This window comes from Rattus norvegicus, chromosome 14 (genome assembly GCF_036323735.1).
Source record: "Rattus norvegicus strain BN/NHsdMcwi chromosome 14, GRCr8, whole genome shotgun sequence".
Classification (NCBI taxonomy): domain Eukaryota; kingdom Metazoa; phylum Chordata; class Mammalia; order Rodentia; family Muridae; genus Rattus; species Rattus norvegicus.
In genome coordinates, this window is record NC_086032.1 from 106,326,295 (window position 1) to 106,578,114 (window position 251,820).

The 251,820-nt window shown below is 38.4% G+C and overlaps 1 protein-coding gene and 1 pseudogene across 7 annotated transcripts; both read right to left on the reverse strand.

Annotated features, from left to right (window-relative positions):
• Positions 1-1,285: 1,285 nt before the first annotated feature.
• Positions 1,286-233,911, reverse strand: Ccdc85a (coiled-coil domain containing 85A). Of its 7 annotated transcripts, none has more exons than NM_001415114.1 (7): positions 232,871-233,871; positions 226,127-227,081; positions 53,902-53,978; positions 14,908-15,042; positions 11,514-11,633; positions 8,393-8,491; positions 1,286-4,533 (listed from the first exon to the last, which is right to left on the reverse strand). In NM_001415114.1, the coding sequence occupies exons 1-7, from the start codon at positions 233,129-233,131 to the stop codon at positions 4,444-4,446; spliced, it is 1,737 nt and encodes a 578-aa protein (NP_001402043.1). In that variant the 5' UTR covers positions 233,132-233,871; the 3' UTR covers positions 1,286-4,443. The 7 variants fall into 7 exon arrangements, with proteins under 7 accessions (NP_001402043.1, NP_001178482.1, XP_038947702.1 ...); XM_039091774.2 differs by lacking the exon at positions 232,871-233,871 and adding an exon at positions 232,360-232,739 and having other exon boundaries at positions 2,711-4,533; NM_001191553.2 differs by lacking the exon at positions 8,393-8,491.
• LOC120096863 (U4 spliceosomal RNA) lies at positions 183,410-183,527 on the reverse strand (annotated as a pseudogene).
• Positions 233,912-251,820: the final 17,909 nt, after the last annotated feature.

Below are 251,820 nucleotides of genomic sequence, written 5' to 3' on the forward strand. Positions count from 1 at the left end.
AATGCCTGCCAGGACCCAGACAGTTGTGTCCCCATTATGATGCTACAAACTGATTGAGAGAGAGAAAGGGGGAGTTTTATAAGGCCTTACCAGCAAGCCATTATGGGTAGAACAGCAAAAATTGCCAGTATATCCTCCATTCTTTGTCAGCAGTACCCAAGAGGGGTACCTGGGAAAGGTAACAGAAATCACATGTGCAGCTGCCTTCAGTCTTGGCACCATGTGAGTTGACATGCAGGAAGTCATGCACTTTTTCTCTGAGAGAAAGAGCCCCAATAGCTTGACTCTTGGGGTCAGTTTACAATATATACCTCAGGTGACAACACCAGTCTAATAAAGCCAACAGGCTTAGGTCATTCACCATACTGTGTCAACTTGTATGTGTAGCAGCTATACCCTGTTGCCAGCATAGTAAAATGTTAACAGAACACAAGAGATAGGAATATAAATGTGCTCTACACCTATAAAGCAGTCTAAATTAAGAGAATAGCACTTTTCTCAGGTATGAAATCCTTCTCAAAGCAAGGGCATTATGTGGGTTTCTGATTCCAATATGACTGGTTGTAAGCCTGTGGGGATTAGGAGTTTTTCTGGTCACTAGGACAGACCTCACCTATAACGTTGGCTTGGTTTCTTTTTTTTACCCTCACCCCTATGAAAGAATAATACACCCCACTGTCCACGCTGTGAAACCAATATAGCAGATGTCATGCTTCTATGCTGCTGTCTCAGGCTTCTGATTTTACCAGGTCCTATGTGCAGACTTTGTATTATTTCAGTCATTCCTCAACTTTTAGTTTGGTTCTTCCCTGGAGGAAAGGAAATGAGGGTTGGACATCTCTGTTCAGCCATATTGAATCTCAAAATTAATTTGTTTTGCTGATTTTTTTTTAGATAGAATCCCACTGTGTTACTGGCTGACCTTTAACCCACAGAGATCTGCTTGCTTCTGCCTCCTGATTGCTGAGGTTAAATGCATGAACCATCATCACAGTTGGTATTAAATTAATTTTCCTAAATAAAGTCCACAAGTTCTATTATTTAGTGGGTAGTCTTCCTTCTTTGGAACGTCTTTCTTTGTCAATAATAGTTTCCATCATGGATGCTGTGCTGTAGATTCATTCCTCATCTGGATCAACTTCTCTGTTATAGGGATTAGTACTAATCTCTGGGTTATAGCACATATAGTTTCATCTGCTTATAGTGAGATCATGAATTTATTAAAATGGCTTTTAAAACCATTTCAATAGGTCTGAACAAAAGAGAAGGCTATAATGATTCTGCCTTTGTGATGTAGAATATTTATTATAGGTATTTATAGAGACATCAACAATTTAGAATTAAATAGTAATAGAGATTTTAAGCTTCAAATAATAGTATTCATAGATTAGAATCAAAACATACTCCCTTGTTGCAATAATGCAGTTACCATAAAATGTAAGGCTTATAAGTTGAATGATATAGAAAAAGCAGAATGTGATAGTACATAATTGTGACTTGAACAATGTGATGATTCTTCTCTAACTGATACTATATTTATCAATCCTCCCAACCTATGCAAAAATCTCTCCATCTGAAGATGAACCATAAAAATGTGCTGTTTCATAGACAAAGGTAACCATGTGTATCGGTCTCATATCTTTCAGCTTCAGGTGTTGCCTTAGACATGGTGGAGGGTTTTGATTCTTTGGAAATCAGCATGTGATTTCCTCACAATTGTCTTGATCTTGTTGGTAATCTACTTTGCTGAGCTAACTTGATGGTACTTTTATAGGAATAAATGCCAAGATTTGCTAGTTTCTCCAGTAGATGGGGGAAAGATGTAGCAGCATGAAGTTTACTACATAATGCAAAGCCTGAGAATTAATATAAGGCATTAGGGGTAGGTGGCTTCAGATCAAGTGAAATAATTGTCTGAGACAATCTTATGTTAAGTTTCAAGGATAAAGGAAGCTCCTGCAGATACCCGAGATATTCATTCTTGCATGTCTTGAGAATCCCTAAGAACCATGGTTGGCAAGTCAAAATTGTATGGCAGTGGTAGGCACTAAGTGGTAGCTTAGTTCACTGAACTGAGCTGCAATCATACCAATTAAACTCTTGGAATGTCACATGAGATGATGAATTTCTACAGAGTTTTAAGCATATGTTAAAATGAGAAAGGCATTCATTGAAAGTTAAATTGTGACAGTCTACCAGCCTCATGGCAGCCATAAATACTGTTGAGATATGTAAATTAATCTTTGTTGCAGGAATGATTAGATGTTAAATGTATAAAAAATATCCCATAGGAATATGGTGCTACTCACGTGATCAATATACTCTGTTTTTTAAAACTGGGCCAATGCTCAGCATAGGAAGCCTCATTCTACCACCTTATTGGCAACTTCTGAGAAATCTTATGTACTACTGTATCTTATCCCACAAATACATAAAATAATGCTGATTATTTAAAAATCTATTTTAGTGTTTTCATTACCAATATTAGTTTAAGGAATGAGGACTTTACTACAAATTTCAACTGTCCCTAAGTCATACACCAGGTGAATGCAATAGACAGTGGTATAAATTAAGATGTCTCTGACTATCAAGTCCCTTGTAAGCATAATTTAAATACTCCTTTTTCATTTCTTTTACTTGTTCTATAATGATATTCAGTGACTATTAGAAATCTACTCTGTAAGAAAGAACATTTCAAAACAGACAAAAATACTGTGAGATTAAATAATTTATTACTGTCGCTAAGATGTTCACATATACTTAATACTCAATTTTATATGGAACTTTAAAAAAATAGTTTTCGTACAGTATCAAACTTTACACAAGTATTTTGTCAAAAGACCAATGTCCTTTGTATCGCTACTGCAGGCTCTGCTGCAAGCACAAAAACTTGTCTAAATGCCTTCAGACTATAGTAATACAACAATTGAAGGATGTTTCTATGCAAGAAGATATGATATATATATAAACAAATTTCTCTTAGACACTAAAACTATAGCAGTTTAAAGGAAGTTTTAAATTATAACTCAGTTATGACAATTACAAAGATCCTTCTGTATTAAACAAACTCATAAATATTTCCAGAAAATAGAGGGAAGTTTTGAAAAATCACAATTATTCTCTTTTAAACTATGACAAATTTCTTCTCATTCCCCCTGCCAATAACCATTAAATATTACATAATAAGACCATTTCATTTTTCGACAACAAAGAATATTGACTGTGAATCAAATCACAAATTTAGAAGCTATCCAGGAATTGTTGCATCCCTACTTTATAACCTTAAACTACAGTAAAAACAGCATTCTGTCACAGGATTCTTGCACATTCATACAAGAAACTATCATTGCATTTAGAAAAACATAAAATACCTATCATAGCATTTCCAGTACACACATTCTAATGTAATACATCTACACCAAAAGTCAGAAAACTAGCAAAGCTAGCACACATCTCAAGCAATCTGAACAAGAGCTTTTAGCCTCAATAATGGACATGCGTTAGCTTCCTAAGACATTAGATAGCTTCAGTGATAGGCAGAGAAAGCTTCTGTTTGCTAGTGCAGTGCAAGACTTTAAATGTTACATAAAGTTTATTAAATACAGCATGTCTAGAAACTAAATTGTAGAAATAGACAATCTCAAAGCTTGAAACACCTAGAAAAATTATGTTTGTTTCCTTGTTAGTTGACATTGGTACATTGGATATATATAAAGGGTTGTATGATCCAAAGACATGCCTTTATAAACAACTCATCAAAATTATTTATTTTGACCAATTTAAAATAAATGATACTCTCTGCTAAGCACTCTAAAAATTCCTCCTAATATTCTAGCTGGTAAAAGATTTTTTTGTTATTTTTTTAGCACCTCAGAATTCAAATGAGAAAACCAAATATTATCTTGTATCCAACTAATTATGCATCAGGAAGTGATCTTTCCTCAAGTGATATATATATATATATATATATATATATATATATATATATATCACATGAGGGAGCTTCCTAACCTAGGCTGTACGCTTGAAAATACTTCTTCATATCTTCCACACAGTAAAAAGCTCCTACCATTAGATACAATGAACCACCTCTATCACAGCCACAGAGGCTCTACTGGACTCCTTCAACCATGCAATTTACCCAATATCGCAATCATGGTTGTGAAGAGTCTAAAACATGTCAGCTGTCATGAAAGTGTTAATACTAAAACGATTTTCCAAAGCTACCTTGAGACTGCTATGAACACTAAAGTTGAGACGTATAGAGCATATTAGCTGTATGGGGGAAGATACACTGAAGAATTTAAAGGGGGATATATGAGCAATGTACAATCACTCCGTGTGATGCCATGAGTCCTATTTTGTAAAATATGGACTTTCATCTTTGTCTTCTCTTTCTTCTACGTCTGGTAGTGGCGGTGTCATGTTTGAAGGCACTGCTTCTCACATAGGCCCTTTGTACTGGTTTCCTGACAGATGTTGCCTAATTCCAGGACACGAGCCTGCAGCATCTCCAAGTTTCCTCCACACAACCTTAAAAAAAAAAAGATGAGGTAAGTAAATTATGTGTTATCTTGCAGAAATAGATGTGAATTTCAGGGAGGACTGTGAGAGGGTCAGAGATGAGTGTAAAGACGAGACAGATTCTCCACATGGATGGGTTGAAACACAAAGTAAAGCATGGCAGTGACAACTGTGTGATGGTGACAACTTCTGTAACACAGGAACTATCAGCTAGGGTGCTATATCTCACTCTAGCAACCAGGGCTTGTATTAGAAAAGGACATAACATTTCACCCTAGCTATCTGAGTGGTCCTCAGCCCTGACAACAATAATCCCCACCTGCAGAAATTCTGAGGATGCTAGCAGGAAGGAGGCACTGGTATCTGTATTTTTATTGAAAGTTCCCAAAGTGATTTCCATGTGCATTTAGAATTAGTTAAATTAATTAAAAGAGCAAACTGACTTCTTTCTATAACAAGAGATACAATGTCTAAAGAAAAGTGATTTTGTATTCTTGAGCCCTATAAATTCCAATCTTCTAATCTTAGTTTCCTAATCTTTGCAATGTGAGAGGTGTGGTCACCATACAACTCTGCTAATGAGCTACTAAAGAATTCTCTCATTTTCAGAAGAGAAAAATAAGAACATTCAGAAATTATTGAAATAAATGCAATTATACCTATTAAAAGCACTTCATTTTGGGTGGCTCTTAGAGCACAAAGGTAAGATCAAGAATAACATGAGTATAAAACCTTAAGTCACCAAAAATGCCAATATACAAGCACTAACTAGAATAAACACATGCATATCTATACACAGTAGAACCACCTAACTGCCCTAGACTATTCACTGTAGATAGTTAGACTGATGACTTTCACCAAACAGAGTTCTAACATGAACACAAAACCATTAGTAATTTTTTGCTCATTAGTAATTGAGAGACTATTTCTTTTTATTTTGCTTTTAGGAAATTCACCAGGAACATGCACTACCTCTAACAATGATGCACAGTCATGCTTTTCTTCGTTTCCAAGACAGTGAAACTAAAATGACACAGTTTATCACACTCACAGGGAATTTGAGCTGTGGCCCTTAAATGCTAAGAATAAAATTATTTAGCAATGTACAGCTTCATCTATATACAGAAAGTCAAGAAAGTTTCAAATGATATCATGCATTTCCCATGTCTAGCCCACAGATAAAATCAGTTCTACCAAGAATGTTTTGAATGGCTGATTTTGAAGCAAAGGATATATCTAAAGAATGCAGACTAACTGCAGATATTTCTAAAAATCTGGTTATCTCAACAAAGCAGTGGAACTCCTGTTCAGTTACTGAATTGTGGAACACAATGGGCCATACCCAGGTATTAAAGTGAGGGAAAAGGAAAATCCTGCTGAAGTCAGAACTCTGAACTAAAGCAATAATACTAGGCATACTATCTAGATGAAAAGCAGAATTCATAATAACATAAGGGTGTTAATGAGATCACCAAATATCTCACCTGTCACTTGGAGACTTCAGACAAACCTAAAATGACAAGGTCACTAAAATTGATGTTTATGATTTTCAGAGGGCAGTAAATTCATCCTTAGAAGAGAACCAACAAACTATTCATTAAACAATGTGACAGTATATGGATAACAGTCTTTTTGGTAAGTTAATGTTACCCGCTTACATTCCGGAGGAATATCAGAAACTGACAAGATTTTCACTACTTTGAGTTTTTTCAGAACTTTAGGAAGCTTATCATGTCACATATAACTCTCTAACATTATAAGTCTATAGATTTTCAAATAGGAGGTGTTGGTAATCTTCATTATCTTCTAGGAAATTTATTTATTAAGCTGCCTTATAATCTGCTTTCTTTACTATCCACCCTGCAGTATTCTCTTGAATTTATTCTCCAGTCTTTCCTGTGTAGTTTCAGTGGTTGCATAACTTATAATGGTGCCTTGGGTACTATTTTGTATCGTTTCCATATGAGTTTTAAAACTAAGTGTTAAGGTTTGGTTTGCATTTTCCATTTATATTGTAGGTATCAAAAACAAACATCGACAGTTAGAAAAAGATACCCTATAGGAAATTTAAAAAGAAATAAGAAGGGTGGGCTTAGGGTTGTCTGCTTTTATAGCTAAAAGACCTCAAGACCTACTATCCTTTTAAAGCAAACAAAAAGATCAACAAAAACTAAGTGTGATCCCAAGACATGTTCAAAAAGTTTTTCATAAGGAAGGAAGAGAAAGGCAGGAACATGAGGGCAAAAGCCAATCCGGTGTTAAGCTAAATAAAGAAGATATTATCTATAGGATGAAGTGCTTTCATTCATTATGATGAGAGGTAGGAAGAGCAGGTCCTCAAAGGAGACCTGGCTAATATGTTGACTTCACTAATGAGTTTGAGGACACAACTTCCTTTCTGGGTCTTAGTTCCTTCAAACATACACTGAGTGCTGGGGCTCTTGGTCAAGGTGTCACACTCAAATCACCTGTAACTGATGCTAAAGGCATAAATCCAATTAAGTACCTCCATATGTTCTTAAAAGGCCACCAGAAGATGACTCTGTGCTTTTCTCCCAGTACTATAATTCCCATCAATTGAATTTTATTTGTTTTAATAGCCAATAGATGAGAAACAACAGGAACCTTAGGTTTATAAATCAGTGCTATACATTTATCTAAGGCAAATACTCAAATAGAAAGATCTTAAGCACACATTGAAAAGCTACAATGAGAAAACATTAGTGTATGGAGAAAATGGTATGCAGAACCATGACCAATTAATACCAAAAAACAGATGTGCAGCAATGAAAGGTGCTTGGAAAGGATTGCAAATTAAAAGCAGCCACAACACAGGTAAGCAAGAGGTTTGGAAATTATCACCTCAGCACATGTAAAATGCCCATGGGACTTAAAGATCATTTGCTGGATTCCAGAAATATCTTGAAGTGTTTAATCATAGGTCTGATAATATACAGGATTGATAAATGTAAAGCTAAAGGATATTCCTATGCAAACTTGCTGTTCTGTGCTGTTATGTGCATAAACTGTGAGATAAAAACACAATATAACAATACAAATTCAACTAAAGCTAGGGTCTAGCCATGACTTCTTGGATTTAACAAATGCATTGCTCTATAATTATCTATTTAGCTCCTTAAAGGTGCATGGCTGTATTCTTGATTAAACAATATGTCAATCAATAATCACATTTACATGATTTACTGATCTATCTAGTTTCCAGGATAGATTTCTGTTCCAGGATAGATTCCATTGATACACCTATCTATCCAATGTCTAAATGTGAGTTGTCTCATGAAAGGTAAAGACAATACTTAGTATGATATGATGGGTGCACCCATTTTAAGTAGCGAAGTAATTGGTTTCTGGGGTTGTTCCTTGTAAGTTTTCATTCTTTTTATAATGTCTTAAATTCAACATTTAAAGATGTTTATAAGTCTTTCTGGAATACAGGACTGACTGATCATTTCTGATTACACCCAGGGCTTCTCATGTAGTAGGCAACCACTAGATATATCACCAATCCCACTGATCTTGGTGGTTTTTAGAATAACTATGAGAATATCTCTGTAATAAAACAAACTGAAAATAAAAACAAGGGCATTAGGGGCTGGGGATTTAGCTCAGTGGTAGAGCGCTTACCTAGGAAGCGCAAGGCCCTGGGTTCGGTCCCCAGCTCCGAAAAAAAAGAACAAAAAAAAAAAAAAAAAAAAAAAAAAAAAAAAAAAAACAAGGGCATTGTTTTATTTTCATGAAAAAAACGTAAAATTATTTGGTCATCAATTTCAAAGTAAATGTTCTTAAAGGAACAACTGAGCTGTAATGAGGCTTTCAACACAGAATATACAATAAAGCACATCAAACTTACATTGCACATTTCTCTGACTATAGCTTTTTCTGTCTCACTAAGGTCATGGTCATACTCTTTACCCTGTTGACGATCTACAGTTTCCTCAACATCCAAGACCTGGATTCATTGAAAAAGAAAAGCAAATTTCACATGGGAAAAATCTGTTAGTTTATGATAATATGATCAAGGACCTCCACTTTGTCAAATCTTAAGATTTCTCCATGTCTGCATATCAGAATGGACTAATATATGGCAAAATCTCTTTAAGTAGTTAGTTGTTCTGAAACCTGGAATGAATTTCATTTTTCTTTCATTCAAAGCAATCTATTGTACCACTAATTTTCAATCAAATTTACTAATGTCTAAAATAATTAGATATATCTAACTTGGTCATTAAGATATTTGCTAGTGTGAATTATTTTGTCAATAATTCTTGGCCCAATATAATAGTGAATATAATTCACTATATACCAAGTGGTATGAGTACTATGTATACAAGGCCTATAGAAAAGATGGCTATAAAAGAATAAGCCTGTGAAGTATGTACATGGGGAATTGCTGAGTTCACAGTTCTCACCTGGATAGCCTAAGAAAGAGTCGTGGGGATGGATCCTGAATACAATACAGACCCCTTACAATGAAAATATCCAAACAACACTTCAAATACTTTTCATTTGAGCACAGCATTTTTTAATTGTCTTTTGGACAAGTTTATTCACCTATATTTCTCCTTTCCTAAATTGTCCCAAAATAGGTTAAAATATATTACTTTAAAATGTGAACATTTTTGTAGTAACAGACGGGTGGAACAGAAGGATGCTGTTTGTCACTGTTGTAGTGGTTTGAAAGCAAAAGCATTGATGTACAATAAAAACTGATTCTTATTGTGAGCATCCACACTGAATTGTGACTTACCAATTAGCTTCTTTTATTGTCACAATAGTCAGGGATGCCACCTCTAAGGGTGTGCTCCAATAATTAGCAACAATGAATAGTCTCCATTTCGAGTTTATAAACACTGAGACAAAGTTTAATATTTTAATAGTCTTATTCAAAAACTTATCCTCATTATCACCATAACTAATTTTTCTTTAAAAGTCTTGATTCATGATAAGTCTTTACATACTGAGAATAAATGCTGACTGTTAGTTCATTGAAAATTTAAAGAACCTCTTGAACACCTGTCTATAAATTTGATTCGTAAGGCACCTCAGAACACTGTGTAGTCCAAATCAGTTAATCTCTACTAATTTAAGTATCAACTAATAGCAGTCATGAATTTTGGAGCCAGGAAATTACAGTACCATTATAACAGACCAGTTTCTCTTGCTAACTTACATTTTCCTCATAAAGCGAGCCCAGCATTCATTAATCCAAATGCATTAAAAGGGAGAAACTGCATCATTATTCTCTGGCCACACAATTTTGCACACTAATCTTATGAAATGTTTTCCAAGTTTACATACTTCTCCTGACACAGGAAATCCCAACAGAAATCACGTTTGATATTTAAGAACTTCTAAAGATCTCTGCAAGCAAAAGTCTCATTACCTGCTCATGAGGAAACTAATGTGTTCGCCTGATAATACAACTTCTCATTCTCTTGAGACATTTTACATGGATATTAGGGAAAATTTTCATAGAAAACCAAGGGTCTCTTTCTTGTCCTTACTGTGCTTTGAGGCTACATTCAGAGCTGCACTAAGAAATTAGAGGACTTCCATGTGGCCCATTATGTGCATTGGATTCAAATGTCACATTTGACATTCAACAAAGCAGCAGGTTGAAATGGCTTTTAAATAGTTTGAGTAGTAGGGCAAGGTGGTGCTTTTGGATTTTGTGCAAAAACTAAACTGCTACAAAATTAAAGCTGATCTATGGGCTCTTTTCCTCTTTTCCAATTCTAGAATGCTTTCAGAAGGTCAGTGCCTAATTTATGCTAAAGGTCAACCAAATACTACTTCAGAGAAGAAAAGTACTTATCACTCAATAAGCCAGCACCTGCCAGAGACAGGGCAGTGCCCAGAATGCTTGACATAGCTTTATATCAATTTCTCTCAGTCCCTGCTTACGTTTTGCCCCAATGCAGGAAGGATCAAGTGCACTGCTTGTGGCCACCAACATCTTGCCTGCTCTCACCTGCAATCAGTACATGTTTGAAGAATGCAAGTTCATTTTTCTATTAGATGAAGTGAAATAGCCTGAGAGCTAAATCTCATTTTCAAGTTAAATCACAAAAACCAAAGTGTTTCCTTGAGGTTCTCATATCTGTGTATCATGAATACTTTAGACAATATGGGACACTCCAAAAACGGCAACTTCAGGCTGATAGTGAGTCCAAAAGTGAAATACTTTAAGTAATAAGACTTAAATGCCAAAGTTGACCTGAGCCTTCTACCTGCATTATGACTCGAAAGAGTTGATTAAAAATTCTTCAAAGTCATAAACCTATCTAAAGAACAGTATTTCATACTGAGAAATTATATCAGTTTTTAAGGTTATTTTTTTGCCTATATACATTGTCAGTTTCTACTTTTAGGTAACCATTTAAATTATTTATTATTATTTGTTATAATACTTATTAATTTTATCTACTGGAAATATTGTTAGCTAAGGCAATAATTAATTTTTGCCCAAATTTTTATTTTCACCATAAAATCTGAAAAGTCAAAACTAGAGACAAATTTTCTACTATGAGTCTAGAGAAAGAATAACTGCAATTTAAAGTAGAAGAACAAGTAGATTGAAGTTTATTTCATTACTCATTGAATAATCATGTAATAACTTCAACTGCCTTCCTTACTTTCATAAACTTAGTAATGCGATACATTGGTGACATGTACACAATAACATTTCATATACAAAATCTGTAACATCTTTCACATGGGTATGCATGCACAGCAGACTTCAACTTCAATGCAGATAGAAATGAATCACGGTACTCAAACAAAATAACAAAAGTAGAGATTTGACCTTAAACACTCAAACCCAGTGTCAGTTCACAAATTAAAATCAGAGATTAAAAAGTTATACCAGAATAGGGGTTAAAATAAAGTATGTATGGTTACAGCAAGACTGAGGATTGCCAGACTACAGCAAACAAACCACAACACAACCGAGGTTCCGGGTAAATGGTTACCTTAAGAGAATGTACCACAGGTTCAGGCTGCTGAGAAGGTGTGGTATGTCCACTGAAGCTAGCTGGAGAGTTGGGTGAACTGTTATTCCCATCAGCCCCTGATGACAACCTAAAAGAACCCTTAGTAGAAAACCAACAACTTTGTTATTAAAACAAAAGTCGTTTATAACTATATAGGTGCCATTAAACATTCAATTCCACCATCAAAAGAGCAATATTCATTTTGTCTAATTTTTTTCTACTATTCCCTCCTCAATTTCCCTAGCCTGTCTTAAAGCAGTATCAATCTACTCATTGGAATAAACTTGCTACTTAAGCAATAAGAAAACAAGAGCTCTCCCCATAAATGCCTGGATGCCACCTCCAATTTACTAAAGACTACAATTCCCCCAAGAAGTGGTCATTGAGAATGATTCAAGAATGATTTTTAAAAACTAAAGACCTGAAGAGCAATGAATTCATGAGTCACTCTGCAAGCTGAGTTAAATATGTTTACTCAGGAGTTTACTATGTCATATTCCATATGTCTTAGAAAAACACTAATGTATCACAGTGTTGCATTGGAGAAACTGTTTCTCTTATTTAAAAAAAACCTTGTTGAGTTTAATATCTATAATAATAGAACATTTTAAAAGGAGATTTAACTAAATTCAACATTTCCTTGAGCAAGTATTTTTATTAACCTCCTTTAAAATGAAAACCAAATAGATACAATTTACATATTTGTTAATCAATGATTCTTCAACTCAGTGGCTGAGAAATGATTAATTAAACCTGTGTGAACCACAGTAATCTCAGGGGTCTGCAGTTTTTCTGCATATTGATTGAGGAAAGACTAATGGATACACAAGAGAAAACGGAGCTATAATTATTGTCTCTTAGGAAAGTAGCAAGGGGGATTTTTCCAAAGTTGGTTTTGTAGAGTATTTTATTCGTAAGGAACCAGAGGAATTTTAATTTCTTCCCATCAACAAAACTACAACTAACACAGATTTGGCCACAACTAATAGAGTCATCAAAGATCCAGTTAGGTGGTCCTGTTAACATAATCTCCTGAGTAGTAAGAACCATTGAAGATGCATTATGAATTCATAAAGGGGGAAATAATAGTAGTTTGGGACATTCAGTTACAAAAGCTACAGGAGATCTTCGACAGTGGATATTTTTGGGGAGGAGTAGTAGTAGCAGTTACTATAGACAATCTTTATGGCTGTATACACCCAATGTTATTCACATAGAATTTAACAATATCTATCATTTGGAATATTATGCCCTTTCTTTTGTTACTGTTGTTTCTTTCTATAGCCTTCAAGGCTCTGGTTTTCTCCTAGCAAGCCTACGGAGGAAAGAAGTATTTTTTTCTATGTTACAAGAGCTGTGCAGTATAACACCTCCTGCCTGCCAACCAAACTAACTACTAGCAAAAGGAAGCAGTCCAACAAGATACTCATATGCTCTTTTAGCTTCTTTCCTTGATTGCTACAAAGTCTTATATTGAAAGCAGGAGACGAAATAGTCTGAGAAATATAAACCCCCGAAACCCACTTGAAAATTAAATTATCAAGTTTTCTTTTTCCTAGCTTGTAACTTAAATCAGACCTAATAACACTGATATGAATAATAACCGTGGAATTGCCTGGGATGTAATGATAGTTAGAAAACAGACCTTAGCAACCCCAAAACTTATACAATTTTTTTCTTTAGATTAAGTGACTCCAAAGACATGAGTGACAGGGAAACTCTTCTTCCCTGAGTGACACTATTCCTCTGTAGTTTTCTTCCCCTGCTGGTACTAACCTAGACTCTCTATCAGCAAAGCTTGCTGGGGAAGGGGCTGTGTGCATTCAGTTCACCTACATTTAGAACAATGCATACTGTGCTATTTTCTTTCTGCTTGGTGATCTGATAGACAAGACCATAAACACTCCTATTGTAGGTAGTCATCCTGCCATTTCCTTCCTTAAGGCCCCTTTTATGAAAAATTTATCTCTAAATCTTCTGTTTACATGTTTAACCAAAAGTCAGCCAGACACATCAGTAATAAATAGCATGATTTTCTTGGATAGGGGAACTCTGCTTTTAAAAAATAATTTGGATTAACAAAGATTTTAAACCCAACATTAAACTATCTTTGAACCTAATGACATAATGACCTAATGACCTGAGTCAACTGGCATTGTTTAAACTTAGAAGACACCTGTGTTGATCATAGCTACTAAGAAACAAGTAAAAGCTTTTATTAGTTTTCTTTTTAAAATGATTATAATACATTCTTACTTGGAATATTGATTAGGGGAAATGTATCTTTCAAAACCTTAACTTTAAATTATCTTTGAGACCCATGGACTAGCAATCAACCAGAAAGATCAAGGTGAATTCTCATTCTCTCTCCCTCTCTCTCCCCCCCCTCTCTCTCTTATTCTTTCTCTCTCTCTCTCTCTTTCTATCTCTCCCTCTCTCACACACACACACACACACTTTTCCTCTGCCTCTTTCCCCCTGTCCCTCTTCTTTCCAATATTAGGTAGATGATAGATAGATTAGATAGATCTATAGATAGATAGATAGATAGATAGATAGATAGATAGATAGATAGATAGATCTTTCTATACATACAATGTTTGGGAGGAAAGTAAGAAAAGTAATGGTAAAATTTAATACCAAATGCACTAAATGCCTTTCTAGATTGTAACAATAAAATTCAGCATCCCATTCTGCCTCATGTAACATAATAGAAGTTCAGCTTTTTAAACGTTTATGAGGATATTTAGAGAATTACATGGGTTCATTAAGTATGTACTCTCAGTTGACTTATCCATTCTGACTAAACTAGTTTTTAATGTGCTACTGAGGAGACTTCAATACACTAAATAATATTAAATAGTGTCTCAGAGCTTGTTTCAATAAGATTAAGGCCTTTTATTTAAATTATACTGGGCTGGCTCAGAAGACGAAGAATTTAAACATAAAAGACCATAATAAAATTGGAACTACAATTCCCATCTTGAGTTGTTTGTGTTCAAGCCATATATGAAGACCTGCTGTAAATACATATCATACACAAAAATATCCAGATACTCTGTCAGTAGGCAAGGGATATGTAAGGCCACATGGTGCACCTGGACTTTACATGTTTTTTTTTTCCTGCTTTGGCCCTCTCCTGTAGTTAGGCTTGCTCAAACTTGAAATGTAGATCAGAAAAAACTAAAACTGGTAAAAGGTAAAGGATTCCAATCCCCACTTATCTTCCCACCCCATCGGCATACAACCACCTTCCTCCACGCACACAGACTTAGCATATATGTCCCCCTCCCAAACTATGTTATTCCTCTAGCAACAGACACTATCTGGTTATACACAAGCAAATGCAGACAGCTCACTCATCTTCACTCACCGGGAGAGAGGGCAGGCATCTTCCTATTCCTCGGCACCCTTGCCACCACTGCAAGACCCGCCGGGCTCTGGGCCCCCAGCCTTTCTCCATATTTGAGCTGTTTCTAGTTGGAGGTTGACTTCTATTCTGGGTGGCCTTATATTTGGAACAATATGGTACAATCACTCAGAAAAAATACAGTTTCCCAAGACTCAAGAAAGCAGACAAAATAAGAAACTTAATGAGATGAACCACAATGACCACAATGTCAAGCTATAACATGCACCTGTAGTTAGGGGAAAATCTAAAATATCAGTCAGAAGTCTTTGCGGGACCTCATAGTGATGTCACTTACACAATAATAACTGCACCCTCAAGCTATCAAAAGATTTTATAAAAGGGAAATAAAAGAAAAACTCTTCAGGATATTTAAATGATGTGATTTCATGGATTTTATGTGTTAGGAACAAAATCAGCACAAATCTTTCAGATATATAAACTGTTGAATGTTTAAACTTGACAGAAATAATTAGTAATGTAATTTGAAGCAATAAGGATTTTTGCTAAAGGATACATGTTGAAGATTTTATCAATAATATGTCAAATTCTCAACAAAATTATTGCATCATGAAAATTATCAAATCCTAAGAGATAATCATTGCATTAAAATAACTTTTATACTTTTTTAAAATAATTTACTCAATGTTCAAATTTGTATACTTATTGTTAGTAGAGGTAATATAAATGAAGAAAAAAGAAAATTCTAAAAGTAATTTCCCTGAACGTTCAGCTTTGTACTACCCATATAATTCTATTACAATAATCAGAAGCAAAATAAGCTTATTTGAATAAGACATTGTTTTTATTCCTAAGGCTACTCTGTCCCCAAGCAAAACAACTAAACAAAAGATCACACTCCCACACAATGGCCAATAATCGCAGTGTGGAAATGTGTAGGGTAATTCTGAGAGATCGAAACTGAGAATAAAATACTTTAGTTCTATTTTCAGGGATGAAGTTTCAGCCTTCCTCCATCCATTATTAGACACTGTCTATTAGGCGTCTCTATTAGAGTGTCAACTGTTCTTCAATACCAAAAGAGTAGACCTGAAAACATGTGAGAAACATCATTCAGACTGAGCATATTATACTTAGGAATGTAACTGTATATACATATATGTATAAAACAACAACTTATGAAAAAGGAGACAATGGATTTGAAATAAAACAAGGAGGGCTATAAGACAGGGCTGGAACAGAAAAAGTGAAAGGGAAATGATGTAATTATATAAAATATACTTTTAAAAAGCATTTTGTTGGGGTTGGGGATTTAGCTCAGTGGTAGAGCGCTTGCCTAGCAAGCACAAGGCCCTGGGTTCGGTCCTCAGCTCCAAAAAAAAAAAAAAAAAAAAAAAAAAAAAAAAAAAAAGCATTTTGTTCACATAAATACATTTCCTAGAAGTTGGTGTTTTGGTGTTGTTTTCTCAGTGATGTTAGGGGTGGAACAACAAAGAAAATAGAGCATGGTCTTGTCACAGGTAGCAATTGTTTATAGCAGTTGACTAGGCACACTCTGCAAAATCAGCTTACCGTTTCCTCCACAGTCTACTATCATATGTATCAGAAAATTATATATCTGTGCCAAAGTCTGTGATCATATCAGCATGCAATTCTGATGTGCAATTATCCTTTAGTTAATTTTTTCATATGTAATTATCTGACCTCTTTGATCATCAAAATGATTATATCCAACAATTTATAAAATGATTGATGGCTTTAAGTTTACTAGCCTCCCACACACTAATCAATTTTATTTCTGTGAGAATCATTAATTAGAAATGCAAATTGTATAGTTAATTTTATAAGTCATCTGGTTTTCATGATTTCCATGACTTCAGCATCTCTCAGACCTTAAATTTTTCAGATCTAGTTAAGTAAGTAAATCATACAAGATTAAAACCTATTTCCATTCTCCTGTCATATGTAGTGAGGCCAAATCTCAATACCTGACCTTTGTGGTAGTACCTCCCCGATGAAATACCCACCTGAGAAGATTACAAAAGCAAAGAGCCATTCAGAGAGTACAAATGCAATGTGGGGATGCTCATGCAACATAAAGTAGCTGCACACTTAAGTCTTATTAAAAGGTTCTTTATCGTACACTATCAGTAAGCCCCCAAATGGGAATAATATACAAGAACTTCTTGGTTGTAGAATAACCAATTTGATGAAACCATGCCTCTGGAGAACCAGGATTCTTGATTTGATAAGAGATTTCAAGACTTTGAGAATTTAGATAAATATAAAAATACATTCTGAGACTATTGTCTTTTGACCTTCATTCACACCAACAACAAATTTCAGATTTTCCAGCTCTCTGTCTACCATGAAATATTCTCCAGACAACTTCATAAAATAGAAGAAATCTTCAGTATTTCTACCTTTGGAATTATTTTCAGCAACATGTGAAACCCAATCATATTCATCCATTGTCCCATTAAGTAATGATCATATTCCAATAACCTACTGGCCATTACATTGAAATGATTTTTGGAAGTTAAAAATTATTGATTTTCTATATGTTCTTTAATAAAATTTCTATGTACAGTTTGATATTGTGAGTCAATAAAAAAAACACTTATAGTTTGAGGCAGGAAAGAAAATGGATGAAATAAAGTTTACAATAAGGACTTGTTTTTATTTTCACAAACTAAAAATTTCTGAAAGGGCCAGAGAAACATTAGAAATCTGTGAGAAGGGAGAAGTAAAAATTAAGACCTGAGAGAAAGGCAAAGGAGACTGTTAACAACATATGCCAATGTAAGACAAGGCATCCTAACAAACCACAGATAAAATAGTTTCCCCTTGAAAGGTTAATAGACAAATTCATTAATATGGACTCATTGAGAATCTTAGGAAAAAGGGTTTGGAAAACATAAAGTAGCTGATATTTAAGCTATGGGTATCTTCCCCGTTCTGAGTCAGTCTGATCTATAGATTTGTACTTCACTGACTTAGAAAGGAAGAAGAAACAAGAACCATTCTCAAATCCTCTACATACGTTGTACCGAGTCAGTGCCTACATCTCAGGATTTAAGAGGTCAGAATTTTAGTGGCTCCTGAAACTCCTCTGTTCTTAAATACAAATCCAGCTTTAAATCAGCATATCAGGACCCTTACTTTCCAACCAGGACCCTTTTAGTGAATAGTTATAATTATCTGAACATATACAGGGTCTTCTAAGACATATAGTATCTCTTAATATTTCTCAATGGGTTGTGTATGTATATTAAGAAATCAGAAGCCAATTCTGCAAAACAAACTATTTCAATTAATCATTCTTTTAAAATCTGAATCAATGCATATTGTTAATGAATCCTTGCAGAAGTCATGAAATCATGTAAAAACATCATTATTCTCTTGGATGAAACTTAAGTCACAAGAGATGATTATTCAAAATTTGATCTGTAGTCTCTACAATACAGAAAAATTGCCTACAAAATAAAGCATTCACAAAAATTCTTCCCAATGATTCACTGTAATTAGGGAAAATGCAATTCAAAATTGATAATGTTTCCTGTGTTATATATTCTACTAAGGAATTCTGCAAAATGGGTACACCAGACTTCTTATTGAATACACACACACACTAACATACACACACACATACAAATGAATGCAAAAAAATGAATCTTTCCTTAATCTTATTGAATCTTATTCAAATTCCTTAAAAAGGAATACTCAGCTTCTTTGTATAATCTCCACATTTAAGAATTGCAAAACTTGTGCTGCACATAGGAGACATGTAGATTAAATAAGAGATGTTGATTTTGGCAGACTATACAGAAGATTTCATTGCATAGATAGTCAAAGATATATACCCTCTGCTTTGTATTTAAGATAATTGATTTTATTCAAATTAAATCTAAAACTACATATAAAATATATTAAAAACTTATTGAGAAATTTTATATCCTCCCTTCAAGAAGTTGATCAGGGAGTCAGACCCCTTATAGCAATACAGACTATTGCTACTGTTCTTAGCTTCCCATCACAACTTGATAGTAAGACACTGTTGTTGACAGTTGATGATCACTTTAGAGAAAAAACATGGAGAAACCAAGGTGGTACTAACCAGGAAGACTTTTTTAAGACTGACTAGCTACCATGTACCAGAAGGGGCTACTTAGTCTGCTTGGAGAGAAAAGTAAAAAACAGTAGTGCTAAGATATGAACATTACAAGAATGACCAGCTTGGCAAATTAGCACACAGATTCAATGGTGGCTGAAATGTTAGGGGGAGTAATGAACCATATCCCAGTTGGATTTAGGACCCATTCCATAGGAGGAAAACACGTGCCTGGTACTCTAAATCTGGCCAAGGTAGCCACAGGCCCCAAGGGTGAGCCTACTACTATTATTTTTCTAAATAGACATAGCATCAATTTGCTTTATAAATGCACATCTCCCTCCATAACAATGGATCAGTACAGTCCTCTGTTCATTTCAGAGAAGTTTCTTTGTGCAGTGGAGGGTACTAACATAGAAACTCATAAGTCCTCAAAGTGCAGAGAATAATTATCTGAGAAATGTTTACCTATAAATTAAATATCTCTACTGCACCACTTTCCTCCCAGGCTATTTGGAAAAGAGGGTGAAAAGACTGTTAGATCCAGAAGTCAGGAGAAGAGCAGCAGCTTCTTCTGCTCAGCAAAACCAATGCACTCGTGAACTCATTGCAGCTATAGTTGCCCATAGAGGACTTGCATAAGATCAATCTAATCAACATTCCAGTAAGGAGGAGGAGATGGTCAGGAGCCTCTCTCCCGGGCTATTGACAGTTGATGGCTACTCAAGTAGGGACAACCAGTTCTCTTTAGGAGTGTGTACCTTACAGATTGACCACTCTCCAGTTGATTACCCCATACCAATGTATATATGTATGCAATGGGCTATTAACAAAAAAAAAACAACAAAATGGGACTTAGCATGGAGTATTATGAGGAAATTCTAGAGAAGTTAAAAGAAGGAGTAGAGAACAAATATAACCAAATTACCGTGTGTGTGTGTGTGCATGTGTGTGTGTGTGTGCGTGTGTGTAATTCTCAAAGAAATAATGAAGACACTATATTAAAGTATTCTATATTTATATAGATTATTTATTCATTTAAACATTTTAGGTAACTATCGTGTAATATATTAAACACCATGAAATTATATATCCCAATAAATTTTTATTGAAAACACAGGTCTGAATTATAAACTCTATATGACGTTTAGGGGTTTCATAATTTTAAGAAAGCTATGTTATCTCTCTGAGCCTCAGTCTCATCATCTACAAATTATAAGTATTAGTAATAAAATAGTATGGATTTCATTCTAGAGATCTGAGAGCTGACACGAAACAGTCTCTCAGAATACTGCTATTCCATACAACTGATCTGTATTTACTCTCATTATCAGGAATGTTTTCGGTTTTGTTGTCAACACATTTTATAATGTGTCAGTTTACTTTCACATGATTTTATATATAGAAATATCTCTCAGCTTGGGACAATTTTCTTCCTCAGGGAGATACCTTGCGAAAAAAAAAGTTTCTCTAGACATTTTACTGTCTAAACTAGGCAGTTTCTATGACCACTGCGTTCACAGATGCCTACAATACTGCTAGATGTCTTGTAACTCAGAGGTCCATCTCCATGAGAACAAAGAAAGATGGTGCCCAAATTCTTAAGCAACCCTTCTTTAGAGAAAGAGACCATGTAGGAAAATTACAAAGCAACATTTATTTGATTACTCTGGAGATGGCACAGAATCTTTAGGAGGTGTCTGTGGCCTTCCAATGCAAGCAAATTACAGGATTTGGACTTTGAGAGTACACAGTCTCACTCTAATTCCAGTTTGTTCTCAGTATGACAAGATATGATCTCAGCTTCCTGCTCCAACTACGTGCCTTCACTTCTCACCCACTATGATAGATCTCTCTCTCTCTCTCTCTCTCTCTCTCTCTCTCTCTCTCTTTCTCCCCCTCCCTCTCTCTCTCTCTCTCTCTCTCTCTCTCTCTCTCTCTCTCTCTGCAACCACAAGCTTAAATAGCCACTCCTGTCTCTAAACTGCTTTGATCATGGCACTTTAGCATTGCAACTAGAAGTAACAAATACAACCACCATAGCAAATGCTGCATGTAAGAAACATTTAGAGTTTGAAATTATTTAAAAAGAAACTATCTATACTTCAGTCCTCAAGCAATCTAAGCAAAATATATCCATAAATAGGAAATTACTCTACGAAATGTATTCTAATTAAAAGTGGCCTTAATATCCTACAATAAAAATTCTATACAAAAATATACACTGAGTGGGCAGACAAAAGGCAATAGTCCAAAGATCAGAGTTCCATGTCAGAGAGACATAGCAAGCTTCAGTTTCATAAAAATGGATGTATCAAATGAAATTGTTAGTGTTTTATGGGACTCATGAAGCAAAATAGATCTTCCTTAATATACAATGCAAACACCATAGACTATATTTTAAGCATATTCATTAGGAATGAAAAAAATGACAGCAAATAGAAGTAAAGAGTCTGACACATAAAAAAACATACTGTTCCTGCCAAAGCAGTCTACAACATGCAGAGAGAAATCAGAAAGAAATCTGGATACACATTGCAGTGATGAGCATTTGCTTTGCACACAGTTGGGACATTCAGTCTGTTTACACACATGTCTCCCCAGTAGACAAGGAGACATGTGGAAGGCTCCTCTTATTCATAACTGTTTTCAATCACTGTGTTCCTACTATGTTAGTACTACCAAAATGCTATCAGTCAAAATATTAATACTGACCAATACAAACTATTATTATATGTAAATACTTCCTTCATAATATATAAACAATGAATGTCTAAAATATGTAAGGGATTCAAGCAAGTCAATGGCATAAAACCAAATAATTCAGTTAGATAGAGGGCCAGGAACTCACATACACATAATTGTTTCAGATAGAATCACTCTTTCCTCTGCAGCCTGGACTAGCTTGAGACTTACTAAGTAACCTTCTATTTAGGCTCCCGAGTGCTGCTGGGATTACAGATGAGAGCCCCTGATTAGACATTTCTCAAAAGAAGACAAAGAATGCATGAAACAACAGATAAATGGAAAAAATGTTAATATCCATAATGACTTTGAAAAGGAATGACAAATATCCAAACCCAATTAGAAAAGGAACTGTTAAAAGTACAACCGATAACAAGTTCTGGAAAAGGGTTCACAGGAATTAAAACTGATATATCACTGGTGAGAAAGCAAACCAGCTCCACTACAATGAAAAACAAACAATATGACACCTGAAAATAGAATCACAGAGTGATTCACCAGTGCATACTTCTAAAAAAACGAAATGAGACTGAAAAAATGCCTGTCCTTCAATTTCCACTACAATAGTATTAGAAATAGCTAAGATCCCTAAATAACCTGGCAACAGAGACAGCCACACATACATATGAAACTGGGTGTCCATACAAAAATGAATAAATGCGTACCATTCAACCATACAGAGGATAAAATTCTCTCATTTTTGACAATACAGATAGCCTGAACTATATTATTCTAAGTGAAATGAACCAGGCAAAGAATAACAGAAAGATGGTGTTATCTTATTTATATGTGGAATCTTAAAAAATTGATCGTGTAGTAGTGAAGCAAATGGGTTGTCTACTGGAGTTGAATGCAAGGAGAAGTGTTAGGGCGATATTAGCCAAATAATACAGTGTATCAATTCGTATGAATAGGAGTTCAAGAGATCTAGTCTATAGTGTATTAGTAACAATGCATCAGTTATCTTGGAAAATGCTAATAATAAACATACAGTCACAAAACTAACTATATGAGAGAATATATATTTATTAGCTAGATTTATTATTTCACTTATGTATGTATTTCCAACCATCTTTGGAGACACAGTATTTGTGTGTAATGTAAAAACACATTTTATTTTTTAAATGTTTGGCCTATTACTATTATATACAGGTGCACGCCACAGCACACATTCTGAGGTCAGAGGACAATTCCATGAAGTCAGTTTCCACTTCCACCATGCGTGTCAGGGATAAAAGTGGTATTTAAGTTTGCACAGACATTTTACCTGATAAGCCATCTCACTGTCCACAAATTTTAAGACATATTAACTAGGTAGTTGGTGTTGTTCTCAATAATTTATACTTTATAATAATCTTTGTTAGTTGTACTCTTCTATGAAACACTCTCTATTTTTGTCCATTGATTTAGCTCTTAGACTCCAGAAAGATTCAGAGGATCCTAGGGGAGATCATTCTTCTTGAAATGTCTCTGGGCCTGTTATGGACTGGTAGGGATGAACCTAGGACACAAATCTCTGTGCTCATGTGGCTGACTCACTCCTACGTGCACTCCTACACCTTCAGTAGTTTCACAAAGCACTGCTTATGCTAACACAAGCTTTATAAAACTTGATGTTCGATGTAGTCACTGTACTCACTATGGAATATATACTAAGTTGGTTAGTCTATAAATGAAGCAGATGAGGAAGTCTAACAAATACAGTGATCGTTCTAGGGAAACAATGCACTTCCTGTGAAAATTCTCCACTTTTGTGTGTGTACTCTATTTACACTTTTACGGTCTCATGATTTTTCTTGTCACATTTCAGTCTGAGGATGTCACTCTTTTTAGTCTAATTCATTGTCTCTCCCTCTCTCTTTTTTTTTCTCATGGATCTGGAGTGAGTACACAAAAAACAATTCATATTTGGCAAATTTACTCAATATAAATGTAGTCTAAAGTGACATCTTTGTGAACAAACTATTTTAACAGTTATTCTTTTAAGCAAATAATTAAGGATGATTCAAAATGTAGTAAATTTATCAATTTTAATAAGTTTGAATAAATTAATTGGCTTGGCAGAAAAAAATAAAGACTTCATCTGTGGAGCACTCAATAAAAATGCTTATTTCACAGTGTATGTGTGAGTGTGTGTGTGTGTGTGTGTGTGTGGTGTAGTATGAGTATAAATCATAAGCAGAAGTGATGCTTTCACTTTACAAGATTCAGGAAGGAAAGTATGCTCTCAGACATCATCTCAAGTGCAGTTGACATCTTTGGAGTGTCTCACCAGGGAGGTGGTTAGTGTTCTAGTATATAGTACAGGACACCTGGGACTGGTGATGTCATTGGTCTCCTGACATCCCAGAGAAATGGAATCAATGCATAGACATGAGCACAGTATCATACGTGAGGCATAGAGCCACGGACAATGAGTCAGTGTGATACCTAGTCAGATTAATCTTCCAGGTCATGGGAAGAAGTGGAACCATGGTCTATAATGGGAACTGTTTTCCAGACACATCTAATAATAACATGAAAAATCATTGCAGTGGGGCCAATCTAGTTGGGATGAAGATCTAGGGAGGTGATTGATAAAAAGACTGGTGACAAATGATCATTATTCAATAGAACTAAAGAGGGATGTGATGATAGTGATTTAAAGGGTAAGACAGTATGAACCTTGATGTGGACCTGGATATAATGAAGTTGGAAAGAATATGCATTTGCTCTCAGCTTTCCGTCTGAGTACCAGCTAGATTGCCATGCCATTAACCAGGACAGGAAATACCAAAGGCAGCAACATATCTAATCCCTTCCTCAGATTTAAATCCAAGATGAAAGAAGTAATTAATGATATGAAGCCCAGAAACTGTCTTCCTCGCCAACAGCCTCCAAATCATTATCTCTTCATGAGCCAGATTTAAAAAGAAAAAGGAGTTTGTAAAAAATATTTAAATTATAAGTGCTACTAGCCTCATGCAATGACAAGTACGTTTTTGCTGATAATATAGGATTAAACTCTGCAATGTTTGGACGGAGGGAGTAGAAATAGCTGTTAATCCAGATGGAGTTTTCAAACATGTAAGTTTAAGTCCCAAAATAAATAAATAAATAAATAAATAAATAAATAAATAAATAAATGCAAGTAATTAAAATGGGATACTTTTCAAAATAAAAGTTACAGATGACAAACGCCAGAAAGAGACACATTAGTATGTTGAAGAGAATAAGACAGCAAACACTCTCTATCCCCTAGCCAGAGTGACAACAGATAAAGCATAACAATGAAGGTGTCCTTAAAAGGCAGCTGCTAAGCAACAGGTAGGAAATGGGAACCACTGCCTTCACATACACTCTGCTTCTGCATTCATCTACATTCTGCTTCTGCCTGATGTATGGGCTTAATTTAAGACTTTCATTATCCATAACACTTACAATGAGGAATTGAACTTATCGGAAGGGTGATACACATAAGTTACCTTCTGATTGGTTGATAGCAAAGAGAGAAAAAGTGTCTGGTATAGGGCCATAAAAGATTTTGGTTTTATCCAGTGGAATGTAGCTGCGATGGAGAAGATTACTACACATGAAAAGACAAAGAACAGAACTGAGAATGTGGGAACAAATGTCATTAACATTACATTTGGATGCAAAGGACAGCTCAGTAATAATTGTGTTAAACCCCTCAGTTCATCTCTTAGAGCCCAGCAGAATACAGAGCAGAGTCAGAGCTCCTGTGGCTAAATAATACTCCTTACCTGTGCCTTCTAGTCTTCCTCATCTCAACAAACAATACTGCCAATTCCATAGCCTTACATGAAACTTCAAGGGTCATATTAGAGTTTTCCAAGGCCGCCTGGTTGGAAGGGGATACTGTGACTCCCTCTTTCCACAGTCTCCATATATAGGCTTTGTTCATGATTCATTCTGGAGTCGATGGCCAGTTACAAAGTCATATGCATCCTCTTCTTCTATGCCACTTCCAGATTGTCCCTGAGTATATTTGCTGTGTTTCAGAATATACTGTGAGGGTACTAAAGAGATAGCACAGTAGTTCAGCCTACTCACTGCTCCTGCAAAGAGCTCAAATTTAGTCTCCAGTACCTACATCACATCATACTACCTCCTGGATCTCTAGTTTCAGAGTATCTGACATCCTCTTCTGACTTCTACAGGAATGAGGTATGTGGACATGTACACATGTATATCTGCAGGTACACACATACACATAAAGTAAATATTAAAAAAGAAATATTAAAATATACTATGACTTCAATTTTCCACTGAATGGAAGATATCATTAAACTCTTTCAGATTACAAAACAGTTCATTCTAGAGGTCCCTATGTTCCCTCTCTCCACTTCTAACTTTTACAATCGGGTCAGCAGCAAATGTCGAAAATTACCCTTGTAAAATGTAAATAATGATACTCTGCCTCACGTTCAATTCCTCTGGTGGCTTTTTATCAACTCAGACTCGAATCCTAAACTTTGACCTTAACCCACAAACTCCACAGATGAGCCTGTCTCTGGCTCATGTGCTACTGCTCTCTGTTCCATGCATTGCACATCAGCATCCTGGTCTTTGCATTCCTGTTCCTAAGTCATGATTTACTTCTTTCTTTAATGCTTTAGCTCTTTGGGCTCTTGCTTTCCCAGACTCTGTTTCCATGCCATGCTCATGCCTTTTGCTAGAGGCACTTTGATGTCACTTCGAACTTTACAAAGAGGCTTCTTCTGACTCATGTATCCCGGTCACTCTCCAACTCTAAATGCTTTTGTTTCCTTCATGAAGTATTGCACATTTAAGGTCTTAAAAATAACCCATCTGGGGTCTCGAGCCCCTTCAAGCTCTACTAGTCCTTTCTCTGATTCCTTCAATGGAGGTCCCGTTCTCAGTTCAGTGGTTTGCTGCTGGCATTAGAGACCCCATATGAACAACAATGCCAAGCAACCAGAGCTTCCAGGGACTAAGCCACTACCCAAAGACTATACATGGACTGACCCTGGACTCTGACCTCATAGGTAGCAATGAATAGCCTAGTAAGAGCACCAGTGGAAGGGGAAGCCCTTGGTCCTACCAAGACTGAATCCCCAGTGAACGTGATTGTTGGGGGTAGGGCGGTAATGGGGGGAGGATGGGGAGGGGAACACCCATCGAGAAGGGGAGGGGGTAGGGTTAGGGGGATGTTGGCCTGGAAACCAGGAAAGGGAATAACAATAGAAATGTAAATAAGAAATACTCAAGTTCATAAAGATGGAAAAAAAATAACCCATCTGTTAAACTGCAAACCCCATGAGAAACCTTGGATTTCTTATTCAATATTATGTCCCCATTGCCTAAATAAGTACCACTGAGAGATATGCAAAATACATTCAAGAGGTAAAAGATGGCCAGGCACAATGACACAGATCTTTAATCCCAGTACCCAGGAGGCACAGTCAGGCTGATCTCTGCGAGTTTGAATTCAGCCTGGCCTAAAAAGGAAGTCCATGACAGCCAGTGTTGTTACACAGAGAAACCCTGTTTTAATAAACAAAATCAAAAATATTGAATGGACTGTCTTTCATGACTTATCGATATTCTTGCATCTGATTATTAAGGGTTTTTGTTGTTGTTGTTGTTGTTACACTCACAAAAGTCAAGAGAACTCACTAATTTTCTACTATGTATTCACTTTTCCTGAGGTAATCAAGAGGTCACATTTATTCATTCCAAAAACTACATAAAATTTTATGGATAAAGTGCAGCACTTAACAACTGAAATAAAAATCTCTTCATCCCTTTCCTCCATAAGAGTCTTTACCACAGGCAAAGATACACACTCAGGCTCTCCGAGATTAAAAATATGTCGGTTTCCCTGAAATTTCAGAATGACTTGAAAGAAATCAAATGGCAAAAATCCCTGTGGCTATAACCTAAGTAAAGATAACCTTTAAAATTCAAACCAAGATATTGGAAAAGTTGATTTAGAAACTTCTGGAAAGGGCTAAAGTGAAGGTATAAAGAATTCAAGTTTAAGATTTGTTTTAATTTGAAGCTTTGTCATAGCATTATCCTAGAAGACAGCTTAGCTGTTAGAAAAAGATTTCCTAAGGTTGCTCAAAGGTATCTGCTTTACAAAAAGGAGAAAATACTATTCTGGCCCAAGGTAGAAATGATCAGAGACTAATGAGCTTCAGAAGGCACTGAATGCCTGACACTCAGCATGGCACTTGTTCCCAACAGGAGAATGGAGAGCCCTTGCAATTAGTTTCCTGTGGTAACTGTGAAGGGTGACTAACAAACGTGATTGAGAAGCACTCTGAAAATTCTGAGTGGCATAGAGAGGCCTCATAACTGTCAGGGTATCACTGGGTCACCAACCAAACATTGTAAATACAATTCTCTCATCTCTCTTTTTAAGCTTTCTTTTATTTTAAATGATAAGTGATAATTGTATGCATTTCAGGACTCAACATGAACATCACACTGTGTAATCATTTAAAGCCCTTTGTACCCCAGCTCTTCTAATGTCAACACATCTTAAGGTCAACAACTGAGAACTCTCCTCATATTACCATGGCAAATGTGCTGTAGACAACAAACTGCTTTTTTCTCCCCAAAGTGCCCTTCACATTCTTGATGAATAGATATTGTATAAATAGCCAACTTGTCTTTTATGAGAATACGTGATTAGAGATAGTGGGAAAAGAGGATATCAATATGAAGGAATTGAAAAGTACAGAATTTACTTAATTTCTACAGAGGTCTACAAGTTCCTCATTCTTCAGTAAAATGCCCTCTCACTTAAAGAAAAATGAGAGATTAACTTCCTTAGCTTCCTTAGCCAGAAGTAGTTTTCTTCATTCATTGTTAAACATAGAATTAGAGTTTCACTTGTCTTTGTAGGATAGTATAGAAAATCATTTTTTAAAGCTCCACCCACACCCTCATGTTATTTTCTTAGCAGTCTCTCCAAGGCATGCAAGAATAGCCAGGACACAGAATTAATATAATCACTTACTCAATAAAATGCTGCTACATTTCTATAAATACATGTCTAAAATATCCCACTCAATTGGACCACAACCCTTGAAAAGTGGTTTGTGTTTTCAAGTCAAATGCAAGCATCTGATCTTGGAAAACTTTTCCTCCTAAATATTACATTTCTTTGCAAAGGCTTTGCTGATGGTCAACTACTCCTATGCCCCAAGTACCTTACAGCACATTTAAAATCAACAAACACATAAAGTAGATCTGGAGACATCGAGACAAATAATTTGAACAACAAAACTTTTTGAAAAGAGTATGCATAAGGAAAAATTTATATTATCACTTAAGTTTTCATCTCTGCATAGATACCATCTTTTCTCATTAAAAGAAAAGATGCAGGGGTAAGACAACTTCTGGTCTCCTCCTGTACCCCAAGCTTACCCTGTGACACAGCTATCTGTACACAGATCCCGTAGGGAGAGAGCTGGACTCTCAGACATGTGGACAATCCTGAGAGTACGGAATGAGACCACCACTTCTTCTCACATTCCAGGCCCAAGAATAACCAACCCAGAGCCCTCTGAACACAGGAACCTAGAAGCAGTCTGGGACAGGATCCTTCCAGACTGCTCCCAGAGCTAACCCTGTGACACAGCTCTCTGTACTCAGATCCCAGTGGAAGAAAGTTAGTTTCCAGGGGTGCTGAAACACAGGCTTACAGGAGGGTCAAGACACTGTAAGAGACAACAAGAACAGCTAACACAAGAGATAAGCAGATGGCGAGAGGCAAGGGCAAGAACCTAAGCAACAGAAACCAAGGCCACTTGGCAAAACCAGAATCCAATTCCCCCATTATAGTAAGTCCTGGATGCCCCAACACACCAGAAAAGCAAGATATTCATCTAAAATCACAACTCAAGAAAATGATAGAGGTCTTTAAGATATACATAAATAACTTCCTTAAAAAAATACAAGATACCACAGGAAAACAGGTAGAAGCCCTTAAAAATGAAACACAAAAATCAATTAAAGAATTACAGAAAAACACAAACAGATAAAGGCATTGAACAAAATCACCCAGGATCTAAAAGTGGAAATAGAAACAGTAAAAAAAATCACAAAGGGAGAAAACCCTGCAGATGGAAATCCTAAGAAATAGATCAAGAGTCATAGATACAAGCATTACCAACAGAATACAAGAGAGTAGAAGAGAGAATCTCAGGGGCAGAAGATACCATAGAAAACATTGACACAACTATCAAAGAAAATGTAAAACACAAAAACCTCCTAACCCCAAATTTCCAGGAAATCCAGGACACAATGAGAAGATCAAACCTAAGAATAATAGGTCTAGAAGAAAGTGAAGATTTCCAAAATAAAGGGCCAGTAAATATCTTCAACAAAATTATAGAACAAAACTTTCCAAACCTAAAGAGATGTCCATAAACATACAAGAAGCTTACAGAACTCCAAATACACTGGACCAAAAAAGAAATTACTTCTGTCACATAATAGTCAAAGCACCAAATGCACAAAACAAAGAAAGAATATTAAAAGCAGTAACAGAAAAAGGTCAAGGAATGTATAAAGACAGACTTATCAGAATTACACCAGACTTCTCACCAGAGACTACCAAAGCCAGAAGATTCTGGGCAGATGTCATTGAGACCCTAAGAGAACACAAATGCTAGCCCAGGCTACTATATCCAGCAAAACTTGCAATTAACATAGGTGGAGAAACCAAGATATTCCATGACAAAAAGAAATTAACACAGTATCTTTCCACAAATCCAGCCTTACAAAGAATAATAGATGAAACACTCCAATGAGGGAAACTTTCTTAGGAGAAAAGCAAGAAAGTAATTTTTTTCAACTAACTCAAATGAAGATAGCCACAAAAACATAATTCTACCTCTAACAACAAAAATAACAGGAAACAACAATCATTGGTTCCTAATATCTCTCAACATCAATGGAGGACTCAATTCCCCAATAAAAAGACATATACTACTAGGCTGGATACAGAAAGAGGACCCAACACTTTGCTCCATGTAAGAAACATACCTCAGTGACAAAGACAAACATTACCTCAGAATAAAAGTCTGGAAAACAGGCAAATGGTCCCAAGAAACAAGCTGAAGTAGCCATTCTAATATCGAATAAAATAGGCTTTCAACCAAAAGTTATCAAAAAAAGATAAGAAAGGAAACTTCATATTCACCTAAGGAAAAATCCACCAAGATGAACTCTTAATCCTGAATGTCTATGCTGCAAATGCAAGGCACAAACGTTTATAAAAGAAACCTCACTAAAACTCTAAGCACACATTGCACCTCACACAATGATAGTGGGAGTCTTGAACACCACACTCTCAACACTGGACAGATCATGAAAACAGAAACTAAATAGAGACACAGAGAAACTAAAAGAAGTTATGAACCAAATGGATTTAATGGATATCTATAGAATATTTCATCTTAAAAAATCAATATACCTACTTAATTCTTAACACTTCATAATACCTTCTGAAAAATAAACCATATGATTAGTCAGAAAACAGGCCTCAACAGATATATGAAGATTGAAATAATCCCATGCATCCTATCAGATCTCCATGGACTAAGACTGGTCTTCAATAACAACAAAAATGACAGAAAGCCCACATACACGTGGAAGCTGAACAATGCTCTACTCAATTATAATTAGAACAGGGATGAATAAGGAAAGAAATTAAAGACTTTTTAGAATTTAGTGAAAATAAATGCACAACATACCCAAACTTATGGAACACAATGAAAGCAGTGCTAAGTGGAAAACTCACAACCCTGTGTGCATCCAAATAGTAACTGGAGAGAGCATACAATAGTGACTTGATGCACACCTAAAAGTTCTAGAACAAAAAGAAGAAAATACCCCCAAGAGGAGTAGATGGCAGGAAATAATGAAACTCAGGACTGGAATCAACAAAGAATCAAATAACCTTATTTAAAATGGGGTACAGAGATAAACAAAGAATTATCAACTGAGGAATACTGATTGGCTGGAAGCAACTAAATTTTATTCAACATACTTAGTGATCAGGGAAATGTAAATCAAAATAACCCTGAGATTCCACCTCATACCAGTCAAAATACCTAAGATAAAAACCACTGGTGACTACAGATTATGTGGAAGATGTGGAAAAAGAAGAATACTACTCCATTGTTGATGGGATTGCAAGCTGGTATAAACACTCTGGAAATCAGTCTGGAGGTTCCTCAGAAAACTGTACATAGTATTACCTGAGGACCCAGCTATACCACTCCTGGGCATATACCCAAAAGATGTTCCAAGATATAACAAGACCACATGCTCTACTGTGTTCACAGCAGCCTTATTTATAATAGCCAGAAGCTGAAAAGAACCCAGATGTCCTTCAACAGAAGAATAGATACAGAAAATGTAGTACATCTACATAATGGAGTACTACTCAACTATTATAAAACAATGACTTCATGAAATACTTAGGCAAATGGATGGAACTCGGACATATGATTCTGAATGAGGAAACCCAATCACAAGTATCAAACATGATATGAACTCACTGATAAGTAGATATTAGCCCATAACCTCGGATTACCCAATATACAAGCCACAGACCACTTGAAGCTCAAAAAGAAGGACCACCAAAGTGTGGATGGTTCAGTCCTTCTTAGAAGGGGGAACAAAAATATTCACAGGAGGAAATACTAAGACAAAGTTTGGAGAAAAGTCTGAAAGAAAGGCCATCCATAGACTGCCCCACCTGGCAATCCAGCCCATATACATACAGCCACCAAACCCAGACATTATTCCTGATGCCAATAAGTGCATGCTGACAGGAGCCTGATATAGCTGTCTCCTGAGAGGCTCTGCCAGAGCATGACAAATACTGAGGCAGATGCTCACAGCCAACCATTGAACTAAGAACTGAGTCCCCATTGGAGGAGTTAAAGAAAGGTTTGAAAGACCTGATGTTGTTTGCAACCCCATAAGAGCAACAATACCAATGAACCAGAGCTCCCAGAAACTAAACCACTATCCAAAGAGTACACATGGACAGACCCGTGGCTTCAGCTGCATATGTAGCAGAGGATGGCCTTGTTAGGCACTAATGGGAGGAGAAGCCCTTGGTCCTGCCAAGGCTCGAACCCCCAGTGTAAGGGAATGTCAGGGCAGGGAGGCAGGAAGGGATGGGTGGATGGTTGGGGAAACACCCTCATAGACGACATGGGAATTAGGATAGGATAAGGGGTTTATGGACAGGAAAGGGGATAACATTTGAAATCTAAATATAAAATATTCAGTAAAAGGAAGATGTAAGACATAGCCTAAGCAATTGATGAAATCTTAGTTTTGAGATAATCTGCCAGTCAGTAAACTACTGTCAAACTTAAATAAAGCCTATTGCCTATACCATAAGTAAAGGTTTATTTAAAAACACGTAAAATAAACACAAATTCAAGCACACTCATCATCTCTATATTCTTTGTGGCTATATCTGTTATTCTTGTGCTTTCAATGAACACATAAAGAATTGCACCACATATAATGACAACAAATTTAAAAGTATTTACTAACTGGATCTTCACTTTAAAGGCTTGTGAGTTCCTATAGATAAAGAAGCTGTCAGATTTGTAATAATGGGTAGTTCCTGAAAACAGGCAAGATTTTAAAGCAAAACTGAACCAGGAGATGAAGAATAAGATCTTCCCTAAGGAACAACTTATTTGGGAATAATACATGCCCTTAATTCTTCCAAAAAATGAAATCAATCATTCTAAGCTTAATTGTGACCACAATAGTAATTATCTCACAGAAAATATCAAAGTAGATAGACCAACTAGAAAGCCCAGATCTCTTGGCTAACTCCAAGCTTCATAATGGCAGCAGCATTTTTCAGATGAGACTATCATTGTTGTTTTCATACATAAAGTGCTTCAAGAGAAACAAAGCATGTGCCATATAAAACACAGTGTGAGCAAGTGGGAAGGGCACTTAACTGGTGCTAACAGATAGCTTGTTTATTCCTATTACTAGAAAATTTTTCATCCACAAAATGGAGATAATCATTGATGGCAAGGTGAGAACTGCAATCGTCAAGATGGACCCAAGAGTGGGGCTGCAATGGGGGCACAGTGGTTAGTGCTTGAGGTTGAGTCACCCAGAATAGTGTATCTTGTGCACCAATTGCAAGAAAAGGCAGATCTACCTTAAATGATTTCAGATTATTTTGTAATTGGGTACAATATCGAAAACCTTGGTCCCCACGACCATCCCATAATGAAATATAAAGGAATTAAGAACTGTCCTTTAGATGACTTAGAAAGTCTCTCTTGGCCCGAAAGGCTAAGATTTTGAACAGACTTAAAATCAACTAAAATTGATGCCTCAAAAAATGCAAAACAAAAATACATCTAAAAGAAAAACACTGCCAGACATTGCAAAAGGTACTAAATATAGAATTTTTCAAATAAGATACTTTGAGCTTATAAAGTCAAAATCGCTTATAGTCATAAATATTCAACCTGAACAACATACGTAAATGGAAAAATGTCTTGCAATATCCCCACGTCTGGGTCTGATGAACAATGTTAGTAACAAGATTCTGCTGTGTAGGACCCACATTTAAGAAGTAATATTTGTATCGATACCTTCCTTATCTATCTTTGCCACATTCAATGCTTCAAAAGCTGAGGAGACCGGGTTTCCCTAAGCAAGTGAATTCTCTGTAAGGAAAACCAACTCCTGTGAAGCCACAAGAGCCATACTCCTCACTGGCAACCATGGGAGGCCAAACCTGAACAGACTTCTCCAAAGACCTTTCCTACTGGCTTAGAACCTGGGCTGGTCCTCCCTGACAATAGTATGTTGAGTTTTGTGAACAGTAAGCTAGAATTGGATAGGGGAAAATGGCGTAAGAAGTGAATGTGACTTCTCCACAGAAAAATAACACACACTGATAAGCACAAAGTTTCCAAACACTTTATTTAAAACCCTTCTTCTAAAGCCATCATTTAAATCTCAACTGGAGCTTTCATTGTCTTTTGTCACTCAGTACTGGCAAAGCATCCCAATGAGAAGACCTGAGAGCTCACTCCCCACCCACCACCTCCACTTCCAACCTCTTCCTCCCACCCCCACCCCCACCGCCTCTGCCTCCCCACTTCCCTCAGCATACAGGCTGACTGTGAGGAAATGTACAACATAATTATTTTGTTTTGAACTTAGGATATTTCTGCAGTTATGGATATTAGATTTCCTTGTTTAATAAATAATTAAATGAGAATCATTTTTTCTTTTCAACATGAAAACACACCTAGCATGGGATCAGAAACAGCTGATATATTTTGGCTATTGGAAAGCTCTTTCCCCAGCACCAGCAAATATGTCAGTCCAAAACGGCTCCCATCTGGTTGCAAATTTTTTAGCTATTTGTGATCTTTCAAAAACTAGAACTCTTGCCTTGAACATTATGTGTGACAAATAAGAGGCATTAGAAGTCATGAAAATGTCATACCAAATTCCTTATTTGTTTCATTACATTTAAGCCAAATATATATGCCTTCTATAAACTATTTATTTTCAGTCAAAAAATTTACGTGAGAATAATAATTACATAAGAAGAACTAAAAAATAGTTAAAGAATGGGTTTTAGTAGATCATGTTAATGCTAGCTGTTTTCATTTGGTGTTTTCTTTTTCCCTTTTAAAATGTACTAAATGTAAAGTTATACCTATGTCACTAAATTCTGTGATAGAAGGACATTTTGGTTTGGCTAGTTCTTTGTTTTTCTTTTTTAACATATATGGCTTTGTTCACAGGGCTTCAATGAACATTTCTCACCACAAAACAGCAATGAAATTACAATTCTGCCTACTCTTTTGAGATCAACGCATAAGTTTTAAATAAACAGAAATTTTGAGAGATGGTTTCATTATTTGTAGGTCTTGATTCCATATTCTTAATATCGCAAATAACTGAGATGAGTTAATTTTGATGATATTCTGTGAAGTTACGAGGAATAAAGTTCTCACAGAAGAATCAGACTAGGTAGATATGTGTGTGAGTTTACGTTAACCTGCGGTTCTTGGCTGTTAATTATTCCTTCCCACCTATGGTGCCTGAAACTCAGGTGAAAAGTGAATTTATAAATCTGTGCGTCTTAGGGTTTTATTGCAGTGAACAGACACCATGATCAATGAAAGTTTTATAATGGACAACATTTAATTGGGGCTCTTTTATGGGTTCAGAGGTTCAGTCCATTATCATCAAGGTGGGAACATGGCAGCATCCAGGCAGGCATGGTGCAGGAAGAGCTGAGTTCTACATCTTCACCTGAAGGAAGCCAGAACCAGACTGAGCATCCTCAGGCAACTAGGAGGAGGGTCTGCAAGCCCACCACTACAGTGGCACACTTCCTCCAACAGGGCCACACCTTCTAATAGTGCCACTCCCTGGGTCAAGCATATGCAAACCATCACACTATGGCCTGTCATCAATCAGAACCCATACTAAGTAGATATCTTCAGCTCAAAATTGGCTGGAGCATGGAAGTGGATCCTTGTAGCAAAGAGAAACCACAGTTAGGTTCTGGGTAGGGACTTGGGGGAAAAGTCTTATAACCTACACAACAATACTTAAGACAATAGCTGGAAATCCATATACTGGGACAGGCTCATAGTCAACCAATAGAGAGGACTGTTTTCATCTTGAACACCTATTTGAGCTGTTACAGCCGGAAGAACATTTATGCAGATGTACAAGTGTGGTAGTTGTCTTCTAAAACAATCTACTGCTTCTTGTGGTAAAAATGCCACACAGAAGTTTTAACATAAACTCTACAAGAACCCTTAACTATTTTATAAAGCATTTGCTTAGCTAAGCAAAGACTCTCAAGTAGCAAAGCAGCACCATGCTGCTGCCATTTGTCTACAATGTTTGTCACATTCTCTGTGTGAACCAGGCCATGTATGGAAAGCTCCACAGTCTGCCACTGGCTGCTATTTTGTATTCCTCGGTCTACGCCATGAATCCAATAAATTCGATGTCTTTGAGAAAATGTCTTTTTCCTCTGCACTCTCGTCTTTATTAGTATCACAGTTCAGCTGATTTTGATTTATAGACAGTTCCTCTTCTGTTATTCTTCTCAATCTGATAACACCACAAAAAAATAAAATAAAGCTAATGTGTGATATCCTCTGTCATATCATGGTAATTTGTCTTTGTATAGTAATTTGTCTTATCTGACAACCGAATACTGAAAATTTGTAGTGCATTTTAAAGTAAATATTACCTATTGTCTGACTGTGAAGTAAGGATAGATAAATCTGGTCTCTTTATACTTCTTCTGTTGCATTTTCTTTCAACATAATTTGGAAAGTTTCCTCTATTGAATGTCGCATCTCTTTTAATGACATGCAATATTGCAAGTATTTTTGTACGTACAAGAGATAATTCTCTAAACTGAAGTGACATTGATCATTTTGGTTTGTTTTTATTTTTATTTTAGCAAGGTTTATTTTTATGTTTCTCTCTCTAGCTCTGCATGTGCATGTAAACTTTGCATATGTGTGCACATGTTTGCCTGTGTGTGCATGCATGCATGAATGCATGTGGATATTCTGTGTATATATGCAAGTGTAGGTGCTCACAGAAGTTATAAGAAGGCATGGAACCCACTGGAGATAGAATTATGTGCAGTTATAAACTGCCAATATAAGGTGGGTAGTGGGAATTTTAATGGAGTCCTCTAAAAGCTAGTAAGTATTCGTAACCCCTAAGGCATCTCTCTAGCTCTTGTGTGTAGATTAAATGGATTCTCTTATCAATCAATGATAGCTAATAACTAGCACTGCATTTAAAATTATGTCTGTTGGTATTTTTGGGCTCTGCTTGAAATGTCTTATTCCCAGACTAGTTTTAAAAACTACGTTGGTGTCTCTGGTGGGATATGCTGATCCCCAAGGCATCACAAAGCCTTCAGCATTAGCTAGCCAGGGCATGCCATATACACTTCCCTCACATCCCACCTGTCCTCTTTGCAGGGTGTTTCTTGTCAGTGCTCAGAACCAACTCATGTTAAATGCTATCTATAATCTCTACTTTGAAAGATGTTTTCTTTTTCCCTAATTCTAGGGCTTTATAAATTTTCAGTTCTGCTTATTATACCTGTTTCAATGGTACACACAGAGTTAGGCTTCTAATTTTTAAGGTTCAGGATATACAGAGCTGGATGAAACCCTACTTAGACATGAGAAAATGAGGCATTTGTGCTTAACCAGAAAGTCCACAACCATTTATCATAAGTGTATTATTTTCAAATGTATATTATTAAGGAAAATCTGAGTCTTCCTGTTGTCTACATAAAATTTTATGTAAAAATTAAAAGCTAAGAAGCTTATGTTTCATCACTGAAAATACATGTATATCAACACGGCTCAGTATATGAAGCCACTACAACAGGTATTTAATATAACATGTATCTTAAACCCACATAACTATGCTGATGCTATTTAAATATGTTTAATAAATACTTGGTGAAATTTTATTAATTTTAGAACCAATTAAATTGCATAAGCAACAGTGATAGAAATAGACATGTTTGGGGTTGGGGATTTAGCTCAGTGGTAGAGCGCTTGCCTAGGAAGCGCAAGGCCCTGGGTTCGGTCCCCAGCTCCGGAAAAAAAGAACCAAAAAAAAAAAAAAAAAAGAAAGAAATAGACATGTTTAAAGTTAAAAGCTAAAAACAATAGCTTTAAATTTTTAAGGAATTTTAGGATCAAAACATAAATAACACAAAATACTTTTTTGTGTATATTGTATTTAAAATACTTCTGATAGAGTTATAAACTTACAGATCTTGGTTCAAATTTTCATGTTTCCTATGACAACCTCTTGTATAGGTAGGAATATAAGGCTTGGGGAAAATAGGAGTGTTCCCAGGTCTATGAGTGATGGAAGGCAGATACAATCTTGAACAAAGTTCTCATAGATTTCTGTCCAGTGTTCTTTCTAGGATATCACAGTATCTGTTAACCATTTGATTACTCCGAGTCCAAAGTCATTGATTAAGGCTCCTTTCTAAAACTTGCTTTTTAAAAAAGATTTATTCATTTATTTCATGTATGTGAGTATACTGTCACTATCTTCAGACAGACCAAAAGGGCATCGAATGCCATATACACTTCCCTCACATCCCACCTGTCCTCTTTGCAGGGTGTTTCTTGTCAGTGCTCAGAACCAACTCATGTTAAATGCTATCTATAATCTCTACTTTGAAAGATGTTTTTTTTTACAGATGGTTGTGAGTCACCATGTGTTTCCTGGGAATCGAACTCAGGACCTCTGAAAGAGCAGTTAGTGCTTTTAACTACTGGGCCGTTTCTCCTGCCCAAGGTTCCTTAAATATGACTGAATTGGGTCTTTTTCCACTGGGCAAGAGCAATACTTAAGGAATTCTAAAGTCACTTAAAAATTTATACATATCAACAAACTTGTGTTGTTAAAGATCATTATTTACCTATATTACATTTTTTGTGCATGATATGGTTAAAATCAGATAACATAGGTATTGCCTATTTGCATTGATGCTTGTCTTATGTGAAAAGGACATACAGGTGATTACCAATTATTGAGTGCTACAACCTTAATATTCAGTATGTTTATTTTATGAGCAATATTTACCTTGTTTAGGCTACAGTGAGGAGTAATATGGGAACACAAGAGTTCATGAAAAGGGCTTGAATCTTATTATAAGAAACATCAAAACCAGAAAGAGGAAAACATTTTGGCTTACACACCTTTGCCCCAGTCTCAGAGGAAGTAACCTATATCTACATGAGCTTTCTACATCCACTTTCAAGAGCTAGCTATGTCTTCTCATGGATCCGAGCAAGACCCTTTAAGAATGAGCAGAGCTGGGGTTGGGGATTTAGCTCAGCGGTAGAGTGCTTGCCTAGCGAGTGCAAGGCCCTGAGTTCGGTCCCCAGCTCTGGAAAAAAAAGGAAAAAAAAAGGAATGAGCAGAGCTCATTAGAGTACAATGTATCTTAGCATTTTGAAAGCTCTTATGCTGTCTTGGACTTTTTTCCCCTATAGATTTTACTCAATGACATTATCTTTCATAGACATTAGTTTAAGTCTCCATTTATTTAGGTCTCTTAATATCCAACACCCCAACAACTTGCTTTCTGTATTTACATATGTCTCCATTCGAAAGTTCTCTCACTAGTAGAGTTCAATTTGTCCTCTGAGGTTCTACTGAACTAGGTGTAGACTTTCCCTTTTTGTTAATTATATGAATTATCCATTTCCACCCAAATATGACTCCAAAAGTGGTCAGATTTTAATACATTAACTAATTTTCCTATCCAGCCTCTCTATCCAAGTGTGTCTCCATATTGGGATTGATAGTCATAAGAAAGAAAGAATTCTATACCAATTGCTCTGAAAGACAACAGAATAGAAAATTCCACACAGCAGCTGAAGAACAGTATCACTTCCCTGAGCTGTAAGTAACACAGTAAACCTTACAATGTGACTCTGGTGTGTTGATATGTGTGTGTGTGTGTTTGTGTGTGTGTGTGTGTGTTTGTGTGTATGTGTGTTTATGTTTCTGTGCATATGTCCATATGTGTGTACCTGTGTGTATATGAAAAACAAGTTACTGAGCCCCCATAGTAATTTCTACCCATAAAGAAACCTGTACTTACAGCACTACAAGATGCAAAAATATTGACAAATCATATTGTCAGAAAATGTGACAAGGAAATAGAGACAAAAGCAACATATAATAATTTCCAGTGCAGAAAAGAGAAAGGTCATAGAGTCCACATTTGTCAGAGAATCCTGACATCTCTGCCTGTGTACTGGACTGCTGATGTGTGCACATAACCAGAGTTGAAGGAGTAGTTCTGAGATATGAAGCTGGACTAATATTGTGTTGCCATGGAAATGAGAGGCACAATTTCCTTAGCTCCTATGTACCCTTCTCAGCACTTCTGGCAATAGTGACAGCTTCTTTTCCTTTGTTCAGAAACCGATTTGGAAACAGCGCTTGTTCCTTCTCAAAGCTCTGAAAGGCGGCATTGTGAGTCCACATTGTGATCAAATTGCCTGAGAGGGTAAATTTTCATTTCCAGCCCTAAAATTAGATACTACTGTGCATACTACCCCCCCCCAATAAAAGAAAAGAAAATCCATGCTCACTGAAAAGGGCCCAGAGCCATGTCTGTCAAGAAGGTCTGCTAAAGCCCAGCACAGAGTGGGGGCGGGGTGAGACCATCAGGCAGTTCTGGGTGCTTTTATTGATCCTGGATTCTTTCAAGAGGTGGGCAGGTACACTGTGAGGCACAAAGTACACAGAGTTCTTGCCAAGCAGATGCTGGTGCCAGAGCATTTGATCAAAGGGAACAGATTTTCCATTAGGACTTGTAACAAATGCATTTAACTGGCTTTAGACCTACAGCAAACTGCTTTACTTTTAGCTCTCGTTGTGATGCAAAGATTAATCAATACAGACTATGTAAGGATAATTATTCAAAAATGATAGTTTACATCAAGTTATATATGAAAAGCAACTGTAATCATAAAAAGGAAGCACCATGCTTTACAATAAAGTACATCAGACATTTAAACACACAGTCGAATATAATTCTCCACAACAGACCAAAACATAAACAGTCATAGTGGCATTAATAAATCCCCATGGGCATCAAGCAAACAATGATGGCATGCAGAGGGATTGAAATGAGTCTTGGATTTTGGGTGAAACAATTGTATTTCAAATTTCAATTTAAAAAGTGTCACTGTGACCCTTTAATCAACAGGCCACTTCAGCCCCATGAGCAGAAAGCTTCTCTGACCGCATTTCTAGAAGTCAATTTTCTATGCAGAGTTATGATTGTATATTATAGCTATATGATTCTAAAGTATTTTGGAGATGTTTCAGGGAGAAAAATCCTATGAAATACATGGTTTCTCTTATTTGTAATGGAAGATGTTGCTTTTACAAAAAAAAGCATGTTTTCTTAAAAGAAGAAGGGATAAAACAATAAGAATGGCTGCAGGAAAAAAAATAATAGATTTAGGAGCATCATTACATTGAGTTATAGCAATAGCGTGAACCAATTAACAGGTCAACCCTCGTCTATCTTGGCCTGAGTCCATTTTTAACTAGCAGTCTGTCTAGGACAGCACTCCTAATCTCTGAGCCTGATATTCTTGATATTCTTTCACTTATAAAGTGAATTGTCATAAAGGATATGTAAGTTTCTAGTCAGTTCCAAAAACCTATAACTCTGTATCCAGAAAAATAACTTGTATTTATATGTGAGCATATCAAAACGGATGTAACAATTTTCATTTTGATATAAATTTTTTGTATATTTTTGGTTATTTTATTTACGTTTCAAATGCTATCCCCCTTCCCAGTTTCCCCTCTGCAAAACCCCTATCCATCCACCCTACACTCTGCTTCTATGAGGGTGCCTCCCCACCCAGCTACCCACACCTGCCTCACCACCCTATCATTCGGCTACACTGGGTCATCCAGACCTCACAGGACCAAGGGCCTCTTCTCCCATTGATGCCAGATAAGGCCATCCTCTGATACATATGGAGCTGGAGCCATGCATATTCTTTGGTTGGTGATTTAGTCCCTGAGAGTTCTGAGGATTCCTGTTGGATGACATCAATGTTCCTCCTATGGGGTTCCAAAATAATTCAGCTCCTTCAGTCCCTCCCCTAACTCCTCCATTGGAATCCCTGTGCTCACTCCCATGATTGGCTGCAAGCATCCTCATCTGGATTGGTCGGGAGTTGGCACATCCTCTCAGGAGACAGCTATATCAAGCTCCTGTCAGCAAGCACTTCTTGGCATCAGAAGTAGTGTCTGGGTTTGGTGGCTCCATGTGGGATGGATTCCCAGGTGGGGCAGTCTCTGTATGGCCTTACCTTCTGTCTTTGCTCCACTCTTTGTCCCTGCATTTCCTTTATACAAGAGCAATCCTGGGTTAATATTTTTGAGACAGGTGGGTGGCACCATGCCTCAACTGGGGCCGTACCTAACCTCTGGTTATGTTCTCTATAGGTTCTTTCTCCCCTTTGTTGGGTATTTCAACTAATGTCATCCCAATTGGGTCCTAGGAGCCTCTTGAATTCCTGGCATCTGGGACTTTCTCTTAACTACAGTTCCCCATCCCCCATTGCTACACACCTCTGTCCAATTTCCTGATCCTCTGTACGTCGCTCCTGTCTGCTCCCTCACCTGACTGTGCCCTTCTTTTTCAGCTCCACCTTCTCTCTTCCTCCCAAGTCCTAGCCTCCACCTCCTGTGATTATTTTGTTCTCTTGTTCTAAGTAGGACTAAGTAGGACACTTTGGTCTTCCTTCTTCTTGAGCTCATGTGGTCTGTGAGTTGTATCAGGTAGTATTCTGAGCTTTTTGCTCTAACATACCATGTGTGTTCTTTTGTGACTGGTTTACCTCACTCAGGATGATATTTTTCAAGTTCCATCCATTTGCCTGCAAATTTCATGAAGTCATTGTTTATAACAGCTGAGTCTTACTCTATTGTATAAACATTATAAGCTTTCTGTATCCATTACTGTGTTGAGAAACATCAGGATTGTTTCCACCTTCTACCTATTACAAATAAGCCAGCTATGAACATAGTGGAGCTTGTGTCCTTCTTATATGTTGGAGCGTCTTTTGGGTAAATACCCAAGAGTTGTATAGTGGGGTCCTCAGGTAGTACTATGTCCAGTTTTCTGAGGAACCACAAGACTGATTTTCACAGTGGTTGTACCGGCTGGCAATTGCAATGGAGGAGTCTCCCTCTTTCTCTGCATCCTCACCCAGCACCTGCTGTCACATGAGGTTTTGATCTTAGCCATTCTGACTGGTGTGAGGTGGGATCTTGGGGTTGTTTTGATTTGAATTTCCCTGATGACTAAAGATGTTGAACATTTCTTTAGGTGCTTCTCGGCCATTCATGATTCCTCAGTGGAGAATTCTGTTTATCTCTTTACCCCATTTGAAATAGGTTTATTTGGTTTTCTGGAGTTTAACTTCTTGAATTCTTCTATATATTGGATATAAGTCCTCTATTGGTTATAGGATTGATAAAAATCGTTTCCCAATCTGTAGGTTGCCATTTTTGTCCTGATGCCTTACAGAAGTGTTTCAATTTTCTGAGATCCCACTTGTGTAAAATTGATCTAAGTCTCTGGAGTATTAATGTTATGTAGAAGTCCTTGATCCATGTGCTCTCAAGCTTTGTAGAAAGAGATAAGAATGGATCAGTTAGCATTCTTCTACATCACTCGAGTCAGCAAAATTTATTGAAAAGGCTGTTTCTTTTTCCACTGGATGGTTTTGGATTCTTTGTCAGAAACTAGGTGACCATAGGTGTGTGGGCTTAGTTCTAGGTCTTTCATTCTATTCCATTGATCTACCTGCCTGTCTCTGTACCAATACCATGCAGTTTCTATCACTATTGCTTTGTAGTAGAGCTTGAGGTAAAGGATAGTCATTCCCCCAGAATTCTCTTATTGTTGAGAACAGTTTTCTCTATCATGGGTACTTGGTTGTTTCAAATAAATTTGAGAATTGTTCTTTCTATCTCTGTGAAGAATTGAGTTGGAATTTTGATGGAGATTGCATTGAGTCTGTAGATAGCTTTTGGTAAGATGGTCATTTTTACTATGTTATTCCTGACAATCCATGAGTATGGGAGATCTTTCCATCTTCTGGAGTCAACTTCAGTTTCTTCAGAGACTTGAAGTTCTAGTATACATATCTTTCACTTGCTTGGTTAGAGTCATAGCAAGGTATTTTATATTATTTGTGACTACTGTGAAGGGTATCATTTCCCTAATTTCTTTCTTAGCCATTTATCCTTTGAGTAGAGGAAGGCTACTGATTTGTTTAAGTTAACTTTCTACCCAGCAACTGTTGAAGTTGTTCATCAGGTATAGGAGTTCTCTGGTGGAATTTTTAGGGTCACTAAAGTATACTATCATATCATCTGCAAATCGTGATATTTTCAATTTTTCCTTTCCAATTTGTATCCCTTTGTCCTCATTTTTTTCTCTAATTGCTCTGGCTAGGACTTTGAGTACTATATTGAATAGAAAGGGAGAGAGTGGGCAACCTTGTCTAGTCCCTGATTTTAGTGGGATTGCTTCAAGTTTCTTTCTATGCAGCTTGATATTTGCTACTGGTATGCTGCATATTTCTTTTACTATCTCTATGTATAGGTCTTGATTCCTGATCTTTCAAAGACTTTTAACATGAAGGGTTGTTGAATTTTGTCAAATGCTTTTTCAACATCTAATGAGATGATCATGTGGTTTTTCTTTTGAGTTTGTTTATATAGTGAATTATGTTGATGGATTTTCTTATATTGAAACATTCCTGGGATGAAGCCTACTCGATCAGGATGGATGATCATTTTGATATGTTTTTTTTTTTTTGGTTCTTTTTTTCGGAGCTGGGGACCGAACCCAGGGCCTTGCGCTTCCTAGGTAAGCGCTCTACCACTGAGCTAAATCCCCAGCCCCTCATTTTGATATGTTATTGGACTTGGTTTGCCAGAATCTTATTGAGTATTCTTTACATCAGTATTCATACAGGAAATTGATCTTAAGTTCTCTTTCTTTGGGTCTTTGTGCTATTTAGGTATCACCATAACTGTCACTTCATAGAATGAATTATGTGGTTTCAGTTCAGTTTCTTTTTTGTGTAATAGTTTGAAGAGTATTGCTATTAGTTCATCTTTGAAGGTCTAATAGAATTCTGCACTAAAATCATCTGGTCCTGTTTTTTGTTTGTTAGGAGACTTTTAATTACTGCTTCTATTTCCTTAAAACTTAGGGGAATATTTAGATGATTTATCTGATCCTCATTTAACTTTGGTGCCTAATGACTGTCTACAAAAGTATCCATTTCACGCAGATTTTCCAGTTTTGTTGAGTATAGGCTTTTGTAGTATCTGAAAATTTTTTGAATTTCTTCAGTTTCTGTTGTTATGTCTCCCTTTTCTTTTGTGATTTTGTTAATTTTTATTCTGTCTCTGGGCCCTCTAGCTAGTCTGGCTAAGGGAATATCTATCTTGTTGATTTTCTCAAAGAATGAGCTCTTGGTTTTGTTGATTCTTTATATAGATTACCTTGTTTCTACTTGGTTGATTTCAGTCCTGAGTTTGATTATTTCCTGTCTTCCACTCCTCTTGGGTGTCTTTGCTTCTTTGTGTTCTAGAACTTTAAGATGTGCTGTTAAGCTGCTAATGTATGCTCTCTCCAATTTCTTTATGGAGGCACTCAGAGCTATGAGTTTTCCTCTTAGCACCATTTTCATTATGTTCCATAAGTTTGGATAGATTCTGCCTCCATTTTCATTAAATTCTGAAAAGCCTTATTTTCATTCTTTATTTTGTCCATGACAAAATTAACATTGAATACACTGTTGTTCAGTTTTTATGTATATGTAGACTTTAGGTTGTTTATGCTTTTAATAAAAAAAAAGCGTTAGCATGCGGTGATCTGATAGGTTGCATGGAATTAATTCAATCTTCTTGTGTCTGTTGAGGTTTGTTTTGTGACCAATTATGTGGTCAATTTTGGAGAAGGTACCATGAGGTGTTGAGAATTAGGTATATTCTTTTGTTTTAGGATGAAATGTTCTATAGGTATTTGTTAAATCCATTTGGTTCACAACTTCTGTTTGTTACACTGTCTTTCTTTAGTTTCTGTTCTCAGGATCTGCTCATTGATGAGAGTGGGGTGTTGAAGTCTCGCATTATTTTTTTTTTAGATATATTTCTTTACTTACATTTCAAATGTTATTCCCTTTCCTGGTTTCATGTCCATAAGCCTCCCTCCCTTCCCCCTTCCCCATTCAGGTATCCCCCCCATCAATTCCCCTTACTGCCCCCTCATATTCCCCTGCACTGGGGGGGGGTCCAACCTTGGCAGGACCAAGGGATTCCCCTTCCACTGGTGTCCCAACAAGGCTATTCTCTGCTATATATGCAGTTGGAGCCCTGGATCAGTCCATGTATAGTCTTTTGGTAGTACTTTAGTCCCTAGAAGCTCTGGTTGGTTGGTATGTTGTTCTTATGGGGTTGCAAGCTCCTTCAACTCTTTCAATCCTTCCTCTAATGCCCCCCAAGGGGATCCTGTTCTCAGTTCAGTAGTTTGCTGCTAGCATTGACCTCTGTATTGGACATATGTGTATGTGTCTCTCAGAAGAGATCTATATCCGGTCCCTTTCAGCATGCATTTTTTAGCTTCATAAAACTTATTTAGTTTTGGTGGCTGTATATATATAGGCCACATGTGGGACAGGCTCTGAATGGCCATTCCTTCAGTCACTGCTCTAAACTTTGCTTCCATATCCCCTCCTATGGATATTTTCCCCCTTTAAAAAAGGGTGGGAGCGGGGCTGGGGATTTAGCTCAGTGGTAGAGCGCTTACCTAGGAAGCGCAAGGCCCTGGGTTCGGTCCCCAGCTCCGAAAAAAAGAACCAAAAAAAAAAAAAAAAGGGGTGGGAGCATCCTTATCTTGGTCATCCTTCTTCTTGGAAGTCTCACACTATTATTGTGTGATGTGCAATGTGTGCTTTGAACTTTAATAATGTTTCTTTACCCTTGTATTTGGGGCATAGGTTTTCAAAATTGAAAGTTTATCTTGATAGATTTTTTTTCCTTTGACGAGTATGAAGTATCCTTCTTCATCATTTTTGATGACTTTTAGCTGAAAGTTGATTTTATTTTATATTATAATGGCTAACTCAGCGTTTTGTTTTGTTTTGTTTTGTTTTGTTTTGGAATCATTTGCTCGGAAAGGTAGTGTCTGTCTTTTTCACTGAGATGCATTTCCTGTATGCAGCAAAATGCTGGGTCCTCTTTTCCTATCTAGTCTATTAGTCTATATCTTTTTATTGGGGAATCGAGTTCATTGATTTTAAGAGATATTAAGTACTAGTGATTGTAGGTCTAGATTCATGGAAATACATTATTTAAATTTGGTTTTGTCATGGAATATCTTGGTTTCTCCATCTACCCATATTAAAGAGTTTTGCTGGGAAAAGTAGCTGGGGCTGGCATTTTTGTTCTCTTGTGGTCTGTACAACATCTCTGCAAGCTCTTCTGGTGTTTAGAATCTCTGTTGAGATGTCAGGTATAATTCTGATAGGACTGCCTTTATATAAAGGCAGTTACTTGACCTTTTTCCCTTACTGCTTTTAATATTCTTTCTTTGATCTGTCCACTTGGTGTTTTGACTATTATGTGACAGGAGGAATTTCTTTTCTAGTTCAATCTATTTGGGGTTCTGTAGGCTTCTTATATGTTTATGGGCTTCTCTTTCTTTAGGTTAAGGAAGTTTTTGTCTATAACCTTATTGAAGATATTTAATGACCCTTTGATTTGGTAATCTTATCTCTTTTCTCTACCTATTACTCTCAGTTTTGGTTTTTTTATTGTGTTCTGGATTTCCTGAATGTTTTGGGTTAGGGGCTTTTTGCATTTTGCACTTTTCTTTGACTATTGTGTCACTGTTTTCTATGGAGTCAGGGGTCCTTTCTCTAGATGTTTAAGCTTAGCCCTACAGTCAGGGAAACTCTGAAAGAATTGAGTTGTAAAGAGTTATTTTCCATATAAAGCCTCAGGACCCACATTGTATACTGTAGGAGAATCTTAGTAAGGCAGTTTAGGAACTGAAATGAGTTTCCATGTTTCTCCTAGATGATCTCTTGGAATTTCTTTTAATAATTTACCGCTGTAAGGATGACCTTTCAAAAAGTAGGCAGATGACAAGTTATAAACTGATCCCTAGCAAGGTTGACCCCTGGTGTATTGTAATTCCATTTAGGGTCTCAGTTGAGACTGCCTCAGCCCAAACATTGGATTGGTGGATTTCTTCTCATGTGCCCTATCCTAGTCCCAGACTTGCCTCTGCTCCTCCAGAAAAAAAAATTGTTGGTGAGAATAATATAAACATCAGTGAAAGTGAGGTTATAAGATTAGGTAATATACTGGCATTCTTTAATAAAGATTTAAGACTTAGCAGTGTAGGATCCCAAACATTTTTCTGTTTGAGGGAGTTTGCCTCGTGAGAAGGGGATATGGACCCTCACCAAGCCATTTAGGCTGGCAATCTCCTGAAAAAGGAGAGCTGTGGCCAGTTTTGGCCAGGTAGAGGGAGGTAAAGAAGATCCCATAGAGGAGTGCGAGCAAGCAGTGGGAGGAGTGAGGGTTGCTGTGATCTAACTCTAGACACCTGAAGGGCTTGATTTGGGCAGCTAATCATTGAGGAGGGGAATGGCTGGAGTTAGCGAGCAGGGAATATAGATTGAGACCTATAAAGGGGAAGCTCCTTAGTGTGATTGAAAACAGTGGAGGAATCATTTGGTTTGGACTTCATAGCCAGTTATTTTTCTTTCATTGGCTTATGCCATGCCACTTTTAATTAAGATGGGAGTGAAGTCACATAGAAAATCCATCCTTCAATTCTAGCAAAGATGGTTCACAGCCATGTGACTGCTTCCATCCCCATGGGAAGATGGCATCTAATATGGCAGCTAGTCATCTGTTTCCTTTAACTATGTATAGATTTTTAACTATCAATCCCAGGATGATGAGTTTAAGTTAACCCTTTTGTTACAGAGTTTACAGGTTTCTAATCATATCCAATATGCTTACAAATCCTGAGGTAAGATTTATACCTTACCAAAGTTTTAGAGTAAAACCAAAACTAAAAATGTAAGGCATGAGTAGCAATAGTCCCTATTGAGAAGTGTCTGTCCCTTTTTTGATTTGCTCTCCTTTCTCTGTCATAAAGTTGGATGGCTTGCCTGATGTGGGACAGAGATTTTGGAAGAATCTTTTAAACAAGAGGTTTGAGTCTACAGGAGGGGTAGCCATACCCCAACTCCAAACCCCATTTTAATTAAAATGGACAGCATAAATCAAGAGGCTAATGACTAAAATCTAATCCCTAAAAGAGACCAGAATCCCTGTTGAACTGAATCTAGTAAGCTAAGAGTAAAAAAGGTTAATGATAAATATGTTTTGAGCTCTGGCTATAGACATAGGATTCTGCAAGAAGGAGCTGAGAGACTTACCAGCCAGCAAAGAGTATGTGCATGCTCCAGCTGGCCTACTTCTTTACTTACTCCCCCTCATGCTGGATCAGGCTCCTGGATCATACTTTGTAACAAATTTACAGATACATTAAAAGACAGAACATTTCCACCTTTGGTGGTTGTGGGAGAACACCAGATAAAACCAAACAGAAACTGGAGTAGATAAAAATAAAATAGGAAAAATAAAACTTCTCTCCATTATTCCAAAGTATTTGTAAAAATCCCAAATAATATTGGGATCTGTGTGCTGTTAAATAGCACTTTGTTTTGTCTGTCTGAGAGGTGATGGGGCCAAATTCCATTACATGATGAATTTACACCCCTTCATGGTCAAATGTCAGGTGACGAGGCTGTAGGGTCTCTAAAAGGCATCCCAAGGGGAATTAAGAGGGTATGGAAGACACCATTCCCATGGTCGAGAGGAAAGAGGAAAAATACCACTGCAGTTTCTAGCCACAGTTGTCCCCAGGACTCAGATGGGATAGCATGAGAACCAAATCATTCAGCGAATTGTTACTACACTCAGTGAAGGTCAAAGGCATTGTCCAGATAAACCTGAGGAGAGATTCAGCACCTGTACCAGGGCTTTTGTGAAGGCCAGAAAGCAAGGACAAAACAATAAAAGCTCTTGGGGTGTGATGGGTACCTCATTTATAGGGAAGCGCCAAGGAACAGAGTTCCAAAAGGCACTAAGGCCTAGGGGAGCTGTGGTATTACCAGCAGCTCTGAGGGGAAGAGGGTGTAACACTCCCTTCAGCCCAAAGAAATGAAAAGATTCCAGCTCAAAGAATGGGGTCAAGAAGGCCATATGGCTGGGGGTATATCACCTATAAGAACAACAGAGCGGTGCTTGATACTCAGAAGTCACTTCTTTGTTCTCAGGTTAGTCTGTTGTGACTGGACTGGAGCTGAGGGAATAGTGTCCTAATGCAACTAGGAATCCAAGGGGAAACACAGACACCAGGAAAGCCTTTCCAAGTTACAGCACCAAAGTATTTATTGCAGCTCAGATGGAAAGGCAGTTGGGAGGCAAGGAATGCCCAGAAGTTATACTCCAAACCAAACCTCACAAGACATTTATTTGGAAGGAAGAGGCAAGGAGGGTAGCGTCTCTTGCTTGGGAAAGAAGCCCCAAAGAACTGAGCAGAAGACAGGGTTGTTACAGGATTCCTTGGAGGGCAGAGCTTTCCAGGGCAGAGATTTCCAGGTTGGTGGTTGATGGGAGTTCAAGTCCTGAGCTTGGGCTTTTAATCCAGTATGATGGGGGCTGGGGCTGGTGGTTAGGGCAGTGAGAGTGTTCTATGGGTAGAATCTGGTGGCTGGAGGTCCTCAAGCTCTTTATTTATACCTCGCCTTCAAAACTGTAAAACACAGAACCTTGTTGCTAACAAATGAAGAGATCAACCTTTTATAGTTGGGCCTTTGTTATAAACTGTTTTATATAAGGAATGAGTATAGATGTTTTAAAAGGAGATTTCTTCTTCTCTAACCCACCATACATTGTAAGGCTAAACTCTGAATGATTGGAAATGAACCTGGGTATAGCCTCAAAAGAACCTGACATACTCAAGGTCCCAATGACAACTACATTCTTATTTCCATTTATCCAAAAAACAAATAAACACTCATAAGTAAATTTAGTAATACAGCTGCATTCTAATCAGTTGCAATCTAATTCTCACATAGTGAGAAATCCCTTATAATTAAAAATCAAATGTTCTAAGAGTGAAACTAATTTATACAGGAAAGTCATCATGTTGCCCTGGATTGCCTTGCAAATCAGCTAACATTACAAGTGCTCTGCCCATTTCTGCAGGGAGTACCATCAGACATTATTTTCAATCATACCCCAAACATCTGAAAACAAGTTACACCTGCCTTTGTGCCATGCAGTCTAAGTCCTGATCTTTGGAGAGAACCCTATTACAGAATTCTCAGTTCTCTGGGATCTCGCCCTGTGTGCATGTGTGCCTACAGAGGCCTTTGATTTCAGCAGTTCTGTCATGTAACATGTCATGTCATTAGCGAAAGCAATACTCAAAAGTTTAAAACTTAAAGTATCTGTGTAAACTAAGGTTCATCTTATTTTGGGCATACATTTTGAATAAGTTGTTTTGTTTTAAAATGATAAGTAAGCATGCTTTATTATTAAATTTAAAAGATTGTTTTTCCCATCTTTACTATCTAGAATTTTACAGGTTATATATAACTTTTTTCTTTTATAATGATTTATATAATAAACGTATTGCCCAGGTTCAATAAAACGTGATCTTCCCCACACATTTTAGGGAAAAAGAAAGATTTTCATTGACAGCAAAGTCTCAGTGCATTTCAAGCATGTAACTGGACACTTTGTCCAGCACTTTAACATGGGGGTTTATGTAAATATCTTCTCACTTCAATATGTAGCTTTATGTATTTAAGCATTCATATTCACAAGGCACACATATGAGAATGCTTCTGTTTTCCTTCAAGAATTCTAGTTATTTTTACAGATTTAAAAACATTGTGTTTCTTGTGTACTCATTGTGTGCATGTGGTGCATGTAGGAGCCTGTGCCAGTATGTGTAGGGGGTCACTGTACCACCAGCATAAGTAGGCTCGCTCCTCCCACAAAGTGAGTGCCCAAGAGTCAAACCTGTGCCCCCAGACTTCTATCTTTACCTCCAGTCTTGCCTTTCCAGTCTCACAGTTAAAAACAAAACAAGGCAAATAAACAAACACAAAATAATCATCGCTTTCTTGTCACTTGTTCGTTTCTAACAAGATGGCACTTGCACTATATACACTAGTGTTTCAGAGTTTGAGATGAGACCAAATTCCTGTTGACAGGAAAAGGTAAGTGTATTGTTTTACATTCCTTTATTTTATTTATTTCAAAATTACAGTTGCCTGAGATATGGTGGGCACAAGAAGCTGTGCTTTCAATTTTCTTGATAGAATGGTGGAAGTTTAATGTTTTCAACCAAGGATTCTAATACAGTTGTACTAAAAATTCAATGTAAAGGGAAATTTTTAGGAAGGGAAAAAGGTGAAAGGGTAAGGAAGAACATAAAGAAAACACAACCCTAGCCTCGCAGAGACATAAGGTATTGATGGGGCAGAGTGGGGAGGGATACCCAGTAGGCCCCACCAACTCAGTGGAGAACAGGAGGGGGTTGGGGGAAAGACTGTGGGAAGAGGTTACTGGGAAGAGGCCAGTAAGTGGATGTAAAATGAATAGGTAAAATAGAAAGAGAACACATCAGTGTCATATTTCACAGCACAATCTCTTCTGGTACTCTGAACATGTCTATGGAACATGGAAGGAATTCATGGATGTGTTCCTTAGAAACCCCTTATCAGACACTGAAAAGAGTCTCTGCCTTCTTGTCAGACAGGAAGCTACCCTAGAACCTGTGGATTTGTCAAATTTCTCAATAAACTCTTTAAATGCAATAAACTCAATAAACCACCTCACAAAAACAGTCTCATTCTTACCAGTCTAACAGCTAAGGAAACAAATTTATGAGTGAAATATATGACAAGTCATTTAATATCACAAAAATATAACTTCACACTCACCAGAGATAGGTAATAAAGTCCCAAAGTAAATCCTGCCACTTACTGACTTTATTTTGCTCCACTAAAGGAGTTCAGCTTTATCAAGGACTTTCAGGAAGCACTAATTTAACTAAAGTATGAACTCCTACAATTTTATGGAGCTAATAAATTGGCAAAATTACCCCCCCATCTCACACACATGATGTGATGGGCAGTAAAATGGGTGTTACCCTCTTCCTCATTATAAGTCCCTTCCCATTCTTATTGATTGCTGTTCATATCCTTCAGGGCACCACTCAGAAATGAGGATGATAGCCATCATGGAACCTCAGCAGTCTATATGAAGAATGGCTACTTATAATATTGATTCTATCATTTCAAGGAGAACATTTAATTGAGATTTTAAATTTCCAATAAAAGGCTACAACTCAAATGATACTCGCTAACTATGAGCTTTTGAAAGTCACCCACCTGGGGCAGCATGCGATTTTCTTCTTCCAGCTGTCTGACTCTGGCCTCCAGCTGCCTAACATAGGACAGGGTTGATTCTAAAATTAAAAAGAAAGAACTTACATTATCTACAAGGTCTTGTTTGGTTTACTGCCAAGGGCTTGATTTACTAAGTAGGTCCAAGAAATTACTTAGTCAGTTTTTTAAAAAAGAAAGACAATTCTTTCCAGAGAAACCATTCACACTATACATTTTTGAGCATTGTACAATGTTAACAGTATTGAAGAAATTTGTAAATGAGGATGCTGAGGTTGCTTCATAAATGTTGAGCCTTAAAACTTCTTGGATAACTTTATTTGTCCCATATACCAAACATTTTTGTGATGTGATTTGCAACAAAAATCAACTTCAAGATATCATTAACTTTTTAAACAAGAATGAATGCCAAATACAGAGTTCTTTGAATTTTCCCAACAAACATTTGAAGGTTTAGAAACAGCATTTATTTTTCTCACTAATTTATAGCTGTTAACTGTGATTTACAGAATATCTTTATATGATCCAAACATTTAATTTAGGGCTGGACTTCTTTGATTTTGGCTGAGTCTAAGGATGTAAGAGGTGTCTCTTTCTTTGTAAGTTTTTGTGTCTTTTTCACTCCAATCTTTAAGTAACTAAAAGCAACAGAGTTTCAATTCAATTGATGCTACTTTTATATTTCAAGGTCATTTGATGAACACTTAGAAGTCTTGTGCTCTATTTCTGTTCACACAAATTCTGCATTTTACAGCTTCTTGTCATAAGAGGGGTCCCAGCAGGGGACTCAGAGTGTGACTCTTCACTAAATGACAATATTCAGATGTCTCATACATTAGTGCAGTTGCATGTCCAGCATCACTCAAGAACAGACAGACACTTTTCAGGTGTAGTCAAAAGCTCATGGCAGTGCAATCCCTCTAGTACATAACCCCATTTCTAGTGAACATTCAAGCAGCTTGAAGCTTCTTGATGGGGCTTCTCAGAAATACACAAGAAGAACAAAGCATGAAATTGAAGCACATGTAATAGCAAATGCTGAAGACCCAGTCGGGAAGCTTCAGCTACTTATACAATAAAGTGGTGATCTGAAATTCATCATGGAAACCGTTATTAAATAAACACATTTTCTTCTTTTTATCATCAAAAGCAAGAAGCTGATATTTTATATGAGATACCAGCCTTTAACACACAAATAAAACAAGGTCATCTTGTTCTAAATATAGCATGTTCATGTGCACCATTATCTGCAAACAAGCCATCCTCAATTACGTTAACTAACATAGTGACACAATGACCTCAAATGTTTTATACAAGTAGGTGGAAACACAGGGGAAACTGAAGACATTTGCTAAAAATATGCTTTGATTAAAGCTTAAGGAAATGCTAAAGCAATGCTATGTGGACTTTTTGAACAGAGGAAATAGAGTACGCTGTATAATACAATGGCAAGATTAAGCCCTATGAGTGTCTGTCTGCCTTACTGTGCAGATCAAGATGCAAGGAGGAATGCTTGACTTATACAGTTCTGCAAAACCAGCTTTCTCCTCTAGGAAAACAACCTACATACATTATACACACAAATATATTGGGGAATATGAGCTTGAAAACTAGTTTTTAATTTCTAATTTTTATGATGAATTATGATAGAGTAAGCCTGAATGTTCCAAAGTACACATTGCAAATGCAGACTCAGATATGAAAAGATAAGAAAAAAAGAGAATTTTGAACTCATCTCCTCAGTAATAATTGATCATGTGACTGCTTTGTGTCAGTCACTGTTCTAGGAAAGAGTCTAGATCATTAAAAGCTCTAAGAAATACAGGGGTTTTTTGTTTGTTTGTTTGTTTGTTTGTTTAGATTACAAACTGGTGTCCTGATTCAAGAAGTCTTATTTAACCTTTTCATACAGTTCCCCCTAACCACAAATAGCCATCCCACTCTGGGAAAAAAAATCTCCTAGGGACAAAAACAGGGACAGTATCTAATCTCATTGGATTAGATACTCATGCTATTGATGAAATTTCTGTTCAATGAAAGAACAGGTAGAAAGTAAGTAGGCATAGTCTCTGGAAAATATATAATCTCAAAATCTTGGGTTTCTGTATCATCAGCCATTAGGGAAGAAAAACTACCAAGAAAGAAAGAAAGAGAGAGAGAGAGAGAGAGAGAGAGAGAGAGAGAGAGAGAGAGAAGAAAGGAAAGGAAGGAAGGAAGGAAGGAAGGAAGGAAGGAAGGAAGGAAGGAAGGAAGGAAAAAAGGAAGGAAGACAGACTAGTAATGCAACATAGACATCACATAAAAATCAATCCATGTTGTGTTAATCCCTTAAAATTTCACAACTCTGATCAAAATAACAAGAAGAAGAGAAGTGTGGACAATCCTGATATCTCAGGGGAGATGGCCACTTCTGCTCACATTCCTGGCACAAGAGGAACCTGCCTAGTGCCCTCTGGATACAGGAATATAGAAGCAGTCAGCTGCAGGAACCCTCTGGGTTTCTGCCTGGAACTGGGACTGAATGGGTCCCACAGCTCTCTGCACCCAAATCCTGTGGAGGAAAGAGCTGGACTCTCAGAAGTAGAGACAATCCTGAGAACTCAGAGGAGACAACAACTTTCTGCCCACATTACTGACCCCAGGGGAAATCGACTTGTGGCATCTGCACCTTCTGTGCACAGGGACCTAGGAGCAGTCCAGGGCAGGACCTTTCCAGTTTCTGACTGCACCTAGAGCCAACACACCTGAAAGAAGTAAGGCCAATTTTTCTGTTCTAAGTGACCCACCTGGTGGCCTTAGGACACACAAACTGAGAAGCAGCTCTCTGTTTCCAGATCTTGCTGAAAGAAAACAGGTCTACAAGAGTACTGACACACAGACTTACAAAAGTATCAAGCCACAGCAAGACAAGCCAACACCAGAGACAACCTGATAGTGAGAAGCAAGCTCAGGAACCTAAGCAACAGAAACCAAGACTATTTGGAATCATCAGAGCCCTGCTCTCCAACAAAGGAAATATTGGATATCTAAATACATTGGAAAAGTAAAATTTGGATTTAAAATCACATCTCATGATGATGATAGAAGACTTTAAGAAGGACATAAATAACTCCCTTAAAGAAATACAGGACAACACAGGTAAACAAGTAAAGAGGAAACACAAAAATCCCTTAGAGAATTACAGGAAAACACAACCAAAGAGGTGAAAGAATTGAACGAAAACATCCAAGATTTAAAAATGGAGATATAAACAGTAAAGAAAGCACAAAGTGAGACAACCCTGTAGATAGAAAACTTAAAAAAGAGATCAGGAGTCAGAGATGGAAACATCACCAAGAGAATACAAGAGATAGAAGAGAGGATCTCAGGGGCAGAAGGTATCATAGAAACAATCAATATAACCATCAAAGATAATGTAAAACTCAAAAATCTAATAAACCAAAACATCCAGGAAATCCATGACACAGTGAGAAGAACATACCTAAAAATAATAGGTGTAGAAGAGAGCGAAGACGCCCAAATTAAAGGGCCAGTAAATATCTTCAACAAAATTATAGAAGAAAACTTCCCTAACATAAAGAAAGAGATGCCCATAAACATACAAGAAGCCTCAGAACTCAAAATAGAATGGACCAGAAAAGAAATTCCTCCTGTCGGATAATAGTCAAAATAACAAATGAACAAAAAAAGAAAGAATATTAAAAGCAGCAAGAAAAAAAAAGTCAAGTAACATATAAAGGAAGACCTACCAGAATTACACCAGACTCGCACCAGAGACTATGGAAGCCAGAAGATCCTGGGCAGATATCATACAAACCCTAAGAGAACACAAATGGTAGCCCAGGCTACTATATCCAGTAAAAGTCTCAATTAACATATATGGAAAACCAAGATATTCCATAACAAAAACAAATTTATACAATATCTTTCTACAAAACCAGGCCTACAAAGGATAATAGATGGAAAACTACAACACAAGGAGGGAAAGTACACCCTAGAAAAAGCAAGAAAGTAATCTGCTTGCACAGAAACCAAAAGATGAGAGAGACACAAATATAATTCCAACTCTAACAGCAAAAATGACAGGAAACAACTGTCATTTTTTAATATCTCGTAATATCAATGGACTCAATTCCCCAATAAAAAGACTTAGACAGTCTGGATATGTAAAGAGGACCGAGCATTTTGCTGTATACAGGAAACACACCTCAAAGTCAAAGAGAGACATTACATAGAGTAAACGGCTAGAAAACAATTTTCCAAGCAAATGGTCCCAAGAAACAAACTGGAGTAACCATTCTAATATCAAGAAAAATTGACGTTGAACCAAAAATTATCAAAAAATATAAGGAAGGACACTTCATATTCATCAAAGGAAAAAATTGACCAGGATAAACTCGTAATTCTAAATATCTATACTCCTAATGCAAGGACACATACATTTATAAAGGAAACCTAATAAAGCTCAAAGCATATATTGTGACCCACACAATAATAATAGGAGATTTCAATATCCCACTCTCATCAATGGGCAGATCATGGAAACGGAAATTAAACATAGACATATAGAAACTAACTGAAGTTATGAACCAAATGGATTTAACAGACATCTATAGAACATTTCATCCAAAAACAAAAGAATATACCTTCGTCTCAGCACCTTATGGTACCTTCTCCAAAATTGACCATATAATCTGTCACAAAACAGGCCTCAACAGATAAAAGCAGTTTGAAAAAAATCCCATGCATCACATCAGGTCACCATGGACTAAGGCTGGTCTTCAATAATAACAATAATGACAGAAAGCATTCATATACATGGAAGTTGAACAACGCTTTATTCAATGATAACATGGACAAGGGAGAAAAAAAGAAATTAAAGACTCTTAGCATTTAATGAAAAGGAAGGCACAACATACCCAAACTTATAGGACACAATGAAAACAGTGATAAGAAAAAATAATCATAGATCTGAGTGCCTCCAAAAAGAAACAGGAGAGAGCATGCATTAGCAGCCTGACAGCACACCTAAAGGGCTAGAAGAAAATTGGACATTGAACTGCCTGAGGATCCAGCTATACCTCTCTTGGGCATATACCCAAAAGATGCCTCAACATATAAAAGAGACACGTGCTCCACTATGTTCATCGCAGCCTTATTTATAATAGCCAGAAAATGGAAAGAACCCAGATGCCCTTCAACAGAGGAATGGATACAGAAAATGTGGTACATCTACACAATGGAATATTACTCAGCTATCAAAAACAACGAGCTTATGAAATTCGTAGGCAAATGGTTGGAACTGGAAAATATCATCCTGAGTGAGCTAACCCAATCACAGAAAGACATACATGGTATGCACTCATTGATAAGTGGCTATTAGCCCAAAAGCTTGAATTACCCTAGATCCCTAGAACAAACGAAACTCAAGACGGATGATCAAAATGTGAATGCTTCACTCCTTCTTTAAATGAGGAAAAAGAATACCCTTGGCAGGGAAGGGAGAGGCAAAGATTAAAACAGAGACTTAAGGAACACCCATTCAGAGCCTGCCCCACATGTGGCCCATACATATACAGCCACCCAATTAGACAAGATGGATGAAGCAAAGAAGTGCAGACCGACAGGAGCCGGATGTAGATCGCTCCTGAGAGACACAGCCAGAATACAGCAAATATAGAGGCGAATGCCAGCAGCAAACCACTGAACTGAGAATAGGTCCCCTATTGAAGGAATCGGAGAAAGAACTGGAAGAGCTTGAAGGGGCTCGAGACCCCAAAAGTACAACAATGCCAAGCAACCAGAGCTTCCAGGGACTAAGCCACTACCTAAAGACTATACATGGACTGACCCTGGACTCTGACCCCATAGGTAGCAATGAATATCCTAGTAAGAGCACCAGTGGAAGTGGAAGCCCTGGGTCCTGCTAAGACTGAACCCCCAGTGAACTAGTCTATGGGGGGAGGGCGGCAATGGGGGGAGGGTTGGGAGGGGAACACCCATAAGGAAGGGGAGGGGAGAGGGGTATGTTTGCCCGGAAACCGGGAAAGGGAATAACACTCGAAATGTATATAAGAAATACTCAAGTTAATAAAAAAAAAAAAAGAAAAAGAAAAAGAAAATACAACCATGGGGAGCAAAAGCCAGGAAATAATCAAACTCAGGGCTAAAACCAGCCAAGTAGAAAGAAAAGGACTATACAAAGAATCAACAAAACCAGGAGCTGGTTCTTTGAGAAAATCAACAAGATAAATAAACCCTTAGCCAGACTAACCTGAGGGCACAGACAGAGTATCCATACTAAGAAAATCAGAAATGAAAAGGGAAACATTACAACAGAATCTGAGGAAATTGAAAAAATCATCAGAACCAACTACAAAAGCCTACATTCAACAAAACTGGAAAATCTGGAGGAAATGGACAATTTTCTAGACAGATACCAGGTGCCAAATTTAAATCAGGATCAGGTAAACCATCTAAACAATCACATAACTCCTACAGAAATAGAAGCAGTTATTAAAAGTCTGCCAACCAAAAAGAGCCCAGGACCAAGTGGGTTTAGTGCTGAATTTTATTAGACCTTCATAGAAGACTAATACCAGGACTGTCCAAACTATTCAACAAAATAGAAATAGGAGCGCTATCCAATTCCTTCTTTGAAGCCACAATTGCTCTGATACCTAAACCACACAAAGATCCAACAAAGAAGGAGAACATCAGTCCAATTTCCCATATGAATATCGACACAAAAATGTTCAATAAAACTCTTGCAAACCGACACCAAGAACACATCAAAACAATCATCCATCATGATTAGTAAGCTTCATCTCAGGGATGTGGGGATGGTTCAATATCCATCAACATAATCCACTTTGTAAACAAACTCAAAGGAAAAAAACAACATCATTTCATTAGATGCTGAGAAAGCATTTGACAAAATTCAATGCTCCTTCATGATAAAAGTCCTGGAAAGATCAGGAATTCAAGGCCCATATCTAAACATAGTAAAAGCAATATACGGCAAACCAGTAGCTAACGTCAAACTAAATGGAGAGAAACTTTTTGAAGCAATCCCACTAAAATCAGGGACTAGACAAGGTTGCCCTCTCTTTCCCTACGTCTTCAATATAGTACTCCAAGTCCTAGCCAGAACAATCAGACAACTAAAGGAGGTCAAAGTGTTACAAATTGGAAAGGAAGAATTCAAAATATCATATTTGCAGATGGCATGATAGTGTACTTTATTGACCCCAAGGGTCCACCAGAGAACTACCTACTAAGCCTGATAAACAACTTTAGCAAAGTGCCTGGGTATAAAATTAACTCAGACAAATCAGGAGCCTTCCTCTACTCAAAGGATAAACAGGCTGAGAAAGAAGTTAGGAAAATGACACCCTTCACTATAGTCCCAAATAACATAAAACAGCTTGGTATGACTCTAATCAAGCAAGTGAATGATCTGTATGACAAGAACTTCAAGTCTCTGAAGAAAGGAATTGAAGAAGATCTTAAAAGATGGAAAGACCTCCCATGCTCATGGATTGGCAGGGTTAATATAATAAATATAGTCATTTTGCCAAAAACAATCTACAGATTCAATGCAAGCCCCAGTAAAATTCCAAATCAATTCTTCATAGAGTTACAAAGAGCAATCTTCAAATTCATTTGGCATAACAAAAGACCCAGGATAGCTAAAATTATCCTCAACAATAAAAGAACTTCTGGGGGGAATCACCATCCCTGATCTCAAGCAGTATTAAAGGGCAATAGTGATAAAAAGTGTATGATATTGGTACAGAGACAGGCAGGTAGATCAGTGGAATAGAATTGAAGACTCAGAAATGAACCCACACACCCATGGTCACTTGATTTTTGGCAAAGGAGCTAAAACCATCCAGTGGAAGAAAATAGCATTTCCAACAAATTGTCCTGGTTCAACTGGAGGTCAGTATGTAGAAGAATGCAAATGGACCCATTCTTATCACCTTGTAGAAAGCTTAAGTCCAAATGGATCAAGAACTTCTACATAAAACGAAATATACTCAAATAGTAGAAGAAAAAGTGGAGAAGAGCCTCTAAAACACGGGCCCTGGGAAAAATTTCCTGAATAAAACACCAATGGCTTATGCTCTAAAATCAAGAATTGACAAATGAGTCCTCATTAAACTGCAAAGGTTCTTTAAGGCAAAGGGCACTGTCATTAGGACAAAATTGCAACCAACAGGTTGGGAAAAGATGTTTGCCAATTCTATATTCAATAGTGGGCTAATATCCAAAATACACAAAGAACTCAAAAAGTTAGACTCCAGAGAGCCAAATAACCCTATTAAAAATGGGCTACCGAGCTAAACGAAGAATTTTTACCTGAGGAATATCGAATGGCTGAGAAGTACCTAAGGAAATGTTCAACATCATTAGTCATCAGGGAAATGCAAATCAAACAACCCTGAGATTGTACCTCACACCAGTCAGAATGGCAAAGATCAAAAACTCAGGTGACAGCAGATGCTGGCGAGGATGTGGAGACAGAGGAACACTCCTCCATTGTTGACAGTATTATAAACTGGTACAGCCACTCTAAAAGATTAGTCTGGAGTTTCCTCAGAAAATTGGATATTGCACTACCTGAGGACGCAGATATACCCAAATGATGGTCTAACATACAACATACAACAAAGACACATGCTCCACTATGTCCATAGCAGCCTTCTTTATAATAACCAGATGCTGGACAGAACCCAGATGCCCGTCAATAGAGCAATGGATACAGAAAATGTGGTACATCTACACAATGGAGTATTACTCAGCTATCACAAACAATGACTTTCTGAAATTCATAGGCAAATGGATGGAACTAGAAGACATAATACTGAGTGAGGTAACCCAAGCACAAATAAACACACATGGTATCCACTCAGTGATTACTGGATATTAGCCCAGAACCTCAAATTATCCAAGATTCTATCCACAGACAACATGAAGCTCAAGAATAAGTATGACCTAAGTATGGATGCTTCAGTCCTTCTTAAAAGGAGGAACAATTATATTCATAGAAGTGGATATGGAGACAAAGTTTGGAACAGAGAGTTGGCCATTAAGAAATGGCCAGTCAAAGCCTGCCCCACATGGGTTCCTGTGTGTGTGTGTGTGTGTGTGTGTGTGTGTGTGTGTGTGTGTGTGTGTGTATCCACCTGACAGGAGTCTAATATAGCAGTCTCCTGAGAGGCTCAGCCAGAGCATGTCAGAGGCAAATGCTAGCAGCAAACCATGGAACTAAGAATGGGGTCCCAGTTGGAGGAATTAGAGAAAGGATTGAAGGAGCTGAAAGGTCTTGCAACCCCATAAGAACAACAATACCAACCAACCAGAGCTCCCAGGGACTAAACCACTACCCAAAGACTACACATGGCTCCAGCTGCGTATGTAGCAAAGGATGGCCTTGCTGTGCACCAATGAGAAGAGAAACCCTTGGTCCTGCCAAGCCTGGACCCTCCAGTGCAGAGGAATGTCAGAGGGGTGGGAAGGGGGTGCTGGTTGGAGAGGGGAAGAACACTTATAGAATAAAGGGAGGGGGGATGGGATGAGGGCTTATGGTTGGATAACTGGCAAAGGGAATAACATTTGAAATGTAAATAAAAACTATCCAATAAAAAAAATAACAGGAAAAATTAAATTTCACAACTCTGAATCATAGTTCATCCTAGCTTGAGTAGTGGTAATTAACTGACATGGGGTACAGAGTACACAGACTAGTTTTAAACAATAAAACAATAGGATAAGTATAAGAAAACTCATGCCATTCAAAATCCCATTATAAGCTACATCCTGGTCTCAACTGACTACGAACTGACAGAATCATTTGTAGGTTAAGATAGAAATGAAGCTCTCATTTGTCAGAATTACGCTCCTTCTCTGCTATGACTCTTCACCCTAAGATCTTTTTATTGCCCAATGTTCAAGGCTAATGACCATAAAATCAGCTGGTCTCAGTCCTCATGAGAAATTTGAAAAGCCTAAGAGAACTATTTGACAAACGTGAGCATTCTTTTATTAGAAAGTGCTCACCAAAAAATTACAATTCCAATCACTTGTTGCTTTATACTAGGAACTAAAGGTCTCTTAAAACTGAGATATCAATATGTCATTTTAGCCTTATAATGAAGTGCCAAAGGATCATTAGACAAGTAAATTACTATAGAGCATATGTGCAGGGTGGGGCAGAGAGAATATGTGTGTGTTATTGAAGGACCAGATCTCTAACAAATCTTCAAGCTGCTGTGAAGAAATAAATTCAAGTCCATGTGGTAATAAGCTCAGGACTGGGACATAGGAATAAAGCAACCTATGTTGACTTCATTCTTTAAAAAGAGAGGCTTGACCTTAAAAGTACATGAACAGAACTATGACAGGCCCTGAGCACATGTGGCACCACAGAAGGCAGACACCCAAAAAAGACCCTGTAACCCTGTTTTAGACAGAAGGACAGCACAAAAGGAGACAAACCAGTAATCAGAGGAATGCTTACAGCTAGACATCTGAAGACAGAGCTTCACCGACACAAGATGAGGCCTTTTGCTTTTAACTGTTCTCAAGGTTCTTATTTCTTTTTTCATTCTTGGGTGTTTATGGTCACCTGACACTTGAAGAGCTGGACAAAGCAAAGGAATTCAGTTTTTTACTCTAATGACACAGTAGAGATGCTCATGTAGAAGCTACTCTCTCCAAGTATTTCATTTGAGCCTTCATGTAAGAGTTCATCGCACTCCTACATAGTAGATGTCAGAAACATATGCAAACTAAGTGTGTTATCTCACACCTGAAATCACAGCTCTCTGGAGACTGCTACAAATTCAAGGTCACCCTGAGCTGCAGAGCAAGTACCAAGTGATCAGCAAAATAGTAGATTTTCACTCTCAAAAACAAACAATAAACACACAAAGCCAAACAAACACCATTAGATACACATAAACAATTAAAAAAACAAGATGAAGAAATATACGTAAGAATCAACTAGGTATGTGTGAATATTTACATATATAAAATAAAGATTTTAAATGTTATGTTTATAATTGTGTTGCCTACATGTATGCATATCCATGTACCATGTGTGCACAATACCAAGAAGGCAAAAAAAGGGCATCAGATCTCCTGCAGCTGGAGTTACTGATAGTTTTGAGCTGCTATATGGATTCTGGGCATTCCCAGGTCCTATGAAAGAGTGTAAGAGTAGCCAGTGCTCTTACTCACAGAGCAGGCTCTCCAGCCCTAAGAAATGTATTTTCTAAATGATTCCAATGTATAGGCAGAACAACAATACTGGTTTTCTATTCCACGTAGTCCACCAACTCCCAGGACACTTTTCAGATGAGAAACTATTACACTGCAGAATTCATATAACACTATATAATTAGATAATTTTTAAAGGACATCTTTTATTATCAAGACACCAACGTCACCCCACCTTGAACCTTATCATCATGTATGTATGTCAACCATTCACATAAATCACTTAATACTGCTTCCCCTTTTACACCTGGATCAAAAATAACTCTGAATGAGCCACGATTAATAATCTGATGTTTTCACTGGACAGTATCTTTGACATAACTTTAACCTCCCTGAAGTATGGTCAATCATGTAAAGAGCAGCTGTTCCACTGTCAGCTTGAAAGAAAACACTCTGGTGAAAATGAACCATGACTACTGGCCCGGTTTCTGAAGCAGTTGTTTCTCCCCCTAATGAAACATGTCCCTGAAATGATACAAGAATCACTTTGTAGTAAATAGTTTGTCATTAGAATGAAAACTAGAGTCTGCTCATCATCTGAGTAATTAGCATGCTTGAAGTGCCGCCACCATCTCTAAGGAAGGTCTGACTGTGAAGCTCAACCACAGCCCCAGAGCATTTGAGGGATTGAAGAGAAGGTACAGGTGATATGGAAGATTTGCTGGCTCTAGGTTTGTTTACTCAAGCAGAGAGGCAGAAAGAGAGGAGGGAGAGCACGTATCTCTATATGTCAAATAATTATTTTATCCAAACCTCGGGCTCGAATTCACTTGTCACTGCCCGGAAAGTGAGGGGTGGTGCATTAGCCTTGAAGAGATGATGTGGCCCTGGGAGAACTTCCCTCCTGGAGAGGATTTCTACCCCTGTAATAGGGAAGCTAGTCTGTGAAGCCCACCTTGGTCTCTTATCATTCAGCCAGGGATGTAGCAGAAAGCAGGTCCTAATCAGACACTGGTCCTCATACCTAGGTCTCTAGAACTGTAAGCCAGTAAATTATACCTACTCATTGTAAATATGGCACTCTTTGCTGCAGTTTCAGCAGTCTGGACCAAACTAATAAAAGTCTAAGCAAGAGTCCACTAGCTATATGACTTCTTGTCCATAGACCATCTCTTCAGCAAACCTGAAGCTCCTAGAGCACAGTTTGTTGGAGTCCACAATGATCCTACTAGTCACAGGCTTTTAAGTACTCCTAAAGAAATTACCTCAGAACTGACAAAAGGTGTTTTTTTTTCTTTCTTTGGAAGCAAATGTCAGCCTTCTATTTAAAGTTCGTGTTTCCTAGAGAAATACAAGTGATTTTAAAATTCACTATAATTTAATATTCTTATTTTTAAAAGTTCTTGTAAGAATTGGCCTTTTTAGATTTGCCTTATTCAGACAATCTATTGGCAGATAATCTTGAACATAATAAAACAAGCCCACAACCCCAAAAATGGAAACTCAATTCTTCTAAGTAGGTAGGCGGTAGAGTCGTATTTGTGCCATGTTCATCAATATCAAGCTAACTGAGCCCTACCAACTTGACACTGAGCTGAGGACTTATTTTCAGAGGAAACTAGTTTAGTGTCTCATTGGTCTAGAGTTCTATTAACTGTTAACTCTACCTTAACCAGAATTATTCTCCTTATTCCGCTGCCTAGACAAATGTTCCCTGTTCTTTCATTATTAAGTTGAAAGGTCGCATTCAAAAATTAGAATCGTCAGAGTTTAGAGTAACTTTCTTTGTACAGACATAAAGCTCATTGTAATGGTGTTCAGAGACAGCTCCAGGAGATGAAGCAAACATTCAGTGGGAAATGTCGGATGGTGCCTTTGACTCTGCAGATCAATACTGTACATTCATGCTTGTCCTACTCTTTATGTCCCTATTAAGTTTCCTTCTCACTTGCCAAACTACTTTGCACTGGATGCCTTTTGACTTATCCACTTCTTTACCCAATATGTGACCAAGTATTTCCCAGTTTCCCAGACAATGACCGTGCTGCTCCTTGCAGGGGACAACATACTTATATACTATGGCTTGCTTTAACATTAAAGGATGGCATCATCCAGTAGTCACTGTGTGCTGCATGTGAAATGTTCTCCTGAATACTAGAGATATAATTGCAAGCAAAAAGGATAAAACCTAAGTGTTCTGGAATAAACAGTCCAAAGGATAGTCAGACAATAAGATCTAAGCACATGAGGTAGTTCACCAGAGTGGAATATGAAAAAAAAGAAAAAGAAAGAAAGAAAGCTGACAAGGCAAGGGTCCTGTAGAGCAGTTCTGGCACAGCTTGGCTCAGTCATGAAAAAGGAAGCTAAAGTGCTTGAGTTTTTAAATCCTTGTGAAAAACACTTAAACTAGTTTCCTTTTGATCCAAGCCTTAACATTGTGCATGGCTGCTGTCACATGTGTTCTAATTCTCATCCCTGGAGACTGGTGGCTCTACCTTTTGAATTACCTTTAGAAACTCTCCTCACACACTTTCTCATTCCCAATAGTGCCTCTCCTGCTTCAAACTAACATTCGCTGTCAATCTATTTGGCATCCAGAGGGTTTTCTTAAGTTTTCAGTTCGATCTTATTCTTCATTTCCTAATTCAATCCACAAAAAAATCCAAAATCCTTATAACATCTACTGGGGTCCCACATGATGTAACAAGACATGGGAGCCTCCCTTTTTTCCTAAGTACCACAAGTATTTTCCTGCCTCAGAGATTCTGCCTTAGTCTTGACACGTTCCAAATATTCTCGTTCCTGCACAGATATATAATTGACAATCTCTCCTTCAAGTCTTTGTTCCTAATCCAACTTTCTAGTGAGACTCCATCCTCTTCATTTAACTGTTCAGATGGTTCCCTCTACCATACCTAGAGTACTAACCCATAGTCCTACCCTATAGTTATAAGCCTGTCTTATGTCTGTTTGTCAAAATTCTGCATCACCTCCTATCATATAGAGCAGAACTTAAAGTAAAATGATGGACAAAAGAACTCCAAGCAATAGGAGAATATAAAACTGTAGATGAAAGTGTGTGGAAATTTCCCAAAAGATTGGTCGCATTCAGAGATTTGTAAATAATTTTAGTAAAAAAAAGATTGAATGTCTTCTCATTTGGTTAAAGCATATGCTTGTGTGTCTGTGTAAGAAAACTTGTTGTGGATTAAAAAATTATGTCTCCACAAATTTTCATATATTAAAACTTGCCCAGCATGATTTTAAGATATACGAGCTTGTAAAGAAAGCCAGAGCAAACCTGCCTCTCCATAATTAGTTTCATTGATGAAAAATTGCACTTACTGAATTCTGAGTCTGTTGCTGCCTTTGGGAATGTTTATAAGTTACCAACTCTAGATTATTTCATTTAAGCATCTATAATAAACAAACAAACAAACAAAAAGTCACACTAGGCTGGATCAAGATATGTGAAGAGATAGGAACAGAGAATCAATTAAAGAAAAAATAACAACATGTAGATTTTTGTGTCTCTAAAATTGCAGAATACAATACAGATGCCCTTCTGCTGCAAATGTGCTCCTGTTAGGAAGGCTTTGGTTATGGAAGATCACTGGAAGACATTTAACATAATTGGAACGTCCTCTTCCAGTTGCTCCTGACCAGGGGATCTACTCTGACAGCAGAAGCAAACACTACAGAAATTAGTCAGTACATAGGGAACGGGCTTCCTGGCTATTGATTAGTAGGATTGTGATCTCTCAGGGATCAGCTTCGAAAAGGCAGTAGACAGAGGTCCTTAGCAAACAAACTGTCTCTTTGAGACCAGAAAAATTCATCACTTCCAAGGAAAAGAACAGCAGAGCCGGGTAGTGTCTTGTTTATTTTGTTTGGAACAAAGCCTGGAGGTCCTGAATTGTTTATCTAGAATTGTTTGACAAAAAATCATGCTTGCTATTCTGTAGTGCTGTGAGAGCTGCCTCCAGAAATATTTGCTGGCTTGTTACATTATTATTTTCTATTAAAAAAAAGTAGCTAAATAGACATCTAAAATAGCAATTTATATCTAAATTAATTTAAAAACCAGAAAAAAATTCCATATCTTATGTTTGCTAGAAAATAACCACCAAAAATTTGTTCATTTCTAATATCCCAAATTCCTGATTAAAATAAAAGGGTGTGGCTTCACTGCAGTGGTAGTGCAGAGCTTCCCTTTGTGCCTGGATCCCACAGGAGAGAGCTGGACTCCTGGGAGTACTGATACATAGTTAAGATCACCAATTCTCCTCAGAGGGATCTGCCTGGATCTCACAGAACACAGGAACTGAGCAGCATTCTTGGACAGGATCTTTCCAGTTTCTGTCTGTTCCCTGTGCCACAGATCCCTATACCTAGATCTCTCTGGGAGATCCCTGATCTCCCAGGAGTGCTGACACACCTGAGAGCACAGGTAAGACTACCAGAGTATCAAATAACCCTATTAAAAATGGTCTAGAGAGGGTTTGGGGATTTGGCTCAGTGGTAGAGCGCTTGCCTAGCAACCACAAGGCCCTGGGTTCGGTCCCCAGCTCCGAAAAAAAGAAAAAGGAAGAAAAAAATGGTCTAGAGAGCTAAACAAAGAGGTATCAACTGAGGAATATGAAATGGCTGAGATACCACTAAAGAAATGATCAACATCCTTAGTAATCAGGGAATGCAAATCACAACTCTGAGATTCACATTAGTCAGAATGGCTAAGATCAGAAACTCAGGTGACAACCGATACTGGTGAGGATGTGGAGAAAGAGGAACATTCTTCCATTGTTGGTGGGATTGCAAGCTAGTAAATCACTCTGGCAGTTTCTCAGAAAATTGGACATAGTACTAATGAGAACCCAGCTATATCACTCCTGGCCATAGACCCAAAAGATGTTTTAATACATAATTATGACAAGAGCTCCAATTTGTTCATAGAAGCCTTATTTATAATAGCCAGAAGCTAAAAAGAACCCAGAACTCCTATAAAAAACAATGACTTCATGAAATGGTTAGGCAAATGGATGGATCTATAAAATACTATCCTGAGTCTGCCTGCACCGAGACCTGAAAACCAGTCACCAGGAGCACCTACACCTGAGAGAACAGCTCTCTGTTCCCAGACCTGGCTGAAAGAAAACAGATCTATAGCAATGCTAACACACAGATCTACAGGAGGGCCAAGCCACTTTCAGAGTCAGCAAGATAAGTCAACACCAGAGACAACCTGGTGACAAGAGGCAAGCACAGGAACCTATGCAATGGAAACAAAGAATATTTGGCATCATCAGATCCCAGGTCTTCTACCAAAGCAAATACTGGATATTCAAACAAACTTGAAAAGCAATATTTGGATTTAAAATCACATTTTATTATGATGATGGAGGAATTTAAGGATATAAATTACTCCGTTAAATAAATACAGGAAAAGACAAGTAAACAAATAGAAGCCCTTAAAGAGGAAGGACAAAAATTCCTTAAAGAATTCCTTAAAGAATTATAGGAAAACACAACCAAACAGGTGAAAGACATGGACAAAACCATACAGGATTTAAAAATGGAAATAGAAACAATAAAGAAAGCACAAAGGAAGACAAGCCTGGAGATAGAAAACCTAGGGAAGAGTTCAGGATACATAGATGCAAGCATTAAAAACAGAATTCAAGAGATAGAAGAGAGAATCTCAGTGGCAAAAGATACCATAGAAAACATTGACACACTATCAGAGATAACATAAAATGCGAAAAGCTCCTAGCACAAAACATCCAGGAAATCCAGGAAACAATGAGAAGATCAAACCTAAGGATAATAGGTAGAGAAGAGAGTGAAGACACCCAAATTAAAGGACCAGTAAATATCTTCGAAAAAACTATAGAAGAAAACTTCTCTAACCTAAAGAAAGAGATGCCCATGAACATACAAGAAGCCTCCAAATAGATTGGACCAGAAAAGAAATTCCTCCTGTCACATGATAGACAAAACCCCAAATGCACAAAACAAAGAAAGAGTATTAAAACCAGTAAGGGGAAAAGGTCAAGTAACATAGAAAGGCAGACCTAAAAGAATTACACAAGACTTCTCACCAAAGACTATGGAAGCCAGAAGAGGACAGATGTCATACAGACTATAAGAGAACACAAATACCAGCCCAGGCTAATCTATCCAGGAAAATTCTCAATTAACATAGATGGAGAAACCAATATATTCCATGACAAAACCAAATTTATACAATATCTTTCTACAAATCCAGCCTACAAAGGATAAGAGATGGAAAACTCCACCACATGGAGGGAAACTACACCCAAGAAAAAGCAAGGAAGCAATTTGCTTGCAACAAAACCAAAAGAAGAGACACACAAACATAATCTGACCTCTAACTACGAAAATAACTGGGAGTAATGATCACTATTCTGTAATATCCCTTAAATATCAATAGATTCAGTTCCCCAATAAAAAGACATAGTCTAAGAGACTGGATATGTAAAGAGGACCCAGCATGTTGCTGCCTATAGGAAACACACCTCAAAGTCAAAGACAGACATTACCTGAGAGTAGAAGGCTGGAAAACAACTTTCTAAGCAAATGATCTGAAGAAACAAACTGGAGCAGCCATTCTAATATTGAATAAAATCGACTTTCAACCAAAAGATATCAAAATAGATGAAGGACACTTCATATTCATCAAAGGAAAAATCCACCAAGATGAACTCTCAATCCTAAATGACTAGGCTCCAAATGCAAGGGCATCTACATTCATAAAAGAAACCTAACTAAAGCTCAAAGCACACATTGCACCTCACACAATAATAGTAGGAGATTTCAACACCCTACTCTCATCAATAGACAGATCATGGAAACAGGAATTAAACAGAGACATAGAGAAACTAACAGAAGTTATGAACCAAATGGACTTAACAGATATTTATAGACCATTTCATCCTAAAAGAAAAGAATATACCTTCTTCTCAGCATCTCATGGTACCTTCTCCAAAATTGATCATTTAATTGATCACACAACAGGCCTCAACAGATACAAGAAGATTGCAATAATCCCTTGCAGCTATCAGATCAAGAGGGACTAAGGCTGGTCTTCAATAACAAACAAACAAAAAAAGACAGAAAGCCCATGTACACATGGAAGTTGTACAACGCTCTACTCGATGATAAACTTTGTCAAGGAAGAAATAAAGAAAGAAATTAAATACTTTTTAGAATTTAATGAAAATGATGGCACAAAATACCCAAAATTATGGGGCACAATGAAAGCTGTGCTAAGAGGAAAAATCATAGCTCTGACTGCCTACAAAAAGAACCCATATATCAGCAGCTCATTTCACAACACACCTGAAAGCTCTAGAAAAGAAAGCAATTAAATACCAACAAGAGGAGTAAAAGGCAGGAAATAATCAAACTGAAGGCTGAAATCAGTTGAGTAGAAACAAAAAAAGACTATACAAAGAATCAACAAAACCAGGAGCTGATTCTCTGAGAAAATCAACAAGATACACCATTAGCAAGACTAACCAGAGGGAACGGACAGTGTATCCAAATTAACAAAATCAGAAATGAAAAGGGAGACATAACAAAAGAAACAAGAAAGTCAAAAATCATCAGATCCTACCAGAAAAGCCTATATTCAACAAAACAGGAAAATCTGGAGGAAATGGACAATTTTCTGGACAGATACCAGGTACCAAAGTTAAATCAGGATCAGATAAACCATCTAAACAAACCCGAAACTCCTAAATAAATTGAACCACTTATTAAATGCCTCCCAAATAAAAAGAGCCCAGGACAAGATGGGTTTACTGCAGAATTATATCAGACCTTCAGAGAGGACCTCATACCGATACTATGATAAAAGTGATAAATAGTGATAAAAAGGTGTATGGTATTGGTACAGAGACCAGCATATAGATCAGTGAAATAGAATTGAACACCCAGAAATGAATGAAAACACTTATGGTCACTTGATCTTTGACAAAGGAGCTAAAACCATCCAGTGGAAAAAAGATAGCATTTTCAACAAATGGTGCTGATTCCACTGGAGGTCAGCATGTAGAAAATGCAAATTGACCCAATCTTATGACCTTGTACAAAGCTTAAGTCCAAGTAGATCAAGGACCTCCACATCAAACCAGATACACTCAAACTAATAGAAGAAAAAGTGGGGAAGAGTCTCAATCACATGGGCACTGAGGAAAATTTCCTGACAAAAACACTAATGGCTTATGCTCTAAGATCAAGAATCATCAAATGGGACCTCACAAAACTGCAAATGTTCCATAAGGCAAAGGACACTATCATTAGGACAAAATGGCAACCAACACATTGGGAAAAGATGCTTGCCAATCCTATATCCGATAAGGGCTAATATCCAAAATATACAAAGAACTCAAAAAGTTAGACTCCAGAGAGCCAAATAACACTACTAAAAATAGGATACAGAGCTAAACAAAAAATTCTCAGCTGAGAAATATCGAATGGTTGAGAAGTATCTAAAAAAAATGTTCAACATCCTTAGCATCAGGGAAATGCAAATCAAAACAACCCTGAGATTCCACCTCACACCAGTCAGAATGGCTAAGATCAAAAACTCAAGTGACAACAGATATTGGTGAGGATGTGGAGAAAGAGGAACACTCTTCCATTGTCAGTGGGATTGCCAACTTGTACAACCACTCTGGAAATCAATCTGGAGGTTCCTCAGAATATTGGACATTGCACTACCTGAGGACCCAGCTACACCTCTCCTGGGCATATACCCAAAAGATTCCCCAACATATAACAAAGACACATGCTCCGCTATGTTCATAGCAGAGTTATTTATAATATTCAGAAGCTGAAAAGAACTCAGATGTCCTTCAACAGAGGAATGGATACAGAAAATATGGTATATCTACACAATGGAGTACTATTCCACTATCAAAAACAATGACTTCATGAAATTCATAGGCAAATGGGGTGAATAGAAAACATCATTCTGAGTGAGGTGCCCCAATAACAGAAAAATACACATGGTATGCACTCACTGATAAGTTTATATTAGCCCTAAAGCTCTGAATACCCAAGATATAATTCACAAACCACATGAAGCTCAAGAAGAAGGAAGACCAAAATGTGGATGCTTCAGACTTTCTTAGAAGGGGGAACAAAATACTTACAGGAGAAAATATGGAGACCAAGTGTGGAGCAGAGACTAAAAGAAAGGCAATCCAGAGATTGTCCTACCTGAGGGACCCATCCCATACACAGATACCAAACCCAGATAATATTGCAGATGCCAAGAAGTGCATCCTGACAGGAGCCTAATATAGCTGACTCCTGAGAGGCTCTGCCAAACCTGACAAATACAGAGACGGATGCTTACAGCCAACCATTGAACTGAGAACAGAGTCCCCAATGGTGGTGTTAGAGAAAGGACTAAGGAGGTGAAGGGGTTTTCAACTCCATAAGAAGAACATCACTATCAACCAACCAGACCTCCCAGAGCTTCCAGGGACTAAACCACCATCACAAGAGTACACACGATTGGACCTATGCCCCCCCCACATATGTAGTAGAGTATGACTCTGTTAAGCATCAATGTGAGAAGAGGCCCTTGGTCCTGTCAATGTTCAATGCCCCAGTAGGGGAATGTAAGGGCAGGGATGTGGGAGAGCAGGTGCATGGGTAGGAGAGCACCTTCATAAAGGCAGGGGGAGATAGTGGGTTTCTGGAGGGTAAACTGGGAAAGGGGATAACATTTGGAATGTAAATAAAAGCATATCCAATAATAGAAAGAAGTGTAAAATAAAATAAAATGGTGTTTTGTTACATCTTTGTCTTCATCCGCATGCAATCCAGCTCCCAGATGCACACAGAATGTGTGCCTCAAAGCTCATGGTTTGGAAAGATAATGCACAAAGTTACACACTAATTGTTGTTGGGAGATTGGGCCTTTGGGACAGGACTAGACAGAATTCTATGGAGTGGCAGTTTATCAAGGAAGTAGCTTTATTGTTATGGGGAGTTTTCTTTAGCACACAAGCCCAATCTCAGTATACCGTATCCTTCATATACCCAGAAGCTGAGCAGTTGTCAGCAACAAGTTCTGCCCATCAGAACTCTTTCCTCTATGAAATAACCACTCTCAAATAACTATAATAGCAACAGAAAAAGGAACAAAACCCTGGGAGTTGGAACCTCCTTGTTGGAGTTCCTACTTCTGTCTCTTTATATGTGATTTGGAGTCTCCATTTAGTAAGGTCTCACCTGGTCATTTTCTCTTATGATGACCACAATGCTTTTTGAACAACAGTATTCAATAGTTTATTATTGAGTTTGCTCTGTTCAAAAATGCCCTAGGGCCTCACACAATGTTTTTGTGTTTCCTGGACTATTTGGAGCAAGTTCACTCAAAATGTAACCCAAGTTCCACTAATAAAACACACTAACAAGCAATGTGCCTGAAGGGTGGCTTGCTGTGCTCTGATAACCTGTTTACTTTTACTTTAGTTGTAAAAACATCTAGCACACAACGATGAGGCAGGTAGGTAGCAATCACTTTAGCTAAAAAATAAAACTGGCAATATACTTAAATATAAAAATATTTCAAATTCCAAAGAGCTACTTGGCACAAGCAACATCCTAACAGCTTTTCAGGGCTAAGATATATGTACTTCCGACAGCTCTGTTGCTGCTGGAGTTGACACTTCCCAGAGACAATAACTGTCTTTCCTAATGTAGGAGGATAAAAACGGATGTCATTTTAACGCACATAACAATTTTCTTTAATGTATGTGGCCTCCTTATAAATGAATCCCAACAGTATTGTCAATAAATGCACAAAGAAGAAAATCTGTAAAAAACAAAAACTCTAAAAGAAAATAACCCTATAAAAATGTTATTTTCTCTTAGAATAATGAACATGTTTTTATATATTTATGTATTTTGTATGCCTAAAGTTGCTTTTTATTACTATTATACTTCCCAGGAAAATAAAAATATCAAATTATATAGCAAAGAGTTCATTAACTTGAACTTAACCTATTTGGAATTCATAGAGTTTGCTAAATTCAGTCTATGAGTTTCTTTGTTCTAGCTATGAAACAATGTCATTTGCATAACATTTTTTATTTAAAATAATAAGTATAAATCAATTTGCTTAAGGAACAAACTATATGCATTCAAATGTATTTTATCTATGTTAGTATATTTACTGAATACTTTTTAATTATTGGGAATTAATCCATTTCTTGAGCATTTACTATGCTCTAGTCCCTCTTTCATGTACTACACACAGTATATTGAAATCAACTTTTCTTCTTTTCTTCAAAAAATACTGTACTAAGAATAGATGCATATATGTGTGTGTATACAGATGCACATATGTGTATGTACCACATCACTGCCCTACCCACACCCTATACTTTAATTTGCATGTAGAGCACAAATAGGACCTAGATATTCAAGTCTATATGTAAATACAAACATCTAAGAAATATATTTAAAATATGCAAAAAATTGTAAAGTTTCCAAGAAAGGAATGAGCTAGAGACACTCAAAGAACAGAAAAATAGAATGCACAAAACCAGACATCCTAAGTACCCGAGCATAACAATGGAAAGGAGATCTATCTGCCTCTTGGAAAGAGAAATAAACCACCTTAAAGAGCTTGGGTTTGTACCACTTGCAGCAATGAACCATTGGAAGAGGGAAGAGGTGGAACACAAACAACGCCTTATTGTTCTTGCTTGTTCTTGCTTTTGTAAAAGCTTGAAAGAAGACCCAAAAGAGTGGTAACTCAAGGCCACTAAAAAGGCACAGTTGAAGATGGGCTTCAGGATGACAACGGGGTACATGTGGGTCATGTCTGTAGTGCCAGGAAGAAAGAAAGAAAGGAAGGAAGAAAGAAAGGAAGGAAGGAAGGAAGGAAGGAAGGAAGGAAGGAAGGAAGGAAGGAAGGAAGGGAGCAAAGAAAAAGGATAAAAACCACCCAGACTCAGCATGTAATTTATCAAAGCATATGTATAAACTAGAAATGAGGAACTAATGAAAAAATGATACATGCTACATTCTGGCATGAGTGATTAGGGAACAGCACTGGAGAGTGTGTGAGAGCAGGACAAGCATTGGAAATTAAGGGGTTTAATTGCTTCTTCTTCATCTTATTATTGATTATAGATAGCTAAGGAAGGATATTCCATAAGCAGTCAAACATAAAGTATAGAGTTCAAAAGGAGTGAGATTTTCTTGTAAAATTGAAGCCAAGAGCAAATGGCTATGTTAAAGAATGAGGGCAGAAATAGGACTACAGTGAATAGATATCACTACATGGTGATATCTATTGCTGTGACCCTTAGTTGCATCTCAGAAGTTGAAGTTAATTCTCTATTACGGAAGACCCCACAAATTTCAGACACTGTACTCAGAAGGTTGGATCTGGATCTAACCTGAAATTCTCCTTCCTTCACTATAATTTTCACCATAATTAGAATTAATAGTGTAATACCAGAAAGTACTACACAAGCTACCATGGGAGGGAAGTCTTATCCAGCCATGGTGCCTGTGAACAATGCCTATAACAATGACCAGCACAGCAATATATTCCTACAAGTACAATAGTGTACTCACATTGATATATTGATATGTATCAAAGAAAAACAGACTATCAATTTGAGAAGTTTGGAAGATATGGGAGGGAAGCAGGAAGTGATATAATTATTTGTTAATCATTTTAAAATTAATAAAATGAATTAGGTGGGGGTTTCTTCTGTTTCTATTTTGCAAGAATGGCTTGAAGAGTGCTGGTATTAGCTCTTCTTAGAAGGTCTGATAGAGTTCTGCACTAAAACCATTTACCCCTGGGCCTTTTTTTCAGTTGGGATGTTTTTATTGATAGCTTATATTTACTTAGGGGTTATAGGACTATTCAGATAGTCCTGATCTTGATATAATTTTGATGCATGCTATCTGTCTAGAAAATCATCCATTTCATCTAGACTTTCCAGTTATGCTGAGTATAGGCTTTTGTAGTAAGATCTGGTGATTTTTTTTAAAATTTCCCCAGTTTCTGGTGGACCGAGGTTGGCTACCCATGTGTAAGAGTTACTAGAATGATTGAAGGAGCTGACAGGGATGGCAACCCCATAAGAAGACCAATAGTGTCAACTTATCCAGACCATTGGAAGCTCCTAGAGACTATGCTGCCAATGAACATGGGCTGGTCCAAAGCCCCTGGCATATATGTAGCAAAGGACTGACTTTGGTGGCTTCAGTGGCAGAAGATGCACCTAATCCTGTAGAGACCTGATGCCCCAGGAAAGGGGGATGCCCAAGGTCAGGGGGGACACCCTCTCAGAAGGTAAGGGGTGGGGTAGATTGAAGAACTCTGGGAGGGGGGGACCAGGAAGGGGACCAAAATAGGGATGTAATGATTTTAAAAGTTAAATTAAAAATAATAAAGTATTTAAAAATTACCAGAACTAAGTTGTGCATTGATTTGATTACTGATATTTTCTAACCTAACTTATTTAGAATTTCTTGTAAAATTTAATTCATTTGACATGTGAGCATAGGAGAGAATTTGGAGGGAGAAAGGAGGACACCAAATGGAAGAAAAAAGGATGACAGAAGGCAGAAGGAAGGGGAAGTATAAGAACAAAGTCTAATAACACTCATACACATAAACACACATATGTATATGTACTATATACATGTTAAGAATGTTAATATTTCACTGGTTCCTATCGATAAAATTCATGTGATTACAGCAAAAAAAAAGAATGTTAAGATTTCAGGGTTTATACTACCATTTATGAATCTAAAACTTCATGTTGAGTATAACCAACACAAGCTAACCTGAATATGTGTAAGCTATTCTCTGTACCTGTTGATACATCGCACTTTGTGTGGTGATAGAAAGATTGGTCAGGAAAATTCGGGCTGACTCCTTAGTTCATTTGGATTTTCCAGTCTTGCAATAATTATTATTTTGTCCTCACTAAATAGTTACTAGACAACAGCAGAATAGTTAATTTCATCGTATAAACAAATGAGATAACATCGTGGATATTAACTATTTGATTTTTTCCATATCAAACACTTAAAAAAAATCAGCCTACACATGACTGATTATAATTAATCTATATGGCTAAACATGATGTAGACGTGGTCTTCGTCTTATGAGAAAGATGGAAAAATTAATGGTTTTAAGAAAGCCACAAAACTAATAGGCTCTAGATAACTCTGGATCACATTCTGAGGTGTGAAACTGCCCACACCCACTCCTGTTGCATTGCACACTACACTGCAGAAAAAAACCCAAAAGGGCAATCCCAAGGCCTCCATAAAACACTTCCCAAAGACCATGAGCAGCACTGGATACGCTGCCAGATTTAAACTCTCATCCGTCTTAGTCTTAGAAAATTATATACTTAGTTGATAGAGCTGAAGAAGGAAAGCTGTGGTTCTCTAATGGAGCAGGAAGTTTTTCAACTTTCTGATTGTTCCTTTGGGTACACAAATGTCAGCCAAAGTACCAAATAAGTCAGCCAACTAGCCAACAGAGCTGATTGATACAGGTGTTAGTCCAAAAACTGTGGACTATCCCCAAACCAGAAAGGCAGGGAAATAGTCATTCCACTTAAGATCATGACTACTGATTCTGTTGACATTGATCTGAGAACTAACAAGGACAATCTGATGTGCATCACATGGAGGAAGTAATCATAGACATCTGAGAGGAGGTTTGATTGTTTTATTCCCAACTTCCCTAATCAGATACCACAGACTACTGTTTTAGAAGTTATTGGGGCTGAGAGATTGGTGGTCCGTTGCAAAAGTGCTTGCTGAGCAAGCAAGATAAGCTAAAGTTCAGTGTCCAGCACTTAGGCTTAAAAAATAAAATTAGGTGCAGCAAAAGAGTGTATTTATGATCTTTGTCCTGGAGAGGTGGAGACAGGGGAATCCCTGTGGTTAATTGCCAGCCTGTCTATTTCAATCTGTGCTCCTGGTTCACAAAGAGACCCTGAGTCAAAAGATAAACTGGAGAACATTGCCACTGCTGGTCTATATACACATGCATACATACCTAGTGGGAGAGGGGGAGAGAGAGAGAGAGGAGAGAGAGAGAGAGAGAGAGAGAGAGAGAGAGAGAGAGAGAGAGAGAGAGAGAAACAGAATTGTAATTTTTGACCAGTATCTGGAAGACTAGACTAAAATATAATCAATTTTCATGCCTAAAACAACTATACTTTTCAAATAATGGTTTATTGCACTAGCTATAATTCCATACAAAAAGACATTTTAAACTCTTTTTGTCCAGACAATGGAATCTGTTAAATTTTATGCAGTTTGTACTATTTCAGATTGACTTTATATCACTCCAAAGGTGCAGAATTCTGGATTACAAAATGACTTTCTTAAATCAATAGCTTTTCATTATCCTCCACAAAGAGACAAGTATTGCTTTTCCTTTCAAAGCAGGTGACATAGAAAACTCTTTCAAAATTACTTGAGTTACTGATTTTCATTGCATAGTAATTGTGTTTAAGGAGGACCTTAAATGATAAACAAAAAGAAATTGATAAATCAGAAGCTTAAAATAGTATAAAAGTTTTAAGTACATTTTGAACTTCATGCCTATGAGGAAAAGACGCAAGTTAGACATCAATCTTAAATAGCAAATGGTATGTGACTAAGGCACATGCCTTTCAACATGAGAACACCCTTAAGAGTTCAAAACATTCCCATGAAGTTCTAGACTGTAAGAGCTAAAATAAAGTATAATCACTTGACTTGTGAAATAAATAATATTGTGAATAAAATATGAATCCATAAGGAATAACAAATAAACACCCCCTTGAGGTTACATTAAGATTAAAAAGTCTATGTGGTCCCAGATGGTTTAAGTGAGGCAGTCTAACTAAAAGTAATAATAATTAAATAATATTTATACTCTTGGGAAATGCCATTATAATAAAATATTTTCATGCCTGCCGGTATAAAGAGCCTGGCCAGAGGGGTGTCTCTTGCCCTGTTTCTTTAATTAATAATGAATGTCATTCTCTCTGGACTCTTCTGGGAGTGCACAGCTGTGGGGAGCACAGCCAGAGTGCACAACAAATGATAGGTCTGCTTTCCCGGGAGAAATAAACAAAAGTTACACAAGATTTTAAGTAACGCAGGCAAGTGGCAGGCCTGCTCATAAAATCATCATGAGTGAGACTTTCTTTCTTCTCCCAAAAACTCAGCTTCCTGTCAAAACCAACATTCTAGGCCAAAGGAGATGTAGTCATGGCAGAATGACTCTGGAAGGCTTCCTGAATTACCATGTGAGTGCAGGGAATGCCACAAGATGGACTGTTTTTAATTTTCAGTCTGTTCCTTGAAAACATCAAAAATAATAAGACAGAATAGAATAATAGGCCCACAGTCTTTATAAATTCATATTCAAGACAAATGTTGGATACTACTTACATTTACAGTTGCATTTTTTTCCAAAAAGATCATTTCAATGAAAGATTAATCTTCTTAGTCTACACAACAATTCCTTTGAAATATATTGTCCCTAGATGCAGTCTATGTGGGAGTGCCTGAAGAGTCAATTTATGCCTAAGATAAATCAACCTCTCATATTTATTCACTTTAATCAAGCTTGAAATATATTTCCTAAAACACACAGAAAAATTAACTTCTTGGAAAGAGTACACATCATAATTTTGAAACAAGAACACTTTGATACTGAGCTAATAAGATTCAGCCAGCCTTTAGTCTTAAGGTATAAAAAAATAGTCTCTTTGTAATGATCATCATGATAACCTAGGGAATAAATTTAGTGGATAGAAAAACAGTTTACATGTTCAGTTCAAACCTTCACATAAGTTTGGGAATGATTCTACCCCAGGAAAGAATAACAGAAGGGGGACCTTTGTTCAAGTCTTGCTGAGGCAACCATGTTGGTGAAACTTCATGCGTGTAGGCTTAGAGAGCAGGAGAACGCTGGTACGTAAGAGGGTTGGAAGGCATAACAGGAGGGAGATATGATGTAATTATAATATAATTTCAAAAATTAAAAATTAATAAATGGGACCATGTAGACTATTCTGAAATTCAGAGTATCAGAACATCCACTCACCGTCTTCTGCTCAATTTGGACCTCATTGCAACAAAGTTACCTACAATGGAGACTCTTCCCAGAGCTCAAGGTTAGACCATCATTTCAGTTAGATATTTTCCTTATCCCTGAACTTTCCAAAGGAATGCTCTATCCTGTTGTCTAGTCTCTCATCACATGAGGTTAGAGTCCATGGTCAGGCATGTGACTGCCAATGAACTCTCTATTCAACTTCCAGAACATCACCAGTGTCCTGTTCTGTACAGATTGTCTTCTATGTGACCTCAGGTGGCATTAGTTCAGATCTACCACCTCCAGAGGACCCACCAAATGGCACCTAGTATCAGAATATAATAGTTTGTCACAGTTCCTTCTTTTCTCAGAATCATGGCAGCTGTGCCCATTGCTTAATTCTCTGACTCTCCATATATTGAAGTTCAGTGTTCACAGGAGCTGAAAAACACAGCTTTTATATAAACTACCCCTACCAGAAGTTAATGTGATCTATGGAAAAGTTGTCTGGGTACTTAAAATTACTCTGTCTTTTATAATCTTCCATTTATGCTACTTTAACTATTACCTCATGTATAGACAAAAATGATACCTTCCCCAACTCTGAGATAACACCTCACACTAATCAGAATGGCTAAGATCAAAAACTCAGGTGACAACAGATGCTGGCGAGGATGTGGAAAAAGAGAAACACTCCTCCATTGTTGGTGGGATTGCAAACTGGTACAACCACTCTGGAAATCAGTCTGGAGGTCCCTCAGAAAATTGGACATAGTACTACTTCAGGATGCAGCTATACCAGTCCTGGGCATATACCCAAAGGATGCTCCAACATATAACAAGGACACATGCTCCACTATGTCCATAGCAGCCTTGTTTATAATAGCAAGAAGCTGGAAAGAACCCAGATGTCCCTCAACAGAAGAATTGATACAGGAAATGTGGTGCATTTACATGATGGAGTACTACTTAGCCACCAAACCCACACAGTATTCCTGATGCCATGAAGTGCAAGGTGACAGGAACCTGATATAGCTGTCTCCTGAGAGGATCTGCCAGTGCCTGACAAATACAGAGGCAGATGCTTTCAGTCAACCATTGCACTGAGAATGGGGTCCCAAATGGTGGAGTTAAAGGAAAGATTGAAGGAGCTGAAGGTGTCTGCAACCCCATAAGAACAACAATAACAACCAACCAGAGCTCCCAGGGACTAAACCACCATCCAAAGAGTACACATGGACAGACCCATGGCTCCAGCTGCATATGTAGCAGAGGATGGCCTTGTGGGCATCTGTGAGAGGAGAAGTCCTTGGTTCTGCCAAGGCTTGATGGGGTGGATGGGGGGTGGGGGAACAAGCAGGGAACGGGGTATAGGATAGGGGATTTATGGATGGGAAAACAAGAAAAGGGGATAATATTTGAAATGTAAATTTGAAAAAATGTCCAGTAAGAAAAAGAAAACATTGGTTCTGGATTTGGATGGCATAGGTCTGAATCCTGCTTCTATGTTAGTATGTTTAGTAACACACTACACTCTTACATCTTTGTATCCCTATTATAAAATGACCAATTAAAAAACATTTACCTTATAGAATTGTTCTGATTATTGGATGCATATGTCTAAGTCACCTAATTCAGAGTGTTCCACATAGCAAGTTTTATTATTACCTGCATTTGCTCCTGGTTCTACCTATATCTTAGACATTCCTACCACCAGTACCCCTGTGCCTCTGCCCTCCCCAATAGATTGTTTGCTTCTATTCCACCTGAGTGCTATGACAGAAAATAAAATTATGCTGAACCTCTACATGCAACCATTTAACCATACAGTCTTCTTCTACTTGGATTCTGTCCCAGACATTCAGAGATGTTCAGTCACTCCGCCAGTCATACTTCACCCCAGCAAGAATAGAAGCTTCCAGCGAGGACGCCCTCATTGCTGTAGGGAGCACTGGAAAGAAGTAGGAGAAATCTGTGACACAGATGTGGAAACTCCACTACAAATAGGTAAGTTAAAAGGCCCTTGGAGGAACTCACAGACCTTATATATTACAGTAAAACTGACTAAATGATTATACACAAAAAATTTCTCCATCTACCATTACAAAATTATTTAATATCTTGACTCTTAATCTTTACATTTAGGTCAGAGGAGGGGTCATGCATTAAACAGTGTAGTTCTTAGTTTAACAAATGTACCAATGTCTCAGGTTTAAGAAGATAATAGACAACAAAGACATAAGAGGAAAGTGAACAAGTGAAATTATTTTTTATTTTTCATGTTTATTAGTGTTCGCCTACAAGTATGTATGTGTCTGCAAAGGTCATAAGATAACATTGCAACCTCTGAAATAGGAGTTACAGTTGTGATCCACCATATTAGTGCTATGAACTAAACCCATATCCTCTAAAAAAGCAGCAGGTTCCTGTAACCCATGCACTTCTCCAGGCCCAAGTAAAATTACTTTAAGCATGTTACATACAATGAAGGAACTGTCATGTCAGGACATTTAGTTCATAAGTAATGAAAGAATGGAAGGAAGCCACAGAGAACATTTGAGATTGAAGGCAGTTGCGCAAAGGATATGTGATAGGATGAACTTAACAGGATGCGAGAACAGAAAGCTTTATATACTCATTATGCTTCAGACTATGCCATAAGGAAGAATAGTTCAGAAGAGGTTTTATAGGCTATTTAACTAGGGGGATAACAAAAAGTACTTTAGTAGGGCCACTATTAGGAAAAAGAGTGTTAGCTAGAAATTAAGTCACACGCCTACAATATCTATTATAAGGATACATGATTAAACTCTGTAAATGTCAATAGAAAATGGTGTGCGGACATGCAGATCAGACCAATATCATTGGTGATTATGAGTAATGGCATTCTGAACTACACTAAGGTCAAAGGAGCTTGTTAGTAAATCACATACACAGCAGGTACCAGCCTTCCATGTAGGACACAGAACATGATTAGGACTGTAGACGTGAGAGTGAGACAGTGCAGTGTGGGATGGCCCCCTACCCCATCCCTACGAGATCTTCTATGGAGGTGACATGGACAGAGAAGGCAAGAAGCAGCACCAAGAGAATGACTAAAAGATGTCTCTGCTATTACAAAGTTACGATTCCTTTTTCTACACTAAGATGATAATTTTATTTTAAAATTTAAATTCCAAAGGTTTTTCTAGAACATCAGTCAAAACACTCTGCAGGAGGCTCTGAAATAAACATTTTTTAAAGTTCCTTCTAAAAACCTCATTTCCAATTATGAACACAACTCAATATTTCTGGTAAAATCTCCATGTAATGAGGAAAGAGAAGAGTCTAGGGACAGATGAACTGGTTTGCCTGGCTAAGTATTTAATTTTCCACTTAGCTTTTCAAGACAAAGGAAATAACCTTCATTGGTCATTAATATTTATAAAAATGTCATCATTGTTCATTTGGAACAGAAATGCACAGGAATCTTGTGTGAATCCTAGCTGAAACATCTAAAATGTTCCAAGTTATAGTAGGTATGCTCCTTAAAGCAGAAGGTAAAACTCCAATTAACATGAAAATTATTTACAAAAGTATGTTTACAGATAAATGTCTTAAATGTAAAAATAGGAAACCATAGCAACAATAGATTTTACTTAAAGTTTGCTGCTCAAAAAACAAAAGCTTAGATCATAACTCTTTGTTGCAATGGCTTAACTCTGTAAAATGCTTACTTTAAAAGAGAAAACAATACTCTCACCATCTTTCATGCATATGCACATCTCTCATGACATGAGAAAATTTGGGTTTAATTTCTAAATATTTGAAGCTGTGATATGTCATATTAATAGAAAGTCTTCTTGAACAAAACAGGAAAAATTGTAACTTTGGGGACATTTTATAAGCCATCTGTGATAACACAAAGATATTTTAAAACTTTTTGTGACACATATTGTTAATACTTTCAATTTAGTTAATGTCACTGATGTCCGTTTACTAGAGAAAACTGACATTTTTAACATTTCGTAAATAATTGTTTGAAATATAAATGGCAATCTTGAACCACATACTTATTTAAACATTTATGGGCAGACAAGTATCCCCCTGTATTAACACAGAAAACTCTCAAGATATATTTAAGAGAACAAAGCCTTACAATAACATCTATGGAAGATACTCTGTTTGTCTTGACAATAGTATCATCTCAGGAAGGCAGAAGGGATCTAGTAAACAGAGACCATGGTTTAGTCAACAAAGGATTTGGTTCTGCCTATGTCAAATGACTTCAAAGAACTGACCACTGAGCCGCATCGACACTGTGTTCAAGTCTCTAACCCACAACAAAGCTGTAAGTGAAGCCTATTTCTTCACTCTGTAAAGTATCACTGACAACATCTTATGTCACATAACACCAGTGGTTGTTAACCAGTAAGTTCTTCCAAGACACAGACCCAGAACAAAGTTTATACTTAGAAAACACTGCTACCCTTTAGTGGGTCTTCCTGTTTCAAGAGCAGCATTGAGATGGCCTCTCCAGTGCATCCACCCAACCTCACCATTCAGGGAATATCTAGGCCTAAAATCAGCAGGGAATTTGGAATTCGCTATTTTTTCCCTTATAGCTTGCAGGCATTCACACACACACACACACACACACACACACACACACACACACACACACACACACACTCATTTATTGATTTAAGAATTTCACTGTTCCCTGAGATGAAGAGTGGCTTAGTGGCTAAAAGTGCTTAGTACTCTGAGAAGCTCTAATCATAATGTTTCTGGAACCTACATATGGTAGCACTACACATAACACCAGTTCCAGTGGATAACACCGTTTTCTGGCTTCTGTGAGCAGGTAGTCACACATACATTCTCACAAATAAAAAGGAAATAAATCCTTTTAAGAGCAGGGTTTGAATACATTTTATTTGAAGTAGCCAAATTTCTCATGCATTTGCCCACCATTTGCCATTGCTACTTTCTTCTAAAAGCTTTATAATTTCAAAGACTGACCATAGAGTTTTCCAACTTGGCAGTGGCTGCCTTCACTGAATTAGCCTATGAAAGTCTGAAGTCACTTTGTATATTCTTTTGCTTCAGTGAGAGTCCAAACACATTAGCACTCATTTCATATTGTGCTTCTCCTTTCTACATGGACTCCTTAAGGGCAGGAGGGAGTAAGGAGATATTATGAATCACTTAAGGACTTGATATTTCATAAAAATATTCCATCTTCTATTCTCTTTTTTATTGAATATTTTATTTATTTACATTTCAAATGTTATCCCCTTTCCCAGTTTCCTCTCTGGAAACACCCTATCACATCCTCCCTCTCAATGTTTCTATGACCGTGTTCCCTCACCCACCCATCCACCCACCCACTCCCACCTCCCAACCCCAGAATTTCCTTACACTGGGGCATCAAGCCTTCCTAGGACCAAGGGCCTCTCCTCCCATTGATGTCTAACAAGCTGCTACTTATGCAGCTGGAGCCACCAGTAGTCCCTCCCTGTGTATTCTTTGGGTGGTAATTTCATCCCTGGGAGCTCTGGCAGCTTTCATGCGTTGATATTGTTGTTCTTCATATGGGGTTGCAAAACCCTTCAGCTCCTCTAGTCCTTTATCTAACTCCTCCATTGGGGACTCCGTGTTCAGTTCAATATTTGGGTGTAAGCATCACCTGTGTATTGTCAGAATCTGGCGGTCTTTCAGGAGACAGCTATAACAGGCCTTTCTCAGCAAGCATTTCTTGGCATTTGCAATAGTATTTGGGTTTGAGATATATATCAAATGAATATATATCATATAATATATGATATATATATATATATATATATATATAATGAATCCGCAAGTGGGCAGTCTCTAGATGGTCTTTCCTTCAGTCTCTGATCCACACTTTGACTCCATATTTCCAAAAGGAACACTACGCAATTTGTTCTATGAAGCCACAATTAAGCTCATAGTGAAACCACACAAAGAGCTAACAAAGAAAGTTGCAGACCAATTTCACTTATTATGTTGATGCAGAGTTTGGGATATATATATATATATATATATATATATGTATATATATATATATGTATATATATATCAAAAATTCACACAATCATCTCATTAGATGCTGAGAAACATAGTAAAAGCAATATGCAATAAGCCAGTAGCTAACATCAAGCTAAATGGAGAGAAACTTGAAGAAATCCCACTAAAATCAGGGACTAGACAAGGCTGCTCACTCTCTCCCTACCTATTCAATATAGTACTTAAAGTCCTAGACAGAGCAATTAGACAACAAAAGGAAGTCAAAGGGATACAAACTGGAAAGGAAGAAGTCAAAATATCACTATTTGTAGATGATATTATATTTAAGTGACCTCAAAATTTTCAACACAGAGCTCCTATACCTGATAAACAATTTCTACAAAGTGTCTGGATATAAAATTAACTCAACAAATCAGTAGCCTTCCTCTACTCAAAAGATAAACAGGCTGAGAAAGAAATTAGGGAAATGACACCCTTCACAATAGTCCAAAATAATGTAAAATACCTCAGTGTGACTCTAACCAAGCAAGTGAAATATCTGTGTGATAAGAACTTCAAGTCTCTGAAGAAAGAAATTGAAGATCTCAGAAGATGGAAAGATCTCCCATGCTCATGGATTGGCATGCTTAATATAGTAAAAGTGGACATCTTGCCGAAAACAGTCTATAGTTTCAATGCAATCCCCATCAAAATTCCAATTCAAATCTTCATACAGAGCAATTTGACAATTCATTTGGAATAACAAAAATCCCAGGTTAGCAAAAACTATTCTCAACAATAAAAGAACTTTTGGAGGAGTCACCACCCCTGACCTCAAGCTGTATCGCAGAGCGATAATGATAAAAATCTATATGGTATCAGTACAGAGACAGATAGGTAGATCAATGGAATAGAATTGAAGACCCAGAAATGATACCACACACCTATGATCACTTGATATTTGACAAAGAAGCTAAAACCATCGAGTGGGAAAAAAATACAGCATTTTCAACAAATGGTTTTGGTTCAACTGGCAGTCAGCATTTAGAAGAAAGCAAATTGATCTATTCTTATCACCCAATACAAAGCTCAAGTCCAAGTGAATCAAGGACCTCCACATAAAACCAGATAGACTCAAACTAATAGAAGAAGAAGTGGGAAAGAACCTTGAACACATGGGTACTGAGGAAAATTTCCTGAACAGAACACCAATGGCTTATGCTCTAAGATCAAGAATCAACAAATGAGACTTTATAAAATTGTAAAGATTCTGTAATGTAAAGGATATTGTAATTAGGACAAAAATGACAACCAACAGATTGAGGAAAGATCTTTATAAATCCAACATCTGATAGAGGGCTAATATCCAATATATTACAAAGAGTTCAAGAGGTTAGACCCCAGAGAATCAAATAATCCTATTTTAAAAATAGGGTACAGAACTAAACAAAGAATTCTCAACTGAGGAATATTGAATAGCTGAGAAGGAACTAAAGAAATGTTCAACATCTTTAGTCATCAGGGAAATACAAATGAAAACAACCCTGAGATACCACCTCACACCTGTCAGAATGGCTAAGATCAAAAACTCAGGTGACCACAGATGCTAGTGAAGATGTGGAGAAATAGTAACACTCCTCCATTGTTGGTTGATTGCAAGATGGTACAACCACTCTGAAAATCAGTCTGGAGGTTCCTCAGATAATTGGATATAGTACTACCTGAGGACCCAGCTATACCTCTCCTGGGCATATACCCAAAAGATGCTCCAACATATAACAAGGACACATGCTCCACTATGTTCATAGTAGCCTTATTTATAATAGCCAGAAGCTGGACAGACCCAGATGTCCTTCAACAGAGGAATGGATACAGAAAATGTGGTACATCTTCACAATGAAGTACTACTCAGCTATTAAAAACAATGACTTCCTGAAATTCTTAGGCAAATGGATGGAATTAGAAAGTATCATCCTGAGTGAGGTAACCCAAACACAAAAGAACACACATGGGTTGCACTCACTGATAAGTGGATATTAGCCCAAAAGCTCTGAATGCACAAGACACAATTCACAGACCACATGGAGCCCAAAAAGAAGAAAGACCAAAGCTTGGATGCTCAATCCTTCTTATAAGGGAGAACAAAATACTCAAGGAAGGAAGATATTCCATCTTAAAACCATAAATTTATTTCCACCAAGTTTATTCTATGCAATTTCCATCCCCAAAGGCTGGTGGAAATTTTAAAGGGAAGGACAAACTGCTGTTTATGTAAAATGTACTCTGATAAAACAATTAGTATATTTCTTCCTCTGGACTATAAAATGTTTAATAAGATTGTCTATAAAAGCTTACCTTACTCAGCACACAGCATACTTACTTGGAAATTACTTGTTGAGAAAGGAGAAAAGCTCAACTCCCAATGCAGAAATGATGCTCCCCATGAGGTTCATTTTCCAAAAGCCTATGAAATTGGAAATCAAGGGGATTGGAAAGAAGAGACACCCTGACAAAACACTGAAGAAAACCTATGTAAGCTGATTGCAATCCCAAAGGAGAAACTGAGAAAAAAAAGAAGGGACAATAAGGTCATCATCCATACCTCTTCCTCCAGGTAATGATATGAGGATAAAAGCACAAACAGAGCGCCAGAGCTAGGGGATGGGAAATTCTGAACAGCAACAGAATCTATACTGTAGGTTCAAGGGAAGAAGAGAGGGAAAGGGGAAATAGCTATCCTGACTGTCCCACTACACATGGTTTTTATGATTCAACAGGCCTGTAAGTAAATGAATTCTGTAGGAGATGTCCTACACAGTCTTAGAACCACTAGCCCCCATCCAAAAAAATCACTATTCACTAGGGGCTACTTTTATAGTAAGGTAGACATTAGAACTGTTATCCAGGTCAGGAGAAGATACATTATGTAGTTTTTCCAAAACTATTTCAACAATTCTTCTTGCAAAAGTATGTGGGTCTGGGTCATATGAAGGAAAATCACCATCATCTCACCCTCTTTATCAATTTATGTGGAAACTGAGACCCAGAGAAGCAAAATAACTGGATGAGTGGAGACTAGAACTCAGGACGGTCCATCCTATTCCTGATCAATTCTCTCTCTTCTATACCACTATGCATGTTTGGACTCCAGCCCCAACAACAACTTCAGTTCTATTAGTCACACTTTCTTTAAATTTTCTGTCATTTCTCCCCCCATGTCTAATGAACTAAGTTGACTCGTGCCCCTTGACTCTGTACCCTTACTTGTTCTACTCATCCTCAGATTCAGACTCGGCTTCTGGATTACTCGGCAGATTCCCTCCTGCTAGAGTCCTCATATCACCTGCTGCCTTAGTGGATCTCCTTGATTCTAATTATCTGCCTGCACAAAACAATCTTCTGGGTTCAACAAGCCCAGCCTCCAGTCTCATCAGAATGTTACACACAGCCTCTGCTGGCTCCAACCATTGCCCCAGCCCTTCCCAGATAGTCTGCACTCATATCCTAGCCCTGTTCCTTCTCCACCCACTGAGCTATTTGTTGCCATAGGCAACATCATGTATCCACTTCTGTAGGACAACCTTTGCCACAGCAAGTATCCATGGCAACCAGACAAGGGTAGGAAGTGAAATTAAAGTTTATAGACAATTCCCCAAAGTTAGCTTAGTCAATAGATAGTTTATTAGAGTAGTGAACCTTTGGCAAAGCTGAGACTATTATATTTTAAATCCTCTTCATTGCATCATGGTCTGTTGGAAAAAAACATGGCTTAAGGTAAGGACCTGGAAAGGAGAGAGATCTTCATAGGCCTAACTGACCTGGAAGGAAAAAAAAACATAGTGCCCAAGAAATGAGGCAAATGAATCAGGCTATCAGTTTATATTCTATTTTCATTCAACCAAATAAATTCAGAACCTAAATTATGCTATATATGATGTAAAAAATAAGCACATAAGAGATTTGCACAACAGTAGAAAAAATAAAGTTCACATGCATAAATAAGATAGATATGATTTACAGACTACCAAGATGATAGAAGACAACGTGAGAATGTGTATGACCAACTACGTCACACAATCAATAACAGTCTTCAGAAAATCATGGCAATCCCTCACAAGCCATTGACATCATCTGGCTCATCCATCTCTCTATATGGTTGGCATGCCACTTAACCAATTACTGATCAAATAAGATGATGTGTTCCGAAGCACTGTGGGAAAATAAAGAGCTCTGCTTAGTTTCATGCTTGTGCACTTCAGGGAACAAACCTAAGACAAAAACGGTATCCACTGGAAATAAAACTTTAGAAATGAATTTCAAATGTCAACTGACTTTCATTAAATTGTAAGAGATTTTCAAAACCAGGAATGAATTCACTTACATATAGCACATAATAAGTGCCCACTAAACATTGAAGAAATGAATGTTGTAACAAAGTGCTGAGCAGAAAGTGTTTTTCTCTCTGCCCAGTCAAAATCCATTAGCTCATTGCGTAAGCTGGGTTGCCTGAGGCAAACCATGCTTTCTTTCTCAAACTCCTAAAATTGGTTCTTCCTTCCTGAGCTAGGAATCAGTGTTAGAGCTGTCATGAACATGATTTATAATGCCATAAAATGAAGATAAAGTAATCATAAACCCTTATAATCATGTAAAATAATACGATTATTTTTCAAGGTCTATAATATGTATAGCATGTACAGTACACAATGAATATATAAAGGGCTCTAATGTATCATAAATTGTTCCTATATCACAAAATATAATGTTATTACATTACCCATTAAAATTTAAAATACTGGAGTGGCCATAATAAGTAGTGAATCTTTCATTAAAATTATTTTCTGCCTTTTAAGCATTGCGTCCTGTTAGGCAAGAATAGTTTAGGATTTTCTAGCTTTAGGCTCCCATTTTTTGTAATACATACACTGTAACAAGCAGAGACTTCTTAAATCATTTCACCAAATGGGAACTTTATAAACTGAAAGTTGTCCTTAAAGAAAGACACTTGAGAGGTGATCTCGCTAGATCATGACAGCTATGATTACACTCCTACATGCAAAACATCTATAGCCCATGATAGCTATGATTATGCTCCTACACGTAAAAAGTCATCCATAGACCACATTCACTTGGTGCTGCTCTTTGCCATTCTTATACCATTTGCCTAGTTTAAAGCCGAAAAGGGATGTGTCTAGCATCATACGCACACACAAACAAGACATGAACCCTCATCTACCACTGTCTTCTATACTTGAACTTCTGTTTTCAAACTGCACACAAGTGAACTTATTTTATGACAAATTCTATGGATCTCACAGCTTATTTAAGGATAACTTATTAAAACATTGTTTAAACTACAGTGGATACTTAAATTCATCCCCCAGGTGAGAGACCTCAACTTCCTAATATCCTGTTCTCAGAGTGTTTGCGATACCTGCTAAGAGCAATTACATTGCTACATTTTTTTTGTGGTATATGAAACCGAAGGCCTTGTCCATGGTGAGCTCATGTTCTTTTACTGAAGTACACTCCTATCACATTCATATAATCAACTAGATTCATGTAAAAACTTCTTGCACCATACCTGACACATGGTTAGATTCTTACTAAATGTCAGTTACTTTGTCTTCATTATAAGATTGTTAAAACCTGTAACAGTATCGACAATTAATATCTCATTATCTTGAGGTTTTAGAATCAATTTCAAAACAACTCTCATCAGAATTGCTAAAAGTCAGACCTTGTGTTGGGATGTTGACAGAAGCTGTCAAATAAGTGGGATAAGACACAGACAACTGAGGGAGGAAGCAAACTACATAGTGGGGGTGGGGCAAGTCAGTAAACCAGAGCAAAGAGAAAGGCTGCTCCAAATGCTGGACTACAGTTTGCGACAGAAGAGTCTGTTTCTCCTTGTTCTCTCCCTTATCAAAAGAGATCGAGAATTTTCAAGTATGCTTTAAATCTACAACAAATATGAGTAAAAACTGCTTTAACCTTCTGTGCCACACATCAGAACACTTGCATGTAAAAATTATGTATGCCAGCAGATGTGAGGTGTGCTGTTACTCAACCTATAGGAAATTTTAGGAGGAAATGTCAGATCTCATATCATCTCCCCAAATTAAAAGTCACTGCCATTGCAAGGGTTCCTTGAAAGCTGAGTTAGAAGAAAGGCAAATGAGTCATTCTTTGGGGAGAATACGGCTTTCTCAGAGTCTGTTTCCTTTTTATTTAGACCTAGAAACTAGAGTAGAAAGTCAAATGGAGTGAACCTTCTCTTTCTGGAGAACGCGTTACTTATTAACTCCATAGCTTTGCTTCACTTGGATGCTCAGGGAAGGCCAGCTGTTTCTTTTTCTCAGGCATAGGGAGTATTCTTAACCATGTGTTGAGTATATGGGAAGGCAATACCTCTAAAATTGCATAGCCTATCTTTTGCTTCCTCTGGGAAACATCCTTTCATTGGCATTCTCAAGTGCTCCCACCACATCAGTTACTTCAGCTTTTGTTTTGTTTGGTATTTCTTATTCTCTGGTAGAATTGATTCGGTTTAGTTCTTAACCTATAAACCATCAATGTAATTGAACTCTACAAATGTTTCACTATAAATTACAATATAGGAAAGCTATTTTGTCTGAGAGAATTTCTTCTGAACCTTCTGTTAGATTCCAGATGAATACTGAGATTTTATGACACTTCTATTAGTACCACTCAAAGAGGGGACTAACTAGAAGATAGTAAATTTCAGTAAAATGTGCTAACCTCTATAAGATCCTAAGCTGGCCCTTACTCAGTCTGAAACTGCTTCTTATCCTTGAGGGAGCTTCCCTACCTAGATATCACTGCCCCCATGTCAAAACACAAAAGCAGCCATCCACGGCATCAGTGAACATGGCTATGACATTTCACCCAAGGCATAGCCTCACCGTACTGAAGACTGTCAATGTAGTTAACAGTGGCTGGAGGCAGAGACAGAAAATAACTTTAACCTTGTCACAAAGGGATGAGACTGGAGACGAGTAATCTCTTTAGGTCTCTGGTTCTTTTCCTTTTATGTCATTTGAGGAATGGAGGTGAAGGTAGATAGTATGAACCTCTTGACCTCATCAGGAGCTTAATATAAAAAGTATCAGGAATGTAAGCAGAATAATCTCAATCTTTCCTACACTGGGCAAGTGCACATTATATGTCACACTTGAGAAACAAACACATGAAATCTGGGAATTCATGCTGTGACAGGGTCAGCCACAAACATCACTGCCCAGACCCCAAAGTACTCTCAAAAGGATGTATGCTGCAATGCTTAAATTCAATGGCAGCCTTTCATATAAGCATACATAATATTCTCATGTGTTCTAACTCCTCCCATAGATGTTTTCTATAAGTGATAGCCAAAAAGTGAACGACTTCCAAATACACCCACCTCACCCAATCCACTGACCCCCTCAGTTGGCCTATCTACCTCAAACTTTGTTTCTCAAATTGCTTTGTTAACCAAACCCACATAAAATTTCATAGCTTTCCCTTAGAGATCACCATTAGTTTTGAACATTATTGCCAATTGTGGCAAATAAGTAGGTTATCAGTATACCATGAATTTTTTCATGCTGTAACTGCAAAGGCAATGAGGTTCTGTGAAGATTTTAGAATAATTAAGTTGACACTGTCACTTAATGTGTTACAAGCTGCACCCTATAAAACACATGTATAAGTATGCTATGGTCTACACAGATGCCTATCACATCCAGGAGCTAGATCTTCTCTTAAGAAAGTTTATCTTAATCATCTTAGCAAGACCTCACATCATAAACCATTTATATTTCTTATTCCTGAAGGACCCCTAAACAAGAAATAAAACTGATATGTTATTCTACAGATAATATTCTTATGAAAAGATTTTCTATAGAACTTCATTTATATGCTTATTTCTTTTTATTTTTTTTACAAGTAAGCATTTAAGTTTCCATTACATCAAAAGAAAACCCATTTATTGCCTGGTTTGGTAACACTAGTGTGTGAAGAATACTATCTTCTTATTGTTTCCACAGAGAACACAGCTTCATGCCCAAACCAAACAAGGCTGAAAATTAGCAGATCCACAATTCTCACTTCCTAGGGAGATAGCTGGTTTGTAGTGTTTTTGCCCCAGCCCCTCTTAACACAGATTCAGGATTCTTCTTCCCCTTTCCCCACCCAAGAGCTTCCTGAGCATAAGAAAGACTTTGTCCTGAACCCATGAAACTCTAAAGCTTATCCCTTTCCTTCTCTTCCAGAGCTGAGGTCAAAGGAGGCAGCCCTAACAGAGAATCCACCAAAGGTCTCAGTTCTGCACACATTCAATAACTGAGTTATCTTTCTTCCTGTCCACAAATATGAGTCCAGATGAAGTGAGCTCTCTTCTTCTGGGAGATGAGGAAGACTTTGCTACAAATAATCAAAGTGGAAATTCTCGGGTCTCAGTTTCAGTTCAAGGAAGCTGAAGTGCATTGAGATTACGGTTTGGTTTGACTGTTGCTTTGCTTTCTATATGCATTAGTCAGAAGGCAGTTGATTGACACTCAGAGCCCTGAACTTTCTGAGTCCAAAGAAGTCAATACTTACCACCTTCTGCCTCAAGTAGATTTTAACAAGTTATAACTTTATTAAATAATACCAAATTGAACAAATTAGGTGGGTTAATCTAGAACCTGTGATTTAATATACCAGTGAGAGATTCTCCAGTACATTTTTCATTTCAATCCAAGCCTTAGTGGGAACAGAGGAGATCTTTTCTCAGAAGTGTACATAGCTCACAGAATGAGACTCAGAGGAAAACACTATGGTAAACACCATGCTGGACTAAATACCTGAAATCAATGAAGTGTGCAGCCTCCTGAAGGCTGGTATGAAGAAATGGCAAGATCTGCCCAGAATGTCAAACTCACCAGAGAGCTCCCTAAAAGCTTTCTTACACCACGGGAATAAAATAGGATTTTATTGGCATCAATGCACTCCAGAGTCAGTGAGTCATATAAAATATAAGGCCTAACAACACCTAAGGGTTTGTGGTAAAAAAATGATGTCATTATGACTGTTTAAAAGGCTTTCTTCTTTATGCTCATACATACAACCAGCCAGCCTGACTAACTGAAAGTAGTCATTGCATAAAGCACTCAGGACATCAGCCATGGGTAGGAATCATGCAGCCTGCCTGCACAAAACAGTCAAATTCTGAAAACAGTCATTTTCTGTTTATAAAAATCAAAGTTTACAAATATCAAAGTATTTTATTGGGGTGTCCTTTAGCCAGAGACCCTATTTTTTCAAGGCAATGCTAGAGACAACAAGAGCACCCTGTCATTAGAAGAAAAAACTTTACCAATCGCTATTATGAGCTACCCTAGTCATTTCACACAGGAACAAGATTCAGATATCCTGTGGCCAGAATGGATGTTATTCTTCACAAAACCCACGGTAGATTTGCCATCTTCATAGAATGTAGAAAAGCCTCTTGGGTATTGAGATCATGGGAGGGCGAGTTCTAATCCTGACTCTGAAAATGCCTAGGTACATTATTTCCTTGGACCTTAACTTCTTTTAGCCTCAATTATCAGATCTATAAAAATACTCAGTGAAACAGCTGTAAAGAAACAACTAAACTTAGAACAGAATAAGCATTCAGTATGTGCTGTCCCTTACCTGCTAGCAACAATTAAAAAGAATGAGTCTGAGATCTTCATGTGTCAAAGTCATCCAGTAAAGACAAGGGCTGGTTTCTTCTGCACATGCTTGTTAACTCATGAAGCTTCTATGCTGCTCCCTGCTACCAGATCTGAGACTGAACATTTTCCTATAGGTAAGGGGAGTATATATGGAACTTAGTGCTAGTGAAAAGCCCTCAGATTGAAGCAGATGTTTTAGAACATCTACAATAAACCTCAGATTGTGCAGTTTCTGTTGAATCATGATGTACTTGTTGGCTTACTTGTTTCCATATAGAGACAACCTGTATAGGCCATAAGACCATATCTTAGAAGTAAATAAAACTAATTTCAAAACCATTATTTATAATAAGCTTTATAAAAGCTCCAATTGATGTTGGAGACCCCTATGGAAGGGTTAGTGGAAAGACTGAAGGGGACGGCAACCCCACAGGAAGACCAACAGTGTCAAGTAACCTGGACCCCTGGGATATCCCAGAGTCCAAGCAACCATCCAAAGAGCATACACAGGCTGGTCTGAGGCCCCTAACACATGTGTATCAGAGCACTGCTTTGTGGCCTCAGTGAGAAAAGATGTGCCTAATCCTGTAGAGACTTCAGACTCCAAGCTAGATACCTGGAGGCGGGGCATCCTCTCAGAAGTGAAGGGGAGAGGTATAGTGGAAGAATTTTGCTAGGGGGAGGGACCAGAAGAGGGCAGCACTTGGGATGTAAATAAATAAAATAATTAATTAATAAAAAATAGCATGGAAATTGTTGACAATAAAATAAAATCTCCAATTGTTTCACTTCAAAATAAATGAACTAAATTACAAAGATAATTCCTCAGATTTCTCTAGGCTTTAGATTTAGTTCTTGAATTTTTTTCTATTTAAATATTTTTCTCCATCTTTAAGATCTAATATTTTAGAACGTTTCAACAATTAAGTAAAACTATGAACTTTGAATTTTCAATCATCCAATATGAAATAATCTAAAAAGACTACATACATCCACATATACACATACACATATACGTATACATATCTTCCTGACATAACAACAGCTGGAAAGAAAAGGCATGGCCAGGTTCAGGCTCAGATGACAATCTCCTCAAATCCGTCAGTGTCTTTTATTAGGGTCACGTGTTCAGCGGTAGAGGCTGTGATGTCGCTACTTCCATAACTCAGCCTCTAACTTGAGTTTGGCATAGTAATAGCTACTGATAACGCAGGTGGCTAATGTGCCTACTTGTAATTTGAGCATACCTGCCAGGTTCCTAGCTGGAAACTTTTGATAAGCCACTGGGTTGCTATATAAAATAAATGTGGAGTCATAAAACAATCATAATTCATATTTTTCACAATCTTAAACTTGTAATCTTCCTAATGTTGAGTTAATGTCATTACAATATATGTTTTTATAAATGGTTACTTAATACAAACAGACAGTTCAATATATTGCTGACTATTTTCAACCTAATTCAAAGCTATTGTTTAAGGAAATGTGATACCTTAGAAGTCTCAATAATGTTACAAAAAAAGGAAGGGTAACCACGGCTTTCCTACTGCAGCCATCACATTCGGCACAGCATTGGCTTCTGACAAGGCTCCCTGCATGGTTTCAGAAGGCAATGCAGGGAGCTGCACATAGGCAAGAAGGAATCGTGTTATGGAGCAAGTTTATAGTTGAATAAGAAAAAAGTGCCACTCTTTCAGTTGTCATTGAGGGTATGTAATATCATTATCCAGGGAACAGAAGGACTTGATTATTAAATCAGCAATGCTGATTGCAGAATGAGGAGTCCTCTGTGCTGAATTAAATTCAGCAATTAATCACAGCCAATGGCCACTTGTAAATATCAATATTGAATTTTAATCATTTAAACAACCCAATCAATTAAAACCAAGACTGACTTTAATCAGTGAAAGCTGAAATACAGTTTGCTGAATTCTACACCTAATAAAATTTAAGTCATTGCTGAAATCTAATCTTGTTGCCTGTGAGGCAGATATACAAGTTACAGAATCTTCTGGAAATGTCATTATCTCTGGGTTATGCCCTTGCCTTCTGAGGAACTGGCAGAGGCTGTGTTCCAAGAGCATCTTACTGCCTTGAAACTCATGGAGTTTAACCACTTTAAAGCACAGCACTACAGAATGTGCATGCTCCAATTCCCATTGCCCACCTGTGCGACTGTGCACAGGTCACTGTACTGGTCCGATGATTTAATTTATATATCAGTAGGACCCATACCACATACTTATTATAAGATCAAATTAATGCCTATGAAACACTTAAAATAGTACTTAATACAGGTTAACTGTTGAATAATTACTAATAAATGCATATATTAAACCCCATCGCTTGATCATGAATCGGCAGTATTGTATGCTCAAAAATATTTAAGAGAATTATGCTCCTTTAATTATGCAAATAATCTCAAGAATAATCATCCATAGATTTTTCTGTTTCATTGTTTAAGGTACTGTCCTGGAGTCAGATATTTTCCAGTCTCCCAGATTTCCCACGGGTACAACTGTAGAGGGAAATACTTTTTGAATATTTGCTGTTTCAGCGAGTCTGTTTTATTTTTATTATACTGTTGCGAGTTCTTCACACAACTTAACTTTCCCATTCCACCACCATCCAAGCCACAAATAATCACAGAAAGTTCATTCACCTTGTAATTAAGTCGACTTGGCCTGGTGAACTCACACAGTCCTGAAGGAAATTATCAGTGCCACAAAGCGAAAGTCACATTTTCATGTAGGTCACCATCCTCAAAGCTAAGATTAGATGCAGAACACATCCTCAGTGCCATTGTTTAGCATGAGAACATTTTAAAACATGGTTTGTTTGAAATTCCAGTTTTATGAATTTTCCATAGCTCAAGAAAATCCCAATAATAGGTGCTTAATTTAAATAAAAAAACTACGGAGTCAGGGGTAGAAAAAGAAGTTAATTGGTTAAGGTGTTTGCTGCCTTGATTGACAATCTGGATCCAGACCCTGTCCACCAACACAGTGGAAAGAAAAAGTCAACTACTGCAAGCTGTTCTCTGATCTCTTCCAGATGTACACTGTGGCAAGTACGTCTGTGCTATGGAAATAAATAAACGTATGTAAATAAGAATCAAACTAGAGGAGCAATGGTGAACCTCATCTTCAGTGGCGCTGATTGTGAAATGGAATGGTATTTCAGATACTGCCTTCAATTTCCTAATAAGAATGTGAGAACAACATTTCCTAATGAAAATACAAATTACAAAAACCCAGGACTCAGTGATACAAGGAACTAACAGATTTACCACCAAACTGAAATAGCTCAAACAAGTGCTTACATTTGACGCAGATGAGAACTATATAAAATATATAAAGCTTTATATAAAATATATAAAGCCAGTCTTTGGTCTATGCAACCCTCCCTCTCACAGTTTCTTCCTGACACACTCACTATAATCCACATCCTCAGCTCTTACTCCCTAGGTTTCTAGCATCTCCTAGCAGACTGCACACTGCCAGACAGTCTCTATCACAAGAGAGTATCCACTAACACATTGCTCATCCTTAATAATGCCATTGTTTAACATTATAATCCATACTTGACGAATAATTCATCCTTGAATTTGGACACGGCAGTTCATAGCTTTTAAGAAGATAGTAACTTCTGTTTCTCAATCAAATATGAAAGTTACTAGTGACTTCTCTGCACTAGAAACACAGCAAATATTTAGAGAAAATAACCTTGTAGCTCCCTAAACACGAACTCCACACTTCCCAGCCTTCACTCACAGCACGAACCATCCTTATTATGTCTGTCCTACTACTCTCCTCTACGCAGAGCCAACTTAGTTGACCAAGCTTCCAGCTCATATCAAGTTCTTTCATACCGATGACCATCCTGGCTAACTTTCCTCTATTTCTCTATGTGATTATTACTGAAGAATCCCTTATACTGTGCCATATATTGTGCCAAGAATGATGTTACCAGACAGAAAATATTAAAACAGTGGCCACCGTGTTGGTTCCTAATGTCTAGTGTTATGCCTTTGGCCTATTTTTACTTTGAAAACAGAGTACATTCTTTGATTTGAGCTCGTATGATGATTAGTACTTGTCAGGACTAGATATATATGGTGAAGAAGATATCTTATCCAAGAGCTAATAAATCTAACAGCTGACAGTAAACAACTGGAGTTGCAGTGCAAGGAAACAGTTTTGTAACAGATTCTTTTCAGGAAGAGAATGGTGTTCAAAATCCCATCATGACTGCCAAAACAGCTGTGGTCCATAAGAAGAAAACGTACTAGCTTGAAAGAAAAAACCCTGTTTCCCCCATCGGTCATACAACTAGGTGTGACACCTAACATGCCACTGAGCCTTCCACCCAGCTGCTTTTCAGAGATCCAGTTCCTTTCCTCACAGGGTCAGAAAGAACATCAAAGGAGAGAAGAATATGTGATCTGCTAAGAACTTGCTCTCAATAATTACATGAGGCTGGGTCAGAACAGTGCCCTTAGCACATTAAATTAACAAAACACACAGTGCATTCAACATGGATAGTTGTGGAAAAGATCATTATGCTGAAGTCATCAAAGGAGACCAAGGTTATGAGAGTGTCTTTGTGTTGGAAAGATGGTTTGCGTCTACTCTATATCCAGAGCTCTTGGTACAGAGCTTTATCCATTTCTCCTGAAAAGCATTCCACCAGTCCATCTTTCTCTATTTTTGCATCTTCTGTGTGACAGGAAAGGATTCTGGTGTACACTGTGTCAACTGGTGCGTTCTGAAACATTCTCCCTTCCAGGCACTAGCTCTCTTCCCTCTTCTCTCTCTCTCCTCCCCTCTCCCCTCTCTCCTCTCCCCTCTCTCCTCTCCCCTCTCCCCTCTCCCCTCTTCCCCTCTCCCCTTTTCTGTCCCCCTTCTCCCCTCTCTCCTCCCTCCCTCCCTCCCTCCCTCCCTCCCTGTCTCTCTCTCTTTGTGTCTTTTGTGTCTCCCTCCCTCTCTCTTCCTCTTTCTCCCTCTCTCCTCCCTCTCTCCTTTCCCCTCTCCTCTATCTCCTCATTATACCATACTCAGTCAAATAAATCCTTCCTTCTGGGGCAGATATAGTTTCTTTCTTTTTTAATTCTACCTTTTTCTTAAGTCATTTTTGTTTTGCATTAAAAGTCTACTTCAGTCCCTACAAAAATCATATTCTGCAATCTCCATTGATCTTTTTAATATCTCTAATACCATCTCCAAACTCTTCCCTTCTTACTCCCTCGTGTTAGCTTAGAGCTAATCGCATTTTAACCAAAATTTAGGTGATCTGTCACAAGTGGCCAAAAGATTATACCCCAATAAACTGCCCCTACAGCAAATACATGCTTTGGCAGTACTCTTTACACTCCTACATGAGATACATTATAGACACAAGACACACATATTTTTGTATACGTAACATGTATCTGTATCACTTGATCATTTGCTAACAAATGCTACTATGCTATTTTATTTAAGAAATGTGTTTTCCATGAAAGCATCTGAAACTGAGAGGTTACTTCTACAGTTTCTATTACAAACTTGTTTATTTCCTCCTTGGAGAGCAGGGAATGCAGGAAATGGGGCTATTCTTCCAACTGCTGCTGCTTACAGAACAAAAGCAGTGCTTTTAAGTACAGAGTACCCAGATGGTGCTCCAGAGTAAAGATCACTGTTTGTGCTTACAAGAAAAGAAAGAAAAGAAATGTGATTAAATACACTTAAAACATAGGTTTACAAAGCAGGACTCTTTAACTTTGTAAGGAAAACATAACCACTGAATTTTTGCTTAGAAAAATTATCATCTCGAAAACTGCATATTGTATGAGCAGGCCAGTATCATACTTCCACACCAGATGCTCTCTCCTGTTTTTATCACATCTGGTTTTAGTGAATGTTCTTTGGATACAGTCCCAAAAATCCTCTGGAAGAAAAGAGAATACCTGTACTCAAAGGAATCTTCTCTGTGGAAGCCAGGCCACGTGCTTAAGCATATAACAGCATAGCTGTGGTTTTACATCCATGTTTCTTTTCTATCCAATCAATACCATTTAGTACAGCTCTAGCATACTCCTCCAAAATTCAAGGTCAGCTTCACCCCAAGAGGATCAAGAGGGCAGAAATGAGTGAGATAGCAAAATGTTAGGTATATCTAAGTTAGTTCACCAATGAATTAACACTTCTACACATGCTAACAGCCTGTATCTGAGTTTATTGTGTGTTAAACACATTTTCCATGTTTAATCAACAAGTATTTATTCAGAACCAATGCATGATATGTATCCTTAAGGATCTAAATAACTGGTAAGTCAAAATCAGTCTGCCCTTCCCAAGTATTTTTTAAAGATTTATTATCTTTAAAATTACACATGTGGAGGATGGAGTATATGCATAAGAGTGCAGGTGCCTGCAGATCCCAAAGAAGAAGTCTTATCTTTCAATCCTGGAAATTCAGGGAATTCTAAGCCACCTGTTATAGGTGCTAGGAACTGAACTCAAGTCTTCTGCAAGAACACTTACCCATTTCTTCATCCCCTAAGGTTATATCTTGATAACATGTCCAGTAAGCCAAGCCCTTCAAGAACTAAAGAATTGCATCATCTCTTTTTGAATAGTGGTCCTTAAGGTTGGTACTGATACACATATTTGTCTATTCAACTGTTGACCTCTTTGCGTTCTCCCCAACTACATAAAGCTAACTCCTTTATCCAACATTGGGTCATCTGAATTGTCTCATCAGAGAACTTGTAGAATTCTAACTTCATTGTACCTACACTGAACCATGGCAAGCCTTTAGTGAAAACTCACTCCCAACCCTATGTACAACTTAGGATTCAACTATGAGAAACAGGGATGATAAAGGAATGGGAACAGAGGCACGGGAGTGATAGTTAATTGAACTTTGGAGAATTTATTTATCCTGTTCATGGGCTAAAAATGACCTGTCCCTTATCTACTTTATTGACTTGCTAATCTATGTAGCAACTGGAATCCTTCTTGTGAGTGAGTGAGAAGGTAATTGACTATTCTGAGTAATGTCCGTGTCCAGGGTTAAACCAATAATCAGCAAGCATAGCCCAAGATTTGTTTCCAGAGGTAAATAAGGAGCACAAGACATCTATACTCCTGAACAGAGCATATACAGCTGTAGGATCTCAAGCAGAAATTATGAATGTTAATTCTCTCATACATGATAGTACCAATGCATCCAAACAAGAACATTTAGACAGATTAATCAAGAAAGAAGTCAGCAGGGGGCATTCATGCAGAGGATTACTGACAGCACTCTAAACTTAACACAGCCATGGCTAATAGCCTCCTTACATCCTCTTCTCCCATTAAAGATGCCCGGAAAACAAGCTATCCAAGGATATTGCTGCTGTTATCACCCTTACTAAATTGGCAGGCAATATTCTCTAAGTGCACAGGCCCAGGAACTGAAGATTGCTTGTGCCCCCTCTTCTTCCAGACTGAGTGCTGTTATAAGAGGAGCAAGAACAGAGGTAGTGGAATAAATAATGCATGAGAACTTCAGGTGCAGGAAGCTTTATTCAGGCCTGCTGCTAATGCTCAGCTAAGCCTGGCATTTGCTGCCTTGTGACTGGATTTGCTATCCTGTGTTCCAAATGGTAATGAGGTTGACAGAGCTGAGGAAGACTCTGCACCTTTGATCTCATCCTTAGTCTCTCTCCAGCTGTTCTGGCTGTTCTATATGGGCAACCTCCAACCAGGCCTCTGCCCTCCAAACTCCTAGAACTTAACTAGATAATAAAACCACAGTATTTCAAAGGCCACAAGGTAAATGGAAGTGATATGCATGGTTAAATACCCAATTAGTGACACCCTAAATTCTTAACCTTCTTTCTCTGCCTCTCCTGACTTCCAGCTGTTCTCTCTTCATTGGATTAGTAATATCACTACAACCAGTAGGTAGTCTGCTAGACTCAATATCCTAGAAGGAAATGGAAAAACACTGAAACTGTAAAAGGGATAAAAGATCTCCTAAATCTGCCAGTTTCTCAGGGAATGCAATAGAAGCCATATCTAATAGTAAAGTTTACCTTTAGAATTGACTTAAAATAAACATTAGGAGAGCCTTGAAATACAATCCAGAATTTAAACATTCAGAGTATCTGCTTTACTAATGAAAGAATGTGGTTGATTTGAACTCACAATGCAGCCAATAAAGTGGTGAAAATGAGGGCTATCTTGCACAGATGTGCCTTTTCAGTACCTAAAATTCACTGTTTTCCAGAAAATCGTGTCTATAGAGAATATGATCATGCATCAGAGCCTCTCACTTCAGCCATGACCTCACTTCCAGTCTCAGAGCATTGAAGATCACTCCTGTCTCCCATAAGCTGGTTCCTTCTACCATATTGCCACCAGTACTGTTCGGTTAGTCCCCAATTGCCTGAAAATATCTCTGTGACAAGATTTGCCATTGAAAAATCATTATTGCTTGACCCAGCATCAACCTTAGGAAGCATCCATGGCTATATAGACTGGCTTCCATGCTACAGGCCCCATTTTGTCACACTCCCCAGCAGTTTGTGCAAACACACAGCAAAAATCACAGCTACAATCCTGCCCAGAGATGAATACATTGTGGTTTGCAGAACATGATGGCCCAAGTTTGTGACAGGTTAGAAGGTATTACCATTCCAGAGACCATTTTATAGTCCTAGTCAGACAGTGGTTGGAGCCAAGCTTGATTTAACCGTCTGCCAGATGCCATTCTGTCTGGCAAAAGTGAGGACCTAGTTCCAAATGTCAATATCCAAGACACCCACATCATCTCAAGCAGATGCTCTAACCTCAGTGGGACTCTGTGCAAACATCTTTGCCCTATGGTCCATGTTATGAGACATTTCTTAGAGGAGAGTATACTGCAATTTACATCTCACAATTTAACACAAAAAGCATGCCAAAGAGAAATCACAGTCCAAGGTTGTATTGCAATGCAGCCTGAAACTATGAAAATTTCCTCAGTTAACATCAATATTTCAACTTTTGGCCTTAATTCTTCAGTGTAGTTCTCTCCCACTTGAGTTATCCTGGCATCTAAATCATACAGCAATGTGTGTAACACTCATGAAAAATTCTTTTACTTTATTTTGTGGGAGAGTAGTATGCATGCCACTTATACTTGTGGAGATCAGAGGTCAACTTGCAGAAGTCAATTCTCTCCTTCTACCATGTGACTCCTAAGAATCTAACTCAAGTGATCAGGCTTGGTAGTAAGAGCCCTTCTACTGAGCCATTCCACTGGCCTGGCTCTAATTGTTGAACAAACATATCTATATACTTTACATACAGAATACATGTTGAATTTCACATAAGTTTCACACATGGAAAACAGGCTAGTGCAAAGACAAGAGAGGAGGTAAAAGAAGAAGAGAGTATTGAAGGACTGGAGGGAGAAAGAAAGAGGTGGGGGTATCTACATATAGAGATAGAAAACTGCTTCTAAATGATTCTGAGTTTTCAATTCACCTGTAGTCCACAGAACACACTAATAAGATTCCATGGCTCTGAAGCAACCTTGCCTAGCTTTGCCTCTCATTTCCTCTGATCATTTTAGTTTCACTGTGGGAAGCATTCATAATGTGCTTATATACACATGATCCTGCTTTTAGACAAGTAAGTATTACCTCAGTAAATTCCACTGAGAGCACATTCCAGAAAAAGTGGTGCCTGCAAAACATCTTCTGTTCATTTTTTAGAATTCCAGAATGAAGTGACTAATCCCCAATCTACAATAAAAATGATTAAATGCAAACACTACTAAGGCTGTACAATAAATATTTTATGCATTAATATGTCTTCAAAAGTCTTATTTCATTTTTATTGTTTTTCTATATGACATTATTCTATTTTAGTACATGCAATGAAATCATCTTCCTTGAGAAAAGTAGGTATCTTGGCCCATTTTAAATAAACCAATGGATAATTATTGCACTATTAATTTGCTATGTAAATTGTTTAAAATGCTAACTCTTTTCTCTCTCCAATATTAGAGAAAACTCAGTACTTCTTAAGGAAAATGGAATGTCCCTAACTACTGTCTATCCTCCCCTCAAAGTCAACAACTCAAGTGCTCTGTCCTATGATTCCTTTATAAAGCAGGCCAGAATCCTCAAAAAAATGTATTTCAGTATAATACTTTCTTAATGTTCAATAAAAATGAAAAACCTTTAAAATTATCTTACATATTCCACGTTACCACCTCATTTTCAACAAGAACCCAAGTGCAGACCATCTGATTATTCTTCCAGGTAACTAACAGCTAATGGCAAGTTCTCTTGGTGATAGTCTAAATGTTTTCACCTTCTTTCCATGGATGTAGGACAGTCTACAAGCTCCTCATTTTATTTGCTGTTTATGGAAAGGAGAACTAAGAAAACTAATACCACCACCACCACCACCACCCTTCTCAGGGCTTTCTCAGCCTGATTTATAAATACTTTAAAATTCTTTCTTATGATTTTGGAACACATGGACAAGAAGAAGCACTTCTGAACTAGTAATGGACTTTAGAATAAGCCTTTAACAAGGCTGTGTTCTGACAGAAGACACAGCCATGCATGCTGATATATATAAAATTTCTGCACATGGTGAATTTGACGGTAATGAAAGCTATACCAAATGGCTGTTGCTGGCATGCTGATGTTCTTGATGTCATTTTCACATACTGAAAAAAAAATTGCTACCTCTAACTCAAAATTTAAAAATTTACTTCTTTTCCATTTCAGAACTGTCTGCCTCCTATCTCCTTTTCATTATTTGTAAGACATTTATTCTTACAGACTTAATTGGAAAATAGAAGAAAATATGTCAGCTGTGTAGGCAGAATTCTGACATGGAAATTCTCAGACACCCACTGCTTGGGAAGTGCTTCATACAGTCTTGTTCCTTAACTTCTTGTTCTCCCATGGGTTGTGGATTTCCCCAGGCCTGGTCTTTTTTCCTATACTGCAAAGAGATTCCTCATACTAGGTAATAATGTCAACACTCATGAGGAAGAAATCTCTTTGCACATCATATGTTATTAATTTGAACAAAAGTGACTTGAAACAATACTAAGAGAAAGACTCCCGCAGCTCAATAGATGGCCCCATACTTGTCAATCACATCTTTTGCCAGTAATCTGGGTACCAAAGTGTGAACCCCAATAGTACCTTTGCAGAACAAAGTCTACCTGTTTTCCTTGACTTGTATGTTGGCTGAACTCATGTGCCACAGAAATGAAAAGCTATCTACACATTAATTATATTTATGCCTGTTTCTATCAAACCATTTTCCCATTTTTGAGGAAACAAAGCATAAAAGGACACGTATCATAAACATAACGGAAATGTTATATAGTACTTACTATGCAAAAGACAACCAAACTTGCTATAAAGCTGGAAAGGCACAATATTAAAGATAACAAGAGTGAAAACTCAGTGTAAAACACAAACGATGCCCTGATCAAACAGCCTTTCTTTCTAGGGTGGGACAGCATCTTTCATAAAGGATGTTTAGTGAAGAGCAACTCATCTGGGGACTAAGAAAAACAGAAACCACTCGAGTCAGCAGAAAATAACTAAGCAAAGGAAAACCCACTAAACAAGATCTGAGTGATTAAACTGCCAAGCTTTACTTCATATTCATATCTAGTAATATGTATAGTTCAGTTACTTAATAATATGATATCAGCACTGTCAAGTCACTGTCATTATTATGGTTAGGACTAATAATGCAAACTTACCTTGAACATTTGGGAAGGATAAAAATTGATACACAGACCATAGAAATTGCTATCCTCTCCCTAAGCGATAACATTTACTTCAACATTTGAAGTGGACTTAGCTTTAAATGTGAAGTTCTTAGAAGGTTCCTCTGTACCCCTGAAATCTAGAAACATGATTCTCTTTTCATAAATAAATCTTGAGTTTTAATGATGCTTAAGTAAATAGTTTATCTACAGTAATTAGTTGACTCCTATGTGATCCAAAAACAAGTAACTTAACAGATGTTAATCAACATTATAATTATTATCAGCTCTGAGAAGACTTAGCTCATTGAAATGAGATAAATAATACAGAAATAAAAACAGAGCAAAACTATCTGTGAACATACAACACTAGCCTTGACATTCACTCTGAAGTAATGAAAACAAATTCCATGATGTAGCAAACTGACATCAGAGGCACATCTCCAGAATGCCCTTGGTTTTCTTCTATTCAAAGCCTTTGATCCTTAACAGTCCAACTGGTACATCTCATGGGTAGCTACTGAGTTACTGAATGCAGAGATACCTGCTACTCCATCAGCAGTGTTACCTAGTATCCAAGGACCTGACCTTCCAACTGAGAGAGGCTTTGTGAATTTTGTCTATTTCTATAAGCTTTGTTGATTCAATGTATGTCATAGCATAGAAGAATAGAGAGTTAATCTAATACTTTTTCAATCAGCTGGGTTCCTAAGATGAGTCTTCAAATATCAAGAGAAAGCAACACTTATATAGGTGCAAATACAACTTCCCTCCAAAGAAGGAATAATCAATATCAGTTCTAGTGGAATGGGATTATGTTCAGCCAAAAATTCAAGCTCTATATGACCAGAAATTCTTCAACAGTACTTATGTGGTCCAAGGAGTGTATGTGTGTGTGTGTGTGTGTGTGTGTGTGTGTGTGTGTGTGTGTGTGTGTGTATGTATATATTTCTGCTATTTGATTCCTTCTTCACATTTCAAGGATTGGAGTGTTTATATTCCTTACATCTCAGCTTGAGCACCAACTACTTCAAAAGTATTTCTTCAACCACACCTGCTACTCTGGCACCCACCACTCCTCCTAGAGTTGCTCCCACCTCTGATTCTCTCTGCAAATACTGTCACTTTACATCATTCCCTACAAGAGAGTTTTACAGTCTAATAATCAATGCTGCCTGCTCCTAGATGCATCCCCAGTGCCCAACACAAGTCACCTCAGTACATGATCAGTGTTTTTTTGAATGTTAATAAATAAGAGCCTGTTACTATAGGATCACTCTACTCAGTATCTGACATCAATCATTAAGCTTCTAAAATAATATTTTTCTTCAATGCCCTGTTTCTTCTCAATATTTGTCTCTTAATGAGAAAACAATCAAGTTAAATTTTAACATAAAGGTTTCAAAATCAGTTCAATTGTGTTCATGATGATTATCATATAATTCATAATATGAGTTCAGAGAATTACATCCTGAAAGAATTTAATGGTCACAAAATTAGAAAAGAGTACAAAGGAAAATCCAGTGGGGAAGAGAGATGAACACGCAGAAGTGCAAACTATCCTGAGACTGCAGAACAGACTGCCACTTCTGCCCACATCTGCCCCCATCCTTTGCTCAAGAATTAACCGCATAATGCCTCTGGATACAGGAATATAGGAGCAGTCAGCAGCAGGAACCTGCTAGATCTGGTCTGTGCCTGGAACTGAACTGAATCAGTCACACAGCTCCTTGCACCCAAATCCCATGGGGAAGAGAACTGGACCCGCAGAAGTGCAGACACTCAGAGGACACTGCACTCTGCCCACATTCTGGACCCAGGAGGAAATCACCAAGTGCCATTTGTGCTTCCTGGGCACAGGAAGGGGCAGGACCCTTCAGGCTTCTGGCTATGCTGAGAGCTGAAAGCCAGTTGCCAGGAGCACTTACACACCTGATAGCAGAGCTCTCTGTTCCCAGGTTGGGCTGAAAGGAAAGAGGTCTACAGAGGTGCTGACACACAGGCCTACAGGAGGGTCAAGCCACTATCAGAGACAGCAAGACAAGCTAACACCAGAGGCAACCTGATGGTGAGAGGCAAGGTCAGGAACCTAAACAACAGAAACCAAGACTACTTGGCATCATAAGAGCGCAGTTCACCCACCAAAGCAAATACTAGATATGCAAATGCACCAGAAAAGCAAGTTTTAGATATAAAAATCAGATTTTGTGATGATGATGGAGGACTTTAAGAAGGATATAAATAACTGCCTTAAAGAAATTCAAGACAACTCAAGTAAACAGTAAACATCCCTTAAATATTACAGGAAAACACAACCAAACAGGTGAAGGAAATGGACAAGACCATCCAGGATTTAAAAATGGAAATAGAAACAACAGAGAAACCAGAAAGGGAGACAATCCTGGAGACAGAAAATCTAGGGAAGAGATCAGGAGTCATAGATGCAAGGATCACCAACAGAATACAAGAGATAGAAGAGAGAATCTCAGGGGCAGAAGATACCATAGAAGACATCGACACAACCTTCAAAGATAATGTAAAACACAAAAAGGTCTTAGCCCAAAACATCCAAGAAATCCAGGACCCAGTGAGAAGACAAAACCTAAGGATAATAGGTATAGAAGGAACTAAAAACTCCCAACTTAAAGGCCAGCAAATATCCTCCACAGAATTATAGAAAAAAATGTCCCTAACCTAAAGAAAGAGATGCCCATAAACACACAAGAAGCCTACAGAACTTCAAATTGATTTGACCAGAAAAGAAACACACAAAAATATTTCCACTTCTAACAACGAAAATAACAGGAAGCAACAATCACTATTCCCTAATACCTCTCAACAACAATGGACTCATTTCCCCCCCAAAAAAGACTTATACTAACAGACTGGATAGGTAAAGAGGAGCCAACATTTTGCTGCATGCAGGAAACACAACTCAGAGACAAAGACAGAAACTAACTCAGAGTAAAAGGCTAGAAAACAATTTTTCAAGCAAATGGTCCAAAGAAACAAACTGGAGTAACTATTCTAATATCGAATAAAATCAACTTTCAACCAAAAAACATAAGGAAAGACACTTAAAATTCATCAAATGAAAAATCAACCAAGATGAACTCTCAATCCTAAATATCTATATTCCAAATACACGGGCACCTACATTCTTAAAAGAAATCTTACTAAAGCTCAAAACACACATTGCATCTTACACAATAATAGTAGGAGAATTCAACACCTCACTCTCATCAATGGACAGAACACGGAAAGAGAAAGTAAACAGAGACAGAGAAACTAACAGGAGTTATGAGCCAAACTGACTTAACAGATATTTACAGAACATATCATCCTAAGACAAAAGGATATAACTTCTTATCACCAGCTCATGGTACCTTCTCCAAAACTAATGATATAATTGGTTGCAAAAGAGGCCTCAACAGATACAAGAAGATTGAAATAATCCCATGCATCCTATAAGATCGCCAAGGACTAAGGCTGATCTTCAATAAAAACAAAACAACGGGGTTGGGGATTTAGCTCAGTGGTAGAGTGCTTGCCTAGCAAGCGCAAGGCCCTGGGTTCGGTCCTCAGCTCTGAAAAAAAGAAAAAAAAAAAAACACAACAGAAAGCCCACATATACGTGGAAGTTGAACACCACTCTACACAATTTTAACTTGGTCAAGGAAGAAATAAAGGAAGAAATTAAAGACTTCTTAGAATTTAATAAAAATGAAGTCACAACATAACCAAACTTCTGGGACACAATAAAACAATGATAAGAGGAAAATTCATAGCTCTGACTGCCTCCAAAAAGAAACAGGAGAGAGCATACATCATCTGCTTGCTTGACAGCACACCTAAAAGCTCTAGAATAGAAAGAAATAAATACACCCAAGAGAAGGAGAAGGCAGGAAATAATCAAACTCAGGACTGAAATTAACCAAGTATAAAGAAAAAGGACTATACAAAGAATCAACAAAACCATGAGCTGGTTATTTGAGAAAATCAGATCCTACTACAAAAGCTTACGTTCAACAAAACTAAAAAATCTGGAGAAAATGGAAAAGTTTCTAGACTAACTCCAAGTATCAAAGTTAAATCAGAAACAGACAAACCATCTAAACAACCCCATAACTCCTAAAGAAATAGAAGTAGTTACTAAAAGTCTCCCAATCAAAAAAGCCCAGGACCAGATGGGTTTAGTGCACAATTCTATCAGACCTTCATAGAATACCTCATACCAACACTGCCCAAAATATTCCACAAGACAGAAACAGTTAGAGCACTATCAAATTCCTATTATGAAGTCACAATTACGCTTATACCTAATGACACAACGCCCACCATAGAAAGAGGACTTCACACCAATTTCCCTTATGAATGAATATTGCTGCAAAAATACTCAGAAAATTCTTCCATACCAAATCCAAGAACACATCAAAATGATCATCCATTATGATCAAGTACAGTTCATCCAAAGAATGCAGGGATGGTTCAATACATGGAAATCCATTAATGTACTGCATTTATAAACATATTCAAAGCCGAAAAACCACATGATCATTTCATTAGATGCTGAGAAAACATTTGACAAAATTCAGCACCCCTTCCTGTTAAAAGTCCTGGAAAGATCAGGACTTTAAGTTCCATACCTAAACATAGTAAAAGCAATATACAGCAAACCAGTAGCTAACAATAAACTAAATGGAGAGAAACTTGAAGCAATCCCACTAAAATCAGGGACTAGAAAAGCTGCCCACTCTCTCCCTACTCATTCAATATAGTACTCGAAGTCCTAGCCAGACCAATCAGACAACAAAAGGAGGTCAAAGGGATAAAAGTTAGAAAGGAAGAAGTCAAAATATCACTATTGGCAGATGATATGATTATATATTTAATTGACCCCAAAAGTTCCACCAGAGAACTACTAAGCCTGATAACTTTAGCAAAGTGGTTAGGTATAAAGTTAACTCAGCCAAATCAATAGCCTTCCTCTAATCAAAGGATATACAAGCTGAGAAAAAAATTAGGGAAATGACACCCCTCACAACGATCCCAAATAATATAAAATACCCCTGTGTGACTTTAACCACGCAAATGAAAATCTGTAAGACAAAAAGTTCAAGTCTCTGACGAAAGAAATTGAAGAAGATATCAGAAGATGGAAAGATCTCCCATGACCATGGATTGGCAGGATTAATATAGTAAAAATGGCCATTTGGCCAAAAGCAATCTACAGATTCAATGCCAACCCCATCAAAATTCCAACTGAATTCTTCAAAGAGATAGAAAAAGCAATTTACAAATTCATTTGGAATAATATAAAACCCAGGATAGGGAAAACTATCCCCAACAATAAAAGAACTTCTGGCCCAGACCCCGTGGGAGAGAGACCTCACCGCCTGGTCAGGTGGGCACTCCTGAGGCTGCAGAGCAGAAGAGACCACCAACACTGCCCACCCCTGCCCACATCCCTGGCCCAAGAGGAAACTGTATAAGGCCTCTGGGTTCCCGTGGGGGAGGGCCCAGGAGCAGCAGGACCCCTGCGCCTGAGACACCGCCGGAACCTGAAGGAACAGACCTGATAAACAGTACTCTGCACCCAAATCACGTGGGAGGGAGAGTTAAACCTTCAGAGAGGCAGAGACGCCTGGGAAACCAGAAGAGATTCCACTCTGCACACATCTTGGACGCCAGAGGAAAATACCCAACGCCATCTGGAACCCTGGTGCACTGAAGCTCCCGGAAACAGCGGCGCAGATCTTCCTGGTTGCTGCCACCACAGAGAGCTCCTGGGCAGCACCCCGAGAGCAAACTTGAGCCTTGGGACCACAGGTAAGACCAACTTTTCTGCTGCAAGTGACCTGCCTGGTGAACTCAAGACACAGACCCACAGGAACAGCTGAAGACCTGTAGAGAGGAAAAACTACACGCCCGAAAGCAGAACACTCTGTCCCCATAACTGGCTGAGAGAAAACAGGAAAACGGGTCTACAGCACTCCTGACACACAGGCTTATAAGACAGTCTAGCCACTGTCAGAAATAGCAGAACAAAGTAACACTAGAGATAATCTGATGGCGAGAGGCAAGCGCAGGAACCCAAGCAACAGAAACCAAGACTACATGGCACCATCGGAGCCCTATTCTCCCATCAAAACAAACATGGAATATCCAAACACACCAGAAAAGCAAGATCTACTTTCAAAATCATATTTGATCATGATGCTGGAGGACTTCAAGAAAGACGTGAAGAACTCCCTTAGAGAACAAGTAGAAGCCTGCAGAGAGGAAACGCAAAAATCCCTGAAAGAATTCCAGGAAATCATAAATAAACAAGTAGAAGCCCATAGAGAGGAGTCACAAAAATCCCTGAAAGAATTCCAGGAAAACACAATCACACATAAATCAAATAAAAATGGAAATAGAAGCAATGAAGAAAGAACACATGAAAACAACCCTGGATATAGAAAACCAAAAGAAGAGACAAGGAGCTGTAGATACGAGCTTCACCAACAGAATACAAGAGATGGAAGAGAGAATCTCAGGAGCAGAAGATTCCATAGAAATCATTGACTCAACTGTCAAAGATAATGTAAAGCGGAAAAAGCTACTGGTCCAAAACATACAGGAAATCCAGGACTCAATGAGAAGATCAAACCTAAGGATAATAGGTATAGAAGAGAGTGAAGACTCCCAGCTCAAAGGACCAGTAAATATCTTCAACAAAATCATAGAAAAAAACTTTTCTAACCTAAAAAAAGAGATACCCATAGGCATACAAGAAGCCTACAGAACTCCAAATAGATTGGACCAGAGAGGAAACACCTCCTGTCACATAATAGTCAAAACACCAAACACACAAAATAAAGAAAGAATATTAAAAGCAGTAAGGGAAAAAGGTCAAGTAACATATAAAGGCAGACCTATCAGAATCACACCAGACTTTTCGCCAGAAATTATGAAGGCCAGAAGATCCTGGACTGATGTCATACAGACCCTAAGAGAACACAAATGCCAGCCCAGGTTACTGTATCCTGCAAAACTCTTAATTAACATAGATGGAGAAACCAAGATATTCCATGACAAAACCATATTTACACAATATCTTTCTACAAATCCAGCACTACAAAGGATAATAAATGGTAAAGCCCAACATAAGGAGGAAAGCTATACCCTAGAAGAAGCAAGAAACTAATCATCTTGGCAACAAAACAAAGAGAAGAAAAGCACACAAACATAACCTCACATCCAAATATGAATATAATAGGAAGCAATAATCACTATTCCTTAATATCTCTCAACATCAATGGCCTCAACTCCCCAATAAAAAGACATAGATTAACAAACTGGATACGCAACGAGGACCCTGCATTCTGCTGCCTACAGGAAACACACCTCAGAGACAAAGACAGACACTGCCTCAGAGTGAAAGGCTGGAAAACAACTTTCCAAGAATATGGTCGGAAGAAGCAAGCTGAAGTAGCCATTCTAATATCAAATAAAATCAATTTTCAACTAAAAGTCATCAAAAAAGATAAGGAAGGACACTTCATATTCATCAAAGGAAAAATCCACCAAGATGAACTCTCAATCCTTAAATATCTATGCCCCAAATACAAGGGCACCTACCTACGTAAAAGAAACCTTACTAAAGCTCAAAACACACATTGTACCTCACACAATAATAGTAGGATATTTCAACACCCCACTCTCATCAATGGACAGATGATGGAAACAGAAATTAAACAGAGACATAGACAGACTAAGAGAAGTCATGAGCCAAATGGACTTAACAGATATTTATAGAACATTCTATCCTAAAGCAAAAGGATATCCCTTCTTCTCATCTCCTCATGGTACTTTCTCCAAAATTGACCAAAAAACGGGCCTCAAAGGGTACAGAAAGATAGAAATAATCCCATGCGTGCTATCAGACCACCACGGCCTAAAACTGGTCTTCAATAACAATAAGGGAAGAATGCCCACATACACGTGGAAATTGAACAATGCTCTACTCAATGATAACCTGGTCAAGGAAGAAATAAAGAAAGAAATTAAAGACTTTTTAGAATTTAATAAAAATGAAGGTACAACATACCCAAACTTATGGGACACAATGAAAGCTGTGCTAAGAGGAAAACTCATAGCACTGAGTGCCTGCAGAAAGAAACAGGAAAGAGCATATGTCAGCAGCTTGACAGCACACCTAAAAGCTCTAGAACAAAAAGAAGCAAATACACCCAGGAGGAGTAGAAGGCAGGAAATAATCAAACTCAGAGCTGAAATCAACCAAGTAGAAACAAAAAGGACCATAGAAAGAATCAACAGAACCAAAAGTTGGTTCTTTGAGAAAATCAACAAGATAGATAAACCCTTAGCCAGACTAACGAGAGGACACAGAGAGTGTGTCCAAATTAACAAAATCAGAAATGAAAAGGGAGACATAACTACAGATTCAGAGGAAATTCAAAAAATCATCAGATCTTACTATAAAAGCCTATATTCAACAAAACTTGGAAATCTACAGGAAATGGACAATTTCCTAGACAGATAACAGGTACTGAAGTTAAATCAGGAACAGATAAACCAGTTAAACAACCCCAAAACTCCAAAAAAAATAGAAGCAGTCATTAAAAGTCTCCCAACCAAAAAGAGCCCAGGTCCAGACGGGTTTAGTGCAGAATTCTATCAGACCTTCATAGAAGACCTCATACCAATATTATCCAAACTATTCCACAAAATTGAAACAGATGGAGCACTACTGAATTCCTTCTATGAAGCCACAATTGCTCTTATACCTAAACCACACAAAGACCCAACAAAGAAAGAGAACTTCAGACCAATTTCCCTTATGAATATTGAGGCAAAAATACTCAATAAAATTTTGGCAAACCGAATCCAAGAGCACATCAAAACAATCATCCACCATGATCAAGTAGGCTTCATCCCAGGCATGCAGGGATGGTTTAATATACAGAAAACCATCAACGTGATCCATTATATAAACAAACTGAAAGAACAAAACCACATGATCGTTTCATTAGATGCTGAGAAAGCATTTGACAAAATTCAACACCCCTTCATGATAAAAGTCCTGGAAAGAATAGGAATTCAAGGCCCATACCTAAACATAGTAAAAGTCATATACAGCAAGCCAGTTGCTAACATTAAACTAAATGGAGAGAAACTTGAAGCAATCCCACTAAAATCAGGGACTAGACAGGGCTGCCCACTCTCTCCCTACTTATTCAATATAGTTCTTGAAGTTCTAGCCAGAGCAATCAGACAACAAAAGGAGGTCAAGGGGATACAGATCGGAAAAGAAGAAGTCAAAATATCACTATTTGCAGATGATATGATAGTATATTTAAGTGATCCCAAAAGTTCCACCAGAGAACTACTAAAGCTGATAAACAACTTCAGCAAAGTGGCTGGGTATAAAATTAACTCAAATAAATCAGTAGCCTTCCTCTACACAAAAGAGAAACAAGCCGAGAAAGAAATTAGGGCAAGGACACCCTTCATAATAGACCCAAATAATATAAAGTACCTCGGTGTAACTTTAACCAAGCAAGTAAAAGATTTGTACAATAAGAACTTCAAGACTCTGAAGAAAGAAATTGAAGAAGACCTCAGAAGATGGAAAGATCTCCCATGCTCATGGATTGGCAGGATTAATATAGTAAAAATGGCCATTTTACCAAAAGCGATCTACAGATTCAATGCAATCCCCATCAAAATACCAATCCAATTCTTCAAAGAGTTAGAAGAACAATTTGCAAATTCATCTGGAATAACAAAAAACCCAGGATAGCTAAAACTATCCTCAACAGTAAAAGGACTTCCGGGGCAATCACTATCCCCGAACTCAAGCAGTATTACAGAGCAATAGTGATAAAAACTGCATGGTATTGGTACAGAGACAGACAGATAGACCAATGGAACAGAATTGAAGACCCAGAAATGAACCCACACACCTATGGGCACTTGATTTTTGACAAAGGAGCCAAAACCATCCAATGGAAAAAAGATACCATTTTCAGCAAATGGTGCTGGTTCAACTGGAGGTCAACATGTAGAAGAATGCAGATCGATCCATGCTTATCACCCTGTACAAAGCTTAAGTCCAAGTGGATCAAGGACCTCCACATCAAACCAGACACACTCAAACTAAAAGAAGAAAAACTAGGGAAGCATCTGGAACACATGGGCACTGGAAAAAATTTCCTGAACAAAACACCAATGGCTTATGCTCTAAGATCAAGAATCGACAAATGGGATCTCATAAAACTGCAAAGCTTCTGTAAGGCAAAGCTCACTGTGGTTAAGACAAAACGGCAACCAACAGATTGGGAAAAGATCTTTACCAATCCTACAACAGATAGAGGCCTTATATCCAAAATATACAAAGAACTCAAGAAGTTGGACCTCCACATCAAACCAGACACACTCAAACTAAAAGAAGAAAAACTAGGGAAGCATCTGGAACACCTGGGCACTGGAAAAAATTTCCTGAACAAAACACCAATGGCTTATGCTCTAAGATCAAGAATCAACAAATGGGATCTCATAAAACTGCAAAGCTTCTGTAAGGCAAAGGACACTGTGGTTAAGACAAAACGGCAACCAACAGATTGGGAAAAGATCTTTACCAATCCTACAACAGATAGAGGCCTTATATCCAAAATATACAAAGAACTCAAGAAGTTAGACCGCAGGGAGACAAATAATCCTATTAAAAAATGGGGTTCAGAGCTAAACAAAGAATTCACAGCTGAGGAATGCCGAATGGCTGAGAAACACCTAAAGAAATGTTCAACATCTTTAGTCATAAGGGAAATGCAAATCAAAACAACCCTGAGATTTCACCTCACACCAGTGAGAATGGCTAAGATCAAAAACTCAGGTGACAGCAAATGCTGGCGAGGATGTGGAGAAAGAGGAACACTCTTCCATTGTTGGTGGGGTTGCAGACTGGTACAACCATTCTGGAAATCAGTCTGGAGGTTCCTCAGAAAATTGGACATTGAACTGCCTGAGGATCCAGGTATACCTCTCTTGGGCATATACCCAAAAGATGCCCCAACATATAAAAAAGACACGTGCTCCACTATGTTCATTGCAGCCTTATTTATAATAGCCAGAAGCTGGAAAGAACCCAGATGCCCTTCAACAGAGGAATGGATACAGAAAATGTGGTACATCTACACAATGGAATATTACTCAGCTATCAAAAACAATGACTTTATGAAATTCGTGGGCAAATGGTTGGAACTGGAAAATATCATCCTGAGTGAGCTAACCCAATCACAGAAAGACATATATGGTATGCACTCATTGATAAGTGGCTATTAGCCCAAATGCTTGAATTACCCTAGATGCCTAGAACAAATGAAACTCAAGATGGATGATCAAAATGTGAATGCTTCACTCCTTCTTTAAAAGCGGAACAAGAATACCCTTGGCAGGGAAGAGAGAGGCAAAGATTAAAACAGAGAATGAAGGAACACCCATTCAGAGCCTGCCCCACATGTGGCCCATACATATACAGCCACCCAATTAGACAAGATGGATGAAGCAAAGAAGTGCAGACCGACAGGAACCGGATGTAGATCGCTCCTGAGAGACACAGCCAGAATACAGCAAATACAGAGGCGAATGCCAGCAGCAAACTACTGAACTGTTGAAGGAATCAGAGAAAGAACTGGAAGAGCTTGAAGGGGCTCGAGACCCCATATGTACAACAATGCCAAGCAACCAGAGCTTCCAGGGACTAAGCCACTACCTAAAGACTATACATGGACTGACCCTGGACTCTGACCTCATAGGTAGCAATGAATATCCTAGTAAGAGCACCAGTGGAAGGGGAAGCCCTGGGTCCTGCTAAGACTGAACCCCCAGTGAACTAGACTGTTGGGGGGAGGGCGGCAATGGGGGGAGGGTGGGGAGGGGAACACTCATAAGGAAGGGGAGGGGGGAGGGGGATGTTTGCCTGGAAACCGGGAAAGGGAATAACACTCGAAATGTATATAAGAAATACTCAAGTTAATTAAAAAAAAAAAAAAAAGAACTTCTGGGGGGAATCACCAACCCTGACCTCAAGCAGTATTACAGAGAAATAGTGATTAAAAAATGTATGGTATTGGTACAGAGACAGGCAGGAAGATCTGTGGAATAGAATTGAAGACCCAGAAATGAACCCACACACCTATGAACACTTGATCCTCCACAAAGGAGCTGAAATCATCCAACGGAATAAAGATAGCATTTTCAACAAATGGTGCTGGTTCAACTGGAGGTCAGCAGGTAGAAGGCAAATTGACCCATTTTTATTGCCCTATACAGAGCTTAAGTTCAAGTGGATGAAGGACCTGCACAGCAAACCAGATACACTCAAACTAATAGAAGAGAAAGTGGGGAAGGTGCTCCATCGCATGGGCACTGGGGAAATTTTCCTGAACAAAACACCAATTGCTTATGCTGTAAGATCAAGAATCGACAAATGAGACCTCATAAAACTGCAAAGTTTCTGTAAGGTAAAGGACACTGTCGTTAGGACAAAATGACAACCAACAGACTGTGAAAAGTCCTTTAATAATCCTATATCTGATAGAGGGCTAATTTCCAAAATATACAAAGAACTAAGGAAATTAGACTCCAGAGAGACAAATAACCCTATCAAAACTGGGCTACAGAGCTAAACAAAGAATTCTCAGCCGAGGAAAATTGAAAGACTGAGAAGTATTTAAAGAAATGCTTAACATCCTTAGCCATCAGAAAAATGCAAATGAAAACAACCCTGAGAAACCACCTCACACCAGTCAGAATGGCTAAGATAAAAACTTCTGATGACAACAGTGCTGGCAAGAATATGGAGAAAGAGGAACATGCCTCCATTTTTGGTGGGATTGCAAACTGATATAACCACTCTGGAAATCAGTCTGAAAATTCTTCAGATTATTGAACATTCCACTAACTGAGGACCCAGCTATACCTCTCCTGGACATATACCCAAAAGACGCTCCAACATACAACAAAAACAAATGCTCCACTATGCTCATAGCAGCCTTATTTATAATAGCCAGAAGCAGGAAAGAACCCAGATGCCCTTCAACAGAGGAATGGATACAGAAAATGTGGTACATCTACACAATGGAGAACTACTCAGCTACCAAAAACAATGACTTCATTAAATTCACAGGCAAATGAATTGAACTAGAAAATCATGAGTGAGGTAACCCAATGACAGAAAAACACACATGGTATGCACTCACTAATAAGTGGATACTATCCCAAAAGTTCGAGTTACCCAATATACAGTTCACAGGTCACATTAAGCTCAAGAAGGATGACCAAAATGCAGATGCTTCACTCCTTCTTAAAATGGGGAACAAAAATATTCATAGGAGGGCATATGGAGGCAAAGTTTGGAGCAGAGGCTGAAGGAACAGTCATTCAGAGCCTGCCCCACATGTGGCCCATATATATACAGCCACCAAACCTAGATAAGATTGACGAAGCTAATAAGTGCATACTGACAGGAACCAGATATAGATGTCTACTGAGAGACACAGCCAGAACATATCAAATAGAGAGGTGAATGCTAGCAGCAAACCATTGAACTGAGAACAGGACCCCCTTTGGAAGAATTGGAGAAAGGATTGAAAGAGCTGAAGGGGTTGCAACCCCATAAGAACAACTATTCCAACCTACCAGACCTCCCAGTGACTAAACCACTACCAGAAGATGATACATGGACTGTCCCATGGCTCCAACTGCATGTGTAGCAGATAATGACCTTGTTGGGCACTAATGGAAGGAGAAGCCCTTCGTCCTGCCAAGGTTGTAGCCCCAGTGTAGGGGTATGTGGGCGGGGTGTGAAGGGGGGTTAATGGGGAGGGGAACACCCTTATAGAAGAAGGGCAGAAAGAGGGAGAGGGGATAGGGGGCTTATGTCTTAGACACCAGGAAAGGGAGTAACATTTGAAATGCAAAGTTAAAAAAAATCCAATTAAAAAAATGCAGAGAAAAAAGTGCTAAGTTTGATTCCCAGCAACCACATGGCGGCTCACAACAATCTGACATGGGATCTGGTGCCCTCTTCTGGTGTGTATGAAGAGAGTAAAAGTGTAGTCCCATTCATAAAATAAATAAATGAATACATTAAAAAAAAGAAAGAAAAGAGTTTAAATATTTTATCTTTATTTTCTTATGTGGGAACTTTACATTGCACATTAGCATTTTAAAAGCTCCAAAATATTTGACTTGGGAAGCCAGATAAACTGCTTAATTCAAGGTTCTGGATACTTAATAGCAGTATCATTCTTTTATAAATAATAGAATCAACATTCTTCTCAATATGCTAGAAAATAATTTTGAATATATATAAATCTATATGTTTATACATACATACATACATACATACATACATACATACATAGAGAGACATTCTCTGGGTTCAAGGCATAATGCTGAGCTGCATTTAAAACACAAAGAAATCCAAAAGTCACTTTTGTACAAATCAATTATCCTAAGATTCTGTAGTTTTTATGCTGTTTCCTTTTTATTTTCATCTAAAGGGTTGAAGAATCACCATAAGTGCTGTTTCTGACTGTAAACTCAACCAATGCTAGATATTTCTGAAATAATTTAACAAGATTTCAGCACAGACAGAAACAAAAGTGCTGCAGTAAAAGTTAACAAAACCGCAAATCCTCACTAGCTAACATTGCCAAGCCATATGGCATTAGCAGGTATCTATTCATCTCAGCAGCAGCTGGTTCTAGGACACCACGCCATGCTAACCCTCCCTCCCCACACCCAGCTATTCTCTGTCCCTGGTGGTCTCTCCACCCCTATTGCTAGTGACATGTGGTGACCACCCTCTCTGTACTGGCTCTCTGCTGCAGAATTCTACTCAGATTCCCTGAAACCGCCCCCTGTGTTCACTGTCACAACCCGCACCAGCCCAACCAAATCAAAACTTGAGGAACTTGTACCTTAACAATCAGATTTATCTCAATAATTTATCTCAGTATATTTACACTCCACAAAAGGTCCACGCAAAAAACTCAGAGCCAATTGATAATGGTATAAACTGCCCACTTAGATAGGGTAAACTGACCTATAAAAATCCATCCCTTAAGAAATATTCATAACTACCTGTGGCCATTTAAGGTCACATGGATCTGGGCTGCCCTTCTCTGCCTCCATCTTGGTTCTCTCTCTCTCTCTCTCTCTCTCTCTCTCTCTCTCTCTCTCTCTCTCTCTCTCTCTCCCCCTCTCTCTCTCCTCTAACCAAAACCCTGTCCAGCACCACTTTCTCACTGCCAATCACAGGACCTGCCCCATCCTGTGCCAGCCCTAACCTGCATAAAGACAGCAATCCATACAAAAATCATTTGACTTTCTTGTTCATAGCGAATGGGTAGACCTGGGCGTATTGTAGCATGTAAACACACCAAGTAGCACGTTCTTCCCTCTCCTGTGCCCAAGATGATGGATGTTCATAAGAACCTCTCAACAAACCAGGGATGATGAAACACAGTGAAGAACAGAAGGGTATTATTCTAACTCAGACAAAAAAAAATAACCTGTAGGATTTGTACAGACTGTGTAGAAAAACAGAAAAGTGATGGCTTCAATTTAAGGACTTTTCCAAAGGATTACAGACAAAGAGAGAACCCTCTACAAGTGAGATGTCTACACTAACAAAAGAACAAAAGCAGGAAATTGGGGACAGGTGTGGTCAGAGTATCACAAAGCAGAGCAGAAGACCAGAGAATTTCTCAGAACCACATAAAAGCAGGAAGAGGGAATCTGGCCCAGAACCAGGACAATCACTATTCCCACCCTCTGAGATGAAACTTGGCCTATAGCCTGGTCCCAGAAAAAGACTCTTGACCTGTGCTTATGGGTATAGCATTAAAAGTTCTTAACAAACAAAAGTAATTGACAAAGGGAGCATGCTTTGATGTCAGCCTGTTCTTTTACAACTCAAAAGTCTTAATGAGTTGAACAGACTCCCTTGAAATATAATAAAGCCATTAATTTAAACTACTCTAATTAAAATTCATGATAACTTAGACATCAGAACTAAAGATTACTCTGTAAAAAGCACATAAACAGAAGAACATTGGAGAGAGGATCGTAGATGACAACTGAGGAGACTTTTCAAGAACTGGTTCATGTGCACTTGTTTCAGTTGAATCTCTCTCAGTGATTACTGCCAACTACATCAAGACTGCTCTAGGCTCTGTATGACATCAGGACTAGACTAGCCATGTTCCTTTACCTAACGGCTGTACACTCTCACTTCATGCTCTTCAATACTCAACATATTCTTCTTTGCCGGGCTATGTTGCACTTATCTTTTATGACTTGGTTCAAATGCCTCACATCCGTTGCCCTCCATGCTAACTGTATCACAACTATATCAAAACCGTTATGCTCTGTTGGATGATCTATTTACTTGACAACTCGCTTTCTAGGTGTAGTTTCTATTATAGTAGTTACTAAGAAATAACTTAAAAATACAGAGACAATGAATATATCTATGAAAAATTCCACACCAAAATGAGATGAAGAACTGAGACTGAATTGAGGAGATAATCAAAAGACATAGGTCCTTTTGTTCATTGACTTGTGAATACATACACTTCCAATTGACATAATATCTTTGGTTTAGACAGATCTATCTAGAAGTTGAACTCTGGCCTGGACCCTAAATCTCTTAGGCTATTAAGTCACAGTTGCTTACACTATAAAAAAAATTCACTGCCATATTAGCAAAACTCATCAACAGAAGAGTCAGTGAATGTGGGCACAATTACTGCATCATGTGTACAAGGCCTTCCCTACTCCAACCCTTGGATATAATTAACATTTTTATTACACAATAGCCTCTCAATCAGAGTGTAGACACTAAGTCATATAGTACTAGGAGTTGGTACTAAATGTGGTGTTTTCATCCTAAAATTTACCAATTAGGTGCAACAAGATTCATTAAATAAATATGTAAAAAATACCACCACTATCAACAACAACACAAAACCCACATTGATTTAACTTTAATGGAATTAGGAACAGAAACAGGGCCAAGGAGATGAAATACAATTCTCCATTGGTGTGTCTGAAAATATGCCACATCATTTGGTTTTAGAAATGCAATTTTCATGCCAAATTAAAGGTAAACATAATTATGTATAATGCATCAAAAGTACGTAATTAAACACACTGTCTGAAGCTAAAATATGCAAGGAGATATAACAAAATTTAATGCAATTCATAATAACTTCATCATTTATTTATTGAAATGTGTCAATCAAAACCATTGAACTAGTTTTTATATATTACAGGAGCTTTAAAACTGGCAGTGTTTTTCCTTGTGATTCATCTCTAGTTTTCTGCTTTAGGTAATACATATGCAGATGATTGTCTTGATGCTTCAAAGAAAAAAAAACATTGAACAAAAGGAAATTTTAAGTAAGGAGATGTGGATAATTACAAAGCCTGCTGTATCATGAAAACTTTGCCATAAATAACTAATGTGTAGACTTCCATCCCATCAGTTCACCCATCCCTATGTAATAAAGAATCCGACCACACTGATGCTCTACTCATCAGTGGACAGTGAGCTGTCAAATGTGGAATTCAAGCCTCAGACTGACAACAGGCTCTGTATGGGTAGCCTCCAGGAAGAGCTGGAAGAAAAGAGAACACAAGCTTCCCTAGAGGAGGTCTGCCAAGACTTAGGCTGTCCATGATAGCTGTGTGTGGAGGAAAGAAAACCCAAAGGTAACAGGAAGGGAACTGGAGGCCTAAAGTCAAATTCCAAATTAAGAAAAACTTTTCACACTTCCAAAAGTAGTTCTCATTTATATTCACAGTACACTGTGTGCTGGGTGCTACCATGTCCCATTTCTAGCAATCATGCAGACTGTGAAAAGAGTACTGAGAAACAATAAAGATGAACAAATGAAGGCGAAAGATCAGGGTTAGTTAGAACTGAGAAGCAAGAGTTGTGTGACACATATGAAGAGCTGAGCCTGATCTACATATAGTAGAAAAAGCATGGGAATGACAGAACACCAGCTGTAGAACTCTGACGTGAACTGCACAGGAAAGGTAAAAACAGCAGCCCATTAAAGAGGAGGCAGCCACAAAGGCAGTCCATGTTTGAGCTTCCTGTCTTGAACACTATTCAGTCTTTCCACAGGGAAGTGGAGCTTGCATCGTCAGGACCACAGTGAAGGAGCTTGAGCTAGGAACTCACTACTGATAAAGCAAATGGCCTTTGTGGGGTGAGGTCTAGGAGGGAGAAAGTGCCCCCAGAACATTGAGTATACTTAGAGGTCCATCAGGATCCTAGACTTAAGACTAGGCTGCACAGGTAAAGTGAAGGTATCTGGAAGGAGAGATACCTTGATGCACAAAGGTGAACAAAGCCATCATGTGTCACACCCTGCTGAGAGACAGTGAGGCAGCTGTGCTCAAAGGAGAGTCTTTACTGAAGACCTGAGCCATGCACTAAAGCAGTAGAGAAGGCCACATCTTGGAGCACACCTCTAAAGTCAAGGCCAGGCACTATGATCAAGGCTAAGCCACAAAGAGAAGTATCCTAATATAAAGTAGAAGTATGTTTGATGGAATCAAGAGAACCAAAAGAAATTTAACTCACCAGTGCAAATGATTTCGACTTCCTTTTGAGGAAGGCAATGGACTCCAGATTCCATATAGGGAATTATCTCTGATACTGAATTTACAATAAAAATTATAAACCATCTAAAGAAGCAGGAAAACGTGACATAATAGAGAAAATTAAGCAACAAATGAATTGTGGCTAAGGGATGACCCAGTTGTCGGAATGAGCAGAAAACTTTTAAGGGGGTATTATAAATATTTTGAGGCCCAAGAGAAATACGGACATATGAGTACACAGATGGAGCACTCCTACCAAACTGATTCTAAAACTAAAAAGAAATATATTTAAAAATTTAAAATGCACCAAGCAAGTTAGTAGCAAATTGGAGATAATAGAATAGAGACTCTGAAATTCAGGACCAATATTTTTAAATTATTCAATTAAAATAATATTGGTGAAATATTACTTAAAGTATAAGAGTTTCAATGAAGTTAGCCTCCATAATCCCAATTAGCCTAAGGTGTGAAACTTTTTTTATTATTGGATATTTCTTTATTTACATTTCAAATGTTATTCCCTTTCCCAGTTTCTTGTCCATAAGCCCCCTATCCACTCCCCTCCCCTTACTCTATAAGGGTGTTCCCCTCTCCATCAATATCCCCTTCCCAACATTCTCTTACACTGAGGGTACAACCTTGGAGGGACCAAGGGCTTTTCCTTCCTTTGGTGCCCAATAAGACCATCCTCTGCTACTTATGCACCTGGAGCCCTGGGTTAGTCCATGTATAGCTTTTGGGTAGTGGTTTAGTACCTAGGAGCCCTTGTTGGTTGGCATTGTTGTTCTTATGGGGTTGCAAGTCCTTTCAGCTCTTTCAATCCTTTCTCTAATTCTTCCAGTGGAGCTCCTGTTCTAATTTCAATGGTTCGCTGCTAACATTTGCCTCTGTATTTAACATACTCTGGCTGAGTCTTTCAGGAGAAATCTGTCTGGTTCCTGTCGGCATACACTTCTTAGCTTCATCAATCTTATATAGTTTGGTGGAGATATGTGTGTGTGTGTGTGTGTGTGTGTGTGTGTGTGTGTGTATGTATATATATATATATATATATGTATATATATATATATATATGAATGAATGCCACATGTGGGGCAGGCTCTGAATGGCCGTTCCTTCCATCTGTGCTCAAAATTTCGCCTCCATATCCCTTCTATGGATATTTTTGTTAACCCCTTTGAGAAGGAGTGAAGCATCTGTACTTTGGTCATCCTTCTGTTTGAGCTTCATGTGCTCTGTGGATTATATCTTGGGTAATTCTAGCTTTTGGGATAATAGCCACTTATTAATGAGTGCATACCGTGTGTGTTTTTCTGTGACTAGGTTACTACACTCAGGAAGATATTTTCTAGTTCAATCCATTTGTCTATGAATTTCATGAAGTCACTGTTTTTGATAGCTGAGTAGTGCTCCATTATGTAGATGCACCACGTTTTCTGTATCCATTCCTCTGTTGAAGAACATCTGTGTTCTTTCTAGCCTCTGGCTCTTATAAATAAATCTGCTAAGAATATAGTGGAACACGTGTCTTTACTATATGTTGGAGAATCTTTTGGGTATATGTCCAGGAGAGATATAGCTGGGTCCTCAGTTAGTGGAATGTCCAATAATCTGAAGAATTTCCAGAGTGGTTATATCAGTTTGCAATCCCACCAACAATGGAGGAATGTTCCTCTTTCTCCACACCCTCACCAGCATCTGCTGTCCCCTGAGTTTTTTATCTTAGCCATTCTGACTAATGTGAGGTGGAATCTCAGGGTTGTTTTCATTTGCATTTCCCTTATGACTAAAGATGTCGAGCATTTCTTTAGGTGCTTCCCAGCCATTTGATATTCCTCAACTGAGAATTCTTTGTTTAGCTCTGTACCCCATTTTTAATGTGGTTATTTGGCTCTCTGGAGTCTAACTTCTTAAGTTCTTTGTATATTTTGGATATTAGCCCTCTATCAGATGTAAGATTGGTAAAGATCTTTTCCCAATCTGTTGGGTGCCATTTTGTCCTAATGATACTGTCCTTTATACCTTAAAGAAGCTTTGCATTTTTATGAGATCCCATTTGTCAATTCTTGATCTCAGAGCAGAAGCCATTGGTGTTTTGATCAGGAAATTTTTCCCAGTGCCCATGTATTTGAGACTCTTCCCCACTTTTTCTTCTATTAGTTTGAGTGCATCTGGCTTGATGTGGAAGTCATTGATCCACTTGGACTTAAGCTTTGTACAGGGTAATAAGAAAGGGTTGATTTGCATTCTTCTACATGCTAACCAGCACCATTTGTTGAAAAAGCTATCATTTTTCCATTAGATGGTTTTAGTTCCTTAGTCATAGATCAAGTGACCAGAGATATGTGGGTTCATTTCTGCGTTTTCAATTCAATTCCACTGAGCTACTTGCCTGTCTCTGTGCAAATACCATACAGTTTTATCACTATTGCTCTGTAATACTGCTTAAAGTCAGGAATGGTGATTCCCCAAGAAGTTCCTTTGCTGTTGAGTATAATTTTCACTATTCTAGGTCTTTTTTGTTATTTCAAATGAATTTGCAAATTGCTCTTTCTATCTATATGAAGAATTGAGTTGGAATTTTGATGGGAATTACATTCAATCTGTAGAGTGCTTTAGGAAAAATGGTCATTTTTACTATATTATTTCTGCCAATACATGAGCATGGGAGGTTTTTCCATCTTCTCAGATCTTCTTTAATTTCTTTCTCCAGGGACTTGAAGTTGCTGTCATACAAATCTTTGACTTGCTTGGTTAGAGTCACACCATGTTTCAGTTATTCCAGACTATTGTGAATGGTGTCATTTCCCTAATTTCTTTCTCAACCTGTTTATCCTTTGAGTAGAGGAAGGCTACTGATTTTTTTAAGTTAATTTTATACCAAACCACTTTGCTGACGTTGTTTATCAAGCTTAGTAGTTCTTTGGTGGAACTTTTGGGGTCACTTAATTATACTACCATATCACCTGCAAATGGTGATATTTTGGCTTCTTCCTTTCCAACTTGTATCCCTTTGACATCCTTTTATTTTCTGATTGCTCTGGCTAGGATTTCAAGTACCATATTGAATGAGTAGGGAAAGAGTGGGCAGGCTTGTCTAGTCCCTGATTTTAGTGGGATTGCTTCAAGTTTCTCTCCATTTAGTTAAATGTTAGCTACTGGTTTGCTATATATTGCTGTTACTGTGTTTAGGTATGGGCCTTGCATTCCTGATCTTTCCAGGACTTTTATCAAATTTGACTTTTGAATTTTGTCAAATGCCTTCTCAGCATCTAATGAAATGATCATGTGGTTTTTTTCTTTGAGTTTGTTTACATAGTGGATTACGTTGATGGAAATTGAACCATGCCTGCATTCCCTGGATGAAACCTACTTGATTATGATAGATGGTCATTTTGATGTGTTCTTGCACTCAGTTGGCAAGAATTTTATTAAGTAATTTTGCGTTGATATTCATAAGGGAAATTGGTCTGAAGTTATCCTTCTTTTTTATTTTTGGTCTTTGTGTGGTTTTAGATATAAGTGTGATTGTGGTTTCATATAAAAAATGTGGTAGTGCTTCGTCTGTTTCTATCTTGTGGAATAGTTTGGAAAGTATTGGTATGTGATCTTCTATGAAGTTCTGATAGAATTCTGCATTAAACCCCTCTGGGTCTGGGTTCTTTTTGGTGGGGAGACTTTTAATAACTGCTTGTATTATCTTTAGAAGTTATGGGGATTGTTTAAATGGTTTATGTGTTCCCGATTTAACTTTGGTACCAGATATTTGTCTAGAAAATTGTCCATTTCTTCCAGATTTTCCAGTTTTGTTGAATACAGGCTTTTGTAATAGGATATGATGATTTTTTTTTTTTTTAGTTTCCTTAGATTCTGTTCTTATCTCTCTCCATTTCTGATTTTGTTAATTTGGACACACTCTCTGTGCCCTCTGATTAGTCTCTCTCAGGGTTTATGTACTTTGTTGATTTTCTCAAAGAACCAACTCCTGGTGTTCTTGATTCTTCGTATAGTCCTTGTTGTGTCTACTTGGTTGACTTCAGCCCTGAGTTTGATTATTTCCTAACTTCTCATCCTCTTGTGTGCATTTGCTTCATTTTGTTCTAGAGCCTTTTGTTGTGCTGTCAAACTGCTAATATATGCTCTCTCCTGTTTATTTTTTGAGGAACTCAGATCTATGAGTTCCTCTTAGCACTGCTTTCATTATGTCCCATAATTTTGGATATGTTGTGCCTTCATTTTCATTAAATTCTAAGAAGTCTTTAATATCTTTCTCAATTTCTTCCTTGACCAAATTATCATTGAGTAGAGTGTTGTTCAACTTCCTTGTGTACATGGGCTTTCTGTCATTTTTGTTGTTATAAATACCAGTCTTAGTCCCTGGTGATAGGATGCATGGGATTATTTCAATCTTCCTGTATCTATTGATTCTTTTTTCGACTGAATATATGGTAAATTTTGGAGAAGGAACCATGAGGTGCTGAGAAGAAGGTATATTATGTTTTAGGATAAAATAATCTCTAAATAGCTGTTAAGTCCATTTGGTTCTTAAATTCTGTTAGTTTCTCTATGTCTCTGTTTAACTTCTGTTTCCATGATTTGTCCGTTGATTAGAGTGGGGTGGGGAAATCTCCTACTATTATTGTGTGAGGTGCAATGTGTGCTTTGATCTTTAGTAAAGTTTAATTTATGAATGTAGGTGCCCTTGTATTTGGAGCATAGATATTTAGGATTGAGAATTCATCTTGGTGGATTTTTCCTTTGATGAATAGGAAGTGTCCTCTTTTATCTTTTTTGATAACTTCTGGTTGAAAGTCGATTTTATTTGATATTAGAATGGTCACTCCAACTTTTTTCTTTTGACCATTTGCTTGAAAAGTTGTTTTCCAGCCTTTTACTCCCAGGGAGAGTCTCTTTTCCTCTGAGGTGTGTTTCCTGTATGCAGCAAAATGATGGGTCCTCTTTACCTATCCATTCTGTTTGTCTATGTCTTTTTATTAGAGAATTGAATCCATTGATGTTAAGAGATATTAAGGAATAGTGATTGTTTCCTGTTTTTTTTTCATTGTTAAAGATGGAATTATGTTTCTGTTTCTCTCTTCTTTTGGTTTCATTGCAAGGAGATTACTTTATTTCTTTTTCTAGAATGTAGTTTTCCTTCTTGTGTTGGAGTTTCCCATCAATTATCCTTTGTAGGGCTGGATTTATAGAAAGATATTGTGCAAATTTGGTTTTGTCATGGAATATATTGGTTTCTACATCTATATTAATTGAGAGTTTTGCTGGATATAGTAGACTGGGCTGACATTTGTGTTCTCTTAGGGTCTCCATGACCTGTGCACAGAATCTTCTGGCTTTCATAATCTCTGGTAAGAAGCCTGGTATAATTCTTATAGGTCTGCCTTTATATGTTACTTGACCTTTTCCCCTTACTGCTTTTGATATTTTTTCTTTGTTTTGTGAATTTGGTGTTTTGACTATAATGTGACGGGAGGAATTTCTTTTCTGATCCAATCTTTCAAGTTTTGTAGGCTTCTTGTGTGTTTATGAACATCTCTTTAGGTTAGGGAAATTTTCTTCTATAATTTTGTTGAAGATATTTACTGGTCCTTTAAGTTGGGAGTGTTCATCCTCTTCTATACCTATTTTCCTTAAGTTTTTTCTTCTCATTGTGTCCTGGATTTCCTGTACGTTTTGTGCTAGGAGCATTTTGCATTTTATATTATCTTTGATGGTTGTGTGGATGTTTTCTGTGTATCTTCTGCCCCTGAGATTCTCTTTTCTATCTCTTGTATTCTGTTTGTAATGCTTGCATTTATGACTTCTGACCTCTTCCCTAGGTTTTCTATCTCCAGAGTTGTCTCCTTTTGTGCTTTCTTTGCTGTTTCTAATTCCAGTTTTAAATTCTGGATGGTTTTGTCCATTTCCTTCACCTATTTGGTTGTGCTTTCCTGTAAGTCTTTAAAGGATTCTTTAAGGGAATTTTGTGTTTCCTCTTTAAGGGCTTCTATTTATTTACTTGTTTTGTCCTGTATTTCTTTAAGTGAGTTAATTATGTCCTTCTTAAAGTCCTTTATCATCATCATAAAATGTGAATTTAAACTCAGTCTTGCTATTCCAGTTATGTTGAATATCCAGTATTTGCTTTGGTGGGAGAACTGGGCTCTGATAACACCAAGTAGTATTTGTTTCCATTGCTTAGGTTCCTGTGCTTGCCCCTTGCCATCAGGTTGTCTCTGGTATTGGCTTGTCTTGCTGACTCTGAAAGTGACTTGACTCTCCTCTAGGCCTGTGTGTCAACACTCCTGTAGACCTGTTTTCTTTCACTGGGGTCTGGGAACAGAGAGCTCTGCTCTCATGTGTGTAGGTACTCCAGGTAACTGGCTTTCAGTTCTCAGTGCAGGTCCTGCCCCTGACTGCTTTTAGGTCCCTGTGGCCAGAGGGCACAGATGGCACTAGTTGATTTCCTCTTGGGTCAGGAATGTGGGCAGAAAATTTTTGTTGACTCTGGGTTCTCAGGAGTGTCCACACTTCTCAGGGTCCACCTTTCTTCCCCCTGGGATTTAGGTGCAGGGAGCTGTGGTACCAGTTCAGTCAGTTTTGGGTACAGCCAGACACCAGCTGGTTCCTGCTGCTGACTGTTCCTATCTTCCTGTATGGAGAGGCACTATGCAATTTCCTCTTGGGCCAGGAATGGGGGAAGAAGTGAGCAGAAGTTGGCAGAAGTCTCAGATTGTCAGCATTTCTTGGAGTTCAGCTCCCTCCCCCCAAGGGATTTTGGTACTGGAAGGTGTGGGATAGGGTTAGTTCAGTTCCAGCATGGCCAGAAACTGGAAGTGTCCTGTCCCAGAGGACTTCTGCCATTGTGTGTCCTGGTGCCGCCTGGAGCAGAAAAGTTGGTCTTACCTCTGCTCTCAGTTGTTTAGGTGCTCCTGTGACTGGCTTTCAAGTCTCAGTGCATGCAGCAGGTGTGCAACTTTTACATAAACATGGAAAGAAAAAAAATAGAGCAGGAAAATACTTAAAGGAATAATGGGTAATTGTTCTTTAATTTGGTGAAAAATATCTACATATCTAAAAAGATCAGTGAACCACAAATCATAAATAACCTTATACGGTCAAACTTGAAAACCAAAGACACAAAGAAAAATCATAAAATCAGCTAGAAAAATAAATGGAAGGACTCAAGAGGAGAAACCGTTTGGATTATAGTGAACTTTTCCTCGTGGGCAGAAAAGTCATATATATATATATATATATATATATATATATATATATATATATATATATATATATATATACCAGAAGTGACTGAGAATCCCCTTCCCAACATTCATCATCATGTGACCACATCCTTCCAAGTGTGACAAAGATTCTGCACAAATACAAAATCTTGGGCTTGTCTCATCCAACTGCACTCAAAGGAGAAATTGCTTGGTTTGACCCTCAAAAGAGGGGAATGAGGGACTAGCAGTTGGATAGATTTTGCTGCCAAGCAAACAGATAGGGAGAGATCCGAAAGTAAGAATGCTGAATTTCCAAGATGGCTGCCTCCTGACCTGGAAAAAGTCTAATGGCCTTTTTCGTTCCTATCAATAGGACTCCTTCATGTGAACACATCAAAGAAGTTCAAGGCCAGACCAGAATTTGTTCAACTGAAATATGTGGATCTATCAGCCTTATTGTGTTAGTTCAAAATAACTAACCTTAAATTTGGAAAGAAAGAGCCCTAGCTCAAACACCCTAAAGACTTGCAGACCTCATGAGGAACTTGTCTTCTGCTTTGTAGAAACTCTTTTGCTCTATGTGCCATTCTCACTCCAACTCCCTCCCTCTCTTTGTCCCTCCCCACCCCTCCCCCACCTCTCTGTATATGCACATGTGTGAGTGAGTCTGTGAGTCTGTGTGTGTGTGTGTGTGTGTGTGTGTGTGTGTGTGTGTGTATTACCTTATGAATAATAGCCTTCTGAAGGATGGAAAGATTTCTTCAAGTTGCATGAAAATCTTACGAATTTCAAAGGAGAAAAGAGGAATACAGGAGACAGTTAATGTGTAAGTAATGAGAAACAACCTTTCCCTCTTAATTTCATTAAAAGAAAACAAACTTTGTATAGAATGAGTAATATTGCACTGCTAAGTCTAGGATGCATACAGAAGTTAAATATATGACACAACACACAAGAGACAAGGGGAATAAACGTAACTATTGAAAAGTTTAGCTAGACATGACATACAACATGTCATTTGGTATTCAGGAGGCTAAGACAGGAGGATTGTGAATTTCAGGCCTGAACTTAAAAAAAATAAAAAAGTAAAACATCTTGTAATAACATTCATAAACTTATAGCTAAAATATTTTATTAATGTAAACACAGGACTGAATGATGTAAATCTGACAAAAAGAAGGGAAAGTAACTAGGACAAAAAGAATCATGTTATGCAATATTAGAGCATAATTAACAATATCAGCAAGGATATTACATGGAAATATAGTAGGTAAGTCTAACTGAAACACAATGAAAAGCCTTATAAATGGTCAAAGAAAATAACAGAAAATGTACAGCATGAAAACTATGCATACATGGAAACTACCATGGCTGAACTGATAAGGAAAATAAAGATCAAGATAATTTACCACAGACAAGGAAAGCAGGACAATGGGTCCAGAAAGCACAACAGCTATAAATACCTCACATATGCATTTTATTCTATTTAGAGATTTGTTTTTAAAAAGTAAAAAACTAAGAACTGATGGTTCCTATGACCTATGAATATTAATTCCCCACATAAAAGGGAAATCTCAAGTCTAATCACTGTGGACTAGATACTAATGTATGTCATTAGCATACAGTACTACCCCCTCAGCAAATGTTTTTGAGAGGGAAGAGAGAGAATGGACCACAAATAACTTCTCGGTGAGATGTATAAATTCTAGCATCATTGCCTTCCGCCTACAGATCATTTTTTTTCCTGTGGTACTATCTAAACTAAACACACAAACAAGAAGTTCTGTCAGCTACTAAACCTTAATTGCCACCACTGTTGGCAAATGGCTTAGATATTTAAGCATCATCCTCTTTTGAATAAGAAGTAGCTCCCAAATTTATGAAGCATTTTTAAAACAGCCAAAACAGAGATGTTTAAATAAGATCTGTACCACTCTCCCAAAGGATTAGAAAACTAACAACTAGCAAAGGTACTAGATCCAAATGGGCTACATCATCTCATGGGTAAGAAGAAAGGCTTGTCCAGGGGGCCCTGGGCTCAAGCCAATACACTTTACTGAGCCACTTCAACAAGATTAGCAGTTTCACTGTGAGTCAAGGAGGTGGTTCACGCCTTTCTTTCATCTCCCTTCTTGACTTTTAACCCATATAGTGAAGGAGAAAGAACCTAGAAGAAATAAAATTAAAACTATCAACCATGCAACTTCTGTGCCAAGGCCTTCCAAGTGTCAAGAACACTGAGAATCAGATTACGGGTTCCAAGCCAAGTACTATGGTATAGCACAGTAGACTGCACTGTTTTGCACTTTAAAATAACCAGAAAGCCATGAAATGGATCCAAAATACAACCAAGAGCAATTCAACATAGCACACCATGAAGAAGTTATCCTCTTATTTTGCTTCTCAAAGCAAAGGGTTGGGGCCAGAAAAGATATGCAAACTAACATGGTGGTTTGAATAAACATAAACCTCATAGAGTCACATGGAGTGGCACTATTGGAGATGTGGCCTTGTTGGAAGATATGTTCACTAGAGGTGGGCTTTAGAGTTTCAGAAGCCAAAACCAGACCCAGTGTTTCTCTCTTCCTATTGCCTGTCAACCTAGATGTAGAACTCTTGGCTCCTCCAGCATGGTCTCGACTTGTATGCAGCCATGCTTAAGATGATAAGAGACTAAACCTCTGAAAGTGTAAGCCAGTTCCAGTTAAATGTTTCCCTTTATAAGGGTTGCAGTGGTCATGGTGTCTCTTCAGAGCAATAGAAAGCCTAACTAAGACAAGGCTCTAGGAATTTCATCAGCATAGGAAGACATTAAGGACACAGTTGTAGACTTTCACACATCTCTAGCCAGGACCAAGGCCCTGATCAAAACCAGCCTGTCAAGCTGCCTACTGGCCATCTCACCCTCAATTTATAAGCTATCCCACTCTATAGGTATCAGACCTGTCAGTGTCTAATCTCACCTTCACATTCACAAACCTCTTCCTGTGTTTACTATCCTCCCAGGGCTACCCTAGTGCATTCAGTAGCACTTACTTGAACCACTCTTTTCTGATGCTGCCATAACCTCTCCTCCTGGGAGTCAGTCTTCATGATGCTGCCTCTTTGACTTCAAAAGAATGCTATAGCCCAGTCTATGTACAATTCTTTGAAAGTTCCCTGATACCGTCTTCTCCCAGGACTGCCTCACTAGGGACCTACAAATACTCATGTGTTTACATTATCTCATTCAGAGCAACTTCTCCAGAACCTCAAGGCCTCTCCCACCATTTGTCATGTATCCTCTTGTCTATTTAAACATGGCCCTTTCCCCATACCTATTTGATCTACTATAACTCACCTGCTTAAACTCAGACCAAGAGTCATTCATTGCCTCATAGAAACTAAAGAGGCACTGCCACCATGCTATGGCATGTACTGAGAAGAAATTTAGGAGCATTTCCCAAAGAGACTTTGAGTTAAAAGATTAGTCAGGCTGCCATTTCCAAAGCTAAACAGTGTGCATAGTTTCCAGAGGCGCCTCAGTAATTGCTAGCTAAAGATTAAATGAAGATGTGCTTGTCATGTTTTTCCTCTAGAATTTTTTCAAATATATATATATATATATATATATATATATATATATGAAGCAGTTTTCTTTTAGTAAGCCAAAGTTGTGTCACAGCCCTATGACTTTTAACAAACCATGAGTCTTTCATAAGCACTTCACTAGTGTCAACTGGAGATAATGGTTTAATAATCTCTAAAGAGCTCTTTTGTTGGCTATAGAAATCCATTAGACTCTGGGTCTCTTTGTAGAATAAATAGAGAAAGTAGACAGGACAGATATGAGTTAGTCACAAGGAGGAGGAAGAAAATGAGTAACACTTATGATTTTTCTTCTCAAGAATTTTCAGAAGAGCCAATCAACCTATTCTAAATAGCTTAGTTACACTTGTAAAATGAGGCAGCATGCAGAATTTTTTGTAAAGAAATACTTACCTTTTTTACTTCCTAATAATTGTAACTATATTTACATATCTCTGTAATATAATGCATAGATATAAATATATATATATGAATCACATGCATCTGAGTCCATTAAGTGTTGTTCTTATGTACATATATTTATGACTAACCACTCTTGTCCCTAAAAAAAGCTAATTCTCTCTCTTAGCAGCCAATGGCTGACCATAGCTCTTCATCTAAGGGTGGGAATTTCTGAAAATTTCCCCACCTATGTTGGCTTATAAACTGATATGGTCCTTCTATATATCTTGTTTAGATTACCACATGGTAATTCACAAAGTACAACATAGAAAAGGAGACGGAAAGATTTCAAGAACCAAAGGACCAGGGCAACTTGTCAGTTAGTGTCTTTTAGATACTGCGAGGCATTTCACCCATGAAATCTCAACAATATGGCACACATTTGCAATGTTAACCCTATGGCACTGAGGCAGGAAAATTCTGAGTTTCAACATAGCCTGAGCTACATAGTAAGACCATCAAAAGAAAAATTATTAATGCAAATGCTCTAATTAAACATCTAGTAGAGTCACACTTTGTATTGCTCTATGGCTTTAACAAAGAAGATGGGGAAATTTTTCCAAAACTAGCAACCTCTCAGAAAAATGGGAAATTGAAAATAAAATTCAAAAAAGGAAGACTGTTTTCCCAGAGAGTCCTAGAACCCAGAGAAACCCAGAACTTGCCTACTGAAGACTGTATCCTTCACACCTGAGAGCAGTACCAGTCGTTCTAACACCTAGTCATTAGCAAATTGATTTCTAACACAGATGAAACTTGTGACTAGTGGTTTGTATTTGAAATCCAGGTACATGTCGACCTTTATGTGAAAACTCATTTTTCAAGGTTCTGAAACTGCCCTGAGCCCATTCAGCAGTCATCTGCAGAAGCTAGTGCACCAGCAGTCAGAACATTAATACAAAAGCATTTATGCTAAAGAGAAATCAAGCCTCTAGGTTTATAATATTGTTAATCATGATAGAATTCTGGGAATCATTTTACATTTACACATAAAAGCTCTAGTAAGAAGAAAAAATAAAAGATTAATGAGTTTCTAAATTTACCTACCTCCCCAAAAGGAGGATACACTCACTTCATATAATTCACACCTGGCCATCAATCAGACTAAAATCCTTCTTTCCTGAATCAAATTTAAACTGGATATATAGATCCTGCCTTGAGTAGTTTTAGGCTCAACTTGACACACCTGAAAAGGTGGAGCTTCAGCTGAAGAACTGCTTCAATCATGTGGCCTGTGGCCATGTGTAGGAGAGACTGCCTTGACTGTGATAGATATGAGAGGGACCAGCTGCTGTGGCCAATACTATCTCAAGGTAGGGGGACTGGCATGTATAAGAATGCCACCTTAACACGAACTAGTGAATGAGACAGTAAGCAGAACTTTTATGGTCTCCCCCAATAACAAATTGTGACCTGGAACTGTTAAGTAAAATAAACCTACTTCTTCCCCCCAAGTTGCATTTTGGTCAAAATGTTTAGATACCAGAACAGAAAACCAAACTAGAGTAGCATTAGGAAACTAACCCAAATGATACCTGGACACTGATGTATCTCTGCCCACTTTCTGAATTATTGGGTAGCTATTTCCTCTAAATTGAAACAGCTCTCACTGGAGGAAGGAAGGAGGTTCATGAGATTAGGAAAGCTAAGAAACAAATGCCCAGGAAGGTAAAAAAAGTTTCAAGATACACGAGATTCATAAGACTGTAAAAAATAGTGTACGATTCCTCAGGAAAAGGATGGAGCTAACTGAGCCTCCTCACTCAAGGCAGCAAGCTCTAAAGATGCAGCCACAGGAATCTCCCGTACAAGAGGAGGGTTTTAAGCGATGAAGATGCCTTTGAGTTACCCACACTGCTGTGAAAGAATGGCTTATGTATTCTCCTGTAAGAAACCTCAATATAGCCATTGATTTGCCAAGTGATGCTTAGTGGGACTTGTGTCTCCAGTGTCTAAGGACTTCTAGGATGGCAGGAGGGGAAACAAAATAGCCCCAGTTTGAGGAATTCTTTTTTATTGCTTGCTGCCCCAGAAATAGTCAGCAAATTTCTATTTCTTTCTACTTTCTGTTCCCAGGAGTGAGTTTTCACCCTTCCCATGCAGTAGATCTCTCTGTATCTGTTACACTACAAAACAGCATGTTAGGATTTCCATTCTTCCCTTGCTTGTCAGCAATTAGAGAGACAAGTACCCAATCCCTGCCATTTAAGGAGTTCAAAGACTCATATAGATCAACAGAAAAAGGGAGGGAGAGGGAATATGAGTAGGACAGCCTAAACCCAAATGAAAACATTTGGTGGCTTAATAGTTCACAGCACTGGCTTCTCTTCCAGAGGTCATGAGATCAATTCCCAATGACCACATGGTGGCTCACAACCACTTGTAATGGGATTCAATGATGGATGCCCTCTTCTGGTATCTAAAGACAGCTACAGTGTACCCATTAAAATAATTTCTTAACAAAGCACCAAACTGTTATAGTTGGTAGTCTCCTCAGTTCTGAGGGCCCCTTTACTACCCAAGAAGTCTATAATACTTGTTAATAAGCAATTTCACTTTGGACTATGACATATTCCTGTCTTTTAGTTCTTTATTATGACTAGAGAAGAAGAACCTTTCTGCTAGCTAGCCTCAGTAACACACACAAACACCACACACACACACACACACACACACACACACACACACATAGAATCCTAATTCACAGTTTAGACAGAACAATATACTCCAAACATGAGATGATAATGCTTGAGGTAGATAATAACAGATAGACAAGTAAGATAATTTTATCCACCCCAAAATGTAGCTTGAAATTTTTAATCTTATGTATGAAGTTATGTTTCCTGCCTTATCCAACTTTGTGCTTTATTTAGAAACAATGAGCAAAGTTTGTCTTTAAAATTGTTAAACTTACTTGCCTTTAATATTTACCACTAGATTTGCAAAACTGCCCTCTATGAAATACTGTCAGATACTCTATCAACTTTGTTTTTTCTGGACCCCTCACTAAGCATCACCCTCTTTGACCCTTCCCCCAGTCTCAGCTTTGCTGCACAGCTATAATCCTAGGACTTCCTCTTTTTTTCTCTACTGTGGTAACTGAATTTACTTTCTGTAATCTATCCCTTACTTTTCACAGTTACCCATTCATTTTGCTGAGCACCTCTACCAGTAGCTTTCTGAGGAAGGTTATATGAAAGGCAGATTTTAATATATTTCTAAAGTATAGTTATTTTGCTGCACACTTGGATGCTCATTCTCTTGGGAATAAAATATTAAGCTGAAAAGCAGAGCTCCTCATTTTAAAGGTGTCATTCATATGTTCTCTGAAATCCAATGTTGTCACTATGGATCTGTGATTTCGATTTCTTTTTATGCACTTTTTTTCCCCAGTCTTATAGAATTCAACAATCATTTCTCTTGTCCTAGATTCTCTGACCAAATAAGTTTCTTGGAATACTTTTTTACAAACAAGATTCCTCTAGTTTTGAGAATTTTAAAACTATTTCTATATTAATTTTCTATTCCTCATTCTCTGCCTTCTTTCTACATTTCCTATCAGATATAAACATTGTCACCTTGCTTTCCTAAGTTTGGTATCTTTATTTTCCATTCCATTGCTTTTATTTACTTTCCAAATTTTTGGTGAATATATATATATATATATATATATATATATATATATATATATCAAATAGTCAGATATAAAAGTTAAATATTCTTAAATATTGACATGTCTTCAACTTTTTCCCACCAGTTTACCTTATTCTGACTTCATAATTGAAATCCCCTCAAATGACTTATAATGTTTACTTCCATTTCACATCCATGAACTTCACAATGAGCATCATTGAGCCTGTGAATATGCCTCCACACTTCTGAAACAGTCTCAAACATCCAGGTAGAAATTTTTTATCCAAATATTATTCTGTTTCACAAGTCACTAACATCCTGCTTTCTTCCCTCAGAAGTGCTTACTACATAGATTTATTAGATTCTGTTTCACAAGACACTAACATCCTGCTTTCTTTCCTCAGAAGTGCTTACTACATAGATTTATTAGATCTGTGATTTTCAGCCCTGTAATTCACACTTACTATCTGATACACAAATACCCCTAACCATAGAGCTTCTCTTAAGATATCTTAAGAATCTAACTGAATCACATTGTGTAGGAGTTTAAGACTCATCTCACCAGCCCCTTCTGTATGGCTCACCAGTTACAGCATCACTAAGAATACTGTGAGACCCATCTACTTGCTTCTGACTTCTTGTTAAAACCTTCTTCTACAGATGGCAGATAAAAGTTCCTGCTGTCTAGGTAAGTTCCTTACCTCTTCTCTTTCTGCGTTTTCACTCTGCTAAACTTTATTAAAAACCTGTTACCCTTGGTTAACCTTCTATCCCATTTTCTGTAGCAGTCTATTAATGCTTAATGTCATCCCTTAATAATTTTAATATTGTTTAATAACACAATCAGGAAGAGTACTAGAAGACCCAAAGAGAATCTGTCACATTAAACTATGTCCCTTTCAGGTGAAGACCATCAGTATATAACACAGAAGACAAACATATTTGGAAAGATAGGGAAATGTCTTCAGGAAGTCCCCACATATGGAAGTCGCAGATACTGTAGCTGCAGCACTGAATCCACCAGCCTTGGCAGCACTGTGCTAGCCAACCTTAAAACTCGTTTTCAGCTTTCCATCATTTCACACATGAGATAAATGTTCGTGAACCATAGTCAAGGGTAAATTCTAACCTAATGACTATACCAACTAGCCCATAGATGACCTACATGTCTCCCATGAGCTTGTTCCCACCTCCAAAACAGTCTTTACCCATGTTAATATTCCTCAAAAGGAAAATCAATCTCAGAAGGAACTCCAAGCTATCCTCCTTCCCTTAACTACCCATCCCAGCTCCTCCCAATGCTTTTTTATGCTTCTCTCTCTTGACTGCTATTGGCAGCTGTTCCCATTAACATTTCCCTTCATGAACTCCATGGACCCTTACCTACAAAGAAAGCACAGGGCAATCCTCTGTCTCTTTGATCAACCCCCACTCCCTTTTGCCTTGTAGGACACTCCTTGAAACTCCATCTTACGTGTACCTGTGACATCACCATCATCAAATCAATAGTGCTAATCCTGCTCTCATCTTGACCAAAGGCACTACTTTGACAAAGGTGCCTGTATTAAAGCCCTTCCCAAGGCTCCTGAACTTCCTTGACAATTGTTCCCCAGTTTTATCTCTATCAACATGAAGAACTTGACTTGCAGATGGGAGGGAGGGAGAGAAGGAGAGAGGTAGGGAGAGAGAGAGAGAGAGAGAGAGAGAGAGAGAGAGAGAGAGAGACCTTCATTCCTCTGTTCATTGGACTGGGCCTTGCAGTCTCACTAGGCATGACAGGAACCACTGGAGCAGCCCTTGTCCAAACACAACATCTGGCCAGTGATTTCTAGGACAAACTGGACCAGGCAATCGCTTCCATTACAGACAGCCTTGAGTCTGTTCAACTCCAAGTAACCTCCTCAGCAGGACTTGTTCTCCAGAACAAGTCTTTATCCACGTTAAGTCTTTACCCAGGTGAAGGTCCTGGACTTACTGACTGCTGAACACATTGCTAGGGAGGGAATGTTGCTTCTATGTCAATAATCTGGGCTAGCAGAACAAAATGTACAAATGTTTAAAGAGCTCTGGGAGAATCTCCAGGCATGCTATGTTGCCAACCTTTCTTCCCCTCGGTACTCTCTCTCTCGGTAGCTTGGCTTCTTCCCCTCCTTGGTCCCTTACTACCCATTAGAACCTTGCTTCTTTTGGCATCCTGCCTCATCCAATTTCTAAAGCAGCAGATGCATTGCAAAGATCACTACTACTCAGGTCTTGATTCAATATCAAACTGTTTCCACGTTAGGAGACAATTATTGTGATGACACCTCTTCTTTATAAAAAAGAAAAGTTGTTGGACAGTGCACCATGCCAGAAAACTTGATAAGATTGAGTGGGTTTGGAAGTTCTGAAACCTCATACCAGAGGATGGTAGGTGTTTCACTTGCTCCCTGACCAGGACCCTGTCATGTGATCACAGCACCCCGAAAGAACCCAGATGCCCTTCAACAGAGGAATGGATACAGAAAATGTGGTACATCTACACAATGGAATATTACTCAGCTATCAAAAACAATGACTTTATGAAATTCGTAGGCAAATGGTTGGAACTGGAAAATATCATCCTGAGTGAGGTAACCCAATCACAGAAAAACACACATGGTATGCACTCATTGATAAGTGGCTATTAGCCCAAATGCTTGAATTACCCTAGATCCCTAGAACAAATGAAACTCAAGACAGATGATCAAAATGTGAATGCTTCACTCCTTCTTTAAAAGGGGAACAAGAATACCCTTGGCAGGGAATAGAGAGGCAAAGATTAAAACAGACACAGAAGGAACACCCATTCAGAGCCTGCCCCACATGTGGCCCATGCATATACAGCCATCCAATTAGACAAGATGGATGAAGCAAAGAAGTGTAGGCCGACAGGAGCCGGATGTAGATTGCTCCTGAGAGACACAGCTAGAATACAGCAAACACAGAGGCGAATGCCAGCAGCAAACCACTGAACTGAGAATAGGACCCCCGTTGAAGGAATCAGAGAAAGAACTGGAAGAACTTGAAGGGGCTCGTGACCCCATATGTACAACAATGCCAAGCAACCAGAGCTTCCAGGGACTAAGCCACTACCTAAAGACTATACATGGACTGACCCTGGACTCTGACCTTATAGGTAGCAGTGAATATCCTAGTAAGAGCACCAGTGGAAGGGGAAGCCCTGGGTCCTGCTAAAACTGAACCCCCAGTGAACTAGATTGTTGGGGGGAGGGCGGCAATGGGGGGAGGATAGGGAGGGGAACATCCATAAGGAAGGGGAGGGGTAGGGGGATGTTTGCCCGGAAACCGGGAAAGGGAATAACACTCGAAATGTATATAAGAAATACAGCACCCCATGGAGGGATCATGTCAATCATTCAAGTAAAGGCAGTGCCTCAAGTCCCTCCACATTCAGATGAGGCATCCATAACATCTCAGACTAACCCAATAGAAAACATCTGTCAGATCCCAATCCACCCCAAAATGTATATTAAGAGTCTATCCAGGAAAAATAAAGGTGTGAGAATTACTCCAATAAGGACTATCTGAGAACTTCTGTCATATAAGAGCTGTAATACTTCCTGGAGAAGAGAGTTCTCTCCAGGTAGCTCCCCAGGCCCACTACTTCCAGCCCTGGCTGCTGCACCTCACCCTCAGCTCCCTCACCTACCACTGGCTCTGCTGCACAGCATCTTGCTCTAGGCAGCTCTAGCCTCCCCCTAGGAGAATGTGACTCCTTGACTGCTATAACTGGGCCAGAGACCCTGCAGATCTCAGACAATAGTGGATACAGACCTGCACAGAAGAGTAGAAGTACCAACAGAAGCCAGGAGCATTGGATCCCTTGAAGCTGGAGCTACAATGGTTGTGAGTTGCGTGACATGAGTGCTAGAAACCAAGCTTGGGTCATATGCTCTTAACTACTGAGCCATCTCTTTAGCCCTAAATTCAATACTTTCCTCTGACTTCTGGGTGATCAAAGCACTTCAGATTTCAATTATGTATGACAAAGCAACCTTTGAGACATTGCAACATCTAGTGTACACTAAAATAACAACAACAAAAGAGAAACAAACAAGCAAACAAAAAACCCCGAGAAATATTGAAATTAATTGAACCCATAAAATGAACAAAAAAACTATCCCTGTAGATTAAACGATTCTGATGAAATACTGCTCAGGAAGTACACAGTATTAATACAGTTTAGATACCCTAAACTATGTGTCGTTGTTATGTTTGTTTGCTCTTACCCCTGATGTATAAACAAAACTTTTAGGACACTAGTCCTTACAGAGCTTTTCTTTAATATTTTCTGATCACATTTTCTTTGGATCCATGAGTTGTAGCAATATTCTATGAGACTACACAGGACGCATCTTAAAAACTCATCATGCAATGGTATTTAGTGAACTAATGGGAACAGAAAACTAATTGAACCATTTTAGGATGTCGTTTTTCTTACTAAAGTATAAAATAATATGAATTGCACTTAAACGTGTTGCAAATTTTTCCCTACTTTCTGAAACTTTGCCAACTTCCATTCCCTAAGTCATTGAACATTTTGGAATCCTGTGACTAATTAGTGTAAATGAAAGTGCAATCATCTGGTTCAGACCTACAAGCACATGAGTATATCCCTCAAAAATCTCAGGAATTCTACTACATAATAAAAACACATGAGGCACACTTGGCAGGTTATTTTTCTACAAAATGAATCTGACACCAAGTTAGCCAGATAATACCATTACTGGGAGAAAACACTCAATAGATTATCAGTGATCTTGCTCACAGATATGCTTATTCCTTGTTAAATATAAAATAAAAATCACTAGCAAAGCTCATAATGTGGAAACCAAAATAACTCTGCTTCTGAGAGTGTATAATTTGAGATAACCCAAGGGGATTGATTGGTATTAACTCCATTTTGGCCAGAACCAGCCTATTATCAACATAGTCCCAAAAGGGGGTGAAATTTGAGTGAAGAGGAGGATGGCGCCAGTGAAAGGAAAAACCCAGCATCAATTACACCCAAGTGATGCTGAGAATTGAAATTGCTGGTGAAGTGTCACACTGCCTCTGGAGAGCACGTATAATGATGGACTCGATGAATGAATCATCAGTGTATATCAGCAAAGACAATTTACTGTGCAGATAATGAAACAGAACTTCAGGCTCACAGGAGCCTCCTGTGAAAGCCTGGGAGGAGCCCTCTGAATATTCTCACTGATTTATGTTTTGCATATTCTGAACAAGTGTGACCTATCACCATCACCACAAGACTATTTCCTTCTGATTTAACTTGTCCTCCTTCCTATATACACACATCCATGCTGAGGGGTAGGATGGGTGGATAAAGATTTGGGGACCCAGTCGAAAAGTAGTTAAGAGTACATTGTTAGGATTTTGGCTATGTTAATGTGATTTTTGTGTAAGGAGGAAAGTCATTTCTACAGGTCTGGATAGAGAAAGGCTTCTTGGAATACTGGTATTGCACATTGCTTGATGACTTCTCTGCCCATGGCTTGATGACCCTTCTGTTGTCCCCTAAAAATACAAGACAAAAAAATATGAAAAATATGTAGCTTGCAATGTCTATCAGTAAGAAGAGATAGTGTGCAGAAAGACATCCTTGAAATGAAATTTCAGAGCCAGAAACTAGTCTATGCAAAAGACTCCCAAATATTATAAAATGATAGCAAAATAAATTTCATTAGTAAGAATTTCCAAATTTGACACCACTCATTAAAAATGGATGAGATATGACTACTTAAAGTAAAATTTTTCTAAACCACTAATAATTTTTTTTAAATGAAAGCAAAGATGAATAAATCTTACTAGAGGGAGGGTCTACATTACCTCCCTGATATCTCAGTGGAATGTATTTTTAAAAAGTCATTGTTGGATTTTTAACTACCACTCATCATAACAAACATCACCAGCTAGTAAGACTGCTAACCATTTAGCCTGTTGCTCTAGTTATGTTCAAGGAACTATTACAGATGTTTCAAAATCCTAATGGATATTTGACCAATTAGACTTTATCATAAACACAGTTCTAAAGGAAATTTAAAATAATCTAGAATTATGCTAAATCCCGCTCCCTAATGTTCTGTGTAAAACACAGCTGTGTTTGGTTCTCTTCTCAGGTTCACTGTAAAGCAGCCAGATTTCTGCTCTATAAAGGCTGTAAGCACTCAGTAAAACCTTAACGCTCCAGGGCTAGTACTACATGCCAGCATGCCTGAGACAGGTTGTTTTCTATACTTGTCCCATCTGGCCCAAGTCCAGATAAATTCAGTGCTCTATGCACTATGTTAAATACACCAAATATACTTTGGAGGAAGAACCAAAATCTACATTAACAAAAATAGAGTTAAAATTATTCTAAGTGTAGACTACATGCAAACACTAAAGAGGACCTTAAAAAAATTCACTGATATAGGCATCTTAAATCTTTGCTCAGATATGTTATTAAAAACAAAATAAAAATAACAACACTGCATATTGGATTGTTTTAAGATGTTAGTTTAAAACTCCTTTCTGATGCCTAGGCTGGAGGTGGTGAGACCCACAGAGTTAACAAGAGTATAGAGTCGGAAGGGTGAGGAGGAGGAGGAGTTGGTGACTATTTTTAGGACCTGTGAAAGCTGTTCTATTTTAGAATAGTCTGCTGCTTAGTTGGAAATGTCACAGACCAAGCCCATAAACATTTTATTGTCCATAATTACATATTACGCTATCACTGTATGACATTTACAAAATAAAAGATAAGCCTATCTTCATGTGTGCAAGTGTATAAGGATACTCACAGATACAATCTTCAAAGGTCTTGCTATACTTGGAATGTGTCTTGGACATTGTGACTAAAAAAAAAATTATTTTGGATCAAACTATCCCATCCTCTACAATGTCCTTAGGTTTTTAGCCTATTGTCTGGGCACCTGGGATCGCTGTTCATGAGTCTTCCATGTCATCACTAATAACCTGCATCCTTGGTAGAAGAACACAATTGAGAGTATGGGTGTCCAGGCCAGCAATAAATGAGAGACAGCAGGAAAAACAGCTTCTAATCAGAAAAGAAAGCTGTTTAAACTAGGTACAACTTTGGGGGAAATGATACACAACTTTTCTTTTTCTTTCTCCATAGCTTGTCCATCCTCTTTCAGCACCTATTTTCTTCTTTCCCTCTTTCTACTCCTTGCCTGACATTTGAAAGTGTCAGAAGCACCTATGAGCAACATTTGAGACACTAGAACATTAAGCCACAATGTGCAAGATAAACTGGAGAAAAAAAAAACAAAAGGCAAAGATGAGACTAAAGAAGGATGAAAGAACTGCAGGTGTGGTATTTAAAAGTGCAAGTGTAAAGACAACTCCTTAAAGTGTGACCTTTCCAGATACAGCCAAAGAACATAAGGGTCTGAATCACGCAGGTACCTGAAGGGGAGACCGATGCAATAGCACATGCAATGGTCCTAAGATAGAAGAACTCTTGGTGTGTCTAAAGGGAAAGAAAGCGATGGCTTGGAGAGAGATAAGTAAGATAGAGCAGAAAGCCAAGGTCATGCAAAGCATGGGTCAGATCACAGTGTGCCTGTTTTTAAGTCTGTAAGGATTTTTAATTTTAGACTCATGGGAGCCTATTAGGAGGGCTTTGAACAGACAGTGGTTCGCTGCACGAGAAACAGACAGAAAGACAAGGTTAAAAGCAGAGTGTTTATCTCGGAGGGAAATGCTGCCCAGGAGAGAAACAACAGTAGCTTAAACCAGATGGTACATAAAGGAGGCAGGGGAAACAGGTGAATTTTGGATATATTGTGAATGTACGGCTAGAAAGTTTTTCCTGGTGGTTTGAATATAAGAGATGTAATCAATATATGGAAGAGTCAAGAGTGACTCCCAAGATTCTGTCCTTAGAAACTAGAGATAATTTAGAGATTGAAAGGGTAGTATAATACTCCTCCAAGACAACTGAAGATTCAGGACTGATAGCAAAAAGGAGAGCACTGAGGCTCTATCTGTTCTCTGTATTGTAATGATAAATACTGGTCCCCCAAATCTGGTTGCTCCTAGAGATGAGGATATCCTCACATACACCAAGTGATGCTCTGTAATCTTGCTCCTCAATTTAAAACTATTGATTTAATAAAGATTCCTACAGCCTCTAGCTGAGCAGAAGAGAGGTAGGCAGGGTTTTGTTTTTCCATGCTTGGAGTCTGAAGTAGGGACCATGCAGGACAAAAGTGAAGAAGGTGTGGAGAGAGAAGATACCATAAGGTAGGTGAATCATGAACACATGCCCATGAGTGTTGGCCAGTTGGATGTAAGAGCAGCCCAGGTAGAATGTAACAAATTATTACCGGGGGTTATTGATAGAGAAGCAGGTACTAATAGCTTATAGGGTAGATATCTTCCCATCTCTAGTGTTGAGTAAAGCTTATTATAAATATAAAAATTTTATGTTTTTTCTTTTGTTTTTAATCTGAGAACATAATGTTCAAAGGCACGGTAGAAACCCCTGGTAGAAATTAAATATATACTACAACAGAAGAGGTTTGAGGAAATCAACTGAGGCAATTTTTAACTTAGAAGAAATAAAAAGAAATAAGTGAAGGAAGCTAGGAAGAGTCCCATATAAATTCTCTTACCGAACATAGTGTAAAGGGAGAATGATTCAGCTCATCTTCCCATGTTGTCTACTTCAGAAATGAGGTGGTTCAACTGTTCACACTAACCTATTCCAAAGCACATCCCTCCTATGGGCATAGGCCCTATTCGTAGTAGTAGTAGTAGTAGTAGTAGTAGTAGTAGTAGTAGTAGTAGTAATGCTTATATATAGGCAGACTTATCTTGCTCATTTACAGGACCAGCCCAAAGCATACCTGCATTATACACTTGGGAGGATAGTAAGAGTATAGCCTTGGAGTTGGAACGCCAAGTATAGTGTTGGATCTCTAGGAACAGCTAGATCAACTACCTCCACCCACCTCATCTCAATTTTATAGTATTGTTCTAATTAAGTTACATAGAATGTTTCCCCCCCAAAAGAGCAAAGGTCAAAAATGTAAATTCATCTAGTTGTCTCCTCGCATTTATTCAAGCTTTACACAAGCAAGTATTAACTAGAAGCTCTCTTTAGCCATGTGGGAAGTGCCAGACAAAGAACACGATAATGCCCCTTTCTCAGGAAGTATCAGGACTGTAGGAATCCTGGGTTTCTAGGCTCAGTAGGAGGAACTCTGTACCTCTGGGTTATACCGTATTTCTACAGCATGTCATAGTGCTCAAGAAAGGTCAAATTTTACTTAATTCTAATTAAGTACTTTGCTACTTGAAGTATTTCTAGTGCTGTTCTGAAATTTTCAGTTTGCCCCCATTGGTCTCTTTCTTAATCAAGGTTTTAAGTGGTCTTGATAAAAAGAATGTTCTCTGATGCATGTCTTATTTTACAAGCAATAGAATTGAAAATTGCAGCTATACTTTGCCTAAGAAATACAGTGACCTACTAGATTTAGGAGTTGGAAAACTTTCCTGGGAAAGACAAAAGATTTAAGTATTTAAATTTTCTATTTATTAGCTGTTACATTGGTTTTATATGGATATTCTTTGAACCAAGAACCTTGCCTAAGATAGCTTTCTCATGAAACATAACAGAAATAAAAGAAACTCATGTTTGGCCTCAACTTTCCTTTCAACATGAGTTTTGTCCCTGCTGTGGTTTCTCACAAATATGACTGCCACTTGATACTGGACACCACAGAGAATTTAATGAAAGCTGAGCATTGTGTAGAGGATGGTCACCACGGGAAATCACTATACCCCAGTAAGATGAAGACAACTCCTAACTAGCTAAGGGCATTTGACTCATAGCCGTTTACCTAGTGGTGTCCAAAAACTATCTTGCAGAAAGAAAAAAGAAAAAAGGAAGAGAGAAAGAAAGAAACAAAGAAAGGAAGGAAGGAAGGAAGGAAGGAAGAAAGAAAGAAAGAAAGAAAGAAAGAGAGAGAGAAAGAAAGAGGGAAAGAAAGAAGGAAGGAAGAGAAGAAGGGAGAGAGGGAGAGAGGGTACGAGGGGGGGGAGGGAGAGAGGGAGGAAAGAAGCCTTGGAGCCAAGGAAGTCTGGGAAAAGACTAATTTGTATTAGTCAGGGAAAAAGAAGCAATCACTTATAAAACAGAGTGGAACAAGTATTTATGCACAAATATGATTATTCTGCTTGCAGTCAATTCCCAGAATATCTGATATATTCATATTCACATCAAAATACCATGAATTTTGAAAATGCTATTAGCTGCATAGCCTTCCCTTATTACCCATACCTCAATCAAGATCTAACTAGAAGAATCAGGTAATCAAGTAATTACGCAGCTTTAGGAAGCTCCCTACTGACCTATCAAATTCCTTAACAACTGGACTCTTGCCAATTGTGATATTTTTACCACCAGAGTGAAAATAAGCTCATGTCCCTTTTTAATTTAAAACCACTCCATAGCACAGTTATGTGTGATGTGACAACTGTCACTGGATGCTCCCTGGATGAATGGATGAATAGGTGGGAGGTGGGTTTCACTGCTCTTTGTAGTTGTCCATCTAGACGAGCTGGGTACCAAAAAGGCATTGAAGAGGAAAAGCTAGAACATGAGCTGGGCTTTTTGGCAATTAAGAACGTCAGTAGGTAGGCAGAGGGCATACAAGGAAAGCTACTAAAACTTGCTTCACATCTAACACAGTTGACCACAAATCACTAGCTATGTTTCTGCTTTTCAAACAGCAAGGTTAGCTTATACTCATTCCATAAAAAAAAGAAGAAAGGAAAGAAAGAAAGAAAGAAAGAAAGAAAGAAAGAAAGAAAGAAAGAGAGAGAGAGAGAGAGAGGGAGGGAGGGAGGGAGGGAGGGAAGGAGGGAGAGAGAGAGAGAGAGAGAGAGAGAGAGAGAGAGAGGGAAAGAAAGAAAGAAAGAAAGAAAGAAAGAAAGAAAGAAAGAAAGAAAGAAAGAGGGAGGGAAGGAGGGAGGGAGGGAGAGAAGGAAGGAAGGAAGGAAGGAAGGAAGGAAGGAAGGAAGGAAGGAAGGAAGAAAGGAAGGAAGGAAGGAAGGAAGGAAGGAAGGAAGGAAGGAAGGAAGGAAGGAAGGAAGGAAGTTAGTTATTGAGGACACAGCAAGGCATAAGAATCTTGATATTTTCCAGTGTCTAACACCATACCTTGAACATACTGGATTCTCATTCAATATATGTTAGGCAATTAATAGTAACACAAAGCAAAAATTCCTGGCATGCTATCAAAGAAATTCTACTGGGATATGATGCATTTTACATTTCAGACAGGTTTAGAAGAGATAAATTTTAGCATAGAAATTTGATTAAGGGAAGAATGAATGTTCTAAAGGACAGTAGGCCTACCCATGCCGAAGTCACTCCCACCTCAGTGTACATCCAAATGCAATGGTGATGAGCATAGAGCACCACTGTGAGGAAGGAGTGGAATGTATCCACTGCTGCTGGTAAACACTTCTCCAGCCTGCTTCTCTCTGCAACTTTTCATCTTGGTTATAACTCAGGAAGAGTATTTCATATAGCATGTGGTTCAACATGCTTCCTTTGCATTCCTCTGAGGACAGGAAGTTTCATTGTCCCCACTTCAAGAGGCAGGAAGCCTAACTGCCAAGAAGCTTTCTAAATTCTCCAGTATCACCTAAGAAGCAAACCCAAGATCCTGATGTCAGGTTTATCACTATTCCAAGTTGGTTTTGTGTCTTAAAAGAAAAATAAAACCAGAAAATTTGTATAGAATTGGTTTGTAACAGGAAGAACTTGAAAAGTCAGTAGTTTCTGTAAATGCACATTCTGTGAGTAACTGGAAAGATCCATTGCTCTAAGGTAACTGAGGTAATGTGTGCTAGCTAAGACAGCCAACAAACAGAATTATAATAAATGTTTAGAAGACAGCAAACTTTGAAATGTCCAAGTCAATTTTTATATTCTAAATAGATAGGCTGAATAAGTCCATTAATTATTCAAATTCACACGAAACATATGAGGGTTCCATGGCCACTTACGTTCATACCATTTCCAGGCCACCTCACCTGCTGTACCTAATGAAGGTCACCAACAAAAAATAATGGTTATCACAGCCTTGACCTCTCATTGGACTGAGATATGAAGTCATTGCAAATGGTGCTTCTGATGCCTGATAAGCTACCTAGACCTTAGAGAAGCTTAAGGAACCTGTGAGCCAGGAACCTATCTGTCACACAAACCTGTTATCCTGGAATTCATTCCTCAGGACCCATGAAAGGTGGCTGGAGAGAAGTGGTAAGACAAAGCTGTCCTCTGACTTCTACCTGTATGGCATGGCACATGAACACATATTAATAAAAAATTAGAAGAAAAGAACTTTTTAAAAAAACTGTACAATGTTTTCATCTTTAACAGTACAGTTGTGAACAAATTACTTCCACAAAGTTTTATTTCAAATGTAACATCTCACATTATAGACAGCAGCAAACACCTTCTAGAAAAGAATGCTGGTCAAAGGAGAGATTCTGGTGCTTGTCTTTTACTCCCTCATTTACTCCAATGCTGACTCTAATTCTAGCTGAAATCCTTAGGAAAAGCAGGCCAAGAGAAAAACAAAAAACAAAAAAGAAAAGAAAGAAAGAAAATCCATATGACAGGAGGCTCCATGGCTGTTAGAACCCACACAGGCCACCTTCCCTCTGTTGCTCTGGCCACTCTTCTCTATGTTTTTGGTCTTATCCTACACAGATCAAAAAACATATAGGTATTATCTAATGTCTATCTTCTTACACTTTGACCACTAGTTCCCTTTCTTAATATTCTACTTCTCTGTTCCTATCCCAAATCGAAGTCTGCTTGCCAAACTACTATTTTCAGTAACATTTAGTGGGTTTGTAGTATCATTCACAAGAAACCAGGCCTGCCCATGTTTAATAGAAATAATTTAGCTGTCATAATGATCCCCAAGATGAGTAATTATAGATTTGGTGTCTGTTTAGAAGCCAACTAAACACAATAAAACTGAGATGTGTGACACCGTTACTCTCACATCTTAGAGATCCACTTCACAAGAACAAAATAGCAGTATTGTTTTCCATCAGTAGAAACATGACTTCCTTGAATAGATGGCTTTCCAGTCCTTAGGAAACAGGTGTCAAATAGATCTAGAGAGATAACAACCCCAGCCAAGCAAGCAAAGCACAGAGTAATCGTGTACTCAAGGAGGAACAGCAATCGAGGCATATGCTCACAGCCTGCAGGTGCTAACAGAATCAACTGAAGGGACAAGTCTGTTGTCCCAAGAACCAGATGAAGAGTACAGGAGAATCAGTGAATTCCACTATATACCAGTGGTCTGGAAGTTCTCTATAGGCACATTGATTGTCCAAAACTCAGTGTGGCCACAGAGTGGACAGGCCTGTGCCCAGAGAAGAGTGCAAAGAGGCACTGCTCCTCTTCCTCTTCCTCTTCCTTTTCCTCTTCCTCTTCCTCTTCCTCCTCCTCCTCCTCCTCCTTCTCCTCCCTGCCAGTGTCTCCTCCATGGCCAACAGGCACACTTCTGTAGCACTGTTATCACTTCCTTTCCCACACTAAGCTGCTGAACTGTAGTCTGCCGTTCTCCTACTCCCTCCTTGGAGACTGCTTCCAGTGCCATGTTGGAAGATGCTTCAAGGAAGTTCTCTGACATGTCGTACTATGGGTAAGTATACACACAAACCTGTTGCATTCATTAATCACAACAACTCTTTCTTCTGATCTCACTATTGCTTTTGATGGAAAAAAAATCAACATCTTCTTGCTACCTGTAATCAAACCCTTTCTCTTCCCTTCCCAGTAAGGAGGCATCCATAATACATTTGATAGCTTTCCCTCATGGCAGATCAGAGAGCAACTTTCTTGGTTAATAATTTTGTGATTCCTCAACTGTCATTACAATTGTTTTCTAATTTATCTCCAGTCTTCAATATCATCTCTCTAATGTATACCCAAATATACACTTGAGCAAGCTTCTTAAATGTTTTATTATTAACTTCCTACACATCACCATCTAGGCATCCTAAGGGTCTCCATGATGTTTACAATGTCTCATTCTTCCTGGATGTTTCTCCAGGGACTTCCTTCCCCATCCCTTGTTTCTGCCACATAACGGCAGACACTTTTTTCTTCCTACCTTTTTTTCTCCCATACTTTTTACTCTTTGTTGTACAATTACACTTGCTACCCATCCCTACCTTTCACTACTGTACTATAATTTGAGCTCACCACACATTATAAATAATACTTTCTTCATGAAGCCTTTCCTACTTTAACCTATCTTACCACCTCCCACCACTGATAAATTGTGTGATATTCTAAGATGCCTTAAGACAGCAGCCAAATTTTATGTTTACATGTCCCTAATATCCTAACCATAGCACCTTGAATATTAAATGACCTGTACTCAATCACTCAAGGAGCCATATGTCACTTTAGTTTTTCTACATTCATGAAATGGCGTACCACTACCACATAGAATTTAGCTGAATTCACCTGTATAAGCAAATTTTTCTCTGTCCCTGTCAAACATTTTAGACATGTTGAATCTGGAATTGTTTTTTAAATCTTCAAAAATAAAATTAAATATAAACTGTATCCATTCAGCAACACTATACAAACAATGGTCTTGTAATCTTCTGAGTCTGTATTTTTTTTTTCAAAAAATCTGAAGTTACAGTGAGTTTACATAAATAACAATCATTCAAACAGGGTAGACATTGAGCCCGAAAGGTTCAGTTTATCTGGCTAAAATCAAATTTAGCCAAATAATACATAAGTCAGCTGTATATCTCCTACACAAAGGATAAAAAGACCTCTACTTTGAATTTTAAATCAACAGCAAAGAACAAATCCCATAAAACATATCTGACTTAGTACTAAAAATGATTTCTGATAGGTGCAATTCATTCTGTCCTTATAGATGAACTATTTTATTTTAGTCAACTGTATTATAATTGAATTTTCTTCAGGCAATTCACAGCTAGAATGACTGATGGTTTTAATGCTGATAACACTGGTCAATAGGCCACCAAGGACACATTGTGCTCATTTATTAAATGGCAATAATAAGCAGGATCCTGACATCTGAAAGATATTCTTATTAATTAATTCTCACATGTAGTCCTACAAGGTACCCTTGACAGCTTTCAAAGATTATATAGTCAATTTTACCCAGCGGGTTGGACCTGAGTTCTTATAAAAATAATATAACATAAAATATTCTCAATATGAAAGTTACTACTACAGATTAAGTGATGTGTTTTAGGCCGTAATCATCACGTAGTTGAATTCTGACCTTTCTGAACCAACTAGATTTAACACAAAGCTTATTTTATTTGTCAGCATTGTAAAAAGGCAATCTTTAATGATTCTGAATTCCATAACATATACAATTTTCAATTATTCCTATAAACATGCTTTGAATAATTCTTTATAATTTTAAATTCTCCAGTTTGTATGTATATATGTGCATTCATATATGTTTGTATATGTGTATGTATATATGTATGTATGTATGTATGTATGTATCTATCTATCTATCTATGTATGTAGGTTCATGTACATTCATGATTGCTTAAGTGTGTTTAAGTGTAGAAGCCAAAAGATAGTCATTTATCATGAGCCCTCCACTTCACTGATGGGACAGATTCTCATACTGATCTTTTTCCCACTAATTAGGCTTGGCAACTGGCCAATGAGAGCCCAAGACCTCCTTTCTGAATCTCTCCAGCATGAGAACACAAGCATACGACCCCATGCCCAGCATTTTCTTGTAGATTACTGTGATGGAGTCATGTCCTTATGCTAAATGGCTACAGCCCTTGAAGTTTTGGTATAGCTCTTGTTTGTCTCTCTAAAAATTAAATGTTCTTCCAATTTACTACAGCTAACTGTATATTCTACTCACTCTTGAATCCTCTAAGTCATATCTCCCCATTTCTGTATTCTCTTTATCTCCACTTCTTTACTCTATGCCTATCATCATCCTAATATTATGTCTCCCCTTAAAATAAGGCCCTGAACAATGACTTTAATAAGCTCACAAAATTGCACTCCTTTTCCTCCTTCCTAGCTTAACAACTATGTCCTTTCCATCCCACAAATGACCAAAGACAAATGACAAACAACTATGTCCTTTCCATCCCACAAATGACCAAAGACAAATGACAAACAACTATGTCCTTTCCATCCCACAAATGACAAAGCAAGATCTTATTCTCCACCATCTTCAAAATGCTGGTTACCACTCCTGAAATGTTGTTATCCCAGTTGCCATTAGTCCAGGTACCATAATCTGATTTATCATCTCTCTTTTGATGCTGTTTTTGCTCCTGGTGATAGATATGGGAGTATTTTTATAGTGTAAACTCTTATCACCTCTTCTCATTACCTCTCACATCCATATTTTTACCACTCCAAAATGCATTCTACCATTCCCACTTCATTGGAAAGACCCATTCCTAAACTTCCAGCAGACTATTCCTCTAACACTGTCAACAAAACAGAACTAAACCTTTTTTTCTACCTTTCTTCCCAGGGTCTTTATCAGATTCCCAAACCTACCACTCCCTTTTGAATCTCCTTCCAACTCACATTTTTGTCAACTACTAAATAATTATGAGACAAATTTTACCTACTTATTGGCATGTGTTACTTCTACATATCCATACTTTTACCTTAATTAACGTTATGATAGTCACAACCAGAAATCACTACAGAGTAACTAGCAAATAGGTAAAATCGTGTGATCAGCATGGCCAATGAAATGGGTCATGGACCAATATGGCAAGGTACTTCTGAATTAGAATAGAGAAAAGCATAGGTGTAAAAATTCTGTGTTCACCTTTCACATTACAGTCACTGCAATACTTTGGGAAGGGATGCTTCCATAACTTAATGTCACTAAGTTCCTATGAAAATCAGAATGCCCATGCCAAGCTGCATCATTCATTTAGTGAAAGGAAAAAACATAACCAATTTTTTTTACTCCCTAGAATTTAGGGTGTGTTCTTCCCACATATCCTAATCTTTTTGCTTGTCACCTCTTCAAAATACATTAAATAAAATGTTCTTTTTATTTTCTCCATCCAAATAATATTATTCTTCAATCATCTTATTAGTTCTCCAGAATCCTCCACTGAAGTTCGTAACTAGAGTCAATACTCTATTTTTATGCCTTTATAGCACAAAATATTTATTTTTAGAGTATGTATCACTATTGTTGAGTCTTTGATTTTTAAATCACTTCTTCTTCTTGCCTGAGATATGCTGCAAGCATAATCAGAAACAAAATGCTTGTTTTAGTTCACCCTTAAACAGCATGCCCAGTGGCACAAAGTAACAAACTGAAAAAAAAACTTAATTGAATGAGTGTTGTTTCTATTTGTATCTGCAATATCTAATAACTGGAATAAATATGATATCTTCATAAACAATAAATACTCATTTAAATGCCCTACAACATCCACTCAATTGTTTCATGACTAGAATAAGCTTATCCTTGATACTATTGCTACCCTCCCTCCCCCAAGTACAATGAGACAGCATCAATGAAAGCTATGGAGGAAAATCACCAATAAAAGTACAGAGAACCCTCTAAGACCTGTGGGTCATGACCCCACTGGGAATTGAACAACCCTTTCACAGCAATCCTATATCAGGTAACATGCATATCACAAATTTATATCATGATTCACAATAGTAGCAAAATTACACTTATGAAGTAGCAACAAAATTTTTTGTGGTTAAGCATCAACATAACACAAGGAATGTATAAAAAGGGTCACAGCATTAGAAGAGTAAAGAACCACTGATCTAACAGCTTATTAGGAAGGTTTATGAGAAAGAACAGGAAAGTGTGGTATTAATCCTATCTTTTTTTTTCAAACATTTACTGAACACAACACCATTTTTCCTTTCACACAGCAAAGTTGCTAGTTTCAAATTAGCCAAGCCATTAGGACTGTCAATTGCCATGAAATCAAAAGTGATTCTACATGTCAAACTCAAGTAGACGATATCATGCAATATAAAATCACTGATAGGCCCTGGTGCTGTCAGTGAGTTAGTAAGTTTTTAAAGTCACATAAATGGTTTGACAAGAGTGCATGATAAAATGACATCACTGGCTTGCAATAAACCAGGGTGAATTATTAGACTACAACAATGTAGCTCTTCTGCACTGAGAACTGCAGGTTGCGGTGAACATTACAAAGGACAAGGTCCTGCCAGTAGGTTAAGGCTAGATCTTACTGCCAGTTATGTCCCTCTGAAAAGACTGGCTAGGAAAGCTTACAGGGAGAGGTCCCTCCATCTCTTTGCCTACCAATTACTGAAAAAAAAAAGTGCACACATTTTACAATATCTGATAGGAAATAGGTGCAAAACCTGCCTGTGTCCTCACCTAGCAGGCTGGAATTGTCATGCCTTCATTCCTCTGATGAGACTACTCATCCCACAATTCACCCCTAAAGGAAAGCTGGAAAGCTGTAATTTAGCAGTATTCACCCCTGCAGATACACTCACTCCTCATAACCATCAAATCACTGCCCCTTCCCTACACATTGACACAAGGCTACACTCGACAAACCTAGAGACCACATTTACTACATGTGCTTTACATTTGTAGTAGTCAATCCTCTTATCCAGTAAATTTCATAACTCCTGCCTACTAAAAGGGAGAGTTCACATATGCTATCCATTGAATTTGTGGTTGTGTGTGTGTGTGTGTGTGTGTGGTTGTGTGTGTGTGTGTGTGTACATTTATGGCCAGACTGATCACATGACTACAAAGTATTGGACAGTACTACTTCCTGTAAAGCTGTAATGACATCCATTGAAGTGATGTTTACTGATTTGTACACACACCTGTATATCTATACACACAGGTTTTGCATGTTATTCTCAGGTAAATGGAATAAAAGGTACATAGATAAATGCCCATTCAATTAATAAATAAATATGCTAATCTATAACTAAGAACCACCATCTGCTTTAACTGGCACAAAACCAAATACAACCTGTCCTTCAGCAACATGAGTTTGGTACAAATCTACATTCTAGAGAGTCAATTAATTTTTATCACGCCTTAATCTTTCCAAGACAGACTTAGAAGTGACAGTTAATATCTTATGTGGAATCTTCACAGCTTATCCATCATTAGCTCTGATAACCTTTGCCCATTCAGATCTATCCACTTACATTGTTACCTTTGACTCCAGTCTTATTCTATATAAATGCCTCATTCCATTTTATTGGGTTCCTTTAGTTCATTAAATGTTTCCTTCTGCCATGAAATGTCTTGCTTCCTGAAACTCTCACTTCAATGCTTGTCATAATTATTTTATTCAACTTTCAGCTTTCAACTCTGGCCACCATTCAACATACAAATCTGTGGACTGACCTGCCTCATTAAAAGAAATACAATCAGTTAAAACTCAAGGAGAACAAGAGAAATGCTCTGGGTTCTGGTGAGGTTCTCTTTCTTAGTGTCGTATTAACCATATGTATATCAACTGTGAAAACACATTAAGCTATGATATCTATAATAGCTTTGCTTCTTTCCTATATATTTTGCTTTAATAAATATCTTTTAAAAATAGTACACAATGTTCATATGCATTCCAATTTTATATATTACATATTTCACAGCTGAAATTTTGTATCATTTGATTAATGCTTGCTATGCCCCCACTCAATTGTAACTTCCATAGAGGAAAACTGTAAGGAAGTACTTAATATTCAGTGACTACATCAAAGGAACTATAACAGGATAAACTCCACTGAGAAATGCAAAAATAGGTCAAGTCAAAGACTCAGAATCTCTAATAAAATAAGCACAGCCACCTTCTAGCCTGCTATGAACCCTCTACTTGTTCGGGACCCTTTCGCTTTCTAGTATTTATTCTGGTATAAGATACTAGAAGGTTGATTTTTAAACTGAAAAGAGCAATTCTGTGCTGTTCAGGAAAGCTAAGTGAGAAAAAGTAAAGGGCCAGAGCAAAACTGAAGCCAAGAAGAAGATATCGTGCAGATCTAGAGAAAGCAATGAAAACAAGAGCCAACAGATGCCAGCCTCCAGCCAGGGCAGTTGAGCTAAAGTGCACTGAAATGTAACAAACCTGAGCAGCAGAAAATATGGGCTCTTTCTCAGAATGGACTGATGGGTTTTCTTCTGGATGTGGTGGATTTACTACGCTTTCGTTGCTGTTGAATAGACCCTCCCTTTTTTTCATTGTTTTTGCTTTCTTTATTAATTGTGCTTAGATAGGCTATTCATAATCATTTGTATTTCCATATGAATTTTAGGATAGTTTTTATTAGTTGTGTGGGGTTGTATTGAATGCAATAAGATTGTATTGAACTGTAGATTACTTTCCGTAATATAGCCATTTTCTTGTTAATTCTGCTAATCTGTAAATATAAAAGGTGTTCCAATTTCCTAGTGTCTTCTTCAATTTGTTTCTCTAGTATCTTCAAGTTTTAATTTCAGAGATCTTTTATCTCTTTGGTTAGGCTTATTTCTTTGGTATTTTGTATGCATGTCTATATGCATGTGCATATATGCATGTTAACATGTGTGTATGTGAATGTGAAGGCCAGATCTTGGGTCTCATACCAAGAGAACTATTTACCGGATTTGTCGAGCAGTGTCTCAGTGAGACCTGGGACTCTCCTATCAGGCTTGGCCCTCCGGCCAATGAGCCCCAGGAATTCTGGCTTTGTACCTTACTAAAACAGAATTAGAAGAGTACTTCACCTGTGGCCAAGGTTTTTTTCATGTGTGTTGAGCATTAAACTCAAATCCTAGCTCAAGCACACTTGTGACCTAGTGATCTCTTGGCCCCATTCTTGGATTTTGTTTGTTTTCCTGCCTCTCTCTTCATTAGCTGCTGAACAAACAAATGCTGTATTGTTGGTACTCAGCCTCCTCATCTCTGCTTCCTAGTACCAACTGAACAAAAAGCCTCTACTTAGGAGGAAGGACTCTCCGAGGAGACACACTGACTAGCAAATTGTAGTTAACATTTTTGTCTCCTTATCTGCTTTCTTCCAAAGATCAACAGGCTGCTCTATGAATGTTGCTGAAGGGCGGGGGAAGGGACTCTTCCACACTCCTTTCTTTTCCTTTATCGGGTCTTTATCATCTCTTTAACACAGCAATGTATAGCTTCTATGATGTAATTCACTCTAGTTTTTGACTTCTGAAAATATTTTTCATGGACTTGGGCTTAGTTTAAAAACACCACTGCAGGCCTTCAGAACGAGATGCAGAACACTCAGCTCCATGCCTGTCTGGATGCTGCCACGATTCCCACCGTGATGATAATGAGCTAAACTTCAGAACCTCTTGACAGAGCCGATTCACTCTTAGATCAGACTCAGCAACCCTACCGTTACCTCGTAGAGTTTGTGTGACAGAGGGATTCCAAGGTTGACTCACTGATGTAGTGTACAGCTCAACTTGAGAAAGATGCCAGCAACTTAAGTAAAGAGAACTCAGCCCTGCTCCAGACGAAGAACCAGATGGCATTGGATTTGGAGCAGCATCTAAACCACCATGAGGAATTTGCAGCTATGAAACAGATCATCATTAATACGTGTAGTAAACATTCTGAGAACAACTTCCTTCGTACAAAAATGGAATCAAAAAGTCTGACAGAAAATCAAGCATCAAAGCCTTTGAACATGCCAAGAGAACATGAAGATGATATATTTATACCCAAGCCAATGCTGTTTACTAAAAAAGAAGCACAAGAAGATGAAGATGAAGGCTTAGTGTTTGGTGTTGAAGAGAACTAGCTCCTAACCCATCCAGGCCCCTCCATCCAAGCTGCACCCCTAGGCAGGCCCCTAGCTCTCAATTGGAGTGGGCCTGTATTATCATGTACTCCTAAAGTGCTAGGTCTGTTGGAAAGAAAGGTTCATTTTAATCATGTATTGATATTTTCAAATATAAGTAATTTAATGTTTATTTTTAACTAATGTTAAATTAACAAATTTCAGTGTAATCAACATATAAAGTAAAAATAGTCATATACTTTTTATGTGGCTTTATGTATTTTGTTATAAATGTCTTCTAGTTCCTAAAAAAAAACCTGCCATTTTTGTGCCAGTTACAGAACATCGTTCAGAAATATTTTCATTGCTTGTATTTATTAATGCATTCTAACTTTAAAATATAAAGCTTTGAGTGAACTTCCCAATAGTTGAAGAAGTACCAAGCCCTTAGTGATTCCTTTGACCTACTAGGCCCTGCCCACCCTCCTTACTCTCGAGCTTTGCAGAGAAGCAAAATCAATGAATAGACAAATCTCACTTATGCAGCCCACCTGCCCTTCATGACTATTGGCACAAATGAAGGCATTTATTGCTCCAGAGTCCTCAAAGGGAACAATGAAAACTATGATAGGAAGCCATTTAAATATAGCCACAGCAGGAGCTGGCAATGTAACAGCAAATTAAACTTTAATGAGACAAAGAAAATGCTGAACTTTCAGTAAGTTTAGGAGAGAAAGGAGCATCCAAAGGACACAATGTCCCAGATCTCAGGTGTTGGCACAGAGAAACAACTACATGTTATGCCCATTCAGAGTTACAGATTTTGAAAGTATACAAGACATCCAGATGTGGGAAGACCTTTCATCTACAAAAACAGTTTTTACTTAAAGGTAACATAAACAGATATAAGGTTCTTCTTGAAGACTGGAATCATATGATGTGTAAAAATGTCATGTTTCTGTGTCAAGGAAAGATGTGCACACAAAGCAAACTAGCCTAAATATAGCTGTTTGCCAAAACCCTTTGACCTTAAAACCGCCATAACGTGTCTTCTGAGGTTGTCCTTCAGGAATGGATTTACAAATAGCCTCTGTAAGATATCTAGGTTCACTCTGGTCTTTAACTCTGTGCCCCAGAAGACTACTCCAGTCTGTTGTACCTGCCTTTCAGTTGTCATTAAACCCAGGCAATAATAGTCAATGGAAAGAATGGTAGTAGTAGGTTTACTCCTCAGGAACCTATAGTGTCGCCTTGGATACATCCTTCTACCACAAGACAAAGACTATAGTTCTTTGGACATTTCCTCTCTTACATCTCTGATCTATATGGATAGTATCAATAGAGTCTGTCAGGGATGGATACCCGAGAAACAACGTAAGGAATGTGATGCAGAAGGGGTTAAGATTATGGTGCTTATTAACCTTGCTACTACCAATGTCACCTTGGGCTGGCCATGTTCATTATGACTAAAGGACACAGAAATAGCTCTCCCCACTGCTAACACTACAATCTAACAGAGAGTCTATATAGACCCAACTCCATATGCTCTTCAAAGCAATTATAGTAGCTCAGAATATGTATTAAAGAATCAGACTACCTAATAAAAATTCTGACCTTGCCAATTAATATCCCTAGGTCCTTGTATCAATGACCTACCTGAGTCAAGCTTTTGCAACATGAAGCTTTTCGAAAATACAGTTTGGAGTATTTTAATGGCAGTTAAATTGTGAATGTGACAACTGATTCAGTTTTTGCCATATAAGTACTTAGGAACAAAAGAAATGGCTTAACTGTTGAGAGCACTTTTCATCCTTTCAGAAGAACTAGCAACACATGAGGCAGCTGATAACTACATATAACTCCAGGACCTGATGTCCCATTCTGGTCTGTGTAGCTACCTATACTCACCTGCACATATTGATAGGCATATAAATATACATAATTTAAAAATAAAATTAAATCATCAAAAAATAATAAAAAGTGATCAAAAAGTCAATTATCATTATTATTTTTGTTATTTACTTTTACAATTATCTAAATTATCACTCTGTAATTTCATTGCTATATGAAATTTCCACATTTGTGTTGAACCTCTGAGTAGCCAGAAGCCACTTATAGAAGTAAACAGACTATGACTTGGTTAAAACTATTTTTCCTCTGATGAAACACCATGACCAACAGCAATTGAGGAGAAAGGGGTATATTTGACTCATATATTCTAAATCACAGTCCACCAAGAGAAGGGAAGGAAGGAAGGTAAACCTGGCCGGAACCTGAAGACAGGAGCTGATCCAGAGGCGATGAAGGGATAGTACTCAATGGTTTTATCAGCCTGCTTTTTTATAGCACCTAACACTACCATTGAGCACCACTAGCAGCTCCAAAATGGGGTTTTCTCCTCTCATATGACTTTGGCTCCTTTCGAATTGCTATGAAACTAGACAGCACACATAAACTGGAGTTGATTTCACAATGGATTCCTGGGACACCAAGGATGTAACTGTAAACTGAGTTTGCAGAGGACATCACAGGAGGGTTTGTCACCAAATGCCAAAGTCCTGTTTTACCAATTCCCTGGAGGCAAACCATACTGATTCAATGAGTAAGTAAGTCATGTGAGTACAGTGTTCTAGCCTGGTACCTAATAAGGACAGCAGCATTGTCCCAAAAACCATATGTCATCGGGATAGAGACCCAAGCAAGGGTCAACCAAGGCCAACCAGGGACAGCCAAGCTCAGGATATTTAAGTCCATCATTTATTTTATGCCATCTGGCAAGACATCCTCCCCTAACAGCCAATGTTTCTGTAGAATATTTAGAAGCAGGGGCATTTGTCAAAATGACATATCCTGACTTGCAAAATTGAGACATCTAGAAACAGCCATCTAAGTAGAATCATTTATAGCCCTTGTCACTTTCTGAAATGATCCAGTAAGAGAGAAAGATTGAAGTTGCTGTGGCTTTCTGCATAGCAGGTAAAGTATGCATCTCCTTGTGCCAGAGTGTATCTGTAGGAACCCTTCTCTTACCCCTAATAATAACTTAGCTTCCTCTAAATAGCTTTAAGAATGCTCAGGGTCAATGGTAGAAGACTCATTTTCCCTACTATTACTCTGTAAATTCAGCTATGCTAGATTATTATAAAAAGAAATGGAAGCATTGAGTTGAACAAATAAGTAGGAAATGAAGATGTTAGAATTTTGTCCATCTTGTTTGCTGCTCCTTGAAGTTATTTAGAGGAGACTAAGCTTTTAATATGAGAAGAAAAGGGGATGCATTGAGTTGAACAAACTTCAAATGAGGTGACTTCCAAGTCCCAATTTCTCATTGTGGGGTCCTAATGAAAAGCCCAAATCAGTCTCTCTAAGATAAAACAGGGTAACATTCCCACTTTAGGACCACAAGGAAATCCCTACTCCAAGTCCATGCTGAATGATCTCTACATGAAAGTCTGTCTTCTAAGTTTGTTTTTTTCCTTACCCTATGAATAAATCAATGAACCTATTCCATTCTGTGTACTGCATCTTCAGATACATGTTGAATTCTTACTCACCTTATGGTTGCAGTAAATGTGTTAAAATATGTATAAATTAAAGACAACTGTTGTTTCCAAGATAGGTCCTAAAGAATGGCATAATGATGTTTACAAGATAAAACTGAGTGTAACAAGATATGTTTGTTCTGCTGTAATAAATATATCACTGAGTTAATGAACACATATAAAATGTTCTTGAAAATCATAATAATACAACTCTTTCAAATCCTTTGCATAACTTGGATATAAATCTATTAGAAAAGAACTGCTTTCTCTCTAAATAAATATATTTTCACAGCATTAAAACAGGAACAAAGGATCCTTCAATAGTCAACCTTCCATATAACAAAACCAAAACATACCTACAAGTACATTTCTAGCTTAAAGTTTTTTTCAATAGAAAGATTTCTAACTACACAGTGACAGCTAAAAGAGTCATACTTAATCTGATTATTCTACCATATTACATTTTATGACTCTACTGACTTGCATTTTTTTAGTTTAGAATATACTGCATAAATGTATAGTAATAAACTGCATGTTTACATATTATCAGTACTGAAATAAAAACTCATAAAATATAAGTAAAAATATATATGGATGAATTCAACAACCAAATGTAAAATTTGTACACTGGAAATTCAAAATATTGCTCAAATTATAGAAGCCCTGAACAAATTGGTATGAATCAGAAATTTTAACATTGTAAATATGGAAAAGACAAGATCTATAGATTTGGCACAATCTATCAAAATAATAAAAAGCTTTTTTGGAAATAATAATTTTATCCTAAAGTAAATAGAAAATGAAGGGATACAGAATAAATAAGACACACTTCAGAAAGAAGAACAAAGTTGGAAAAGTCATAAATCTAATAAAAACTTACTAGAAATGCTTTGGCAATTAAGCCAGTGTGAAGATGGACACAATAGATGAATGTAGTATAACCGAAAGTTAGTCTATGTCTGTGTGGGGCCAGCTGAGTTCTGACAAGGTAACAATGCCATTCACTGCAGAAAGAACAATCTTTGCAATCAATGGTACTAAGATACTGAATAGAAACACACACACACACACACACACACATACACCACACACGTCACACATACACACACACGTAACACACACACCACATACACATACACCACACACACCACACATACACACACATACTACACACACACACCACACACACATACCACACACACACACACCACACACCACACACACATACCACACACACACACACACCACATACCACACACACATACCACACACACACACACACACCACACACACACACACCACACATACACACACACATACCACACACACACACACCCCACACACACACCACACACACACACATCACACACACACCGCACACACACACACACACACACACACACCACACACCACACACCATGCATACACAGCCACACACACTAAAGGAAGTCTGAATTGACTTTATATCATATTCCAATAAATTAATCAAAGTTCTCATTAAAACTATAAAACTCCTACAAGAAAACATACTTCAGTCAAAACTTTAAAAGATATGCTAGTTTCTCAGATCTTACACCAAAAGCAAAATTAAATAATGTAAAAGGAACTTTAGTGTCAGCATTAACAATTTTGTGTTTCAAAAAACACTCCTGAGAAAATGCAAAGACAGGATGAAAAAGGCATTTACAGATTATATTTGATAAAGAGCTTTGCTTAGGTTATGTAAAGAACTTGGCCTCAAGCTTAGTCATAAGAGTGTTTGCGTAGATTACATATAAAGAGCTGTTATGACTCAATAAAACATGTCAGTCTGCTCTCTGTTGCTACGATAGAATACCTGAAACAGTAATTTATAAAGAATAAAATCTATTGGTCACAGTTCTGGAAACTGAGCAGTCTAAGACCAAAGATGTTAGTGAGAGCCTGCTTTTTATAGCTACACAGGACAAGAAGCACAAAAGCAAGTCAGCCAAACTGAGTACAGGCTTTCTATAGGTGTCTTAATCCTGTCAGGGAAGAATACAGATGCTTATGTCACCCCAGAAAGACCCTACCTTGTAATGCTATCACAATCCAAATGTTTTATTTTAAAATCATACCATTACCTAACTCAGAAAGTATTAAAGAATTTGAATAAGTACTTGCTACCTAAAAGTATGCTTTTTAGTTATTAAGGAGATATACATCAAAACCATAATGAGCTACTGCCCCACACCTAAGATAACTGTGATCCAAATACAGACAATAACAAAGGTTGGCAAAGATATGGAGAAACTAAAATATTCACATGTGAATATAAAATGGAACATTCATTTTACAGCCAGTTTGGTAGACCCTAAAAGTGTAACAAAAAACAATGCAAGATCAAAACATATGCCCACATAAATAATATAATAAAAGTTAATGTAGCATCATTCATGATAGTAAAAATGTGAGAATAACTCAATGTAAATAAGCTAGTAAATGGGTAAGTAAAATGTCATATACATATATACATATGTATATTTAGTGTGTATGCATGTTTATATGTATGTTTGTATGCATGTATGTATGTTTCACACAATGAACTACTACTCAGCCTTGGATAGATTACTTGTACAGAGTGAATGAACCTTTAAAATCATTATGTGAAGTAAAAGACACAAACACAAAGGTCATGTAATACCACACAAGTCCATTTGCTTGAAATGTCCACAAGAGGCAAATCCAGAGAGACACACATAGATTAGTGGTTGTTAGTCACTGAAGGAAGAAGAAACAGGTAATTGCTAACAGGTGTGCTGTTCCTTTTTGGAGGGACAAACAGTAATTAAAATGACATAAGGTTGATTGCTATATAGTTCCCTGAATATTTAAGACCATTGAACTTGAATAAATCATAACATATATGAACTATATCCAAAATTTTCAGAAAGAATTTCATACTTAAGTGATATATATTTAAAAATTATGGCAAGGTTTGGTAAAGCTCAAGCATTTAAAAAATATGCTACCTAACGCACATACATAAAGCAACACATTGGGCAGAGGAGTCTCAGGCTGTAATTAATTTTCAAAGTGTGCTTGGTGGTTTCTCAAGGAAATTCTCAAAGAATCAGTCAATGGCTGAATCATGTTTCCATGGTTGTCACTCTGGTCAGAAACAAATAAACCACACCAAGCCCTTTCCCAAGCCTTCCCCAGGTGCTAGCTTCACCTTTGGCCCGAAGAACAAAGATTAATAAGTGTTGCACCTTAGGCAAAACACACTTTACCCCAGACCTATTCAATGAGCCTCTATCCTAAAAACAAACTGCTAATCACAACTTAAGCATGTATGGTGTAGTGGGTTTCTGAGCTGTTATGCAGGCTTTCAGACAGACTCCGGGCCTAAGCGATTCAAACTGAACAACTGGGCAGCACTTACCACTCTCCCATTGTCATGTAGTTTCCCTATAAGATACTCAGAAAAGGAAATCTAGGCATGGCAGATAAACCCAATAGAGAAAATCTGTCACAAAAGAAAGGCAGTGCCTGCACAAACGTGTCTCTTCAGTCTGTCCTCTCTGGGCTTCACCATCCAGAGGTATCTCTCTCTTGTCTAGCAAAAGGAGTGCTAAGATACCACACTGAGAATGAGAACGTATGATTTCCCTGCTTCTCAGCCACTCAGGATTGTTACACAGCCTTTACGGTTACAAAGTGACCTTCACGTCGACTTGCAGAAATATAAAATGTCTGCTCAAGGACCCTGGAAAGGCAGAGCCGTCCCACTTCAGCATTTAAAAGTTAGGGAAGCAGCCCTGTCTTCCCTTTTGAAACTCTTTTGTATTCATATTTTGCTAACAATAAAACGCTTAATTCTAAGAGTCCTTTACACTTCTGGTTGAAAAGTAAGGGTGTTGGTATGCTACTCCATTAAGAAAACAAATTAAAAGAATAATTAGAATAATTTGTAAGTAACCTTCACAAAACCGAATGTAGATCCAGAGCCAAACAAACAATCAAGACCGCACAGGACACAACACCCCTAAGGTGGGTCAATATTCTGATCAGTTTGTGCTGAGGTCATGTCTCAAAAGCACCATGATTCTTTTTTTTTGTTACTCTTGCAGAATACTTCTGTATAAAGAAATCTACCAGGTCTTTTATAAGAAAAAGAGACCCTATGAGTATGAACAAATCTCACAATTCAGTCACTCCAATTAACCTAACATCCACAAAAACGCAAGCGCTTGAAGTAACTTACGAAAATCCCCTTCATCTTCTAAATGCTTGATTTATACAGTGTTCGAGAGATAAAAGTATGAAAATATGGAATATGCACACTACACCAGGAATGGCACAGGTGCTAAACTATTTCTAGGAAAAAGATATCTATTGTGCTTATTTTTAGAGAGAGAACAGATAATGTTGGCACAATGCTGAGAGCAGAGGTGACCAGCCTATCTTAACTGACTTGCACTGAGTCCAGCACTGTCACTGCTCGACTGTGTGCACTAGGGAAGGCCACAGACACACCATCAGCCCTCATCTGTCCCTTCTACAGCATGGGATAATATCCGCACATTGAAATCACCATTTTGTTAAGCAATTTGTCAGACCATTTCCTTCAAGCCCTGCAACAACCCAGTAGAGGTTGAGTTTCCCAGTGCACACTCACATTGGGAAAAGCAACCCTGCATGCATACCACAGAAGCAAGTCATCGATGTCTGGGAGGAAACCTGAAGCAAAGGGGCAATAGTCTTCCTTTCATTTCCTAGGGAAATAGCACTTTGGCAAGTTTAAATTGAAAAGTTGAAGAAAAAAGACAAGGAATTTGTACCGAACATCACATTTCATCATAGCCACTTTTGCTCAAAAAAGGAAGACAAACATAATTCGGCTGTATACCAGCTAGTAGACTTTACTCAAATTTCACAAGTTTAGTCAAATCTCCCAAGTTCTGTCTGTTTGTCTTTATAGTAGGCATAGACAGGCACTTTTTTCAGTGGGTTGTTGTGGGGTTTAGATAAATTGCTTGACAAAATGTTTACCCCATTAGCGATTATTACTCTCACTTAGCATGTTCTCACATGACTTTCCCCATAGAATTGCTTTAGAGGTCAATTTTCTGAGTCTCAGTGAAAGCAACATAAAGACAGAGATACCTTGCAGACGGTTGCTACTTGGCTCTGGAGCCCAACCTTCCTAGCCAAGGAACTGGGCCTGTCTGTGATATAAATTATCACCACAACAAGATGCATTTGACATACTAATTGTAAGTTACTTTTATTCTTTATTCAAACCAGAAAAATCTAAAAGGGATAGCTAGACTCTAGTAAAACTGGACAAGCCATAGCTAAGTGATGTCCTCACCACCCTCGACAAGATGTGCAGCTTCCAGAGTGAGGCTGATATCTAGCAGGCACCAGGAAGAAATAAACTTTTTGTGTCATATTAGCATTTTGCAGAGATTAGTAACCAACGAACACACAAGCCAAAGACCCCCAAAATTAAGTAGTTCACAGGGATGATGGATGTGACAAAAAAGAACAGGTTAGAAAGAATCATCACTCTTATACCAGATGACACCTGCCTTGCTACTTCCTCAACTACAATGCCTGTGGTGACCCAGTATCACTTAGGCACTCTGGGATGGGGTCAGAAGTAAGAACAATGGGTATTTAAGAAATCTTCAATTTTGCACAAGTATGAAACTAAAATACAGAAGCCTGTATTAAGAGGGGGAAAAGGACTCACTCGGGAGCTCTGGGTTCTGTGCATTGCTCTGCAGCTAAGTCTGGGGTTTATTTTATCCCCTCTACCTTGACTTATCACCCTTTATTCAGACAATCTGCCAAGTATTTTTAGATTCTGTATTGGAATGTGGAAGCATGAGTGGAGAACGACAGTAAAGAACTGAATGACCATGAGGTTCACTGTCTACCACCATCTCTTTTTTTCACTACTATCAACGCCTAACTTCTAACTTAGAGAGAAGAGGAAAAAATAGAGCCAAAGAATTCAAGCACAGATCATACTGCAATTGTTTCCGGTGCCTCAGCTGCTTCAAGTCTCTCTTTAATCAAGCATGCATGTCTCCAGACTTTCCAGTGGCTCCTTGCACTTCACAATGCTAGTCAACACAGCTGTCACAGTGCACACTGGGTACCAGTGCTACAGGTGATATTTCCTTCTTGATTTCCAAAGCCCAAAGAAAGCTGCTAGGGTAGTGTTGTTACTATGACAGGGCTATTGTAACTAGTCCGAATGATATTTCATAATACTGTGCTTGGTCAGTGTGGATTTTCAACCTCTTTTCCAGAATTGTTCTGGGCCCCTAAGCAATCCGGGATTATTCTTTTGTACTTCTGTTTTGTGCGTTTTACCTTTGATCTCTTGCTGGCTACTAGCAACCTACCAGCAAGTGTGTTTTATTTAAGAAGTACCCTCTTTTCCAAGCCGATCTCAAACATATCTCCTCCCTGAGTATCCCTTGAACCTATAAGCTGAAACTAAAATATCTATTCCCTGTTTTTGTAGCACATCTATAGGACTTGCATTTGATTTCGTAGGTCTCTCTCCTCTACTAAAATGCTGTCTGGTCAGCATCAGATCAGCATGTTTGTTCCAGTAATGCCTTATAGAGAAGCATCAGCTTAGGGAAAAAAATACCTAATGTCTTCTCTAAGGATCTGATATATATATATATATATATATATATATATATATATATATATATTCTTCTTTGCAATTTTTATTTTTCTTTAATTTACTTTTTTCATTCACATGTAAAAAACCAACACTGAAGGCTATATTTATAATATAAATATAAATTTATTATTATATCTTATAATTATATACTCTTATATAACGATAATTATGATATATTATACAGAATAAATTTTATTGTATATTATATATTACAATATTTTATATTTGATTATATATTACACATTATAACTTAATTATATGTTACATGTTGTATGATATGTGTTATAGGTAATAAATGTATACAATATATACAAATACATATTATATAAGTTATATATCATATGTAAATATATAATATAAAATAAAATAATTATATGTAGATGATATATCTGTGTGTAATTAAATATATAATTATTACAGAGTAAATGTAGTATGATATGATTTAGAAAATAAATACTATATTATTATTCGAAATAGAGTTCATGATGATTATTTTTTATGGTTTGTATATGCTCGGTCCAGGGAGTGGCACTATTAGTATAGTAGGTGTGGCCTATTGGATTAGGTGTGTCACTGTGAGTGTGGGCTTTGTCTTAGCTTCCTGGAAGTCAAAATTCTGCTAGCAGCCTTCAGATGAAGATGTAGAACTCTCAGCTCCTCCTCACCATGCTTGCCTGGATGCTGCCATGTTCCTGATTTGATGACAATGGACTGAACCTCTGAACCTGTAAGCCAACTGACATTAAGTGTTGTCCTTATAAGAATTGCCTTGGTCATGGTGTCTGTTCACAGCAGTAAAACTCTAATTAAGACACTATTTAATCAAAATTTTGGTTGACACTACAGTAAATGGACCTAAGCAAAACCTAGGAGTCTGTACAAAGAGCTCCCTATGTGTAGGTCAATAGCCTTGTCCTGTGAGTTTATCCACACTGCCATTCACAAGCTAACAGACTGGCAGTAAGCATTCAGCTTCAGATTCTTCCCCATCACACGCCATAACATTGAAGAAGCTACTGCCAAACCTCTCTGAAGATATTTCCAGCTTGTTCCTAACTCTCCTTGGAAATTAATGAACCTCCACATCTCTCATCAGTTTTGATTTGTTTCTGACTTTACTAAACTGTTTTTCACAACCTGAGATGAACTGATTTATGCCAAGTGAACTGGGACATGTGACGATCTACTAAGCTATCCTATCTGAAGGGATCATAAAAACTGTTCAATCGGGGTTGGGGATTTAGCTCAGTGGTAGAGCGCTTGCCTAGGAAGTGCAAGGCCCTGGGTTCGGTCCCCAGCTCCGGGGGAAAAAAAAAACTGTTCAACCTTTCATAATGTGTTCATTATTATTCAACAAATAATTAAAACAAAGTGTCTTCCCCAAACCCAGGAAACAGATAGGACAGGAAAAAAATGTGTAAATAGTAAGGTGGAGGAAGGTCAGAAAAGGGAGATCATTTCTAAATACTATTAGGAAATTTCTCAGTGAGTTGTGAAGAAATGTACATTTGAAAGGAAAGGAAACTCGATGCAAACGTACATTAGTTACTGTAAGGAAACAGACAAGATTGAGAAAAGAACAAAAAGAAAAAGAAAAACCTTCAAGAGGAACCAAGTTATGGCCCCAAAGGAAACATGGCACCCATGCAACTTCCAGCATTTCAGTATTTTATTATTCTCCTATCTCCCCTTAGTTCCTGTCAGGGGTGTTGTTGTTTAAATATCGGCCCACGAGATATATATATATATATATATATATATATATATATATATATATATATATATGTATATATATATATATATATATGTATATATATATATATATATATATATAATCACCAAACCAACATGGAGAGATTTAATGGGAGAACAAGACAAGGGGAAGAGGAGAAAGAAGAGGGGTGAAAGAGGAAAAAGAGAGAGAGGGCAGAAGTTCTTTTATTTGGAATATGCAATAACTACTCCCAGGTGTAGTTGAGAATTGAGCCAAAAGGTTTACTGGGAATATGAGCCAAAAGATTTACTGGGACTGTATGGCCGTTACTATGGCAACAGTGACCAAATAGTGTCACTGTTGAAGGCTCTTCCTGATTCCAACATGGCACGCTATGGTCAGGATTCTAATGCTGAAAAAAAAAAAAAAAAGACCAAAAGCAACCTGGGAAGAAAAGACTTATTTCAATTTGCAGTTCCATAGCAGGTCCTCCAACATTAATCACTAATAAGGAATATATATTATTACAGACTTGACTACAAGCAAATCTTATCAAGGCATTTATTATTCTCAAATGCCTCTTTCCAAATGATTCTAGCTTGTGTCAGGTTGACAGAAAACTGATCAACACAGTGCCCTAAGTTTATGTTCTTTTTATTTTCCTTTCCTTTCTTTTCCTTTCCTTTTCTTTCCTATCCTTCCCTTCCTTTTCCTTTCCTTTCCTTCCCTTTTCCTTTCCTTTCCTTTCCTATCCTTCCCTTCCTTTTCCTTCCCTTCCCTTCTCTTTTCTCTTCTTTTTTTTTTCTTTTTTCCCTATAGCTAGTAGAGACAAATCCAGTTCGTGCTGCTCATTCCTGCACAGGTATAGAGCTATCTGCTGTATTCCAAGTGCCTATACTCCCTTAGAGAAAGAGTGAATCTTTCTCCCTTGGCAAATGTTAACCCTCAGCATCTCCTAAAGTAGGCATGGGGTTGGGCCTCAGAGACACCCTCCTTTAACCATGCTGAAATTTCGAGAGGCTTGATCCAGGGCAGATCTTGAGCAGGTAACTCTGGCTGGCTGTTGTGAGTCTGTGAGCGCCTGTAATGTAGAAGTCAAGTCAGAAAGTCAGCCTTCCACAGCTTCCAGCCTCCTGCTGGTTGTTATTTAGATCTTTCTGCCTTGTCTCTCTAGGGATTTTCTCAGAGCCTTGGTTTTTCATCACAAAAGCTAAGGCATTGTCTGGTAATAACAGCTGCTAAAATGAACATCTCAAGAAATTCAGGGGAAACCAAGCACAATTCAAGGGCTACTTAGTGAGGTCCTTCTCGATGTGAGGTCTCCCTGGAAGCTATAACTTATCATGTTGCTGAACTGACCTTGCCATACAGCTCTTTGTAGTCCAGAAAAAAAAAATGGTAAAAAGAAAATGCTAATCATGCCCTCAGGAGCCAAGATTCAAGGCAGACAGAGATAACTAACCAGAGAGAAGCACTCAGAGATACTGAAGAGGAGAGAGAAGCATGTTTCATCCTGACCGCACTGGACAGAACATACAAGCTTTCTTCCTTCACAGACAGGAGAATATTACACAGGGCCAATTAGGAACTAAATCAACAGTAAAACCTTGTGAAGGTACTTAGTAGTTTCGGAAGCAAGGAGTAGTAAGCAGAAATCTAAATGGCAATGAGAACTAGCCAGGAAGGAAATATAAAAGAGCATCCCAGCCAGAGACAACACGTCCTCTGAGGACTCCACAGAGATGAGGGTGAGGTGGGGTGGACAATGCGGGCTGAGCAAGGAGGCAAGGAAGAACTCTCCAGAGGAAGGAAAGGGACCTCTGATGTAATTTTAAGTCAATCTTGAGCCTTCTTGGTGGGATGATCCAATACAATCTGCATCAAAGAAGCACCCTTTGGGAGACAGAGCCAAATTGTTCAGGGGACAGGAAGATTATAGGACAGATTCAGACTCTGAGGAAATTTTGTTAGTAGAATCATGGAAATGGACTTGTCAGTGAACTGAATGTGGAAAGTGATATAAGGAATCTTTGTTTAAAAAAAACTGAAACAAAACAAAAACAAACAAACAAAAACAGAGTGGTGTCATTTTCTAAGGAGAGTGATTCTGTTAAGAAGTTACCATGAGAAAGAAATCCGGAGTTTGGCTATTGGCATGTTATTCTTGAGACACTAGTGGAATGCCCTACACTGAAAAGGTATTTACAAACAATCAAATGAGGACCTTGGGGAAGCCCTGATTGTGGGCACAGCATCTGTATTAAGTCAACATGTAAAGCTACAATGGAGTCACTTGAATCTTCCTAATTAGGCAAAAGTAAAGTCACATGGGAGGGAGTCCTTGGGCTTCCCAACACTGACAGGATCTTAAAAGGATTAAGAACAAATTCAGAAAAGAAAAAAAAGGACAGGAAGTATGATATGTATGCTGAGAAAGACAGTGTTATAAAGCATAATAATATTATGTTTGTCTGATGTCAAGGGATTAGTGCTCTCTGACATAACCATGAAATTAGTTGTCCCAGGAAAGTGGTGGGAACTAGAAGGAAAGGAGAAAAGAGGTGAAGTAAGGAACTAGAACCTATAACTAGAAACACTCAGTATAGCTGAGGATCTTTCCCCAAGAAAGGTTAAGCATACAGACTCACATACCTTCAAATATTAGGGTTCCTGTGGTGGTTGGAAAGATAAAGTCCCCCCCATAGGCTTACTCATTTGTTTGAATGCTTGGTCCAAAATTAGTGGAATGGTTTGGGAAGGATTAAAAGAAGTGTACTTGTTAGAGAAGATGTGTCACTAGTGGGTGGCTTTAAGGTTTCAAAGTTTACAAGTCTAACTCTCTCCCCCTCCCCTCCTTCCCCCTCCCCTCCTTCCCCCTCTCCCTTTCCCTCCTTCTTCCTTTCTTCACCCCTTGCTGCAATTTGTGGATCAGATGTGAGCTTTCAGCTACTGCTCCAGCTCCATTCTTGCCTTCCTGCCTTTCTGCTATGACGGTCATAGGCTAACTTTCTAAAACTGTAAGCAAGACCTCAATTACATGATTTCTTTTGTGGGTTGCCTTGGTCAAGGTGTTTCATCACAGAAATAAAACAGTAACTAAGAAAGACCTACACAGGGCCATTAAACACAAGCTTCTCTAAAACCCAAAGCTCTCTCCAATGTTAAGGCATGGCAATCAAAACCATATTCTATCTAAAAACAAAGTTATTGGCTCTCAGTTAGAACCATAAGTCCAGTCTGCAGACAGTTGCAGTTTTATCAAGTCTTTAGAATGTTCCCTCTTCTCTAAAGTTGGATCATTTAAAGTCATAGTCAATCAACTTTTTTATGCTAGGAGTAGTCAAAATAACTCAACTGTTTTGCTGCCTTCTTTCAGGCTGACTTTGGCAGAGAAGTATATGCAAAGACTGGTCTCTTGAAAAACCATCTATATGCAGGTTTCAAGAGCTCATCTTATTAACTGATTTGCTATTCCTGCCATGTCAGGTAGAGATTATGCTAAGCCCCAGGTCTTTCACCAACAAGGCAGTTGAAATACATTGAATCTTCAATCTTTCAGGAGAGACTTTGGTCTCAAGTTGAATGACTAAGCAAACACAATTGTTAAGCAATCAGACCTAACAGTCAGAACTTAATAAAAACACTAAATAGTATTCAAGGGCCAAATTGTTTTTGCATATGGTTTGCTTCTAAATTGCAATTTCTGTTGACAAGTTGTCCTTTAGTATAAAGCGAGAATACTTATGCATGACAACTCTGGTCCACTTTTTGAAGCAATGTTAAGATGTAAAAAGAAACTGGTAAAGGCAAATGCTTATGGGAATCATGCTTTGCAGCTCATTTAAGCACCTAAGAAGATATTGGGCAACAACAAATTAGAAAAAAATGCTATAAACTCTGCCAGCTACAACAATGGCTAGCCTTAAAGATATCCCTACCTATGTCATAATGGCACAAACACCATGGAAGTAACAAAACACTTTCAGATTTGATTTATGTCCTACTACAAATGATGAAATGCACTTGGCACTATTATTAGGCTAAGAACCTATTGCTAGACAGGTTTTCCCTAGGGAGAATCTGTTAGAACTATGCTACTAAATGGATAAAGCCTTAAACTGACTCCTAATGATTTATCATTATATCCATAAATCAATTTACCTCTCATTTCTCAGCTGAGAAGCTTATGTTAGCAGTAGTTTGACATTAACACAGTTACCCATAGCTGGCCATTGTGCAGAGAATAAGAAATAGCAGAATAGTTAGGCCTAAAATGAACATATGTTTTGCACCCCTTGCCAAGTGCTCAGGAATCATTGTAGAAGAGGAATGGAAAGCATTTAAGAGTCTAAAGCAAATGACTATAAAACAATAAAAACAAGAAAAATCATCTTCTAGACACACCAGGTCAACTGCACATATGAACACAGAACAGATGCGTCACGTGTAAAATATAAAACAACAAAACAAAACAAAACAATCCCCCCCAAAAAAACTGTGTAAGGCTAATCATACCCCAAGCTGTGATGCTATTGACAGTTATTACTACTAAAAACAGAGAGCAGTTTTCTCTAAGAGTGTATGTAGCCCCTGTTAAGTCAGCTACTCCCTCATTGAAAACCATACATCCAAGAATGTTTCAGCAACACAAATTAGTTTTGAAGTGTTAAAAAATGAAAATGAATACAAAGTTGGGTGGACAAAAGAAGATGCTGAGTTGAAGAGGAGTTGGGAGAAGGGAGGGAATATGATCAAAACATGTATGTAACTATCAAAGAACTAATTAAAACGCCCTTAAAGTGGGAGAATCTGAATGTGAAACTGTGTATTTATTTAATTTCCTGTGGAACTGACCTACTGGGAAATGTCCTCAGTAAGACTGGCCCAAAGGAAATGTCTGTGAAGTAATGTCTTGTTAATGATTGACACAAGAGGGTGCCGCTCATTAGGAGTGGTGCCATTACTGGGTAGGTGGTTCTAGATTGTATAAGAAAGCAGGATGGTCTGGCATCGATGGGAGGATAGGTCCTTGATCCTGTGAAGGCCAGAAGTCCCAGTGTAGGGGAATATCAGGGTGGTGAGGTGGGAGCGTTGGAGTGCCCTCATAGAAGCAGGGGTAGGGGGATTGGCTAGGGAGTTTTTGGAGGGGAAACTGGGAAAGGGGATAACATTTGAAATGTAAATAAATAAAATATTCAATTAAAAAAAAAGAAAGCAGGATGAGAAAGTCATGGGAGCCAGTGAGTAGGCAACACCCCTACATGGTTTCTGCTTCATTATCTGCCTGCAGATTCCTGCCATGTATTCTTTCTTTGACTTCTCTTATTAATAGACTATAAGCTGGAATAGATTCTTTTCTTCCCCAGGCTGCTTTTGGTCATGTGCTTTGCCACAATGGAAACCAGAATAGTTCAACCACCATTATAGATTTTAGACCTCTGAAATGTAAACATAAATACAGTCTTTCTTATGTTGCTTTTGGTCATGGTGTTTTATCACAGCAACAAATCTAAACCACATATTGTTACATGAGCTAGCAATTCCGTTCTTAAATATTTATCAAAGATTATGGAAGCATTTCTGTACAAATGTTCAAAGTGGTAATATTCATGATACCAAAAGTTAAAGCAACTTAACATTCCATTATTTGAAGAAGAGAGTCTAAAAAACTGATGGAAATATACATCAATATATTGTTTATCAAAAAAAACTATGGGACTGAGACAAGCTAAAAAATGGCTAATCATTAAAAATAATGCTAAGGTAGCTACAAAACACCATATTATATAATTCTATCTGTATGAAATATTTATAGTAGAAAAATAACAAGATAAAAAGCAAATTACTAATTTCTTTGAGGTTATAGAGGAGGTTTCAAAATAACTATTATTAATGAGTATATGGTTAAATACTTATTATGTTTTAAGAAGATAAATGTTTTCTAAAATTATTTGTAGCCATGTTTTCAGATTTCTGGAAATATACAATAAAGCCACTGCGCTCCTTTTTGTTTTGAGACTATATAACAAGACTGACCTTAAACCAGCAGTGATTCTCCTTGACTAAGAGGTGAGATTATAGGCATTAGCTATGAGGCCCAATTTAAAGCACACATTTTAACTGATTAGATTTTATAATACATATTAGAGATATTACATGAAAAGAATGAAGGACAGAAGAACAGAAGTAAAGTAAACCAACAGCCTAACAGTGCCACTAGCAATTAAAGTGCATCCTAAACACTTACTAGGAGGAGAAAGGCATAACCCCTCACCTCTTACACACCAATGTAACAAGTATGTGCCTGCCCAGACAGGACAACAAAGATGACGGTCAGAATAATGTAGTGGCGCTTTTCAATTAGGAATAATCGCGCCTCGGATAAACCTCATTGGCTATGATACTGCCACTGCACAAAGTCATGGAGGCACTTTTTTTTTTTTTTATTAACTTGAGTATTTCTTATATACATTTCAAGTGTTATTCCCTTTCCCGGTTTCCGGGCAAACATCCCCCTCCCCTTCCTTATGGGTGTTCCCTTCCCAACCCTCCCCCCATTGCCGCCCTACCCCCATAGTCTAGTTCACTGGGGGTTCAGTCTTAGCAGGACCCAGGGCTTCCCCTTCCACTGGTGCTCTTACTAGGATATTCATTGCTACCTACGGGGTCAGAGTCCAGGGTCAGTCCATGTATAGTCTTTAGGTAGTGGCTTAGTCCCTGGAAGCTCTGGATGCTTGGCATTGTTGTACATATGGGGTCTCGAGCCCCTTCAAGATCTTCCAGTTCTTTCTCTGATTACTTCAACGGGGGTCCTATTCTCAGTTCAGTGGTTTGCTGCTGGCATTCGCCTGTATTTGCTGTATTCTGGCTGTGTCTCTCAGGAGCGATCTAAATCCGGCTCCTGTCGCTCTGCACTTCTTTGCTTCATCCATCTTGTCTAATTGGGTGGCTGTATATGTATGGGCCACATGTGGGGCAGGCTCTGAATGGGTGTTCCTTCAGTCTCTGTTTTAATCTTTGCCTCTCCCTTCCCTGCCAAGGGTATTCTTTTTCCTCATTTAAAGAAGGAGTAAAGCATTCACAATTTGATCATCAGTCTTGAGTTTCGTTTGTTCTAGGGATCCAGGGTAATTCAAGCATTTGGGCTAATAGCCACTTATCAATGAGTGCATACCATGTATGTCTTTCTGTGATTGGGTTAGCTCACTCAGGATGATATTTTCCAGTTCCAACCATTTGCCTACGAATTTCATAAACTCGTTGTTTTTGATAGCTGAGTAATATTCCATTGTGTAGATGTACCACATTTTCTGTATCCATTCCTCTGTTAAAGGGCATCTGGGTTCTTTAAAGTTTCTGGCTATTATAAATAAGGCTGCGATGAACATAGTGGAGCACGTGTCTCTTTTATATGTTGAGGCATCTTTTGGGTATATGCCCAAGAAAGGTATAGCTGGATCCTCAGGCAGTTCAATGTCCAATTTTCTGAGGAACCTCCAGACTGATTTCCAGAATGGTTTTACCAGTCTGCAATCCCACCAACAATGGAGGAGTGTTCCTCTTTCTCCACATCCTCGCCAGCATCTGCTGTCACCTGAGTTTTTGATCTTAGCCATTCTCACTGGTGTGAGGTGAAATCTCAGGGTTGTTTTGATTTGCATTTCCCTTATGACTAAAGATGTTGAACATTTCTTTAGGTGTTTCTCAGCCATTCGGCATTCCTCAGCTGTGAATTCTTTGTTTAGCTCTGAACCCCATTTTTTAATAGGGTTATTTGTTTCCCTGCGGTCTAACTTCTTGAGTTCTTTGTATATTTTGGATATAAGGCCTCTATCTGTTGTAGGATTGGTAAAGATCTTTTCCCAATCTGTTGGTTGCCGTTTTGTCCTAACCACAGTGTCCTTTGCCTTACAGAAGCTTTGCAGTTTTATGAGATCCCATTTGTCGATTCTTGATCTTAGAGCATAAGCCATTGGTGTTTTGTTCAGGAAATTTTTTCCAGTGCCCATGTGTTCCAGATGCTTCCCTAGTTTTTCTTCTATTAGTTTGAGTGTGTCTGGTTTGATGTGGAGGTCCTTGATCCACTTGGACTTAAGCTTTGTACAGGGTGATAAGCATGGATCGATCTGCATTCTTCTACATATTGCCCTCCAGTTGAACCAGCACCATTTGCTGAAAATGCTATCTTTTTTCCATTGGATGGTTTTGGCTCCTTTGTCAAAAATCAAGTGACCATAGGTGTGTGGGTTCATTTCTGGGTCTTCAATTCTATTCCATTGGTCTATCTGTCTGTCTCTGTACCAATACCATGCAGTTTTTATCACTATTGCTCTGTAATACTGCTTGAGTTCAGGGATAGTGATTCCCCCTGAAGTCCTTTTATTGTTGAGGATAGCTTTAGCTATCCTGGGTTTTTTGTTATTCCAGATGAATTTACAAATTGTTCTGTCTAACTCTTTGAAGAATTGGATTGGTATTTTGATGGGGATTGCATTGAATCTGTAGATTGCTTTTGGTAAAATGGCCATTTTTACTATATTAATCCTGCCAATCCATGAGCATGGGAGATCTTTCCATCTTCTGAGGTCTTCTTCAATTTCTTTCCTCAGTGTCTTGAAGTTCTTATTGTACAGATCTTTTACTTGCTTGGTTAAAGTCACACCGAGGTACTTTATATTATTTGGGTCTATTATGAAGGGTGTCCTTTCCCTAATTTCTTTCTCGGCTTGTTTCTCTTTTGTATAGAGGAAGGCAACTGATTTATTTGAGTTAATTTTATACCCAGCCACTTGGCTGAATTTGTTTATCAGCTTTAGTAGTTCTCTGGTGGAACTTTTGGGATCACTTAAATATACTATCATGTCATCTGCAAATAGTGATATTTTGACCTCTTCTTTTCCGATCTGTATCCCCTTGATCTCCTATTGTTGTCTGATTGCTCTGGCTAGAACTTCAAGAACTATATTGAATAAGTAGGGAGAGAGTGGGCAGCCTTGTCTAGTCCCTGATTTTAGTGGGATTGCTTCAAGTTTCTCTCCATTTAGTTTAATGTTAGCAACTGGTTTGCTGTATATGGCTTTTACTATGTTTAGGTATGGGCCTTGAATTCCTATTCTTTCCAGGACTTTTATCATGAAGGGGTGTTGAATTTTGTCAAATGCTTTCTCAGCATCTAATGAAATGATCATGTGGTTCTGTTCTTTCAGTTTGTTTATATAATGGATCACGTTGATGGTTTTCCGTATATTAAACCATCCCTGCATGCCTGGGATGAAGCCTACTTGATCATGGTGGATGATTGCTTTGATGTGCTCTTGAATTCGGTTTGCCAGAATTTTATTGAGTATTTTTGCGTCGATATTCATAAGGGAAATTGGTCTGAAGTTCTCTTTCTTTGTTGTGTCTTTGTGTGGTTTAGGTATAAGAGTAATTGTGGCTTCGTAGAAGGAATTCGGTAGTGCTCCATCTGTTTCAATTTTGTGGAATAGTTTGGATAATATTGGTATGAGGTCTTCTATGAAGGTTTGATAGAATTCTGCACTAAACCCGTCTGGACCTGGGCTCTTTTTGGTTGGGAGACCTTTAATGACTGCTTCTATTTCCTTAGGAGTTATGGGGTTGTTTAACTGGTTTATCTGTTCCTGATTTAACTTCGATACCTGGTACCTGTCTAGGAAATTGTCCATTTCCTGAAGATTTTCAAATTTTGTTGAATATAGGTTTTTATAGTAAGATCTGATGATTTTTTGAATTTCCTCCGAATCTGTAGTTATGTCTCCCTTTTCATTTCTGATTTTGTTAATTTGGACGCACTCTCTGTGTCCTCTCGTTAGTCTGGCTAAGAGTTTATCTATCTTGTTGATTTTCTCAAAGAACCAACTTTTGGTTCTGTTGATTCTTTCTATGGTCCTTTTTGTTTCTACTTGGTTGATTTCAGCTCTGAGTTTGATTATTTCCTGCCTTCTACTCCTCCTGGGTGTATTTGCTTCTTTTTGTTCTAGAGCTTTTAGGTGTGCTGTCAAGCTGCTGACATATGCTCTTTCCTGTTTCTTTCTGCAGGCACTCAGCGCTATGAGTTTTCCTCTTAGCACAGCTTTCATTGTGTCCCATAAGTTTGAGTATGTTGTATCTTCATTTTCATTAAATTCTAAAAAGTTTTTAATTTCTTTCTTTATTTCTTCCTTGACCAGGTTATCATTGAGTAGAGCATTGCTCAATTTCCACGTATATGTGGGCATTCTTCCCTTATTGTTATTGAAGACCAGTTTTAGGCCGTGGTGGTCCGATAGCACACATGGGATTATTTCTATCTTTCTGTACCTGTTGAGGCCCGTTTTTTGACCAATTATATGGTCAATTTTGGAGAAAGTACCATGAGGAGCTGAGAAGAAGGTATATCCTTTTGCTTTAGGATAGAATGTTCTATAAATATCCGTTAAGTCCATTTGGCTCATGACTTCGCTTAGTCTGTCAACATCACTGTTTAATTTCTGTTTCTATGATGTGTCCATTGATGAGAGTGGGGTGTTGAAATCTCCCACTATTATTGTGTGAGGTGCAATGTGTGTTTTGAGATTTAGTAAGGTTTCTTTTACGTAGGTAGGTGCCCTTGTATTTGGGGCATAGATATTTAGGATTGAGAGTTCATCTTGGTGGATTTTTCCTTTGATGAATATGAAGTGTCCTTCCTTATCTTTTTTGATGACTTTTAGTTGGAAATTGATTTTATTTGATATTAGAATGGCTACTCCAGCTTGCTTCTTCTGACCATTTGCTTGGAAAGTTGTTTTCCAGCCTTTCACTCTGAGGTAGTGTCTGTCTTTGTCTCTGAGGTGTGTTTCCTGTAGGCAGCAGAATGCAGGGTCCTCGTTGCGTATCCAGTTTGTTAATCTATGTCTTTTTATTGGGGAGTTGAGGCCATTGATATTGAGAGATATTAAGGAATAGTGATTATTGTTTCCCTTTATATTCATATTTGGATGTGAGGTTATGTTTGTGTGCTTTCATTCTCTTTGTTTTGTTGCCAAGACGATTAGTTTCTTGCTTCTTCTAGGGTATAGCTTGCCTCCTTATGTTGGGCTTTACCATTTATTATCCTTTGTAGTGCTGGATTTGTAGAAAGATATTGTGTAAATTTGGTTTTGTCATGGAATATCTTGGTTTCTCCATCAATGTTAATTGAGAGTTTTGCTGGATACAGTAACCTGGGCTGGCATTTGTGTTCTCTTAGGGTCTGTATGACATCAGTCCAGGATCTTCTGGCCTTCATAGTTTCTGGCGAGAAGTCTGGTGTGATTCTGATAGGTCTGCCTTTATATGTTACTTGACCTTTTTCCCTTACTGCTTTTAATATTCTTTCTTTATTTTGTGCGTTTGGAGTTTTGACTATTATGTGACGGGAGGTGTTTCTTTTCTGGTCCAATCTATTTGGAGTTCTGTAGGCTTCTTGTATGTCTATGGGTATCTCTTTTTTTAGGTTAGGGAAGTTTTCTTCTATGATTTTGTTGAAGATATTTACTGGTCCTTTGAGCTGGGAGTCTTCACTCTCTTCTATACCTATTATCCTTAGGTTTGATCTTCTCATTGAGTCCTGGATTTCCTGTATGTTTTGGACCAGTAGCTTTTTCCGCTTTACATTATCTTTGACAGTTGAGTCAATGATTTCTATGGAATCTTCTGCTCCTGAGATTCTCTCTTCCATCTCTTGTATTCTGTTGGTGAAGCTTGTATCTACACGTCCTTGTCTCTTCTTTTGGTTTTCTATATCCAGGGTTGTTTCCATGTGTTCTTTCTTGATTGCTTCTATTTCCATTTTTAATTCCTTCAACTGTTTGATTGTGTTTTCCTGGAATTCTTTCAGGGATTTTTGTGTCTCCTCTGTATGGGCTTCTACTTGTTTATTTATGTTTTCCTGGAATTCTTTCAGGGATTTTTGCGATTCCTCTCTGTAGGCTTCTACTTGTTCTCTAAGGGAGTTCTTCACGCCTTTCTTGAAGTCCTCCAGCATCATGATCAAAAATGATTTTGAAACTAGATCTTGCTTTTCTGGTGTGTTTGGATATTCCATGTTTGTTTTGATGGGAGAATTGGGCTCCGATGGTGCCATGTAGTCTTGGTTTCTGTTGCTTGGGTTCCTGCGCTTGCCTCTCGCCATCAGATTATCTCTAGTGTTACTTTGTTCTGCTATTTCTGACAGTGGCTAGACTGTCCTATAAGCCTGTGTGTCAGGAGTGCTGTAGACCTGTTTTCCTCTCTTTCAGTCAGTTATGGGGACAGAGTGTTCTGCTTTCGGGCGTGTAGTTTTTCCTCTCTACAGGTCTTCAGCTGTTCCTGTGGGCCTGTGTCTTGAGTTCACCAGGCAGCTTTCTTGCAGCAGAAAAGTTGGTCTTACCTGTGGTCCCGAGGCTCAAGTTCGCTCGTGGGGTGCTGCCCACGGGCTCTCTGCAGCGGCAGCAACCAGGAAGACTTGTGCTGCCGTTTCCGGGAGCTTCAGTGCACCAGGGTTCCCCATGGTCTTTGGCTTTTTCCTCTGGCGTCTGAGATGTGTGTGCAGAGAGCAGTCTCTTCTGGTTTCCCAGGCTTGTCTGCCTCTCTGAAGGTTCAGCTCTCCCTCCCATGGGATTTGGGTGTAGAGAACTGTTTATTGGTCTGTTTCCTTCAGGTTCCAGCGGTGTCTCAGGCAGGGGTCCTGCCGCTCCTGGGCCCTCCCCCATGGGAGCCCAGAGGCCTTATACAGTTTCCTCTTGGGCCAGGGATGTGGGCAGGGGTGAGCAGTTTTGGTGGTCTCTTCCGTTCTGCAGCCTCAGGAGTGCCCACCTGACCAGGCGGTTGGGTCCATGGAGGCCCTTTTAACTAAATAAATACAAGCAAATTCCCCTGTAGTTTGTCTGAGTACTAAGAATGTTGGATTGTAATTAGAACTTGGCCCATTTTTCTTTGATGTAATTGGCCGCACTGTGAAATAGTAATTACTGTATCAAAGACTGAAGCGATTATGTCAATGAATATTTTCAATGCATGAAACTGAGATAGTGTGATCAACTTACTTTTTAGAAAACACAGTACCAAAACACAGTGCCATGATTTAGAAAACACAGTACCAAAATGGGAGTGACAGAAAAATAAAAAATGAAAAGTTGAAATATCTATAATCTGGTCTTTTATAAAAAATATTTTGCTGATATCTCTTCAGAAAATATTAATGATTTAACTTTTATTAAATAGTCCATACATCCAAAGGGATAATCCTTCAAAGTATTGATCTTACTGGGTAGTTCACATTTTAATGGTGTTTACATTGTCTGACCCTCTACTCCTGAAATTTACCTTGGAGCTATTAGGCCTGGACTATATATATGTGAACAGCATACCTATGGAAACTTTGGTGTTTGTGGAGAGATAGGTTACTATTTGGAAATGCAATGACAAATCACAGTAGATAAAACTGCCATTGCTGTAAAACCAGGAGGGTCTCTGAAGTAACTCAGCTGTGAACCCCCACAAATCATAAACTGTATTTAAAAGTAATTCCCAATGAGTTCTAAAACAGGAATTTGAATAAAGATAGCAACTCTCAAATAATTACTAAGCTGCCTACTGTCATTATTTTGAAAAGGTAAGCTCATTTGGATGTCTATATTCTAGAGTTTTGGTTAAATCTGTCTCTTTATTTCCTAGTCACATTTCACAGTGGAAACTTTTGATATGTATATTATCAATGAATGAGGAAAATGTGGCTGGTGTGCCCCAGAATAGTATGTGCCAGGGAAACAAATTTACAAAGACGTTAACTCTCCATGGTTCAATTAACCATGACAGGTTCCCTAGTAGATGAAGGACCTGTTTATTGCTTTCCCTGACTAGGTCCAGAAATTCATTCTTCTTTTTTGAAATGTGAAGTATTCCAGCCCAGCAGCCTCACAGGGAATATTCTCTTTTCATAGCTACACATAAAACCAAGAGTTCTTGTATTTTAAGATTTCTGCCTAAAATGGTTGCCTAACTCCAATATCTTAGTGAGTTTCAAAGCTAGAAATCATTTTACAAGTAACATACCATCATGCTTGTACCTGAAATACGGAATTCCAATTAAAGAGTTCCATTTGATAATCAATATTAAAATAATAAATATAAGCAAAGGCATTTCTCTAAAGGTGGAACTATAGCCCGAAGAAAATGCAACAAAAAAGAACCACTATTAGCTAGTTTTCCTTTCTAAAATACAGTTGGCTGTGTGCGGTGAAACATACTTTAATACCAGCACTTAGGGAGCAAAAGCTGAAGTTCTAGGCCTACAAAGGGCTACAAAGTGAGACAATTCCCAAAAAGGAAAAGTGAGACAGGAAGACTGCCTAAAAACCTCACAATAGAACTAGAAATTTATAGCTTAGAAAATCTATTCTATATTTTTTATGATTGTGTTTCCAAATATTTATCATTTTCTCGTTCACCTCTAAGCTAACTGCAATTCTCCTTAACTGAAACTCTTCAGGATACTTTTTTATTTTTCATAGAAAACAATTCTTACAATCATCATATATACTCTGTTTTATTACATTCTAAAATTACATGCTTAATAAGTGCAACATTAAGGAGATTTTTAAACACGCAAGCCAACTTCTAGTAGGGAAACCACTAGTGCGACCCATTCACAAGATTCCTGTATAGTCTCCTAGTCTAATCAGCTAAATGAGCATCCATCTGAATGCTTGACAAAAAAATTGGGATGGAAAGCAGATGCTGGATAAATGCATGTTCTAGCTTGCTTTTTGTCTCTGTGATAAAACATTGATAAAACCAACTTGGGCAAGGAAAAGTTTTCTTTGGTTTATAGGTTAGTCCATTAGGGGGAGAAGCCAAAGCAGGAACTGAAGATGAGGTCATGGAAAAAATGCTGCTTACCAGTTTGTTTTCTCTGGCTTGCTCAAGCCATTTTTATACCAGCCAAAACCCCACCTACTTAGGGATGGCACCACCATAGTGGACCAGTGGATGGGCCCTCCTTTACAAAGTATCAATTAAGCAAATGTTCCATATACTTGCCTATATGCCAACTGCATAGAAGCAGTTCCTCCACTGACAGTCCCCCTTCCCAGATATGTCAAATAAATGGCCAGCATTAGTCACCTGAATGCACTCCATTGTTTGTGGTTGACAAACTCTCGCTGACTTGGCAGCTTACAATTTTAAATGTCAAGATAAACCTTGTACATGGACAGATTCTATTCTTGACTGACTACCTCTGAGTCTAGTCTACCTCAGCCTTTTCTATGTGGTTCATCACTTATTCATAAGCTAGTTCTTGGTATGGGTACACCAGGAACTAAAGTCGGGAAAATGAAAAACCACAGAAAATATCAAGAGAATTAGAATGTTAAAAAGTGATGTTCTCAGAAGAGGCAAATATATTTTGAAAAGAGAATGGATATAGCTCAATCTAGTAGAACAAATTGTCTAGGTGGAAGAAGACCTTTAGTAAGAGTGGAGACGTAGTTTAGTAGCTAAATCGAGGGCCCCATATTCTTGACAACCTGCATATATTTTTCCCCTCCAGATTTGTGGAAATTTTTCACTCTATGCTATTTAGGAAATGAGAGAGCAATGAAAAGGGGGAGATCAACTGCCATTGCTATTTTGTTAGGTAAGGCCAGTCACGGTGAATTCTTAGACAATCCATTTGTGGTTTATAGTATCATTAAGAATACTGACATTTCTGATGTGCAATCTTCCGGAATGCCATTTAGCTACTGAGAAGAAAAAATAATCAAGTCCAAACTGCCTTCTCAGAAATGTCTGACCTGCTAAGCTGCCTGCAATGAAAGGAATATTAAGTAATATGGTTTCTGGAAAGCAACCAGCCACTCCCTTTGTGTGGTTTGCTGCCCAGTTCTTGAAAGTACATTTTTTCTGCAGAATATTACTATACTCAAAAGCCATTTTAAATTGATGATTACTTACTGAATAGAAATAAATAACTACACCTTACTCTCTGACCCTGCTAATACTTTGGTATTTCATCCTTATACAAGTTTTACTTGATAATTAACAATTTTTCAAGAAATTTTTTTAATTTTAGTTTCTGTGTATGAGTGTTTGCCTATATGAATGTATATAGACTGCAGACTTTAAGCAAAAATAAGGAGAAAAGGAGAAAATATTACTAAACATAAAAAAAACATTAGAGAACTGTGTGGTGTGAATACAATTAAGTTCACAATCAGAAACATGTGGGCAGGGGCTGGAACGCTATGTCAGACGTTAAGAGCACTAGCCATTCTTCCAGAGGACCAGGGTTTCATTCATAGCACCCACATAGTGGCTCAAAATCATATGTAACTTCAGTCCCAGAGGATCATACACTCTTTTTTTCTTTGCCCCCTCAGGCACTGCATGGACATGGTGCACAGATATATATGCAGGCAAAACAGTCACATCCATTTAAATAAAAATAGAAGGTGGGAGGAGTAGGTGGACAGACAGATTTGAAGCTGACTGAAGAAAACACACATAATATAATATTAGTGCATTGAAAGGGAGAAATAATACAGAAATAGATTCAGGACTTTACTAGACTCCATTGCTCTTCGGGAAGAAAAAGGTATTTCTACAGGAAATACTTCATTACCATATTGGCAAACAACACTAAGCTGTACAAACTCTGTTGGTGAGCACCTAGAGAAATCAGAAATTCATCCACTAATAGTGCAAATGGAGCCTTGAATATCAATGAACTATGAAAACGTGTTGTCAAGTAAAATCAAGGATAGACGTTGCATGGCTCAGAAATGACAGTCCATTCAAAGTTTGTGTGGTTAGATGTACAAAGTATATTTATTCTTGCAAACATGTTCATGGTAGCTTTTTATTTTCTTAGCTGACAGGAATTAGCAAAATGAGCTTATCAGCAATAGAATAAGTGGATAGTTTGTGGGCTATTTTTGTAGTGGAATATTATATATCAACAAACATATCCTGCACAAAGAGCTCAGTACTTTAGACCTGGAAAGCCTATGAACCCTTCTGAATGAGAACAGCGATGTTCCAATTATTGGAGCACAATGAAACTTGAGAGGCATAGCTCTTATATCACAAAAATTTTTAGAACTTTCTCAACTATGTAATAATATTAAAAAATCATCAGTTTTTGAGTCAAAAAAATTAGCTCAGAAGTAGCTATATTCCACAGTATACAGTTTACAAATCCTAAATCTGTGAAAGACCAAAGAATTTTCTGCACAGATTGATGCTATTAAATTAGCAGGTTCAAAAAGAATATATCCTGGAGAGGCAAAAGCATATGCTTTCGATTGACACAGAAAATCATCTAACAAAACCTAAAACCTAGTCTTCATAAATACTAGGAAGAGAACTTAATAAATAATATTTAGTGTTACAGAGATAGCTCAGTCAGTAAGTACTTTCCTTGCAAGCATGAGGACCCAAGGTCAAGCTCCAGAGTCCTTGCAAAAATTGCCAAGCGTCATGGCATATGCCTAAAATCACAGTGTTGAAGTGGAGAAGGAGGTAGACACCAATGTTTCTGACCAGTCAGCTTAGTTTTCAGGTCACTGAAGAACCCTGTCTAAAAATAAAAGTATATGGCATTTAAGCAATTATACCTAAGGTTGTCATTTGATTCCATGTGCACATGCACAAACATTCATGTGCACATACATATACACACAGACATACATACATACGCAGGTGTGCACACACACATAAAACATTATCTAGACCCGTGGTTCTCAACTGTCCTAATGCACCAAACCTTTAATACAGTTCCTTATATTGTGGTGAACCCCAATCATAACTCCATAACTGTAATTTTGCTACTGTTATGAATTATAATGTAAATACTTTTGGAGATAGAGATTTTCCAGAGGGGTCATGACCCACAGGCTGAGGACCTCTGATCTAGCACTAAACCCTATAGTTAACATCATATTTAACAGCAAGAAAGAGTCTAGATCCTCAATAATGCGAAATATACTCTTTCTGTTTATGTTTGGCATTGTGCTAGAAATCCAAGCTCACATAATGAGAAAAATAAATAAATACTGTCAAATCTGGGAAAAGAAATAACGCTGCATTTATACCAGCAGATGCCATAATTATCTAAGCAGGAAATCTCCAAAACTGATAAGAAATAAAAGCTTTCTAAAACTAGTGAGTGGATATGCAAGGTCAAAGATGAGGTTATAAAAACTATTGCTAAGAACTAAAGCAATGAAAAATAGGAATTTAGAATTTTTAAAGCAATTTTATTTAAATGGCAGAAAAAATTTAAAATATTTAACAGTTTATGAGTCTATACATGGAAAACTACAAAACTGATTTAATAAAGGGAGAGAGCTAAATAGAGAGAGAATCTATGCCTGTGGATGGCTTCCAATCACTGAATTTATTATTCAATATAATAAACTTGATTTACAGGTTTAATAAACTTTAAATAAAATTCCCAGCAATGAATGAATGCATTCATTTTAAAGTAGGTAGTATCTTAGTTTCTGTGAAGAGAGACACTATGACCAAGGCAATTCTTGTGAAGGACAACATTTAAATAGGGCTGACTTACAGGCTTAGAGGTTCAGTCCATTATCCTCAAGGCAGGAAGCATGGAAGCAGGTAGATATGGTACTGGAAAAGCTGAGAGTTCTACATTTTGATCCAAAGGCAGTCAGGAGAAGACTGTCTGTAGGTTCTAGGAGAAGGGGTTCAAAGTTCACCCCACAACTACACAATTCCTCCAACCAGGCCACTCCTTCTAATAGTGACACTCCTTGTACTGAGTAAAAAACCACTATTGAACCATTAACATTGTGAAATTACCAAAACAATAGTCACAAACATCAACAAAACAGAAGAAAGAACTCATAAATTAATCCACACAATTTTACTCAACTGATCTTGAATAAAGAAATAAAGTTCAATAGAGAAAGAACATTCTTCCAAAAGACAGTTCTGAGACAACTGGTGGTCTATATGGGCCCAAAAACTGTGTATTCTGACTTTACAAATTCATAAAAATTTACTCAAAATGAACCATATACCTAAGCATAAGCCACCATCTTAATATGTGTCCTATTGCTGTGTAGAGACACCATGATCATATCAACTTTTATAAATGGAAGCTTTTAGCTGTGGCTGACTTATAACTCAGAGGCAAAGTTCATTGTCTTCATGCTGGGGAGCATGGTGGCTGGCAAGATGACCTGGTGCTGGAGAAGTTGAGAGTCCTACATCCAGCCACCGGCAGAAGGCAGAGAAAGGACACTGGGCCTGGCTTGGGTCTTTGAAAACCTGAAAGCCCAAACCCAGTGACACACTTACTCCAACAAGGCCACACCTACTCCGAGAAGGATAAACCTCCTAGTCCCTCAAGTAGTGCCACTACCTGATGGCCTAGTATTTACATACATGAGTCTATGGGGAGGGGGCATTCTTATTTGATCCACCACAGTCACAAAACTCATTGACCACATGAATACCAGTAAAGGGTTCCATGTACCTTACCATTGATCCTCACATATAGTTTGTAAACTGTTTTGTATAAATCCTGATAATTCAGATTAGGCATTTACTGCATACAGGTATCATTGAATTACAAATACAATTTTCTTAATTCAACATTTTATAAAATGAAATTATTTCAATATTCTTATTAAAGGGAGAGCTCTTGGGATGCTAGAGAGCTGGCTTGATGATTTAAAGTACTAGATGTTCTTCCAGAAGATCCAGGTTCAATTCCAGTACCTATTTGGCATTTCATGTCCCTCTGTAACTCTATACCTTAGGAGACTCTCTTTTTGTCCTCTATGGGTACTTCACACACATGTAAATAGGCATTCATATGGGCAAAATACACATATACATAAAATAAAATATTTTAAGTGATAAACCTATGTCCTAGGGTTTTATAACATGTCTAAAGTCATTCAACTCGAAATTGGAAATGCCAGGATTTAAACCTATGTGTCCTTGGAGCCTACTCTGCTAACCACACAGTATGTCGATGGTTACTTTTCCCCCAGAAAACTGCTTATCCATTTAGGAGCATCTCAGTGGGGTTCATAATTACCATCTTCCATTAGCCAACCCTGGTCCACATGTCTACACAGCTGTACTGATGTATCTGGAGCTGTGTCGTGCTTCTCTCTCTATCTGCTGCATCCTGCCTCTGACTGACATTCACAAAACTTTAAGTTCAATACTAAAGCCTTCCTACCAACTAGTAGCCTCTGTGATTCGGCCGCATTTATGAGAAGAGGCAATTTGGGTTGTTCTATTTCCAGTTACCAAGCTTTGCTCTGCCTATACCTGAACTGAAACAAGCAAGGCAAGAAAGAAAACGATTTCAACAGCAACTTTTTGTACTTGAAATAAATACTCTTTAAAATCCAATCATTAAATGTGCATTAGTCTCTTTTTCAAGGGGTTCCTAGAGTGCAGAATAATAAAAATTTTAAGAGGCAGTTCAATCCCTATTTGGCCTAGTTCCTGGAGCATAGGGATCCAAGGAGAAATCAGCTCTCTCTCCCTCCAGCATCCTCCACAAGAAGGCAATTCCTAGAAAACCTCTTTTGTTTCAAACAGGTAATTTTAACTTCTTAGTTTTACCTCTTGGCAACCCAAAATCTGATCTTAAACTAGAGGCAGATCTTTACAAATAAGGCATTCCAGTTCTACTTTGCCATGAAGCCACTCCCAGCCTGTCTCTACAAGGAGTGGCATAACAGATAAATGTGAAAGGTTGCCTCAATTCTAGGACTAAGTGGTCTTAAACTTGTAAGAGTCTGAAGACAGTCAAAACCCAGCTCATTGCTTATTTTGGTAAATTGCAGAGCCCAAAGTGATCCATTTGGAGGTTGTTAGAATTGCAATAAATGAACCATAGTGGCTATGATTGTCATCCCAGCACCTGGAAGATAGAGGTGATCAGGAGTTCAAGTCATCCTCACATATATATCAAGGTCAAGCCTAGCCTATTTTTCGTAAGATCCTGTCTCAAAACACAATATTGAAGAACAAACACTAAAGTCTAGAGTCCTAATGAAGTCTTTGTTGCCCTGAAGCTCTCCCCTCCAGCTTTCTTGACTGTAACATTATGCCCTTATTGTGCATCATTAATGATAACTCATATATGAGGTTTATTAGCTTCTTAGCTGTCAAGGTTGAAATGACACAATCAGCATCTCTGAGTTAAAGGAGATGGAATGGCTATTCTGTTATTAAACAATAAAATGGAAGGAAGAACACTATTACATTGTTCTCTCGGGAGAAAAAAAATTGAGCATTTGTCAGCATCCTCCAAAATCTGCTGGCCACATTTTATAAATAAGATGAGCCTTGAAAAGTAGCACAAGCTGTCTTCACTGGCATGAAACTTATGAAAAAAATCAAGCCAGAATCTGTACAGGGGTCAACTGGATCCAAATAGCATGTTCTTCTCCCTACCAGGTAGCTCCTAATAGAAGCTGTGAAGTAGCCTGTGGAAATACAGACTGTTCACTGGAGGACCCAGGAAAAGGATCACAAGTTGTGTTACACACAAAGAAAAGCTTATCTTGACATTTAGCAGTACTTTGGTGTACTTTGGTGATACACACAAAGACACAATCAAGAGACATAGTTTTGAATAAAGATCATCACTATTTATCTTCCTAAATAAATATGTCTTTTCTTATAGTGTAAACAACACAGGAAGTGATTCATTCCCTCTATCGAATATGAACCCAAAGTTCTCTCTCCACACAGAGCACTGCTGCTCATAGAAGGAAATCCAGAATGGGCTCACTGCTGGGCTTCAATAAGCCAGCTACTTCATCAACACTTTCCATAAGTCCTATTATCCCATGTTTTGAAAAAAAGAAACAAAGGATTTTCTTCCCTTAAAAATCTAAATTAGAATTGGACAGTCAGACAATAAAAAAAAACTATTATGCTCAAGCAAATGCTATGGGATGCTACAAAACATGGGGAAGGGGGCCACTGGGAATGAAATACAAATAAAACCTAACACCAGAGAAGGCTTCTACTAGGAATTGGACCAGATATACTGTGGTCCTTTAAATGAAAATGGCCCCCACAGACTGTATGTCTGGGAGTGGCATTATTGAAGGTGAGGCCTTGTCAGAGTTGGTGGGAGATTGTTGGAAGAAATGTGTCATTGAGGATGGGCTTTGAGGTTTCAGTTGCTGGAGCCTAATCCAGTCTCTCTCCCTTCCTGCTCCCTGTAGATCCAGATGTAGAACTATCAGCTATCTCTCTAGGACCATGTTTGCATGTGTGCCACCAAGCTTTCCAACGTGACAATATTGGATTAAACCTCTTAACTGTTAGCCAGGCCCAGTTAAATGTTTTCCTTTATGACAGTTGCCATGGCGTTGGCATCTATTCACAGCAATAAATCTCTAGGACATACACCTAGCAAATACTTAGTAACAAGCAGTCAGTTATAACCGAAGCAGCTTGAAGTGTGGATGTGTTAGGCTGGTAGTTTTCAACCTTCCTAAAGCTGTGACACTTTAAGAGACCTCCTCATATTGCGGTGACCCCTAACTATAAAGTTATTTTCATTGGTACTTTGTATATGTAACTTTGTACTGTTATGAATCATAATATAAGTATCTGACACCCAACCTCTGAGAAAGGGTCATTCAACCCTTAAAGGGGTCATGGGGTCATAAGCAACCTACAGTTTGAGAACAACTTTGTTAGAGGAATGAAGCAACCTGGATATATGGTGTACGGTCCATATTTTCCTTATAACATACAATAAAAGGAGACTGGGTTTTTTTTAGAGGTAATGAAACTCTACTGTTGGCTTATTATCCTCTGATACAGGATACTTCATAAAAATTATAATTCTATCACTCTGAAACAGAGGACACATTGAGTGGGAAGGTACTAGAGATGATGGAAAGTAAAGGTAAACAGAGGACTACGGCAGGCCCTGGAAGAGAAGCAATGTGGGTCTGAGCTAAGGCAATGACAGCAGAGATGGAGATGGACAGAAGGGGTGCTTTTTGGCAGGACAGATTGCCCAAGTCTGCAGATGGTCTGAATGTTGGACACTCAAGAGAGAAAAGGAGCATCCAGTATTCCATCTGAAGTTACTTCCATCAATAGTTCACTGAAGGAGTTCCAAGACATTAAATATGATTTAATTATTCACAATGATAGTAATAATATACTTAGAACATTTTAAAAATAATAATCAAGCAAATGATGGCCACATCCCAAGGAAGAGATAAGATGAAGAGAAGCTACACACCCAATGTTGAGAAATAGAAAATGAGGATGAGGGTGAGAACACATCCCTGCAAAAGAAAACAAAAGACCAGGCTGAAAAGAATGTGACACCCCCCTCCAGGGACCTGCTTCCCAGCCTCAGTCATGCTAACTCAGCTTCATAAAAGGAGCTTCCCCCAAAGTGAACACTCAGATTTAAACTTAGACTACATGAAATTCTGTAATCTCCCCAGGGTCCACAGATTGACCAAATAAAACCTATTTCTCCCACCCCAGGCATGTGATGCATGGGTAAAGAGACCACCATGGAATTCCAACCCCAGAACTAAAAAGTCCTCTAGCTAAAACCTCACAAAATGTGAAGAGAAAACGAACTACTCTGTTCCCACTGTCACACAGAATCCCTAAACATAATGAAATGGTTGGTGTTTTACATTATATATTGGTACACAGAAATAAGAAAATACAATGTCCCTTCCAAAGGACAGGCAAGGCTCTGATCCCACAGTTGTACGTAGATGATGGGCCAGGGTCAGGAAGCCTTCCAATTTGACAAGAAAAGCAGATTTTTATATGACTTTTTCAGTTGCTTAATACTGCCTAAGGACCAAATAAAATCATGGCCATGACTTGATTTGGCCCTTGGACCACTGAGCACAGCCTACCATATCTAGAGGTTCTTGAGAAGCCACTTGGAGCCTCTTACCAAGAGCAAAGAGCTAGTGCAGCTCTGTGTCACCAATGCTGCTTTGCCGCACCTGATGTTGCTTGTCCTTACACACTAAGTAAGACTCAGTACTACTGAAGACTTCAATCTTCTGAACAATTCTCTAAGATCTACTTTTCATCCAGATCTCCCCTGGATTTTATGGTTCACAATTTAGTTACAGAAAGTCATGATGATGCCAACAGTAACCAGGAAGCAGGACTACAAAATAGCAACTCAAAGTCTGATGTATAACAGTAGCTGAATGGATGGATGGATAGATAGATAGATGGATGGATGGATAGATAGATAGATAGATAGATAGATAGATAGATAGATAGATAGATAGATAAGAAGACAAGTAGCTTTTGTAAGTTGAGGATATGACCTTTCTTTATTCTGTATTTTGACAACTCCATAAAGACAAAATTTGTTACCATATCCCAGAACCACATATTCCTGAATTATATGCATTGTTAGATCTCAAAAACAGAAATGATGAGTTCTCCAAATTTCCATTACAAGTGGAGACCCATCAACACAGCCAGTTCATCATAGTCGATATATTAAACTCTTTGTCTAAAATAAACATACTAAACAACTGAAAGAGGCGATTTCCATTTAACTACTCAAAAAGGAGACTTTTATACTGTTTATAATGAGAAAGAAAAGGAAAGTGAAAACAGATCTGTGTCTTTGTAATTTTCCCCAAATATCATCCAGGCTTAACTTAATCTTCTTTTGAGTGACTTGGGTTTTTATCTGTTTGTCTGTTCATTTAATTTTCTTTCTAGGGAGCACAGAAAGAAATTCATATGAGATTCAATAAGAATGTTTAGTTTCAAGTGGGTCATTTAAACAAATGAGCGTTTTGTCTACTTTTTGTAAAATCACTGTGCCACAGCCATCTGACCTGGAGCTGGGATATCTATAGTTAATTGTAAAGGCTTAGATATAAATTCAGACAGCCAGCTTGCATTTGCCACCATTCTCAGACCTTGTCACTAACTGGGCCCTTTCAGGTATGATGTTCAGGATGGCCAAATGCTCCCTTTTGATTTTCTTGTTTCTCATAATTGGTTTTCACAATCAAGGCCTTAAGAAAGCTGAAGAATCCCTACCTTTCCTTATCTATACTAACAAGTGGATGGAGTTTGAGGGTAGGGTATGGAGTTTCAGAGAAATTCTGGCTTCTCTGGCATTTATAGATGAATGCTGAAGACCATGAAGTAAATGAACTAATATTACAATAAAATGAAGCACCCTGAGACAAAAAGCAAAAGTCCCCAATAGTGTTTCTTTGCCCTCTCCTCCCTTTCATCTAACCACATATGCTGGATGAGCCTGCCAGGGGTGGACTGGAAATGGGGGCATTATCTTTTTTATTATCTTGAAGTTTATACATTCACTATGAAAGCTGAAAGATTCTTTGAGTAGATATAACTTGACCCCTAGGAAATCAAATTTCCATGTGGCTAATAAATTCTTGCCAACACTTCTTAATGCTCATTACTTATGACTCTGACAGTGGGAGCTGTATGAAATGAACATTTCTGTGTCATAATGCATATTTCCCCCTCAAGATACGCTGATGCCATGGGACTCAGCTCTCAGTTTTGCCATCGCAGCATTTGGCTTTTGCATGTATTTTTGTGGATTCAGGGGTAGTGGGGAGAGACTACAGTCAGATTTCATTTATAAATAGAATTAGCTATAAGCAGCCATTTATCGTGGTTGCTTATGGGCTAATAAAATTATTGTTCTGAAATGCTATAAAAAGAAACTGCTTGTAAAAAGAGTTCATATTCATGTAAGACTAAAGAATTGAAGGCAGAGCAGGAAACTAAAACTGGAACTCAGACTTTTGTAATTCAAACTCACTGATATCACAAAATATTACATTCATCTAATCAAGCATTAAAACAGGTTCATTACACTTAGTGCCTAAAGAAGAATAGGTTAACACAGGAAAACATGAACATTCATGGGTTCAAATATAAACACTGAGTCATGAATTTTAAGAAAAGTTTATTATTTCCTGAGTCCTAAATATTTTCATCTCAGTACACATAGAAAGACAACAGAAAGCTTGATAACTTTGAAGAAACTTTTACTGTTTTCTCCCCAACTCCAGAAGGCACCTTGGTTAAGTTACTATTGTTGTGATCTAATGCTATATCCAAAAGCAAGTTGGAGAGGGAAGCATTTATTTTGCTTATACAACATCTTAGCCATCATTGAAGAAAGTCAAGGCAGGAGCCTGGAGACAGGATATGATGCAGAAGCTGCAAAGGGGTGCTGCTTACTGGCTTGCTCTCCATGGCTGGCTCAGTCTGCTTTCCTATAGAAGCCAGAATGATCAGGCTAGAGGTGGCCCCACCCATAATTGACTGAGCCCTCCCATATCAATCACTAATTAAGAATATGCCCTACAGGCTTACTCCTACAGGTCCTATAGGATCCTACTCCTCCCTACACATCTCCACCAAGCCCAACAAAATTATACATTTACAGTAAACAAGATATGAAAAGCTCCCAAGACTTGATAGAGGAACACAGCAGAATAAAATGAGGTCACACCATTGTGGTGAGAATGAAAACAACAATGAAGTGTTGAAGCCACAGACACTACCATACCTGAGAAGCCAGAGTTGACAACGTTCCCAGGCTATTTTTCCTGAAGAGCCAGATTGACAGTGTCCCTAGGTTATTTTTGACCTTTATGATTGTAAAGAATCAGTTGCTTTTCACTTCCAGTCCAAGTATGTCTAACTAAGCCATATTTTTCCAAAACCTTATAGTATCTTCAGTATTGTCTCAGAAGCCTTAATCAGATGATGGATTCTCTTAGTTGGTGACTCTATGGTTGTAACTCCCCAACAGTAGCAGAACTATAATTCATTGTAACAGTGGCTTGGAAAATAAAATAAATATTGGGAGAGGATTATTTAATCAGGGTAAACCAAGTACTGATGTAAAACTTTTTAGTTCAGGAGCTCTTAAGAAAACCAAAAAAAAAAAAAGTGCAAGCCATTAGAATTAAATTAAGTCATAAAATTCAATAAGTGTTTGTTTGTATTAATAAGGCACTAGTCTAATGAAGAAACAACTGTTCTGGCAACTCAACTGTTTGCACACTCAGCCCAGCTGGTGGTGATGTCTCACACAGCTGTATAGCTTCTAGGAGGGGAATACTACAGAGAGTGGTCTTGATGGGAGGAGGGCAGGTCTTCATGTTTATATGCCAAACCTGAGTCCAACCTTTTCTCTATTTCTGGTTCTGCTGAAGGAATGTGAACAAGCTGCTGCTGTCAACTCCACCCCACCATGTGTCCTCCACAGAGCAGTTTGCTTCCATGCCTTGCCTGCCATAATGACTATATTATAGCTTAAAATAATAATAGCCATAATAAACGGCTTCCTTCAATTGCTTCTTGTTAGATATTTGGTCACCTTAACAGGGAAAGCAGCTACTACGAGAACATTTTCCATTACTCCTTATGTGATAAACTAATGTTGCTATTACAAAACATCTAGGAATCATTCCCTGTGTAATTGGGCACCAACACAGAATCTAAAACAACCTGTTGCAACCTAAGCAAGAGCAGACCTACTAATCTCCTCGCTGATCCTGAAAAGGCCAGTCACTTTTACCTCCTCAACCTCTGACAGCTCACACATCCCTGTCATCCAACCCCAAAGACTGCTCAAGAACCAACCACATATCCTTCCTCTTTTGAGTAGCCAACCTTAACTTGACAAGCATTCTGTGAGCCATGTTCCAGAGAATGAAATCCCACAACCCCAACAACCTCCTGTCCCTTGGGATCTTGTTACATATTCCTCATCACTACTTTCCTTCAGCTGGGGACATGTCTGATGAACCAAAAACTTATGACCTTTCACTATTCTACTCTGCCTAGTAGTGTCTATCATACTCACCCACATGGAACACAAAAATAAATATTTTTGGAATAAGTAGTGTATCTGGATTTTTAATTTCTCATCTGCATATGGAACAGTGCAGAGATTCATACAAGAGAAATATGAGTAGATTCAGTCTTCCTTGGAGTACCCACACTCACAAGCCTTTGACCAGCTGGCGCTTTTCTCTACTGTCATTTCTGTATAGTTGACTTCGTTGTTTATCTCAGGACACACTCTGATCAGCCTTTAATGTGTTGTGATAAATCTTCAGTATCCCTGACATTACTGAGAATGCATGGCTGCCTCATTAGTTAACGAATGACTATAATGAGACTGCTATAGATTTCACCCCTCCCTTCTGTTACTATTACTCTCCCACTTTCACTGAAGGCTTTATTCCAAACAAGTTCAAGCTCTAGCTGTGAAAGAACAATATTAAAGGGCCAATGAAAGAGGATAATGTGCCTCTTCAGCCAAAGACTCTTGGAGAGGACGATCAAAACCTGGTGGTATAGCGTGAATAGGCTTTGTTCATACCAAACCTCAGTCAGAGGCTTCTCTTGTCAGTGTGACAAGGATGCTGGGCGGCAGCAGGGTGTTTAGTAGGGACGAATTTGTCATGAGATAAGATTGTCCAGATAGTCTGGCATCATCCTTGGCTTTTTGCATTTCTACTTTCGCCATGCAATGGGGAAAAATATAGAACACAGCCTTCATCACAAGTTAAGCACACACCAGACTCACATTCTTGAACTTGCAAATTTATGAGCCAAAATGCACCTCTTTACTTTACAAAGTACACATTCCCAGGAATTTTGTTACTGTACCCAAAACAGACAGTAACATCTACTAATGCAGAATATAAAAAAGTACAAAGAAAGCCAGGGGCCACGGCTTGACCCCTAGCTTGCCAATGGCTTACTCTCCTGGTTATACTTTGCCATTGGATGAGGCAGGCACAGCAGAGTTTGATATAATCCAGTCTGTGAAAGAACAGAAAGTGATGTACTAACTCTATCCTCCAGCTTACTATCACACTAAGCAACTTGAAGAAGCAAGAAAGGCAAGAATCTTGACAGAGTGCACACTTCACAGTAGCCAGCCCATATGTGTGCATGCTCTCTGAGACCTGCCCAAGCCAAAGAAACAGAAACAGCAAACTCTAGAAGTATATAAGCACACACCACCTCCCTAGAGTATCTTGAGTTCCTTGGTCACCTATAATGTACAGACTCATTGCTGTGGGTCTTCTGAGAGGAAAGGTTCCATTCACCATATGGGGTGAACTGCTAGATCCCTTACAAAGTTGAGGACAAACCCAAAGGAAATGGATTTAGGCCACGCCATACATGGTGAATTGTCCACATTTGCAAATAATTCTTTTTAGAAACTGTCCTTATTCTCCATGCTGAGACTAAGCCTAGCTTCATAATTCCTAGATGTCAGGTGGAGCAATAGAGTGGAAAAGGAGCTCCCAGATCGAGCTACTTTCAATCTTCGGCTATGAATCTTCATCCTTCTTGCCCCAGTGAGAGGAAATAAAAGAAGTCATAGTAACTGCATGAGCTGTGACTCCTGGCTTCCTTACATCAACTCTGCCTGTTTATTGATGTGAAACTATATTTTATAACTGGGATGAAAACAAATATCCCAAACAGATACTATACTAGAAAATACACAGTGATAGCATTGTTGAATCAGAACACTTTACTCCAAAACGAACAAATTTAAGGTACATATCAGTAAAGTGTCACCACATAGACTTTTTATTAAATGTATGTGCATTTATTTTTGAATGTCAAATTGCTCTTTTTTTGAGGAAATGGGAGCATTCAATTTTATTGTTCATACTCAATGATGCAAAAAGTTGTCGGATAAAATCCCTAAATTTTAGCTGTGAGGACAAAATTCTGAGTCTACCAATGTAAAACTTCCTGCTCCCAGCTTTTCACATGGCAGGCAGATGATTCTGCCCACATTGCATGCCCACAATGTTTCCCATTGTATGAAAGGTCCCATGGCAAGAAACTAGCAGAGTAAACTCTGTATCTAAACTGCAACAGGGCACATGTGGCACCCCCTCCCCATAAGTTAGTGCATAACATTCTTTAAACTCTGATCAACATTCCATCATTTTAAAGAGTTTGAGAGCAAAGTCTTGCCATTTTGTTTATGAAAGTAAATGGAACGTATAGAAAGAGGGAGATTAGGGGGATGTTTCCACTTCTTTAAAGCTACATAAATAAATCTTAGATATGCCAATTTAAAGGTGAGCATCTACTTATTATTTTACCTCAGGGATGAAATTCCAGAAACATTCAGACAAATAAAAGTAACTAGATTCTATTGTCAATAACACAATAATGCTATCCAGACTCTTTTCTAAATCGGTATCATCAACTGTATATGTGACTGTATGTAGTCTCAGTAAATGTTTTCAAAGATGTGCTTGTATATTAGACCAATAATTCTTATGGTATGCTTACTCTTTTTGTAGTCACACATAAATATACGAAGATATTAAACATGAAATCTACATTGTAAATGGTATTAGGATAGAAAAGGCTGAGGAACTGTTTTCAGTATAAGTGCTGAGGAGACACTACAGAAATTAACAAGTTCAAGTCTGTGCCCTACAAATTTTGAGAAGCTTGATGTTCATAATGACTTTTCATGAAAGTCACTATGCTAAGGAGGCTCTCCCCGTGTGTAAAATATGCATTACTGGTTCAACTACTTTTCCCATAGCTTCAGAGGAACAGCAATTCTGGGTTCTATATAACACTAAATGTGCCCACCCTGTCACTCAGTGTAAGCCTGTGAGCAGTGTGCATGAACCAACAGACAGATTCTTTCAGGTTCTTTATAAAAGTTCTCCCTCACAAACTGGTGGTATCTCTAGACTGTCTTTGTCTTCTTTTTTCAATCTCCCCCTTGTCGTAGGTTGACTCTTACCTTCTTTTCCCACTAAATCTCAACCAACCCATTACCTACCAGTATGACAAACAGCTCTCCTTTCAGGGTTTAATTATTCAGTTTTGGTAGAAGGAGGAATTCGCACTTGCTGTCTAGGGAGACATGAGAGAGCTGTTGAATTAGTGAATACAGTTAATTTGAATTCTCAAGTGCAATCTGGTGGAGTAACTGCTATGATGAAAAAAAATCAAGATATCTGACCTTTGAAAAGCTATTAGAAGTGAATGTGAGTATATTTTTTATTTACTTCTGCCTATAGTATCCTAATCAGAAGAACTGGCTTAATTAGTTTTGTTTGCAGTAAGCTCGGTTATTAAAAGCCCAGCTTTGTGAGAGCAGTTGGTGTTGCCATCTGGCTGATCTGCTCACTTATGGTCTTGTTCTCTTCTGCTGCTTACTGTCCAGAAGTCAACACCTCTCCAGACACATAACATGTTGGCAGTTAGTAGAAGTGCCTGTGTAAGACTGGATGAATGTCAGTCCATCTTGCCAAAAAAGTATCTAAAAAAAGAATGCAACCTTGGGTTAGGCAGGGAGAACAAATACACTGCCTTTTTCATAAAACTGTTCTGTACCCTAAAGCAACTGAATTTCTCTATCCCTCTTAACTAGCTGGAAACCAGCTTTGAGCAATGCATTAAGCACTAGTAGTCAGTTTTAGTTTTCTTCTCCAAAAGACTGGAGGCTTGAATACTTTGATATCCATAGTACAGAGTACTGTGTAATTAAGATTTATGAACATGTTTTTCTAAACTGAACACAGTTACCCTGTTCTAATTTCTATTCTTAAGTAGAGAAATAAGTATCTAATCAAAATTTAATTAATAATAAAACAAATAATTACATGTGGGTTTGTGCATGTAAAACATACCAGATAGGCCAGATACTTTCTGATCTGGGCAAATTACCCCTTGGGTAGCTGGTAACTCCCACCCACCCACCACCCTAATTGCCAAAGGCTACTATATTGATGATGAACTTAGTAAGAACCCTCTTAACATAGAACACAAAAACCCAGAACTCCTAAACTCAAATTATCCCCATGTCTCAGCCTCCTAAATATCATACAGCACCATGCCCAGCAAGGAAACTTCCCAAGACATGAAAAGGATGATTTTGTCATTAAGTAATATTAGAGTGCTTTTGAATGAACCTAAACAATAACATTCTCTATACACATGGTATGGTCTGTGACTCTTAGACTATAAGTTACTATCCTGAACATGTAAGCAACTAAACTACAGCGGTATCTGAGTATGTGGATTACTGGCTTACTCCTCATGGTCTGCTCAGCCTGCTTTCTAATATAATCCAGGATCGCTGGCCCAGGGATGGCACTATTTATAGTGGACTGAGCCCTTTCCTAGCAATCAGTAATCAAGAAACATAGCTCCACAGACTTGATTATAGGCCATCTGATTAAGACCTTTTCTCAATTGAGGTTCCTCTTCCCAGACAACACTAGCTTGTGTCAAGTTGACCAAACCAAAAAAAAAAAAAAAGTCAAACATACATTGTGGTGGTCTGACTAAGAATGGCCCCCATACGCTCATCTGTTTGAATGCTTCGGTCCCAGTTAGTAGAAATGTTTAAGAAGCATTGGGAGGTGTGGCCCTGTTGAAGGAGGTATGGCCTTGTTTGAGAAGTTCTTCAGTGGCAGAGAGCTTTGAGACTCCAGAAGCCCATACTAGGACCAGTCTATCTCTGTTTCTCTCTGTGTATCTCTGTCTGTCTGTCTTTCTTTCTGTGTCTCTGTCTCTCCCCCTCTCTGTGTGTGTCTCCTCTAAAATAGCATGATACCTACATTTTGAATGTTTAGATATTTATCTTTATGTACACAAGTACAGGTTTCATCCATCAGCAATAAATGATAGATGATAGATAGATAGATAGATAGATAGATAGATAGATAGATAGATAGATAGATAATAGGTAGGTAAACATCTCCTTGCCATAGACACAGACAGTTACAGAAAATCACAACTGATCAATGCAATTAGAGCAAGTGACTCTGTGGTGCCAGCCCAGACTTGATACAACTATATCACAGCTCCTGCACCTAAGGCTCAAGGCAGAAAGATTGAAGGAAAGAAAGGGAAGGAAGCAAATGATGTGTTTTAAAATTTAAAAGTACAACACAATTTTTAAACAAATTAACTCAAGTAGTCTAGCCCCAACCGTACCATCAGGCAAAATTGTGCTGTAAATATTCTTCAGATTTAAAGGCTTCCATTTTCTTTTCTGTAAGAGAAAATGAAGTAGAAGAGGTACATGAGGGAAAAGTCACTCAATTATTTAAGTCCAGATCATTTAAGTGAATGTACAATAAGGTATTTAATTCTATGTCTAGCCAAGGATAAAGAGAGATGGAGGGCTGGAAAGATGGCTTAATTGACAAAATGCCTATCATGCAAAAATGAAGGCCTCATTTTGGATACTGAGCATACACATCAAAGCAAGCCTTGATGACATATTTGTAACTCCAGGACTCATGAAAGAGATGCAGTATAAAAAAGCTCATCGAGAACAATAAATCCCAAGGACAGATACTATAGCCAATTAGTGAGCTCTTTGGTTCAATGGAAAACAAATTGGAAAGTTATCTAGGACAACACCTAAAGTGCCTTTGTCTTCCACAGCCATCTACACATGTATAGCACACATGTGCATATACATAGATAAAAACAGTATTACACATATGCATCCCACACACATGCACACATAAATACAAACACGAAGAGAAGAGAAGGGAGAGAGAGAGAGAGAGAGAGAGAGAGAGAGAGAGAGAGAGAGAGAGAGAGAAATTACATGGTGAATAAAGGGGTAAGAGGGAAAGGAAAGTGGTAGTAAGAAACCCAGAGGATGATGAGAACAATATAAGTATAGTCTTTGCATAACTATAAAATCCATCATTTTCTGCACCACAGAAAAGCCTAAAGGAGACATAAAGAACTAAAGTGCTAAAGGTTTTGCTCCTGAAGTTTTATTTATCCAGACCTTGAATATGTGCCCAGTTTCAACTGAGGACCAGGACTCATCCTTTCTTCCCTGCTAGTCTAAGCAATAGTGACTCCTGAATACACAGGACAGAGTAGTAATATAAACACTGTAAGTAACAGTCATGGTACACACACAGTCCAATTATCATTCTTTATCTTAGAGAAGAAAGGCAGCCTTGCCTATCTGCTGCCTCTCTGCTTAATAAAGAGCAGCACTTCTTCCTCCTGGAAACACTCGAATGGCACTCTGAAGAGAATGTGCTTTCTGTCAGGCACAGCAGTAACTTGAATCTCACAGATTACAGACACCATAAATTTGTGCCAAAATTTTATGTGTCTGTGCTACAGCGTTTTATGGTGTACTCTCAAATTTCTTGGTTCTGTTAAAATCAGCTTATTTCAGAACATGAAATTATCCTTAATATGCCTAAGAATCGAGTTCAAAATTAATTTCACATATATAGACAACACACATCTGACAAAGACCAGCCTCAGTTTGGAGAGGAATTCTTAGGAAGGGGTGTCAGGAAACAGAGAAAGAATAATTTGACTTCAAATTATAGGTTCAAGATGACAGCCTGCATTCTACTTGATACAGCTCTCCAGATAAATCTCTGCTTGAGACAGTTCTCTGGTAGAGATAGTTTTAAAACAGCTCTCTCTTTCTAGAATGAAATCTAAAAACTCTTTGGAAAGCTCATGGGTTTTCCCATCGAATTAAAAAAAAAAAAAGCTGCTAGAAAAAAAAATGACGAATTTTCCGGTCAAGTCAGAAATCCTGTTAGAAAAATTCTAAAAGTAATCTTGGGTTTTCTGATCAAAACCAGAAAGCAGAGAGAGAGAGAGAGAGAGAGAGAGAGAGAGAGAGAGAGAGAGAGAGAGAGAGGGAGGGAGGGAGGGAGGGGGAGGGGAGGGGAGGGGAGGAGAGGAGAGGAGAAATGAGATAATAAGCAAGCTGGGTGGGATCTCTCTCTCTCTGAGATCACCTTCCCTACTATCCCTGGAGCTAACCTCACTCTGTCCCAGACTGACCTTGAACTCAGAAATCTGCCTGCCTTTCTAGCTTTCTGACTGCTGGCTCATAGTACAGCTATGTCTGTCTTTTTGGGTTCATGAAGTCCCTCATATAATTCATATTGCATCCTTATAATTTGCATAGCTGAGAAATTATATATTTTTGAACTCATGTTTGCAGAATTCTTTCCCACAGCTTTAATGGGTGTCCTGAAGCACACACACACACACACACACACACACACACACACACACACACACAAACACCTCATACCCAGCAACTGTAAAGACAAGTGGAGGCCTACATTCTGCTGGTTCTGTTCTAGTGGCAGGAAACCATGTCAAACCATTCTGTGCATATGGCCAAGCAGGACTCAGCATTCATCATATACATTATATGCCAAAGGTATGCTTATGCCAAAGTACCAAAAAAACCCATAACTATCCGAGTTCTTATATTACAGAAAGGGTCAATTATCTGAAGTATAGTCTAGGCCTGGGAAATAAATAGTATAGATATTAAAAAGGCAAAATAAGTGCTTGGGAAATAGGTAAACTGGTAAGCATAATGTCCTGAGTTCAGATCATGTACAGCTGTAATCCTTGACTGGAGGGTCAGGCAAATGCAGGCAAATCCCAGGACTTGCCAGCCAGACATGTTAAGTATTCAGTAAGATCCAGGTCCAGGAAGAGCATGTCTCAAAACATATGATGGTTAAGATAGAAGACACCAAGGAAAGATTAATATAGTAAAGATGGCCATTTTGCCAAAAGTAATCTACAGATTCATTGAAATCCCCATCAAAATTCCTACTCAATTCTTTATAGAGATAGAAAGAGCAATTTGCAAATTCATTTGGAGTAACAAAAAACCCGGGATAGCGAAACTATACTCAACAATAAAAGAACTTCTGGGGTAATCGCCATCCCTGAATTCAAGCAGTATTACAGAACAATAGTCATAAAAACTGTATGGTATTGGTACAGAGACAGATAGATCAGTGAAACAGAATTGAAGACCCAGAAATGAACCCACATACCTATGGACACTTGATCTCTTACAAAGGAGTTAAAACCATCTAATGGAAGAAAGATAGCATTTTCAACAAATGGTGCTGGTTCAACTGGAGGTCAGCATGTAGAATAATGCAAATCGATCCATTCTTATCACCCTGTACAAAACTTAAGTCCAAGTGGATCAAGGACCTACATATCAAACCAGATATACTCAAACTAATAGAAGAAAAAGTGGGGAAGAGTCTCAAACACATGGTCACTGGGGAAATTTTCCTGAACTAAACACCAATGGCTTATGTTCTAAGATCAAGAATGGATAAATGGGACCTCATAAAACTGCAAAGCTTCTGAAGGCAAAAGACACTGTCATTAGGACAAAATGGAACAAACAGATTGGGAAAAGATCTTTACTAATCCTACATCAGATAGAGGGCTAATATCCAAAATATACAAAGAACTCAAGAAGTTAGACTCCAGATAGCCAAATAACCCTATTAAAAAATGAGGTACAGAGCTAAACAAAACAGTCTCAGCTGAGGATTATAAAAGTATGAACAAGGTTACCAAATCACGATAAGATATTAAGAAAAAGCACTATATGTTCCATTAACTATTTAACATAACACAACATAAAAGAGATGAAATTCAGTTCTAACATTTCAAAATTAAAAATCTCCCAAGGGAATTTCAATTTCTACTGTTTGAATACATGGATCAGTAATGTCCTGGCTTTTAATTTTAAAGCAAAACAACAGATTGGTAAGAGTGATCATTTCTGCTATGGTACACCATTGCATAACTTGCTCTGGAGAAATCCTGCAAAGTTCCTCCTACACAGATTATCTTATTCCCACAGATGAAGCTACTTTTGTCATGTTTTTCCTTAGTCACACTAACATTTGTATACAATTGGGAGTAGTGTAAAACTCTGGGTAACAACTAACAATGTGGGAGGTCTGAAATGCACCATTGTCTTGTGGGAAATACTCAGCACTGTAGGCATTGTACTACTGTGAACAACTAAGAAAGCCATATTCTATTTCCCAACTGGGTGCAGAACATGTAAATACTAAAGCAGTCCTCCAATGCTCACATGACAGCATTTCCCTGAATCTAGTCAAACAATTCTACCACACAAAAACATGGATTATTTTATTGCAAAGCCGTTGAACATTCAGATGGCCTGACATAGAGTTGAGAGGAGTGAAGACTCATCATCAGTCTTGTGTTCTATTTTCAGTCCTTCCACCCATGGAGTTAGTCAAAGGAAAGAAGAAATAAACTTTTTTCCTCCTAGGATATTTTAGTGTTGGAAGCATTCACACCAAGCCACAAGTGCTTATACATGGAGTAGTTTTCCCCTGGCCTGGTCATTCATACCACTAGTGAGAAATTTCTGAAAGTGTACAGGATAAATGCTCAGTTAGCATCATATGCATATTTGTGTAAAGGTCTCAATCACTGATATTTTCAAAAATAGAATAAATTTAGTCTGCAGCCAAGTTAGAAAGTACTTCATAGAATACAGACTAGTTTCATGAACCAGGGCTTCCTGTAATCATAGCACTGGGGAGCTGAACTAGGAAGCAGGCTAACCTAGGCCATGCAGAAAACCCTATCTTAATTTTGCATTCTGCCAACTTGGAGGAAGTGATAGCATCTAGATGCAGTTTTCTCCTGTGGACAAAGAGTTATTGGGAGACATGACCTCTCTTTCTGTATCTAGAGATAGTCTCTAAACTGTTAACACAAAAGGAACAAGAAACTTTCCAGAGCTAGGCTTATAACTCTGGCATTCCTACCAATGTGGTCAAAAGCATTTGTAAAGAGACCTTGTCTTATGCTAAGTGGAGAATTTCTTCCCATGTGTCCTGGAGCTAGGGTGATAAGAAAGAGAAACACAGCTATTGTCCATCGAAATGTGCTCAAAAACAAGTCAGGTAGAGACCCTCTGCTCAAACAGAGGCCAAACTAGCAACAAGAAGTCCAGGTAGGCCACCTACCTTTGAACTTCTCTGACTCTTTTGGTGCACCCCTCCCCATTATCATCAATCCTCCCTCCCTACTCATTGCCATGTCCTAGCTCCTAACTCAGGCAGAAAATCCCAACTCAACAAGAAGCCACTCTGGCTGCAGAATATCACGTAGGTTGCCTGCTCACAGATCCCCCCAATCTCAGTGCCCCCTACCCTATTCTCAATCATTCCAATCCTCCTTGCTGCCCTGTCTCAGACCTCAACTCTGGCAGAAGGCATAGAGACTGTATGAAATCCAGCTCCTAATTCTGATGCAAACACCCTGCTCAACTACAGGCCACAAATAGCAGAAGACCAGAGAGGAAACAAAAAATGAAGAAACAAAACATGTACAACAAAGAGAAACTCAGAAATCAGCACTATAATCATCCCAGACCCAGATGCTTAGACACTAGCATAGGGATATGGTCAACAACCACCAAGGCAATAAATCGCCACCAGAGCCCAGCTATTTTACCACAGCAGACCCTATATAGTTCAACACAGCTGAAGCACAAGGAAAAGACCTTAAAACCAACTTTATGAACGTGATAGAGGTACTTAAAGAGGAAATTTATTCATTAATAAATCTGTTACAGAAAATACAAATAAATCAGGGGAAATTAATAAATCTCTTAAAGAAAGAAAATAGTTAGAGGAAATGAATGAAACTTGTTAAGACATGAAAATAGAAATAGAAGCAATAAAGAAAATACAAATTGAGGGGAATCTAGAACTAAAAAGTTCCAGATGAGTGAATAGGAACTACAGAGGCAAGCTTCATAAACATAGTACAGATGGAAAAGAGAACCAGAGTCATTGAAATTGCAAAGAAGAAATGAATACATCTGTCAAAGAAAATGTTAAAATCTAAAACTTCCTGAGACAAAAAATCCAACAAATCAGGGGCACTATGGAAAGATCAAACCTAAGAATAATAGGAACCGAGGTAAAAGAAAAATACCAGCTCAAAAGCCCAGAAACTATTTTCAGGAAAACCATAAAAGAAAATTTTCCTAACCTAAAAAGGGACATGCCTATCAAGGTACAATAAATATACTGAACACTAAATATATTGGACAAGAAAAGAAAATCCCCTCATCACATAAAAATCAAAACACTAAACACACTGAACAAAAAAAAGAATATTAAGAACTGCAAAGAAAACAGAACAAGTAACAAAATAGTTAGAATCACATGTGATTTCTCAATGGAGACTCTAAAAGCCAGAAGAGCTTAGACAGAGTGCTACAGACTTAACCAAGGTACCAGCAGAGGTGACTATACTCAGCAAAACTTTCAATTACAATAGAAAAATAAAACATTTCACGATAAGGTTAAATTTAAACAATATCTATCTACAAATCTGGTCTTACAGAATGTGCTAGAAGGAAAAATCCAAACCAAGGTGGTTAACTACACACATGAAAACACCAGAAATAAATAATCTCACACTACCAAGACCAAAGGAAGGTAAGCATACACACATCAACAAAACCAACTACAAAATAATAGGAATTAATAATCATTAGCCACTGATCTCTTTCACTATCAACAGACTCAACTGCCCAATAAAAAGACACAGATCAACACAGTGAATATGAAAACAGGACTCGTCCACCTGATGCATTCAAGGAGCGCACCTCAGGGTAAGGGATTGGAACAAGATAGTCCTATCAAATTGACCTGAAAAGCAAGCTGGTATAGCTATTTTAATATCTAAAAATATAAGCTTCAAGCCAAAATTTATTAAAAAGATGACAGAGGACACCATATAGTCAAAAGAAAAAAATCCATCAACATGATGTACCAAGTCTTAATATCTATGTCCCAAACAAAAGGACACTCACTTTTGTAAAAGAAACATTACCAAAACTTATGTTACATACTAATGCTCATGCACTGATATTTGGATCACCTCATCCAGACAAAAACTAAATAGAGGAATGCTGGAACTAACTGGCATTTTAAAACAAAAGGAACCTAACAGAATTTTTCAGAATATTTACAGATCATTTCACCCAGACACAAAAGAATATATCTTCTCAGTATCTCCGAAATTAACCACAAACTTGAACACAAATCTCAATAGATATAAGAAAATAGAAATAACTCCCTGCATCCTACCAGGCCACCATGAAGTAAATCTGGTGAACAACAGAAAGCCTACAAATGCTCCAGGAAGATGACTCCCTACTGAACTAAAAATGAGCCAAGACAGACATAAAGAAAGAAAATAAACACTTTCCAGAAGTCAATGAAATGAACACACAGCATATCAAACTCATGGGATACAATGAAAGTATTGCTAAAAAGAAAGTTCATAGCACTCAGTGCCTATGTAAAATAATTGCAAAGATTTCATACTAGCAACTTAACAGCATACCCCAAAGCTCTGGAACAAAAAGAAGCATGCCCACCCAAGATGGCAAGAATAATTAAACTGAGGACTGAAATCAATAAAACAGAAATAAAGAGAATGATATAAAAAGTCAATGGAAGGGTTGGGGATTGGGCTCAGTGGTAGAGTGCTTGCCTAGCAAGCGCAAGGCCCTGGGTTCAGTCCCCAGCTCCGGAAAAAAAAAAAAAGTCAATGAAGCAAAGAGTCTGTTCTTTGAGAAAGTAAACAAGATAGACAAACCTTTATCCAAGCTAACTAAAATATGGAGAAAAATATCAATATTAACAAATTAGATACAAACAAGGGAACAACAACAGTCACCAACAAAATCAGAATTGTAAGGACATACTTTAAAAACCTGTATTCAACCAAATTGGAAAAGCTAAGAGAAATAGATAACTTTCTTGATAGGTACCACTTGCCAAAGTTGAAGCAAGACAGATAAACGGTGTAAATAGACTTATGAGCCCTGGTAAAGTAGAAGCAGTCATTAAAAGTCTCCAAGCAACAGTAAAAAAAAAAAAAACCTAAAGCCAGATAGTTTTATTGAAGAATTCTGTCAGGCATTCAAAGAAAAGCTAGCACCAATACTTCTTAAATTATTCAACAAATAGAAACAGAAGAAACACTTCCGAATTCACTTTATGAGGCCACCATTACCCTGATACTCAAACCACATTAAAGAATCAACAAAGAGAATTAAAGACCATTTTTCTTTATGAACAAAGATACAAAACTAATAAAATACTTGTAAACAAAATCCAAGAATACATCAAAAGAATCATTCACAATGATCAAATAGGTTTTATTGCAGAGATATGGGGATGGTACAAAGCTTAGTTATCAGTAAATATAATCTACGAAATAAATGAACTGAAGGAAAAACCCACATATCATCTCATTACATGCCAAAAATGCCTTTGACAAATCCAATATCCCTTCATGATAAAAGTACTGGGGAGATTAGGGTTACATGAGACATATTAAATGTAATAGACGATTAACAGCAAGCCTATAGTCAAAATCAAATTAAATGGAGAGAAAGTCAAAGCAGTTCCACTAAAATCAGAAACAAAAAAGGTTTCTCCATAGCTATTCAATGTAATACTTAAAATTTTGCCTAGAACAATAAGGAGATCTAGAGGATAAAAATTGTATCCAAAGTATCATATTGAAAGATGATATGATAATATGCATAAATGACCCTAAAAATTCCACAAGGGAACATCTATAGCTGAAAAACACTTTGTGAAAAGTTACTGGATACAAGATTAAATTTCAAAATTAAAATTAAAATTAAACCAGTAGTCCTCTATTTAAATGGCAAATTGACTGATAATGAAATCAGAAAAACAGCACCTTTACAATAGCCTCAAATATATGAAATATCTGTGATAATAACTCTTACCAAGCAAGTGAAAGATATGTATGACAAAAACATCAAGGATTTGAAGAAAGAAATTGAAGAATGTATCATAAAATGAAAAGGTCTCCCTTGAACATGGATTCGTAGAATTAACATAGTAAAAATGGCCATCCTGCCAAAAGCAATCTACAAATTCAATGCAATCATAAAAATTCCTTCATAATTCTTTGTGTACCTTGACAGGATAATACTCAAATGCATATGGAAAAACAAAAAACCTAGAACAATAAATACAATTCTGAACAATAATAGATCTTTAAGATGTATCACCATCCTTGATTTCATGCTCTAGTAATAAATGTTACATGTTATTGGCATCATAATAGACATGTTGATTGACATAATCCAATTAAAGAGCCAGACATAAACCACACACCTATGGACATCTACTTTTGATAAAGAAGTCAGAAATACACACAGGGAAAAGAAAGTATCCTTAAGAAATGGTGCTGGTCTTAACTGGATTTCAGCATGTAGAAGAATCAAAATAGATCAATGTCTATTGCCCTGTGCAAAATTCAAGTCTAAGGGGATCTAAGACTTCAACATAAAACAGATAGACTGAAATTGACAGAAAAGAAAGTGGGAAATAGCTTTGAATGCATTCGCACAGGAGACAACTTCCTGAATATAATCCTTATAGTAAAGGCACCAAGATAAACTATTAACAAATGGAACCTCATGAAACTGAGAAGCTTTTGTAAGACAAAGAACACCATCAAAAGGACAGAATGGCAGCCTACAGAATGGGAAAAGATTTCCATCCACTCCACTTCTAGTGGATGGCTAATATTCAAAATATATATAAAGAAACTAAACATCAACAAGGACCAAAATCTAATTCTTAAAATGGGGGAAAGATCTAAACAGAGAGTTCTCAATAGAGGAACCTCAAATATCTAAGAAACACTTTTTTAAAAATGTTCGGCAAACATCTTTAGCTATCAGAGAAATGCAAATCTGAAACTACTCAGACTCCAACTTACATCTGTCCTAATGACTAATGTGGAGCAAACAGAACAATTCTCCATTGCCAGTGAGAGTGCAAACTTCTACAGTCACCATGGAAATCAATATAGTGGCTCCTCAGCAGATTGAGAATTGATCTATCTCAAGATTCAGCTATACCGCTCTTAAACATGTACCTAAGAGATGTTCTATCCTACCGCAAAGAACCATGTTCAGCTGTGTTTATAGCAGCTTTATTCATAATAGCCACAAACTAAAAATAACCTAGATGTCCCTCAACCAAAGAATGAATAAAGAAAATGTGGTACATTTACACAATGGAGTATTTTTTCAGTTAAAAGCAATGACGTTTGAAGTCAAATGAATAGAATTAGAATAAAATCATCCTGAATGAGGTAACTGAGACCCATAAAGACAGCCATGGTAGATGCTCCCTTACAACTGGATATTAGCTATAAAATAAAGGATAGCCAGGCTACAATCCACAGACTTATGGTAATTAATAAGGGGGGGGCTGTACATGGGAGGACACATGGATCTTCCTGGAAAGAGGAAACAAAATAGATTTTGTGGGTGAATTGGGGGCAAGTGAGGAAGGGGATAGGAGGGAACAGGTTGGGGAGAAGGAATGAGAGAAGAAAAGGAAGAAACAACTACAACTAGAGAACATCTTAAGGGTAATGGTGAAACCTAGTATAGTGGAAACTCCTAAGATTTCATAAGGGCAACCCTACGAGGACTCTTTCTAACGAAGGCTATGGAACCTGATACTTTTGTAACCAGGCAAGGCTTCTAGTATGGAACTGGAACTCCAACCCAGCCACAAACCCTTTGAACAACAATGGTGCTGAAACGATGGTGGCACAGAACTCGTCAAAGTGGCCAACCAATGGCTGGTCTAATTTGAGGCCTACGTCAGGAGAGGGAATCCATGCTGAACACTGAGTGGGTGACCAGAAATTAGAAGCTGGATAGTCCACAGTCCTACGATAGAACCAAACATAACTGTTAAAACAACAATAAATCCTCATGTTCTGCTATACAAATAGCCCAGCCCTAGCCCAATCATCATTAGAGAAGCTGCCTCCAGCAGTTGATAGGAACGGATACAGAAACCCAGAGCCAAACATGAAGCTGAGAGAGAGCCCAGGTTGGAGTTCTCCATTGAATTCTCCCCTCTCAGAGCTTGGGAAACCCTACAAAAGAAGGACAGGAGGAATTGTGGGAACCAGAGGTCTGAGGACCCTGAAAGAGCATGGAAAATGGTATCAAGTAGGCAGGATAGGGCTCACAGATACTGAAGAAGCAATTGTAGGACTTGTATGAATCGGTGATAGGTCATGTGTGTGTGTGTGTGTGTGTGTGTGTGTGTGTGTGTGTGTGTGTGTGTTATAGTTGTTGGTTTGATGTTTAAGGATACTCCTGACAGTGGGAGAGCAGGTGTCTTTGACTCTACAGTTTTCACCTGTTCTTGGGTCTCTTTTCCTTCTAAAGGGCTGCCTTACCCAGCCTTGATGTGATTGTGCCTGGTCTTATTGTATCTTGTTGTGTGGTGTTTTTGTGTCCCTGGGGGTATAATCGGCAAGAGATGGAAAAGATGGGGAATTGGGAGGAGTAGAGAGAAGGGAAGCCGCAGTCAGGATGAGAGAATATTAAATAAAAATCAACAAAAGGAAAAAGGAAAAAAATGTGATTAAAGGACACAAAGAGATCATTTTGTGTCCCTCTTGCTTTCAAAAGAAAAAAGAATACCATATGATAACCAAAGATTTGTGCCTCTGGAATTAAAAACTTTTAACTGCTTGTTTACTAAAACTGTTTGACTCACTGATAATGCTCAGTGGGTAAACTGACTCTGAGATCAACAACTGGGAAGAACTGTAGCTAAAAGAGCCTGAGTCATCCAAGATATTCATGACCTGAGCTAGAATTCCATTAAAAGGCAAAGACCCTCCAGTTGGTATCTGCAAGCAAGACTTGAGAAAGGAGATACTTGAACTTTCTAAGAAACTTCAACTCGAAGTTTCATTTCGACAGAATCAGGCAAATAAAAACCCATCCTTTCAATGTTTGAGGTATATAGCTAGGAATAGCTACTCTTGATTTCTGTAATTACAAATCTGGAGTACAACAAGCAATTTTAATAAACGGTAATATTCTTTAAAGTTGAAATGCATTAAATGTTGAATCTACTTCATTTTTTAAAAATGGAACTCTCAGCTCTCTATAAGCTAGAAAGAAAAAAAACACATAAAAATGTATGTCCATGCATGAAGATTCCGGTTTGTCTGGAAGATACGTGCTTATGTATGCTAATTTTGTTGTTTTTCAAACAGCTATGAGGAACGATTATAAGAGCTAAGAAGCTTAAAGAGTGAAAATGTATCTAAAAATCTCCCTTTGCTTTCTAGATGGAGATGATTACATCAAGTACGACAATCAAAAGAAACTAGTAGATAAAGGTCAAGGACTATAAGCAGGAGAGGATTTAAAGATGCCAGACACAGTGAGCTAAGATAACCATGTGTGGGGATAGATTTCCTTAGTGTGCGCGGGTGTGGGTGTGGGGATATACAGCCTCTAGGAAGTGCCCTGCCAGAGCTGAATTTACCAGTTTCAGGCTGTCATATCCCAAACCAACTTCCCATTTGCTTTCATGTGCTTCTTGTTCATGCAAAAATATGCAAGAGCTTAATCCACAGCACTCATATTTCATACCACTCCCAAACAGAGTGGCTCTGGAAATGACTCAACCAATCTGCAATTCAGGATTAACTTCCTGGCTGGTTCTTATCTGTTCATACACCAATGACCACAACAAATTTTGTGTGGATTTAAAAGTAGGGAAAAGTATGTCTTACCATCCATATCAAAAATTAATTTGCAATGGCAGAATGAATACAAGTTACCCAATGCCCAAGTTTACAGGTTGATGATCCGTAAATATCTCATTATAACTCTTCAGTTTCCAATTAATTACAGAAATAAAAATGCAGTGCATAAGTACTGGAACTGCATGGTGAGACTATCAACTCTTAGCAGAAGATCCATTACTGAGGAATGAAAACAGTGACAAGGACTGAAGTAGCTATGAAATTTTTCAACCGTATAACCCTTATGCTAGATTTGAATTATTATACTGCTAAATTTTAAAATTCATTTGTTTGGCCAACTAAGTTTACCTGAATACAGGTCATGTATAACATCATCTTTATCTGACGGTCCACCTTTAAAAGCTCTTGTCAAAAATCAACATCTTTTCATAAAAAGGAAGTCAACAAATTACAGAAAAAATGAGCTTCAGTCCAGTCAAAGCCAGCTTGATAAACCCATGGCTTACTCTATCCTGAGCCTCAGAAGGTTAAGTTCTGTAAGACACCATCTCTAAGACACCCAAGGACTGACAGCCCTTGCCAAGGCAGAAATCAAATGCATCCTGATAGGATAGGAAGAATTGAAACAGCCTGTGTTTGCTGATAACATGATTTTTATAGAGAAATGTCTAATGTATCTTAAAAACAAAACAAAAAACTTGTTACACCTATTCGTCAAATTAGGTGAAGGTATAAGATGTAAACCTAGAGTCCCCAAATAAGTCTCTATTAGAGACTAGCTGCTATTCAACGAGCAAATTAAAGGGAGGGTCCCATTTATACTAGGAAAAGCAACAAATAGTAAAAAGATCTGTATAAACTTAATGAAGGGTCTGACGAGATGTTTTAGTGGGTACGACTACTTGCAATGCAGGCATAAGGACCTTAGTTCTAATGCCCAGGAACCATGTAAAAAGCCAGGTATACCCCAGAATGTGCCTGAAAGCAGGGCACTGGGGGGTTAAGGTGTGGGGTGCAGAGACAGATGGGCACCAGCCTAGCTCCAAGTTCAATAAGAGAACCTGTCTCTGGGGAATAAGAGGAGGGATACAACATGACTCCTGATGTCCTTCCTCTAAACTTTATATATGAACACACATACGCATTCACTGCCAATATCAAACACACACACACACACACACACACACACAGAAGTATAGGACCTGTATGCTGAAAACTATAAAAAATGATGAAATCAATGCAAAAAGAGATAAACTAAAGAATATTCTATAATCCATGATTAATTGATGTAATCGTTACTAAAATCCCAATGTCATTTTTCAAACAGATTACTTTTAAAATTCTTAAATTAAAATGAATGTAAATGACCTTTAACATCCAAAACAATGTTAAGCAATAGAACAGAGCTGGAGATATCAAACTCAATTTAAAATATATCAAAAACTAATTTTAATGAAAACAAGGTAGTGCAATAAAAAACTTTTAAAGACATACGACCACTGGGACAAGATAGAAAAGTCCAAGAGTAGAACAACATATTTGATCAACTGATTTTTCTTTAGAGTCCAGGACCAAACTCAAGGCTTTACACATGCTACACAAACATTCAACTGAGCTAAAACTTCCAGACAGACAGAAGGGCAGAGGGGGTAAGGCACAGCAGGATGACTATAGGTATTAACAAGATATTACACATCTCGAAATAAAAGAGCAAACTTCAAACATCTCTCCACAAACACGATTTCTAAGCTGTATGATGAATATACTAATTAGATCGATTTGACCATGCCATGTTCTATATACAGAACCATTACACCCATTTTACCTAATATAATTACGCAATGATAATTTACAAATAAAAATAACTGTAATGTTTTAAACACAATAAGATAAAACAATAAACTGCTGTTTATTTAAAGAACCATTTTATAAGTGAATTGCTTTTCCCTCTGTCTTTTTAAAGAAAAGTTTCCTTAAAATAGTACACAGAGTTATTCCTCAAGCTCATTAAAGAGTAATCACAAATGGAAAAGGCATTAATTGTACCTTTCCATTAACCGACTGTGGCCCTTGAAGACAAGCATCATAACCAGTCACCCCACTCATAACAGAAGCAACCAAACTCTCTTTCTAAATGACTTTGGGCTTTTGAGGAGGACTGTGGAGCCAAAGCTGCCCCAGCCATCAAGGAACCATGACAGGGAACTGGCTTCTCCCAGCCACCTCTCAATGCAAAACAAAGAAAGCATCAGCTTTGTGTTCTCCCTGCCTGCCTGTTCTTCTTCCTCTTTTCACTCAGAGTGCTGGATACTGGACAGCAAACTTCCAGAGTCCATTTTAGCACTAGTGAGAAGGATTATAATGAAATGGAGTCCAACAAGGCAGTCCCCAGCTACAGTATTGAAAACTCACCCTTTTGTGTCACTGCTAAAACTGGCAGTCACCTCCATCCCTGCTTGGAGCTGACTGTCCACAGACTCTGGAGCAGATTTGAAATAGAATGATAAAGCTCAGAAATCTTGAATGGAAACCCCACAGTTGATAAAGACCAATCATGACCATTCCAACCCAATGATACTTATCAAAAGAACTGGATGGCAGGGCTGGGGGCGGGGATAGAGCATTTTTATTTTCTTTAAGAAATGATTTCTTTTTCAAGTTAAATGTGACTTCAGAACCAGGATGCAGAAAATTAAGCCTCTTCCAAAAGGTTTAAGAATGTCACCTCAGCAATTACAGTGGGTGCTCTACTCTCTAGACTCCAGACAGTGCACCTTTTAAACAGGCACATTTAACTGACCCAGAAAGATGTCTCCTACCATGTCGGAACATCAGGTTCAGAATATGGTAGAGACTTCGGTGAACGGTTATGAGTAGGGAAGGACTCATTTGCTCTATTAATGCAAATAAAAAAAGGTCACAATTGATGTTTGGTTCACCCCAACCCAACAGAAAATTTAAAACAAAATCAAGACAAAGGCGCATGTGCGGTTACTTGAGCAAACCTCAAGGAGTCTGTTTAGGAACATGAAATGTCATTCTTGTTTTTAAATATTCATTTCTTCCTGCGCACAAGCTATCCACTGGATTCATCTGGAAACCATGCCACAAGTAATGTCTGGTAAGAAACAGCATACAGCTAACTGCATGTGTATGTGTTGAAGGACACAGTAAAAGAATCTATTTTTATCCAATGAAGAATAGACTCCCCCTGGCAACTCAGCACACAAGGTGAACAGTTCACCTTTCCTCTGTAACCCCTTCCACCCAAGCTCCAGCTGGCTGATAGTTGTATAAGATAAAATAAATAAGGGCAAAGGGGGGAAGAAATACATGATCTTTATTCTTCCCAAATGTTAGGTCTCCCACCAACCTGCCCCTTAGCCAAAGTTCCTTCTTCCTAATACTACTGGAGATCCCCTCTGCATTCGTAATGGTCTACTGAGTTGCCAAGCCAAAGCAGCTCCCCAGCACGTACTGACCCACCATTCATGCCACTGTAGACATTCCGGTGATGGGGTGATGAATCCTCTTGAGCAGGCCGCCGGAGGGTGCCCTCCCTGCTGCCCCCACCGCTGCCTCCACCGCCACCTGCATGTTTGTGGTCAGGGCTGCCCCCGTAATGTTGTTTGAGATGCTCTGGGCTTGTTCCCCTGGCTCTGGGGAGGTGCTCCAGGCTCCCACCAAGGGCATGCTTCTGAAGATGCTCAGGGCTCCCTCCACTGTGCCTGGCATGCTCTGGGCTACCTCCTGGCCTGTGCTTCTGGAAATGCTCAGGGCTCCCACTCAACTTGTGCTTGGGCAGCATTTCGGGGCTGCTTCCTGGATGCGGGTGCCTCTGCTGCTCCGGACTGCCCTTGCACAAGGGCTTGTGGTGCTCAGGGCTGGGTCCTTTCAGTGCTTTGGGATGATCTGGGGTCCCAGAAGCCCTGGGTTTGTGCAGATGTTCAGGGCTGGTGCTCCTGTGTTTGTTGTGCTCTGGGCTGCCCTCGCTTCGGGGCTTCTGTAAATGTTCAGGACTGCCCCCACTGGCATGATGTTTGTGGTGGTCTGGACTGTCAGTGCTGCCGGTGCTGGAAGTGCTGCTGCCATCACCCACGTCCCGTACATAGGGGGCAGCAGAGGCCACCAGCTGGCACAGGCTGGCCTGGCTGTCGATGGAGCAGCGACTGCCAGCACATCCAGTGCCCTTCTCCTCGTCCAGCAGCACACAGAGTTCCTTAAGTTCCATGTTCTCCTTCACGACCTCCTCCTGCTTCACCTCCAGCTCCTTCAACTTCTGCAAGTATAAGGCCACTTCCTTGTGCATCACTCCAGCTGTATAGCGACCCAATCTCTGCCACTCCCGGGATACCCTTTTGCCTTTCTGCCGATCATCGTCCAGGAAACAGCATAGGTCCCTCAGTTCCTGGTTGTCTTCCTGGAGTTTCTGGTTAATATCCTGAAAAGAGAGATAGAAGTTCAAGGGAGGCAGACAGAAGATGTGGCATGTCATCTAGACCCTCAATATGGAAAGCCACAGAACTGAATAATCCTTACAGTAGTTCTCACATGTGGTTTATGACCCTTTGACAAATCTCTATATCCAAAGATAGTTACATTATGATTTATAATAGTAGTAAAATTATAGTTATGAAGTAGCAAAGAAAGTGATTTTATGGTGGGGGTCACCACAACATGAGGAATGATATTAAAGAGTCACAGCATTAGGAAGGTTGAGAACCACAGCATGCTAGGTGAGAGACCACGGAAAGATGAAAATTGAAGATAACCATAACGTTAAACTATGGGTTCTGGTTAAGTTCCTTACAGGATATTCTACCACTTATTTTATTCAGTTTTCCACCCGAATGCTTAGGAGATGATAATTAAGAGTTTTTCACAGAAGAACCTGGGCCTCAAGGAGCTTCGCTCAGTCAGCTTTTAGTGAGCAGCCAGTTGATAAGCAGGAAGTTGGTCTGGAGACTAGATTTCCCTGCCCTACACTCCAGAAACAAAGATGGTAGCATGGTGGCTCACATAGGGAATCTCAGGAACCCTGGAGGCTGAAGCAGGAGCCTTTCTAGAACTTTAAAGCAGCTATGGTGAGTTTTATGCCCACTAAAGAAAAAGAGAGGAGAAAGGAAAAGAAAAGAGATTAAAAGGAGAAAAGAAAGTTATTTGTGCCTTGAAAATGCTGAGAGGCTCTGAGGCAGCACTTTGAAAAAGCTGATGTGACGATTTCAGACACAACAGAGCATGAGCCAGCCAATGTCCTCACTCCCTAGGGAAAAACACAGATGCCCATTAGGGGCTTTTTTATCCACTGTCACTGGCCATAGCCACTGGAAGTTCCCCCAGGCAACCTTTAACATAAGCTATTCTAATACTCCTCTCCAAAATGCATCTCTCAGTAAATGTCACCTCCACCTAATGCTCTTTGTAAGAATGCAGGATCGTCAGCATCTCCTCCCTCAACCTCTGTTTCTGAGACAAACAAATCTGTGCCACGTGGACCTCCAAATGTTACCATTTTTCCCTCCTACCATGAGGCTTCAGTAGCTTCCCACTCCCCAACATCCCTCAAGTGCAACATAGCCTCAAATGTCCTGTCTCTGTCTACTCTGTAGCATGAATAGTAATCCGTTTCTTCATTCACAAAGAGTTAGTAACCATAATATATATATATATATATATATATATATATATATATATATATATATATATATATATATAATTTATGCTAGGGACTGGTGAAAATATTTGGGAATGTTCATGCACATTCATGATACCCTAGAACCTAGCATCCTACAACTTGGTAAAGGAGTATCAGAAAGCAAGTTCAGACAGTAGTAACATGTATGAAAAATGCCAGTGGGGAAAAAACTGTCTCTTCTCCTATCTTCAGACACTGCCTTGTCCTATCTTCTGTCTTTCCTTACTAGCCTCAGTCAGCACTCCTTGCCAGACTGGTCTTCAAAACCACTTTATGCATATTGAGCCTGTCCTGAAATACTCCAGATACCTCCCCATTGCCATGGAAAACTAATAAATCCCTTTTCTACCTGATTATGTTTCCAAGTAGAAAATATCTCCTTACTGGTATGAAGTTACAAAAGATGAGAGATTTCTCTAAGTGTCCCCCAGAACCATAATACTGTCATGATGAAATGACTCTTCTATCCAACATGTAAGCCTTTGACATACTTGAGCATTCACTAGACACCATCCTATCTCCTTTCTCATGTAGAGCCCTGACCATGTAAGGAGCAGATGTCTGATGTCTCTGTATCTGTAACATACTTATGTTATGCTGCATACAGTGGACACAATATATATTTATGGGCATCTCAACTCTTTAAAGCTCTATGCCTATAGCCCAAACAAGCTACAGCTGCAGCTTCTGAGAAAGAACCCCATGTTCTTTTTAGATAGGTCCTGTTATGTTGGAGTGTACAGTAGGAAGGTTAGCCCTTGATATTAATGCTTTAAAGGAAATTAGCTTTAGATATTCAAAGAAAATGATACCAAACAAAATCAATCTTGATAAGATTCAAAAATTATTCAACATTGAGCTCTATCCAGGCATGAACTTCAAATTGTGCTGCTCTTCATTTGAATGAATTTCCACCTGAAAATATTAAGAGCTGTCTCTTCAGTACAAGAAGAATTGTTTTCATGTAGCTCTCATCTCTTCTGTGGACATTGGGGGTTAAGAAGTACAATGGTTCAAATGATAGAATGATAATGCCCACAAACATCAACACTCCTATCAGGTTCAGCTGCCTGAACAAGTCTCCAAAGCCTCCAGTTGGTGTTGCTACCCTATCTGGGAGACATTTAGGAGGTGTGGCCTTGCTGGAAGAAGTGCGTCAATGGAGTTGGGCTCTGAGAGTCCAACGGCTACTCTCACCACTTCCTGTTATCTCTACCACCAGCTTTGTGCTTGCAGTTGTGGGTCTGAGCTTTCAGCTTCCTCCTCCTGCTACCATGACATTTGCTGCCATGGTCATGGTGTTTTATCACAGCAACATCAAATTAACATATACAAGGACTGTGGTGAAATTCATAATAATAATAATACAGGCAACAAATCTTCAGCTACTCAATTCCTCCAAAGCAATCCCTACCAGAATTCCAGGCTCAGCAGTACACACAAATGCTTCTGAGATCCTTCCAAATATTCTAACCAACACTAACCAGCATTTCCTCCCTCATGGCTCTGGGTTCACACACCAGACAAAGAGGATCCTGGACATTTCCCATCTGTGTGGCCTTGAGTAAGCATTCTCAACTCACTGGCCTCACTATGTCTGTGTAATGTTCAACCTTCATAAAAGCTTATGTGGTATTATAATATATCACTGAGCAGATCAGAAGACTGGAATGATGGACCAACCTTTCCCCTAAACTGGCCAAACCGTACACTGGCACTGCCACCTAGTCACTTCAAAATATTTAGATATGATTTTAAAAGTCAGGTCACAGAAAGGTGTTGTGGTTCCAATTACCCAACATTTATGGTCTTCAAGAGTGCCAAGCCCTTAGAGGCCCCCAAAATAGAATGGCCTTCTTCCATTTAAAACAACATAAGGAAGTTTTCCTATCACTCATTTAGTCAAGCACATTCATGGCTCACTATAGAATCCAGGGAAACTTCCATCCAAACTGATAAATGGAAGGCAGAACTCTGTCCCAGAAGAAGAACCTTCAAACCACAGAACACAGAGGACAGACAAAAAAGCCTGGGCTTACTCTACCATTGCTACAACAAAAAGGCTCAGAGTCTGCAACAGAAAATAACGTGTAAGGAGTAAGTGATATATGCTGGTAGCATGTCAGGATACTACTACCACAGTCCCACAGGAGTGACAAAGCCTTCCCCAGGTGAGGCTCAGAAGGATGGCAGAGTTGACAATGTGTCACCATTTTCTCCCTTTACCAGATGTTCACAGCCTACAGACACAGCCTATGGGAGATCAGCTAAACGTTCCTCTCTCTCTCTCTCTCTCTCTCTCTCTCTCTCTCTCTCTCTCTCTCTCTGTCTCTCTCTCTGTCTCTCTCTCTCTCTCTCTCTCTCTCTCTCTCTCTCTGTGTGTGTGTGTGTGTGTGTATGTATATATATCAACCGCACCTCCTTGTTCATCTATACGCAAAAATCTTACCCCCCTGTTCAACCATATGTAATAAGCACACTGAGCCTGAGGAGTGATGAGGCTGTACCCCTCTATCAGAGTGAGTGCACCCCACCTGATCCCAGCTTTTCTGTATGCCCGTGTGCTGCCATTTCCTTCTGCCCTTGGCCTAGTCAGGTTCTGGGATCTAAACCATGCATGAACATCCTACTGACCACTTCCATTGATTCTCATTCCACTGAGCCTTGTAATATTGGCTCATGAATCCAGCCCTCCAAGCTGCCTACCTGAAGAACAATTGCTCTTAACTCTCAATAGTTATTTGTCCCAATGAGGCTACTGTAGGAATGACCAGTTAATGTTCCACTCATGCTTCTCCTCCCTGCCCTCTCCTAGACTTGCACATAGTTAGCATACACAGTCTAAAAGAACTTCCAAAGATTTCTTGAGTTATTAATAATAGTTTTTCATCTAAGTGAAATCTTTAGAAGTTAACTAGAAACTCTCCTAAGCCACACTGTATTTCAAACCATGGAAGAAGACTAAACTGGAGCATCACAAACAAGTCCTACTGCCCAGCCTTGCTAAGAGACCCAACTCCTGGAAGCACATGGGTCTACTTCATGCTTTCTCCTGATGACAGTAGCTAACACAGTTTCCAGAATCAAAACCCTCTACATTGTTGTAGCTTATTCTTACAGCACCTTGGGAAATAGAGCTTACCATTCTCATCTTATTAATAAATAAAACAAAGATCTGAGAAATTAATTACAAGTTTGTCATCTTGATTAATGAGAATTCTCCAAACTTACTTCGAAGACCATATTCCTTCTGTTCTAGCCTTCCTCTCATTTTCCCAAGAAGTCTGGTATTTAATAAATACTCATTAGTAATAAATTAAAAAACGAGAAAGATTTGGACAGTGGGCATAGTCATATCTGCACCTGTTCTAGGCAGTGTGTGACATCAGGTTTGGGCCTGAGGGAGCCATCTCCGTGGGAGCTCACAAATAAGTAAATCTGGAACATCTGGCCCTTCACATTCCTCATCACCCAGAATCCCAGAGCTGGAGCACTGGAGCAACTAAGGAATAGTGCCTATTCCCTGAGAATCCGAGGGGGAGAGGAGAGGGACAGGAACATTTTGTGCGTAGAGGGAATTTGGTCCCTGGGGTTCCTATGTTGATTTCATTTGTGTCTGGCTTCCTATAAACAAAAGCAGAACAATGAGAGGAAGGAATATCAGAAGGCTCCAGGCTAACTGTGAGCAGAGGAAGTTTGCTGTGCACAGCAGCAGGGCGGTTCCCGACGGGTCTGCTGCAGCCTGAGTGGCACATTAGAGCTCTCCGAAGAGAAAAGAAAGTTCCTGGGTTTGGGAGTAGACCGGACACAAAAGCAAAGCATTACTTACCAGGCGCCCCCTACACTTGCCCCCACCCCATGCTTAATAAAATTAATGTGTGAAATCCAAGTGAAGAAAGAGAGCATGGAGGTGAAGCAGGACCAGGTAATGCGAACACTAGTAAGGGAAGAAAATCATAGGAGCTGTAAAAGACTTGAAGGCAGAAATCACGCTTGCCTGCACCCAGCACCGAGTCACACTCACATTGGCTCCTCGGGTGGTACCGAGGCTTCTCTCCTGCTCCCAGCAGTGGTGTCCTTTCTTTGCCCTCTGCTCACCAGAAAGCTAGTGGTGGCGCACAAGCAGCTACACCCGACCCCTAAAGGCGAAGATGTACAGGGCTGGCAAGCTTGCTAGTTTTCTCCCGTGGGGTACTGTAACCTAATTCCTGAAACATCTTGATTCCTTGGGATACTAAAGGCCCCCTGTGATCACCGTGCCCCTCTCTGACTTCTAGCATCCTTGGTTCCTGTTCCCTTAGTCTCAGAAGCATGGGAGAAAGCCAGATGCCAAGTCCCCTTAAGAAGAAAAGAAAGGCCTCCAAAGTTTGGAAAACTTTAAGCCTGGAGATGGGTACAAGGGGTGCTCCTGGGAGAAGGGAGAAGCTCACCTGTTGACAGAGGGACGAAAGTTTGGCTCTCCCACCCTACTCCCACCGCGACTCCCAGAACCCTGCCACGCCCAGCCCAGCTGTCTTGCCAGGCCCAGTACTCACCTTAAGCCCTCGGATCTCGCCTAGATGCAGCTGCAGGCGGCGGTTGACCTCGCGAATGAGGTTGCTGTGGTCCAGCATCGCGCTCACCTTTTCAGCTTCGGCGCGCCGCAGGCTGCGGATCAGATCCTCCTTGCTCCACTGCAGCAGTTCTTCGTCCGTCACTTTAGACAGATCCTCCACGCCCGCGGGTGTCGACACGCCGGCCGGAGCCGAGGGACAACTTTCCGCCGCCGGCGCCGCTCCTCCAGCCGCCTTCGACATGGTATCCGCGCAGCGGCAGGTGCGAGTGGGTGGAAGCGGCGAAAGGACTGGGGAAGGTGCGGGCGCGGCTGGGCGGCCTCCGCCCACACCCCTGTGCGCTTCGAGAGTCAGCGGCACCTCCCGGGGACCGCTGCGTGGGGACGGCGAGGATCGCGCTGCGCGGCCATCCTATCTCGCCATCCAAGTGTGCGTACCTGCCGAATCCCGGGGCCCGACAGCCAGCTCCTGGCCGCTGCTGTGGTCCACCCCAACTCCGAGCAAGTCCATGATGAAGGGCGCCGGGGAGCAGGAGCAGGCGGGGACACCCAGAGGGTTCTGCCTCAATCCCCTGCCCTCTCCTTTGCTCAGATCGAGACAGCCACCCCCACAGTCTATCACACACACTCACACGCCCTTGCCTTCCCCTAGCTCAACCCCAAGGCTCCGCTGCTCCTCTAGCTGCCCTGGGCTTGCTGAGCGTCTGAGCTTCCCAGGGAGGCTGGAGCGCGCCGAGAGAGGCTGTCCTTTCCTGAACGATCCACGCCGCCGGCTGACTGTAGTCCTGCGGCTGATCCTAAACTGTTCTGGGAAGCCTTGGGTTTTCAGAGCCCAGAGGACGATGGGCGGGGGTTGGGGAGCGGCAGCGGGGAGGAAGCTGGCGTCCCGGACGCCCGCATCCCGCAACGCCTCCTGCAAGGGCCAAATGCGGACGACATTGCCCGACAGGACCCTGAGCACCAGGTGCTCTGCTGCTAGGGACGGCTGGGGGCGCGGTTCCCAGAGCACAGAGGTGCGGGTGGGGCTGGAGTTAAGAGCAGGTGCGGCTAGGGCCTTGCGAGGCTCGCGCGCGCCACCAAGTGACTAAAGGCTGTCCCCTCCCCTCAGTTTCTGCAAATTACCAGGAGAAGCAGCCTGCTGACCAAAATGAGAAACATTCAGTACTTGGAAGAATTGGATGCAGAAAATTTGAGAACAAGATATATGAATAGCTAGATAGATAGAGAGAACTGGAGAAGATTGAAGAAAGCCTGATCCGGAGGTCACATAATTCTCAAGCTCTGGAAAACAGGGCAAAGAGCTGTTGAATTCAGACGTTTGAGGACATCCACCCCATTCCCAGGCTTTTGTTTTCTCTAAAAACTCACCACCTTATGAAGAAGCTTCAGGAGGAAGTATTGAACCTTTTAAAAATTCATTTGAGAAGCATCAAGGCCTTTAGAAAATAAAATAACTTCTCCCGGGGCCTGGGTTTTCAGGTCTGCACACCCGGTGTCCTTGGCAAAGCAAATTGAAATACCAACCACAGTAACTGAGATTTTCACTCATCTGTGTTGTGAACTGGGCTGGTATTTGATGTTCGTATCTGGTAAGAGACAATTTGGGTTCTTTGATTGGGCTAGTCTCTGGTTAAGTACAGTACAATCCTCTTTCAGTTGAAAATACATTTATTTTCCTAGAGGATGGGTGCAGAAGGCCCTGACAGTATCATTTCTAGGAAGCACACAGGACCAGAAAATTACAGAATCACGCTTCTCAGCCGAGCTTCGGTCGCAATGAGGATCTTAAGCACGGACCTTCAAACGAGGCAATGTGTATCCTCTTTAAACCTGCCACCTTGTAAAAAAAAAAAAAACTAAAATAAAATAATAAAAATGACCAGTTGGAGACTGAGACCTTTGTTTTCTAGAGAGCAAAGGGAAGTAGTACTGCTAGCCCCTGACCAAGAACACCACACACACACACACACACACACACACACACACACATACACACACACATACACACACACATACACACACATACACACACATACACACACATACACATACACACACATACACACACACACATACACATACACACACACATACACACATACACACATACACCCACATACACACATACACACACACACACACACACACACACACACACAGCTACACTCATTGGGACTTCTCTCTATGTTTGACCTCTCTTCTCACAGCATGCACTTCCTCTGACCTTCTCTCTGACATACTGGGATCTAACTCTCCTCCCCACTAACCTTTGGTCATATTTGCAACCCAAAAATGTCTTTCTTGATACATAGAAGCACTGTAATCATAGGAGGAAGTGGCTACTCTCTCAGGTCTCAGCAAAGGGAGATGTCAATGGCTTCTTTCAACATCCTCTGAGACCAAGAAGCAGCTAGTCCCCTAGTGCTTTCCACTGCTCACCTCAGTTCAGAACCCTCCCAGCCTTTCACTTCACATAACTCAGCCTTTCCCCTGTTTTGATGGTCTTGACCATGTCTGGTGCAAATTTCTTGATATTTCCTTGTACACAGATGCACAGAAGGTTTTCAAGACAATGCCCCAGACCAGTTTGGGGATGAGAAGAGAAGATTTAAGACAGAAAACCATGCGTGTTGTTACTTGTTCTTGTTTTCTTATGAATCTTGAGCCAGGGGTACTCAGGCCCCTTGGAGATGCCATGCTTTTAAGTGCTTCATCGGGATGCTGCAAAGTTCATCCCACTGACCACAGTGCTCGAGACAGTTTCTTGTCTGAACCTTGGAACCACCATGGTATTTATCCCTAGTAGTAGATTCCTGTCATAGGAATCTACTGCCTTGCTTGGCTTATTTCTCAGAACTTATCTTTTTCCCTTTCTGTCTCCTTTTGCCATGCATTCATCCGTCATGGTGCCCTTGGCAAGGTGCTCCTTCAGCAGGTCCCTCCATCTACGACTGGCCCTAATCTTAGTCTTCTCAGTCTCTAGACCACAGGAAAGAACTGCCTGGTGTCTGTAAGTTGCCCAATAATAGGAAAACTAAGAAAGTGAGTTTTCATCTCTGTGAGCCCCTTAACTCCTAGCTCAGAGTTAGCACTAAATAAAAATAGGAGGAAAGAAAGGGGGTTAATGCTAGCACAATTGTAGGGGGACCTTTCCTTGTTCTCATTCTTTTAGTCTCTTTGTTTGGATTGTCTTACAACACACAACATATACACAAACCCTTAATTTTGCAAATATTACTTACTGTTTTGTATTGTACTGTTGGGGAAGTTAGGGAAGTTGTACACAGTTGGAACCTTTTCAAATTGTTTAAAATTAGGATAAAATGTGCCTATAATGACTTAGCCACAATGTTCTGTGAAATGTGTTCATTCAGTTGACTGTTCTGTTGTCGTTGCTGCTGCTGCTGTTGTGCTTTGTTTTGTTTTGTTATTTCTGATGATGCCAGACAATAGCAACTAATAAAGCAGGGCTGACCTCACTGCTTTGAACCCAGGAACGCAGGTAGCCATAGGCACATTCTCTCTTATTTCAACAAGAGCCAATTTCCCAGGAAATATGCAAGACTCACCATAAAAGCATTACAGTTCACCTTTAATGCCTAAATTCTGAGTCCATAATTGAGCCTTCCATGCCCATACCCTTTACTTGCTAAAACAGTGAGCCACTCTCCATCTTACCATAAGTTTCTTCTTGCTAGGTATGGTCACAATGATAGGAAAAGAAACAGGCCATCTCACTGTTAGTCTCAACCCGTTTGGGAAGAGAGTCAGTTTCACAGAGGACAAGGAAGAGGTGGTGGGACCACTGCGGCAGAGTCTGAAGCCTCGCAGTCTCCTCCAACTTCTGGAAGCTGGAAGGCACAGATGCTGCCTAGGGCTTTCAGAGGAACAAAGCCTTCTGTTCAGCTGTTTATAACTCTTCTAAGATTCACTTCAGACTTCTGGTTACCTATGTTTTAAGGCAATAGGTTTGCAGCCTCAACAGAAAACCAATAAATCGCCACTTAAAACAAAGCGTGACTGTGCTTGAGATACTGTGCAGCCAGTAGGTACCTACCATCCCATCCCGCCCTCTTCCTTTTCACAGGGGAAGGGCCCCATTCCTCTACCACATCTGGCAAGTAAAGCATTTGTAGTAGGAGCTCAGTAGAGCTTGTTCAAATGTATCTGAAGCTCAGTCCCTAGGGTGCCTGTGCTCTGATGTGCAAAAGACAAAAGCGCAAAGGGAAGACTGCTTCCTGAAGTGATCTCCATTTGGGAAACAGCAGATCACAAACAACACCACAGACACTGCCTTGCCTGCAGGCCCCATCATTGGAGCATTTCCGAGGATCCATAACCTGGGGAACAGAGAAAAGAGAATGTTAAATGCAGGGTTTAGCTATCACGCCTTACTGCAAGGCAAAAATGTGCAGCTGCAGAACTGGCCAGCTTCTGCTTCATCTGGAAGAGTCTAGTCTGTCTGTTCATGCCTCTGAAATGGAGATGGTAAGGAGTCTTACAAGTGAAAATACCACTCCTTATCACCCATTACAGTGAGATTTGTTTTGTTTTACGAAGTCCACTGCTCAGAGTATTCACACCAGATCAGGCAGGCTAAGAAGGAAATCAACTATTAGAGACTTTGTTTTTCTCTAATAGTTCAGGCTCTAACAGCTGCAGGATCAGCCAAATGTTTAGGTCAAGTTCCCCCCAAATAACTAAATGTTATAAATAGCAGACTAAAAACGGAGTCCTACTCAATACCCTTCAAAACAGAAAACCACTTCCTACCCTGGCCAGGGTTCCAGAGCCACAGTGGACAAATGCTTTCTCAGAGTCTTAGTGATAACCTAGAGGACATATGCTACTAGTTCGTTCTGCAGAGAATTAGGGGCTCCGGGCAAACTCTTGCGGTTGTTATCAGAGTAATTTCTAATGCTTATCCTCACTAGAAGATGGAAGGGAGGCTTGAGAGTCCCCAAGGGGGCAGCATGGGGGTCCTCTGTGAACATAGAGTTTGGACATTAGCAAAAGAGCAAATAAAAAAATTAAAAGAAAATGGAATAAAATAAATGAAAATTCAAAAGCAAATACAGAATAAAAAGTTTGGGCCTTAGCGAAAGAGCGAACAAAAAGTGAGAGGCTATGGGGATATCAGGAAATTGATCTCTAGTCTTTTGTCACCTGGTAAAGACTCTCACTTGCAGAATAGTGCACTGGGAAGGCAGTAGTGACTTGTCTCTTTAGTGTCTCTAGGAGGACTGAATGAAATTTCTAAACCTAGTGCTGTGCCCATCAGAGATGCTCACACACAAACCTCCCTGCTTCAGCACCACCATGCTGCTGGGCGATCCCTCCATCTTGAAACTTCAGCAGATGAGCCCCATGACACACACCATTACTAACCAGCACCTCTGAAAATGAATTAATGGATCCCTTCACCTTGAGTCTACCACATTGTTTCTTGCTCAGTGCATATTATACATTTCCTACTACTATTCTTTTTTTTTTTTTTGACAGGCTCTCACTCTGTGGCCAAAAATTGTTAGGTAGACCATACTGGACATGAACTCACAACTATCCACCTGCCTCTGCACCTGAGTATTGAGATTGAACATTGAAGCCTCTTCAAGGCACAGGCAGAAGCGGGGAGAGGAAGGAAGGGGAGAAGCAAGAAGAACCACAGAGACAGGAGGTAGAAAGACAAGAGAAGGAGAGGCATGAGGGAGAAAGGCAGGAGGGGGAAACAAAGGAGAGGGAAAAGCAGGATGGGGAGAGGCATAAGGGAGAGAGGCTAAAGGAAGGGAAGCAGGGAGGTAGGGAGGCAAGAGAGAGATAGGGCAGCTCTTAATAACATCCTTTTAATTTTCACTTTAAACTGTGAGTACCCGGGGCAAACATAGCTGCTGCTGCTGTCTGACCTGTAAGATGACTCAGTAACTCATTTAGGAAATGGATGGATATAAGGTATTTAATAACATTAACTGATCAGCATAGGGTGCCCCTAACAATGACATGTTTCATAAGAGATGGAAATTTGCATGCCACTGGTGAGAAATGAGCTCTGCAAGTGTGTATTAAAAGGTTGTTTGTTTTCTTTTTCTTTTAATATTTATTTTCATTTTAATATTTATTTTTTTTATTTTATGTTGTAAGTGTTTGCCTGCATGTATGTATGTTCACCTCAGGTGTGGTTGCTGCCTGTGGAGACCAGAAATGGGCCTCAGATTCCTTGGAACTGGAGCTACAGATGGTTATGAGGCTCCATGGAGCTGCTGGAAACCTATTGGCTCTCTGCAAGAGCAGTAAGTGTTCTTACTTGCTGAGCCATCTCTTCACCCCCTGTTTTAATTATGGGTGGAGGAACAAGTGCAAGGAAGTGTGGATGCCCACAGAGTTCAAAAGAGAGCACTAGATGAGCTAGAGTGACCGACAGTTACAAGATGTCTACTGTGGGGGCTACTTCCCCCACTCTAGACCTTGTCCCAAGCAGAAAGTATTTATAGCCACCAAGCTATCTCTATAGCCCCTGGGAAGGCTTTTTTTAGAATATTAATCAATACAACTATGTGGACCCTGGCCCACCTCCTTCATCTGAGTTTTTTTGTTTGTTTGTTTGTTTGTTTGTTTGTTTGTGTTGGTGTTGCTCTTGTTGTTGTTTTTGGTGGTGGTGGTGGTGGTGTTCCATGGACAGCAAGAGTCATGACAAGGTGCCCTTTCTACAGACCCTTTCTCTGAATTTTTGGGATGTCTGGGAAAGTCCTGTTAGTCCTATCCATCTGTCTGTACCATTTGTCTACCCACTAGAGGCATAAGCAAGATTCTAGGACTAATATTGCCTTCTAAATACTGTGAGTTACAATTCTTAAACAAAGATGTAAGATTGAGGCCTTTCCCATGGGAAGCAGCACTGTGCTTCACCTGCACCTCAGGATTACTGAAAAGGCATCTGCTTAACAGGGGCCATAGGTAATATGTAAGCACACAGAGTCTGAGAGGCGCTAACACAAACCAAAGTCAAATAGAGGTCAATGATGGACTAGAGGGAAATCTGAACATTTGGGCAAGCAGTAAAATGTCAGGTGAAGATAATTCTGGTGTTCTTTGAGATTTGACTCAACCATTCTCTTTTAATCGTTCTTTATCTAGAATGCTCCCCAGAATGCTCCCCTAGAATGCTGCTGGGACAACTGTTCAGGAATCTTTCAACAATGTTCATAAATATAATGTGCTATACCTTTAAAGTGCTTATTTCTGGTTCAAAGTGTAGATAACTATGTTGCTTTAATTTGCATTCAGAGCCCCAGAAGGAAGCTTGTATAAAAGGCAAAAAAAAAAAAAAAATCAAAGTCAATTTGAGTAGTAAGAAGCACAACAAAGCCAAAACACGAGTTCTATATTCAGTGACTTTCATCTTCTCTCTAGGGCACACAGAATTCTCAACTGCATCACAATATTCCTGCTATTTGTTCACTACTGGCTAAGGATGAGCATCATACCAGACACTAAAGGCATAACCTCTCATTCAGCTCCTGCTACAGAGGTCTCTATAATGCCATGTCAGCCTGAGTAAAGTTTAAGTACTAACTTTAGCAAATCACTGAACAAAGTGGCCATGTTACATATGTGTTATATATGTGTGTGTCTATAGAAGATGCATGTCTGTGTGCTATTGTGTCCATTTGAATATATATGATTCTCATCTCTATAGCTATAATTAAAATAGAGAAATCCTCAGACAATGGCAGTAGAAATCTATTCTGGCATGTATAAAAATAGGCTCATTCTCTCATAAAAATAATAGAACTCTATACCTCCCAAATTGCCAATGTTGTTCATATGAAAAGTATGATCATGAATAAATCATCCCAATTTTCTAAGAGATGAGGTGAGAGGATTTTAGTAAAATCTGAAACCTTGTGGGACTACAAACCAAATGTAATAAAGATGGCAAGCTACGGAAGCCCAGTGTACAGCATAACTAGGAAGCCAACTGACCTCCAGTTACAACTAGGCCATGGCATCTCCTCTCTTGCTCTGGTTTCTGTACCATTAAAAAGAGGATGGTAATGTGTATCAGACCTTTTGTGTCAAAATAGTGAAGGGAACATGTTTATGAACGTATAGTATTTACTATGGATATTATTTGTCTCCACATTGTTATCCCTCTCCAACCAGCAAAGTATCCACTAAAGATTCACCACTAACATAGCCAACGAACTACGCCCTTGTTTGTTTCTGTCCCTCTGGAGTTACAAAATTGACTATGTAGAGTACAAGAGTTTCACCCCAGAGTCAAGCCCCTAAGCCACATTTAAATTAAGGGGAATGTGAGTTTTCATCTATATCCACCAACCTCTCTACACCCATGCTCAATTCTGAAACCTTGCTTAATCCACAGGCAAGCTTTGAATGAATTATCAAGAGGCACTCTTCTGCAGTGACATTTCCAGCCATGTGTTACTCTGCTTTTTCCTGATAAATAAAGCTGGGTAGACAGACGAATGAGGTGAATGGATGGATGGATGGATGGATGGATGGATGGACGGACAGATGGAAAAATAGAGAGCCTACACATATAGATTTATTGTAGGATATAAACACAGAGGCTGAGAAGACCCAAGGGCTGAACCTGACTACTGAGAGTCAACAGTACCAACTTCTGTGACTCTGAAGATCTTGGACCCAGGTGAACAGTTGTGTGGCTTAAAGTCTGCATCTATGTGTGAAATCAGAAGAAAAAAAACTTACCCAGATTGAGGACAGACAGGGAATTCCCCTCACTCTACCTTTTCTTTATTTTTCTAGGAACTCAGTGGAGCCCTACTTGCAGTGAGGAGTGTGATTGCTTTACTCATTCTTCCTTGCAGATGTTAACATTGTCCATAAATCCTTCAAAGACTTGCCCAAAATATTTTAAATCAAATAGTAACATGTAATAGCCCAATAGTTAAAACAAAATCAATCACCATACATCAGTATATAGTGGGCCATAGACTGCACTCCTATTCAAGCTCCATTTCCCCTGATCTGTGAAATCTAGTAGAGTCATGCATGGGCTACATTATATCTGTTCTACGGAATGCTGATGTTGTTTACAGTTGGTACTTAGAGTCTTGCCTTCATAGGCCTTCACTCTAGCTTCCCTCACATCTCTTAGTTTCTGAACTGTCCTTGCTTTGGGCTACATCTAATACCCTAAGATCAGCCCCTTTATAAGCTGCTGGAAGGAAGCATCATTTTTATGTTCTTCTGTTTGTTTGTTTGTTTGCTTGCTTGCTTATTTGTTTTTAACACACAGTCTTCCAGGAAATCATCTAAGTTAAGTGAAGCACACAGGGGAAGGGCACAATGCTGAATCTTCCCTTTCAGTGAACAAAGCAATACAAACAAAACACAAATTTCCTCTTCTGGTGGGTCTGTGAAAATGTTTACCTGAGCTGTAAATAACAGAACCGAGAAAATAACAAACACAACAACAACAACAACAAGAACAACAACAACAACAATGATAAATAAGGAAGGGGAAAATGAAAGTCCTCAAGGCCAGGAATAATATAAACAAGTTGAAAATTAATGGAAATAAAGACTGAGTATGCATTCTGTGAGCTCCGAGTCCCAAAGGTTGCAGATGTGTAACAGAAGGGATGAGTCCCTGTTTACCAGCCACAGACAGAGCACTGTCAAGTATAATACAAGTGTGACAACTAGGAGTACAATGTCCCAAGCTAAAGAACACTGTGCTGCTGGCATCAGAACACAACAGTCAACATGAATTTATCCATTTGACAAATGAAAGAGGAAGGCAGTGCATATGAAGGCTCCGTTCAATTTCACATGTACAGTATACAAATATTTAACAAAGACAAGGGAGGGAGTGAACAGCAGCAGCATGAGAGTGGGGAGAGAAATGATTCAGATATTGGCCAAGAAACATAAACAATGCATCCAGGGAAAGCTGGGGAATAGAGAGATCTTGCTATGGTAACGGGCTTAGAAACTAAATTTCTAAGACTCTGGAATGAAAATGTAATTTTTTATTCTCAGAAGATAAACAGATCAACATAACAGAGGAAGGAGAGAAAGCAGAGGGAGAGGGAAGGAGAAGTGATAAATAGTGCTAAAAATGTTTGAAAAAGCCACAGTAAAACCTATATTCTATAAGACTACGTTAAAATACACATATAATATATACATTTGTATACAGATATAGTTTTAAATGGAGCTATCCCACATGACAGATAATGCTTTCCCAAGAGATATCAACTATATGACAAAACCCCAGTATTAACGATTAATATTTCCCTTTGAGTTGTTAGTCAGGAGGACCGAGAGACACACCCCCCACAACAAATAGGCATTGTTCCTGGTTGCCTGCCAGAACTTGAAGGTAAGACCCTGTTGCTGGAGACACCCCACACTTCCCTCACAGAACCTTGAAAGATCAAGCTGAACTGAGAGCCTTCTTCGTGGCACATCTTCTAGTGTCAGAAGGTGTTGTGCAAGATGCCATGGAAGATATTATCAACAGTCCTACCAAGTTTTAAACTGAACACAACAATGACCACCCTGGCAAGAAACCTCAAAGGTGCAACGGTAGCAATTATATACTGGGAGTAACGAACAATTGCCTTGTTAGATTGGAGAGCAAGTTAATAGGAAAGAACTCATGCCTGTACTGTAAAGCTAGCCAAGAATCCATAGCTGCCATTTTTCTAACATAATATAGTTTCCAACTGCCTTCCAGTTGTCCTTATACCCAAAGTGCAGCTATCCACCCTTATCAAGAGATATCTCTTTTTACCAAGAGATAGATCAATAGAGACCTCCATGGACAAAATGCCAAGCATACATGTGGAGGGCTGAGCCCTATTGGATTATCTACAACATAACCCCTATACACAAGGCTTGCAGGCCACCATGAAGAGGAGACAGACAGATTTTAAGTGGCAGAAGATCCAAATGACTTCAGAAAGATGGTATCTTGTGGATATGACAGGGAAACTGTCAACAATATGTTTGCTAGCATATGACCTGCACCAAAATGGTCAACATTCCAACATGGATGGGGGAAAAGTTCACAAGGCCTCACTTCTAGATAAAGATCTACAAGCTGTCAGTTGCTGCTAAGAGAGAGAGAAACAATTTTCTTCAGGGACAAGACCCATGTGATAGGTTACTCAAGCCTAAGTAGACCTAAACACTTAAACATTTGAGCAACATTAATTGGCCTTCATAAGATGTATATGTATACATACATACATACATACACACATGCATGCACATGCACACATACTTGCATGTACACACACATACACACACATGTATAAACACACATACACACACGTGTGTGTGTGTGTGTGTGTGTGTGTGTGTGTGTGTGTGTGTGTGTCAAATTCAAGAGAGGGTTTTTGGGGCATGGGAAGAGTAGAATGGGGATAAAGGGCCTCAAATTGAGGCAAATACAGTGTACTTATTCATAGAATTCTGAAAATTTAAAAACATTTGAAAGGAGAAACATAAATATGTGCTCATCCATAATATATGAAAGCCAGGAAAAGAGTTCTGAACACAAGGAGACAGAATCTTAGAGACAGGTGGTTATAGGTCCTTTATTTCAGAGTGTCAAATTGTGACTATTAATGGTATAAGACAGCTCTCTACCAGTGAAGTTGCTAACAAATCAATACCCATTCCTGTAAACACATCTTAATCTCAGTTGTTGGGAAAATGAAATGCACACCAACACACCCAAGACTGATAAGCCAGGCTTCTAAATGCTTTTAGTATTTAACTCTCCACTTAGTGAAACTGGGCCTAATCGGGATCTTCTAGCACAACAGAAACAAAAGGATATATATGTATTATACAAGGGATGTGGGGGTGGGGGTAGATTACATACCATTTGTTAATCAGTACAAGGATGAAAGATACCACTGCTCAGCAAAGAAAGTGCCTTCCCGTTCAGGCCTGCTGCCTATCTAGATTTCTTGCCACCAAGACCAATGGAAGTTGTTGCTTTCAATGAGAGCAGGTTTTCCCTCACCAATTGCTGTCCTAATTGTCAGTCTTCTCTGGAACATCCCCACAGACACACAGAGGTATATTTTTTCAGTCTCTGATACCTGCTAATGCAGAAAAGTTGACTACCAAGACCAATCATGACATATGGCTTCTCACCTGACTCCTTGGAAAGTGTACTATTCTAATCTCCATGCACAGCATGTGTGTCCAATGAACTTCTCAAAGCTAATCCATCCACATCTGAGTTCCTTTCATCTCTTGAAGTTATTGCCACTGTTTCTCATGTACCACATCTACTGTAGCCCACTTAACTAAGTCCTACTACCCTAGGGTCTTGGCCTTTTCTGTTGTTTCTCCTTCTGTTTTGAGTACTGAGTAACTCAGATGCTTCCCTTTGGTTTGGAGATCTCAACTTGACTATCTCAATAAGAGTTTCTCATGATCTTCAACCTCTCTCAGTGCAGATTAGGTGGAAGGAGAGTTATTTCAATACACATGGGCATAGAATGAAAAGCTGCATGACATTCTATGTATTAGATATACACTGGACTGTGAAACCTCCTTGCTAGAGAAGTGGAAACGTGGGCATGACACACTAGGTGAAATGTATGGACTGGAAGTAGCATGAGTCATTACTTACACATTTCATTGTTATAATCTAGTCAGTCTCATCTAGTTGAAAATTGGTGAGATGTTTGGTACTGCACAATCCCATCAATGAAAAGAAAGTCAGTCATGGATGAATCCTAGACCATTAGCTACTGCAAGCTGTTTCCTTGGAAACTGCTTACCATGTGGGGAAATGAAATCCCCTTGCACTTTCTTGCTCTGAAGTTAATAATAAACTGATAGTTTTCTCTTCATCTATTCATCTGTTCAATATTTCTAAGAGATAGGATTCTATTACAGGGCCAAGGCTGGCCCGAGTTATCAGCCCAAATCATTCTCCTGCTTTAGTCTTCTAAGCATCTGAGATTTTAAACATATGTCACTATACCTGGCTAACAGATACTTTTTGAGTGTTTCCTTTTACATGGCAGACACTTAGTGAGGTTGTAGATACTGCAATTCTCCACACACCTATCTGTGGTTTTCCCTGAAATAAATGACAGTCTGAAAATATTAAATAGAAAGTTCTAGAAAGAAATAGTTTGCAAATCTTCAACTGTAATGAAAATTTCCTGATTCCTTTTCACTTCAGTAGGAACATGGTCACTCTTCTATCTACACAGTGATGCTGTAAATGCTACTTACTACCTAACCACAAATCATCACATCAACTGTTGTGATAACACACCAATCCTAGTCAAGTAAGACTTTACTTAATGATTCTCCAAAGTTCAAGAATAGTGATATTGGTGGTTTCGTGATAGTGGTTATAACTGTGCCTAAGTTGTAAGTCAAACCTTATTATATGTATGTTTATAAGAGAAACGGAGTTTACATAGAGTTTGGTGTTTTATATGGTTTCAAGTAACCACTGGCAGTCTGGAAACACTCATTTCAAAGGTCAGAGAAGACAACTGTATAGATTCCAGAGGTGTTGCTTGCAAAGTACTCCACAGTGTGGTGGGAGAGGCATGTGGCAACATGTGACACCCTTGTTGCCCCTACACACTCAAAGGTATGCTGTACATCTTGAACCAGATGAGTATGCAGTATGCATAGGACAATAATCTTTCCCTAAGACTGTGCTAACTTGGAGGAGTGGTGTTAATTGAAGGTCCCCTGGAAGTTCCCGCTGCTCTCTCAGAAATGTATTTATCCAAGGTAGACTCAGATAACTGTAAAAACTTAATGGTCTTTAATTCACAAATAGCAACAAGTAAACAGGCAATCCTGGAGATAGAAAACCTAGGGAAGAGAACAGGAACTACAGATACAAGCATAACAAAGAGAATACAAGAGATGGAAGAAAGAATCTCAGGCATAAAAGAGATAGAAGAAAGTGATATATTAGTCAAAGAAAATGCTAAAGCTAAAAAGTTTCTAACACAAAACACCCAGGAAATCTGGGGCACTGTGAAAAGACCAAACCTAGGAATAATAGGAAGAGAAGAAAATGAAGACTTTCAAATCAAAGGTCTGGAAAATATCTTTATCAAAATCATAGAAGACAATTCCCATAACTTAGAGAACAAGATATCAATAAACATAAAAAAGCTTACAGAGTACCAAATAGAGTGAACCAAAAAAAGAAAATAAAATTCTCTCACCACACACTAACCAAGCCACTAAATACATAGAACAAAGAAAGAAACATTACTAAAGCTTAAATCACACATTGAACCCTACATATTAATAGTGAGAGACTTCAACATCCAATCCTCACCAATGGACTGGTCATCAAAATAGAAACTGAACAGAGAAAAAAAATGAAACTTACAGATCTTATGGATCAAGTGGACCTAACTGATATCTACAGAATATTTCACCCAAGCACAAAAGAATATACTTTCTTCTCAGCACCTCATGGAACATTCTCCAAAATTGACCATATATTGAGTCACAAAGTAAGCCTCAACAGATACAAGAGAATTGAAATGCCTTGTACCTCATCAGACTACCGTGAACTAAATCTGGACTTCAATAACAGAGTTGGGAGAGAGACTGGGGAAGGGGGAAGGAGTAATACCTGGGAGAAGCTCCTTCTTCTCAGAGGAGAAGGGCAGGGAAACTTGGGGAGGGAATATGAGGAGGAACTGGGAGGAGAGGGGTTGATACTGGGATGTAAAGAAAATAAATGGAAAAAATTAAAGAAGATAATTGTCTTTAACAATGTGAATCCGAGTAGGACTAAGATGACCTTGCGTTTGGCCACACACCAGGAGTATATAGGCAGTACAAATAGGACTTGATGGTTTAAAATAAATAAATGAAGACAAAAGTTTGGTGGACTTGGAATATGGGGATGGATCTGAAAAGAGAGGGATAATGTGGTCAAAATAAAGTCTATGAAATTTACATGGAAAATAAAAATATTTCAAAAGTTAAAAAAAAAGACAAAACAAAAACCTGGGTTAGCTTTTACCTTAATAACAAAGGATAAAGATTACTTATTATTACTTTACTCTGAGATATAAACTGGAGGGCTGGGTGGATATGCAAGAACATGATGAGGTCTATGATCCTGTTTCAATGTTTCCTTTGAGTAACAGCCAATGTAGGGCGTTAACACATTAATAAATAGATTTTTATTATAGTAAGTATAATAAAACTTTAACAAACATGAATGCATCCATGCATGCATGCACACACACGTGTACAAGCTCATGTCACTTATTTATTTGTTTGGCTCTTACTCTATACCAAAAAATCTGATGAAGTTATTAACTGATTCTACTAGACATAAAAGCCTTCCATTCTCTAGAGTTTGAACGCATCCCTGATCCTGCGGTTATAATATATGACACTTGGATCGACATTCTCATTTCCTAGGTAAACGAAAGACATTATTAGTTGGTCACTAGACAATTTTCTCCTAGATGTGCATCAGTCTCACAATCTTTCTTACAATTCCAAGTAGCCACTAGCAATTGATAGAAGTAGATACTTAGAGACCATTTCACATTCCTGTGTTAAACTGAAACTTCTTTAAATAATTGAATACTATTTTGTTTCTTTTTTTTTAATTTTTATTAACTTGAGTATTTCTTATTTACATTTCAATTGTTATTCCCCTTCCTGGTTTCCGGGCCAACATCCCCCTAGCCCCTCCCCCTCCCCTTCTTTATGGGTGTTCCTCACTCCATCCTCCTCCCATTACCATCCGCCCCCCAACAATCACGTTCACTAGGTGTTCAGTCTTGGCAGGACCAAGGGCTTCCCCTTCCACTGGTGCTCTTACTAGGATAGTCATTGCTACCTATGAAGTTGGAGTCCAGGGTCAGTCCATGTATAGTCTTTAGGTAATGGCTTAGTCCCTGGACTCTTAGTCTGGTTGCTTGGCATTGTTGTTCATATGGGGTCTCGAGCCCCTTCAAGCTGTTCCAGTCCTTTCTCTGATTCCTTCAATGGGGGTCCTATTCTCAGTTCAGTGGTTTGCTGCTGGCATTCACCTATGTATTTGCTGTATTCTGGCTCTCTCAGGAGAGATCTATATCCGGTTCCTGTCAGCCTGCACTTCTTTGCTTCATCCATCTTGTCTAGTTTGGTGGCTGTTTATGTATGGGCCACATGTGGGGCAGGCTCTGATGGGTGTTCCTTCTGCCTCTGTTCTAAACTTTGCCTCCCTATTCCCTGCCAAGGGTATTCTTGTTCCCCTTTTAAAGAAGAAGTGAAGCATTCACATTTTGGTCAGTCTTCTTGAGTTTCATGTGTTCTGTGCATCTAGGGTAATTCAAGCAACAACCCTATTAAAAAATGGGGTTCAGAGCTAAACAAAGAATGCACAGCTGAGGAATGCCGAATGGCTGAGAAACACCTAAAGAAATGTTCAACATCTTTAGTCATAAGGGAAATACAAATCAAAACAACCCTGAGATTTCACCTCACACCAGTGAGAATGGCTAAGATCAAAAACTCAGGTGACAGCAAATGCTGGCAAGGATGTGGAGAAAGAGGAAAACTCCTCCATTGTTGGTGGGATTGCAGACTGGTACAACCATTCTGGAAATCAGTCTGGAGGTTGCTCAGAAAATTGCACATTGAACTACCTGAGGACCCAGCTATACCTCTCTTGGTCATATACCCAAAAGATGCCCCAACATATAACAAAGACACATGTTCCACTATGTTCATAGCAGCCTTGTTTATAATAGCCAGAAGCTGGAAAGAACCCAGATGCCCTTCAACAGAGGAATGGATACAGAAAATGTGGTACATCTACACAATGGAATATTACTCAGCTATCAAAAACAATGACTTTATGAAATTCATAGGCAAATGGAGGGAACTGGAAAATATCATCCTGAGTGAGGTAACCCAATCACAGAAAAACACACATGTTATGCACTTATTTTGTTTCTTAATAACCCATAACCCTTCTCATAATGGAAGACCAGTAAATATTTAGTGAATTAAAGAAACTGCATTCTGAACATAAAGCTTCTACAATGAAAGAAAGATCATGAATCAAAGTAAACTCTGACTCTATTTTTAAAAATATAACAGAAATGGAAACTTCATGTATATGTTTAACTGACTGGATACTCATCAAGCATGAATAATGAACCCAAATGATTAAATTAATAATTCATAAAATAGTTTACAATCCATAACAATGAGTAGCATATTACACATTAAGTTCATGGCTATACAATTAAAGGACACAAAGAAGCTGAGGACCCGGTCCTTTATCTCTAACATTTAGTTGACACATTTCCTATTGAAATACAATCAGAGTGAGAAGTACCATGCTAGTATTTGTGATGACAGAAAATTCAGGTGTTTGAACGAAAGAGGGGAGGATTTTTCTTTGAGGCTAAAAGTGAGTAGTTCTTCTCAGGATCAATTATTAACCTCATAGTAAGCTCTGTCTTTGTGTCCATTTATCAGATTATCTGGAGAACAAAGTAGCCTATGACCCACGTCCCTAAGATGGATGTCAATGGCTTCAGAATCCATGAACAGCTAGAAAGATATTTCACTCTTCTCATGACTCCTGACCCAAAATGTCCATGTCCTTAATGTCAATACACAACAACAGAAAAGATGTAAACTTGTAAACCCTGTTGGCCAAATTACAAAAAGGTGATATGTTGATTGGTCTCTTTACCTCAGGTAGGCATCGTTTAGCCTATACCCACTTGTCTTATGAATCCTATCAGGGAGGATGGATTTAAAATTTTAAAAAGAAGTTCGCCTTAATGGACTCCAGTGCTGTGGAGTTCTTTCCTGGATCCAGCATCTCACACATATCTCATGACCTTTTACCCACATCTGTAATGACTTTCTTCTTAGTCTAAAATCTTTCCATCTATTTCACATGTACAATGCAATGTCCCACAAATAAACACAGAGCTAACTGAAAAACTTAATGCTTAATTTGTCAAATCAAGTAAGATGTTCAGGCTACCTTTAACATTCAAATTTGTGACAAGATTACCTGATTGGCTATGAAGGGAGTGGGGGAGAGGGTGTAGGAAATAAATTACACTTTACATTCCAAATGACAGTAAAAATGAATGTGTAGATGGAAAGGTTAATCAAGTAATGAAATACTAATTATCCTTTTAGGTCTTTTCATTAATAAAATGCCATTTTCCCTCCATTTTGTATTCAAAGTCATACTGTAGATGATATGTCTCTGAATTTAAGGCTGCACAAAGTGATATTGAAGATAGCTCTTCAGTTTACACACCGAAGTTTATGGAAAAGCACACTGCCTGGTGAGTTCTCTATTATTCATGTCCTGTATCTCTGGGAAGATTGTAAACTTTTGCATACAGACCAAATTGAGTTTGTGATTAAAGCAAAACTCTTCCATGTCAGATCTCAGTATGCAGTAAGAGAAGATATTGTCTCCAAAAACCTTTCTAAAATGATCCTTCTAAAACAAAGCTAACTGTTTTCCTACAAAGGAAAACTGTGTTAATCTCAAGATTGGGTCCCACATTGCTAAAACCCACTGGCCACATTTGAGAGCAAACTCAAAAGCACACATCTTTCACCTTTAATTTTTTAACATGGTACATATACATTGTCTGCACCCCTGTCAAACTAATAGAGTTTATGCATGAGAAACTTGGAGAAATAAAGTGTGATGGTTAATCTGGGCTGTAGGCTTGGCCAGAAATATAATTGCTTACAGGACAGATTTCTGCACATTTGTGAGGCTGTCTCCAGAAGAAGGAAGACTCATTCTATATGTGAGCAGCATCACTCTATGGTCTAAGGTCCAGGCTAAATAGAAAGAAAAGATCCAAATGAAGTCAAGTCCAACCTTCTGTGCTTTGAGGAGTTCAAAGGAAAACCTTCTCCCTGATA

What these genes read in the sequence shown, in the direction of transcription:
- Ccdc85a (NM_001415114.1), bottom strand. Translation starts at nt 233,131, where the DNA reads ATGTCGAAGGCGGCTGGAGGAGCGGCGCCGGCGGCGGAAAGTTGTCCC. An exon ending in GCGAGATCCGAGGGCTTAAG is followed by an intron (nt 227,082 to 232,870) that starts GTGAGTACTGGG and finishes CTCTCTTTTCAG; the next exon opens with GATATTAACCAGAAACTCCA. An exon ending in CTGTGGTACATTCTCTTAAG is followed by an intron (nt 8,492 to 11,513) that starts GTAACCATTTAC and finishes CAATGAATCCAG; the next exon opens with GTCTTGGATGTTGAGGAAAC.